This window comes from Gopherus flavomarginatus, chromosome 1 (assembly GCF_025201925.1).
Source record: "Gopherus flavomarginatus isolate rGopFla2 chromosome 1, rGopFla2.mat.asm, whole genome shotgun sequence".
NCBI classification, from domain to species: domain Eukaryota; kingdom Metazoa; phylum Chordata; order Testudines; family Testudinidae; genus Gopherus; species Gopherus flavomarginatus.
This window is the reverse complement of record NC_066617.1, coordinates 49,499,244-49,787,601: the sequence shown is the minus strand read 5'-3', so window position 1 is coordinate 49,787,601 and position 288,358 is coordinate 49,499,244. Positions and strand designations below refer to the sequence as shown.

The following is a 288,358-nucleotide window of genomic DNA, read 5'->3' as shown; positions in this document are numbered from 1 at the left end:
CATCACAGTGGCAGTCACCATGGATCTCAATGCTGTATCAGCTGCATCAACTGTAGCTTGTAAAGAAGCTCTGGTTGCTAGTCTGCCTCATCAATAAAGGCCTGAAATTGAATCCTGTCAAGGAACTTAGAATAGTTAAGGCGATAATATATGGCAAGAAGAACTTGATAATTTGAGATCCTAAAATGCTGCTGGTAAATGTTAAGATCATTTTCCCCATAAGGTTGAGACACTTGGCCTCATCTTTAGGGAAGACTCTTGCTGTTGCCTGGATCTTTCAGTGGCTGCATGGACCACCAAGGAGTTTGGGGCAGTGTGGGTGAAAAAAAATTCTGCTCCCTTAGGCAGGACAATGTATCACTTCTCTGCCCTCTTAGGGGTAGGGGCACAGTTGGCCTGGCATATGCCACACAGCCCTTGCTGACTCTAGTATGGCTTAATTTACCAGGAGAACAAGCCAGATGGAGCTTGTAGGACATCCAGGAGCTTATGCTGAGGGTCCTGGTACTCTTCTAAGGAGATCTGGAACTCTTATGCCACTCTCTGTTGAGCAGTGGTGGACAACCTGTGGCCCATCAGGCTAATCTGTTGGCAAGCCACCATACAGTTTGTTTACATTTGCACAGCCACCAGCAGCTCCCAGTGGCTGCGGTAAACAAACTCTCTGGCAGCCCGCCAGTGAACTACCCTGATGGGCTGTGTGCGGCCCACGGGTTGCAGGATGCCCACCACTGATCTAAGTCCTGTGCTGGGATTCTAATTCTAGCTAACTTGAACTATCATAACACTAACAATGAGGTATGAATAATATAAAACGGTGAGTATTTTACAGGAAGAAGAGAAAGGATCAGTTCTGGACAATTGAGGTTCTGACTCAGGCCATATGTAGTGGTAAGAAGGAACTGGAAAGGTGATCAGTCTGCCCTGCCCCTTATGCCCTCAGTGCAGAGCACAAGGAGAGCAGGGGCACAGGTGCAGACCAAAAAAGACACTATTTGCAAGAATTCTCTGGTCTCATGCATATGGAGCACAAACACACCCACAGTGAAATACACACAGGCAGCATTGAAAGAACTAGACTAATATCTACCGTGAAATATAAGTTTCAAGAAGTGTAATCAATTAATAATTGAAGATGGCTGACACTTGTAGAACCATGATGACAGGGCACCAGACTAGACTGGTCTAGTTACTGGACGGCTGTCCCCTAGCCTGGTTACATACAATTCTATTTTATCAGAGGGGTAGCCGTGTTAGTCTGGATCTGTAAAAGCAGCAAAGAATCCTGTGGCACCTTATAGACTAACAGACGTTTAGGAGCATGAGCTTTCGTGGGTGAATACCTACTTCGTCAGATGCATGTAGTGGAAATTTCCAGGGGCAGGTATATATAAGCAAGCAAGCTAGAGATAACAAGGTTAGTTCAATCAGGGAGAATTAGGCCCTGTTCTAGCAGTTGAATTGTGAAAACCAAGGGAGGAGAAACTGGTTTTGTAGTTGGCAAGCCATTCACAGTCTCTGCTTAAGCCTGAGCTGATGGTGTCAAATTTGCAGATGAATTGAAGCTAAGCAGGTTCTCTTTGAAGTCTGGTCCTGAAGTTTTTTTGCTGCAGGATGGCCACCTCAAGGTTTGCTATAGTGTGGCCAGGGAGGTTGAAGTGTTCTCCTACAGGTTTTTGTATATTGCCATTCCTAATATCTGATTTGTGTCCATTTATCCTTTTCCGTAGAGACAGTCCAGTTTGGCTGATGTACATAGCAGAGGGGCATTGCTGGTATATGTTGGCATATATTACATTGGTGGACGTGCAGGTGAATGAACCGGTGATGGTGTGACTGATCTGGTTAGGTCCTGTGATGGTGTCGCTGGTGTAGATATGTGGGCAGAGTTGGCATCGAGGTTTGTTGCATGGATTGGTTCCTGAGCTAGAGTTACTATGGTGAGGTGTGCAGTTACTGGTGAGAATATGTTTCATGTTGGCAGGTTGTCTGTGGGCAAGGACTGGCCTGCCACCCAAGGCCTGTGAAAGTGTGGGATCATTGTCCAGGATGGGTTGTAGATCCCTGATGCGTTGGAGGGGTTTTAGCTGGGGACTGTATGTGATGGCCAGTGGAGTCCTGTTGGTTTCCTTCTTGGGTTTGTCTTGCAGTAAGAGGCTTCTGGGTGCACGTCTGGCTCTGTTGATCTGTTTCCTTATTTCCTCGTGCGGGTATTGTAGTTTTGAGAATGCTTGGTGGAGATTTTGTAGGTGTTGGTCTCTGTCTAAGGGGTTAGAGCAGATGTGGTTGTACCTCAGTGCTTGGCTGTAGACAATGGATTGTGTGATGTGCCTGGGATGGAAGCTGGAGGCATGAAGGTAGGCATAGCGGTCGGTAGGTTTTCAGTATAGCGTAGTGTTAATGTGACCATCACTTATTTGCACTGTGGTGTCTAGGAAGTGGACCTCCTGTGTAGATTGGTCCAGGCTGAGGTGGAGTGGAAGCTGTTGAAATCGTGGTGGAATTTTTCCAGTCTCCTTCCCATGGGTCCAGATGATGAAGATGTCATCAATGTAGCGTAGGTAGAGAAGGGGCATGAGTGGACGAGAGCTGAGGAAGCGTTGTTCCAGGTCGGCCATAAAAATATTGGCATGTTGTGGGGCCATGCGGGTGCCCATAGCGGTGCCACTGATCTGGAGATATATATTGTCATCAAATTTGAAATAGTTGTGTGTGAGGATAAAGGCACAGAGCTCAGCAACCAGTTGTGCTGTGGCATCATCAGGGATACTGTTCCTGACAGCTTGTATTCTATCTGTATGTGGGATGTTTGTGTAGAGAGCCTCTACATCCATGGTGGCTAGAATGGTGTTTTCTGGAAGGTCATCCATGCATTGTAGTTTCCTCAGGAAATCAGTGGTGTCGTGGAGATAGATGGGAGTGCTGGTGGCATAGGGTCTGAGTAGAGAGTCCACATATCCAGACAGTCCTTCAGTGAGAGTGCCAATGCCCGAGATGATGGGGCGTCCAGGATTTCCGGGTTTGTGGATCTTGGGTAGTAGATAGAATAACCCTGGTCAGGGCTCTAAGGATATGTTGATTTGTTCCGGTGTTAGTGTAAGGAGTGTCCTGAGTAGATGGTGCAGTTTCTTAGTGTATTCCTCAATGGGATCTGAGGGAAGTGGCCTGTAGAATCTGGTATTGGAGAGTTGCCTGGCGGCCTCCTTTTGGTAGTCAGACCTGTTCATAACAACAGCACCTCCTTTATCAGCCTCTTTGATGATAATGTCAGGGTGATTTCTGAGGCTGTGGATGGCATTGCGTTCTGCACGACTCAGGTTATGAGGCAAGTGATGTTGTTTTTCCACAATTTCTGCCTGTGCACGACCTAACCAGATCAGCCACACCATCACCGGTTCATTCACTTCCATGTCCACCAATGTAATATACGCCATCATATGCCAGCAATGCCCCTCTGCTATGTACATCGGCCAAACTGGACAGTCTCTACGGAAAAGGATAAATGGACACAAATCAGATATTAGGAATGGCAATATACAAAAACCTGTAGGAGAACACTTCAACTTCCCTGGCCACACTATTGCAGACCTTGAGGTGGCCATCCTGCAGCAAAAAAACTTTAGGACCAGACTTCAAAGAGAACCTGCTTAGCTTCAGTTCATCTGCAAATTTGACACCATCAGCTCAGGATTAAGCAGAGACTGTGAATGGCTTGCCAACTACAAAACCAGTTTCTCCTCTCTTGGTTTTCACACTTCAACTGCTAGAACAGGGCCGAATCCTCCCTGATTGAACTAACCTCGTTATCTCTAGCTTGCCTGCTTATATATACCTGCCCCTGGAAATTTCCACTACATGCATCTGACGAAGTAGGTATTCACCCACGAAAGCTCATGCTCCTAAACGTCTGTTAGTCTATAAGGTGCCACAGGATTCTTTGCCGCTTTTACAATTCTATTTTACAGACTTCATCTTAATTGCCTTCGCGTATTATGTTTATTGGAACGTTAGCACTACAAGTGCTTAGCTGAAGAACCACCTAAACTACAAACTGGCACTGTGCTGTATGTTGTAACTAGGTCAGGAAACAATCGTGTTGACACTGAGTACCCCAGCTCAGTTGTAACTGAAAATGTAGATGAGCCCTGGGAGTCAAGAGCCCTTGGTTCCACTCCTGCCTTTTCCATTGACTCTTTTTTATAATGGAGTTTTAAGTTAGACTTCTTGCATGCCCACTGAAGACAGCATAATCCCACAAGTATAACCGAGGGGACAATTTGGCCCACACTATTTTTATAACTGGTGACAGCACACACGTAGAAAATAACCTAGACTCCACTTCAGATGCCATGCTGCAGTTACAAATCTAGAGTAGAAGTTAACAACCACACTTTAAAAAGACAAATAAGCTTATGTGTTTAGCTAGTTGGATTAAAAAATAAAGCATTAACACCATACATACACACTATTTTTACCATTCTTTAAAAAAAATAGCACTGATTTATGGCTAGCCAAATAATCAAAGGAATAATCAACAAGATATTACACTACTTAGATAACTAACTTTTAGTTATCATATGACAATTCTAATTAATAAAATGTAAGTTAAAATGAAGGAATGGTAACAGCTCAATAATTGTATTAGACTGGCCTCAAACTCTAGGATCTGCCTGGTGATATACTCACAGATTGATCTTTAAAATAGCGTACAAAGGGCAGTCTACATTCAGATGCCAATATCTTGAAAGCAAATAAGAATTCATCAGATTTCTGAGAGAAAAAGTTATTGATCCCCTTATTTTTCCCTCTAAAAATGTTCGTAAAGACATACAAAGAAACGAATATAAAAGAAGTGAAAATAAATTAGAAAGAGTTCTAAAACATTCAACTGACCTTTGTAAAATCATCTTTTCTCATGGTCAAAAGCTTTCTTAAAGCTATATCTTTTTCCTGTATGAAACAAAAGTTTCACTTAGCAAATATGGAAATTTAGAAGGAAGACTACGAAGAAAAAAAAGTTAGAAATGTAGCTATACAGGTTAATTACCAAAGGAGCACTGTAAAAATTCTCAAATGTATTCATAATACAAAAAATAACTAATGCATGTAGCTAAGCCTCAATTCCTAGGAAGCTGTAATCGCTAGTCTGCTAAAAAAACTACAGTAATAATCAGAGGAACACCCTCGCTCTGACTGGCCAGTGGGACCACAGAGGGTCTCTTCCCTCCCCTGGTCTGGGGGTCCCCTGACCCTGATGTGCTTTCCCCCAGCCACTATGGTGGGAGGCTGGGGGTAGATCTGCCGGGCAGCTTTTGCAGGACCAGTGCTTGAGTGATCTGGAAAAGTGTGCGTGTGTGTGTGCAGGTAGGCTGTCTGTCATAACTAGAGAGCAACCTTTTGGCTTATTTAGTCTCACAAAGGAAGGCAAAGCAGGGCTATGGTTGCTCTTCACAAATACATCGGGGTAAATGCTAGGGAGGGTGAAGGGCTGTATAAACTACAGGACCATGTTGACACAAGAATAAATGGGTGTAAACTGGCCATGGATAAATTCAGGCTGGATATTAGAAAAAGGTTTCTAATCATCAGAGGAGTTTCTGGAACAGCCTTCCATGGGGAGCAGCGGGAGGCAAACAACTAATTAGATTTAAGGACAATAAGAAATTGGATTATATGATGGGATTGCTTGTGATGTAGAGAGGTAGGTCTCACTTCCAGTTTGTCTTCTGTTCCTAAAGCTCATGCTTTAGGGTTTCAGCCAGACACCAACAGGTGTCAGGAAGGGATTTCCCCTGCCTCCCTCAATCAATAGAGAACATGCACAGCTATGTGTGTGTATTTAATCTTCTTCCTCTGAAGTATCACGGATGGTCATGGCTGCAGATGGGACATTGGACTGGGATGGTCATAGCTCTGAGGTGGCACTGAGCATTCTCTCTCACAGGTGCTTGGCTGTCTTGTTCTAACTTACATGCTTCGAGTCTAACTGATTGCTACATGTGGGGTCAGGAAGGAATTTCCCCCCAGGCTAAACTGGCAGTGGTAGTGACCTTTGAGTATTTTATCTCCTTCTTCAGCATGGGGTCTGGGTCACTTGTCAGGATTATTTGGATATATTTCAATCCATTCCCTGTCACCGCAGGGTCCTCTGGCGTTGCACCTTGGCCCTTCCAAATCTCTGCCTGTGGCAAGTAATAGTCTAGTCTACTATGGGCTGTAATACTTTTGTCTAATTTTGGTTGTTGTATTTAGTGTGCAGATGCTGGGTGGTGTTTGTGGCCTGTGATATAAAGCAGGTCAGACTAGACGATCTGGTGGTCCTTTTTGGCCTTCAACTCTATGACTATCACTTAGACAAATTTTACATGTAGCATTTCAGATACAATTTTCTCATTTATTTTCAAATAAATGCATTAAAATGTGACTTGACAAAAAGTATTTAATCTAACACTGAAAAATCTAAGGGTCATAGTAGTATGAAGCACATTTAATAATTTACAAACTTTTTGAAATATGCAATTTCACTACATTAATCTTACCTTTAATAACTCTGTTATGTGTTCTAGACCAAGACCATGCAAAAACACTTCTAGGTCACCAAAGGCTGCATAGGAACTATACATATTATTGCACAAGTCACAAAGAAAAAAAGTGGCAAATTTATTTTTCATAAATAACGCAGTTGTCTAAACTCTAATAAGCTAACACAAACACACACACATGCATGTGTGTCACTAAAGTGATGTATATTTCCAGGCAAAGCACTTCACAAGACTGTAATTAAAACAGCAAATTGGTATGAATACTTTAAATTAAAAAAAATATTAAGTAAATCATTGTAATTTTAAAAATCAAATGGCTGCAGGCAGGAAATTTAAAGTTAAGGTTACTATTTCAAAGACATCCCAAATGCTGGAAAATATGGAAATGCAGTTATGGTACACCAAACTACTTTAACTCTGCCCTCTAATCATCAGCCATCCTTTATGTCAGGTAGATATGTCCACGACAAGCATCACAACTTGTTTGTTTTTAGATTTATAATAAGAAAGGTAAGCACATCTACCCTGGGCTCCTGTGGCCTTTGGAATACTTTTAAAAGTACAAGATGAAATAAACCCCAGCAGCCCTCAAGAGCCAGAAAATTAACAGCCAATCAAAAGTGCATATTCCAAACAACACCATGCAAAAGACAAAAAGATGAACCATTACTTCACTGCTCCCTCACCAAAATCCTACATTAACAGAGGCGCCTTGCAGCATGCCCTGAAACTCAACAGATTCAAGTTTATTTCAGACCAAATATGGAGTGAATTCAAAATCTGAAAGCATTTTCTGGAAAATGCCCATCTGAAAACCCTACTCTTACACCCAGAAGACTCTAGTTCAGTGGTGGGCAACCTGTGGCCCATCAGGGTAATCCGCTGGTGGCCCGCCAGACCATTTGTTTACACTTGCAGGCTGCCTGCAGCTCCCAGTGGCTGTGGTTCGCCGTTCCTGGCTAACAGGAGCTGTGGGAAGTGGCGCGGGCCTGGCTGCTGCTTCCCAGAGCTCCCATTGGCTGGGAATGATGAACTGTGGCTGCTGGGAGCTATGGGCAGATGTGCAAATGTAAACACACTGTCTGGTGGCTCACCAGCGGATTACCCAGATGGGCCATGTGCAGCCCACAGGCCGCAGGCTGCCCACCACTGCATTAGAGACTTGATTTTAAGAGATATTGAGCACCTGTCAATAGGAAGTCAATAGGAACTTCAGTTGCTCAGTACCTCTGAAAATGAGGCTATGATTGACTTGCTTAAAAAAAAAAAAAATCACACAGAAATTCTGTGAAAGGGATGGGAAAAGAACCCAGGCTGTCAGGAATAGATTCAGGCCCTATCTACACTAGGTTTTTGCATTGGTGTAACTACACAGATACAAACCCTCAGGATTGATGTGCTGCAATGGAGTGAGATGGACCTTTCACTCGTGCAATTTGATAAATTACTAGGGTAAATTGCACCAATGAAAGCTGTGCTTTGCACTAGTACAGCATATCTATATTAGTTTTGTACTGATATAACCACATTGTTATAGTTCCATCAGTGCAAATTTTCCTAGTTTAGACAAGGTCTGGTACCTTAATCGCAAGATTTCTTGTGTCTCCTGTGCTCATATCTCTAAAAGGGATAAATTCTCCCAAACAGCATAAGTGTATCTCAACAGAATGGCCTTGTAATTTGGTATATGCAAGGCCAATGAAGCAGATGACTTGGCCTTTCTTCCTAAATGGCCCATTTTCCTTTTATCTCATGATGAGATGAGGGAAAGGATTTTCCACTCAATTATACTTTATTCATATATTTGATTAAGAATAAATATACACATAATATGACTAAGTAAAAATCCTCTCAATCAACACCTTATATAGCAACTGTTTTTATCAGGAAGTTGAGTGTGGGATGTGAAAAGAATACTCAAATCCCTGGAGGGACACATGATAAAAAAATCTCCCACCTTGGCCAGGAGAAGAACAGATGCATATAAGAGCTAGAAGTCCCCGGCATGCTCTAAAATATCATATTGTGTATGTGGGGTGCTTCTGGTTAGAAGAAACCTCAATTTTTAAAGCATTTGTCATTCTCAACAAAAGTCCTTAACCCTTGTCAGAAATTATCTGATGGAGAAGGCAACAATAGGGTCATATTCTCCACTGATGATACAGATAAAGTTTATCGTGTATATACTGTACCAGTGGCCTCCGTTAAAAACTTGGAAGCATCCAAACTATGTAATGCAATATTGGGTTTGTACAATAAGGCACCTAAATGTTAGGAAATACAAAATTTAAGATGAGTTTCAGTGTTTCATAACTGGATTTCGGTTTCTCATTTTAAGAAATTATTACATTAGGTGTGACTGTAAAAAAAAAATTCCAAAAATAGACACTGTAAATTGTTCTGCATTAATGCTAATCATGTGCACACCCCAAAAGTATTCATAATATTAAAACTAAAATGAACTAAAACAGCATTAGTTTTTTTCCTTCTTTACCTAACTTTATGATCTCTAACTGCATCAGGGACCGCTTTTAAGAGTTTGTGGATAGCCTCTTCTTTAAACAGGTTCTGGAACTTCTCTTGAAAGGGATTTGCAGTCAAAGAAAGTAAATTAAAAAGCTGAAAAAAGTATGAAAACCATTTAGTTAATATTCAGTTTAGGAAAAGAGAAGTATAGTAGTGTCCTATTTAATTAAATAAACACAAGAATAATTCAATGCACAATGAAAATTGAAATTGTAAAAAAGGTGGGAAAATTATTTCATGGCCTATTATCTGGGGAGAATAATTCAAATAAGTCATCTCATTCTTCCAAAAGGCAAACAACTGCGATAGAGATGAGCTCATGGAGCTTAAATCTCCAAGAGTGAATGTTGCTAAGCTAACCAAATTTCAATGGAATACTGAACAAGAACCATCAGTATAGAGTGAGGCAACACTGTGTACAGTGTGAAGACAAATAAAAACATTCTGATGTGAAATGTAAAAGGCTGAGAGGTCATATATTAACTAAAATTAACTGGATATTTATTTTTGGTTTGAAGACATAGAAGTTCCTCACTCCCAAGTAAAATCTCTCAAGAACAAGATTGTGTACGCACTTGTAATTTATTCCTGTATCCTAGAAATGTATGGATATACTGTATTAGCACACACACAGATACCAGTATTATACACATTCCAAACAAAAAGCAACGGATTTTGTACTTGGGTGTTCTTTATATCTAATTGATCAAAGAAAAAATGATTTTTTTTTGCCTGCTGATTCATTCTCTCATAGTAAAACCACATACACAATCTCCACTAGATAGCTCAGTCTATTCCTCTGGCCCCAGTGACAGAAGTAAAGTTGACATTCAGGGGACATGTCACTCTAAAGTCTGCCTTCAGGGACAATGATCCAAAAAAAACCCACCTCTTCCTGAACTACCAACGAAACTATGATTTCAGAAAGAAAGGATAAAGCTAACGTTAAATCAAAAAACCTGACAAAGTCATCAGGGAAAAGCTTTCAAACACATGATTAGTAGTGCATTTCTTCAAAGGTGAGTTGCAATGTGGGAAAAAATACTCAGTCTGTGCCCATTTTCTGCTTTTTTCATGATGTACAAAGAAGGCCTGACATCCTGATCAGTGATTTCCCCACTTCAAAAATGAATTTATTTCTGTTTTTCTATGGTCACATCAGAAGGAAAGGAGCTCTTTACCCTTCATCAAGTTCATTGACATGATTATAATCCTAATTAAGGATGAGGAAGAGACTGAAGCCAGAAGAGCCACTGCAAAAGTTTCATAATTCTCTTAGGGAACCCACTGTATATGTCTGGTTCTCAGGAAGTCAGCATCTCCTTAAATGTCTTTGGTGAGGGTTGTTACTATTATGTCAATCTTTGTGAGCTGCACAAGGATCCTGCACGTCTTTTGTAAAACGGTAATGTTTAGACATTTCCTAGCCAAGGTGTTTTTTCTTTGATGGCTCCTCATACTCAGACTGAATAATCCTCTTTAAAGGATGGTCAGAGGAAGGCGTCCTTCAACTTGGCCAAAACATTTTTTCAATAGTTCCTACTGAAGATCTGCTCTACTTCATATTTTTTTTCTATTCCTTTGGTGGGGGGTTGAAGCCAAAGAGCAACAGAGATTCATCTCATTCTCATCTCAAATTTTGGTGGGAAAAGATAATCGTGTATCTTCCTCCCATTTCTTTGGATCACTGACAAGCCCATGTACTCCATCATATAATTAGACCAAATTCCATAACAAGAATCTTTAAATTCCACAGCAATGTTAATTTATTGTACCTTTATTAAATACTTGGTTCACATTCCCCTCACCTCCACAAAAACACAAGCTCCTAGTGATGTAAAATTTGTCAGTGATTAGTCTCAATGGATTTTTTGCCATACTCTTCAGGCAGCCTGGCTCAAAGCCTCCTTGCCAGTGTATGCCATGAAAAGTAGCTTGTAGCTGGTTTTCAATCACTCATCTCTCCAAACCACTAGGCCTTGGCTGCTCCACTGTTCTCCAGGCAGCCTAGGCTCCTAGTCTGCAATACTGGCTCTTTTCTCCTTTTCCTAGCTGTCATTAGATTCCAGCTCTGGCTCCTTGCCCCTCTGCTGCCTGGCTCCTGGGAACAGGGCAGGGAAGATGCACTCTAATCCAATGAACTCCCCCTGGTGGCGAAAGCTGGAGAGAGGCTGAAAATAGATGCCTAAGTGCAGAAAAATGGTGAATTTCACTTTAATAATGCTGATTTCTATAGAGTCCTGGAAAAATGCTAAATATCACAGCTATGGAGCTGCAAATTCCACAGAGCTCTGTGATGAATAGTGTAGTTCACAACTCTCAAGAGATATCGACCTGGCTTGGGAGGTTCACTGTGTAGTCATACCCTCTGTTGCTGCTCCTAGGGCCACAGGAGAAGATTCAACCTTTTTAGACAGACTTTTCCCTTGAGTACTAATTATTGAAGCGGCAGATATTTACTATACTACCTAAAGCCTGCAGCTACTGCTTCATATTTAAGCAATTTAAAATGTTTTTCTATTTGAATTTCTGTAGAACTCTCCCAAATGAAGAGTAGCTAAACACTATACAATGCAATTTATTTCAAAGTTATCTTGGTTGAATTTAACCAACTGTTGATCAGAAAAACTGTCAGTGAATACATTTTTGATACCACACGTATTAAAATAATAACTCTAAGCAAGGAATTATGCTGGAAATTTAAGTTAAAGTTCCCACAGCAACATTAACTTTGCAACATAATGCATGTGTAGTAACTTTTAAAGCATCACAAACACCTACAGTGTAGCACTGAATAATATTAATAAAAATATTGGTTAAATATACGCTGTAATACATGTTTAAGGGCCTACATTAACATTGGTCTGGGAAGCTGTGCAACCAGTGAGAACATGAACATTTCAGGAAAAACAGAATGAGATCTTAGTGGAGAATAGTACCTCTGAATGTTTACTGCTTTTTGCAATCTCTCCTGCTGTCTTTCCATCTTTGGTTTGTAGAGTTTTATCAGCTCCAAGTTCAAGCAACTTCAAGACAACATTTTTATGTCCTTGGTGGGATGCCCATGTCAGTGCCTATATATAAAACATTTTGTTTCACTTGGCAGAATAAGTTTAAAAGACAAGACAAAAACCAGAGCTTATTATCTCAATAAAACAAAATAGGGGACTTGTGTGAAAAGTAAACATGGAAGAGTAACTCCATCAGCTAATTATGATGCTGCCGCACAATCTCATTTTGTTACATTAAGCTAATTATTGATTGGAAGATGACTGGACAGAATACAATTCACTAAAAATGGACAACATATAAAATATCTTGTCAAATGCTTTAAAAATTAATTCAAAGTTAAAGTGCAGATTTAAATATTTATGACAAAAGTTCTCAACACATATGCAAAGTCAGTTCTAACTCTGCCCTTTCTCACTCATTCATCTTTCACACATGGGAAGGTGTTCCCTCCTCTCTGCCACACCATTGGACTACAAGTGTATTTAATAGACTTAGTTTATTCTAAATTCTACAATTTTGCTCTATTTAAACACGAATAGCAAGATTACCTCCATACCCTACAGTTTGCAGATTGTTTTAAATACAGGAACATAATGGCAAACAAGGAAACAAGTTGCCTGTGAAATTCTGAAATTCCATTCTAAGCAATTCTCAAAGCTTTGGGGCTACTGCGACTCCACATATAAAAGGGACTCAGATGCTATGGCAACCAGGGGTGTGTGCAGGGATTTAAATGTGACTATTTTTGGGGGTGGCGGTGATGCTCTGTACATCAGGTGAACACTCTGTACCCCCATGTTCATCCTTATAAAATGACTGTGTGGTATCCAATGTAAAATTTGTCACGTCGGGTGTCTTCAGAAGGCTCATGATGCACTGAGCATTGTTGTTATAGTAACGTTACAGGTTGTTTCATGTATATAATAGTTATGAGGCTGAAAATGTGTTCTCGTGACTTAAAACAAACCCAGGCAAAAACTCTCCAGGAACAGAGGGGCAGTTCACACCTCATCACGGCATGTATGGAACAAACCCAGCCCAGCCTCATAGGAACAAAGGAGACTGGCTTAGGCAGCAACAAAGGATCTGCTGGACTCTCGAGTGAGTCACCAAACTTCCCTCCGTCAGTTTGGGACTACGATGACGTAATGCTCACCTTACTCGGGGCGAGGGAGGGAAGCCAAGAGGGAAGAAAGGCCATGATCAAAGGGAAAGATGTCTGCCATGCTCTGTCTCTCTTTCACCTCCATCTACAGACACCACCACCAAGTGACTGAAGTGCTGATTAAAAGGGAGAGCCTGGCTGAAGGGCAACCAGCCAGCCTGTGATGAGAAGCATCTACGTTTGTAAGGGCACTGAAAGTGTTAAGATCAGCTTAGAATGCGTTTTGCTTTTATTTCATTTGACCAAATCTGACTTGTTGTGCTTTGACCTATAATCATTTAAAATCTTTTGTAGTTAATAAATTTGTTTGTTTATTCTACCTGAAGCAGTGCGTTTGGTCTGAAGCATGTCAGAGACTCCCCTTGGGATAACAAGCCTGATACATATCAATTTCTTTGTTAAATTGACAAACTCATATAAGCTTGCAGTGGACACTGGATACTGCAAGGATTGTGTCTGGGACCGGAGATATACGCTAGTGTCATTCAGTTGCACAATCCAACCAGCGGCTGGCCGAAAGTGCTCACTCATGTAGCTGGGAGCAGCTTACATGCTAGAGGCTGTGCATGAATAGCCCGGGAGTGGGGGTTCTCACATCAGTGCAGGGTAAGGCTGGCTCCCAGAGTCGAAGACTGGAGTGACCTAACAGATGACCAGTCCAGATAACACCAGGAAACATCACAGGAGGCACTTTAAACATCAGCACCCCATCCAGTGTCCCCAGGCTCCGCTTCCTCCCTCCCCAACTCCCCAGGCTTCGCATCCATCCCCAGAGTACCTATCCCGTTTCCACTGCCTCTGCCCACCTTTGTCCTGAGCTCCCTTCTGTGACATCCCAGGTGGGCACCAAACACTTACTGGAGGCTGCAGGCAAGGAGGGGACGGGTATCAACCAGCTTCCCCGTGCACCCTCTGGCAAAGCTGGGCTGCCAGCTCCGCTTCCCTGCTCCAGGCATCATCTAGTGGGGCTCAGTGGGAGCACTAGCTGCAGTGCCTTTTTCAGGCATGTCCCTTCAGCTGCACTCAGCCAAACTCCCACCCTGGCAGAAAGAGGGGAGGCTGGGCTCAGGGGAGGGAATCCCAGGGAGGAGGGCAGGGCAGAAGCTAGGGGTGGTGGCGGAGAGATTACTGGGGGAAGGTGTACCCCTGCTTTCTCCCCCGGCTCATGCCCTGATGGCAATGGATAACAGACAGGTGAGAGATAAGTTTAGATAAGGAAAGAAAAAATATAAAAGTCAAGCAGCTACTGCAAGTGCCATGTTAAGGAACAATCTCTTCTGATTCACAAAAAGCTGTTGAGTGGTGCCAGATGGAGTCAGTTCCAGAAAAATTTGGCAAGGTGGAGCACTAGAGTGAAAGGTATTTCTGAGGAATAAGTAGTAAATGTGAAAAGTAAAACACTCAGTTCATTATCACATACAGGATATACAAGTAGCTTGCTTACTGTATAACCATTTTCATCCTGGGCATTTATTTGTGATCCATAAGCAACAAGAAGAGCAACAACCTGACAGTGTCCTTCTCGAGCTGCATACATTAGCGGAGTCATTTGTTTCCTTGGAAAAAAAAGGAATTTTTGTTAAAATACTAAACATTAACTAAAGGTATCAGCTGTATGATGTTGACTCAGCAAAGATTCAGCAGAACACTCAACCATGAGCTTAAACTTTAAATGCAATCTTAAATCCTATTAGAGTCAATTGGCCTTAAGCAGATACTTAATGTTAAGCACATATTGAAATGATGTAAAGAACTGGGCCTATATTCCCAATGAGCAGTATTAACACCTACCTTGTCAAGCATCTATTGTACTGCAATCAGAAGTACAAATATCAGTAAGTAGAAAATCAGTATTATATTCCTAGACAAAAAGATACTCAAGATTGCTAGTATGTATCAGCAATTTAGAGCATAATACAGTAACTCCTCGCTTAATGTTGTAGTTATGTTCCTGAAAAATGCTACTTTAAGTGAAACGATGTTAAGCGAATCCAATTTCCCCATAAGAACTAATGTAAAGGGGGGGGTTGGTTCCAGGGAATTTTTTTTTTTGCCAGACAAAAGACTATATACACACACACAATAAGTTTTAAACAACAATTTTATACTATACACAGCAATGATGATTGTGAAGCTTGGCTGAGGTGGTGAAGTCAGACGGTGGAAGAGAGTGGGATATTTCCCAGGGAATGCCTTACTGCTAAATGATTAACCAGCACTTGGTTGAGCCCTCAAAGGTTAACAAGTTGTTAATGTAGCTTTACAGTCTACAAGATAGCAGGAATGGAGGGAGGGAAGACAGCATGGCAGAGACACACAGAGGCATGCGTGCATGTGTGTGAGAGATGCATCGCCCCTTTAAGTATGCTGATCCCACTCTACGTACACTGCCTTTTTAAGTAGATCAGGAAGTTGAGAATGCAGCTGCTGCCAGCAAGCTCCCTCTGTTCTGAGTCCTGTCATGTCCCGTCCCCCCCCAGCTCTGTGGAGATGAGGTACAAGAGCGGGGGCAGGAGTAGGGGGAGGGGGACACCTTGACATTAGCCCCTCTCTTTTCCGCCTCCTGCACAGCGAGCAGGAGGTTCCCGGGAGCAGCTCAGAGGCAGAGGGCAGGAGCAGCACATGGCAGTGGGGGGAGGGACAGCTGAACTGCCCTGCAATTGATAGTCTGCTGGGCAGTTGCCACACAGGAAACTTAGGGGAGCTGATAGGGGGGCTGCTGGTCCACCCTGGTTCCAATCCCTCACCAGCTAGCTCCAACAGGCTGCTCTTCCTGCAAGCAGTGGACAAAGCAGGCGGCTGCCAAACAATGTTATAAGGGTGTCTGTAGCTAGGTGTGGCCCTACCTCTGTGTGTGTGTTGCAAGAGGCTGGAGAGCCTAATTCAGCAAAATAGGGAGAGGAAATACAGGCTGGTGGAGCAGAAGAGGCTCAGCTAAACCCCAGAACTTCAGCTGGCATCCTGGACGGGGGGCTCCAACCCATCACAATAATTTTAACTCAAACTAAATTAATGGATTTTCTGTAAAGTCTCAGAAAACTAGTTCTCTACTTAAAAAATAAGTGCTGTACCTTGGGGGAGAACACACTATTTCAGGGATTGGCAACCTTTGGCATGCGGCTTGCCAGGGTAAGCACCCTGTTGGACTGGGACAGTTTGTTTACCTGCTGAGTCCGCAGGTTCAGCCGATCGCGGCTCCCACTGGCCACAGTTCACCATCCCAGGCCAATTGCGGCTGTGGGAAGTGGTGCAGGCCAACGGCATGCTGACTACCGCTTCCCGCAGACCCAGTTGGCCTGGGACGGTGAACAGCGGCCAGTGGGAGCTGCGATCGGCTGAACCTGCGGACGCAGCAGGTAAACAAACCAGCCCGGCCTGCCACCGTGCTTACCCTGGTGAGCTGCATACCAAAGGTTGATGATCCCTGCACTATTTTTTCATGTATAATCAAAAACATGACTCCCTCCCTTAAGTGCAGAACTAAACTCAACATTAACTATGGAGCTGCAACTGATGCCTCCATAATTTGAATACATAAATACACCTGCGAAGTGACAGTGAAGTTTAAATCACATAGAGGGATCACAGAAACTACAGAGCAGGGATAGACTCAGACTCTAGGACTGGAAGGGAACTCGAGAGGTCATCGAGTCCAGTCCCCTGCCCTCATGGCAGGACCAAATACTGTCTAGACCATCCCTAATAGACATTTATCTAACTTACTCTTAAATATCTCCAGAGATGGAGATTCCACAACTTCCCTAGGCAATCTATTCCAGTGTTTAACTACCCTGACAGTTAGGAACTTTTTCCTAATGTCCAACCTAAATCTCCCTTGCTGCAGTTTAAGCCCATTGCTTCTTGTTCTATCACTGGAGGCTAATGTGAACAAGTTTTCTCCCTCCTCCTGATGACACCCTTTTAGATACCTGAAAACTGCTATCATGTCCCCTCTCAGTCTTCTCTTTTCCAAACTAAACAAACCCAATTCCTTCCGCCTTCCTTCATAGGTCATGTTCTCAAGACCTTTAATCATTCTCGTTGCTCTTCTCTGGACCCTCTCCAGTTTCTCCACATCTTTCTTGAAATGCGGTGCCCAGAACTGGACACAATACTCCAGTTGAGGCCTAACCAGCGCAGAGTAAAGCGGAAGAATGACTTCTCGTGTCTTGTTTACAACACACTTGTTAATTTCTCATCTCTTGTAGGCTTCAACAATATAAAGCCTAATCCATCTAGCGATGGATGATTTTAGAAACTCTGAGACCTTGACATTTAGGCTGGAAGGACACAAACAGGGCACCTGATCTCATTGTGAATTCTATGTACATGATGCAGATTTTCAGCACCCTCCTGACATTAAGGTGTGCCACTTCTATTCTGTCGGATGTCGAAGATTTGGACAGAATGAAGGAAGGACAACTTTTTAGGAAGTATGGAAGAGAAAATTTACTTTAGGAAGAAAAGACATGTTTTCAGCACCACGTTGCCATTGTGAAATATACGACAAGGTTCTTGCACAGATAACATCACCAGTTCTGATACCCATCTAGCAGATGTGATAGAGACCAGAAAACAAGTTTTTATGGACCAGTAGAAGGCCATCACTGAAGTCAGGGTCTCAAAGGAATGATCTCTTAGACCTTTTAAAACCAGTGGTAGATCCTATTTTGCGAAAATTAGCCTGATCAACAGCTTGGTCAGCCTGATAGCTCTGAGGAATCTGAAGATCAAGGATCCTGCAGACCCAATGAAAAGGATGCTACTGAGATTAGAAATTTGGCGCTGTGGTGCTGCATTTAAAGCCCTTGTCTACGACATCCTGCAAAAAGTTCAAAATGGCTTGGATTGCTGGGGTCCACACAGTACTCTTGGCACGAGGCACTGAACCTGGACCAGAGAGAAAAGTATGGCTTTAGTGTTAAGGTTCTCCAGGATGCTAGCAAAGTCTTGATAATTTTGGAAGATAGTTTGGTTACTGAAACAGAGGCCTTAGCAATACTGGGTCTATCAACTGAAGCTGGTCTGAGACCTGGATGGAAAAATAGGCCTTGGGAAATTATTTCCAGTCTCCATAGTCACTGTAGCAGAGGTTCCACAGTCAGGTTCATCAGGTCAGAAAACCAGGATCTCCTTGGCCAATAGGGAGTTATCAATATTACTTTTGTCTGCCCCCTTTTTATTTTCTGAATCACTTTCCCCAGGAAGGGAAAAGGTAGCCATCTGTGTGAAATGGCATCTGTCCCCAAGGATTTGGGATCTATCTCCCTCGTGAAGTATCTCGGCCTCTTCATATTCTTGCAGCTCACAAACAAATTGGCTGAAGGAAGACAGATTGTCCTTTGAAATCAGACTGAAGACCTCCTGATTCAAGCACCAGTCTAGAGTGTTGAGCTAGTGTTGGTTGAGCCAGTCTGCCTTCTGGTTCAATTCCCCTTTATATGGGTTGTTCTGAATGACAAGAAAGACTGCTCTGCCTGTTTCATTATTTCCATTGTTTCTGCATGTTGCCTTGAGCTCCTTCTCCTTCCGTGGTTGTTTATGTACAAGACTGTAGTTGTGTTGGCTGACTGAACCAAAATATGATTCCCTCCAGGAAGATCTAGAACTTTCACAAAGATAGCCTGACTACTCTGAGTTCTAGAAGATTTATGCCAGTTGTCTCTTCCTCTGGGATCCAGGTTCCCTGGGTGGTTTGAAACCCCACATGAGTACTTCAGCCCTCCAGGCTGGCTTTGTTAGTAAGGACAAGGGGATGCGGAAGCCATGCGGGAAGGCCTTAGCAGACAATCCAATGGACAGTCCCCACCACTGAGCGTCTGGATCGGGAGTCAGATCATGGCCGGCTCCAGGGTTTTTGCCGCCCCAAGCAGTGGGAGAAAAGGAGGAAAAAAAAAGAAAAAAAGCCACGATCGCGATCTGCGGCAGCTCCACTGCACCGCTTTCCTCTTTGGCAGCAATTCGGCAGCAGGTCCTTCCCTCTGAGAGGGACCTGCCGCCAAAGAGCCCGACTTGCCGTCCCTTCCCCTTGGCCGCCCCAAGCACCTGCTTGCTGAGCTGGTGCCTGGAGCTGGCCCTGCAGACATGGTCTTTCATGTGTTCAGGGGAGTGGTTCCACACACTCAGGAGGAAGATTTGAAGGCACCTGATTGTAGGTAAGATCTCACGGGAAAAAAAGAGCTTATGAGAGTTGGCAGATTTTTAAAAGAAATACTATTAAGGGCCTAAGAGCAAACTACCTCAATGTGTAGGAAAGATAGGAAGTACTATAAGAGACCACCCTGGCTTAACCACGAGATCTTCAATCACCTGAAACTCAGAAATAGTCATAAAAAAGTAGAAACTAGGTCAAATTATGAAGGATGAATATAAAAAACCTCATAAGGACATACGAACAAAATCAGAAAGGCTAAGTTAATAAACAAGATTAAATTAGCTGGGGACATAAAGGGTAACAAGAAAGCATTTTACAAATATAGAAAAAGTATGAGGAAGACCAAGGACAGGGTAGGCACAATACTCAATAAGGAGGGAAGACAAGAACAGAAAATGCAGGAATGTCCAAAGTGCTAAACCCCCCCCCCACCCCCCGTTTTCACCAAAAAAGTTAACAGTGATTGGACAACTCACAGTAAACCATCAGTGTAATGGGGTAGGATCAGAGGCTAAAATAGGAAAAGAACAAGTTAAGAATTACTTAGACAAGTTAGAGGACTTCAGGTCAGCAGGGCTTCTGTGGAATGTGCGTTTCTCCGAGGCATCTCACACAGAGCGTGTGCCCATTGGATCACGCAATTGCTTCTTTGCAGGAGACGCATCTCGTAAAGCTAGGGGAGCCTGGCATGTTCAGGGTAGTGCCCCCAGGGAGCGGGGAAATGGAGAAAAACTTTTGTGGAATATGCTCCGAAGGGAGCACAGGAACCAAAGAAAGAAAAACTATATATATATTTTTTTTAAACAATAGTATCTAACAACTACATTTCTATTTTGTCAATCTATAGGGGAAAAAGCTGTTGCACTGCCGTAAGCTCCATCTTCAGACAAGGATGTGCGCTCGCTAAATGAGATTCCAACAGCGACATGACACAGCTACTAAGCACATGCAGCCCGACCGAGCACTGCTACCAAAAATCTCTGATCAACGGCACCAGGACTCACCATCACCTGAAGTGGAGCCCCCACAAGGACAGCACTTGAAGATGATGTGTTTTGTGTAGTGAGTTTCTTAGGTCTGAGGTGAGAGCTGTTTGCAAAGAACCAGGTACCATTTTGCCAAGGGGTCTCTGTGTCACACTGAGCAATAAAGTTCTTTGGCTCCTGTAGCCTGTAGAACCTGAGGTAAATTTTACTGATGTTTGCCTTTGTCAGGCTTGTCCCATTCCTCTGTGATCAGATCCTCAGAAGAGGAGCACAGAGGAACAACAGCCTCAGGGGAGGATTTTAAGGCCAGGAATTTGCTTTGAGGCTTGCTCTCACTAGCCTGTTCAGGCTGGATCTGTATCTGTACAACCTTTCTGTAAACAGTCTCAAACTTTTCTGGGGTGGAGGGGAGAGGAACTTTGTTGTGTCTTCCTCTGCTCTGATTCAGACACATAGTTCTTCTACCTCTGTGGGGGGGAGAGGGAGGAGATGAGGTGGGGGGAGGAAGAAGAGTCAGAGGGCATGGGCATGTGCCTTAGAGGTTTTTTTTCTGTTTTCTTCTCCTTTTTGGTCTTTGTTCTTGTAGCCCATCTCATGTGCACAGGAACCCTGCTGTGGCTCTGATGAGGTTTTTACAGCTTGCCTTTCACAGTGCTTGAAGCTCTCCAGAGAGCTCTCTGTCTGATTCCTCCCCTGCAGGGTCCCAGTCCCCTAAGGTAGGGGAGAAGGGTTCACTGCCCAACTCCTCCAGCTCAAACTGGGAGTGACAGAGTCTGCTTATGAGCCCTGCTTCTTTTCCCAGGGCATTTAGGAGCCATTTTAAGATGGGGATGGACCTTTAGCCCTGCAGCGTTGTTCCTTTTAGAGTCCTGGACCCTGGGACTTACCCCTCGGCCAGCTGAATGAGATCCTCCTTGTCCTTTGATCATCTCCCTGTTCTGTTCTGTGGCTCCAGCTCTGATTGTCCGGTGTTGGAGACATGGCTATTCAGCAGATAGGACTCCACATGCCTGTCCAACTCAGAGATCCGAGTCCTAACAGAGTTAGGGTCAGTTGGTTGGGTGGAGCCTGGAAGGCTGCCTTGCAAACAGAGCACTTTTTTGGACTTGGTCTGATGCTTCCTTGGCTGTTCTATCAAGCCTGAGAGAGAGGCAGAGGAGATGGCAGAGAAACTTTACAGAGGCAGCTTCCAGGTAGATTAACCACCCAATGGTTGATATTTTACCTAGGGAAGAGTAAAAAAGGTTAAAAAGATCCAGCTCATCTGCTCACTACTGCCTGAAAACGGGAGAGAAAAACAAAACAGGGGAGCAAACGAAAGCAGGAACAGCTAAATCTGCCAACTGTCCCCTGCCATGGAGGCAGAGAACTTAGTGGCAAGCAGGAGCAGGAGGGCATGGCTAGGACAAGTAGTGGTGAAACTCTGGAACGGCTCCGTGAGCGGCACTGTGGAGAGTGACAGCCCAGATGAATGAGCACTGTGGGAGATGCTGGGCTGGAGAATATGCATATTATACAACAAATGTCGAATACCACCCTCTAGCGAAAGTGATATATAATTCAAAAATCCAGGAATACATCACTCTCACTAAATGGTTCTCTAAGAACAGGAGTGCACACATATATTTTAACATCCAACAAGCTAAACATATGGTAAAATATCTGAACATCTTCAGTCTTTTACCTTTATTTCTATTCATTATTCCAAAACTATGTTTTGATGCTGTTCTCCTACACACTTTTGCCTCTTGGCAATGCTGCAGGGAAAGTCCTCTGAGATTGTTCTCTCTCCCAAATCTACCCTTTATTTCTACATCCCAGAAGACCTGGTGATAGGAGGACCTGCTGACCTGGATAGATTCAAGTATCTCACAAGCATGTCAATATCACTCCTGAATTGGCTTGGGGACTGGGCTGGAGAAAAGAGGGGTTTCAAAAAAGGAAAGGAATGGAAAGTGCCGAAGATGGCAGATGGGATGAAAATAGGTAAGGATTAAAATACAAAACAGAAGAAAACATTGGAAGAGGCAACCAAGTCTCATGTTATATCCCTCCCGCCTCCTTTGTCTGTGTCTCTATTGACTATACGCTCTTCAGGGCAGAGATCTCTTACCACAGGTCCAGTGTGCCTAGTAGTCTTTTGAGCACTACAGAAATAAATAAAACAACCATCCAACACTGAGATGCACAGTAAGGGATCATACAATGGTATAATGAGAAATATCTCTGAGGAAAAGCTTTCAAATTCTGATTGCTGTAAATAAAAAGTAGTTTTGAGTGAGGTGCCACCACTCCTACTAGGGATAGTAAGTAATACTTAAAACGTATTAAAATGTAACATTTTGTCTTCACAAGAATTAACCATTGTTTGCATTACATTGTTCTGTGACAGGGCACCCACGGTCTGTTGGCAACAGACCTTTCACTTCTTTTTTAAGGAAGAAATGTAAAACCTTGGGAGGGAGGTTTTCCTACAGCATCTACAGGTATTAACTATAATACTGAACACTAGAGGGACCCTGAAAAGCAAGTATACAGCGAAGAGGCTATATAATTCTGTTTGAATGCGAGAAACTGAGCTCTTTCTCTTTTGTCATATAGTAGTTACAGCAAAGTATGGCATTGTTCATCTTTCCCTGCTATTTTTCATAAGCAACATACACGATGGAGAGAGAAAACTGCTCTCCAGAACATCCACATAAGGAGAAGACTGCATAATCTGAGGCTGAAGAGTATCCAGAGATCAGAGATGAACTGGGAGCTGAAAAACAGGCCGACAGACAAACTGGTGAGAAAATTTTGGCATACTGAAGTAGAGACTAGGAAAGGGAGAAAGGCATGAGAATCTTATAAAAAGAGGAAGATAGCTAGAAAACGGCCTCTAATGCTTTCCCTTGAAAAGGGGAGGACATAGCAGTAGAAAGAAAACAGCTGATTTAACGCATAGGCACTATAGGATCATGCCTAGGGCTCCGGCTCATGCAGATGTGTGATTATATCAGAATCTAACCTCTCCCTGGAGTTAGAGGGGGAATATTTACAGTGGTTGCACTTTAAAAGTTTATTGCATGTTAAGAGATATCATGAGTTCTAGTATTTCTCTTTAGTTTTATGTATTGTGTGTATTGGAATAGCACCCAATAACCCAATCAAGATTGGGGGCCCACTATGCTAATCTCTTTCAAACCAGAAGAATCTTACAAAAACAGAAGAATTTTTTTAAAACAGAACACTAATTCCAAAATCAGATTATGAATAAGCTTCCAAAAAGCTCTAGTAACATCTGGAGATGTTATGGAAGTAAAAATGGACGTCACATCTCCAGCGATACAACTCTTCAATCCCCCAATACCTTCCTTCTCATATCAGTGAGAATTTATCTGATTAATCTCTCTGGTGGAAGGATGTAAACCTCATCCCTATACTAATACTGTAAAAGAAGTTAGACTGAGCACTGATTTTTTTTTAAATCTTTCTGATGTTTTCACTATGACCAAATCTTGGCATGCATTAATTACACTTATTTCTGTTTCTGCCCTTCCTTCTTTCAACAATATTCTTGCCTTGAAACTTGTATGAACCAATTAACTCAGACAACGCCACAAAACAAAGAGCAGTAGGTAAGCTATTCTCCAGTAAAATTCAGTATATGACATGAGTAATCACCCAAGTTTATTTGCAGCAGTTTCCGAACAAGCCACAGGGAACAACAGAAAGTTCCATGAGCAGCTGTTGCAGAGACACTGCACAAGTTGCCATGTCATCCCTGCCTAATATGGGACTAGGTGACTCCTGAGGCCTATCTGAACACCTTCAAATATGATTTGTGTTGCCAGCTTAGTTCCATTTCTAACAAAAGCAGCACAAGCCACGTATTAAGCCCTGTAGGAAGATATGGCCACCAACATCAATATCATCAAAGGGCCAAGCTGGATTCCCCAAGCACATTACAGCAACAGTACTACCAGCAACTTAGGAGTGAGCCCTTTTCCTCCCATGGGTGGCCACACATCTTTATCCAGCAATTTACCGACTGCATGACTGAGGCATGGACCACGGAACTGATAGACCTAAATATACCTTTTTAAACAGTCTTCCCAGGAAGGCGCAAACCTAGGTACAATGGATCCAGCTTTTGGCTATCAGAAGGCAGAATAAACAGGATTTAATGGAGTTTGAACTGTTGGAGAAATCACCCTGCTTGTAGCACAGGAATGCCATGAAAAAGGAAATTTAAGGAAGATTACTGAAGGGCCTTGTGGAATTCAAGGCAGGGGGAGCCAAAATGGACATCTGCCTTGACTAAGGGGGAGCCATCAGCTTCTTCTACTGTGTATTTTGCCTGTGGACAAGAGGAGCATTTACAAATCATTCTACTCCATGATGGAATGTGACTTCAGAGAGACATGGGCTTGCTGGGGCCCCATCTAAAAGGGACTGTCACTCAGCATCTGTGGAGGAGCAATCAGTCTTTCAAGTTGGTGGTGTGGTGAACAAGGACATATACAAAGATTCTGTCTCTTCCAGGGGTATCTCTGTGAATTGGGGAAAAAGGAAGGTGGGAGGAGGAAAGGTGGATAAAGAACTGGCTAAAGGGGAGACTACAACGAGTCATACTGAAAGGTGAACTGTCAGGGTGAAGGAAGGTTACTACTGGAGCTCCTCAGGGACTGGTCTTGGGACCAATCTTATTTAACATTTTTATTACTGACCTTGGCACAAAAAGTGAGAATGGTTAATAAAATTTGTGAATGACACGAAGTGGGAGGTATTGCCAACATGGAGGAGGACCAGAATATCATACAAGAAAATCTGGATGACCTTGTAAACTGGAGTAACAGAAATGGGATAAAATGTAACAGTGCAAAGTGCAAGGTCAAACAATTAGGGACTAACAACAAGAATTTTTGCTATAAGTTAGGAACTTATCAGTTGGAAACAACAGAGGAGGAGAAAGACCTGGGTGTATTTGTTGATCACAGGATGACTATGAGCTGTCGGTGTGATATGGCTGTGAAAAAAGGCTAATGCAATCCTAGGATGCATCAGGTGAGGTATTTTCAGTAGAAGCATTAAACAAGACACTGATGAAACTTCATCTAGAATATTGTGCAATTCTGGTCTCCCATGTTTAAGAAAGATTAATTCAAACTGGAACAGGTCCATAGAAGGGCTACTAGAATGATCTGATAAATGGAAAACCTACCTTATGAAGGGAGACTCAAGAGCTTGACATGTTAAGCTTAACAAAAAGGCTGAGGGGAGATATAATTGCTCTCTGTAAATTCATCAGAGGAATAAATACCAGGGAGAGAGGAGTTATTTAAGGTAAGCACCAGTGCGGAAACAAGAACGGATATAAACTGGCCATCAACAAGTTTAGGCTCAAAATTAAGCAAAGGATTCTAAATCATCAGAGAAGTGAAGTTCTGGAACAGCCATTCAAGGGGACAAATGGGGGCAAAAAATCTAACTGGCTTCAAGCTGAGTTTGATAAGTTTATGCATGGGATGATATGATAAGACTACCTACAATGGCACGTGGCCCATCGGTGACTGCCAGAAGCAAAAATTCCCAACGCCAGAGACTGGATACTGCAAGGGGAGGGCTCTGAGTTATTACAGAGAATTCTTTCCCAGGTATCTGCCTGGTGGGTCTTACCCACATGCTCAGGTTCTCTGATTGCCATATTTGGGGTCAGGAAGGAATTTCCCCCTGGGTCAGATTGGCAGAGACTGTGGGGTTTTTCACCTTCCTCTGCGGCATGGGTCACTTACAGGTTTAAACTACTGTAAATGGTGAATTCTCTGTAACTTGACGTCTCGAAACCATGATTTGAGGACATCGGTGACTCAGCCAGCGGTTAGAGGTCTATTTCAGGAGTGGGTGGGTGAGGTTCTGTGGCCTGCAATGTACAGGTCAGACTACATGATCACTATGGTCCCTTCTGACCTTAAAGTCTATGAGTCTCTGAATCACGATGGTCAGTTTACTGCCCATATCAATTGTTCTGGATGGATAGCAGACATATTTTTAGTCTCTTCTGGTTCCAGGAGTGCTCAGGAAGTCATGAGACAGCCTCAGGGCCATGGAAAATGAGATGGCACAGGCAGGAGTTCTCTGACAATCACACGGATTTGAAGTGTACAAAGAGGCACCTACCCCAAACTCTAGATTCCAATACAAAATATTCAAGATATAGCCTATAAAAATGGATACAATAAATAGGAAATATAAAAAAGTAGATTCTCCCCATTGTTCCAGCCCTTCTGCAGAGAACACAGTAAGAATTCCTTTCCCCTCAAATACCTCAGCCCTACCCAAATCCCATCGAAAAACATGGTTTTGCAGCACACTCTCTAAGTTAACAGATTCAAGTTATACTGGACAAAAGATAAACAGTGAATTGTAAACTACAGTAATCCTCACAGGAAATGCAAAATTATAGTTCAAGTATCTTCAGTGATTGCAACTGTGTAGAACAGCAGAGGTGATTTCTTGAAATGCCAATGAGTAGAAAATCAAGAGGAAAAGTTCAGTATTGTTAAACCCATGCTGGGAATTTAATTGTTTTATCTAGAGACAAAATTCATAGCTAACCAAGCTAGTAGTCACTCCCAAAAGCCAACAGTCCAGAAGCCAAGTGATCTGAGAGTGAGGACTTGTTAAAATTAACTATTACAAAGAGTTCATTTTCACAGTAAGAAGATTTAATGCAATTTTAAAATTAGGAAATTAGACTGCAAGGTCTTTGGGACAGGGGCCATCTTTTTGTTTGGTTTTACAACACCTAGCATAATTGGGTCCTAAATTAGGGCTCCAATACACTGCAGCAATGAAAAACAAACAAAAAACGGTTATTAACCTTACAGCAAATGTTATTTTTCAAGTTGTGTTGCTCATGTCCATTTCAATGTAGGTGTGTATCATGGCTGGAAAGCTTTTCCCTCAAGGTATCCGTCGGGTGGACTCTGGTGCCTCCTGGAGTCGTGCCCTCATAGCGTGATATATAGGGACCTGCTGCCTCTTTAGTTCCATCTTGCTGGAAACTCTGACAGAGGGGTAGGAAGGCGAGTTTTGAAATGGACACGAGCAACACATCTTGAAGAACAACAGTTACAGAAAGGTTAGCAACTGTTTATTCTTTGAGTACTTGCTCATGTCCATTCCAATGTAGGTGACGCCCAAACAGTTGATCAGGTGGAGGGTCCAGAGTTCATTGACGTGCCAACTGTAGCACCGCTTGGACAAAGGCCGCATCACCTCTAGCTTGTTGGGTGATGGTGTCGTTTGAGGCAAATGTGTGGATCGACAACCAGGTCGCAGCTCTGCAGATATCCTGGATTGGAACTTGCCCCACGAATGCTGCCAAAGATGCTTGCACTCTTGCAGAGTGGGCTGACAACCAAGGAGCTGGGACCTTTGCCAGATCATAACCAGTGGATACAGAACGTGATCTATGATGAGATTCTCTGGGCCGAGACTGGACTGCCTTTCATCCTGTCCATGATGACTATGAACAGTTGGGTGGTCTTTCTAAAGGGTTTGGTTCTCTCTACATAGAAAGCAAGTGCACATTTCACATCCAACAAGTGGAGCTTCTGTTCCTCCCTGCTGGCATGTGGCTTAGGATAGAAGACCGGGAGAAAATGTCCGGGTTACTATGAAATTGGGAGATCACTTTTGGAAGAAAGGATGGGTATAGCCACTGCTGTACCTTGTCCTTGAAGATGACTGTGTATGGTGACTCAGAGATAAGGGCATGTATCTCTGAGACCCTTCTAGTCGAAGTGATGGCAACAAAGAAGGCAGAGCAAAGAACCAGTGGCTTGAAGGGTGAAACAAATACATAAATGAGATCATCTGGCAAATTATAAAATTTTTGCAGATACCTTACATGGCCTATCTGGCATAACTCATTGCAATTTTACAGCATTAATATTCATAATGTCCTCAAGTGCCCCCAGAATTTATACAGCATCACAAGGAGAATTCACCCCTGGATTCTGGAGGCAGGAGTTCCTTGAACTTTGTCATAGCTAATCAGGAGTTAAAGTCACAACAGCCCAAGAGGGCCTGATGGTTGGCAATTCTTGGCTGGAGGCTGCCTGTTGAGTTACATTTCTGCCAATCAGATCAAGTGTTTTGGCATCCTTGGCCTTAGAGGTTGGCTCTTGTTGTTCCTGTCTCCCTCTCGCTTGCCACCGAAAAGACCAGCGAGTCTGGTGGTGGGTGAGCATACAAAAACCCATACCCCTTTGGGAGAACAAAGTATTTCTTCTCCATCTGTTTAGCAGTGCACTGGATGGATGCAGGGGTCTGGCTGAGTGCTTTTACTGGCTCTAGAACAGTATTGTTCAAGGGCAAGGCCACCTGGGATGGCTCTGAGGCCACCAGTATGTCCACTAGGCGTGAGAGGATTCAGAAATGTCTTCTGCTTATATGCCCAGGTTCTGGGCTAACAATTGAGAAATTCTTGGTATGCCCTATAATTGTCCTAGGTGGCAGTCCCCACCACAGACTCATCTGGGGAGGAAGATGATGAGGCTTGTGCCGGCTTCCTCTGCTACAGGTGGGTCCTGTGAAGGTGTATCCTGCCTCTCGTTACCCAGCTCAGCACTGGAACTGATCCCTGTTCTGAGGGAAATGGTGGGAGAGCTCACACCTCAGATGCTGCCAAGCAGAAGCGCTCAAATGGGAATCCTGAATCAGCTGGAAGGCCCAGGGGTTCCAAATTGGCCACTGCAGTGGCATTTTCTATTGTGCTGGTGGCCATGCTGCCAGCACAATGCCTTGTCCTATGTCCAGCACCGAGTGTTTCCGTTGGAGCGATGCCTGTTTCTGTGCAAGGCATAGGATTCTGTCTCTGAACCAAAGTCAGAAGACTCACTCCTGGGTGACTATAATGTTGCGGTGCCGATGGGTGCCAAAGAGTGGTATCGCAAAGGAGGAGAGCGGTGCCATGCCATCATCGCTGGCTTGCTCTTCATCGGCACTTGCCTTGGTGCTGAGGCATCCCGTGGTATCGGAACTGACACTGACAGTTCACGACCAGCAGGGGATGGTGGCATAGAGAAGGAAAGAAGGTCCCTGGCTGCCTCAAAAGCCTCTGGCATAGATGGTAAAGCCATGGCTGTTACACCATGGTGGCTCTCCTTGGGTGGTGAGTCTACCAGTACTGGACTCAATGACTCCCAAGGCTGGAGTCGATGGTGCCACATGCCTTGTTGGTGCCTCAGAGTGGCCTGACATGGGTCAACCTCACTTTGTGACCCTATGATATGAGGGTCTTGGGGTCGGGGAACGTCCCCAGTCTGTCTCTTTGTTTTTAATTCAGCACTGGCGATGAAAAGCGGTGCCGAAGGTCCAGTACCAGCGTCAACTTTCTGTGCACCGTGGCTTTATGATGGTACCGTAAGTGCCAGGCTGTCGGCGTGGAGTCCTTTCCGGGTGCTGGGGAGGATGACCAGCACTGCTCCTCTCTCAGACACACTGGGGCGCTCCTGACCAACACTGAAGTACTCAATGTGATTCCACCTGCAGCTCCTGGGGGGACGAAGTGCTGCCTTCATTAGAAGGAACTTAAGTCTAATGTCCCTGTCCCTTTTTGTCCTGGGTTTGAAGCTCCTGCAGATTCAGCACCTTTCTTGCACATGGGTCTCTCCCAGGCACTTAAGGAAACTATTGTGCAGGTCACTCACCGGGTTTGTGGAACGCTGCACACTGTTTGAAACCCCGGGACTAAGGCATGCCCCAGTGCCCTGGATAGGCTAGCCTCACAAGGCGAGGAACACTACTAACTATATTATACTATTTAACTATATGCTAACTGAATTCTAATAAACTATTTACAATTTATTTACAGAAAAGTCTACTGAGAGGTAACACTTGCAAAGCAAGAAATGAGCAACACTCCAGTGATGATTACAGGTGGTAAGAAGGAACTGAGGGAGTGGCAAGTCCCTATATACCGTGCCATGAGGGTGCATCTCCAGGAGGCACCAGAGCCGAATTGACGGATACCACTGCGGGGAAAACTTTACGGTGGTGGTGCACGCGGACACCTACATTGGAATGGGCATGAGCAAGCACTCGAATAAGAATAATGAGTACGTTTATGATTTAGTCATGAGCGTTTTTAATAAAAGTCATGGACAAGTCACGGGTAACAAACAAAAATTCACAGCCTGTGACCTGTCCATGACTTGTACTATAAATACCCTGACTAAATCTTAGCTATGGGGCTGCTGCTCTAAGAGGGTGGGCCTGGGAAGCCACTGCTGTGAGAGCTGAGGGAGAGCTGCTGCTCAGGGGTGCCTCTAGGGCTGCTGCCTGGGGAGGGTGGTAGGGGAGACTCTTGTGTGGCTGGCCACGGGGCAACTCCAGCAGCGACCACTGCGGCTGGCTGCAGGGCTGCCCGAGCAGCTAACTGCAGAGCAGCTCCAGCAGCAGGCGGTGTGGCTGGCCCTAGGGACACCTGAGCAAGCTACTTGGATGGCCCTTGGGTCAGCCACATTGGCAGCTCCAGAAGTCATGAAGGTCATGGAAACTCATGGAATCCGTGACTTCCACAAGCTCCATGACAGACATGGAGCCCCAATAACAAGTAACTTTTAAAAAACAGTCTGCTCAGTTCATATCTAAATCCACTAGAGGGTGACCAAAGCATCTGCCTACAGAAACCCAGATCTATTATTAAGAGATCATGCAGAAGACTCAATCAAGCATAGTGAAGACAAAAGCCTGTATTTATATGATTCTAAAACCAAGATGTTTATAGTTTCCCTTTCAGGCTGATCTATGATCTATTAATAGTTTTAAAAAAGTCTTAATTTTATATTTTTAGAATTGATATAATATGCATGACAGTTATTCTGATTATGTGAACAATTAGTATTTACTCTGAAGAATCCCATAACTGCTCTATGCTTTTAACTATTTGGCATAACCAACTCTCTGATTCAAAGGTGTCCCTGTTTCCCAAATACATTTAAAAAGTAAACCTGCTCTGTGTGATACAAGCATGGTTTGCTCTGTCATATAAACAATTTTAATTATTAACTGAAGCTAGATTGGGCACAATGCAACTCCTGCAAATATTTAAAACATTGGAACTTGTATAAAAAATAACAAACTTTTACCACATAGATGATACAACTACCTGCAAAATCCTAACTTCAGATCAGTCAGCTTCACAGCTCCGATGCCAGAACTACTATGCAATATCCAAAATGGAAGAAAAATTCTTTTATTTGCCTTGAAATCTAGAATTACAGAAAACTTCTTCCACTTTTAATGTCTATATCTCTGTGTTTGACAAAAAGACGAAACTTATACTTGTTAAGTATCAGAGGGTAGCCGTGTTAGTCTGGATCTGTAAAAGCAGCAAAGAATCCTGTGCCACAGGATTCTTTGCTGCTTATACTTGTTGTATACTAAACTTAGAAATTATTTTTATTTTAAAAACAAAACTCCTTTAACATATTTAAACTACCACAATATCATCCAGTTTAATCAGGCTATGCTAGCAGTAACCATCTAAATATTTAAAACAGTTAACATAACTAAGAGAGAAATTTTCAGACAGGCAAATGGACATTCCTGTCTTTGGTATGTTCTGCTTCGTACTTTCAGGTAGCATGAAATTTCTATCCATCTTTTTCGTTCAAGAAAAAAATTCTGCGGAAAACAGTGAGAGGAAAAGAAAGGTTACTTACCCTACAGTAACTGGAGTTCTTTGAAATGTGGTGTGCCAATGGATGTTCACTGTAGGGTGCGCATGTGCTCCATGCACCAGAGACTAGCAGAGTCTGTTAGTCCAAGCCTGCGCTATCTCATGCTCTAAACTGATGGCCTATGGAGCAGCACAAGGACTAATCTCCTCTTGTTCCCACTCTACCACAATTCATCTAGGAAGCATCTGAAGCAGACAGGAAGGAGGGTGGGTAATGGAATACTCATAGGGAATCAATGGATTTGAAGAACTCCAGTTACCATACTGTAAGTACCCCTTTTTTCTTCAAGTGGTGATCCTTATGAGTATTCACTTTGGGTGACTCACAAGCAATATTCATAGAGGAGGAGGGTGTAAGGATCTATGCTGCATCACAACCCACAAGACTGCTTTACCAAAGGATGCATCTGCAGAAGCAGCTTACCCAAGGGAGAAATATCTAGCAGAGATGTGTACTGAGCCTGTCAGAGTTGCTCTGCAGATTTCTGTAAGTGTTACACCCTGTAGAGAAGCCACAGAGATAGCTTGTGCTCTGGTCGAATGGACCTTCACACCTTGAAGGAGAGGAGTTTCAATTTGTTTATAACAAAGCAGAATGCAACCCAAAATCCATCTCAAGAGTCTGTGAGATAAGAATGCTTCCCCTTTCTGTCACTCAGTGGTAGAAAGACTCTCAGAGATTTCCTAAAAGACTTTGTCCTTTCCTGATAGAAAGCCAGTGGTCTCTCTCTCATGAGAAGGGTCTCTGAAGAATGATGGGAAGGGGGGGAAGGAGTTGATGTAGGGATGGAAAGGAGATGATCCACAACATCAGGAAAAAATGGGCCTGGAGACCACCGAAGGGGATGAGGGTGTCTGGCACCATGGAGACTGGTTGGTGGATCTCAAAAGTTCTATCAAATTAATTTTTTGGCAGGAGGCTGAGGGGGAAATGACAGCAGGGCATTCTGCCTGCTGCGGTGAACCCTCTGTGTTTCCTGGGAGGTTCACAGACTTTTTGATGGTAAAAGGGCTGATGAGCAGGACATTGTTTATCTGAAGGTGGTTTGGAGTACTTTCTCTGAGGTTTTGAGGTGTATATAACCAAGCAGTGGAGGACTTTCTGGTAACCTCTGAGGGCGTGCAATGAATCATCTGTTTTCTCATTGAACACTGTTGCCCTTGAAGGGAGGCCCTCCATAGCAGCTTGAACTTCCTTGGGAAACCCAGAAGAGTGAAGCAATGAAGCCCGCCTCTTGACAACTGAAGTCCCCATGGAACACAATGCAGTATCTGGTGCATCTAACAATGACTAGAAGGATGACCTGGCTATCAGCTTTCCTTTGTCGAGGATAGCCTGAAATTAAGACCTGAATTCCTCTGGAAGCTTGTTAGTTAACTGAGACAATTTATTATATTTAATAAAGTCATATTTACACATTAGTGCCTAATAATTCACTGTACAAAACTGTATGCTGGTAGAAGAGACACTCTTCAGAGAAGATCCAATTTTTTGGCATCCTTGTAGGAAGGACTGGACCTGGGCTGACGCAGTTCGTTGTGTTCAATGACTTCGTGGATCACTGAGAAATTCAGAGCAGAGTGTGAAAACGAATGTTCTACTCCTTTAGATGGAACAAAGTACCTTTTCTCCATCCCTTTTGGAGTCAGGATGCAGGTAGCTGGAGTGTGCCAAACCATCTTGGCTGGTACCAGTACAGTCTTGTTGATAGGAAGTACCATGTTGCTATGTCCTATAGTCTGGAGCAGCGGTTCTCAAACTGTGGGTAGGAACCCCAAAATGGGCCTCAACCCCATTTTAATGGGGCCACCAGAGCTGGCATTAGACTTGCTGGGGCCTGGGGCAGAAGCAGAAGCCCAAAACCCACTGCCTGGGACTGAAGGCCATACCCTACCACCCGAGGTCAAAGCCAAAGCCCAAGGGCTTCAGCCTTGGGTAGCGGGGCTCAGGCTTCGATTGCTGCTCTGAGCAGTGGGGCTCAGGTTACAGGCCCTTCACCTGAGTCTGAAGCCCTTGGGCTTTGCCCCTCTGCCTCAGGCAGAAGGTCTTGGCGGGCTCAGGCTTCAGTCCCCCCTCCTGGGGTCGTGTAGTGATTTTTGTTGTCAGAAAGGGGTCACGGTACAATGAAGTCTGGAGGATGTCCAGATGATTGTGTGTAGGATCCTGAACTTTCTTCAGGAGAACCTGGACAGCCTCCATGTCCCTCCTTAGGAGGTTCTGAAATTGTCGGCAGTCATCCAATAGTGATGGTGAGGCTGGTGCCACTGCCCCATTGAGAGATTAAGAAGAGAAAACCACAGGTGGATTGAGTGAGTCTGGTTGCTTGGGCTGTTCCTCCTCTTCACAGAGCTCCTGAGGGGAGTGAGCTTTCCTGAGAGGTGATCTCTGTCCAAATTCCTGCTCAGATCCCTGGAAGTTAGGAGGTCTGAAGTAAGGGTTCCAAGCACCCCAATATGGCAGTCTGGTCCTGAACTTGATCATATGTTTTACAAGTGTGATAGGATGTCCACGAGACTCTAGAACCCCTGTTGTGGCTAATCTCACATCCTGGGAAACTTGAAGAAGCTGCTACCTAAGACTCAAACTTGCAGCAGGAGTAGGAGTCTCAGATCCTGCAGATGGAGACATTGGTACTGCACGTCTCAAGATGTCACAGTTGGTAAGTGTGACTAGTAAATAGTGCAAGGTCAGCATAGGCAGCTTGATGCTATGTCTGGCGGACAGAACTGGTGAATACCACACTAATGGTTTGGGCACCTCTCTGGGAATCCGAAAGTATTGTCAATACCAAATCAGGATAAACTGCAAGGTCATGTAGGATGGTATAACAAGGTCTAGCAGATGGAAAGTGAGAAGGACTCCTGTCTCTAAGGCAGACTTGGGTCAGATGGTGAACACAGGTACTTCCAAGTCCTCCTCCTTGCAGTGTGGTACTGCCAGTGCAGTTAGCAATCTCTCTTTTCTCTCTCTTGCTAGTGCTAAGATCAGTCCCATTCCATGCACAGGAAACAGTATGGACTGTCCTTGAAACTCAGGACCAATAGTACAGAACCCTGCTCCCCATGAACTCCAGACACCCCATACCATAATGCAGAGTCCCACTAGATTTGATGGGGTTAGAGAGGCAGTTCTCTTCCTTAGAGGGCTTGGTGGGGAGAGGGGGATTTCTCTTGCTTTTTGAGGGTGTTTGTTTTTACCTACCTCTCATCTCTTCCTGCTAGAGCAGTGGTGGGCAACCTGCAGCCTGTCAGGATAATCTGCTGGTGGGCTGCCAGATTGTTTACATTTGCATGTCTGCCCGCATGTTCCAGTGGCCGCAGTTCGCCGTTCCCAGCCAATGGGAGCTACAGAAAATCGTGCGGGCTGCAGGGATGTGCTGGCCACCACTTCCCCCAGTTCTCATTTTCTGGGAACGGTGAATCACAGCCAGTGGGAGCTGTGGGCGGCCATGCAAATGTAAACAAACTGGTGGCCCGCCAGCGAATTACCCTGATGAGCCGCAGGTTGCCCACCACTGTGCTAGAGTGATTAGGCCTGGGCTCTGACGATCTGGGGCTATGGAGCATCAGGTCTGGGGGAGGAGGTGGGTTGGAATGCCCAGAGTCAGAATGGGACCTTATGCAGAGCTCCATCAGATGTCTTCAGTCAGAATTCACAGGATTGTTGTGTTCAAGCTGGAAAAGAATGAGAGTAAGAGACACCCTGAGACAATGTAAGCAAGAATCATAGGGATCACTAGCTAGGAAGTCCTGGGGGCAGGCCATGCAGGACTTGAAGCTAGGTATCCTGGGCATACTAGGTGGACGGCACAGAACTCCTAATCCCCAAAACACCATCTAAACCACAGGTTCTCAACCTTTTTCTTTCTGAGCCCCCCCAACATGTCTATAAAAACTTTACAGCCACCTGGGCCACACCTGTTTTTTTGCATATCCAGTAGATTAAAAGCCAGGGTCAGCATTACGTGGTAGCAAGCAGGTAATTGCCTGGTGCCCTGCAAAGCTAAGTTGCTTGGGCTTCAGCTTCGGCCCTTGACCCAGCGAGTCTAACACTGGCACTACTCTCTGGTTTATTTTGGCAGTTCCCCGAAACCTGCTCACAGCTCCCCAGGGGACCCTGGACCACTGATCTAAACTACACACTAAAACTAGTTAACTATATAAATAAGGTAAATGATTTACAGCAAAAATCTGACTAGGAAGGCAGGAATGCTAGCAAAGCTGTGGACGCTGAGGAGTTAAGTATTGGACCACGAGCAGTAGAAAAGAACAGAGGAGGTGGTTGGTCCATCCCGCATCTTATGCTCTCTGTCTTGAGCATGAGGCAGCACAAGTATAGACTACCAGACACGGCTAATGAATCTTTTGGTCTTGGGTGCATGCACATGCACATCAAATATTTTCAGGTACTACTACTCTAAGAACCACACTCTCACCTCCCACTTCTAGATACAAGGAAGAGTAAGTTCAAAGAGAAATCCACACTTAGGATGGTAGTCCTGAAATGTATGTAATATTATTTAAAGAGTGTAAGGACTTTGAAAAGGGAAGTTTCATATCTGGATTGGATGGTTTCTGAATAATTATACCCTGAAAAGCAGTGGAAGGCAAGACTACAGCTAAAAAAATGTAACCAGGTGTCCTGAATTCATGAAAAAAGAAATAGTTCTAAAGTTTAGAGAAAGTTCTTAAGCCTAGTTCTCAATTTTTTTCATCTGTGACCTTCTTAGCAGATAGACTCAAATAAAGAGGAGAAGGAGGGTGGGCTGGTAGCACAAGTGAATGCAGGTGGAGATTGAGAGTGGAAGCTGGATTACCTTTCACCCTGTCCACAACTCTAACAAATAAGCGTGTTGAGGATCTAAAGGGCCTACTCTGGTCGAAGTAGAAGGCTAAAGCTCTCCTCGCGTAAAAAAAATGAATCTTCTGCTCATCTGTATGTGTGTAAGGATTCAGGAAAAATATTGGCAAATAAATAGCCTCGTTAATGTGGAAATTGGAAACCACCTCTGTCAAGATTTTTGGGTGCAGGTAGAGGTAAGCTTTATCCTTATGGAAAAGTGTATAAGGAGGCTCTAAAACCCGGGATTTCAGTTCAACCACTTTCCTTGCTGAGATCACTGCAACCAGAAATGCCACTTTCATAGAGAAGTGAAGTAGGGAGCAAACCATGAGAGGTTCAAAGGGAGGCCCCATTAATTTTGTTAGGATGAGTTTGAGATCCTATGGGGAAACAGGTTCTCACACCGAAGCATATAACCTGTCCAACCTTTTTAGAAATCGAATAATTATGGGGTTGGAAAAAAAAGCAATTACTCACTGGAGGGTGGAATGCTGAAATTGAAGAGAATATCTCAGATCCAACATGCTTAGGGACCCAGCAATCCGATGTGATGCGAGTCTAAGCACAAAGAAAATGGGACAGATGATCGGAAAAATATGCACAGGAACAAATTGGTCTATAAGTACTGGTATACCACCCTTGACATATCTGTCCAAATGCATATTTAGACTAGACTGCTGGTTGAGAGAAACTTGTGGTTGCAGATGAGGAGCGCAGTGGTAGCCTCCTGTAATTCCTCCTCCTTTTTTTCATCAGGTCTTGGGGCCGAGGAATAAAACACTGATATCTGACAGCCTGCTGAGGACAGAATCACTTCCTCTGTCGCTGGTGTGTAAATTCCAAGCAACTTCAGTACTGCCCTGGAATCTTTCAGGCTATGCAGCCTATTGTCCATTTTTTTCTGAAAAGGATGGACCTGTAAATGTCAAAATACACGGGATGGCCTGCTATACTTCAGGAAGGAGACCAAAAAACCCAGGCCACACAGATTCCTTTGCTCCATTCCTTAACTACTGCCAGCTTATAGCCCTAGTGCTAAACAAACCTCCTATCTACTACCTTTGTTGTACAGACAAGTTCAGGTTCACAAGAAGCAGCCTTGTAAAATTCTGAGAAAAGCTCTGGTAATCCAAAGCAGGACTGTCAGTTAAAGAAAATGCTTTCCTAATGGAACTATAAGCTCTGCTCATAGGAATCATTTGCCAGAAGACTATTGTTTCCCTGACTATTGCTGGAACAAGATGGGAAGGAAAGAGGAAGTCTTGCAGCAAAGTTTGCTAAAGAAATGGACATTATAGCTCTTCTAAGGAGGTTCTTTCTATGGCTGGCAAACCTGGCCTCAATTCTAGGCTCCTCAGCACAGCTACAGCCCTGCCCCCCACCCCAATACACGCAGCCTGTTATTCTAGCTCCCTGCATGTCTCCTTATAAACCTGAGCCTCCTTCATATCTTCCATTCTGTTTCCTTCTACACCCCCACCAGCATTCCTCTGCCCTCCCACTTGTAAGCATTTGAAAATGTCTACATACTATTTTTTAAAAAATGTGTAGAAATTTCTTAATATTTTCAAGAGGAAGAGGACTTCATAGGACCGGGAGATGTGTTCACAGGACTGCGAGATGGATGGAAGCATGTGGTGTGTTGCATGCAAGGGTCCAGGAAACGCAAAATTAACAAAGGAGGTTGGAAAGGGGTGTGTGGACATGGATAGGCACACACAATGCCCTACTTCTGTCTTCATCATTTATTTTTACGTGTAAGATGGGTATGAATTTGTCAGATGAATAGCGGCCTATGCTGAGAATGAGGGGGGCATATAGGTGTATAGGGATTTTCATAGGGAGGGGTGGCACACACAGCAATGAACTGGGACACAAAGGAAAAGTCTACTCCACGAAAATACTGATTACTTCACATTTTGTGTTTTCAACAAATTCTTCACACCCGCATTTGACACATTGCACAGTTAACCTGTGGAATGCATTGCCAGGGGATGTTATGAAGGCAAAAACTACATATGAATTTAAAAAATAATTAGATAAGGTCATAGAGGATAGGTCCATCAATGGCTATTAGTCAAGATGGCCATGGATGCAACCCCATGCTCTAGGTGTCCCTAGGCCTCTGAGCGCCAGATGCTGAGATGGGACAACAGGGGATGGATCACTTGATGATTGCCCCGTTCTGTTCATTTCCTTTGAAGCAGCTGTTATTGTTGGATAGACTCTAGCTGAGCAAGCAGTGATCCTGTACAATGTCATTAAGGCACTATGTATGATACGGTCCAGAAATCCTGACATTAGCATGATGTCACATTCTGGGGTACAATCCAGACCAGTGAAAGGTTGTGTCACTGCCTGGCCCATAACCCTGAGTGCCTCACAACGCTTTGCTGTTGTAGCATCTAACCTGGCCCACTCACAAACAGCCTCACAGCATGCAGGTCACCCCGAGTGTCTGTGTATAGCTACAACCCTGGCACAGAAGCTCTGACCCCAACAGCCAGTCAGCAACAGACCACTCATACTATGACTTCCACCAGCCATGGTTACTACTTGCAGTTTGACCCCCACACAAACTCCAAGTCCCAAATTTTCCCCAAAAAGTGTGTTCTGCACTGTCCAACTCTCTCTTGTAAGGGGTCAATATTTGACAATTTGCTACTTTAACTGGAGTTATCCAAACTGTTCAGTTTAAACACAATACTGGGTTAGTTTTGATTAAAATTAAGAAATTTATTTAACTACAAAGAGAGAGATTGAGTGAGTACGTACAAGAATAAGGTATTAAAGGCAAAAATGTTTACAAGAGAAAAAGATAAAATGCTTTCTAGCAGCAAATACTTAACAAGCTAGACTTGGTTCAAGGTAAAATCCTTACAACGTTGCTGATCAAATGATCAGGTCAGGACCACCCCTAAAGTCAAAGGGCTGGTTCTTTTGTCTTCTTAGTGAAAAAGATAGGGAAATACACCTTGGGGTGTTTTTGTCCCTTCAGTTTTACAATCCAGTTACCCTTTGAAGTGGATTCTCCTGAGGATTACCCCTCAACGCAAAGTTTATTCAAACAGTAAAAACTGGTGGTGAAGGTTGCTCCATGCTCTTTCTTCTCCCCTATGTCTGCTGAAATGCAGATTTGCCTTCTCTCCTGCCATTTCCCCCACTTGCTATCTCAAGGACTGTTTACTATTTATATGTATGTAAATTGAGGAAAACATATCTTTTGTTTAGAACTGTTTAACAATTTTTGCCTAGTCACGGCTGTCTGGGTTTGAACCTGTGCTATCATAAAGGAGGAATTCATAACTTTACACATAATGTTGCCACATACATTTCACCATATTACTGACTAGCAAGTTATTAGTTTTCAAATATAATTACAGCAGTACATAGTGTGTTAATACAGCGGTACTTTCAGTCACACATGAACTGTTGGTCTAGTAGAACAAGTAATATTTTATAAGTGTCAGAATGCTGTTTAAATCATGTGTCTGAATAGGTTTTGGTACAACTATTTATTTATTTTTGCATACTGTCCTGATCACAGCTAACTGGGTTTTACCCTAAGGCATCCAGCACATATTATGTTAAACAACAATAATCTTGACCTTTTCGACAAGAATGGGAAGAGACCAGGTACATGCTTTCTATTGTTTGTTTTTCACTATAAGGTGCAGTTTTAAGTTATTTTAATTAATTTTATTTAAAATTAGATTTATTTTCCCTCACCATTATCAACCATTTCCATTCCTTGACTTCAATGGGAGCTGCAGATGACTACCACTTGTAAAAAAATCAGGCCATTCACTCTTATCCCCCTGCTGAGAAATTATGACCAATGGGAGTCGGTCTCGTGGTCCCATGGTTCAGTCAGTATGAGACAGGTCCCTTGAATATTCATTCTCAAAGTGTAAAACTGTTTCCCAGTGGAGGCCAGCAAAGCCAATCTCACTAGCTACATTTAAAGACCCTATCCATGTCTCATGTGCCTGACTGATCTTCTTGGGCTCCCTTTTGTTTATGTATTCCCACACTGCTTTAGGGGTGTTTTTTTTCTAGTTCAAAATTATTTTGGGCTTGGGGACTGTAAGAGTATGGACTCACCCCTGCAGCACCTCCTGTTGGTCTCTCAGAGAATCAGCTTCATTTCCAGCCTCCGGCATGCCCTCTGCAGGCCTGTGACCCACCTGTCTCTTGCTGTTGGCCCCCATGTCCCTCCCTCGACCTGGTGCCCCTTTTACCTGGGGTGCTGCCCTCTGGCCATAACTCCTTTCTCTCAGGGTCTCCCCCTCCCAGGGGAACCCCCCACCGACTATCCCCAGCTCGCCTCAGTATATGGCTACTGCATGTCATTGTCTAGCCCCCGAGCCCTGGGGCAGACTGCAGTATCAGCCTACTCATCACTGGCAAGGTTGGGTTTGGACCTGCTTCCTTGGCCTACCCCTGGGATGCCCTCTGCAACCCCCAGTACCTGTTGACCTTGTGCTAGGCCATGGCCTGGGGCTTTCCAGGCTAGAGCTTCCCAACTTCTCTGTCTTTCCCCAGCCCTGCTCCACTCAGGTACCCTGTCTTTAGCTCCCTGCAGCCAGGCCCTTTTCCCTCTACAGGCAGAGGGAGACTCCCTGTCTGCCCCGGCTTCTCTGCCTTTATAGGACCAGCTGGGTCTGTTTGGGGTATGGCCCCAGCTGCAGCCACTTCCCTCAATCAGCCCAGCCTAAAAGCAACTTTCTCCAGTCACAGCCCCCTCCCAGGGCTGTTTTAAACCCCTCTGGACCTGAGCAGGGTGACCACCCCGCTACAGGGACACTACTTGTGTATGGTATTTGAGTGGATGTATTTTCCATCCAATTTTTAGCATTTAATCTTTATTGTATTGCACTGATACGCTCCAGAATAGGCGCTGCAGAAATTATCTAAATAAAATGTCTGTCATTTTGTCCTGGGTTCATACCTCTAGAATAAGGAATCCTAAAAAGGGTCATTAAATATAATGTAAAAATCAGCTGACTTCAGTAGATCAAAGATCTTTAGTGAAATACAATATTAAACTTTAATTGACGTACCTCTCTGCTGCAGCGCTATTTATGGTTAAATTTATGATCTGATTAAAAAATGTAACACTTTTCCCAGGCTATTTACCTTTACTGAACTGTGTGTTGTTTGCTATTTGACTAAGTTAATGATCACAGAATGATAATGTCAAGGCCTCTGAAATTATTATATGGTAGTGCAGACTTGCTGCTATCTTATCAGTAGCAATAAATATTTTCTGCTGAAATTAAAGTGTTATGCAATTTCTTCTAAAACTTGCACATTAACCAAGCAATCTGAAAAAACACCTTGCTAATTGAACAACTTTTAAATGAAAGCTTCCCCCTACCACCACTGCACTCCCCACAAGAAACATCACATTTAAGAACAAACTTTCAAACCAGATTATGGAAAACATTTTTAGTAATCCTCAAAATTGTTTCTAAATGTGCATATAACTGTGCCTGCATAGTGGTTAGTTCAATGTCAAACTCGATTTGTGGGTGCATATAGGTACACATTCAAATTTATGTACACCACTATAGGCGGCACTTAAGTATTAGGACCTCAACCTTCAAGAGGATAGAATACATAATAACCTGTTACATCACTGGCTATTTTAATTTAGTATTTTCTCTAGAGTTTTATATTTTCAAATGTCAAAATTAACTTTATAATAATTATAAATTATTTGTACAGTGTAGCAAGCTGGAACCTCAGTCATGGACCAAGACCCCACTGTTCTAGGCACTATACAAACACAGAATAAAAAGGGTCCCTACCTCAAAGAGCTTACTTTAAAATTCTAGATTTTGCACGTTAAACACTTGAATTGGTTGGTATTTTATTCCTTTTTCAAACAGATACTGATGGACATTAACAGGGTAAAAGTGTGCATTTTGGATGTCATCTGGCTCATATCTTTAACTCAATTCTGCATAACCACTGGGTTCTTTATAATTAAGTTGGCATCCTTAAGTGTGAGATATTAACAAAAACGTGTCTGTTTAACACACTGACTCATGGTTTAATATTATATTAATGAATTCAGTATATGATTAAGGAAATACACAATACTTTGTTCAGCAAAATGCTAGCAAAAGGCAAAATTTTTTGCAGTCTCTCAAAAAGGATAACTAAAGAATGAGTTATGTACGCCCAGCAAAAACTGAAAATGTATCTTTTCTTTCTGAGATTTAAAAACATCAGACACAAGAAAATTTGTCACGATATTTGCCACATACCTAAAATTTTCAGAGCCACATTTTGTCAAGAATTGCTATATAAAAATAAAGTAGTTTGTTCTTACTTCTCAATCTTTTCATTAACATTATTTTTTTTATCTTCTATCTGAGTCTCTCTTTTCAGGTCTCTCAGATTAGTTCTTCTATTTTAAATACTGGGTTTTTACTGGATTATTTTCTTTACAGAAATCCTCCTTTCGTCTTCTGTCAAGGGTTTTATTCTCTGTTTTAGATTTTTCAGTAGTCTTTCCTCTTTCCTTCATTATTTCTTCTCTCCTTCATTTGATATTAATTGGTATTTCATCACTCTAGTTCTTTCCTGCAACTAGATTTCTGATCTCTTCATTACATCTCACTTCACTCAGCTTCTATCACGTAGCAAGCAGTCAATTTACCTAAAGACATCCTAGATACTTAGATACCTTCCCTCCTCTTCAACCAATATGGAGCGCCAAAACATTGCAATCCAAAAAGGTTCTCTCAACTTCCTCCCATAATCGTACGCCAAGGTCAAGTTAAAAAGTAACCCTCTGAAGTAGAGTGGGGAGATATTTAAAGTGTGGTTCTATTCAGAGTGCAACTTGGTAATAAGTGATTCACGGAGCTCAGTGTTTGTCATCTCTGATTCAGATGAAAAAAGTTTGGTTTAAAAATAAGTTTTTAAACAGTTAGACGTGTAAACTCAATATGGACCTGAAGTAAAAACAGAATTTCTTTCTGGCTAACATGTCAGCAACAAAGATTCTCCAAGAAGAGCTATCTCAACAACTCAGTTGATCATGCACAAGCAAGAACAGAATTTTGTTCACTCTTCTAGAGTTGTACTGGTTCTCCAGCCCTGACAAAACCAAACATTAGTAAAACTTATTTTAGTCTGTAAAATCAACAGTTATGATTCTGAATACACATGGAAAGCAGATTTGCTGATTAAGAAGCATCTTTTTTATTAAAAGCAGATTCAGATACAAAAAAAGGAACCTAACAATTAGGGCTGTCATGCGATTAAAAAATTAATCGCACTTAATCACATTGATAAACAATAATAGAATACCATTTATTTAAATATTTTGGATGTTTTCAACATTTTCAAATACATTGATTTCAATTACAACGTAGAATACCAAGTGTACAGTGCTCACTTTATTTTTATTACAAATATTTGCACTGAAAAAAAACAAAAATAGTATTTTTAAATTCACCTAGTACAAAGTGTAGTGCAATCTCTTTATCATGAAAGTTGAACTTACAAATGTTGAATTATGTACAAAAAATAACTGCATTCAAAAATAAAACAATATCAAACTTTAGAGCCCACAAGTCCATTCAGTACTACTTCAGCCAATCACTCGGATAAATCAGTTTGGTTACAATGTGCAGGAGATAATGCTGCCTGCTTTTGTTTACAATGTCACCTGAAAGTGAGAACAGGCGTTCGCATAGCACTGTTGTAGCTGGTGTCACAAGATACCAGATGTGCTGAAGAGTCATATGTCCCTTCATGCTTCAACCATCATTCCAGACGACATGCATCCATGCAGATGACAGGTTCTGCTCAATAATGATCTAAAGCAGAGCAGACTGGCACATGTTCATTTTCATCATCTGACTCAGATGCCACCAGCAGAAGGTTGATTTTCTTTTTTGGTGGTTCGAGTTCTGTAGTTTCTGCATTAGAGTGTTGCTCTCTTAAAATTTCTGAAAGCATGCTCCACACCTCATCCCTCTCAGATTTTGGAGAGAACTTCAGATTCTTAAACCTTAGGTCAAGTTCTGTAGCTATCCTTAGAAATCTCACATTGGTACCTTCTTTGCATTTTGTCAAATCTGCTGTGAAAGTTTTCTTTAAATGAACATGTGCTGGGTCATCATCCGAGACTGCTCTAACATGAAATGTATGGCAGAATACAGGTAAAAGAGAACAGGAGGCATACAATTCTCCCCCAAGGAGTTCAGTCAAAAATTAACGCTTTTTTTTTAAATGAGTGTCATCAGCATGGAAGCATGTCCTCTGGAATGGTGGCTGAAGCACGAAGGGGTATACGAATCTGGCACGTAAATACCTTATAACGCCAGCTACAAAAGTTCCATGCAAACACCTGTTCTCACTTTCAGTTGACATTGTAAACAAAAGCAGGCAGCAGCATCCCTCATGAATGTTAACAAACTTGTTTGTCTTAGCGATTGGCTGAACAAGAAGTAGGACTGAATGGACTTATAGGCTCTAAGGTTTTACATTGTTTTGTTTTTGAATGCTGTTATGTAACAAAAAAAATTCTACATTTGTAAATTACACTTTCATGATAAAGTGATTGCACTACACTACTTGTATGAGGTGAATTGAAAAATACTATTTCTTTTGTTTATCATTTTTACATGCAAATATTTGTAATAAAATATAAAGTGAGCACTGTACATTTTGTATTCCATATTGTAATAGAAATCAATACATTTGAAAATATAGAAAAACATCAAAAATATTTAATAAATTTCAATTAGTATTCTACTGTTTAACAGTGATTAATCTTTTTTAGTTAATTGCGTGAGTTAACTGTGATTAATCGACAGCCCCACTAACAAAACTTGGAGAATTTAAGCACTATATCTACATGAACTTCTTAAATTTCTTCAATTAAACAGAAGTTCCATTTTTACAGTCACTTTTCCAAGTAAAAAAAAATCTCAGACACTTGCCATAAGAACTGAAAACTTTAAATAAAAACTTTCTGGTACCCATCTTTTGAAACAGCCAGTTGCAAGACTTGAGATGAGTATAGTTAAATGTAAGTCTCTGAACCAATAATATTTCCTGGCCAAACATAACTGACTTTGGCTTTTGGGTAGCCATGATCTAACAAGCATGCCCTGAGGAGCAAATAAATTATCTTAAGGCTTCTCCAACTGGAAAGATTCTTCTCCTGGTAAGTCTTAAGGTGGAAGTATCTACTGACAGGATCTCTATTAAATCTTTTGTATTTGACTACATGAAAGGAAATATGGAATTTCTGATTCCACTAAAGGCTTAATTTCCATCAGGGAAGAGAGTTACTTGTCAGATATATTTGCTACCTGCATGTTTGGCTGTCTCTCTTAACTTCTCCCCCAAACTTGCAGAATGTACTCCCCAGACTTGGTTTACCCTATTACTTCACATTCTATTCAAATCCTTTCATAAGCACCATTTCACCATAAAAACACACACAAGTAACCAGTCAATTAAGACATTTTTATTTTAAGAAATCTATCTTTTATAAGTAAAGAAAAAGGCAAATTTAAGCTGTATACAATCATCACGTATCTTGGCCAAAAAGTAATCCTGTGATTGTGATCCATCTTTCCTCTTCCTTAAGCATAAAGCAGTGAGTCTTTCCTCCTAGGTGGCCAGTGTTTGAGAGAGGAAGGGAAGGAAATCTGCAAGGATTTCAATGTGCTGGCTCTGGAGGGCATTTTGGTGCCCTCTCATTCAGCTTCCTGCACTCTTGCGCTGATGAGATGAGCCACTGAAAATTGGTAAAGGCTTGGAGTGGTGGCCACATGATCCTCAGTTGTTCCTCTGATACCTGCAGGAGCTGCTGTGTCAAGATCCAGTAAGCGACATCAAACAGGAGCAAGGAGTTGCTGCTAGAGAGCGACTGATGTTCAGGTGGCCTCTAGAGCTCTTCAAATGCAGTCATTCCATAAACGGTCATGCACTGGGCTGCACCCATGGCAGAGGCCTTTCAAGATCATAGTTCGTACTTGGTACTATTTTGGGGAATGAGAACAGCTGATGGCAGAAAAGATCTGCAGCCTGTAACATTATCCAAGAATCTGGAGTGGTATTGGAGACTGAAGAAAAAGGTGACAAGGTTTTCTATTTCTACACAAGAAGTGACTGTTCAAGGTAATTCTTGAAAGTAAATGGAGTTTCAAATGTAACAACTGTATAGTTCTGAAAGATACAGAAGATACTGTTACCACAACTGGGACTACGCCAACAGTAGATAGTCTACGAGTCATGGGGAAGCATGACAGTATACTAGATACATGTACACAATTAAAGCAATATTCCTTGATTCCAAAGACAAACTATGGCAAGAAAGTAGATTTAATAAATTTAAGATGTCATCTTAAACCCTCCCAAAATGCCATCAAAATCTCTTTTCATTTTACATGCACAGTGACTCAGATGAACAAGGTGGAAGGTTAGGAGGGGACAAAAGGCAATGTTAAGGTGGGTTGAGAGACATCATACGTTCTAATGTTTGCTTTTGGATTAAGTATAGATTAAGCAGGTTTTCAATGTTTGTTTTTGAAAAAAAAAATCTACTATATGTCAAGGCCTTTTTTTTTCCTTTTTGAAAAACTTACAGATATAAGCTTAACTTTAGGCTAACTTAAGAGTCTTGTTTTGCCTTTTTTTGGAGGGGCAGAGCACCTAGGAATATATTTTTTAATGAACAGCACCTATACACAACACCAAACTAGGTATTCCAGATGGTATTTTTGTCCATCCAGCACTACTTCTAAGTATTGATATGCTTTATAATTCAGTATCTAAGAACTGGCTTTTAAAATATGCAGTCTTGCTGTGCAAACAACAAAGGTGAGGCTGGATAGTATCACAAACTAGTCATTAATAGAAGGAGCTTATATACTGACTTCCAGGTCAAGCTAAAAAGTAACTACTGTATTAAAATTAGTTTCATGACAATTTCCAAAGTGCATTCCTTGATTAGGAATCCACCCCGATAAGGCTAATAATGAATACCCAGTGCATACCAGTATGTGGCAACCACTTATTCCAATCTAAAAGGCAACACTGAACTGAAATATAGTGTGCATTTTGTACCCCTTTGCACTATAGAGAAAGCCTTGAGACTCTTCTTGCTCCAATGCAATAAAAAGGCATCATTTAGGGAATAAAAACCTTCCCTTTCAGGAGCAGAATTAGTGATATTTGATATTTATTCTATTGGACAGCTCAGAGATTGAGATGTTTCTTATGACTGAAAGAACTCTTCAGGGAACATTTATATGGACACTTATCATAGTCCATCATCCACAAAAAAGATAGATAGTATGGTCTTCATACAACGCATCTTTGCTATTTCCAGAGCTGGAATGCTTCCTGGTATATTTTGTGGTCAACTGATAACAGTGCAATAGTATTCACCACTGAAACCTGGATCATGCTTTTCTCTTATACAGCTTATATAGGGAGAAGATGCTTTAACAAGATGAGAATTGCTTTTAACTCTAAAACATTTGTGAAGTCTAGCTTCTTTAGGTTTCCATTACCTTGCATGGTCAGATCATCAAGACAAAGGGCTCAAGTTAAGAGGAAAAAGAAGGGGAAGGAAGGCATACCTGCTCCTGACCTGCCATCTTGTGTTCCAAAATCTAAGATTTTTTTTAAAAAAGAGTCTAACTAAAAAAAGTCAAAGTATAAGCCAAATGTAACCAATGAAGTGATGTCTGCCTGAATTTGCAGAGAGTCTGAAACAGTAGTTTTGAAAGAGGCATCAACCGTTCCTGTTCATCTCACTTAGGTGTAAACTCAGATGCTCAACGATAGTTAATGCTAGCATTACATTATTTCACTGCTGATCAAAGCATATAAGAAAAAGGAGGATTATATTATTAAGGTCTTTCATATAATCTGCTGAGGGTGACATCTCATTTCGGCACCACAAATGGGTGGCACTATGAGATTAACAAAGCCCAGCAGAGCATCCAAACCCCAGTTAGGTGGAGCCAAGTCACAGGTGCCCTGTAATGATATTTTGCACATCAGCACAATCCTCTGCGAATGGCATCTAAAAGTAAGCAGAGCTTAGTTTGTGGGCAAAGCATAGAAGAGTACTACTACCTTTTAAAACCCCTATTCTGCTGTCATCAAACATTAACCTAAACCAGTGATGCTCACATGGCTCTTTAATGTATCTCCTGCAGATCTTTGCAGCATGATATTAGAATACTGTGTGATTTAAATATTAATCCACCTAAGTTATTAACCAATCTGGATCCTTTTACGATGTTATTAACCAATTGTAGAATACTTGGCCAGTCATTCTGCTGAATTAGACAGACACTTGTAAACGCTTGTCTTCAGCAACACGTTTGAGAGCAACCACCACTTACGAGCAAAATTTCCCCTGAGCACACCTTCCCCACCATGAATTGTCCACTCAGTAATAGCAACATAGCCACAGCATAAGAGCAGAAGAGGCACAACTGGAAGGTTTGCTCCTCCCTTCCTCAGCATCTGGCTTGCAGGCAGGTGGGGGTGTACGCACTATTTTGCGGGAAGGAGTATCAGGGATCCACCCATGCACTGAGCTGTTCTCTCCATCTTGGTTACAGGTGTTGGTGTGCTGTTTTGCAGTGGAGGTCAGGGACCCCCTTTCCAGGACACTGACCAATCCCTCACTCCCCTCCACTGTCCGTGCTAGGAGGACTCCCCCTCCACATTGCAGGCTGTGCATGGTGCCCTCCCCACACATCCATCCCTCACCAAGGTGGGGCATGAAACCTGCCAGTGGGAGCATCTTCAGCCTGTCTCTGGCAGCTGGGCTCACTAAGCCATTTTGCTGGCTACGGGCTCCCCTGCCAAACCCAAGATTCTCCTGCTCCATTCTCCCAAAAGTTGGGGTTCCTCCATCCTGGAACATGGATGCCCCACCCATTCCAAAACACTCTTCATACGCCACAGCCTACCTAACCCCCTCCACCTCTCCATAAGTCATCTGTCATCAATGTCCTCCACCACAGACCAAACTGGTATTGCTGTCATTCTCCTTATCTATTTGCCCCAGGGTTCTCTCCTTCGCTGTCCCCTCATCTCTCCCCAGCTGGAGGGGGTGCTCTCCCACCTGCTGCAGAAGAACCTGGCCCTGAAGGCTGGGCTGACATTGTGGCAGTCCCAGGGCCAAGGGGAATGTGCTGCACCTGCAACCAGTGAGGGGTAACACCAAGGAACCTTAGCCATCTGCCCACACCAGTACCCCTGGGGGGCAGAGGCCAGAGGCGCCTTGCTTATAGGAAGAGGAGGGGACATGGAGCTTTGGCTTGATTGGGCAGGGAGGGGAAGGAGTGAGGTCATGGCTTTTGCCACTGGCTCTGCAAGAGAAAGGATACCGGGCACCAATGGGTGCACTGCCTTTGGTGTACTATTTTACAGTATTAGAAAAAGCAGGCTGTTTTTGGTCAGACAACACTACCCAGAACAGCACCAGGCGCTTAGGAGCAACATAGCAAAGGGCACCAATATGTTGCCACTAATGGGCATCTACAGTGTGTGTGTGACGAGAGAGTAAATGAACCAATGAATTCACAGAGTCTCTTAAGGGTCTCTTTTGGATAATTGATCAACCAGTCATTAAGGCATAGGCGCAGACTCTGTGGGTGCTGCGGGCCTGGATCACCCATGGGGAAATATTAGCAGGTGCTCTGCACTCAGCGGCAACCAAGCTCCACCCTCCTCGCCGCCATCCTGCTCCTCCCGCTCCCTCCCAGCGCTTGCCACCACCCCCCTGTCTAACAGCTGTTTGGCAGAACTTTAGACTCTCCGGGACGGACAGGAAGTGGTGGAGACACGGCACGCTCAGGAGAGGAGGCCAAGAAGAGGCAGCGCAGTAGTGGGGACTTGGAGGAATGGGGGTGGGGCCAGGAGTTGAGCCCCCATCAGGCAGAGGGGAAGTTGGCGCCTATGCATTAAGGTATGGGTAGATCTAAATGCCTTGCCACCTCAGGAAGGCAGCTACCACGACCACCATGCACTTTGTGAAAAACCAGGCCGAAGACAGACAAGCCAAAGAGAAAAGCAGTAAATTGGTAGTGGTTTGGTTTACAATAAACCTGAGAAATCTTCTGTGGCCGTGGAATAGAGAAATGTGAAAGCAGATGTCTTTTAAGTCGAGGGCGGTATACCAGTCCCTTGGATCCAGTGAGGAAATGATGGAGGCCAGAGAGACCATGAGGAACCTCAGTTTCTTGAGCTATCCATTGAGAACATGAAGCTCCAGAATGGGCCAAAGGCCCCCCCTTGTCTTTGAGATCAGGAAATATTGGGAGTAAAAACCAATTCCCTCTCAAGTCTTGAGGAACCTTTTCTACAGCACTCATCCATAGGAGAGACGGCACCATCTGGGTGAGGAGTTGCTCGTGAGAAGGGTTCCTGAAGAGGGACATGGATGGGAGATAGGAGGGAGGGGTGGACAAAAAGGTATAGTCAACCGTCACTGTATTTAGCACCCAGCGATCCGATATTATGCAGGACCACACTGGGATGAAGCGGGCCAGACAGTCCAAAAATAAAAGGGAGGCAGGATCTGAGGTGGGAACTGGTATAGTGCCCTCAGGCGCACCTTCAAAAAGCTTGCTTGGGCTCACCGTAGTACCTATGTGATCGCAGCTGGAGGCTGAGGTGGAAGGAAGCAGTTGACGACGCTTGTAACCTCTCCCTTTCCTTTTATAAGGTTATTGTCTCAGACCTGGAGCTGAGAAGCGGGATAGCTGTTGGGACCTGAAGTGCTTCCTCTAAGCCAGTGTGTCCCAAACTTGGGACGATGCTTGTGTAGGGAAAGCCCCTGGCGGGCCGGGTTGGTTTGTTTACCTGCCGAGTCTGCAGGTCGGGCCGACTGCGGCTCCCACTGGCCGTAGTTCACTGCTCCAAGCCAATGGGAATTTCTGGAAATGGCACGGACCAAGATATGTACTGGCTGCCGCTTCCTGCAACTCCAATTGGCCTGGAGCAGTGAACCGTGGCCAGTGGGAGCTGTGATCGGCCGGACCTGCAGCCGCGGCAGGTAAACAAACTGGTCCTGCCCACCAGGGGCTTTCCCTAAACAAGCAGCGTCCCAAGTTTGGGAAACTCTACTCTAAGCCGACAGAGTCTAGTGGCCCAGGGTCCTTGAGTCCTTCAGGCCATGAAGTCTTGTGTCTGTCTGCTTTGAGAATAATGAGGAGCTTTCAAAAGGGAGGTCCTGAATAGTCTGCTGGACCTCATGAGGAAGTCACAGAATATCAGGGTTGAAAGGGATCTCAGGAGGTCATCTAGTCCAACCCCCTGCTCAAAGCAGGACCAATCCCCAACTAAATCATCCCAGGCAGGGCTTTGTCAAGCCTGACCTTAAAAACATCTAAGGAAGGAGATTCCACTACCTCCGTAGGTAACCCATTCCAGTGCTTCACCATCCTCCTAGTGAAAAAGTTTTTCTTAATATCCAACCTAAACTTCCCCCACTGCAACTTGAGACTATTACTTCTTGTTCTGTCATCTGGTACCACTGAGAACAGTCTAGATCCATCCCCTTTGAAACCATCTTTCAGGTAGTTGAAAGCAACTATCAAATCTCCCCTCATTCTTCTCTTCTGCAGACTAAATAATCCCAGTTTCCTCAGCCACTCAAATTGTGTGCTCTAGCCCCCTAATCATTTTTGTTGCCCTTCGCTGGACGCTTTCCAATTTTTCCACATCCTTCTTGTAGTGTGCGGCCCAAAACTGGACACAGTACTCCAGATGAGGCCTCACCAATGCCGAAAAGAGGGGAATGATCACGTACCTTGATCTGCTGGCAATGCTCCTACTTATACAGCCCAAAATGCTGTCAGCCTTCTTGGCAAAAAGGACATACTGTTGACTCATATCCAGCTTCTCGTCCAGTGTAAGCCCTAGGTCCTTTTCTGCAGAACTGCTGCCTAGCCATTCAGTCCCTAGTCTGTAGTAGTGCATGGGATTCTTCCGTCCTAAGTGCAGGACTCTGCACTTGTCTTTGTTGAACCTCATCAGATTTCTTTTGGCCCAATCCTCTAATTTGTCTAGGTCCCTCTGTATCCTATCCCTACCTTCCAGAGTATCTACCACTCCTCCCAGATTAGTGTCATCTGCAAACTTGCTGAGGATGCAATCCATGCCATCCTCCAGATCATTAGAGAACATATTGATCAAAACTGGCCCCAGGATAGACCCTTGGGGCACTCCGCTTGATACCAGCTGCCAACTAGACATGGAGTCTTTGATCACTAATCATTGAGCCCAATTATCTAGCCAGCTTTATATCCACCTTATAGTCCATTCATTCAGCCCATATTTCTTTAACTTGCTAGCTAGAATAGGTTGTTGAATAAGTCTTGAGAACTGAAGCCAAGAGCTTTGCCTCATGGTGACAGCACAGGCCATCATCCTGGCTGCTGTGTCGGCTGCATCCAGTGCCGCCTGGAGTGAGGTCCTGGCCATATTCTGAGCCTCATCCAAAAGGGCAGAAAATTCCTGCCTTAAGTCCTGAGAAACTGTGTCTTTGAACTTAGCTAAGGAGTCCCACAGACTTAGTTGTATATCACCAGTACGGCTTGCTAGTTTGAGAGAGTCCTAAAACCACTGAGAAGAAGCCTTGCCAAAGCAAGAGAGATTGTTCCAGCAACCGTCATAGGCAATAACAGGAACTGACAAAGTGTGTGGCCAGGGGTGCGCCTTATACCAGCGCAGGAGTATGTGGCACCAGAGGGCGTCAGAGCTAGCCCGATGGATACCACTGAGGGAAAAATCTCCAGCAACGATGCACGTGGTGTGTACACACCTATTGTGGAATGGACATGAGCAAGCACTTGAACTTCCTCCTCCTCCTCATCCCTTGATATGGGTAGGGCACTCATTGAGTTAGGCAGACACTCCCTTGAAACTGGGGAAATGTCCAGAGATCAAGAAATCCTCAGCACTGAGAAGATGTTGCTGACTAAAGGAGATTCAGGTGTCTCTGCTACTGCCAGATCCTGAGAGAATCGAAATTCTTGCATTACTGAAACAGTGGTTGATATTGAGGAGGCTACCTGGGCAGAAATAACTGAGGAAGAGGCAGCTTATAGTACCGAATGTTTCGTGTGCTCCAATAAGTGACTAGTAGGTGTTGGTCTGGTCTTTTGCAGTGCCAAGCGAGAGGCCTGGTAGACCCTTTTGGTACCAGTTTAGAAGAACTGGTTGTCTTCTCCCTGCCACTCCCATCTCCAGATGGTACCGATCTTCCAGAGATGGAATCCTTAGAGTCCTTGGACTTTCTGGTGCTCACGGTACCTGAGGAACCTACAGCCTTGTGAGTAGCAAGCTGGAGACTGGTAGGTGCCAAAATGGTTGTCTGAAGCGGAGACTGCCGCTGAGGTAGATTCTCTACTTCGAGGGCTTGAAGCCACTTCCTAGAGTCCTTTTGTGAGGATTCCAGAAATTTCCTCTTCAATGCTCTAGTGGAGTGCTGCACTGAGGAGGTTGAGGCAATTAACTTGCTCAGAGACTGTTGTACGGGGGGTGTCCCCTGGCCAGAGTCAGAAGCCGGTCCAAGCAAGACAAAGCTTAAGTTCCCAGTTCTTTCTGACTTAAGATTTTAATGCCAGGAAGAAATTACATTTTTGAGCAACATGTGACTCCCTAAGGCAACAGACACACCGGGAGGGCCTGTCACTCACCAGGACTGCTACTGGCACAAATGCCAACACTTGAAAAAAGGTGTGCCCTCCCAGCATTTAAGTTCCTCCAAGGGGAGGGAAAAAAAAAACACACATGAAAGGACAATGGTCCTTACACTAAAAACTATATACATATGTATGTGTGCGTGTGCGCACATGTGTACAAGTTAACACTAACTAGTAGATAAGAGAAAAATACAGTTGAGGTCAGCTCTACTCGGACACCGTTGAGGTGGTTGAGAAGGAGCAGAGGGTGGTTTGCCTGCTTAGCTCTATATAGCTACATTGCAGAACACAAGGCTGCATGAGGTGAATGCATGGCTGAACTGGCTCTGCTACCTAAAATCTCCAATGTGAGGCACACGGGATGCATGTGCACCTAGAATGGAGCATCCATAGGGACACTACTCAAAGAACACAAATTAGTGACTACCAGTGAAAAGTCTGGTCTGACATCAAATAGGAATTCTGTGGCAGAGGCAGGGATAGAATCCAATTATTGAAAGCAGCATTCATCTACCCTTAATCTTGAAACTGTTCTGTTCCTGCATTCTCCCACCTCATTCACTACATACCTTCCAAGTTCTACAACAAATGAGGCAAAGACCTTATAGACACAGACTCTTCCAATACAAAACCTTGATTCATGCTGACAGCAGATCCTTCTTGTGCACTGAATGAGGGTGGGGTCCAGTGGAAAAAAATATGACATGATCTTGCAATGATGTATCATAATACATACAAACGGGCCAAACTGCAACCTTAATTCTGGCATTTCCTAATATGAATGCTTGACATTACAACTTTAAAAGAATGTTGTCCATGTTGTCCATGTTATTTTATTAAAAAAATGTAGTTTTTCTTTACTAAATGCAGATGCCTATGAGAAAGAGTAATATAAAGAATTAGAATAAATCCACACAGGTACAAAGCTTGAAAACAGAGAGGGGTAATTAATTTGAACTCACTTTTCATTTACTGTCTCATCCTTACACAAAATAAGATGGAGAAGGGCTGGCAATAGGTTACTTTTTCAGTTAGTTATTAAATATGATATGAATGCAAAAATCCATAGTATAACAAATTCGTAATTTTCTTTATCTTCAATATATATTGCTGTGTAAAAGAATTTAAATAGTTGCATACACTCAATTAACTGATGAGATGTTTTTCATGAATCACAATGGTCAATATTGTTGCATGACAAAGCCAGCATGCCTACTGCCCAGAACAACCCAAGTGAACAATAACACATGGAAACAGAGTAACAGCATATGTCAGACAGCAGAGGAATAGCAACATCATCAGCAATGTTGTTATAGCCATGTTGGTCACAGGATATTAGAGAGACAAGGAGGGTGAGGTAATATCTTATTGGAGCTCTTCTTTGGGTCAGCTCTGGGCAGCTGGAAAGTTTGTCTCCTTAACCAACAGAAGCTGCTCCAATAAAAGATATTACCTTACCCACCTTGTGTCTCTATTTTCAGCAATATCACATCACTGAGACACCAAGACAGAAAAAAAATACTATAATGTCTCAAGTAATGGTGATGGTGTAAGGAATAGCAGAGATGGTCCATATCTTTAATTCTTTTGTTATCTCCCCAATCTTAGGAGAAAATCATGCAGGTGAGATAGATAAAGAGCCTAGTGATTTCCTTGCTTCATGACTGCTCCTATTAGGGCAAGGAGGTTCCCAGAACCTGATCCTTCCCCATGCTTGCTCCTTGAGTTTTACACATGTGGTCTTTAATGATATCTCCATTAACAATTTAAGACTAACAAATGAAATATTTTACCGGCAAACAACACTGGGATTGGCATTCCTTGACAGAAGTAGTTCCACGGTCTTCAAAATCTGCTCCTCTGAAGCACGTGCAGTACATGCAGCCATCAATACAGTATATTGATCTGAATTGAAAATTACAATTGGAGGATTGTGATGTCAACAAATAACGTACTCCGTATAACAATCTGAAGCAGAGGATTTTTAATATCATTACATCTTTATAATAGTTCAGACAGATTCTCAAGTTTGATAAAATCAGGTATTTGATCTTTGGAAACGATTGAAAGATTTGGAATATTCAGCTGAGTGAAGGTAAATGAAGCCATTAAGACAGATGTAATTACCCAGGAAGAGGAAGGAGAAGCCACTGAGGAAGACAATGAGATAGTAATTGAAGAGTAGGAAAAACCCAAGACCAAGCTTAAAAAAAATAAAATAATAATTGGGCCTATTAAATGGTCTTATTTTCAAAGAACTGAACACTTTAGGACATAAGTGAATTTAAGTACAAGGAAAGTAACAATTGTCTTCTGCAGAACAGTGGTTTCCAACCACAGGTATGTGTATTCCTGGGGGTATAGAGGTCTTCCAGGGGTTACATCAACTCATCTAGATACTTGCCTAGTTTTACAACAGGCTACATAAAAAGCACAAGTGAAGTCAATACAAACAAAAATTTCATACAGACAAAATGAGAAAGTTAGCATTTTTTCAGTAATAATGTGCTGTGACACTTTTGTATTTTTATGTCTCATTTTGTAAGTACCAGTAAGTAGTTTAAGTGAGGTGAAACTTAAGGGGTACGCAAGAGAAATCTGGCTCCTGAAAAGGGATATAGTAGTCTGAAAAGGTTGAGAACCACTGTTATAGAAAGTATTTGAAAAGAATGAATTTCGAAACAAAGTAACTACACAAAATGAAGTTTCCCACAAGCCATTTTTCAACTTCCATGAGCACAAAGATAACGAAGTTGATTAATATATTGATTTTAGTAATGCATGTGATACACTGGCTGACAAAATCTTATTCAAAACATATATAAATTGGATATCAACACAGACTGAACGATGGCAGAAGGACTTTAAACAAAGGGCAATGATAAACCAATCAACTTGGGGGTTGGGGTGTGGTATCTACATATTGGAGAGATTAGTTTTGGGTATTTATTTAACATTCAAAAGCTAAAAACTGAATTTTATTAACATGCTGATTCTAAATTTAGTTATACATCTGTGAAAAATATTCTGAAATACAAATATTCAAAAGGAAGGAGAAGCCTGGAGAGCAATAATGCTGAAAGAGAGCTTGGAGTGATGGTTGGTATAAAATTAGGTTACGTGTCAGTGCAATGTGACTGCAAAATAGGCCAAAGCACTTTTGTGCCTCAAACACAGCTATCGTGTCAGATCAAAGAATGTATCAGTTTTAGGTGCCACTACACATGGAATACTACACTTAGTTCTAGGTACCTCATTACCTGAAAGAGTAACTGAAAGATTTCAGAAGATTGCAATATGATTATTAGGAGTAGGGGCAAGGGACTGACTTGTGAAGAATATAAATAGGGCCCTACCAAATTCACAACCATGAAAAACGTGTCATGGTACATGAAATCTGGTCTTTTATGTGCTTTTACCCTATATTATACAGATTTCATGGGGGAGACCACATTTATCAAATTGGGGATCCTGACCTAAAAGGGAGTTGCAGGGGGAGTCGCAAGGTTATTTTAGGAGGGGCTGCGGTATTGCCACCCTTATGTCTGCACTGCTTTCAGAGCTGGGTGGCCGGAGAGTGGCAGCTGCTGACTGAGGGCCCAGCTCTGCAGGCAGCAACACAGTAGTAAGGGTGGCAATACCATACTATGCCATCCTTACTTCTGTGCAGCTGCTGGCGGCAGCTCCGCGTTCAGAGCTGGACTCCTGGCCAGCTATCATCGCTCTCCAGCTACCTAGCTCTGAAGGCAGCACCGCCGCCAGCAGCAGCGCAAAAGTAAGGGTAGTAGTACCACAATCCCCCTACAATAACCTTGCAATCCCCCCACAACTCCTTTTTGGATCAGGACCTCCACAATTACAACACTGTGACATTTCAGATTTAAATAGCTGAAATCATGAAATTATTTTTAAAATCTTATGACCATAAAATTGACCAAAATGGGACGTGAATTTGGGCGGGCCACAAATATAAGAAAGCATCTCCACTTACTAAAGACAAATTGTGACAGGGATGATAATTATTGAAGCAAAGAGCTTGAAACGTGGGTTTCACTCCTTTAGCATAAAGCCAGAAATCATTTTCAGAGTTCTGCATTTTTCATGTAAAAAAACTTATAAAAGCAAAAGAGAGACAATGGGTAAATATGATTTCATACCAAGGGTAGCCTACATGTAGTCTAGAGATACCATGCATAATACCCTCAATTTACATACCACTGCCCACTAACATCAATGACAGGTTTGAACTAAGATGAAACATAAAATAAGGACTTTATGTAATAATTAAACTTAGATATAATAAATGTATTTAGTACTTGTCTGTCACATTCAGCATTACTCAGTAGGAAAATGATTATTTATATTACCATCGCATCAGGAGCCTTAGTCACAGAAAATACGCTTACTTCAGGATCTCTGCCATTTGATTCTCTTCCCTATCCTCTTCTGTCTGATATCTAGCTCCCTTCTTCCCTATGCATATCCGTATTCCCACATACACACCCCTTGGGTACCACTGTAATACTACTAAGATCAGCAATAAGAGCAAATTTTTACATTTAGTACCATCATTAGCTTTTCTACTTAACAACCAATTAATGAATAGTAGTTGTGGAATTTTTTTTTTTGAGCACTCTACAAGCTCAAAAAGATTTACATTCAGTTCAGAATTGGATTGTTACCTTTGAAACCACTAGGGCTATTATCTATATGACAAGATTCCAAGAAAGTCACTCCTTGTGTCAATCGCCTAAAATACCTGCTGAGTCAGAATGAAGTGATGGATGATTGAGAGCTATTTTTGGTCAAAGTATCACCAGATTCTACCATCACTGGGTTTCACTGTTCGTTACCATTCAATTTTTAAGTTCTCAGCCATTTTGACTTGACAAATTACAGCTGTACCAATTACAAAGTACAGCTACAATAATGCATGTATCTATGCCATGCCACGTGTCCTAGACCACTGTGGGTATGTCTGCACTATGGGATTATTCCGATTTTACATAAACTGGTTTTGTAAAACAGATTGTATAAAGTTGAGTGCACGCGGCCACACTAAGCACATTAATTCGGTGGTGTGCATCCATGGTCCGAGATTAGCGTCGATTTCTGGAGCGTTGCACTGTGGGTAGCTATCCCGTAGCTATCCCATAGTTCCCGCAGTCTCCCCCGCCCACTGGAATTCTGGGTTGAGACCCCAATGCATGATGGTGCAAAAACAGTGTCGCGGGTGATTCTGGTTAAATGTCGTCACTCATTCCTTCCTCCGTGAAAGCAACGGCAGACAATCATTTCGCGCCTTTTTTCGCAGATGCCATAGCACGGCAAGCATGGAGCCCGTTCATATTTTTTTTTTTTTTTTTTTTTTTTACTGTAACCGTATGTCTACTGGATGTTGCTAACAGACGTGGTACTGCAGTGCTACACAGCAGCATTCATTTGCCTTTGCAAGATAGAGACGGTTATCAGTTGTTCTGTACCGTCTGCCATGACATTGTAAATTGGCAATGAGATGACGGTTATCAGTTGTTCTGTACCATCTGCTGCTGTCATGGGTGCCCCTGGCTGAGGTTGGCTGGGGCACAAAGACAAAAATGGGAATGACTCCCCAAGTCAATCCCTCCTTTATGGTATCTAAAAATAGACTCATTCCTGCCTAGAATATGGTGCAGGAGTACTAGAGAACCAGTGTACCAGAGAACCAGAGAGCACAGCCGCTCCGTGTCAGATCCCGCAGAAATGATGAGCTACATGCCATTCTAGGGGGTGCCCCTGCAACAACCCCACCTGTTGCTTCCCTGCTCCCCCAACCCTCCTGGGCTACCGCTGCAATGTCCCCCATTTGTGTGAAGTAATAAAGAATGCAGGAATAAGAAACACAGACTCGTTGGTGAGATAAAATGAGGGGGAGGCAGCCTCCAGCTGCTATGATAGTCCAGGCAGTACAGAATATTTTCTTTACACACGAAAGGGAGGGGGCTGATGGAGCTCAGCCCCCAGTTGCTATGATGAAGACGGTTACCAGCCGTTCTGTACCATCGACTGGGAATGACCGGGAGTCATTCCTATTTTTACTCAGGTGCCCCTGGCCAACCTCACCTGAGGCCAGCCAGGAGCACTCATGAGCTGATGATGACGACAGATAGCAGTCATATTGTACTGTCTGCCACCGGGGAGGGGAGAGGAGAGGATACTGCTGTTCACTGTCGCAGCATTGCGTCTACCAGCAGCATGCAGTAGACACAGGGTGACACTGAAAAAAGTCAAGAAACAATTTTTTTCCCTTTTCTTTCACGGAGGGGGGAGGGGCGTAAATTAATGAGCTATACCCTGAACCACCCCGGACAATGTGTTTTACCCTACAGGCATTGGGAGCTCAGCCAAGAATGCAAATACTTTTTGGACACTGCTGGGGACTGTGGGATAGCTGGAGTCCTCAGTACCCCCTCCCTCCCCATGAGCGTCCATTTGATTCTTTGGCTTTCCGTTACGCTTGTCAAACAGCACTGTGCTGTGGACTCTGTATCATAGCCTGGAGATTTCTTTCAAATGCTTTGGTATTTCATCTTCTGTAACGGAGCTCTGATAGAACAGATTTGTCTCCCCATACAGCGGTCAGATCCAGTATCTCCCGTATGGTCCAAGCTGGAGCTCTTTTTGGATTTGGGACTGCATCGCCACCCGTGCTGATCAGAGCTCCACGCTGGACAAACAGGAAATGAAATTCAGAAGTTCACGGGGCTTTTCCTGTTTACCTGGCCAGCGCATCAGAGTTTGGACTGCTGTCCAGAGCAGTCACAATGGTGCATTGTGGGATACCGCCCGGAGGCCAATACTGTCGATTTGTGGCCACACTAACCCTAATCCGATATGGTAATACCGATTTCAGCGCTACTCCTCTCGTCGGGGAGGAGTACAGAAACTGGTTTAAAGAGCCCTTTATATCAATATAAAGGGCCTCGTTATGTGGACGGGTGCAGCGTTAAATTGGTTTAACCCTGCTAAAATCGGTTTAAACGCGTAGCGTAGACCAGACCTGTAAGATCAGAGATAATGAACCAATCACCACCCTTACTCTACAGCTAATTTGCATGCAGCGATTTCATTGGTTGTATGAGGAAGACTGCACAGATGTTGGATTACTTGTGCCGAACTGCCACCCACACAAATCTCCCACTACAACTTCCTCCATGTGCACAAATCAACACAATCACCCACACAAAATAATCTCAAATGTCACTTTGATGTCTAAAATGTATGCTGAGTCAGTATGAAGCAATGGAAATAGCTAAAAGCATGGCTAAGAGCTCTTTTTGTTTAGAATACCACCAAGTTCAATCATTGTGCCATTTTTGGCTTTTGTATACAAAAACATTAGTATTAAGTAAAAATTTAGGATCTGAAGAATCTGAATGTGCCAGACAGGCAAGTAAAACCGGTTGAAACTTTTTTCATCAGAAAGATTTTGGTGTCTCCTCCCCATAGCCTTTTGACCAAAATGAAAACGTTTAATTTGGGGCAAAATATTTCCTTTTTGATTAAGAGTTTCAAAATTGTGTCTCTTTCTGGAGAGGAAAAGACTTTTGCCAGTAAGAGAACAAAGGAGAGAGCCAAAAAAGTGAAAGCATTTTTCCTCAGTGAAATGAGATTTCATAAAATAAAAAAAGTTCACAATGGTTTCAAAGAGTATGAAAGTTATTTTTCCACATTTTTTTCAAAAGCTACCTATTTGTTTTACCAACTCAACAGGCCACATAAACGTAGCATGTAGATCTCATTTTGACACTAGTGATCCAAAACATGTAGTCTGGCTAGGCAACAAATAAAAGTATTAAGGGGAAGAAAACATTATTGCACCTTACAAATAGTTATCAACTTAAAACCAAGGAAAGAGAAACTATTTAGAGCAGTACAAAACGGCATAACCAGAAATACAGGAACTGCTATACTGGATCAGACTAATAGCCATCTAAGTCCAAGACCCTGTCCCTAATGGTGGCCACTGGCAGATATTTCAGAAGAGATAAAAACTCTAAAGTGGAGAACTATGGAATAATCTTGCAACAGAAGACATTTCTTCCTAACCCCCATTAGTTAGCAGCTAGATGATGCCCTAAAGTACAAGTAAGTTCCAGCCATGCCCAACCACATCCCTTACACCCAGAGAAACGCAGGAGTTAGTGGTGTAGAGACAGTTATGCCACTTGGTGACATATGGAAATTGTCTCCTGTAAATTTAAGTCCTCTTTGCACTACCAGAATGGCACAGAGGAGTTGGCACAGAGCAGGATCTGGCTCACAGAAAAAAATATGTTTTGATTAAAACAGATCAAGCTAAGCAGAATTTTTGGTAAAAGTCATTAGAATATTGTACTCTGTAGTGTAAAAATAAGCTTTTTTAAAAAACAAATTCCTGTGGTCAGGATAACACTAGTTTATTTACTGAAATGATGTAACTACATGATTGCTAGAGCAGTTTTTCCAAATTGCACTTTATAATTATTTCCTTTTAAAGCCCGGAGCATATATTACCCTCTTTACAAAAAACAAACACTCACAACCATCTGTTAGTGCATGTGATTGCCATTATCTGCTCACTAACTCCAATTCAAGTGACATTCTACTGCAGTTCACTGACATTCATCTGAGTTCAATTACTTAAAAGAGGAAGTTCGGTTTAAAACAAGATAGAAAGCACACAAAGGAGATTTTTGAAAACTTTCTTCATTGATATCATAGCTGAAATACATTACTGCCAAGAAAAAAAAAGTCTTTAAGAGTCCAACATGTTGCTGTCTTCTACAATGTAGAAATGTCTTAATTCTGACTTCCATCAAGGTAAGAAAATGTGCTATTTTGTAAGATTTCATATTGACTATCAAACAAAGCCACTTAAAAACAGATTAGAGCCTGTTTCTTAGAAAGGACCAGCACTGAGTATACAACAGTTATCAATTTTTTCTAGATACTTGGGAAATTGTGTTATATTATATATCTCCAGATTACGTAAACTTTGATCATCTAAATTTCAGATTACTCCAGATTAATTTGTCTCCAAAATTAATTTAGAAACCTAATTTATATTATGTACCACTAATAATTCAATTTTTAGATGTTTAGACATTTACCTGTACTGTACAATTTTTCTACAATATTTCTATTTAGTCTGGTAATGGTAATACAAGGTGAGACTTTTTGAGCAGTTTTTCTTTAACTGTTGCTGTCCACTGATCCATCTTTTCTGCTTAATTTTTCTTTCCCCACTCCCTCTGCTGAGGCTGCTTCTTTCTAAAAGGCACTGAAGAAAGCACTAACCAACTTTGATAAAGCTTCTGGAAATCTGGACTGCCAATAATACAGTCTGTAATTAAGGCTCTTTGTAGTATGTGGCAAGGCCCAAATTTATACAGCAGAGCTATACTGAAAAACATTGCAATGCTGAAGTGAAACTATCATCTTAAATGTCACACTTCTCTCAAACTGCCTGCTTTCACTGCAAGAAATAGCTATAATTACTATAACAAAGATATTATAGCCCATTTTTAAATAGATTACTTTGTACACGTGACATGCTGTGTGTATAGACAGCTTCCCCCGTATAATCAAGTCAATATCCCTTCACTTGGGTGGGTCTTCCACATAACAAGAGAGAAGGGGGAAAAACACCTTAAAGTACAAAAATGTGATTACGAGACCACAAAAGTTGACAGAGGTACTCACAGACAAATGTAGTATTTGAAATTACTGTATATTTAGCTTGCTCTTTGAAACTGACAAGATTTAAAAAAAAAAACTGTTCCCCTTTCATGGAGTTAAAATTTGATCACCTTCATTTTACTGGAATACTTTGCTGCGTTTTTAGAAAAGTGACAACAATGAATGCACATTTATTTACATTGTACAGATGATCACTACTCCTGTGGGACTTGCAAGCAACTGCGAGGAGACATTCTGACCTATGCGGTCAGATGGAAAGTAGGAGAAATGAATTGATGTAAATTGCAGGATCATTATCTTTAGAAGGGAAAGGAGAGCATTTGCCACTAGAAGTTAAACTATAGAGCTCTTTGGGGAGGAGACCCGGTCTGCAAACATTTGTAAAGCATTTAACATAACAGGGGCCCAATCCTAATAGGTGGCTCTGGGTATTGCCATAATATACATATTTAATAAAATTAAATAATTTATTTATTTACACAACAGTGTCCAGTAATTTGGGCAAAATATTTCCCCCCTTCCATTTCTTACAGGGTATAAGCAAAAAGGCAGTAACTGAGGTCAGCACAGTTCTAGCAATACAATTTAACTTGTGTTTACTGTAGAATTAGTTGAGGGGAGCACAATACATTAAGGTTTGTTTAAACAAAATTAAACCCAAAATTTTGAGAGTGATGGTGTGGTAGACTATTTTAAAAGTTTTCTACAATCTTGATTACAGTCTCCAGATTATGAAGCCAAGTTTAGGACCTAGTCTACTTGACTGTGACCCTTTCTTTTTCCTTGAATATTTAAGAGATGACATAAATGGAATAAAGTGTACTAGTCAGAATCAATTGTAACTTCTAATTTGATTCACAAGTATCTTACCCTTATCAAAGCTTGCATTAGCACCTCTGTCCAATAGGATACGAACTAATTCCACATTAGCAACACTAGCAGCATACATCAGGGGAGTCCATCCAAACTGAAAACTAGATTCTACATTCACACCTGTCAAAACATTAAAAAAATTATAAAGGTAAATATGTATTTTATAACTCCAACTCCAATACACACAGTAAATGTAAATATTTAACTGTTCTCTCTAATGTGTTTCTATCTATTCCTAGGGAGAGAAAATGCTTTGTTCCATACTTCTATTTTCTTTGATCAATTGAAAGGCTCCCTCTCTGCTTGGAACTCTGGAAACAAATTCCACAACTGAATATCAAAAAGCCTGATTCTTAACCCAACAAAACAAAACCACCGCAACTTTCAAACATGATCCCAGAGACAAAAAGATTTTAGAAAGGCTAGCAACACACAATTGCAGCAAAGTTGTTCATTATTATAGCTGTGTCCAGATTTATCTTCTCCGCTTAAATAGTGCTGTGATTCCGACTGATGATAAAAAAAGATGACTTTTGGTTTTGCTTCATGAATTGGACTTTGTGTGGGAGATCGCCAAACAGCAAGTAGGCTGTGTCTAGCAACAGTGAGAGGAGCAAGTAATTCCACTTTAGCTGGTTGCTGAGGTTTTCGTGATTTAGAATTCCCCTACACCGGTCCACTCTGACCTGTCTGCTTTTGCTTTAGCATAAGCTACCTTAGCATTTAGTACTACCTAATTAAATGTCTCTAGAGGAAAAAAACAAGACTTAACCACAACACCCAGATGTGGTTCTAGACTAGATTTCCCATGCACAAGAGAAAAATATTACTCAACTGTAATTCTGCTTCTCTAAAACCATCATTTATGCAAGTTTCTGACTGTTCAGTCTTTGCTTCTTAGCATAAGACTTGTGTTACTTCCCTATTTAAGATTTTGACCCTGGAGGGGAGCTGGGCAAAGCACAAGCCAGGCCCTGTATCTGGCTACTACATATCATGTCCTGAAAAACTGAAATGCTACCTTCTTAACATTCCAGTCAGGTCTTGCAACTGTCCAGGAGAAGCTCTCAAGACAAACACAATATAAGATGATCAACAAAAGACTTAAAAACGACCCAGAAAAATATTTTAAAAATAAGATGCAAGAGAAGAATTCCTCAAAAAGAAATGTTCAAATCCCAAGAAGAATTAGGAAGGGGTGGGAATGCTCAAACCCCAGTGCTGAAACTTGTATAGTAGGGTGGCGTAAGAAGGAAGGGACATAGCTGGTCAGTTTTCCGTCACCACCATCTCAAAAAGCAGAATTAAATTACCAATTAGAGAAGTGTTAAGATCAACACCACCAGGGACTATCAACCTCTTCACATCTGTACCCTTTGAATCAACAGTAGTGCCAGGTATTTTTAAGTGAGGGAAGCACTACCAGTTCAGTGTCTGGCCAAGGAAGGACATGTACTCTTCTGTGGAGGTCTTTCCCTTTTCTGGAAATGGTGAAAGGTGGCACAGAAACAAGGGACTGCCACTGAGGTGCAAGACAAATCTGTTGGGGGTGCAGAAACTTATGCCACTTTCAATGAGCCACCTCATGGTACACCTTACAGTACAGCCACTGCAGGGAAGCTTTGATTTGCCATGAAGGTAGCTAGAGACTGGAGAGAGAAGAGAAAAACTCGTAACAGACATCTTGGGACAAAGCTACCAGTATCTAACAGCTGCACGAGGAACAGACCATTTCCAGACTCCCAGAAAAAGAAACAAAAAACTGGACAATTGCTGTATGGAATTATACAAGTCAAAGAAAGTGACGCCAATTCGGAAGCCTATAAGTGTCACAGGAACCCATTAGGAAAAGTAAGGAAATATTGCTGGGATTGAGATCTAATGTGAATGCTGAATTAGACCTAGATTATCAAAAGCCAAGATGCTCGAAGTATACAATTAAAAGGGTAACAACAGTGAATCTCGTAATCTTGACGGCAAATTGTTTCATGCTCCTACCAGAGATAGAAAGAAAAGAGGATGAGAGGTACATGAGGGCACCAGAAATGAAAAATAAGGATTGGTTTCAAGGTACTGTACACTATTAACAAAAAGCATGTTTAGATCTTGGCAGCACTTTTAACTCAGAAGGTATGTCTACACAGGAGCTGGGAGATATAAAATAAAGTTGAAAACCACCAAATGAAGGGAACAGAGTTCCCAGTACAAGCAGACATACACATGCTAGTTCTGCTTGAGTTAGTGCCTAAAAACAACAATTGTGGCCATGATAGCATCAGCGGCAGTTTGGGCAAGCCATTCGAGTTATGTATCCAGGGATAGTCAGCTATATTGGTTCCAAATAACTGGAGTTCTTTTAATAATACACCTGTGCACATCGCTGGCCTATGTAACCAAGCAATCTTATCACCTTCCAGATCCCTTCCATATCACTGTTCCACTCATATCTTGTTTCAGACTAGAATAAGCTCTTTAGAGCAAGGACTGTGTCTTCATATCTTTGGGCTGCTAGCACAACTGGAACCTGATAGGGCCTTTAGGTGCTACTGCAATATAAAAGAACAACCAAACAGCACATCTAATGGCAGTATATTCCAAGGCTCCATGAAATAAATATTTTAATTTACCTACCATTATGGAAAGTTTCACTATACAATCTGCATATACAGTGGACTGCAAGATGGCTATCAAGAACAGTGGCAGGGTTCACTTTCTTTGAGGCCAAACTCAAAATTCTTACAAGGCAACTAAAGCAAGTATTTTGAAGACTAGTACCAGCATTTATTTACAGTTTAAATTCTTCTAGTTTTCTACCTCAGTCCCTCCCGCCTCACTCCACTGTATGTATCACTGGCTAGAGCTAGACAATGAAACTTAACCAAGACATAAACAGAATGGAAGCTGAGCAAGACAGAAAGGTGGCATGACAAAAGTTTGGTAAGAGAACAGGCAATTGGGGGTAGGAGAAAGAGAAACATGAAGAGAGGCTGGGATGGCAATACCAGGGAAAATGAAATGTAGGAAAAACAACAATACACACAGCTTTAGCCACTAGAAGGAATGTCAAAACTTGTTGCAGAAATGTGACTAGCAGTCCATTACAACTACATATGAGTATGGTACAGTCTATATTTAAGGTAAAGCCTACATTCTCCTGGTGGAAAATTATGTGAAGTCCCTCATCCCTCTGCAGTGACTTAAGTCCCTTTGGACTCAACTCTTGGTTTTACTGGGAACTACAGCATGCCAAAATCTCCAGCCAAACGCTGTCTCTGCTGAGTAGTGCAGGTCTGACCATGTTGCTGCTTTATATATTAAAATAGCTTGGTCATGTGGTTTGTCTGTCTTATGTAGCGCTATCACTATGATAAGAAGGGTGTTTAACAGCCAATGATGATGATATTTGTTTTACAGCATTCAATACTGTGCAAGGTACCCTACAAAGAATAAAACTAATCCTTCTCAATAGATTTTATATATATATATATAAATAAATAAATAAAAGAATGGAGACTAGTACGCAAGAAGCAGACGGAGAAGGGATTAGTGCATATCACATGGAGCCTGTGACTTCTGCAATGTTTTCTCCTTTTAATATTCATTTTTAGGCCCATATCCTTCTCTTTTCTCTAGTCCTCTCACACACTGCAGCCCTGATTTAATATAGCTATTAAATGCTTAGGTATAGTTAATCCCTACTCATTAGCAAACTTTTATCGTGTTATCCTCCACAAAGTTACCCACAAGTCAATCTTTTAACCATACAAAACAGCTGAGAGAGTTAGAACTATTAACTCTTAAAGAAGGAAAGGTGGGCCCTCCATAGCACTTCACAGCTGTTCCTGCTGCTGTGCGCCTCCTGAAGGAAGCCAGGGACAACTTTAAGGGCCACTCCCTAGAACAAGGGTGGCTAACCTGAGCCTGAGAAGGAGTCAGAATTTACCAAAGTGTCACAGTAATACGACAGCAGCCCCATATCAGCTCCCCGACCCCGCTCCCAGCGCCTCCCACCCAATGGCAGCCCTGCCAATCAGCACCTCCCCTCCCATTCAGCTGTTTAATGGCATGCAGGAGACTATAGGGAGGAGGGGGAAGAAGCGAGGGCATGGTAGGCTCAGGGCAGGGGGTTGAAGGGGTGGAGTGGGGGCAGGGCCTGTGGCAGAGCCAGGGGTTGAGCGGTGAGCACCCCCCGGCACACTGGAAAGTTGGTGCCTGTAGCTCCAGCTCCGGAATTGGTGCCTAAACAAGGAGCTGCATATTAATTTCTGAAGGCCACCCCTGCCCTACAAAATGCTGTAGGCTTTAATCCACATGGCCTCAATAGCCCCTCTCTCTAGACTGTTGTGTACTCTAGGGATCCTTCTTATGGAAAACAAAGACACCCCACTTTTTATGCTATATGTACACAATTACTCATCCATCTTGCAACTCAGGTACAAAACAAAACATTTCCTTTGACCTTTTAATGCAATTGTTTTTAGTGCTTGTTATGTCCAGGTTGTGCCAGAGGTTTTTCTTTAACTAGCTGGATTCTAGCAATATAAAGATAAAGATATGTGATTCACCTCCACAGGCAACACTTAACAGAGATAAGGAAGGTACTTTTATGCCAACAGTAGAGTACACTGCTCCTCTAGTAGCATTTTGTCCAAATATTCTGTTGACTTATATTACTATCAATAGGAAAGCTACTTTTATAGACAGAAAATGAGATCGGACGTTCAAAAGGTGAATGAGGTAATGCTTGAAGAACTAAGGTCAAGTTCCACATACAGACTCTTATCCCCAACAGATTCAAGTTATTTGACACCTATGAAAATCAAAAGGATGTACAGATTTGTTTGGCCCATTCCTAAAATAAACTTTAGCACACAATCTGTTCATATTCAGACTCAGTTAATTTATCCTGTAAGAATTCAAAGATGCAAGTCACCGGTGGAGTTATCGGACTTATTTCTCTGGGAGAGCAACAGTCCTCAAACAATCATATCCCTGCATACTCTGCCAATGTGCAGTGTTGCTCTTAGATATAACCAGATGTTAATTACTATTTCTGAACGTAATTTCTCTCTCAGCAGCAATGCAGAAACACTAAGATCTAGCCCAAGCCTAACAAGAATTTTTGGACTCCGTAAATCTTCACTGTTGAAGTACAGAAGAGAGTATTAAAAACTGAATTTACTCTGACATTTTAGCCTTATTGGTCACTGCAGAGGTGGTAGAGCAATCAATACTTTCCATCTTTGTGGATATGAAAGAAAATGGGGCAAATAGGAATTATAAAGACCACTCAAGTCTGTGGTCTAAGTCTCATGAAAATAAACTGATTTGAAATAAACTGTGATGATAAAGGCCTAATTCTGAAGTTCTCAAAAGATGCTACCATCATCTTTAAGACCTTTTTTATCTTCTTGGCAGTACCCAAGGAATCAAGTATAGCCCCAAGAACTGTTTTCGAGGACAGAAGAAACAGAGCTAATTCTCTCTTTAATACCCCGAGTTGGGTGTTTACACTGTATTTACACTTTTTTATTCACCCTATTTACATACATTTCTAAGGCAACTTTCTCTGTAGCATCTATGCAGCCAACCGCATCAAAATTAAAAAATGCACTTTACGTGAAAGATAAAGATCTATTAAATTGCCTGTTTCCTTATCTACTCACTTCCCCCACCAACAAAGAATTTTACCCTACACTATGACAATGTGATAGCCACAGAGTTCTCTTCACCCCTATGTTACAGCAACACCTCCAAAAACCTTTGAGTGGATTCTCCATCACTTTGCCAAATTTACTTCTGAGGCAAAATTAACATTACATTGTATGTAATTTCTCATGGGCTGCTCCAGTTTGTGACATGGACTGCAGTGGCACAGAATTTGGCTCAAAGCTGTCATTCCCTCACTTCCCCCCTCAGGCTGTACCTTGGGAATATGCCTCTAACAAGTTCTACTGAGCAAATCTGGTTGGATCAACAAAGTTACCTCTATGACCCCAGAACCAAACTCCTCACCAAATTGAATTACTGCTCCTATACTATAGCTCTTCAAAGAAACTGATGAAAAAATTTAACATTGTCCAGACTGCTTCCTCACCTCTCATTGAACCCATTCTCAGAAACAGCCATACCATTTTTGCTAAAAAAATTCAAAAAAGAATTCAGCCTGTGGCAGACAGCAACATCGAAAAATTCAGACTAAATGATTAAACTTTGGCAAACTTATAAGCCACTAAAAACACAGGCTTATAATATAAATCATTAGGCAACACTAACTATACAGGCACCACTCACGATCAGCTCAACCTATCAACAAAGAAAGCTTTGACACAAAGTATGAGATCTCAAACATTTCATTCAAAGTGATGTTAATTTGCTTCACCCTTTTAAACAACCAATTTTGCCATAGTGTTTTACTTAAAATGAATGCAATACTGCAGTCAAGAAATTGGCAGTTTTTATTTTCAAAAGATAAATCACCCAGTTTAATATCTGAAGAAAAAAACCCTTGAGTCTGCCAACAAGTTACAATTTTCCAGAAATTATACTAATTTTCTCAGAACAGATACTCCTTGCTGCTATACTCCAGTTTTCTGTTGAAACACAATTTTCTGAAGATCACCATGAGGCAGGTTAATTTATCTGTGTAGCTCATGACCAGAGCCAGCTCCAGTGTTTTTGCCGCCCCAAGCAGTAGGGAAAAAAAAAAAAAAAAGCAGTGATCGCAATTGGCAGTAGCTCCACCACGCTGCTTTCTTCTTCAGTTGCAATTCAGTGGCAGGTCCTTCCCTCTGAGACGGACCGAAGGATCTGCCGCCAAATTGCTAGGGAGGAGCCCAACGTGCCAGCACTTCCCCTTGGCTGCCCCAAGCACTTGCTTGCTGAGTTGGTGCCTGGAGCCGGCCCTGCTCATGACTGACCACTCTAACTGCCCTGGATAATGCAATAAAGGATGCAATGCCTGAACACTGGGTTAATGGAAATGTTTTCTAAGCGAGGAAGCCATTTTAAAATCAAACTAGTATTTTTAAGCAAAATTTGTAAGAGTGAAAAATATCACACAAGTTGATTGCTAGATTGTCTGATCTTCAATCTGAAGCTACTGTTGCCAGGACAGCCCAAGAGGCAGACCACAGGCAGGGCCAGCTTTAGGCTTTTTGCTACCCCTAGCAACAAAAAAAAAAAAAAAAAAAAAAAAGGTGTCTGAAATGCCGCCCATAGCACGTACTTGGTTTGCTGGTGCAGCCCTGACCACAGGCACAATCATCCTGGTGGGTGTGTGTGTGCGCAATTTCCAACCAGGACAGGTACACCTCTACCCTGATCTAATGCTGTCCTCGGGAGCCAAAAAATCTTACTGAGTTATAGGTGAAATCACGTCATATCGAACTTGCTTTGATCTGCCGGAGTGCGTAGCCCCTACCCCCGGAGCACTGCTTTACTGTGTTATATCAGGTTGCGTTATATCAGGACAGAGGTGTATAAAAAAAACTGAAAAGCAAGAACCATTGAATTCCCACCCTCAATTTAAACCCCTCCCCACGCAAATTTACAATACATTGTTTGCAAACCTAGTATTCTCTTTTTAAAAAATATTAAGAGAACAAAATGTAAGGAAGTAGAAGATACTATACAGCATGCTTAGTATATTTCATCTGAAAGAAAACCTTACCAATGAATCAAGAACCCTGAACATCTGAACTATGGTACACAATGTTATTCCTGGCAAACTAATGACTTTATGGCAATGCTGGATGGTGACCCACTCATAAGGAGATAGTGATTCTGTAATTACATTTTTAATAAATATAGAGTCTATACTGTTTTACAAATGTTTGATAACACCTACACAGGCTTAGCAATACTCCTTTGACATGAGAAATTTAGGCAGCCTTCAAATTACATCTTCCCAAATTCAGTAAATTTGAGTTAAGTTTACAATCCACTTTTCTCACCTGAATTTAAAAGTTCTTCAATCATGGACACATCCCCAGAAGTCAAAGCTTTCTTTAATGTTTCATCCTTGTCTTGTAACTGTAATGTTTTACTAAATTGCTAAACAGGCAAAAAAATAAAATCAGAGCCAGGTTACTTCATAATAAACATTTTTTCTATTCAACTTTCAACATGCTTTTGAAGGCACAGTGGGGAAGGAAGTAGAAAACAAATAATTGTTTTCTTTCCTTTATCTTGGTCTGAATAATTGCCAGGATTTGTTTAGGTTCTACTATAATTTACTGATAAGGACAATGCAAGAGAAAGTTACAGCACAGAAAGGAAAATAATTTACATACAGTTCTACAGTGAAATACGTGTGCCTGTAAAAATGGCACTTTTTTACTCAATAGATCTGCTCTCCTAGCACATTCCACCGAATTGGCTTACATCATTAAAAATGAGATTTTTATGAAGCAACACAGCTTGTGGAGAGGTAGATTTATTCTCCTGCTTGCACAACAGAATTGATAGTTCCTATAGCAAGGCTACCCATTCTCAAAAGGGACTCCAAGTCCAAGACTGGCAATACTGCCTTGGGACAATACTCCTGTGTCGCCCAGTGGCGTGATTCAGCAGCTATGTCACCCAATGGTGAGAATCAGCAGCCAAGGATAGAGGAACTCAGGTCTTCCCCACTCCACTGGGTTCCAACCCAGAGCCCAAAGAAACAATAATTTACATTACACAAGCTAGGAGACAGATGCCCCATGCTAGTCCCTGGGCCACTTTCTACCTCAGCTTCAGATTGTCTGAAGATCTGTCTTGTGGTCCCCTTTGGGATTCTTTTCTGTGGTGGTGGCTCAGCGTCCACAGCCCCGTGGCTGAAACGTCAGTGGCGGCTTGACCATAATGCCTGGTCCCAGCCTTTGGGAACCACAGTTGCTACTCCACAGGAGACTGTAGACCCATCTGCTCTCCTACTCCGTCAGCCCAAACTGAGTTGAGTGCTGCCTTTTGAGCCTTCCCTCCCTAGCAGGGGAGAAGGGGCACGGCTTTCTGTGTCCAGAGCAAACCCTTTACCGTTGTTTCAGTAGTGTGGGGCTCGTACAACCTGTCACACCCATGCAAACCTAGCCTTATGCTGTCAGTTACACTTGCATACACAACAGAATCCAAGGCCAATGTGGTTGCACAGATTAATTAAAGCAGTTTTTGATCACAAATCTATTAATGGAAGTGCTGGCAGAATACTGGGGTGGGGTGGAATCATGAATATTTTGTTATTGTTTGTTTCAGTCACAGCATGTGGTGTCACCTACACTCTGCATTTCCCAGTTTTCTAACATTTATTATTTCTTATTAAGAAACATAGCCTGACCTGATAATTAGGCTTGGAAGGATTAGATGTTTATTGGTAAATGTTGATTTCACCATATACACAAACCAATGAAAAATATTTCCAATAATAATAATCATAATAATCAAAATTTTCAGGTAGGTAATTCCCAACAACTGAATGATTAAATAGATAAAAACAGAAAAAAAATGCTTAAAAATAAACACTGATCTTATCCGCAGGTTTGGCCAATCGGGGCTCCCACTGGCCACAGTTGGCCGCTCCAGACAATGGGGGCTGCAGGAAGGGCCGCCAGCATGTCCCTTGGCCCGCGCCGCTTCCTGCAGCCCCCATTGACCTGAAGCAGCGAAATGCGGCCACTGGCAGCCACGATCAGCTGAACCTGCAGACACCAGGGGCTTTCCCTCAACAAGAGGCGGCCCAAGTTTGAGAACTACTGGTCTAAACGACAGAAACTCACATCAGTAGCCCACAGATTAGCCATTTTTTTCAGGATTCAGTAAATATTTTGAATGAACATGGTCCAAATTCAGCAAAGCATTTAGGCAGGTACTTATTTCCATGCCTATTCAAAGTCCTTAAGCAGATGTCCCACTGAAGTTAATGTGACAAAGTCCCTTTTCAAAGTAGATTTGAACTTTAAGTCAGAATCCTGTAAAACACAGGAATTTTAAAAATACCAATTTGCTAGGAGCAGCAAGAAGCCTTCAAGACCCCAGAACTATAATATTCAGTTCAACTGTGGTGAAACTCCAATGCAAAACTGATTTAATTGAGTAGAATTTTTCTTCCCCATTATTACAAATGCACATTTGTCAATACAGTGATATGTCCTGGCTGCTCCTAAAATCATTTTGGTACATGAATTTATACTTTATTTAAATAAAAACAAAATTAGAAATAAGAAGCTAGCAGAAGTCATATTTCTTATGAATACCTAATACAAAAAATGTTATTTCTGTTTTAGAGTATTATCTTAAAACTTCCCATAGTCACTAAGTCAACTGGAAACTTTTGTGTGGATTCAGTATAAGGCTGTGAGAGTATTTAACACTTTGCTATACAGCATGCTGCACTTCCAAAGCCATGTACAAATAATGTACAAACAAGGCAGAAATGCCGGGGGTGGGAGGGAGAACATCCTCAGCCACATCCCCATTGACAGAAGGCTGTGACCCAGAGGGTGGATGACTTATGGGCTTTGCTGGGTCAGCACAGGCCATGCATGGGACGTCATGGCTGCTCAGGGGCGCTCCTAGCATTGGTACCACGGTAGGACTCTATAGTAAAGCAGGGCTCACATCACACTCAGCGAGCCACGTGTGCAGCAGTGGTGCAGTTCACTAGGTTGCCAGGCGTCCAGTTTTCAACAGAATGCCCAGTAGAAAAGGGACCCTGGCAGCTCCAGTCAGCACCCGTGACTGGGCTGTTATAAGTCCAGTCAGCAGTGCAGTGGGCCTAAGGCAGGTTCCATATCGGCCCGGCACAGCTCCCAGAAGCAGCCTGCATGTCCCTATGGCCCCTCAGCGCAGGGGAGCCAGGGATATTCTGTGTGTTGCCCCCACCCTTAGCTCTGCCTACATAGGTCCACATGGCTGGGAACCATGGCCCATAGGAGCCTCAGGGGTAGCACCTGCAGGCAAGAATAGCATGCAGAGACCTTTGGCCAACCCTGCACCTAGGGCAGGGGTGGGCAAACTACAGTCGTTTTAAGATGGCCCGCAAGCTCCCACTGGGGAGCGGGATCTGGGGCTTGCCCCACTCTAATACTCCAGCCAGGGGACAGGGTCAGGGGCTGCACCGTGTGGCTCCTGGAAGCCACGGCATGGCCCGCCCAGGTGCTCCAGCTGGGGTGCAAGGTTGGGGGCCACTTCATGCAACTTCTAGAAGCCGTGGCATGGCCCCACTCTGGCTCCTACGCACTCCAGTAGCCTCCTCCAGCACTCCAATGGGAGCTACGGGGTGGTGCCTGTGGATGGGGCAGCATGCAGATGTGCCTAGGCGCGCCTCTGTGTAGGAGCTGGAGGAGGGACATGCCACTGCTTCCGGGAGCTGCTTGAGATAAGCACCACTCGGAGCCTGCACCCCTGAGCCTCTTGCCACATCCCAACCCCCCAACCCCAGCCCTGATCCCCCTCCTGCCCTCCAAACCCCTCAATCCCAGCCCAGAGCACTATCCTGCACCCCAAACCCCTCATCCCCACCCCCAAACCCACAGCCCCCGTCAGAGCCTGCATCCCTTCCCACACCCCAACCCCCTTCCCCAGCCTGGAGCCCCCTCTCACACCCTGAACTCATTTCTTGCCCCCACCCTGGAGCCCCCAATTTTGTGAGCATTCATGGCCTGCCATACAATGTCAATTCCCAGCTGTGGCCCTCAAGCTAAAGTTTGCCCACCCCAGCCTAGGGGACTGCAGGGACACATGGGCCACTTCCAGGAGCCACCTGAGGTAAGTGCCAGTCCTCATCCCTGGCCCTACCCCACAGCCTACACCCCCAGCCAGAGACCTCATCCCCCTCCCACACCTGAACCCCTGCCCCAGCCCAGTGAAAGTGAGTGGGTGGTGGCGACCAAGTGAGGAAGGGGGGGTGGAGTGAGTAGGGGCAGGGCCTCGGGGAAGGGGTGGGGTGAAGCGGGTTCAGTTTTCTGCAATGAGGAGGTTGGCAACCCCAGGCCCAACTGATGAGCGCCGAGCACGCGGGCCAAGCAGGGAAGCGCTCGCGACCGCCCCGCAACCCAACCACACCCCAGCACCCACCGGCCGCGCCGCGGAGCTAAGCACCCAGCCCGGCCCCAGCACCACCGCCCGCTGGGCAGAGCGGCGGGAGCCCGCGGCCGCCCCCACCTGCGGCTCGTGCTGAACGAACCCGATCACCCAGCGGTCCTCGTCGCTGTCGCTGCTCTCGCCTCCCCCGGCCACCGCCAGCGAGCGGGAAGCCCACGGCATGGCCTCTGCTGCCACCGGCCGCGCACCCGCACCGCGCACGCGGAGCCCCGGCACCCCAGCCTCGTTTCCAGTCCCCGCCGCGAGAGCGGGAAACTGTCTCAGGTGGGAAGGCGCTGCGGTCACGTGGCTCTGCGGCGGGGCCCGCGGGACTGTGAGAAGGCGTGTTCTCCACGCCGGCCCGGGCGGGGCAGGGAGACCGAGCCGTGGGAGGAAGCCTGTGGAGAGGCGCAGGGAACGTGCAGGCAGAGCCGTGGGACTCCACGGGCGGGGCTGGAAGTTGCCAGTTTATGAGTCATGTCAGGGCTTGGAATTTTAATTTTAATTAAGGCAGCATAAATCCCTGTCTGGAGCAGGAGGGGCCCTATCTGGGCCCCTGGACAAGGTCCCATTAATTTCAGTAGGAAGTGGTGTTTTGTGCCAGTGCCTTTGGGACAGATATGACTCTCTTTCCCTCCAACCCCCAAAACGCGATGGCTGCTACTTACAGGATGGGACTAAGTATAAACCCCATAGTCAGTGATTTCTTCTGCTCTCAGAACAAGAATTGTCCTGGCTGGAAAACTTTGAAGTAACACCACAGTAGCATAGAAAGGAGTGCTGAGGAGTCACCCTTATGGTTTCCTTTTACCATCACTAAATTCACAAATCTCCGTTTACAGAACAAATTAGGAACCCAATCCCATATTCCTTTCCCAAGGAAAACCACTATTTGCTGTCAGTGTGAGATTTGGCTGGGTAAGGAGTAAAGAATTTGGCCCTAAAACTAGTAGACGTGTGCACTACCTGTGGGCCAAATACACTTGGTGAGTCATAAAATGTGGCCCTGCCTGCTACTTAGTTTCTTACTTCTTCTATAGCATGAAGATAAGATCAAATGTCATTCTTTATTGCTAGTGAACTGTTATTAATCTGTCAAGATAGGTACAGGTAATAAATATTATAGTTCTGTGCATTTCTTTGTTAATGTTAGGAAACTTTAGGAAATAAATTGTCATAATACCACTACATAAATCCCTGGGTGGTTCCTAACTTGAATACTGTGTGCAGTTCTGGTTGCCCCATCTCAGAAAAAGATGTATTAGAATTGGGTAAGGGCACAGAGAAGGATAACAGAAATGACAACGAGTAAAAATAATCTCTTCCATATTAGGAGATATTAAACTGTTCAGTTTAGAGAAGAGATGCCTAAGGGAGGATATGGTAGAGGTCTACAGAATCACAACTGGCATGAAGGAAGTGTTACTACCCCTTCCCATAACATAAGAACCAGGGGGCTCCTCTTGACACAGGTGCTGGCTTCCTCCTTGCTTTGAGGGTGCTCAACGCCTGCCAGGCACTGCCCCCACTCTACCCCTTCCTCCTACCCCACCTCTTCCTGCACAGTTCTGCCCCCTCCCCCAAGCGTGCCCTGTGCCTGCACTTCCTCCTTCCAGCACGTCCTGCATGCCATGGAATAGTTGATCTGGGGTGGATGGGAAGCACTGGGAGGGAGCGGGGGAAGGAGTTGATTGGCAGGTCTACTGGCAGGCAGGAGGCACTGTGGGAGAGGGGGAAGAGCCAGCTGCCAGTGGGTGCTAAGTAACCGCTATTTTTTTTCCATGGGTGCTCAAGGGCTGGAGCATGGAGTTGGCACCTATGCCTCATGAAATTAATAGGCAGCAGGTTTAAAACAAAAGGAAGTCCTTCATACAGCTCTCCATCAAACTGTGGAACTCATTGCCAGATGTTGTGAAGGCCAAAAGTAAACTGAGTTCAAAGAAGAATTAGATAAGTTCATGGAGGACAGGTTAAACAATAGCTATTAGCCAAGATGGGGATACAATTTCTTGCTTATGTTTAAGGCCCTACCAAATTCATGGCCATGACATTTGGTCTTTCTCCCCTCCCCCCTGTGAAATCTGGTCTTTTGTGTGTTTTTACCTTGTACTATACAGATTTCATGGGGGAGACCAGCATTTCTCATACTGGGGGCCCTGACCCAAAAGGCAGTTGCAGGGAGGTCAGAAGGTTATTTTAGGGGGGTCATGATATTGCCACCCTTACTTCTGCGCTACCTTCAGAGTTGGGCAGCTGGAGAGCAGCGGCTGCTGGTTGGGCACCCAGCTCTGAAGGCAGCACCCTGCCAGCAGCAGCGCAGAAGTAATGGTATCAGTACCACAACCTGCCCTACAATAACCTTGTGACCCCCCCCACTCCTTTTTGGGTGAGGACCCCTCAAATTACCACACTGTGAAATTTCAGATTTAAATAGCTAAAATAATGAAAGTTATGATTTATTAAATCCTATGACTGTGAAATTGACCAAAATGGATTGTGAATTTGGTAGGGCCCTACTTACATTCTCATGTGTGTTACAGGCAATATAAGTAGTTCTGCCTATAGTTATAATTGCCCAGTATTTCCCATTCTAAGACCTTTTTTTTAAATTACTTATCAGTTTGCCAAAATATAACTGTTTGGGCTGAAATTTTCCTTGCCAGGTGTCTAATTTTTGGGGGAGGAAGGGCAGGGGGTGCAAGGGGTTGAGGGTGGAAATGGTTCAGCCATTTCCAAGAATGAGTTTAGGAAAAATATTTTGCCCACGTTAAAGAATTGTGTGTAAGAATTGTTTTTAAAAGTTCTAAAGCTTTCATGCTTTGGAGCAGGAACTTGAAATCTGGGAGGTCAGTCTGGTGTCAGGGATGTGCGGTGCCCATGAAAAATTAGCCAAATTTGGCAAGTTATGAGCCTTTGAAACATCCCAGGTAGCATGTGTTCTGTATAGACTTGTTAGAGTTTAGTTGTCAAATTCGCCCAAAATTTCATCTGTAACAAGTATGCTCCTGTCCCTAACATCTCTTGCATGCTAACCAGGCTGCCCTGCACCATCCCCACAGATGATGCTCCATCCTGGAACTGTAGGAGTGGAGCAGGATTTTCCTGCTATTGCTGTTCAGAGACAGAAAGTATTACAGAGAGACTGAAAAGCAGACCATTATAGCACACCCAAATCACTTCCAAATATGAGAAAGTATACCTCTTCATTGGCTTTAAAACTAGTGCTTAATTCTTGCAAGGCTGAAGATGTAGGCAGCAACTATCCTGTGGCAGAAGGATTAGAGATGACTAGATGATGGAGACTCTTGTGCAATGCAGGAGAATGGACTGCCCTTGAAAGAGGACACCACTTACTTTTTCTTTCCACTCTCCTAATAAACTCTTTTTTCTGCTCTTTCACATCAATGACTGACAGAGAAACAGACAATTACACTCACTCTCTCTCTCTCTCACACACACACAAAAGATACATACAAACACACATTTCCTGTTTAATTTATTTATGTCTCCTTTTCTGTCCTCTTGACTGAATATATTCCTTTGACTCATGGTGAGGTCCCTGCAAAACATAGCTTTGAAGCTTTGTTCTGGTAACAAGAATGGGGAGTTGTGTTTATGTACTTTTTTTTCTACAAGATAAACAGTGTAAAAGAAAGAAACAACAAATGTATCCAAAAGGCTCACTCAGTGCTTTGGTTACAATCAGGTCAAATTAATGCACCTTTTAAAATGTGAGAGCTGCTAACTTATGTTTACATGGACCTGGAAAGGACTTTAAATATTGGTTATTTTTAAAAATTATCAGTAATTTTTAAAGAGGAGTAAAATGATCAGTAGAAATCCATTTTAATTGGGTTGTGATGGATAACTAGAAATAGTATTGCAGTCTAGAGGGGCAGAGGAAAAATATTAAGATCTCTTGAGATGACTATAAATTATCTTTCTGTATAAAACATTACATGTAACTATATAGATAAAGAAGATAATTCACAGTCATCCCAAGAGATCTTAATCTTTTTTCTCTGCCCCTCTGGACTGCAGTCCTGTTTCTGCTATTTTAATGGGTTGCAAATATTTGCGCAAAGCTGGCCAGACAATACTTAAGCCAAATGAAAAAAATTACTTTCCCATCATTCTGCAGCAGCTTATCCCAAAATGATAGCCAAATTTTTAAAGTTGGTCCTTGATTATGTGTACCCCAGGTTTTCCATGCCCACCTTAAAACATCTAAGGGCTTGATTTTCAGAAGTTCTGATGGCTTAGCATTTACTGGATTTCAGTTGGAGCTGTAGGCCTGTTGCACCCCTGAAAATCAGAGGCTTAGGGGCCCAATTCACTAGTGCCCTGCACCTTATGTAGTCAGTTACAGACTGACTACATCAGAACCAAGCAGGTGTAAACTGCTACCATTCTGAGAGGATAGCATTTTGCCCTAGTCAAAGATACAATCATGAAATGAGTCCTTTAAAGTCAATGGGAGTTAGATGTGTATAACTGAGGGTAGAATTTGGAGCTTATGAGCATTACAACTAGATGATGATATGATTGTGTTTCTACATAACTATTCATTTTTTATTATTCAGTCCTGTAAGACCTAGTATAAGCATTGATGATAATCTCCAGCCTTCTATTTATTGTGTGGTAAAATAGGTGTGCTTCCATTACTGTGACATTCTGTACCTTGGGGAAGTGTGCTGTAACCCCCATATTCCTCATTTTCATATAATCGTGATCTTACCTTACAAGGCATGTTTTATATGTATCAGGGAAAAGGTTATAATCTGCTAAAAGTCATTTCTCTACCCATATATGTATATCATTAAAGCATATGAAATATAAGAATCGTGTAGTGTGCTTGTCACTAAAACATGCTGTAAGTTGGGGGAATCAATCAGATATTAGCTCCCCAGAGACAACATCAAGGAAAGTAACCGACGCCCAGGCAAGGTGTCAATCAACCCATCAACAACCATTGTCCAGCAAGGAAGCTTGACTCACCTGCATGAGGCCATACCAGGTAATTTGCTCAACCTTGCTTGAAAAGACTCAGTAATCTTAGAATCATAGATTATTACGGTTGGAAGGGACCTCAAGAGATCTTCTAGTCCAACCCCTTGCTCAAAGCGGAATCAATCCCCAAATCCCTAAATGGCCCCCTCAAGGATTGAACTCACAACCCTGGGTTGAGTGCTCACCTGACTCTGAAAAAGATGGTGGGGGGGCAAAGCGAAGAGGGAAGAAAGGACATGATAAAAGGAAGAGACATTTGCCATGCTCTTCCTGTCTCTTCCACCTGCGTCTACAGACAGTGGTAAGAACCATCTAAGTTTGTAAGGACATTGAAAATGTTAAGATGAGCTTAGAATATGTTTTGCTTTTATTTCTGACCAAATCTGACTTGTTATGCTTTGACTTATAATCACTTAAAATCTATCTTCATAGTTAATAAATCTGTTTGTTTATTCTGCCTGAAGCAGTGCATTTGGTTTGAAGCGAGAGACTCCCCTTTGGAGAACAAGCCTGGTACATATCAATTTCTTTGTTAAATTGACAAACTTATATAAGCGTGCAGCGTCCAGTGGGCATAACTGGACACTGCAAGATGGAGGGTCCTAGGGTGTGTCTGGGACCAGAGATATTGGCTAGTGTAATTCTCTTGGAAGTAGCTGGGAGCATCTTACATGCCAGAGGCTGTGCGTTAACAGCCCAGGAGTGGGGGTTCTCACAGCAGAGCAGAGTACGGCTGGCTCCCAGAGTCAAGGAGTGGAGTGGCCTAGCAGATCACTGGTCCAGATAACACCAGAGGGGAACGTTACACATACATTTTATTAAGCTTTAGTTTTAAATTATACTATCCTTCAGAAAAATCAGTAAGATAACCAGTCTTTCATTACATTGTAGCCTACTACAAATGCATTTTAAAATATTTTCTCTACAACTTAGTAAGTTATATTTGGTGCTGCTAAGTGCTGTTAAACAGCTGATGTTCATTTCAGAGGAGGCTGTGTTTCAGTGTGATGTGCAAAGTGATTCCTATATAGCTCTTACTTACCTCACAAAAGCATTGTAAGGCCTAATTTGTTAACATTTGTAAAGGACTTAAAGATTTTCAAATGAAAATCACTATAGAATTGTAATGAGCTATTAAAATGAATATTATTTCATTGAAAACATGCATTACAAATTTCACAAGATCAAATTAATCTCAACAGACCTTCAACATTTTTAATCACAAAAAGGGCTATCCTGTGCATCACTCTGTTTTTCTATATTCAATATTATATGGATATCAGTTATTGGATATATGAATTTCTATATGGTTCTATTGTTTTAATTCTGTATCATTCTTTAAATATTACAATCGTACAATGTATAAGTATTATTATATTTAGTGTTTATCTTACTGCAGCATCCAAAGTGCCAGTCAGGATCAGGATCCCATTGTGGTAAACATGATTCAAACATGTATAAAGATACAATTCATTCCCCAAAGCACTCACTATTTTGTGTACTGTAGAACTGGAAATGTTTGCTGTAAATTAATTGTTGGTATATTCACTGATATGACAATGCATACTAATTAATTGACATTATCATGCAGAAATTCTTAAACTGATGCCCATGTCTTACCAGTGGTCCTTAGTGCACTTCCTGGTATAATATAGAATGAAGCATTTTGTGACTTAAACAGTAGCAGATTAAGGTGAGGAAGTGAATAATGAGAGTTGTCTCTCATACAAAATAGGCACAGAATAAAAAGAGTTGGAGATCTATCCTGCAAACTTCAGCACTTGCCTGTGAAAACTTGTTGGGAGCATGAAAATAGTTTTTACCTAAAATGTACAGCACTAAAATAATTAATTTTACAATATTTGTTCATCTTGTAATTTATCATTCAAATTAAAAACACAATAAAAGACACAAAACCATCTAGCAAGCAATACTGAAAATACTGTATACTAAAAGTGTTTCTGAAAAATGAAAACTATGAAGATTAATATCAGCTTTATTTTTTAAAAGAATTTACAATGTATGAAATTATTTCATTTTTTCCATGTGCTTCAAAGGCATGTTGAGGTTTCCAGGATTTTATAAATAGTAAATGAAATTTTTAAAGATTTCCTGATTCCTGAGCCCACCCACCCCTTCTTTTGAAGGCACTGAAAAGTGCATCTACAAGCTTTTCCTTGTATGTGATTGCATTTGTCTTTGTAAAAAATAATAAATACAGGAAAGGCTAGAGGGCTAACCACATAACTAAGCATGTTATGCTCAGGAAGAAAACAGATATATTTCAACATATTTACTTCTGGAAAATATTTTGTTTTGTTTAATTGATATTTACTAGCATGTTTACAAAGCACATGGTGAACGTTTCAGGTTTAACTCTGGAGTACCTGTCAGTTATATTTTATTTCAGCCCTTTCTGTGGTATTGGGCCCTTTCCCCTAGTCCTTTCTGACACAAAACTCCCATTTGCTGCAATATGAATTTTGCCTTTGTAAAGATGGTTTTGCTATTTCCTTCTTCCTATTATCCAAGTTAGGGCCCCGTCCTAATTGTATTAAACTCATTGTTTGTACTGCTGTTGGCTGGTCAGAACAAGATCAGGTGTGTAGGTTGTGTGCCACAGATGTATTTGCTGGTGGTATAGGACCAGACACTAAGGTCCTTAAATCAAGGCAGACATCCACAGAATTCAACAGGAATTTGGTCAAGTAGGACTGTAGAATTTGGCCTTCAGCTCAGGAGGTGGTCAAAAATTTCACACAAGTGCCCTGAGAACCTTTATCTCAAGAGATAATAAAATAACTTTCATTTCCATACAGTAGAATCGCAAAGATACGAACACCAGAGTTACGGACTTACTGGTCAACTGGACACCATGTGGACTCTAAAGTAATCAGGCAGCAGTGAAGACAAAACAAAACAAAAACAAAAAGCAAAAACAAAAAAAACCCTGCAGCAAATACTGTATTGCCTTGGGGGCTCAGGGCTTTAGCCATGGGATGGCGGGGGGGTTGGGGCTGCAACTGCATAGTGGGAGAGGTCAGGGGTCTGGGCGGGGGCTCAGGGCTTCTGACCCTCGGAAGCAGCAGGGCTCAGGGCTTTAGATCCAGGGGGAGCACTAGAGCTCAGGGCTTCAACCCTGTGGCTCCCTTTCCAGCTTCAGCTCTGCGGAGGCATGCTGGGGCTCCAGCCCCATGGCTCCGTTCTTGGCTTCAGCGCCACGGAGAGTGCTGGGGCTCAGGGCTTTAGCTACAAGGGGAGTGCCGGTTTCAGCCCCAGCACACCCCCTGTAGCTAAAACCCAAGCCCCGGTGTCCCCCCCAACACTCTGTAATGTCTTGTTCAGAGTTATGAAACATTTCAGAGTTATGAACAACCTCCCTTCCAAAGGTGTCTGTAACTCTGAGGTTCTACTGTACTTGCAATTTGATGTTCACCATTATCTGTCTTTAGTCAGAATGAACTATCAATCATACTCATTCATAAAGAGCAATTTAAGGTATTTCCACATTTTGTTCACGCTGCCAATCTTTTTTAAGAGACATCGATCGATGATGGGAATGGATATTAAAGGATATTTGCCTGGCCAAATGTTCTCATTATGGTGTAAACTTCTTGATATTATTCTTACCGCTGTTGCATGATTACAACCACATAACAGAAAGGTCAGCCATTGGGAGAGATGTTTTCCAATAAATTGTGAAGATTTTCACACTCAGGGAGACCTAAGTGGACTGCATTGGACCTGGAAATCCCTCGGGGACAAATAGAACTTTCTTCTGGGTTTAGAATAATAATCTGTTGTATATGTCTTTAAATAAATGTTCATTTACAGAGAACAAGAATCTCCATTAGCCTAAACCAGACCTCTCAATTGTTTCGCTTGTACAGAGGTGGGGGGTGGGGAGCAGAAGGGAATACCAAACGTCATTGTATTTATATTTTATAACTGCAGATTAGATATTTCTTTTTAACAAGAGCTGACTAGTGGAAATCATAGAATCATAGAATATCAGGGTTGGAAGGGACCTCAGGAGGTCATCTAGTCCAACCCCCTGCTCAAAGCAGGACCAAATAAGGACTAGCTATGGATATAGGGGCACCTATATAATAAAATACTGTACTTTACATACATCAGTGATCTTTTTAACATGTTTAAACTAAGAACAGGGCTTCATTTTCTAACTGTTGACAAATTCAAGGAAATTAATAGTTTAAATATATTTGAAAGCTCCTTTACACTCTAAGCCTTTTAGTGCAGAGATTATCAATTTTTGTATGGTTGCTCAGTGCCTAACACAGTGGGACCCTGGCTGAGTTGTCTCTAGGTAGTACTAAAAAGTACAGTCAGTAATAATAACAACTGTAAAAATCTCAGAATCTTCATCGTTTCAACAGCTTTCCCTTTGAAAATCTGTTAGTGCTCCTGTATGAGATTGAAACAAAGAATGACCTGCAAACTCTTATTCATTTTAGGGCATGTCTACACTAAAGTTAAGTTGACTTTATGTAAATCAGCATCTACCCTCCAAATTAGTTATGTCAATCATGTATGTCCACACCACGCTGATTGTGTCGGCAGGGTTCTTCCTCACTAGTAGCGCTTGCATTGATGCACAGAGCAGATGCAAATGTAGATGCAGAGCTATTCCACAGTGCAACTAGCCACAGGGGATTTTGGGAAGGACTTGCAATGCCTTATGGGACAAAAACATTGTCGCAGGTGACAATGGCTTCAGCCTCCTTCCCTTCCCTAATCTCAGTGGCAAACAACCCATGTCTTTTCATGCTTTTTTTCAAAAGCCTGGCTTAGCCACGCATATGCCATGGCTTAAGAAGCATGGACCCTGTTCAGCTGTACACTCTTGTGTTGTCAGCATTAAAAACACCTCATGCCTTATCCTGCAGTATTTCCAGAGCTGAGACAGGACCCACTGTGTAGAACATTGCAATGTCACACAATCAGCTCTGCTGCAAGCCATAGAGCGAAACAATTCCCAGTTGCTGGTGGCAGTTGCGCATTGGCTGAACATGGTTGAGCACCTTGGGCCCTGGAAACAAGAACTCACAGGTGGGACGCATCATTATGCGGCTATGGCATGATGAGCAGTGGCTGCAGAACTTGTGAATGTGGAAGGCCACTTTCCAGTTTTTGTGCAGAGTTTTTCCCAGTCCTGAAGCACAGCAATACCAAAATGAGAGCTGTTCTGACAGTGGAAAAGCGAGTGGCGATCACTCTATGGAAGCTTGCAATGCCAGACTGTTGCCCATCAGTGGGGAATCAATTCAAAGTTAGTAAATCCACTGCAGGAGCTGTTGTGATCCAAGTGTGCAGGGCCATTAATAGACTTCTGCTAAGAAGGGTAGTGACTCTGGGCAATATACAGGACATAGTGGATGGTTTTCCTGCGATGAGTTTTCCTAACTGCAGTGGGATGACACATGGCATGCATATCCCTATTTTGGGTACCAGACCACCTTGGCAAAGAGTACATAAACCAAAACAGATACTTTTCAATAGTGTTGCAAATGCTGGTGGGTCACAGGGGCACCGACATCTCTGTGGGATGGTCAGGAAAAGTGCACATCTTTAGGAACACAGGTCTGTTCAGAAAGCTGCAAGAAGGGACTTTCTTTTCAGACCGCAAAATAACCACTGATGATGTTGAAATGCTAATTGTGATCTGGGAGATAAAGCCTATCCCTTGCTCATGAAGCCGTACACTGGCCACCTGGACAGCAGTAAGGAGTGGTTCAGCAATAAGCTGAGCAAGTGCAGCATGGTGGTGGAATGTGCCTTTGGACATTTAAAAGGTCACTGGCACTGTTTGCTTACTAGGTTAGACCTCAGTGAAAGCAATATCCCCATTGTTATTGCTGCCTGCTATGTGCTCCATAATATCTGTGAAACAAAGGGAGAAACGTTTCCACCTGGCTGGGGCGTTGAGGCAGATCATTTGACAGCTCATTTTGAGCAGCAAGATTCCAGGGCAATAAAAAGTGCCCAGCAAGGGGCTCTGTGTCTCCATGAGGCTTTGAAAACCTATTTCAGCAATGAGCCACAGTAATATGGGACACTTATCTGTGTTGTGCCTTCCCAAACCATCCACACCATTACCTTAGTTCCCCTGTAAGCCCCCTCCCGCCACCCCTCATCCATGTCTGGAATAAATAGAAGGCCTTTTTCCCCCTCAAAGTGGTTTCTTTTATTATGCATAAACAAAGATGCAGAAAGAAAATAAAATTAAGGTAACTTTAGGCAACAGGGATAACATTGGGGGAGAGAAACAAAGTCAGCTTGTTTTCAGAAGCACTGCACTCCTAACATCAAAGGTCTTGGAAGGGGTGTCTTCTGTTCTTTGTATCCTTCTCTGGGGTTGAATGGAAGGGATACTGTACCTTCCCACCCCGTCTCATGGAATGTTTGTGGGAGGAGGATTGTGAATAGGGTGATGCTGGCAGGCAGTTCTGCAAAGACTTCAAAGGGAGTTTAGCATCAAGCTGCCTTTCCTGAAGCTCAGCCATATGGCTCAACATGTCTGATTGGTCCTTCATAATCTGCAGCATCTCCTGTTTTACATGTCCATGTCTAGTTTGTTGGAGAGTGAAATCCTTCATGATCTGAGCTCCATCTCGACTGTCCCAGAGGTGTTCATATCTTGCGGAACATGTCCTCCTGAGTCCTCTTTTTCTGTGCTCTAATTTGAGAAAGTCTCTCTCTCAGTGTGGAGGATGCGCCAAAGGACAAACTTTCTGCTGTGAGGCATACAAAGCCCAAGGCAACCATTGTCATGCAAACATTGTTTCTTGTGCAAGATTGATATTTAAAAAAAATAAACCCTTATTACATTTCACTGCAAGCTACAATGTAATCAGAATCTCTAGCTATTCCATGAGTTGGTTTGCTGCTCCCCAGCTATGGTGAGCATGACTCCAAGGCATGGGTGACAAGTCTTGTGCTGCAACTTTTGGCAAACCTGCATCAGGAGCACAGTTAGGTGATTGAGCAGAGTCCCCCTCCCCCTAGCAACATGGTCGGTGCTTGAGAAAAGGCACCAGTGTTAAGCTTCCCAAATATTTTTTTTCCCAAGGTGGCCTGGGGGTATGTGTGGAAGATACGGTAAGCCCTCCCCTCCTTTTCTTAACACAGCCTGTAAAATATGGCGACCCTTTCCAACCACAGCAATGGCACATTAGGGAAAATGTGGTTATGGGACCCGGATTTCACCATAATGGGGTGGATCACTTGTTCTATTGTTTGTGGTTTGAGTACTTGTATTGAAAACCTCCCCCATTTCCCTAGGTAATCCTCAGTGATATCAGTCTCCTGAGGTTACCAGAGGCAGCAAGGGAGCAGATGCTGCAAGCGTCTGGGTACAGACCTGGTCCTTATACTGCTATATTGTGTGCCACAATGATGTCAGCAGAGTTAATACTGGAGTGACGAGGGAACATGTCCTACCATGGTGGAAGAAACAAGGCAGCCCTCCACAGAAACCTGCAAAGAATTGCAGAGTACGTCCACAAAATTTTCCTAGAGATCTCAGTGTAGGATTCCCAGACCATCCCTGTGCACATAAACAGTCTTTTTTGGGGAGCACCCTCAGCATAGGTGGAGCAGTCACCGGCAAGCAGGTACCTACTGCACATCAATTTTTGTTCTGCTTAAACATATAACATAATAGAATGTAACCCCTACAGTTTGATTGGAAATGTATACTCACCAGAGGTGCCTTCCCCAGCATCACGCTTGGCCACCACTTGGTCCTGCAAACAGCTAGGCTCCAGGGTTTAAAACAGGTCCTGGCTGTTAGGGAGAATGGATTCACTGCTCACTTGTCTCTCATTCTCCTCCTCCTCTTCCTCATCCACAAAGTCCTACTCATTGTTGCCTGAGCTGGCCCGGGACTCAGACTCCTAGGAGTAATGGTGGGGTTGCCATCAAGAATTACATAAAAGTAGCATGTCTATGGGGCGGAATCAGAATGACCATTCACCTCCCTTGTTTTCTTGTAGTACACTTGCCGAAGTTCTTTTATTTTCATATGGCACTGCTGTGTGTCCCTGGCGTAGCCCTTCTGCCCCATACCCCACACGATCTTTGGACAGATGTCAGCGTTTCTTCTGCTGGATTGCAACTGTGCCTGCACAGACTCTTTTTCCCACACAGTAATAAGATCCACCACCTCCCGAGTACACCAGGGTGCAGCACGTTTGGGGCATTGAGTCTCCATGATCAGGTATGCTGGCAAGCCCTCCGTGCTGATTAATCAGGAAATGAAAATTCAACATTTCCTAGGGCTTTACCAAGAGAGGGACTGTTTCCTGTGTACCTGGCTGTCATGCAGCAGAGTTGAAAATGCTCTCCAGAGTGGTAACCACGGAGCATTGTGGGACACCTCCTGAGGCCAACTAATTCAAATTACACAATACAGTGTCTACACTATCTTCATGTTGACCTGTGGATGTTGAATTAAGCACTATGCCTCTTGTGGAGGTGGAGTACAGACATAGACTTTACAGGTGACTTGATCAGTGGAAGTGACCTGGTAGTATACATCATTAGGTTGACTTAAGATGGCTTCCAACAACCTAACTCTGTAGTGTAGACCAGGCCTTATAGGATCTGGTTCATAGTATCCCTATATCAAAGAAACTGTGAGCTGGAAATATAGGATGTGTTTTCAGAAAATGAAAGATGCTCAAATGCCATAACTACAGAGCCTAAACAAAACTACGTGTGTACTTGGAAAGAATAAACAGACTGCAACTATCTCCAAATGAACCTAATTTTGTAAACAATCAACATGACCTTTCTAGCAGGCTTTACAATTGCAAGAGAACAAGTTTGGTGAAGTCAGCCACTCAGCCCTAAATATTTATAGTACAAAAATGCAGCCATTTTTAGAACCTGCATTAATTCTTGATTACCTTTGAGATCAGACCGTGTTAAAGATTTTTGCATTTTCATTTAATTCATGTTAATTTTACGTTTTCCTGTATGTATTGTTCCTAGTTTTATTATGTAAATATCATTTCTGGTTTTTTTTAATGTTTCCTTGTTATTCAGACCCTGTTGTTAGTGCATACAAATGCATTAATCTTTTGTTTCACCTGCATTGGTGGCCTGCAAATAACTCTGCCCTAGGCCACTTAGCAAAGCACATTGTTGTAATGTAGCTTTGAGGTTACAAAGGTTTGAGTTTCTGTGGCAAACATAGGCTCCTGATCAACCACAGATAGAAAAAGGCATTTCAGGCCACAGTTTTCACCAGAAAGTCAAGGAATTGCAACAAAGCGAAAATGACCTCAAGACATCAACTGAAGATGTATTCACAACACCTTCCATCCTTACATGTTTCCCCTGACATCAGAATTACTCCCATCTTATTTGGCCTAAGATTTGCTGCCATCCATTCCCCCATATATTTCAGGTAGTATGTGGCCCAGAGAACACAGTATCCAGCTCTGATGTCTAAAACCAAACAGGTAAATATTGTAACTGAGAACTGTTATGAGCATCTGAGACCTAAATGGCAGAATCTTTCTGTAACATAGTAGTTGCTAGGAGGGTCATTGTAATTGGACTTGCTGCCACCATCCACTCTTTCTAGTTTAGTAGCTCTTCATTGCTGAATAAAAACTTCTCAATCTCCCTTATATATTTGTTATCATGGAATTGAAGGTAGTCCAAATTCAGGCTGTTTTTGTAGCGAATTTCCTTATAACTTAGTTCACTAAATGCAGTCAACAGAAAGTGTGCTGAGACTGCTATCACAATTTTTTTTAATTCCACATGTCTGAGGGGACATTTAGTTCTGATTTTCAATATTAATTACATTAGGCTGCTGTGTGACTAGCTCATTCAGTTCTAGGCATTTCAATAGAAGACAGATGTAGACAAATAGAATGGAATTCTGAGAAAAGCTACAAAACATTTCAAGGGCTAAAGGGAGTAATTTGTGAGGAATGATTAAAGAAACTAACTATGCATAACTTGGCTAAACAATGCCTAAAGGGTGGGTTGGGTGTGGCAGATGCATAAGTGATTGTTTAAGGACCATGTTTGGTATTCCATGACGTTCATGGATTTATAATTATAATCCATAAATATCTACATTCCTGTTGGGTGATAGGTGCTTTGTAAATATAGATGAAGAGATTATGTAGCATTTTAACCCGTTCAGTAGGTTTGGCACCATCTTTTCCAGAGTTATAAATTAGTTCACACCATAAGAAAATGCATTATTCTCTACTTCATTACACATGCTTTATGTTGGTTTAATTCCAGCAAAGCCAATGGAGATACACCAGTGTAAAACTGGTGTAATGAATAGAGAATTAGACCTGAAATATAGCAACACTAAAAAAACATTCTGGGAAGTAGCATAATGTTCCATGAATCTATGAATACAAACATCTCTTACTATATAGAGAATAATTTTGTGTCTTCAGAACTCACTGGAAAAGAACAAGAAGCAATAAATTTGAGATCCTAATGTGAAGCACCTAAATCCATATTTTGGCATCTGAATAAGTAGCCTAATTCACAGATATGCTGAGTGTAGCAGCTCCCATTGATTTAGATGATGCTATACACTTGAATCAGAGATGCAGAATAATCTAAACTTTAGTCTTAATGTTCTCTCAGAACAGCTGACAGATTTAGGGCTTATCTTCACTACCACACTAAATTGGTGCTGCTGCGATCAATGCAGCAGCATCGATTTAGCAGGTCTGGTGAAGTCGCGCTATGTTGATGGGAGCACACTCTCCCATCAACATAATTATCCACCTCAATGAGAGGCAGAAGCTATGTTGGTGGGAGAGCATCTCCTGCCAACACAGAGTGGTATAGACACTGTTTTAAGTTGATGTAAGTTATGTCACTGAGGGAGATGTTTTTTTCACACCCCTGAATGACGTAAATTACATTGACTTAAGAAGTAGTGCAGAAAAATCCTTTGTCTTATTATGTTATTTAAGTGGAGAAGTCTTGAGAAAGGCTGCTTCCCATTAGACTAGGTCTCATGCTCTGATCAAGTGGTCTAGGCATCTGATTGCTGAAATAAAATGATTTATCAAAAAGCTGTAGTATTGTACTTTTGGGAAGCGGTAAGTTTTAAATCCTGTGAACATTTGTTTACAGTGTTTCCAGAAATATACAACAGGTGGTGCTAAAAGATTAAATTACTAATCTCCATTTCCAGAAAACCCAAGAAACAAAGAAAGAGAAGGCTTAATTTTTTGTACAGGAGATAATATATTAATGCTTCTAGAAGGAATAAGAGGCTATTGTAAACACAAGCTCTAGCCTTAGAATTAACGAGAAAAGTACTGGTATAAAGAAAACAGAATGTTATGTGTACTTAATTAGAGAAAGGAAATCTGTCCATTTGATGATGATGGAGACATTAAGAAGTCTCATTTTAGTTGTGCATGAAAATCACTTTTGAGAATGGAAGTCACCAGCAATATATGACATTCGTAATATTTAGCACCTACTCATTTAGGAGTTGATTCAATGCCCAATTAAATTAGGGGGAAAGATGCCCATTGATTTGAATGGATTTTGGATCAGGCCCCTAAACTATGGCTGAACTGCACTGTAAGTCTTGAGATACAAACAATAGGCTCTATAACCAAAATAAATGTATTTCTCTGCTCTCATTCTTTTATTACTAAAAAGATCTGCATCAAACAGGATCTAAGGGTCCATTCTAGGTAAAAAATATTTGCAGCCAACCTGCATATCATGCAGGAGTCACTCCAAGTCTGTGCTGGAAGTAACTCTCTTCATGTGGCCATGCATAAGACCTCAGTGATAAATCCTCATAGTTCAGTTGCTAGAGTTCTAGCCCCCGCCCCCTATCTGAAATCAATAACTTTTGGGAAGACTTTCTTTATTATTTTAAAAGAGAGTCTTTTTGCTTTTTTGGCTTATCTTTCTGTCCCTGATTAACAGGTGTGTGAGGGTCTGTCATTGGAAGCCATCCCTGGAGACAGATAGAATGTATCTATTTTAGTTTTTTACTTTCTTTATACTACAAGGTGGTTCTTTTGATATTTCTGCCAGCTGAAACATGAAGCATGGTACTTATAACATGTTCAACTTAAGTTCGCTGGATGCAGAGAGTATGTTATCCTGGGTGTATAGACTTGAGCTGTATCTACACTACAAACTTTGGTTGACGCAAGTTATATCACTTGTGCGTGTGCATACTTGGCTTCTTGCATCAGCACTGTGTTGATGTAGAGTGCAGTGCACCATGAATAGGTATTCAAGTATGCAACCCACCACTGCCCACTGTACTGTCTCTTGGAAAGTTTTGGTCCTGCATGGTTGGGCAAAAACGAGGGATGACTGGGAGCCAACTTTCCAGTGTGCAACTGTCTCCATCCCATAATGTCATCTAAAATCCCATCATTTTTGCATTTTTTTAAAAATCCCACAAAACTTGCATGGTCCTCCTCACTATCCATCATCTCTGACAGAAGTATGGAGTCTGCACACATCTGCACTATTGTCATTAGCATTGTAAGGAAAGGACACAAACCATCCTCCGCTATTTGCAGAATCAGCAGGGAACATGATGATTTCTTGGGGGACAGATTACTGTAGGACATAGCAAGAACCAAGTCATGGTTGTTGATGGCATTTATGGAGGAGCTGCAGATGGTTGAGCACCATTTCCGGGTCCAAGAACCAAGCACTGACTGGTGGGATCTCATCGTAATGCAGGCTTGGGATGACAAGCAGAGGCTGCAAAACTTTTGGATGTGCAAGACCACATTTTTAGATCTGTGTGCTAAGCTTGCCCCAGCCCTCCAGCACAGGGACACCAGAATGAGAGCTGCCCTACCAGTGGGAGAAGGAAGAGATGATCACACTGTGGAAACTTGCAATGATATTTTATTACCAGTTAGTGGGAAATCATTTTGAGGGGGAAAATCCACATGTGGGCCACAGTCATGCAAGTGTGTAGAGCCATTAATCATCTCCTGCTAAGCATGACTGTGACTCTCAGCAATGTGCAGGACGTAATGGATGGATTTGCAACAATGAGGTTTCCAAACTGCAATAGAGCAATAGATAGCACCCATATCCCTGTTTTGGCACCAGCCCACCTTGTCATAGAGTACGTCAATAGAAAGGGCTAATTTTCTATGGTTATGCAAGCATTGGTGGACCACTGGGAATGCTTCACTGACGTCAGTGTTTGCTGGTTAGGAAAGGTGCATGATGCTTACATCTTTAAGAACACAGGACTGTTCAGAAAGCTGCAAGCAGGGACTCTCTTTCCCAGTCACCTGATTACCATGGATGATGCTGAAATGCCAGTAGTGAACCTGGAGACCCAGCCTTCCCCTTGCTCATGAGGCTGTACACTGGCCACCTTGACAACACCCAAGAAAGATTCAACTACCATGTCAGCAGGTGCAGAATGACAACTGAGTGTTCTTTTTGTAGACTGAAAGGATGCTGACATTGTTTACTCATAAGACTGGGTTTCAGTGAAAAAATCATCCCAATGGTTATAGCTGGCTGCTGCGACCTGCAGAATATCTGTGAAGCAAAGGGGGAAAAGTTGCTGTGAGGGTGGAAGTGGAGCAGCTGTCTGCTGAGTTTGAAAAGCCAGACACAAGGCTATTAGAAAAGCTCAGTGTGGAGCTATGCGGCTCAGTGAGGCTTTGAAAGAGCACTTTAACAGTGAGCCACATTAAAGCATTGTGGTGAACTGTGCTTTACCTGGCCTGTTAGTGATTGTGTAGTGGTTGGTGCACATCTATGAATATACCACTTTCAATGAACCTATTAATTTTGCAGTGCTTGCTGTATATGTATGATTATTAGACTGGGTCACTGATCCTATTAGCTGTGTCATGCTGTACAGAACAAGTAAGTGGGTGTTTTCAGAACTGCTAGATACTCTGCAGCTTATGTTGTGAATTCTCCTCTAACAAAACCGGTGCAAAGAAATATCTGTGCAATTTAAAAGCAAATACATAAAAAACTTAATAAATTAAGGAAACAGAACTTAACAAGGAGGAACAACATTCATGTCCATTTTACTTACACATACAGCAACGGTGGCTTCCACAGGTCAGCGTATGTGAAGATGTGATTGTTCTTACCGTCCCCTGGGGTGGAGTGGTTGTGGTATGGATGCTGCCCTGGATACTCCATGGAATGTTGAGGGGCAGGGGCGTAGGGAGCTGCTGTAATGGACTTCTTCATGGACTGAAAACGGGAGGCAAGCCCATGATTGTTGAATCTGTAGCTCCACCAGAGTCTGCAGCATCTGTATTTGCTGGCAGAGACGCACCAGTATGTCTTGGTGTATCTCCCTCTCCTCTTCCTGCTGGGACTCCTGGGCTTTTTTCCTGTCTCTTCTTTCCTTCTCGAGGCTGTTTGCAGTGTTCATCCTCCAGGCCCTTTGCTCATGATCTGATGCATTGCTGGCTTGCAGGATCTCATTGAACATGTCAACTCAAGTTCCCTTCTTTCTCCTCCTTCTCTGGCTCAGATGTTCCGTGAGTGTGAAGGGGGAAGCTCTCCGGGGTGCCATGGCAGCAGCTGCAGATAAAACACACAGAGGTACCATTGTCAGTATAGTCACAACAGAAAGCAAAAGTTAAAATTCAGAACTCCCTTCCCTTGCTCCTCTAAAGTTTTAAGCAAGACATGATTCTTGACCCTTCTGATTTTGGAGAAATCAGCACCAGCCATGGTGAGTATGGCCCTCCATGGGTAGGGAAATGGGGAAGGAATTGTTTGGTTGCATGAAACTATGAGTATAGGGCAATGTCATTGAATACTGGCACCATTTTCCACAGGCCATGGCGATTTTAGCTGACATCTCACTCCTGATGGTAATAAAGGTACAGAGAGCACAGCTGCTGCTGGCCTGGATGCTGTTAGACTGTTTCCTGCAATGCCGAAGGTATCACTGACTGGCGGGGGGAAGCACTCTGCCATGGAGGAAGAAACAAGGCAGTCATCCCTAGAAATCTTCAGGACAGGATTGCAGAAAGCCTGCATGAAAGTTTCATTGAGATCTCTCAGGAGGATTCAAGGAACATCCCTGTCTACATAAACAAATAGCTCAACATGGCCCCCAGTGCCTAAATCTGTAGTGGAATGAAAAGCAGATAGCAACACTACCTCTCTTTGTTGTACTGCTACCCCTTCCAGTAAGAGTAAATTAATGAAGAGTCAATAGTTCTGTCCTGTTAAGTTGGGTCATCATCACTACATCATTGTAATTGGGAAAAACATTTACCCTCTTACCAGTGGTTCTTTCTGCTGCCTTGAGCTCACCTGTACTTGACTGCCAAGACATAATGGACTGCAGTGGAGTTCCAAACAAGTCTGAGCTTATGGAAGAGTTGGACCCCCTGGTCACATGCCCCCCATCCTCCTCCTCTTCTTCCTCTACCTCCTTCTCCTCACTGTTCTCACCAGGACCTGTGTCTCAGGCTCCTCAGAGCTATACATGGTGGTCTGCAGGTTCATTGTCAAGCATGGCATGCAGCACTTTATAAAAACAGCATGTCTTCAGCTCAGCCCACAACTGAGTGTTGGCCTTTCTGGCCTTCTGGTATGCCTGCCACAATTCCTTTGCTTTAATATGGCACTGCTGCTAGTCCCTGGCATGGTCAGCTGGGAAGTTGCACACAACATTGAAGCACTGATAGGTGTGCTCACAAAGCTGGACAATCAGGAAAAGTCATATGAAAAATTCACAGGGCTTTAAAAGGGAGGGAATGGGCTTCTGGTCTGCACTACCCCCAGGCCATGGAATTCAAACTTGTGACCAGAGCGATCAGTATTGGGCATTGTGGGACAGCTGCTGGAAGACTGTTAGGGTTGACATAAGTAATGAAGAGTCTAGACCCATGCTGTGTCAACCTCAGCACATTGACCATGGCTCAGTGCCACTTGGGGAGGTAGTATTACTGCATTGCTGTAACAGGGTACTTACATCAATGGAGATAAATTTAAGTGTAGACGCATGCTGAACTAGGTCAGTTCAAGGTGGCTTATGTCAACCTAACTTTGTAGTGTAGATCAGGCCATAGTGTTCTTCTTAGTATTTAATTTGTGCTTTCCACAAGCAGATATAATAGAAGATATAAATGTTTCGCTCGGGTCTAGCTAAGCTGGACCAAGTATTAGAACATGTAACATAGGGCACTAGCAAAGGCTAGGCACATGGCAAGTTGTGATGCCTGCTCCTGATTGGCTAAGAATTGCAGACATCCTATTAATTTTGTTGCCCTGTCTCCTCTGCCCCACCATGACCCACTTATTTGTCTTATTTACTTGTTATAGCTCATTTTTAGATCATAAGCTCTTTGGGGGCTGGGACTGTCATTTTATATATGTTTGTACAGCAGAGCCCTAGCAAAATGGAGCCCTGAGGTGATTGGCCTCTAGGCGCCATCACAATATAAATGTTAAGTAATAATATATATTAATAAAATAATAATTAATAATTAATAAAATGGTGGATTAGATCTAAGAAGTCTTTTCCATCTCTAATTTCAAGAATATAGTGTATGGATGGCTGTACATATTTGTAGTTCCACCATTTTCTTAGCGACCACATCTTTGTGGTGATTATTAGATACTAATTGTTCATCCTTAGAGATTGTCTCTTACTTTTCAGCCAGAGTGGAAGGATTTGGAGTAGAATTCTACTGATGACTGAACAGGGGTATGTTGATTTGATGGAACCAAACTTCTTTTCCTGACTGTTTTGGGTCCATACAAATAGAAACTTAGGTATTGCCATCAGATCAAACCACTGGTCTATTTAGTCTGGCTTTCTACAGTAGAACCTCAGCGTTATGAACACCAGAGTTATGAACTGACTGGTCAACCAAACTCTCATTTGGAACCGGAAGTACACAATCAGGCTGCAGCAAAAAACAGGACACACACACAAAAGCAAATACCACACAGTACTGTGTTAAACGTAAACTACTAAAAAAAAAAAGGTTTAAAAAAATGATTTGACAAGGTAAGGAAACTATTTTTGTGCTTATTTCATTTAAATTAAGATGATTAAAAGTGGCATTTTTCTTTTGCATAGTAAAGTTTCAAAGCTGTATTATGCCAATGTTCAGTTGTAAACTTTTGAAAGAACAACCATAACGTTTTGTTCAGTGTTATGAACATTTTAAAGTTACCAACAACCTCCATTCCTGAGGTGTTTGTAACTCTGAGGTTCTTCTGTATCTGCCACAGTATATGATACTACAGTGAAAGGTGTAAACCCCAATAATAAGCAATTTCATAATAATCTGTCTATGCAAGAAGTTTCTTCCTAATGTCAGGCAACTGATTATTTTCTTGAGTCTTGAAAAAAGGGGATTGAGTAACCCTAATGCATGAGTGATGTAAATGCATTTATTATTTTATTCTTATGTACATGTCTGTCTATTTTAAATCCTGCTAAGATCAATATTGTCTTGTGGCAATGAGTTCTACAGTTTACTTATGTGTAGTATAACAAAAGTATTTCCTTTAATGCGTTCATAATGTTTTGGCATTTCACATATGTCTATCATATGTGGCATTTCACATATGTCTATCATGTTTCCTCTTCTCTGACTCCTTCTTATATTCCACAGTCCTAATCTTGTCATCTGTCACGTCTGAAGTGCAATCCAGATCAGTAAGGGGTTGTGTCACTGCCTGCCCTGTAACCTTGGGTGCCTTAAATGTTCTGCTGCTGTGACTCATAGCCTGAACACCAACAGCCAGCAGACAAGCATGTTGTACCTTGAGCCTCTATGTACTGTGCAGCCTTATTTCAATGCTTCTGATCCCAGCTGGATGCCACAACACAACAGCCCCCACAACAGCAGCTTTGGTTACACTTGGCAAGTTGACCCCAACGTACTTCCAGACCCAAACCAATGGCCCTGAAGTGTCCAGCCCACTCCTGGACCACTCAGAGAAATAGGATTAGAGGAAAGGAGCTTGCCACTTTAAAGGAGTTAGCAGTTTCTTCAATTTAAACCCACCACTGGGTTGGTTTAGATTAAAAGGAAACAAGTTTATTAACACAGGACATAGGCTAAGTGATGCCAAATAACAGAAATAAAGTTAGAGATGGTTACAATCAAACAAAAGTGAAAAACACACTTCTAACTGTCTACAACTTAATCGAGCAGGGCATAGTCTTTGTTTAACATGGTTTCCCTCACCAATTATTTTTGTCCAGTCAGGACTTTCCACAGGAGTAGGAGCTGCTGGTTTTCATTGTATTCTTAGGTGAAAGATCTTTGCCTAAGCAGGTTTCTCACCTATATTCAGTTCTGAGACTTCAGTGCAATTCAGTGAAAGACCCATCTTTCTCAGCTTGCAAGAACTCTAGTCCTTTCTGTCTTCCTAGTGATGGATTCCAAGATGGTTTCTTCCCTCTCCTTATAACTTCACAAACTCACTGTTTTGTTCCTAGACCTCATGCTGTTCTTCCTTTCCTGTGAACTTCTCATCCCCCTACTGATTCAGATGTAAATGGGGCTTCCATTGTTACTGGTCATACCTTGCTTAATTTCATTGGCGACAGGTTCATAGCTACCTTCTGTCCTGTCTGAGAGAAAACCAGTTTACTAACTCTCATTATTTGATAACAGACTTAAAAATATAACATCAGTGAGTATTTATAGTTCCTCATATAGGGTTAATACATGCATTTTACAGTGATAGTAATCAGCAGTGTCATTAGCTTTCATAAAAGAGCTTCCTTGATACACTTTTATAATACAGTAATATTGTACACAATCAGTTAATTCAACTACTTATCATTTGATGTTCTGACTCCTCAAGAGATTATTTTCCCCATTTGCTAGGTTGATGGATTTTCTTGCCCTTGTGTAGATGTGCTTTCATTGTCTCTGCCTGATGACCAGACTGGTCAACCAAGCAAATATGCATCCCATTGTCTAGAGCAGACTGGGCTTATGCATTGCTTGCCAAACACAATTAAGAATGTAATTCTAGGACATATCCTTAATTCTTTGTACCCGGCACATTCATTACCCAAGAATATTAATGATCAGTGAGTTATTAGTTTTCCAGTGATATCTGACATGCCACCTTTTGGGTATATATCATGATAACAGTAGGTTAGGTGTAGTGAGCATGTCAGGGCTGACAGAATTGCTGAAACATATTAGTAAACTATAAGTTGGCCTCAGTGTCACACTTTCCTCAAAGGGATGTCTTTCTAGCATCTGATAATTTTGCTGCCATTCTCTGGATTCTCCATTGCTGCTGTATGGCTTCTGAGAAAGAGTGACCAAAATCTGAACACTGTATACACAGTAAAGGCATCCCAGTTTTTAAGTGGCATTAAATAATTTTCATTAGCATACTCTCTCTTAATACACTGTTTGCTTTTGTGACCTCTGCTATACATTGAGAGAAGGTTCATTGTGCTGTCCAAAATGATGCCCACAGAAGGTCTTTTCCTTGAATGCTTCCACTTAATGTAGAAACTTTTAATGTGTCTGAAGAGTTCAAATTGTTCCTTTAGAGCTGTCACAGGGAGAAGTAAATTAAACTTCTCCATGCTGAGGTCAAGAAAATGTTTTAAACCACTGCTATCCTGACATAAGGCTTCTATCACAGTAGTCATGGTCTACGCCAGCACAGAGTATGTAAAGGATGTTCTGAGTCAATGGACTCCCTGGCCACATCATCTTGCTGGCTGGACCACACACTAGTTGGTTGAAACAAACCTTGTCCAGATCCTCCTGGTGCAAATGAGGTTATGGTCACTTTGGTTCACCACACAATTTTCCTAGCAGATTTTCCACCATTGAGATCAATGATCCATGATGCATTCACCAACACAGACTCTGTGCTGAGTCTGGCCTAGTCTTTTCAACTGGTACAAAGACTGATTTGGAGCAATAGAGCAGCTGAAGGGACATTTTTTCTCAGAAAAGATAAGTCACCATTGGAGCTCTGGCTCTTAGCCTCCTCCATATTGATCTGAAAGAAGGATTTTGCCTTAAGACTATGAATATGGAGCACTTGTGAAAAGAAGGGCTGTTATTGGTGTTTGTTTCTATTCAGCATGGAAAACACAAGTTAAATTCGAAGATATTTGGCAAAATGAACTAAGGAGAAAGGATTTGGGGCTTAAATCACTTCATCTGGCACCAGAGTGGGAACCTGTAGTAATACCATCATCTGTTTTCCCCAGCGTATTGTCCCCTTAGATGCTGCTTCCTGCCCAGATGTAGAGAATGCAAGTTGTACCTTGCATTGACAAAGGTGAATCTGGCCCTTTAAGTCATTCTATTAAGAATGCTTTTTAAAATAGAGACATTGCATAAATACACCCACACAGGGGCAGCTCTAGCTTTTTTACCGCCCCAAGCATGGCAGGCAGGCTGCCTTCGGCAGTTTGCCTGTGAGAGGTCCGTTGGTCCCACAGATGCGGCGTATCCGCCGACGAATTGCCGCTGAATCCGCGATACTGGTAGACTTCCCGCAAACAGGCCACCGAAGGCTGCCTGACTGCTGCCCTCGCAGGGATCCTCGCTTGCCGCATCAGGCATGAGCTTGGAGCGCTGGTCCTTGGAGCTGCTGCTGCACCCACAGCATGTCTGATCTATCCCTACCTGAAGTCTTCGCTGTTGCTAATTTCAGCAAAAAATATTTCAGCTTTTATTGATTCTCTTGTCCAGCTGCGAATAAATGGTAACTGATCATGTGGATAAAGCTAGCTCTTCACGAGAAGTAAGGCATCTATAATACCAATAAAAATTAGACCATGACAAAAATTAGACCGTGATCAGAATCCTATATTTACTTTTTTATAAATGCAACAGAAATAAAAATCGAAGTCATGGCATATTCAAATATTTTGCATTTCTCAAAGCACAAAATTACTGAAACTCAAATATAGGATATTTGAACTTCTCTAGAAACATTGTTTTTTCAAACATTATATTAAAATTTTAACAAAGATTGGCTTTTCTGAGTACTTAACCAATGTGCATATTTGGACACTCACACCACTTAAAGGCAATACTGAGCAATTCACATTCTGTGGCCATTTACTGTAGCCACTTAGATAACTACAGAAACACTTGTTACACAAACAAACAAAAACCCTAAAAGGGACCTTTTAGATCTCAGTCTCCATTAATAAGTTTTTTCAAAACTCCTTGACTTTTTCATTTTTTAATGCCCAGTAAGTCACTCTTTATTCCTACTCTCCATTGTTTGTTAATACCTTCTTAGAAGCTTGAAAACTTTCCCCCACTGATATAATCCTGTTGTAGTTTGAAAATATTAATTCTTCCCCACATATTTTGAATGGAACAGAAATTGACTGATTGTCAGAGCTGAGACATATGCTGCTAGGACTATGGTTGGAGCAGGAGTTAGAGTTGGGAGTCAAGCCAAGAGTCAGAGCCAGAATCAGAATCAGAGTCGGAGAGTCAAGCCAAAGGTCTGGAACAATGCAGGGAAGCAGGGTTCAGGAGTCAGGGTCCAATGTAGCAGCAAGGTAGAGCCCAGTTGTGCAGAAAACTTCCTATGCCTCTCTTTGGGTCTAAATAGGAAGCCCTGACCAATCCGAGTTCACAGTTTCCCCCAGTCAGGCCCAGATAAACCCTCCCTGATGTAACTTCAGGTTTCATAGCTTCTCCTACTCAGTTGGTTAGTAGAAAGTCATTGGAAGGGACTGGAGTTGACTGAGGCCCCTGGTTCAAGACCTGCAGAGTCATGACACTGGACTTGCTGGCTGTTTTGATTTAAGTACCATTTTTACAAGGCCTTCTCACATTTTTATTAGTGCATCAATATCATGAGGATGCCAGCTGCTAGAGCTCTGGGAGTGGTGATATAGTCCTTTCTTGCTACTGAGAGGTCATGAAACATTTTTGAGGGCACCACAGAAAGAGTGATTATTTGTTTTCATTCATAGAGGGTGAACAGTAGATATTGCTAATAAAATAAATAAAATTTAGGATATTTACTATCCACTTGACCCTCACATTTACACAATAACAAATTTAGAGGAGGTACAACTTTTGGTTTTAAAAATATTAACCATTTAAAATGCAGCCACACCTGTTTGGCTTAGCATAGTGTTCTGCAAGTTCACACGGTGAGACACATTTCTCACCATGCATAAATTTTCCATTGTGTCTGAATGAAAGGTTTTTAATTAAGTTCAGCAATTCATAGTATTCTGCTGGCAGCTGCTGTACTATTTTAAAAAAAAAAAAGACACCACTTCTCATGCTGGCCATGACTGAATCCACCATGAAAGTCACTAAAACCCTTTGCTGCTCTGCTATAGCACTCATAAAAAGAACATCACTGTTTTCTCAAGTCTGGCTAACACTAGGCCCCCAATCTGATACTGTGAACCTCAGTCTGTCCTCCGAAAATGGGTTGAGGATGTTAGTAGAGCTGCATGCAGCACAGTGAACCCACATTCCTTCCATTCTGCCTCCATTCTTCACCTGGAACAGGCCACCCGCAACAACCCTAAGACCTGAGGGCATGGCCACAATTCAACATAAGCCTAGGCTCAGTCTCGAGCCCAAACCCTCTTTCATCTACAGACAACTCTGTTGGACTCAGGCCCCAGGGACCCGGCAGGGGAGGGCGCAGACCCAAATGCTATAATTTTGCAGTGTGGATGCAGCTTGGCCCTAAGCCCTCCAAACTTGCGTCCTGACAGGCCACCAATGCTGTCTCACAATTCCATGGGACAGTGTCCATTGTTCTTTCTATCCCAAGATTGGCCAATCAACTCCTGGTTCAAGTACAGCTGTTAAGTGTTCAACCCCTCTACTTTATGCCAACTGCTGAAATGCCAGCAGTTCTCCTGTGTTTGAAATGACCACAGACACGAAGGAATCCTTTGTCAAGTGTGCAGCTAGCTGGTCACGGAAGCACAGATTTTGGTTGATCTCAGGTGCGAGGCAAGCAAACAGTTAGACTTTAGGAAGAGTCCCAGGAATGATTATGCATACCAGGAAACAGCAAAGAAGCTGGCAGTGTTGGAAATTCACTGGACCAGTGCAGGGAGCAGATTAAGCAGTTCAAGAATGACCACCACAATGCCGGGATGAGAATCACTCCTTTGGGAACTCACCATCATTGTGCCCATTTTACAAGGAGTTTGACGGGGTTCTGAGTACTGCCCTGAGCACTGAGCCCCCAGTGATGCACAATGTCCTGGTCAGCCAGGTGTGACCAAATGCATCACTGTTTTCACCCTCTACACACTATCTCTGTACAAAATTGGCCATGTGAGATATCATTTGAAAATGAATAACTCACTGATCAATAACATCATGGTGAAATGCGTGTACCCACATTATATGTAAAGTTATAAACATAAAATGAAATAAGATCTGAAATATGCTTACCAGGCAAATCTGGATAAACCAGTTTCTCAGAAACAAAGGACAAGCTAATGGCTCTAGCCAGGTGTCATCACTTGTCAAGTGGCCGTTCTTTGGCAAGGAAAGTGGACTGGAACAAACAGATGTGTATCTTAGCAAATAACAGCATGGTACCTCTTTCACCAGGAGACTTTATCTAGGAGTAACCCTCTGGAAAATGGTTTCAGAGTGGTAGTCATGTTAGTCTATATCAGCAAAAAGAACAAGGAGTACTTGTGTCACCTTAGAGATTAACAAATTTATTTGAGCATAAGCTTTCGTGGGCTAAAACCCACTTCATTGGATGCATGCAGTGGAAAATACAGTAGGAAGATTACACACACACACACACCATGAAAAAATGGGTGTTGCCATACATACTATAATGAGAGTGATCAGTTAAGGTAAGATATTATCAGCAGGAGAAAAAAAAGCTTTCAAAGGGGGACTGGTGGACTCCAAGGTATCTCTCCATATCATCCTCTTTCACCTAAAGACAAAAGAAACAGCCTATGGACTTTGAGAGCAGAACCTGGCCTGAGAACTTGGTCAGCAATATTACAAGTGGTAAGGGATTTCACCTTGAATCAAGCTACCAGAGCAGCTGCAACATATCCTAGGTCTGTACTCAGAGGAGCAGCCTGCTATGGAGCCAGTAACAGAAACAGAAGAGACAGATGTAGCTCTGGAGCATAAGCGTTTGGCTTCATGGTTGTTTTTGTTAATACAGGGATTTCTAGTTTATAATCCAATGCAAAAGTTATTACAAACAGTGAGTATCAGCATGTATCCGCTAACAGCATCTCAGACACCCTACCATCGCCATGTGGAATTCAAAATGGAGACTAGGAAGTGCACACAACAGTGAAGCAATTATTTGTAATTAAAATTACAATTAACATTTTACTAGAAACTCACACATTCTTGCAAAGATGTGCCAAAGTGTTAAAAATAAGAACCCAATATTGCCTTTTAGTACATCACGCTGAACAGATTGGCTGTGCCATAATGTGACAAGCAGCCAATAAACTGAAGGGGTTGGAGGGTAAGTAAAGTTAAACATATTCCATGAGTGACAAAATTAATGTCCAAAGTATGGCCAGAGTTTTGTATGTAGTCCAGAAGTGGGGGTGGGGGAAAAGGGAGGGGAGAATGATGGTGTAGTTCTGCCACTCCCGTGCAAATGTCCACCCCAGGAAAATACCTCCACCCTACTGCAGTGGCAGCTAAGTGCATGCAAAACATAGAAAGAAGAGGAAATAGAACAGGAACAAGAGGACACAACAGTAAGGGGTTTATGTGCACTGGTTTCACTATTTAGTGTTTGGTTTGTGCACTTTGTTCTATTAGTGGTTTTTGTGTTGGTTTATTACTGGTGTTTTGATGTGCTAATGGCAGCTGGCTTGCCTGCCAATAGTTTATTATGTTTCCCCCCCCTAACATAAGCAAGGTCTGAATGAGCACTCCCTTGCCATCTAGTGATGAGCCGGGGGAGGAAGACTTCAGGGTCAGACCACATCTGTCTGCATAAACAAACATACTCTGCCTAGATTTTCAGCAGAGTTGCATTGCCAAAGTGATTAATTTTGTCTGGTGTTGAGATACCAATCATTTGTATTGAATGCAGGCGTAATGAAATGCTATCATCCTTGCGGTGTGAGTAAAGGGCAACAGAACTGGGCTTAGCACACCCTGATTGAGGAAGTCACCCTCAACCACAGCGCACTTGCGAAGCAGGGATGCTAATGCCCAGTAAAAAGGGAGAGAAGGTGGGGACAGGTATGGGCTCTACCTAAGAGTCCTAGATACAATTTGACCCTCCCCATCCCCACTGTTTAATGACAGAAGTGATTAGACTCAATTGAAAGTCTGAGTTTTGTTAAGTGATTGTTAGAACTGAAATCAGTGAGAACCAGTCAAGCTGCTGAGCCTTAGCACAGCTGTGGGACAATGTTGCAGTGACAGAGGCAGCCCAGCCTGCACTAAGCAGCGAGTTTCCCCATTACCCACTGAAATCAGAGAGCTGGGTTAAGTGGTGAAACCTCAGAAAGTGGCACTGCAGAGAGTGGTAGCAACAGCCCCAGAGTGAAGGATGATGGTGGAGTGAATGGCAGTAGCAGCACCCAGTGGTGTCAGAATGAATGGTGGCCACATCCGGCAGTGAGAGCGACAGCCACAGTGGATGGTGATGGCAGAGTGAATGGCAGCAACTGTGAGTAAGTGGCAGAGGCAGCAGCAGAGGCATTGCTCTATGTTCCTCCCCCTCCCCCACAGAGGTGGGAAGTGAACCTACAGAAATGCACCTGTGAACTCAGGGTCTTTGCTGACCAAGGACATCCAACTGTGAGTGGGGTGCAGTGGAGGGAGAGGAGAGTGATGTGCTAAAGGGGCAGTGGTTTGTCAGACTTTCACCTTGCAAGGTGGGAAACTGAAGCAAAGGACATACTGTGGGGGCAGGTTGGCTTATGGTTGCATGTTTTTGAATATGGTAAGGGTGCTTTCCCATACTAATGCTTCGTTCCCTTTCCCTTTTAATTAAAGTTCTTGTTTTTATACACAGACTCGGGACTTGTGAGTAGGAAGTATTACCTCTTAGAGGCACCCGGGCTGGTGGTAAATGTTCCCAGATTGCTGGGTGGGAGCTCACACCAGTACTGTTTTGTAGTACTAAGAGGGACCCCTAGCTATAGAACCCAGCCCTTGTTGCTGCCAGTTGCACCTGGTAGAACGGTTATATTCATACATGTTCAAAACTAAAGGCTTTGATTAAGAAGTTTTGTTACCATCACTGCATCACATCATAATGTATATTTCAAATAGTAAAGATAAACACAAGAGACAACAGGGACTGTTTCTCAATACATTTATCTACATCAAGCCTGTAAATCTACTGTTCTTTCCCCACACACTCAACCCATTGCATAAGGAGTCATGTCAATCACAAGTAAAGTCCCCCTGCATTGTAATCTGCCAAACGCACATACAACCACCATTCTATATCTGCCGAGTGTAATTAAACCTAATTTTCCCAAACCCTTTAAGATCTGCCTACAGTTTCCTAAACCAAGGCAAAAGGGCATAAGTGCGTTCTCCCAGAACAAGAGTAGAGACAGTAACTCCATTTATGACAGTGTCATTTGGTGGGAATAGTGTCCCAGCCTCTCCACTGACTTCCAGTCAGCAGAAGATCCTAGCATCATGAATTTTTCCAGTGCAGCCTGCGTTGGCATAAGTCAGCCTCTGTGGTCCACAAGAGCTTACATAACAATGGAATCATAGAATAGAATCATAGAAGATTAGGGTTGGAAGAGACTTCAGGAGGTCATCTAGACCAACCCCCTGCTCAAAGCAGGACCAACGCCAACTAAATCATCCCAGCCAGGGCTTTGTCAAGCCTGACCTTAAGAACCTCTGAGGAAGAAGATTCCACCACCTCCATAGGTAACCCATTCCAGTGCTTCACCACCCTCCTAGTGAAGTAGTGTTTCCTAATATCCAAACTAGACTTCCCCCACTGCAACTTGAGACCATTGCTTCTTGTTCTGTCATCTGCCACCACTGAGAACAGCCTAGCTCCATCCTCTTTGGAACCCCCTTTCAGGTAATTGAAGGCTGCTATCAAATCCCCCCTCACTCTTCTCTTCTGCAGACTCAATAACCCCAGTTACCTCAGCCTCTCCTTGTAAGTCATGGAGTAGTATCCTTTGCAGTTTACGCACTCATGTGCTCCTTGAGGAGGGCAAACTATGGACATGAGTCCCACCAATGGCACTGGCACAGCTTGGACACCATTATCTCAAAACCAGCAGTTACTTCGGGGATTTTGTTTATACACCACCATCTTTGGGTTAAAAAAAGAAATCACTTGCCTGAGAGCCTCAGAAACCTCCAACACCCAACTGATTTGCCATGGACCTCATGCATGTTGTGACGCTGGAGGGTAAGGACAAGCTGCTCACAAAGCTCCAGAAATGTAGATTTCTTCATGCATAAGTTCTGGATTCACTGCTGGTTATCCCAGGCTCACAGGATGATCTAACTCCCACAAGTCTGCTCTTGTAGCCCTGCTCCAGAAGGGCCAGCCTATGCAGAAGGCATCAGTCGCTCTACAAGAGTCATGAGCAGCAGTCAGTTTCATCTTCCATGGCTGTGTTCTCCTCCTCCTCCATCTGGTGCCTTCAATAGATCAGAAATGCCACTAGAATGCCCACCAGCATCTCATGTAGGGTGACCAGACATCCCAATAAAATTGGGATTGTCCTGATTTTAAGGAGTTTGTTCTGCATCCTGACCCGAGTACAGTCGGGATGCCATTTGTCCCGATATTTTGTTTCCTGGTCTTTGGTGGCAATTCAGCGGAGAATCCTTCAGTCGCATATGGTATTCGGTGGTATTTCAGCGGCAGGTCTTCTGTCTTTGGTGGCAAGGTTTATTACCCGCTGCTGATATACCACCGAAGATTGTCCGTGACTGAAGGACTCTCAGCCGAATTGCCGCTGCGGTGGTCTGGATATTTTCCCCTTAACATCTGGTCACCCTAATCTCATGGAAACTCTGCCCATTTGCTGAAAACAGGAGTGAAAGCATAAGCGAGAAACACTCTTCAAATGGTGACTCCATGTGCTGGCTCCAGTTGCCAGGATCATGCAGACCCAAAAAGACAGCTTGGCAGGATGTGACAGCTTCCTGTTACGTGGAGGGTGAACAGTCAAGTTTTCCTACACTACACTACAAACCAGTGTGGCCACAGCTGGAGAGGGCACTAAGAAGCTTGGGGTATGGCAGTTTAATTCAGATTGCCCAATGCAGAGTGGATATTGGAGTCCTGGGTCCAAAATTGGAATCCTAGGGTCACCAATGATTTGTGACACTCAAGCCATTGGCTTTCAAACCCTGGGTCTGCAGACCACAAGTCTCATTAATCCTGGATTTACATTGCAGTGTAGATATACCGTTAGATGTCTTTAAAGGAATCAGTTGCTCATATCCTCTCTTGTGGTTATGGGCTGTGGGATAGCCTCTATTCCTGGATTTCAGGAGTGTCAGGTGGCTGCTCCAATCCGGCAGCACTTTCATTGCTCCTTGCATTAGTATCTTTGTTCCCTAGTCCACAAAGAAGTTCTGAGCCAACACAAGAATCATGTATATTTTCAGATTTCAGAGTAGCATCCGTGTTAGTCTGTATCTGCAAAAAGAACAGGAGTACTTATGGTATCTTAGAGACTAACAAATTTATTTGAGCATAAGTTTTCATGGGCTACAGCCCACTTCTTCGGGTGCATAGAATGGAACATATATTGAGGAGCAATTTTGCAACAGAAAACCTTCAAAAACAGACTCCAACAAGAAACTGCTGAACTCAAATTGATATGCAAACTAGATACAATCAACTTAGGCTTGAATAGAGACTGGGAATGGCTGAGCCACTGCAAACATTGAATCTATCTCCCCATGTAAGTATTCTCACATTTCTTATCAAACTATCTGTACTGGGCTATCTTGATTATCACTTCAAAAGTTTTTTCTCTTACTTAATTGGCCTCTCAGAGTCAGTAAGACAACTCCCACCTTTTCATGCTCTCTGTATGTGTATATATATATCCTCAATATATGTTCCATTCTATGCATCCAAAGAAGAGGGCTGTAGCTTATGCTCAAATAAATTTGTTAGTCTCTAAGGTGCCAAAAGTACTCCTGTTCTTTTTATGTATATTTTCAGACTTTAATGACTTGCTATTATGTTTATTCCATAATAATTTTCTCTAAATAAAAGGAATGTCTGCTTCACACAGCATCCATTCAGCTTACTAAATTTAAGGACTTGTACAATTGTTTCATTACGGGCTCTGTGATGAAGTGGGGGGTTTTCTTGGTTTTTCTGTGTTTTCCAGTGGGCTGCATGAAGAGGGAATAGGACTCAGTGTCTCTGGGTGTTACTGGTTTAACGAGGTGAGGGGAGAGGGAGTTTGTTGTTACAGGGAACAGGAGAGGGTACTTGGGACCCCAGCCGATAGCCTGGAGGATGGAAACCCCAGCGACTGGTGACCTGGAGACCCAGCTCAGGAGTCACAGCTGCGTCTGGCCAGTGGAAGGACAATGAGCTGCGAAGAGAGGACTCTGGTGACCTGACCAGCCGGTTCCAGCCAGAGGGGGCCAGAGGAGGGCTGAGAGGAGAGGAGACCCAGGCCATCCTGTTTACGACCCTGTTTACCTGGAGAGAAGACAATGGACAGAGGCAGGGCTTGGGGCTGGGGATATCGGAGGCCCAGCTGGGAAGCAAGGGGGCTCTGGGCTGGAGAGGGGCAGCAGGCAGAGCCCACCTGGATGTGGGGAGACTGGGATGTGCTGGGCTGAGGGAGGCCAGGCTTGAGGCCCTGAGAGTTTCCTGTGCTGTGTTCAACTCTCAATAAACCTTCCTGTTTTACGCTGACTGAGAGTCACTCCAGTCTAGAGAACAGGGTTGCATCAACCCCTTCGGGGGTGAGGAGGCCCAAGGGGTCCAGAGCGCATGGACTGGAGGGGGCCGATGGCGAGAAACAGGTGTGCTAAGATTCAGAGAGGGGCGACTCCAGGAGGTGGAGGGGCCTGACCCCAAGAGAGAGTGGACCCCTGAGAAGGGCTGTCTCACTAAAAGGGGCACTCTCCCCCCCCAGACCGCATGGGGCCATGAGTGAGCATGATCTGTGAGTCTGTGACAGGCTCCCAACCAGAACTATACCTGATTTGCAAAAGAAAATGAATAGGATCCACAAGGAGCATTGTGTGAATTCACACAATAGCACTAGTATTATATCACTGTTTACAGTAATGCTTAAATACAGAAGATGCCAATCTCTATATTCACATTCTAAAAAATTGGGCTCAAGAGAATCTTTTAAATAGTTTGTAAATAATTAAACACTTTCATATGAAGTAGGTGGTTCAATACTTTGTTTCTCAGCTATTTGAGACAGCACGAATCTGCCTTTGGTGAGTCACAGGAGATCTCACTCTTGGATTTTTGCCCTTTTAGCCTCAATAATATCATTGTTCTAGGATTACTAAATGACAATATAAGGAAGAAGTTAAATAAAGCTACCATTGGGAACAGAAAACTCATGTGCCAGTTGGAGTAGGATTCCCAGGCCTTTAATTCCTCTTATCTTTATTCTGGACTTCAAAGGGGTTTTAAGAATTCCCCTAAAAATCATTAGTGCCCACCCCCTCCATCTCTTTTTCTCCAACAGCTACCAGAAAAACAGTTTTATTTACTAAGGAGCCAAATCTCTCAAATCAGTAGGTCTCCATTTGGTAGCCTTCTCCCTGTAGTACAGTGGTTCTCACATTTTTGAACTGGTGACCCCTTTCATATAGCAAACCTTCGAAAGCACACACACGCGCGCACGCACGCACACACACACCCACCCACCCTTATTGATTAAAAACAAACACTTTTTCATATATTTAACACCCAGCGGCAGCTCCAGGCACAAGCACTCCAAGCACGTGCCTGGGGTGGCAAGCCGTGGGGGGGTGCCCTGCCGGTCCCTGCAAGCTTGTCTGCGGGATGTCCGCTGGTCCTGCGGATTCAGTGGCAATTCGGTGGTGGGTATGCTGAACCCGTGGGATCGGCGGACCTGCCACAGGCAAGCCGCCAAAGGTAGCCTGCCTGCAATGCTTGGGGTGGCAAAAAAGCTAGATCCGCCCCTGTTAACACCATTATAAATGCTGGATGCAAAGCAGGGTTTGGGGTGGAGGCTGACAGCTCACAATCCCTCATATAATAACTGCATGACCCCCTGAGGCATCCCAACCCATAGTTTGAGAACCCCTCCTCACCTCATTCCTCCACCTTCTTTCTGATCCTACTACTTCCAATCTTCCTTCTTACCCACCCCACTCCAACCTTTTATTTCCTTTCTTATTCTCCTTTCCCCATATTCTGTCTAATAAGGAGCATAAATGCCAAGAATTGGTATATTCACTTCTTGAATTAGAGGCCACTGCTTTCAGTTTCAATATTGATTGTGTGAACTAAATATTATGTAGAAAAAGAATATTGATCACACAATCTAGACCAGACTGTGACTAAGACTCTTATGTTCGCTGGTGGTAAAAAGAGACCATGAGAGGTAAAAACAATGAGGAGTCCTTGTAGCACCTTAGAGACTAACAAGTTTATTTGGGCATAAGCTTTTGTGGGCTAAAACCCACTTCATCAGATGCATGGAGTGGAAAATACAGTAGGGAGGTATAAATACACAGCATATGAAAAGGTGGGAGTTGCCTTACCAAGTGGGGGGTCAGTGCTAATAAGCCAATTCAATTAAGGTGGAAGTGGGCTATTCTCAACACTTGACAAGAAGGGAGGAAAAAAAAAATCACTTTTGTAGTGCTAATGAGTTCAATGTAATCAAGGTGGCCCATTTCAAACAGTTGACAAGAAGGCGTGAGTATCAGCAGGGGAAAATTAGTTTTTGTACTGACCCATCCACTCCCAGTCTTTATTCACGCCTAATTTGATGGTGTCCAGTTTGCAAATTAATTCCAGTTCTGCAGTTTCTCGTTGGAGTCTGTTTTCAAGTTTTTCTGTTGAAGAATTGCCACTTAAGTCTGTTATTGAGTGTCCAGGGAGATTGACGTGTTCTCCTATTGGTTTTTAATGTTATAATTCTTGAAGTCAGTTTGTGTCCATTTACGCTTTTGCGTAGAGACTGTCTGGTTTGGCCAATGTACATGGCAGAGGCGCATGGCTGGCACATGATGTCATATCACATTGGTAGATGTGCAGGTGAACAAGCCCCTGATGGTGTGGCTGATGTGGTTAGGTCCTATGATGGTGGCCCTTTAATAGATATATGGACAGAGTTGGCACTAGGGTTTGTTGCACAGCTTGGTTCCTGGGTTAGTGTTTTTGTTGTGTAGTGTATAGTTGCTGGTAAGTAGTTGCTTCAGGTTAGGTGGGGGGAGGAAGTCTGTAAGCGAGGACTGGCTTGTCTCCCAAGATCTGTGAGAGTGAGGGATTGTCATTCAGTATAGGTTGTAGATTCTTGATGATGCACTGAAGAGGTTTTAGGTGGGGGCTTTAGGTGACAGCTAGTGGCGTTCTGTTACTTTCTTTGTTGGGCCTGTCCTGTGGTAGGTGATTCTGGGTACCCTTCTGGCTCCGTTAATCTGTTTCTTCACCTCACCAGGTGGGTAGTGTAGTTTTAAGAATGTTTGATAGAGATCCTGTAGGTGTTTGCCTCTGTCTGAGGGATTGGAGCAAAGGCAGTTGTATCTTACTGTGTGGCTGTAGACAATGGATTGTGTGATGTGGTCTGGATGAAAGCTAGAGGCATTTAGGTAATTATAGCAGTCAGTGGGGTTCAGGTATAGGGTGATGTTTATGTGACCATCACTTATTTGCACTGTAGTGTCTAGGAAGTGGATCTCTTGTGTGGACTGGTCCAGGCTGAGGTTGATGGTGGGGAGCTGTGAGGGCCGCACCTGTGGACAGGGCAGTATGCAAAGCCACAAGGCTGCACCTCCGCGTAGGAGTCAGAGGGGGAAACAAACATGCTGCTGCTGCTTCTTCTGGGAGCTGCTTGAGATAAGTGCTGTCCAAAGCCTGCCCCCATCCTGTGCCCCCAAACCCCTGCCCCAGTCTTGATCCCTCTCCCACCCTCCAAACTGCTCCATCCCAGCCCAGAACAAACTCCTGCAACCTCAACTCCTCATCTGCAGCCCCACCTCAGAGCTTGCATTCCCAATTGGAGCCCTCCCCCTGCACCTCCCCTACCCCAGCCCAGAGCCCTCCTACACCCTGAAGTCCTCATTTCTGGCCCCACCCCAGAGCCCTCACCCCCTCCTGCACCCAGACCCCCAATTTTGTGACCATTCAGAGCCTGCTATACAATTTCCATACCCAGATGTGGCCCTCGGACCAAAAAGTTTGCCCATTCCTGATTTAGCGGGTCTAGTGACGACCCACTAAAATCAACAGCAGAGCGGTACTCCATCTTTCCAAGATGCCAGTGCATCACTTCTCCAAGAAGAGTAAGAAGTCAACCAGAGAGCATCTCACATAGCTTGAGTTGCTTAACTTAGGTCAGTTAGTGAAAACAAGCCCGTAGTTTCAGCTGATTAGTAATCAGCATGAGCTAAGCAGCAACAAGCCTGGTTTAAATTTAAAAAAGTGGGGCTGCATGGATTTAGGTAAACCAATGCAAAGTCACAGATGACCTTACTGTGTAGACAAGTCCTCGGCCTATTTTTCCCCCCTTTCCAGACTCCAGTGCCTGCTACTGTGCCCTCATATCCAGGGTAGGTTAGAAACAGTCCTGCCACAGTAAGTTAATAAGAAATGAGTCAGCATTCCATGTATGAGTCCAACACCTGCTAGCAAGATGGATCAATAGAAAACCCTGCCATCCTGTCAAAGAGTCTATTGTCTTACTGGTAGATAGGAGAATTATCCATCAGTATAAATGGGAATGATCTGTCTTAGCACGCCACCCCCCCATACTAATCCATGAATAAAACCCTAAGCAAGGTCATACTTATTGCTCAGCAACCCAGAAGGCCGAGTTTTTAAAGGGGATCAAACATAGCAATTTAGCCACAATTTTGCAGGTGTAATTAACTATAGTCAGTGGTGGCTCCAGGCACCAGCGCTCCAAGCGCGTGCCTGGGGTGGCAAGCCATGAGGGGTGCCTTGCCAGTTGCCATGAGGGCGGCAGTCAGGCTGCCTTCAGCGGCTTGCCTGCAGGAGGTCCGCCGGTCCCACGGATTTGGCAGCAATTTGGCGACCGGTATGCCGAAGCCTCAGGACCTGGGACATCCTGCAGGTGTACCGCCGAAGGCAGCCTGCCTGCCATGCTTGAGGCGGCAAAAAAGCTAGAGCCACCCCTGACTACAGTGGCAAATGGCAGCATCTGACTGTCTGACTTGTCTACAGGTTGAGTCAGGTAGTTAAACATCTAAATAATGCCCATTATAATTTATGCCAGCCAATAATTGTTGGTGCAAAGTTGCACACAGGAAATTGGAGACCTTTGGAAGTCTCCAAAGTTTAGAGTCTGCTTTTAAACTCATGCAGGTCATTCAGCTGTAGTCAGATTGCCAAATGGCTTTATGAGAATGTGATTGTTATATATTTACTACCCATGAAAAGGTTAATTTGTAAACATCTCAGAAGTAAGTGTTAACAGTGGGAATTTTTTCTAATGTTTTAACTTGGTATCCTGCTTAAAAGCATTTGTGGTCAGAGTTCTCCTAAAAGAGAGGAAGGAACTGGATTTAGCACTGTAGACATGCAGACTCACCCTGCGGCACCTCCTGCTGGTGACTCCTGGGAATTAGCTCTTTTTCCAGCCAGGAGCGCCCTCTGCAGGCCAGTGATCTGCCTGTTCTCTAGCCCTGTGTCCCTCCCTGGACCCTGGTGCCTCTTTTAACTGGGGTGCTGACCCCTGGCAGTACCCTACTAATCTGGATCTCCCCTCCCTGGGGAACTCCCAACCCACTATCCCCACCTGGTCTCAGTTTTGGCTACTGCCCAGTCTCCATCTAGCCTCCGTTCACTGGGGCAGACTGCAGTATCAGACACTCATCATAGGCACAAAGGTTTGGACCTGCTGCTTTAGCCTACCCCTGGGCTGCCCTCTGCAGGCCCCAGTACCTGTTGGCCATGTGCTAGGCTGCAGCCTGGGGCTTTCCAGGCTGGAGCTCCCTAGCTCCTCTGCCTTTACCCAGCCCTGCTTCACTCAGGTACTCTGTCTTTAGTGCCCTGCAACCAGGCCCTTCTCCCTCTACAGGCAGAGGAAGACTCCTTTGTCTGCCCCTGGCATCTCTGGGCCAGCTGAGTCTGTTTGGGGCATGGCCCCAGCCACTTCCCCCAATCAGCCCAGCCTAAAAGCTGCTTTCTTCAGGCATAGCCCCTTCCCAGGGCTGTTTTTAACTCTTCAGGGCAGGAGCAGGGGTCCACCCTGCTAAAAGCACTCCAGTTTTCATGCAGATTTTTTTTAAAATGCTTAAAAAAGCTAGAGCTAAGTTCTTGTTCTCATATTAACCAGCCCTAGTGCCCTTGGGTCACCATGTGAAACATTTAGAGCAGTACCTGTTTCTCCAGGCACAGGAGCCACAACTGCAGCAGGCCTTTAATGGCCTTTGAATGAGGAGATGGTTTATTTTGAGCTCTTCCTTCATACATCCCTAGAAGGCCTGTCACAATCTGGCTCTCTGCATCTGTTTTGCTCCTCAGAACTGATGTCTGGACCTTCCAGGATGCTTCAACCATCCTTTAACATCAAGCCATGCACACACCCACCCCTTGAGAACACAGTCAGTAGAACATCTCTTACTGCCATTGAAGTACTAGATGATTTTTCCATAACAGATAAAATATTATATTGATGTAATCAGACAGTAGTGATGATCTGTGGGGAAGTTTGTGTACAGAGAGTATGGGGCAAGGACAGAAATACAAAGATCAAGGACTTTAGTCCAGTGGTTCTCAAAGTGTGGGTCAGGACCCCAAAATGGGTCATAACCCCCTTTAAAGGGTCACCGGGGCTGGCTTAGACTTGCTGGGACATTGTCCAGGGCTGAAGCCAAAGCCTGATGTTTCAGCCCTGGGCAGTAGGGCTGAGGTTGCAGGCCCCTGGACTGTAGGTGGAGCCCTTGAGCTTTGCCCCCGCCTGGAGTGGTGGAGCTCAGGCTTTGGCCCTGTAATGATGCTGCCTCTGGCGGGACACAACTGAGAGGACCAATTCAGGACAAATTGCTTAGAGCAGGGCAGATACAGCCTAAGGCTGGGGTTTCTCCATCTTTAAGGCACACCAAACCAGCCAGACCGAGAGGACTTTGGTTTTACCCCACTGGCTATTCAGAAGTCATACAAGCAATTCTCTTAGACACTCCAGTTTCCCAGTACCACCATCAGGGCCACTTGTTATGGGGATGAATGCTTATGAAAACCAGGGTTACCATATTTCATCAATCAAAAAAAGAGGATGGGGAGAACCCCTCCCCATCCACTCCCTCCCACTTCCCACCCCCCTCAGAACCCCCAACCCCCCTGCTCCTTGTCCCCTGACTGCCCCCCTGACCCTCCCACCCTAACTGCCCCCCTAGTATCCTACCCCATACCTGTTCCCTGGCTGCCCCAAACCTTACCCACACTCCTGCCTGCAGACAGACCCCCCAGGACTCCCACACCCCATCCAACCACTCCCCTGCCTTCAGCAGATCCCCAGAAATCCTGACCCATCCAACTCTCCCCCTGTCCCCTGACTGCTTCAATCCCTCTCCACACCCCCACCCCAACAGCCCCCCCAGAACTCCCGACCCATCCAACCCTCCCCCACTCCCTGTCCCCTGGCTGCTCCAATCCCTCCCCACACCCTCACCCTTTGACAGCCCCACCAGAACTCTCAACCCATCCATCCGTCGTCCTGCTCCCTGACTGCCCCCAGGACTCCCATTATCACCATGCCGCTCCAGCTGCTGGCTCCATGTGGAGCCAAACCAGACAAGCTGCTGAGCACACAGCCCTTCCCCCGCAGAGTGCTATGATGTGACACAGACGGGGGAGGGGAGGGAGCAGGGGAGGGACTCTGCCTGCTGGAGGCCAATGGGAGCCACTAAATCAGGCCCAGGCACCCAACCAGCCGCACCACACTCTGTGTGAGGGGAAGGGAGGGAGGAAAAATCCTAGATGGTTGGATCAGCCCTCGGAGAACCCAACAGCCCTACTCTGCCTCCTGCCCACGGCCGCACAGTGAGCCCATGCGGGCCGCATGTTGTGCGGGCCTGGTTTACGTCAGTTTGAACGTTCCCAGGAAAGCTCAGATGTGGATTGGCATCTCCTAAAGTTCATGGTCAGTTACGTGTTTCCTGATTGGGCACTTACTGAGAATAGTCCTTTCTCAAGAAGCTGACCAAATGCTTCACCGAGGCTACTTGAATCAAAACACATTGAGATACAAGTACATAACCAATATTCATAACTTCAGCTAAAAAAGATGATACATACAGACAGCATAATCATAACCAGCAAATCATAACCTCTTTAGACACCTCACATGACAACCTTCGTATAATTGCAGCAAATATATAATGGTGATTGCAACAATGATCTATATGGTTACAGTTTATGTCAATAACATCACAGGCCCGCTCCACCCGGGGCAGTGGGGTTTGGGCAGGCTCAGGTTTTGGTCCCCCCTCCTGGGGTCATAAAGTAATTTTTGTTGTCAGCAGGGGGTCGCGGTGCCATGAAGTTGGAGAACCCCTGCCTTAGTTCAAGGGCCAAATTCATGGTTGGAATAAACAATTACAGCATCAGAAAACAATGGAGTTGTGCCTACTTCTTGCGGTGATGACTGAATTTGTCCCATTAATCATCTGGCATCTTCTGCCAGGACTACATTTTTTTTTTTTGTTTATTGTGTCAAATGAAAACACCAAACAAGCAAAAAATCAAAACCATCTTTCTGCAGTCTGTCTTGCAGATATTGACTTGTATAGGTATGTCATTCCAGTAAATATTTGTGAATGCTTAACCTTGTTAAGCCAATATCATTGCAGCTTTACTTTCATTTACAATGAATTTTAATTAAGCTTACTGGCAAAGGAGTAGATATTAGGAAGTTAACTATGTCAGCCATGATGTTAAGTCAGTCATGATTAATGAACAAAATAAAATTGCATATTAAGCGCTAATCTACCTACAAGTAGAGAACACTTTAAGGATATAAAAAAGAAAATTAGTGTAAATCATTTGATAGTGTCTCTCTGGTCTTTTGACTATTAAGAAATGGAAATATAATTTACAATACCATAACAAAGACTGTTTATTGTTATTGCATTACTATTTTCAGCATTTTTTCAAGCATAACATTAAAAAAAGAACATTTTCCCCAAGAATGTTTCCCAAGGAACAGTGAGACTACAATTTGCTTTCACAACGGCATCTGCACAGTTCTGAAACTGACAAACTTCTAATATGTCAACTAGGGTATGGGGAGGTCAACTCTGCCATCCGTAAATAAAATATAGGGCAACATGCAGCCCTGTGCAAAGCAATGACAAAAGGAAGACGTTGCTTGGTGCATCTTCTTCTATAGAACCACTGCAACCTAAGAAACAGGAGCAGTGTGTGCCCATAGCTTGCACTGATTACTGATAAGAGGAATAGTTCAAGACCTGGATGTATTCCCAAAACCACAGATCATAACCCTTGGGATCATAAGGCCTAACCCAAAGCCTATAGAAATCAATGGAAAGATTCTCATTGACTTCAGGAGACTTTGGATCAGACTTATGGTGTGAGACATCATGCTTCGCTAGCCTTCTCTCCTAGTACTCTCTCATGAACTGTAGGGAGTATCTGCCCTGATGCTTGTGAGCGGGGTGGGATGGAAAGAGGCTCCCTATACCCTCCTTCCTACCCGGGTAGCCAAGGGCCATTTTTTGTGTATCTTTTTTTAAAGCGACTTCAACTAAGTTTAGGCCCTAGATTTAGGTGTTTGAAAAGCCAGCAAGGTGAGACTTAAAGAAAATCCTTTTGTTTGTATTAGGTGCTATATTATAAACAATGACAAATCAGTGACCACAAGTGTTGTTTTTGGCAGCCACAACGGCTTTGTTAGTGCATGACAACCCAAAAGAAAAGCTGACTGGAAACAAAAAAGAAATTGACTAGTCTAATTTTTAGTCACTAAGATGTCAGGGGGAGCGCGGGGTTGCAAAGGGAGGAATGGAAAAAAACCAAAACAATTATTTTGGCCAAGTGCAACTAATAAAGTGGAAAACAGAGTGAGGCATATGCATGACAATGCTTTTTTCAGGCCTGAAGTGTGAATGTCATAGTCAAAGCTCCATGCAGTTTTAGAGGCATGTCAGTCCAGTATTATCATCCTCCTGTGAAATCCATGATATAAAATCAGGGTCTGCATAATAAGCTAACCCTTTTTTGAACTACTGCATCCTTAAGGTGAACTCAGACAACAGGTTGTGAAGCATGGCATTAATATTCATTCACTATTTACAATAATTCTATATAAAAGTTGTCAGTCTTGCTATTCAGTGCTTAGAGGGTGAATTTAATGCTAGTATTCCCCCAGAGATCTGTCAGAGTGTAGTTGCTGGCCAGGGATTTTTGCCATTGACTTCAATACGGCCAGGATTTCACTTAAGGTATTTCAGAGTTCCAAGGACTGATCAGAATTTCTCATCTCAAGATCAACCCTAGCCCTGGTCATGAGTTACCAGAACTTCCTGCCCTCTGATGTCTGTTTATCAGCTAATATAATACAAGCTGGGATTCTCATCCCATTTCTTAGTGGACATATCCAGGACACAAAACCAACCATGACTGGCATTAATCAATGTCTGGCCTGGCAGCCTGTAACGATGCTGGCTTTGGTAGGACACTTCTGAAAGTACCAATTCAGGACAAATTGCTCAGAGCAGGGCAGTTACAGCCCCAGGCTGGAGGTCCTTTGAACACCAAGACAAACCAAACCAACCAAACAGAGAGGACTTTGGTTTTACCCCACTGGCTAACCGGGAGTCATACAAGAAATTCCCTTAAATACTATAGTTTCCTAGTATCACCACCAGGGCCACTCGTTATGGGGATGAATGGTTATGAAAACCAATACCCCAGTAAAAGAGAAAAGGTTCTCCCGATCCCAAAGGACCAAGCCCCAGACGCAGGTCAATATACAAATCAGATCTTACCCAAAAATCACACTGTTGCCAATCCTTCAGAATCCAAAATCTAAATTTTTCCTTTTATGAATAAACAAGATATAGATGAGAGCTAGAATTGGTTAAATGGAATCAACTACATACAGTAAAAAAAAAGCAAACGTGATTCTGGGATGCATTAACAGTTGTGTTGTAAACAAGACACGAGAAGTCATTCTTCCGCTTTACTCTGCGCTGGTTAGGCCTCAACTGGAGTATTGTGTCCAGTTCTGGGCACCGCATTTCAAGAAAGATGTGGAGAAATTGGAGAGGGTCCAGAGAAGAGCAACAAGAATGATTAAAGGTCTTGAGAACATGACCTATGAAGGAAGGCTGAAGGAATTGGGTTTGTTTAGTTTGGAAAAGAGAAGACTGAGTGGGGACATGATAGCAGTTTTCAGGTATCTAAAAGGGTGTCATCAGGAGGAGGGAGAAAACTTGTTCACCTTAGCCTCCAATGATAGAACAAGAAGCAATGGGCTTAAACTGCAGCAAGGGAGATTTAGGTTGGACATTAGGAAGAAGTTCCTAACTGTCAGGGTAGTTAAACACTGGAATAGATTGCCTAGGGAAGTTGTGGAATCTCCATCTCTGGAGATATTTAAGAGTAGGTTAGATAAATGTCTATTAGGGATGGTCTAGACAGTATTTGGTCCTGCCATGAGGGCAGGGGACTGGACTCGATGACCTCTCGAGGTCCCTTCTAGTCCTAGAGTCTATGAGTAATGGCAGAGTTCTTGGTTCAGGCTTGTAGCAGCGATGGAATAAACTCCAGGTTCAAATCAAGTCTCTGGAGTACATCTAGATGGGATGGGTCATTCAGTCCTTTATAGATTTATGGGGAAATGTATCAAGTATCCTCACAACTTCTTGTCAACTGTCTGGAATAGGCCATCTTGATTATCACTACAAGTTTATTTTCCTCCTCCTAATAATAGTTTATCTTAATTAGCCTCTTAGAGTTGGTATGGCAATTTCCACCTTTTCATGTTCTGTGTGTGTGTATATTATATATATATATATATATCTATCTCTTCTTACTACATGTTCCATTCTATGCATCTGATGAAGTGGGCTGTAGCCCATGAAAGCTTATGCTCAAATAAATTTGTTAGTCTCAAAAGGTGCCACAAGTACACCTCTACCCCAATATAACATGACCCGATATAACACAAATTTGGCTACAATGCAGTAAAGCACCGCTTTGGAGGGGGGCAGGGCTGCGCACTTTGGCGGATCAAAGCAAGTTCAATATAATGCAGTTTCACCTAACACGGTAAGATTTTTTGGCTCCCGAGGACAGCATTATATCGGGGTAGAGGTGTATTCCTGTTTTATTCGCAGTCTTTTATAGTCTCTTGCTTTCTTTGTTCCAAAAACAAACTATCCAGCATGTAAGGTTCTCGGGAGGCTACAGGCCTACCCAGGGTGCTCTGCAAGAACAAGGCCCACACACACCCCGTGAGTTATTGGCTTTAATGAAGGTAAAGTGACACACCCGCAGCGGGGACTCCTGGCATTGCTGTCACGGAGGCGGGGAACCCAGCGCACCGAAGCTCAGCCTGGTATTGAGTCCAAAGGCAGGACCGAAATTATGCAGCTATATATGCAAGGCACAAACACAGATCATGCATAAGCAAATAGGGGCTTTCCACAGGTGGCGTCTGCCCCTTGGCCAAAGGCCATGCAAACTGGTCCTAACCAGTTCAAAGCAAGTTGTAACTGGCGTGCCGTGTCCTACAATGACTGGCCGCCAAGAAAGCAGTAATACCCTAACTAGGCCGCAACACAGTCTTCCGCGGTTCCCTACACAGCACATGGCACAGAAAAACCTTAGAGTTCTGTTCATAGGCATGTCCCTGCATACCTTGCTGAGTCACAGGGTGCATCTGCCTTCTCTCAATGGGTCAGTTGTATAGCTGGTGGTCCTTAATGAGCCATCAAGCAGGCTAGGCAGTGCTGATGGCAAATTGTCTGGTGCGTCACCCAGAAGCATAGCACAAGTTTGAAATACAGGCAGTATAGAGCCAATACTTACAATTTTAAGTACAAAAATTATACATGCATCCAGATAGCATAATCATAACCAGTAAACCATAACCTTGTCTTAGACACCTTATTTGAACCCCCTTTATACAAGATTTGGTGCCACTACAGGACCTTGGTTGCAATAATGTTCTATATAGTCCCAGTTCATATTAATACTGTCACATAGCCTCAGGAGACAAACAGACTGAACCTCACTCCCATGTTTAGATGTAGTCCCCTCCATGTACCAATAGGAGCATCTTGACAGAGGAGGAAAACGTGAACAGTTACTTCCTGTGTCATACCTGGTCTGTAGACAGAGTGTGGAATTTGGTTACCTGAAGCTGTCAGTCCATCTTCTGAATACTTGGCAAATTAACATTTTTGCTTTTTTCCTTGAAAGTTTCTTCAGAAGCAGAGCAGAATGTAGAATTTACCCTAGTGAAGAAAGCCCTTCTAATAGCTATTGTAATAAAACCAGTGTCTACCCAGTTTTCAGTGGCAACTTAGAGTTTAATTCAGTAGTAAATGTTGTTATATCCTAGTTACAGAAGCTAATAGTTTACTTTTATGGTTAAAACCACAAGCATATAACAGAACACACTGGGCCATATTCAGTCCTAGTTTAAGAAACACAGCTTCATTGACTTTGGGACCATAGGAACTGGGAGGGGGAGGAATAGAGCTGGAGATGCTAGCTTTACTCCAGCCGTCAGTTTGGGGGACTCCTCAGCTGTTTTCTTGTTGCAGCTTCTGCCCTGCTGAGAGGTCCACATATGATAGAGATGTGCTATTTGCCTCTAAGTTCCATTTGTAGCTGGTCTGTTGTATTATGTTAAATCTTTGCTGGATAAGCCCCCCCAGATAAGATCTTTGGATCAGGGACTTTATCTTTTACTAAGCTTTTTGAGCAAAATGGAGTAAAACCAACTGGAAGTGCATAAAATTAGTGGATAAAATTGTTGGTGTCAGATTGGGACTTATGTCTTTTCTAAAAATTGAAGTAAATAAAGAGCATCTCAGTGAAATTCACAGATACTAAATTGGAAGGGGCTGTAACCAGAGAGAACAGAAATAACTCCAAGAGAATGAGGGTAGGATCCACAAAGAGACTTAAGCGTTACAACTCTGAGTGCCACAACACTTAACTTTTAGGCACCTAGCAGGTTAAAACAAAACAAAACCCCATCATCCATAGGAACAACACTAATACACAAAGCCAAGTTAGGCACCTAGGCTCCCTAAATGACAAATGGGGAGAGAGATGCCTAAGAATGTGATCCACAAATGACAGCATGCTACGCAGCAGGCTTCCTAAGCTAGCCAATGGGAAATGCTGAGGAGAAGGATGTGCACTAAGCCACACCATGCACTCAGGGCTGGCGCTTCCATTTAGGCAACATAGGCGATCGTCTAGGGCGCCAGGATTTGAGAGGGCGGCATTTTGCCGCCCTTGGTGGCAATTCGGCGGCGGGGGGTCCTTCCATGCTCTGGGTCATCGTCGGCAATTCTGCAGCGGGTCCTTCACTCGGTCCGGGACCCACCGCCGAAGTGCCCTGAAGACCGGGAGCGCGGAAGGACCCCATCCTAGGGCGCCAAAAACCCTGGCGCCGCTCCTGCATGCACTTCCCTCTCCCTGCCCCAAGATAGCCGCCTCCTTACAACCTGGACTCACATGCCTAACTCTTCTTTGCAATCCACAAACAAGAACTCGCCATCTGGAGTCAGACAGTTTAGGTGCCCAAGGTGTTTCTTGCAGGAATGGGTTAAGCACCTGCGATGCTTCACACAGAACACCTTATATCTTCATCTCAGTAGTTACAGCACTCACCTGGGATGTGGGAGACCCAGGGTTCATTGCCCCTCCTTCCCTGAGAGGGCAGAAAAGAGGTGGGAGACATCTGTTCAGATGTTAGGCAGGTGCTTTAACTAGTTAGCTATGGGATATTCTGAATTGGGACTCCCTTAGTATCTTCTGCTGACACTGTTCCACTGTGAATAAATCATTGTGCTAGAGAGAAATGACTAATCCAGTGTTTAGGACACCTTTCTGCATTCAGCAAGAGTTTTGGGGATCACAGTGGAGCCAAAACTGGGACTTAGGCATCAAAGTATCTTTGTGGTTCCCACACTTAGATCAGCTCCTGCACAGACTAATGTTACGGACAAGTTTCTCAGTTACTTAACTAGAGCAGCATCAATCCCATTAGAAGAGGTTAGGAATATGGACAGTTCTAAAGTAACAAGTTAAGATTCCTCAATATACTACCTTGCAAGTCTTTCAAAGTGAAAGTAATCTGAAATACAGATATTCATTGTAAGGGAGAAATCCAGAAAGCAGCAATGCAGAAAAAAAATATCTTGGGGTGATATTGTACAAGTTAGATTAGAGTTTGCAATCTGATAAGGGAAAAAAGATCTATGCAATTTTGGGTTGTATGCAGAGTTATCAAGTCACAGATCAGGGAAAGGATAGTCCCTGTGGCTCCGATGACAGTACACCTGGACACCTTAGAATCCGAGAGTTATTGACAAGTACAGAGAAGAATAATCAACCAGTTAAGGTGCTAGAGAGCTTGACTTATAAGGAAAGATTTTAGAGCTAAATTTGCAAATAGTATAAACAATGATTAAGGGGGACATCACTACAGTCTTTTTTGCCTCAAGATTCCCCACTGTTGCTGCCACCAGTTCAGTTCCACAGGTGAGCGCAACAGTGGGAGTACTAGTGTAGACAAGGCTTCAGCAGCCATTGATGTTTTAAGCATGGCATCATCTAGACCTAAACTGAGAAGGATGATATGATCTAGTGCAGGAGTCAGCAACCTTTCAGAAGTGGTGGGCTGAGTCTGCATTCATTCACTCTAATTTAAGGTTGTGTGTGCCGATAATACATTTAAACATTTTTAGAAGGTCTCTTTCTATAAGTCTGTAATATATAACTAAAATATTGTTGTATGTAAAGTAAATAAGGTTTTAAAAATGTTTATGAAGCTTCATTTAAAATTAAATTAAAATGCAGAGCCCCCCAGACTGGTGGCCAGGACCTGGGCAGTGTGAGTGCCACTGAAAATCGGTACACGTGCCACAGGTTGCCTACCCCAATCTACTGCTTAAAACAATGACAGCTGTCTGGAGTCCTGTCTATAGTGGTACTCCCATTGTTGCGATCACTGTGGTAGGATCAAGTGGGAAATTTGAGACCAAAAAAAGCTCTGTTTAGACACTCCAGAAGAGGAGACATTAACCAACAACATATACTGTGAGGAAACACCACCAAGATGAAGAAGAATTATTTATGGAAGTACAGCTGGGCACAACTAGAAATAATGATAAAATTAATTAAAAAGATATCAGTAAAAGCTTGCTAGGAGTGACAGCTAGTTAGACAGCAGCATGAACTACAAGAAAAGAAAGGCACAGTGCTGGAGATGCAACTAGTCTGGATAAAGTACTAGACAATATACTGAGGGTAGCAACCATGCACTTGCAGAAAGATAGATCCTCTCCTCCCATATCTAATGTTGCAAATACAAAAATCAAAGTCAACAAATGTAGTGTTTAAACAGCAAAACCAGAGTATTAAACAAAACAAACAAGGATCATTCACACTGAATGCATAACTAAACAAAATAACCATATGTTCTTATGCTGTGATCAGTGTTCTTAGTTCTATGTTTGTTGGCACTTTGGCTATGTTTAGATTTTAACCCATTGGGGGGGCAGGAATCAATTATCTTGTTTGTAATGCACAATGCACATTTATGGTGCTTCATAAATAATAGCGTGTTGATTCAATATTATGAAATGTAGGACATCCCACCTTGACTGAGCTGAATGATTGTTCTGGGAAAGTTTCACAATAAGGAAACAGCTTTGTTTCTTACATTCATGAGTTAAGACAATCCCTGATTTAGTTGGGGATTGATTGGTCCTGCTTTGAGCAGGGAGTTGGACTAGATGACCTCCTGAGGTCCCTTCCTGATATTGATATTCTGTGAGAAAAAATATGCAGCAGATGCTTTTTTAAAGTAAATATGACTCTTTTTCAGTATCTTCAGCACCCCTCATAGCTAGACCAGGCAACTCAGCAACTCTGCCTCATTTTCCCTTCTTCTTTGAGGGGTGCCCACCTTCCAGCCCATTCACTGATTCTTTGTTGCAACCTCAGCCCAGGCCACAGATAACCCCTTCCCTTTTGGGGGCATTAAAAAGTCCAATATTTCAGGAGACTATAAAGCTTAGGTGAGGGGGACAGCCTCTGGCTTCTTTGGGTATGGCTCACTTTTTCAAGGCCTTGATAAGCAACTATGCTGGGCTTGGTAGGGAATCCAGGCTCATCCACTCTCCCAGGTTCCAGACCAGAAACCCTGCACATGATAAGTTAATGGACAGACTGCAATTGACAGACATCAATTGCTATTAGCCAAGATGATCAGGAATGCAAGCCCATGCTCTGCACCTCCCTAAGCCTCTGACTATTGGAATCTGGGACTAGAAGGCAAGGGATGGATCAGTAATTGCCCAGTTCTGATCACTCCCTCTAAAGCATCCAGCATCAGTCATTGTCGTAAGACAGAATGCTGGGCTAGAGAGGCCTGTGGTCTGACCCAGTATGGCCGTTCTTATAACAAAGTGGTCAGCACCAAGCTCACCCAACCTCTTCACATTCCTCTTGCCTACCTAGCATGCCTGTCCTTCAAGCTGTTCCTCAGTTACCCCTCTGGTCTCATCCTCCAGAGGGTCCATTTTCCTGGCCAGTATCTCACCAGTATGTTTCTGAAGGCTCCTGCTCACTATAGCTCATCAGCTTCTTTAGCTGTGATCCCACCCTTCTGTTCAACCTCTTTTTATCTCTGCAGCTGTTTTGAGTCTCCTGATCAGCCCCAGCTGAGCAGGCAGGCAGTTCCCCAATCCTAGTAACCCTTTAGTGGCCAAGACAGCAGTCTGCACACCCCATGCAAGTATCCTTATTACTAAGTATTCACATTTTGTACTTATTTTTATTCATATCAAGCAGAAATTAATGAGGTAATTTCACAGTAAACAAATTTGCCAAAGACCTGGAGATGATAAAAATCTCAGATTCAAAAAGCCTACTTTGCTATTCATTTGCTCCAGCCCAATGTCAATGTGTGCTTAACACTTTTAACAATAGCGTTCCAGGATTTAACACAAGGTGTTTTGAGCACTTTATAAAGGCTGAGGCGGGAGCAAGGATTTCAACTCCCCTTGCACCGGATACCCGAGTTTACCTTTTCTTCTGAGGAAACCAGCTTTACAGGCCAAGTCTTGTATTTTAAAGCGGGAGTCTCCGTTTCTCTCCGTAAACCTTTAAAGAAGGTTTGTTGACTGAGACTGAAATTGGCCCCACAGCAGGTGCCCCGGTGAACCCCTGCCAGTTATTTTAGGTCGGTAATGTGTTGTGCTTGGCATCTGAGTTCCCAACACAGCCAGGGGTGGGGTGTAGCAATACCTGGGATCAGAGCTCTGGAGTGAGCAGTGTTACACAGTACCAGGCAAAGACTGCAACCCAGGGGGCAGGGAATAAGACCCCGGGCACAATCCTAAGCGCTAAGGAGGCGGGGGAAGCACTTTCCCAGCAGAAGGAAGAATCAGTTTGGAGCCCAGGAAGGGGAGAGTGTGTGTGTCCTGCCTGATCCCAGCAAGCTGTTGGGGGGGGGGGGTCACCTGGAAGAGACTGACCCCAAGGCGCTCTGGAGCCCGCCCTGCTTGACATAGCCCCGAAGCACAAGTGTGGGACGAGCAAGCCCGAGAGGCGTCGCTATTTCTCTCCCAGTGCCGGAGACGCAGCCAGTCGGCACCCGGGGGTGCGGGGCTCCTCGCGCTCAGCGCCTCGGGGGCGGGGGTCCCGGCAGCCGGCCGGGCGCGGAGCGCGCACCTGACGGGAGCAGGCGAGTGGCTCCCGCAGCGGCGGATTCCTTTGGTGCCGGATCCACGGGCACTGCCCTCGAGGGGCGAGGCCAGCGGGGCGCGGGGGAGGGGGTCGGAGGGCAGGCCCCGTGGGCACAGCAGAGGCGGGGAGAGGGGCAGGGGAAGGAGGGAGGCAATGACATCAGCGCGGGCAGGGTGCATAAGGTGGGGGAGCCGCAAGAGCGGAGCGGCCGCGGGAGAGTTTAGCAATTAGCGAGCGCCGCTGCAGCTCCCTGCGCCTAGCGCCGCCCGGCAGGCGGCCCGGGCACCATGCAGCGGTCCCCTCTGGAGAAGGCCAACGTCTTCTCCAAGCTTTTCTTCAGGTAAGAGCCGGGGCTCGGGCGGGGGCGAGGGGAAGGACCCTGCAGCGGGCGGCGGCATGCGAGGTGTGGCTCGGCTGGGTCCCCCGGCGCTTTGCACCCGCGCGCCTCGGAGGACCCCGGGGGACGGGCAGTGGGTGGTGACTGCGCGCGAGCGCAGGGCTGCCCCCGCCTGGAGCCCGGGACCCTCAGCCGAGTCTCCTCTGGGCACGTTGCCTTGCGCCCGTTAGCCCCGAAATGTTTTGCAAAGAGAGCCGCGCTCCCCTGGTTTATTCCAGGAGGATCTTCGCGCCGTGGTCTTCTCTGGCACCGCATGCCCGTGTTTTGAACACAAGGGGCGTCTGAAAGCTCTTAGGTGCAAGTGTCATGCAGGATCACATCCATACCGGGTAAATTACTTTATAGTAGATTATCTGTGCAACCTTTGGTTAATTGCTCTACTTCTGAGCCTGGCTGTTGTACATTTAACTCCAGGGTGTGAGAACTTCGGAGGAAATGTGCTTTGCAAGCACGTTTTTTTTTTACAAGGTGATCTTAGGGACACCTTATACATAAATCTCTCCCTTCCGATTGAGACGTGTCCTATGGGGCCGAAAGTCCCCGATCCCTTTTCTCTTCTTCTTCTGTGTACAAAGGATCCTCTTTCGTCCCCCTCCCCCACCACACACAGTGGGACGACACGGAAATCATACTTTTGAAATCCTTTTACCTGGAGTTGTTACAAGTAACACCTGATATTATACCAGACAGAGATTAGAAAGACAAAAATCCTTCTCTATATTTCCCCAACTTTGGGCATCTGACAGCATACCGGGTACACTCAATTTCATGCAGCTGGGTAGTTTTCCTTGTTGTTTGTGTGGGTCCTACATGCAGCAATAGGGGTGAAAAAATCAGTTTGTAAAATCGAAAATGTGATTATGATTGGTAGCGGGATTCTGGTAGGTGTAGTACCTCGGATAACTTTTAGCCCAGGTTTTTAAGATGCAGACTTTAAAATGCCTCTTTTAAAATGCTTTTGGGGAGACTAGTCCAGGCTCTATTTTGTTTTCATCTTAGTTATTTCTAGGGCACCTCGCAGAGTAAGTACAGTATCTTAGAATCTCTGATGCTTACGCCTCAATTAATACAGTACAAGAAAAGAAAATAATTTATTTCTGATCTCTGCTTTGGGCCAAATTTCCATGGTCTAAAACTAGGGCTTAAATACATGCTTAATGTGAAGCATGTGCTTAATGGGCTTTGGATAAAACCCAAGATACTTAGATTCCTCTTGACTTTTTCTATTGATTTCAATGGGCTTTGGATCAGGCCTGTTGTGAAATTGAAATAAATATAAATCAAGGTGTAACTAAAATAACATTCTTATTACTCTGTTTTAAAGAGATGTACTAAATATATACTCAAAATGTTTCCTTCTGTCATTAACATTTAAACCATATTATAATAATAATTGATCTGACAGAAGAAAAATCAGCCTAGTGAAAATAAACTTCCTATGGATAAACACAAAAATACCATGTACAATATGAGCGTACCTTCACAGTGAAAGAAGCTGATGAAATAATAAATTTCTGGTGCTACAAAGTTCTCTATTTGCTGTCTAGGATATTTACATTGCAAGTGATTCCTCTACTTCTCAAAATGTGTCATCTATTTTAGGATTCAGTACTTTTGGAATATTTTATCTGATATATCAATAGATTAAAACTAGTTAGATGTGAAAACTGATGAATGTTAAGAGTTGCATCAAAATTTTTCTGTTGGAAGGGTGCCAGAACACATAGTTCTTGTTTGTTAAATATCTGTCTGTTCAAAAGCCAACATATTTTTTTTAATTGATGAAAATGTATTAGTTTATTTGAAAATACATGCTTTCACTGTTCAGTTACCCAAATACAGTGTCTGTCTCATAGGGTCAAGACTAATTTCAGGGGGAAAAATTATGCTACTCTAGTTGCTAGAAACCAAGCTGTCTTACAGCAACAAGTGAAATGGTCAAGTTATCAGAAGTGAACAAAATTTAAAAAATACTATGTGTGATGAACTTTACAAAACCAGAACAATATTGTTTCATAGCATTAGGTAGACACTTGTAGACTCAGTAAACTGGTTCATCCCATAAAGTTGTGATAAAAAGTTGGATTTGGTTGAGTTTTTCTAAAATAGTAGAATTTCATTTTAGTGTGTAATTGTATCTGCATAACAAGAACAGTCCCAGTTCAAGAAAGCAGCCTCATTTAGAAAGCACTTAAGAATGTGCTTAATTGTAAACATGTGGCTTAAGTGCTATCTCATGGACCCAGTGTGGTACTATGAAGTACTAATGTTCTAATGTAGCATGAACAGAGCAGCTGAAATAAAATCAAGGAATCAGCCCTTCCTTTGTTTGTAAAGTGATGTGGAAGAAAAAGTTACTTTTTCCTACTAACAACAGTTATTTAACATTGTCTCATAATCTATCTTCATGTAGTTTAAGAAATCTTCACTTAAAACAGTGTCTGCTGGGTTCTGTTTCTTTCATAGCTTTGTATTTGTAAAATGCCAATCTGGATATAATGCAATGTAATAGACTGAAGGTCACTATAGGACCATTTGAAATAATTGTGGCAAAATTTGCAGAGAAGATATCCACCAGGAGATTATCAGTGATAAACATATACTTCATCATGGTGGTTCTCAGCTATCTGATGACAGCATATGAAACGTTAAATAATAGATTACTTTCTACAAACCTATTGCCAGATTCTTTGCTTAGATGCATCTGTCCTGCTTGGGAGTTATGTGAGCATAGCTGAGTGCGGAATTTGAATCTTAGTTTGTAACTAATATAGTTAAGGTAGATACATTTCAATACTGTATTTGTACATTTTCTTTAAAAATGTTTCCAATCCCTGCCCTAAAAAAAAGTTCAGACAATAACAAGTTTTATAAACAAGCCATGTCAAATATGGACTCTTAACAAGGCAATACCCTCTTTTTGTATGACTATTCAAGAAAATGATCCAGGCTTGCAAAAAGAGAAAGAGAGATTTGATTGCATAGACTATAAAAGTTCATAATTTAAAAATTAGCTATTTTCTGAAACATTTATAACTGTGAATAAATAAGCAGGTTTTGTTTAGAAAATTACATTTTTTCATATTGAAGAAATGAAAAGTAAACAACAACGTTTACTAGGAAAATGTTTTATGTGGAAAACATTCCACGTTATGCTGGAAGGGCATAACGAATGGGGTCCTGCAGGGATCAGTTCTGGATCCAGTTGTGTTCAATATCTTCATAAATGATTTAGATAATGACATAGAGAGTTCACTTATAAAGTTTGAAGACGATACCAAGATGAGAAGGGTTGCCAATGCTTTGGAGGATAGGATTAAAATTCAAAATAATCTGGACAAACTGGAGAAATGGTTTGAAATAAATAGGATGAAATTCAATATGGACAAATGTAAAGTGCTCCATTTAGGAAGGAACAATCAGTTGCACACATACAAAATGGAAAATGACTGCCTAGGAAGGAGTATTGCGGAAAGGTTTCTGGGAGTCATAGTGGACCACAAGCTAAATATGAGACAACAGTGTAACACTTGCAAAAAAAGAGAACATCCCTCTGGTCTGTATTAGCAGGAGTGTTGTAAGCAAGACATGAGAAGTAATTCTTCTGCTCTACTCCGCGCTGATTAGGCCTCAGCTGGAGTACTGTGTCCAGTTCTGGGTGTCACATTCCAGGAAGGATATGGACAAATTGAGGAGAGTCCAGAGATGAGCAACAAAAGTGATTAAAGATCTAGAAGACATGACTTATGAGGGAAGATTGAAAAAATTGGGTATCTTTAGTCTGGAAAAGAGAAAACTGAGGGGGGACATGATAACAGTTTTCAAGTACTGCATGTAAAAGGTTGTTACAAGAAGGAGGGAGAAGAATTGTTCTTCTTAACTGCTGAGGATAGGACAAGAAGCAACGGTCTTAAATTGCTCTTAAATTGCAGCAAAGGAGGTTTAGGTTGGACATTAGGAAAAACTTCCTGTCAGGGTGGTTAAGCACTGGAATAAATTGCCTAGGGAGGTTGCGGAATCTCCATCATTAGAGATTTTTAAGAGCAAGTTAGACAAACACCTGTCAGGAATGATCTAGAGAATACTTAGTCCTGCCATGAGTGCAGGGGACTGGATTAGATGACTTCTCAAGGTCCCTTCCAGTCCTATGATTCTATGATTTGTGCAAGTTATAACTGTGCTACTTCTGTTTCTACCATAGCTCCAGAATACATTTCTTCCTTTCTACTCCTCATGGCAAGACCCTAGTCTGTGCTTTGGAAACTTTTCATCTAGACAAATTCAGAGTGGAAATAAGGTGTAAAGTTTTAACATTCAGAGTAATTAACCATTGGAACAATTTACCAAGGGTGATAGTGGATTCTCCAGCACTGACAATTTCTAAATCAAGACTGGATGTTTTTCTAAAATATCTGCTCTAGGGATTATTTTGAGGAAGTTCTATGGCTCGTGTTATACCGAAGGTCAGATTAGATGATCATCATTGGTTCCTTCTGACCTTGGAATCTATGAATCTTGATTCAAAAAATAGACTCTGATCCAGGAAAGGCTTAGGATATGTCTACGCCACAAATTAAGTAATTGCAGTGCAGATAAGCATATCTGTTTCAGCTTTAATTTAGCTAGCATGGGAAACAGCAGCAATGAAGATGTGTCAGCATGGAACCTGGTGCAGGCTAGCAACCCAAGTACACACCCAGGAACCCAGATGAGATCTGTTGGGTTGACAAGGCTGCATTGCCAGTTAGATCAAAGCTAGTGTGGGTATGCCTTCTTGCACCACAATTACACATTAATTTTCAGTGCAGATGTAGCCTTAGACAAAGTAGTCCCATTGTCTTCATAAGGACTACTTAGAGTGTGAAGTTAAGCAAATGCCCCCTTTGCACAATGACAGCACCTTCCATCCAAGGATTTCAAAGTACTTTACATACATTCCTTAGTTGTCACCATATCCCTGTGGAACTGGAAAAATATTATATTTATATAAATGTAAGTATCATTATTTTGTAGCTGAGGTAAATGATACATAGAGATTAATGTCCACATTTGCAGAAGTGGCCACTAACTTTGGACACATCAGTTTTTTTGTGTCCATCTTTCAGCATATAAGGCCTGACTTTCAAAGGTGCTGAACATTCACAAATCTGATTGAATTCGGTGACAGCTGTGGGTGTTGAGTATCTCTGAAAATCAGCCTCTAAGGTTTTGAGGATTGGCATTCAAAATTTGAGTCCACTTTTTAAAATTTGGGTGCAAGAGGTGTCTCCAGTGTGGAAGAGGAAATCTGTTTTATAACCTGGACTAGTACTCTGATCTCCATATTACAAATCCTGTTATTTCAATCCCAGTGCAATCCTCCCTCTGCTAACATGTTTAAAGTCCATCCCTGTACAAGTCTGAACCACCAATGTTTCAGTTAACGCCAAAAGTACTAGTTCCACAGCAACTAATGGAACCTCCTCCTATATGGCTATTTCATCCATCTAAAACACAACTGTCCAAATCAACATGTGTCTGAGTTTTCTGAAAGATGCCAAAAGGCTCTTGGCTCTGTGATAGGACAAAAACTTGTAGTGGGCATGTATATTTAAACCAGAATAAATATTTGAAATTTTTAAGAATTTATCAATTTTTTACACTTATTCTATTTTATCAGGAATGAGGGCAATGCAGTTAAATCTTTAAAGTATTTTTAATTACTAATAATAGACAGTGAAAGCCATCTTATTATTTGCATTATACTAGCCTCTAGAAGCTCTAATAAAGATCAAGGACCTCTTGTGCTAGGCACTGTACAAAGATGTAGTAAGATACAGTCTCCACCTTGAAGAGCTTACAGTGTAATAGACAAGACAGGCAAGGGATGGGGAAAAGGACGTATTATTATTCGCATTTTACAGATGGGTAACTGAGGCACAGAGATTTTAAGTGATTTTCCCAACATCACACAGGAAGTCTGTGGCAAAGCAGGAAGTAAATCCCGACCTCCTGAGTCACAGTCCAGCTCTTCAACCACCAAATCATGCTTCATGTGTGGGAAAGTTAATTCAGAATGTACCTGAAACAAGCTATCCATACAAAAGATACATATAGGAATTCTCACTCTCTTGAATACCCACGTTTGACATATTTTCACTTCAATGGAAATAGTAATTTCTCTTGCATGAGAGAAGAATTTGAGAAGATGTCAATTTACCCATGGATGTTTATTTCTTCATTAATCTCATTTAACCACCTGTCAATTGTTCAATAAGATATTTAGTTCTGTTCACAAATAAGTCAGCTATGCTGGAATAAACTATAGGTTTGGAAAGGTTCTCTCTGATGAAATGCTTTTATTCCACCACTTTTTGAATAGCATGTGAAAACTGCACTGGACCTCAGTACGTAATGTGCCCATAAAGGCATAGATGGACAATGAGTGTGTCAAACCCAGGGAAACTCATGGTTTTAGTGGCAAAATGTTCTTGCTGGGGGATATTCGAAAGAATGGATATTTTGAGGTCTCTGCCAAGACACGTAATGGCCATGCTATAATGAACAAACTTGTGACTACCAAAGTGATTGTGTTTGCAAACTGTGCAATCATTTGAAAAATGATTTCACAGTACTTGTGGTTGTCCTAAATTTGCAAAGCTGTTGGTTTTGCCTCTTAGCTGTCCATGTCCTCTTTCTTAACTGTTGAAAACTGAGCAGATATTTTAATCTGCCAGTAGAAAAACCATTACTGTAGATCTGATAATTAATTCTGATTCTAGTCCTGATAGATAAAAGATTCAGGATTAAATCTTGCTCACCTTAGTCACATGAGGACTCCTACCGAACTCATTGAGACTATTTCTGTGAAAAATAGAAGATTTGGCCCTTGCTGATCTATACAACATTTCTAGTCATTTTATTGTCATTATTCATCTTCTGACTTATGTAGAACTCAATAGTTTTCTCTAAAGTTAGCTTTAAAATCTAAAGACATCTTACTACTGAACTATTGCAAATAATTTTAGAAAACTAACTTAATACTTTAAAAATACATTCAAAATAACATTGAGACAAATAGTTAATTTTTTTAAAAAAGAGGACAGATATTTAGGGGTACAAGCCATATTTACTAGTTAAAGGACAGCGTGAAGTGAGGTTAGTTCATTGACTCAGAATTAGTTAATATCTAAAAACAAAAGAGCCTTCTCTTGGGCCAGCTTTTCCATTGCTATATGTTTTAGCAAGTAAATGTTATTGCTCGACCTGTTTACAACTAATAGTCGACATTGTGTTCTTTCATGGATCCACTCTGTAATTGAAAGTTCAGTGGATATATCTCTCTTGCTTATGACAAGCTTCACGTTTGCCTATCCAGATCAAATAATGACAGACTTTAATGCGTTTAATATCTTTTACCCTTATAAGGCACAACACGTGTATCTTTGTTCCTAGAATGTGCCCTTTTTTCATTTTCACATATAGCCTGGGCTTCATAGTTATAATACCTCAAAAACCTGAAGTAGTACTGACAATCTTACTAGCTGTAAAAAGCACTATGCAAAGGAAAAATCAAAATTCTGCTAAAAAGGTAGGATCCTAAAAGCCACTACTAGATCACATTACTCAGTTGCAAATCCTGGACAATAGCCAGAATAAATGTCACATTTTTAAAAAAGGTCATAAAAATGTAAATCTTGTCCAAGATTTTCCATTGAGTAATTCTCATTAAGATTAGCCATTGGGACCCTGGGGTTTCAACAGAACATTGATTATTCGACAAACAGTGCTATTCACAGTTAGTGGCATAGTAAATGTTTTCCATATTAAATAACACTTGACAGCAAACACAAATGTTCATTAAGAGAGAAATTCAATTCTTCAGTTTTAGCGATCTGCAAAGAAAGCATATAAATTAATAAGATCCACATTTACCTCCAACTCTCTGAAGCAATAAATATAATGTTCAGAATATTTGTTCAATTTTTTCTTATATTTTAATCATGGTCTTTCAGAGCTGTAAAGAAATATATCTCAGCCACACAAAATTAATGCAACATGTTGTATAAGCATTTTCTGTCCTAATGTCTGATTTCATATAGAATGTTTTAAAATTATGGTAAGTAGAGAATGTTAGAGGTTTGATTCAGCCAGAGAAATACACAGGCCGTTGGTCCCGTTGTGGTGGAAAGCTCACAGAAAGGAGGATTGAAACAAGACACCTGCAACCCCAGGCATTTGGGGGACCTGAGACTGCACAATGCATTTCCAGGAAGAGGTGTTGCTGGCTGGTGATCAATTGTTGCAGTGTGGATGCTCTGAGTCTGTCAGTTGTGCTCTGAAAGATCTCCAGCCATGCTTTAAAGCTGTCCTCACCTGGCCATGCACTGCCTGCCATCCTCTGAAGGTTAAATTTCACACCTGGAATGAAGCTGCCATCACAGGTGTAAAGTGGGTGTGAGATATGCACTTCCTTCTACCAGCCATGTTGATTCAAGCACAAAGTTTTCATATGTCAGGTAGGGGAGCTCCCAGGGTTGGGGAAAGGATCCCAGGTCTCAGCCATAGGCCTCTTCACAAATGTCAACCTTCCTTCCCAGGGAGACCAGAGTTAACTCCTGGAATAAGCACCACACTTAATAATAGAACACTTTTATCTAACCCTAGGAAAACCAGGAATGCCCCTACGTCAGGGGCAGGCAAACTTTTTGGCCTAAGGTCCACATAGGGTTTTGTAAATTGTATGGAGGGCCAGTTACGGGAAGGGGTCATGGCCCGGCCACCACCTCCTATCTGCCCCCCTTCCTGGACTCCTGCCCCATCCAACCCCCTTGTTTCCTGACGGCCCGTGGGCCGTAGTTTGCCCACCCCTGCCCTAGGTCAAGGATCTCTGGCAGGGGATAGATTCCTTTGCCCCTCTTACAGCATATATCTCCCCTTGCATAGCTAAATACACACAGACTCTCTGCCCCATGCCAGTGCAATCCCCTCCCTGCTTTGAGTCAGTCCAACCTGTCCATGCACTCTGGTCTGTTGCTGGCACATGGTGGGAACTCAGAATTGTGTATTGGTTACTTGATCTCAGCTGTCCAGTCAGCTCCCAGCTGAAAGTTTACAAAAGTCCCCTTTTGCCAGCTACCTAAAAGGGATGACAGGAGAGCCAGGATCTCCTTTGCAACAGTCAACAGAGCTGACCAAGTGTGTGGCAGTGTACACAGCACCTGTTGAAATGGTGTCAGAGTAAATCAGAATTCCTCCAGGTCTGCCCCTGCAGGGCAGCTCATTTGCACACCTTGCAGCAGGCACTGCAGCTGAATTTCCACCATTTGGCTACAGCAAAGTAATTCTTTGGCCATGCCTTTTTCTTCACCTGCATGTCTACATCAGGACTGGGGGAGGGAGAGGGCCAGATATGTTTTGTCCATGCCAGGGATTCCTCTATGCTGGGGGAAAACCCACACTGCTGGTTAAATCAACATTGAGGCTACTTGTGACTTCAGAGGGGTATGAAGCAGCTTTAAGCAGGGCCAGGATTTGGCCCTGTTGAGAAGACAGCATCAGCTAATAGAGACAAGGTAGTACCTCTAGCAGGGCAGAAAAGTTCATCCAATAGGTTTGAATTTTCTCATGTGAGATAAGGTTCAGCAAACTAGAAGAGTAAATAGCTACAATAAGAGATGTATTGTAGAGTGCTAAAGGGAGGAAAAATTAAAGAAAAAGATTAGAAAACAAACAAAAGACAAGTTAAAACAATGTGTCACGTACATGGTATCCTCATGTCTTGTACCATTATGGGGTGTACTTTGTTACCAGGCTGTCAATAGAAGAGGTGGAACTTGTTTTCCTTCTTTTTTTCTTACCTACAGTTCACCCTTGAAACTTGTCTCCAGCTGGGTTTCATGTATATGTGCCCATAATAACATCCCTAGTTAGTTGCAAGACTCTGACAGCACTACAGGTTTCTCTGTGAAAGAGTTCATTAAATGCCAGCCAGTAATCTGGTGGCATTTGCTAATACAGTCTAATACTTTAAGGCCAATCTGTTTCCCTTCTTCCTTGCTTTCTTTGCTTCAAAAATTATTTCTCACTGACAACAGAAATGAGAACCAGAAATTAGGAATTAATGTTGGTATCTCACAAATTAAGCGCCATTGGTATCTCACAAATTAAGGTCTGCTCTGGCTCCATTGTGCTGCTTTGGCATTGCAAACCATCTATAAATCTGGCTTAACTGGCTAGCATAATTTAGCATCACCATACCAGTGCAAAAAAGTCAGAGTGTACTGGTGAATCTGGCCCCTCCAAATTATTATTATTGTGGGTTACTTATGGATGTACATGATGCTTTATAAAACACATACAAGCAGGATTTTCTTTCTGACAACAAAACTCAAGGAGTTTTTGAAAGCCCACCTTGAGGGGCAAGCATCATTGCAAGCTGTCTCTTAACACCACTATGTGTAGCAGCTGGAAGCTAGTTGATGCAGCAGCCCACAATTGAACAGAGCTGGCTGGGGAGGGGGCAGGGCCACAGCATTCAGAAGATGCACTGGGACCATGAGGTGCCACACTATGGGGATTATACTGGCATAGCTACAGCTTTGTAGCTAAGTGGCATAACCCTGTAGTGTTGAGACAGCCTGAGACTTTTCAATTCCTGTAGGAACACCACATCCCCAAGCAACGGTAGCTAGATTGACAGAAGTTGCATCTACACCTGGGATTAGGTCAGTATAGCTACAGTGATCAGAGGTATGGATTTTTCACATCCCTGAGAGATGTAGCTATGTTGACCTAAAATTTAAATGTGAACCAGCCCTGAGCCAGCATGTCCAGGTGCTGCTTCAACCACCAGAGTCTTCTACAATCTTGGTTGCTGTTGAGAGAAGCACTCCCAGTGGAATCCCTGGAGGAAGGTGATGGTAGCACTGCTTTGCCTGCCCATAAGGTGAATCCAGCTTGGGTGCAGCTGCTCCAATGGGTTGAGATTCCACTTATGCCCACAGGGTTGAATCAAACTAGCCTTTAAGGAGGAACCTATGCACTTACAAGCTAATTTGGATGGGTGAAATACACACTTTTAAGGATGAGGAAGACTTGTAGCTGATCAGCAACTCAAGCCACATTTTCATAGGTACAGTAGCCCCATGTTATATCACGCTATTTTTCGGTAACAGTCACTCTGCTCTCTCCAGCTACAATCAATTTTGTTTCTTCAGTCTGTGGCAAACTGGCAGTTCGATTCTAATAAAAAATACAAATAAAGGAAAATGTGTGAAAAGAAATAATACAATATATATGGGGTATGAAACTGTAAATCATTTCCCCCTTGTCTCAAGATAGGTAAGGTAGGGTTTGCTTATTACAGTTTTCAAGCCCATTGTAAAAGCCGAGGGTACTCATCAAAGTCAGTCTGAGGTATGGAGCTTTAGTACAGTACTTTTGGCATTAAGGGGTCTCTTAGGAGCTCTCTCAGCTTACTTGCATTAACTACAGTAGCTATTTAATGGACCCTCGCTTACATTCATTTATGATTGCCAGATTTTCTGAATGTACAACAGTTTCTTTTATGAAACAAATTTGTAAGTGTTTCTGTTTCTGAAGGACAAGGGATTAGCAGTGTTTGTATAAGCCATGTACAATATCAACAGCTACTCTTCCTTTCTGCCATCCTGTTCTTGATCTAAGTCATCATTTGCAATGACCACCCAGGCTCTTCCGTTAATGAAATTATGGCTTATTTTAAGTACAGAAGATATTAAAATGAATTAGAAATCAATTTCTTAAGTAATTGACCACTAACTCCAGTGGCAAAAAGTTCATGAACAAGTACACTTTTTCCTATGGTTCTTCAGAACAGAGTCTGACAGTTGGCTTTACTGTGACATATGAACAGTGTCTGCCTTTTCATGTAAACTGCAGTTAAGGACAGAGCTGAGACCAAACAATTTATCTGGAACTGTACAATTTCTGTTGTTGCAGCAATGAAAGACAATCCTTTTATTACTGAAAGCACATTCTCTCTGTGGTATTTAAGCTAGATATAGATGTCCACTTGGGAAATATTTAATTTCCCCAAGTGCTTTATGTACTGAATAGCTAGGCTTATTAAATTATGTTTCCTATGATTAATTACCTTTTAAAATGATAGATTAGATTGTGTATACACATGTACTTTCATACAGTCACATACACACATGCACTATGAGCATGACTCCCATTTATGCTGAAGCCCTTGTACAATGTTCTGTATTATATTTTCATCTACTTTAGGGCCCTTTTATGCTGCCAGTGTAATGGGGCCTTAATGTAGCTGAGAATTTGGTCAATTTTTTAATATAATGCACACAAACACACAGTTAACTCTACACCAAGACTCACCTTCAATAAGCAACTCTAAGTTACAACATTCCCTATTTTTTGCCTGAAGTTTTGTTTGACCCTTAGTTACAGACTGTCTTTTCTTGGCAATAAATTATGCAGGTGTTTTTGCCCTTAGATGGTAACTATTTTGAAATCTGTTTGTAAGATCACAATTTTTATCATATTCCTAAGTCATATGTTTGTCTATGCAACACACACATTTATACACATACACAGTGATCATTCACAATCTGTTTCTTTCCGTATTAGCTTTGCAATTATTTTGGAGGAAATGTATCATAGTTAACCATGATAGCCAAGCATATTTTGCATGTTACCTTGGATATCTGCAAAATATGCCATCGCCTTTAGTAAATCTTAAATTCATTTGCTAATTGTATTTTGTTTTACTTGTGTATCTTCAGATGACCTTATTAACAGATGATAACATAAAATTATGAGCAGGATTTCTTGGGAATAGTGTTCTATAACACACGTAGTGAGTAGAAGGCATTTCAGATACTGAATAGATCAGACAAGGGTTTATAAAGAAGTTCCCCTTTGGATCAGCAATTTAAGGGCCTCCTCCTGCTCTGTTTGAAGTCAATGGAAAGGTTGCAACTGACATCAGTACATTAAGATGAGTTCCCAAATCATTCTCAAACTGATAGTGTCCAAAAATTGTTACCCAAAGTTATTCCCTGAAAGCATGGATATTTGACATTGAAACTTTCATTAATAATATAGCTCCATTAATGTTAAACATGTCTATTGCACTAAGAATGTGCTCTTTAAGTTCTGTTTTAACTTCATAATGACAAAAATAAATGGAAGTTAGGGATGAAAAAATATCTTCAGCACACTCATTATACTTAGAGGCCTTCAAAAGGTCTTGTATAACATGCAATGTAAGCTGCTCTGCATGCAATTAATGCTGTAATTTAGAATTTCCTTGCTTATATGAATATAACTTCTATCTCTAATATAACATTATTTTGTGATTTAATAGTCATGATAATGGAGACTATAAATTACTGGAAATATAACACAAAGGGCCCAATCCTCTACTCAGTTAACTCTTACTGACTATAATGAGCGTTTGTATGTAAGAGAGCCAGTGGGATCATGACCCAAATGGTCAAATGTAAGAACTCTGAAACTGTTTGTTAATGTTATCTATATATATGTGTACCAGATGTTTTCAGTAGCTACATCATTAGTTTCATAGTTAATTATATAATATGTTGTGACTTATCTATGCAATGCTGGATTGTGCTTTAATAGCTAAACCAACTCCAGAATTAACCTTAGAAACTGATAGTTATTATTATTCTCTTTCTGATTAGATGGACAAAACCAATTTTGAAGAAGGGTTATAGACACCGTCTGGAACTATCAGACATATATCAAATCCCTTCTGCGGATTCTGCGGATAATCTTTCTGAAAAATTGGAAAGGTATGACAAAGTATGTATTTTGTTAGCATTATCTCATGATCTGGAAGGCAGCAACTAGGTCTGAAAGAGTGAGATAGAAATGGTGGCAATATCAGCTTAGTTCATTTAATTAATCTATTGAAACTTGACAGCAGAAACACTGGAACGATAGTTTTCAGATGTTTTTAAGCTCTGGTCAGATTTCAGACAGTAAATGGAATATGGCTCAGTTCAGAAAATTTTGAAGCTATGTAGTAGCTTCCAAAAAATGGGTCACTTTGTGTCTGTCACCAAGCTCACAACCTTAGTGTCAGTTCAACACTTCTCCTTCCTCCCCGCCACATCCAGGTCATCACCATATCTTATTGTTTGTTTTTTGTTCTATACTAGCTAAAAAAATTCCATCCTTTCCTTTATGTCTCCAGGGCTAAAATGCTGGATACGTCCTTATTTGTCTTAGGCAGCCTCCTCTGCCCTGGCCTTCCTGATTACCACCTTGGCCTCCTCCACTCGCTAACACAGCTAAAAATTTACTGACTTCCTGTATCATGTTCCGGCATCTCATTCTTTCTCGCAAGACCTTTGCATTACTTCACCCCTACCTACATCTCTGCTCCCATTTCTTTACTCTGACAGTGCCTCTCTCCTCACTGATCTTTGTATCCTTCCCTCATTCTCATCTTTATGCTCTCTTTCATGCTTTGACTTACCCATGAAAATCCCTTTCCAACTTTAGCATAAAAGACAGCCACCTCCTCTTTGTTGAAATCCCTTCTTAAAATGTGCTCTTCGTGTCAAGCCTACAAGTGTTAACACACCCAGGTGGCCTGTGCTACAGGCCCTCCACCCATAGAATCCCTATTAAGTCAAATGGGAGTTTTGTGCAATGAGTGAAATTCACCCACATATAGAGGACCTGTAAAAAGCCTCACTCAAAATAAGGATTGTGTGGCTCTTAAGTAGTGTATAGACCTTGTGCTGGCCCTGGCATCAGTTTCACCTATGGGGTGCTTGCAGAAATGGGTCTTAAATGAGAAACTAAGGTAGGGCTTTAAGGTCCAGGTCCTCTAAGGGGAGACTCCTAACTTGCATTGATCTGGGACTAATTTACTAGCTCTTGCACATACTTTTCTCTCTTTGTTTTTTTTTAAAGATCCATATATTTCCCCATCGTCCAGGACAGATTGGATATGTATTGCTAAGTCTGTCCATTTAGACTAAAAATGCGGGGGGTGGGGGGAAGGGCTCCATTTAAAAAAATGACATAGTGCTAAGCATCTGCCTGCTGAAAATCAGATCCCTTTAAGATGTCTTTAATTGGGCACCCAAAATCCCTAGTCACTGTCTTCTGCCATTTGGTACTGTACTGAGCACCCTGGTGATGCTTAGTAAATATTGAGACAAGGTACAATTTATACAGGAAGTGTCCAGTTCCTTAATCTTTCCATTTGAATGCACATTATCTGTATTCATTTGCCAAAAATTAAAAGTATTAATTTACAATTATCAAATAAATAATTTGTATAAATAGTAACCTTGTCTCTCTGCTTCTGACAGAAGATATACTGTATACTAGGAGGGTACTATCAAAAAGTCTCTTTAGTGGTGACAAAAACTAATGCAGTCCATTTTTAAAAAGTCACATTTTAGAATAGCTTCTCTTTGTTTTCTTCTTGCTAGGAACTGGAGGAGCTCCAAAACTTTTATTTGCCTATTATTTGTGTATTGATCTTAAGAAGTACAGCAGGTTTCTTTAAAACATACAACGTGACCTTTTCATGAATTAACTCCCTGCAGGGTGATGTATGGCTGAGTATATAAATCTGCCAAATATGTGGGTGAACTAGATTTGAACTTTTATTGAGCTATCAAGTCAATGAGGGTCAGAACTTTGGGGTCTCTGCAAGGCTTTGTTTCATCAGCCACCTTAGCTAAATCTCCTTGGATATACTTGAGTGACTTGAACTATGTTAGAGCTGTAGACCCACGTATTTGCTCACACAACTTAATGGTCTTGTTTTTTGGTTCCTTTTCAGACAATGGGACAGGGAACTGGCAACTTCAAAGAAAAAACCCAAACTTATTAACGCTCTTCGACGATGCTTTTTCTGGAAATTTATGTTTTATGGAATAATATTATATTTAGGGGTAAGATTTGTTCTTATGTTGAGTAAACTCGGAATGTTGGTAGCAATCCCGATGATTGCTAAATTACTGAGGAATCATACTAAGAACTACATTTTCTTCTCTGTGACATTATGTATAAAGATTACAAGGGCACAGATCTACAGATACTGGGTAGGCAGAGTATACATAGCTTGTAGAGTTTCACAATTGGCTCTTGGTGCCTTGAACCCCTAAAATGTATCAGGATTTAACATCTAGTTTTAACATCTGGTTTTAACATCTAGTCTATAAAGTAGTAAAGTTCTTTAATGTCCTTTGGAATTAAATGCTATAAGATATTCTTATCAATATGAAATAAATTATTACATGCTATCAGTGATCTGCATGAGCATGGCCCATTTACATCAAAGGGAGTTTAATTCATATAATCAGCATTTTATTTTAATTTCACTTTAGACTATGGATTTTACCAATAGATTGTGTGAAACTGATAGATAGTTTCTATGGTGTATTGTGGCTAAGGTCAGGTTAGCGCTGTGATCAAACAAATGCAACAGGTTTATTACCGATGTTGCAACAGTCTTATTACCCTGTTGAAAGAAAAAAAGAGCTACATTCTTCTTTTTGTTACGCTGGTGTAAATGTGGAATGACTCCATTGGCATCATTCTTTTGTATGTCTGCTGGTACATCAGAGAGCAATATTTGGCCCAAAGGATTTGTATAATAGTGAGATGTTCTAGATAATGACTTCCGATTACATGAATGTAGGAGTGATAGAAGCTCTTTACATTGTGTGTCATTTCCTTCTTTTTAATTCTTTGAATGACAAGTCTAAATAACAAATCTTTTTCAGTAGTTTTGAAGCCAAATCTTGATTGACATCATTACAGCTAACAAGTTCTGAGGCCATGTGTGCATATTTACAATTTACTGACAAATCTGTCAGTAAAAACACAGTGGTATTTCATACAGCTGATTGATTGTAGCTCTGGGCATCATTAGACAAAAAAATGGAGTCAGAAAATTTAAAAGGACAATACAATGAAGAAGTAGGAAGTTGTAAAACTTACCATTCTGTTTAATCTGGAAAAAAACAACCCAAAACTAAGTATTGGATACCTGCCTCTATTGGTTAATCCTGTTGCTTCCTTTTCAAAAACTATTTAATAACCACCACCTTTTTTAAAAAGAAAAAACCAAAACAAAACATGTGCAACCAATTGTATACCGTATGTTCTTATAAATTAAAGGTAACCCTTTTTATGCACAACAACATTGAATGGATATTTTGGACCATTCACATCAGCCATGTGTAGTTAAGTATTTTAAGAACTCTGTCATGTTGGGTTACATTTTTAAAATAAAAAACTTGATGCTGAATAATCACTTCTATGGAATTTGCAGGTTAAGAATGTAAGAGTTAAAGGGTAATTTTCATTTTTAAACCAGATTTATCAAAATTCTCTAACTGCATATACAAAAAGTCTCTGTTTTCCTAGCTATAGACAGAGAGCCACAATTTCTGGATAGATAGAGATATTGGGCTCAATCCTTAGATGCACAGATGAGGAAAGGTGTCAGGGAACGGTGGTTCCTAAGTCACCTTTCAGCTGGCTAGTATCTGAAATAGTCCCTGGTTGCCTGGCATAATTTAGAACAGCCTCAGGGCTCCTCTAAATTACACTGTCTGCAGTCAGAAGCTACCCCATCAAGGATCTGGTTGGAGAGGTATGTACTCTACTTCCTCTTTACTCGTCCTGCCCTACACTCCATTCATGGGGAAGTTTAGAGCTGTCTGCAGAAATTACCCTGTATACACCACCAGAATACTTGTCTGTTTCCCCTTGATTATCCCTTTAAGGTAGCTTTCTGGCTATTTTGCATTGGTGAAGGTGTGCAAAGCAGGAAAAGAGGAGCTCAGGATTCAACCAATTCTCTCTCTCTCTTTGTGTGTACAGATAGGCAAAGACTAAACGAGACTGTGAACTCTCTGGGACAGGGAACATCGTCTTTGTTGTTTATCAGTCCAGTGCCTATCACAATGGGACCCAGATTCTTGACTGGAGAAGGTGCTACTGTTATATACAAATATATAATAATAATGAAGATGAGGAAATGAAGGAGAGAATAGAATATTGAAGAAGGAGAGAGGAGAAGATAGTCTGAGGGAAATGTGCCAGCAAAGGGTTTGAGGAAAAGTAACATAACATACTTTAGAAGGAAAATTATGCTGATGAAATGGAAGTGAAAAAGAGGAGGAACAAAAATAAGGGAGCCATAGTACTGTAAGTTAATAGTTTTTACAAATGTGATGTTCGGTGCCACTGTACTAAAAGAAACAGAAGTACACATGTTTTTGTTGAATGTGCACGCACACACAGATACACACAAATTCAGGCCTGGTGTCATTCAGCAGGACAACTTGTTTACATGCTGACGTTGCACACATTTCTCTCGGATCCATGCCTTATTAGAGTTTTCTATTACTTTTTTAATCTCTAGATTTGATTGTTTTACTCTGGTCCACTTGGGGCTACTGAAAAGATTCAGCTAGTGCAGATTGTGGCTGCTCATCTAGTTGGAGGTCATAGTGTATCTATCTGTGCTTGATAGCCTGCATTGGCTTCTGCTTTACTCTGGTTGCTATTCAGAGGTCTCTGGGTGTGTGCTGAACTGGTATTCCCACAGAAAATTAATCAAGCATCTTTGAGAACAGGCTGCTCAAATGCATTTCATCTGTGCATAATCACTAAAAATCAAGGAAATCACCAATCCAGGCAAGATTAACATCCACACCAACCTCATTTCACATATTCCCACCACAAAATCATCATAATGCCCAAATGCACTCATGGAATTTTATCAGCTTCTCAAGAGATATTGCCTGAGATACTTCTACCCCTCAACTCCCTTAGAGGTGAAGAGGGGGAGGATTTGAGGCTTTGCAAAAGGAGGGGAGCAGCCAGGTTCAAAAGAACATAAGAACAGCCATAGTGTGTCAGACCATCCTCTCTCATCAAGAGCGAGCGTCTGGCAGTCTGAGGCTTAGGGACACCCACAGCATGGGGTTGCGTCCATGACCATTTTGGCTAATAGCCATTGAATATTCTCCATGAATGCATCTAGCTCTTTTTTGAATCCAGTTATAGTCTTGGCCTTCACAACATCCTCTGGCAAACAGTTCCACAGGTTAACTGTGCGTTGTGTGAAGAAATACTTCCTTTTGTTTGTTTTAAACCTGCTGCCTATTCATTTCATTGGGTGACCCCAGTTTCTTGTGTTATGAGAATGGGTAAATAGCACTTCTTTATTCACTTTCTCCACATCATTGATGATTTTATAGATATCTACTGTATCCTCCCCAGTCATCTCTTTTCCAAGTTGAACAGTCCTGGTCTTTTTAATCTCTCCTCATGTGGAAGCTGTTCTATGAACCAATCATTTTTGTTGCCCTTCTCTATACCTTTTCCAATTCTAATATATCATTTTTGAGATGGGGCAACCAGAACGGCACACAGTTTTCAAGGTGTGGGTGTACCAGGCATTTATATAGTGGCATTATGATTTTTGGTGACTTATTATCTGTCCCTTTCCTAATGGTTCCTAACATACTATTAGCTTTTCAGGCAGTGAGGAAGAGTTTCTTGGTGTGAGAATGAAGATAGGACAGGGAGTAATGGGCTATCTTTAAATCCTGAATCTTTGAGGGTTTTGGGGTGGGTATTTGTGGGAGCCAGTTAACCTTAATGCATCCCTCTTTGTGACCTCATAATTCATCAACAGGGAAACGCTTTTTTGTGTCACAAGCACTGGACTGTAATATCATTCAGTGGCAGAAGGATTAGCTTTGAAGACTGATTAGGAAAGAGAAGTCTCTGTTTATACAAAATATCTTGTAATCAGCAATGATGGGGAAAGGAAATACAGAAAAATTGACAGTTCAATGAGTCCTTTGTAAGATGCATACAGTTCAAGGTTTGCTAGTGTGTAGCAATGATTCTGTAAATGTCTGGCTCAAACTCACAAAAATAAGGGAAATCACACCTACAGCCAAACATGCAGTCTAAGGTTCTGGCCCTAACTTTTTCTGCATAAAGAAATTAACAAGTAGAAAATAAACTGACACTGGCTGCCCCAGCATATTAGAACATTGTATTCCTCATGATGTGTTAAAAAAGTTAACACTATACAAAAACAATGTTCAAAATATTAAATGGATTAGAAACTCTCTATCTGAAAGAGGCCAAAAAATACTTTAAAAGTGATTACTGAAAAACAAAGGTTGACAATTGGAGCATTGGAATAGGGACAGATTTTGAGTCTCATGAACACGATTCCCACTGGAGTCTGAGTGAGGACTTCAGGCTTTGTAAAAAAACCCGAAACAAAACACCTGTAAAATTGTGCTGTATACTATTGTGAAACTCCCCCAGTCCAGGTTACTGTATCTGCATACTCACTGTATGTATATGAAATTAGACAACATCACATATTTAATTCTTCTTCCAAATGACAGATGACTAGGTGGCCGCAGATGTGTAGCCCAGTGTCCACTGAAGTTAAGCTTCAGGAAAACAAATCTGATTCAACTAGTTGTGTGTGCATTATTAGATATTTGGTGGCAGTGGGACAAGGGTGGAGGTGTCAGACTTTAGAGTTGGAAAGAGCAAGTACCTGTATTTGTGTGTGTGTGTAGGGGAGGTGGGACTGTGTTTATGTGAAAGGTAATTTCCCCATGAAAGCATCTTCAATGAAGCAGAATTTGAAAGTAGATGTGAGCAGAACAGCAGTGCGCTTTCAAAGCTGACTCGCAGCTTGATCGTACATATTCTCAACATTCTTGTTTACTGAAGAAATCACCAGCTATCAGATTAAGGATGTGTGTGAAACATAGCACATTGGAGGCAAATTCCATACCTTTCATGACAAGTACCAAACAAAGAGATAAAGCTCTTGGTTTTCATGGCAAACACTAAGAGTAAATTCCTCTGTCAAAGCTGTTCATTTTCTTTTCAAGCCCTGCTCCCACTGAAATCAGTGTGAGCTTTGCCATTGATTTAAGTGGGAACAGAGCCTTAGACCAATGGTGCCTGTGGGTGTGTGCCTTCATGTTGCACTTGTTGGTCACCATTAGAAATCGTATTCAGTCCCATACCCTTCTGCAGCCTCTCTCTCAATATGGGTTTTACCCTTGCTTTCCTTTTGAATTCCTGCTATTAGTATAGCACCTGTTGCAACCAGCACCACAGCTCTGTTCTCTATAGATCTAGTAATTTCTCTCTCTCTCTCTCACCTCATGCACCGTAGGTAACTATGTTACTGAAGGGCAGACACTTGCATTCTGGCATCCTAGGATGCTATAATTCACTTTCATAAATTGTGGTGTTAGGCGCATCAAACTGTTCCTGGTTTGTTCAGTGTATCTGCTTCCCTGCTGCCCTAAACATTCATATTCCTCCACCATTAGATGTCTCTTTAAAGAAAAAACCCCCACACTTCTTGCAAGCAATTTACTAGCCAGTTAACCACTTAGTTGTGAACACAGTTGTAATACCTCTGTAGAATACTCTCTTTCAAGCACACTTGCATAACTGTATATTGGTTAGTGTCCATTCAGGCAAATTAACTGTATAACAAATGCAGAAACAGTTTTAACTTCCCCCCTCCTTGCTCTCAAAGTACTTGTTTGGGTTTTTTAACCTCTAATGCACTCTGGTGCAATATAAATCAATATAGCCACACCTGGGTAATTATTACTGCTCTCATTTACACTATAACACTTTAAATGTAGGTAACAGAATGAATATACTTGAAATTCTCCTGTTGTGTCATTTTAGAGCTGACCCTTTGCATGTCCACTGCTGAGCTACTCTATGAACACATGCAAAAATGGGGTTGGGTGCTACTCAAGAAGGTTGAGGTGTTCAATGCCTATTTTGCTTCAGTCTTCACTAAAAAGGTTAATGGTTATCAGATACTCAACACAATTAATATTAACAACTAGGGGGAAGGAACGTAAGGCAAAATCTGGAAAGAATATTTAGGTAAGTTGGATATATTCAAGTCAGCAGAACGTGATGAAATTCCTCCTAAAATACTTAAGAAATGAGTTGAAGCAATCTCAGAACCATACCAGTTATCTTTGAGATTTTATGGAGGAGAGGTGAAGTCCCTGTGGAATGCAGAATGACAAACATTGTACTGATCTTTAAAAAGAACAAAGATGACCCAGGAAATTATATACCAGTCAGACTAACTTCAATACCTGGAAAGATATTGGAACAAGTAAGCACTTTATAGGATTCTAAGGAATAGTCAGCAGGGATTTGTAAAGAACAAATCATGCCAAACCAACCTAATTTCCTTTTTGATAGGATTACTGGCCTAGTGAATAGAGGGGGAAGCAGTAGCCATGATATATCTTGATTTTTAGTAAGGCTTTAGATATAGTCCCAAAGACATTCTCATAAACAAACTAGGGAAATGTGGTTTAGATTAAATTACTATAAAGTAGGTGCACAGCTTGTTGAAAGACCATAATCAAAGAGTAGCTCTCAGTGGTTCATTGTCAAACTGGGAGGGAGTATCTACTATGTGCCCAGGGGTCAGTCTTGGGTTCAGTACTATTCAATATTTTCATTAATTACTTGGATAATGGAATGGAGAGTATGCTTATAAAATTTGCAGATGACACCAAACATGGAGGGATTTCAAACACTTTGAAGGACAGGATTAGAATTCAAAATGACCTTGAAAAATTGGAGAATTGGTCTGAATTCAACACAATGACATTCAGTAAAGATAAGGACAAAGTATTTAATTAGGAAAAAGCAAATTCAAAACTTCAAAATGGGGAATAACTGGCTCGGTGACAGTACTGCTGAAAAGGATCACAAATTGAATATGAGTCAACAATGTGATGCCGTTGCAAAAAAAGGCGAATATTATTCTGGGGTGTATGAGTAAGAGTGTTGTCGAGTAATTGCCCTGTTCTGTTCAGTACTGGTGAGGCCTCTGCTGGAGTACTGTGTCCAATTCTGGCTGCCACACTTTAGGAAAGATGTGGACAGATTGGAGAGAATCCAAAAGAGAGCAAGAGAAACGATAAAAAGTTTAGAAAACCTGGTTATGAGGAAAGGTTAAAAACACAAGGCATGTTTGTTCTTGAGAAAAGAAGACTGAGGTGGGACCTGACAGTCTACAAATATGCTAAGGGCTGTTATAAAGAGGACCGTGATCAATTATTCTCCATGTCCGCTGAAGAAGGGACAAGAAGTAATGGGCTTAATGGTCAGGAAGGGAAGTTTAGGTCAGATATTAGGAAAAGGTTTTAACTATAAGGGCAGTGAAGTTCTGGAATAGGCTTCCAAGGAAGGTTGTGGAATCCCCATCATTGGAAGCTTTTAATAACAGTTTGGATAAACATCTGTCAGAGATGGTCTAGGTTTATGTGGTCCTGCCTAAACTTGGGCCGGACTTGATGAAATATCCAGGTTGCCTCCCGCACTACATTTCTATGATTAATGTCTGCAGAATTCAGAGTGATTCAGTAGGTGAATATTCTTTTATATAATCCTATTGGTTCCCACACAGGTTCACATATCTCATACCAGATAGGCAAGACATTCTAGTTAGTTTAAAGTTATATTAATGTTTGTTACCTGTTAACTTGTCAGAATTACAGGACAGAACAATATGAAAAATACTCAAACTTGCCTCTCTCTGTGTGTATTAAATATCAGTCTCGCGCATATATGATCTCTCTTGGAAAACATTATAAATTTCTTCCCACCTTCCTGCCAACATGATTTAGCAAATAATGTGGCACATTGCCAGTCATTATTCTTTGTATGTTCTTGTAAACCTGTAAATCACCCTGCTTCAATTGGCTGAAAACGTATTTGATATCTCTATATACACAACAAACACAGTAGCAGAGTCTGGTATTTCCACTGACGCATAAATGGAATAAATGGTAAATACCGGAGCACATGCTACTTAAGACAGATGTATAAAACTTACCTTGGAATCTCAGTGAATGTGAAACAAAGCACTGCCCACGTCCTTGAAACCACTGCCCATGTCCTTGTTTTGAATTTTTATGAGATGTATGAAGTTGTGATTTGCTGCTCATAGATGCAGATGGTCTTAACACAGCTGCTTAATGTTGTGTGTGTGTGTGTGTTTGTGTGTTTTGTAAACACTCCTCCTTCTGCCTACTAAGAACACTATTGTCTTTGTCAAACCAGGACTCACGTTTACAGTATTTGTGTTGACGCAATCCTATTTAATCCAGCAAAGGTAGTACTTAACAAAGGTGGTCTATTCAGGGTATAAACTTTCATTTCCTGTGTTGAAACAGTCAACTAACTTTTCTATTCTGATGAGATTGTAGCATATGATGTAAATGCAGTTGTTAATGCTGTTGTCTTGATAACCAAAAATAATTTAAAGAGTCTAGAGAGGAAAAGAAAAATCAAAGGGGAAAGTCCTGACCTCTTTATCACTGAAAACCCTGAGTTACAACTGAGCTCCAGTTGTCTTCCTCTCTTCCTGCTTGGTGACTCTCCCTGGCACTCAGTAGCTTGGGGGCACCACTGAGGAACATTTACAGTGTATCATACGTTTGTACAAAGAGAGTTTTGCAACTGTCTATTTGTTTAGTATTTGACACTCTCACTCTCTTTGCTGGGAGAGAAACAAACACAACGGGAAGAGAGAAGGGGACACACACACACAAATTTCTTAGCACTAACAATTAAACAAACAACTGAGCTCATTCATATTTCACAACCCTTCTGTGGTTTATACAGAATATAAAGGAGAAAGTCATACCAAGGAACTCAAGTGATTTTTGCATCTGTATTTTGGGTGGGGTGAGAGGTAGAGTGTGTGGAGAGGAAGAGGTCATAGTTGTCAAAAACAAGAAACTGAGCAAGGCCTGGACAGAGGAAATGGGGAAAAACAGACCTATTCTGATGGCACAGAGCAAACTCCAGCAGGATTTAGTGACAGCAGTAATGGGGTATAAGGAGAGATGAGGGGCAAAGGTAATCTCAGGCCCAAGATAAATATAGTGGTCAATGAATATCCACATAGCTATACCAGAGTATTTGTATTTCATGCTCTTTTCATTATTTCCTGTCCTTTCCCTTATGTTTCACCCTATTTCTGCTGCTGCTGTTCTGCTAACATTTGCTTTTGGACATATCCTGAATCTGACTGTGCCTTATTTGGTCCAGTGATACACAAGGTAGATTGGTGCCCAATGGTTAGAGTGAAGAACCAGCATCTAAAGTGGTTCTGGATTCAAATGTGCTGAGTCATTAACTCAGTTGTTCAGAAGGCTAAAATTAGGGCCTCAAAAAACAAAACAAACAAACAAAAAACCCAGCACAGGCATGACTGAGCTGAGTTTACCTAGTACACACAGGAAAGGTGGGATGGACTAATTGCTTATATTGTTTCTCTTCAGTTTTTCTTCTCTTTATGAGAAAGACACATTTTGAGAATACAATCTTTCCCCTGTGAGCTTGAAAAGTAAATCTAGAAACCTATTGCTAATTTAAGCACTATAACATGAGTTACATCTCTCAAGAGCAGTAGATATTCTTAAAGTCTATGGACTGGTTTCACTATTGCAGTGGTTCTCAAACTTTTGTACTGTTGACCCCTTTCACATAGCAAACTGCTGAGTGTGACCCCCTTATAAATTAAAAATATGTTTTTATATATTTAACACCATTATAAATGCTGAAGGCAAAGTGGGGTTTGGGGTGGAGGCTGACAGCTCGCGATGCCCCATGTAATAACCTCCTGACCCCCAGATGGGTCCCGACCCCCAGTTTGAGAAGCCCTGCACTATTGCATTAATACAATTTTATGTTGGCATAACTACGCTGACTTCAATGGAGTTACGAGAGCATAAAACTCATAAAATTGGAGTAAAGCCATGGTGAATCAAGCACTTTATGGCTATTGTATCTTCGTTTAATTTGAACTGTGAAGAGAGCAAGCATGAATGGTTGATACATCTTGAATTTAAAAAGTTGTCTGTTCTGAAAAAGAAATTAACTACAAATGCTTTCTCTTGTCTTCTCCTGCAGGAAGTCACCAAAGCTGTGCAACCTCTTTTACTGGGAAGAATAATAGCCTCCTATGATCCTACCAACTCCCATGAGCGATCCATAGCTTACTATCTGGGCATAGGCTTGTGCCTTCTCTTCATTGTGAGAACACTGCTTCTGCACCCTGCTATATTTGGCCTTCATCATATAGGAATGCAAATAAGAATAGCCATGTTTAGTTTAATTTACAAAAAGGTAGCTTTTTCACTTTCACTTGAATGAATAAGAAAGCAAAATTATTGCATTTAGTGTATGTTGCTGGCACAAGAACATTTTCAGAAGAGGGTTAGAAGAGGGGAAGATTTAGGCAACAAACTGTAGGAGAGATTGGGTTTGAATAATAAAGTGAACATAAAGCACAAAGAAAAGCTACCTTACAGTATGCATCCCAGTTATTTATTGGATGTCATTTTGAAGGTTTCCTTTTAAGTGGCTCAAATTTGCCCTCAGATTGATACTGTTGATCTACAGAATTGGAAGCATTCAGTGGTTACCATTAAAAAGTAAATTTTTTCCAACAGATATCACACACTCATCACTGTTATGTTATATATTAAATATGGGGAAATCCCCTGTGATTTCTCAGATAGTGATATGTAATAATGGTTGGCAAATGCTGACTTTTTTATGGTGCCCATATAGTCATTATATTATCTAGAAGCTGGTGCCCTAAAATGATTTGTCTACCAAGACTCTTCCTTCCTCTGAAAAGTGTTTAGTAACAGATGTTCATGTGCTCTGTGTTTTGAAAATGTGAAAATCTCAAAAGGACAGTGATTTTTACCAAACACGGCTATATTTAGCCAAATTCATGAGTTATTCATATGCTACATACTGAAAACAGGCAGATTTTGAGCTAATACAGTGCATTGCTGATGGAAGTATATGTGTGTGGAAGAGAGATTGTGCTGGAATAGTTTTTAGATCATAGCTCATTCCTGTTGTAAAATCCTGATGATTCTCCTTACCTATTCAAAATTACCTTCGACCAAGAATATCTTGTGCACAATCACATTTTGACAGCTATATGATAATGTACTTACATAACAAAAGACCATGTCCCCCATTATAATCAAATCAGTGCGGAAACAATTATCCCTAGATAAAAAGCTATCAAAACTAGCTGCGAAGATATACTTTTCAGATCACATCCAGTGGTAGTCTTAGGCCACATCTATACTAGCAGGGTTACAATGGCACAGTTGTACAGATGCAGCTGTGCCGCTGTAAGATTGCTCGTGTAGCCACTCTATGCCGAAAGAAGACAGCTCTGCCATCAACATAATTAAACCACTCCCAATAAACGGTGGTAGCTATGTCAAAACAAAAGTTGTCTCCTGCTGTCATGGCGCTGTCCACACCGGTTCTTCTGTCGGTGTAACTTATGTCATGCAGAGAGGTGGTGTTTTTACACCTCTGAGCAACATAAGTTATACTGACAGAAATGCCAGTGTAGATGTAGTCTTAGACTCTATGCTTCTGGAGTCCCCAAACATACTCATACACTTGACCTGCTAGCCGAAGTGAGCCACTGGTTTGGTGAAGAACAGAATCTTCAGCACAGTAGTTTTTGCTTTGTGAAACTGTTGAGCAAATCTCCTGAACAATGGAAATCTTGCTATTTTGTTGAAAATTTTCTTCTCTGATGCAATACAAAAGCTCCTGGGCTAGTAAGATCCATTCCCCATGCAACAAGTGTCAATCATCAGTTTTGGATTCCAAGAACATTACTGGGGGCATATGTCAAAAGGTTGTGTTATATTCCTCCCCTAAACTATTCAAAAAGCTTTCTGCATACCTTGTCAAAGAGAAGAAGTAGCCAAGTAAATCTTGTTCTCCTTTAGCTAACTGTTTAGCATAAAGATGTAGTTACGTGATGAATAGTGGTAATTGTTTTCTTCTTGTAGTAAAAGCAATTATATAACTCCAGACCAATTCCCACACCCCCCCCACCCACATTTCTGACTTTCTACAGTTGTTATTTTTAAGCTATATGAGGCTGAAAAAACATAAGACTCAGAATACGAACTTTAAAACACTAATTGTTAACTAATTATAAATTAGAAACTCATTAATAGATTTATGGGAAAATACTCAGAAGTTTCAAGCTTTACTCAGAGATTTTGTGCTGAAAATTTGGGACAGGTCGGGCATGGATTTTATATAAAAACATAGTAGTTGAAATCCCATGTTAAGTGCAAAATAGAACCCAACTTTAACTATGGAGTTGCCACTGCTCCTCATTGCAAATTTCACCATGTCTGTCAAGAAATTCTTGTGAAGATGTTCACTGTAGAGCAGTGGTTCCCAAACTTGTTTCACTGCTTGTACAGGGAAGGCCCCCGGAGGGCCGGGCCGGTTTACCTGCCACGTCTGCAGGTTCGGCTGATCGTGGCTCCCAGTGGCCGTGGTTCGCTGCTCCAGGCCAATGGGAGCTGCTGGAAGCAGCGGCCAGTACGTCCCTCGGACCGTGTCACTTCCAGTCGCTCCCATTGGCCTGGAGCAGAGAACTGTGGCCACCGGGTGCTGCGATCGGCCAAACCTGCGGACGCGGCATGTAAACAAACTGGCCCAGCCTGCCAGGGGCTTTCCCTGCACAAACCACTGCTGTAGAGCATTTGGGACACAGAAACACTCTGGATTCACGTGTAATTCAGTCTTGCCTTACATATAGAAATATGTAACAAAGTAAAAGCTAGGTTTAAAAAAAAGTCAATATTTGCAAAGTAATCTAATGAACACATTAAACTTTAGTGACATAAATAAAAGGGATTTAATAAGTGTTTTTCTTTGTAACAAAGATGATAAATGAAATGTTGTATTACTGTTTCACTGGCTGTTTATTAATATTTTTATTTCTATTTGTTCTCTTTTATTCAAGTAAGTTACAAGGCCATTCATCTACTGTTTTGTATTATTTTGCAGACATTAAAACTGTCAAGCAGAGTCCTAGATAAAATAAGCACTGGACAACTCATTAGTCTCCTTTCCAACAATCTGAACAAATTTGATGAGGTATGTTACTGCTTGTTTAAGCTCCTGTATTTGTTGTATCACAGAAACAAAAGTGAGTGACTGCAAAACTTCAAACAGTTCTAGAAGTGTTAGCATCTCCATGGCTGCAGTCAAGTAATGGCAATAAATGGCCACCTCTGGTGAGCTGTGCTCACCTTAAGAAAATCCCAAACTGCATTCCCACTTACATGATGTGTGGGTGTGTAGTCAGGGAGAGGCTGATTCAGACCATATCTTCTCCCATCTCCTGTACCTAAGACAGCGAGATAGCAGCACAAACCTGGAAAACTAAGGTGCTAGTAGTAGCATGTGGCTTGTACAGTACTGTATGTTGCTCAGTTGATGGAAGGGTCTAGAAAATATATGAATTTCAAGTCAGAGTGTCTGTTGGACCATCCTATTGGGAGGAGAGGTATGCCACTTCCACCTACATAAAGCTGAGATGTGAGAAAGACAGGAAAAGTAAAACTACTCATGTGATACTCAGGAGATAATCAACTATTGTGGTTATGGATACAAGTAAAAACCCTTTGCTAGACAAATACTACCTTGTGCATCCCTCTCCAAACCCCTTAATAGCATGGATCCCTCAGGACCTATGCTGTCATACAAATACTAGTATGATACTGACTTTTACCCCCACCATACATCTTGTATGGCAAATAGCTATTAGTCTCTAGGGCCAGGATGCTGCAGGCATCAGCTATCTCCTCCCCCTTCCCCCTCCCATCAACTGATCCCACCTGCATGCCCCTGCTTCCAAAACCATAGAGCTGGCCAACCCACAGAGGGAAATTCTATGCTGCTTGTACATCTCCCCCACTCCCTCTCTGCACGTACCAGCTATTATTGCCTAATGATTGTGAAGTTTTTGGTTTCTCAGGGTGTGCATCATCTGTGGCATTATTTGGCCCTCAGGACTACAGGAGTTGGCCCTAAATCCATCCCAGGAAAAACAAACGAGGGAGATGACCATATAGGGAGCAGGCTGCTTTGAATTAATTGCATATACAGTCTTAGTCACTCTTTCAACAAAATAAGTTTCTTTCCATAACAATTTAAATAATTGTTCATAGGTTCTTTCATATATCTTGTCTCATCTGGCAGTGATTGAAAACATACAAGGGAGGGGGCAAGGAGGAATCCTGGTCCCTTTGAAGTCAATAGCAAAACTTCTACAGGCCTATATGGGGCCTGGATTTCACCTTGTATTTATACAGCTTTGAGGAGAATTGTGAACTGAACTTTGTCCCTTGAAAAAAACAAAGCTCATGTATGGAATGTATATATGCATTGGTATGTCCTCAGTGTAATTAACACCCACATTGCTATGTGCTCAGAACCACAAAATCTCCTCTGTGAACTTGTTTTACTACTAGAAATTCTTTTCCTATTCTTTGTGAAAATTGTTCAGAGTATCACCTCAATAGCTCCTCTCTCTTTCATATTGCCTGAGTTTTTTTGCTGTGGATTTTTGCAGGGGCTAGCACTGGCTCATTTTGTATGGATTGCACCTTTACAAGTGGTGCTACTGATGGGACTGCTGTTGGACATGTTAGGGCCCTCAGCATTTTGTGGATTTGCCTTTCTGATAATCATGGCCCTTTTCCAAGCCTGGCTAGGACGAAAGATGATGAAGTACAGGTGACAAAATTTTAAAGATGTTCTAAATAATTGTATGTTTTCACAAGGCATATTGCTTTATGAGATTTATGGTCCTCACTTAAAAATGTTACTCTGTTAGAGTCTGCTTTTCTGAGGAGAGGATTACAGAAAAGATACCTGAAGTAACGAAAACACAATAGACGAACTTGGAGAAAAGTAGAAAAATATTATTGGGCTAATATGATGTGTTTCTTTAATCAACTAATTAATAATTAATTGGTAGTCTTATGATTCATTTGTAAGATTATTTCACATATGGAGGATATTCCTGACTGAAATCAATGGGACTCCATTGATAAGCACAAAATCTGGTCCTGTTTCCAAATATCAGTATTTATATAGGTTTTGGTTGTTTGCTTTGCAACTGTGTTTATAGCCATTGCCTTGCAAAGCAAGATCTCAACTTTCTTTTTGCATCTTCATAAAATAAATAAAATTGAAAGAAAAATGAAGGAAGTCAGAGGGAAATAATGGAAGAAAAGGATATTAAAAAGCAAACTGGAGATTGGGAGAGCGGGGACACACATCAGAATACAGGAAATAAGATACAAAAATGACTTTAGTTAAGTTCGTTGAGCCAAATTCATCCCCAAAGTCAATGGAGGTTCCCCCTTGAAGACAGTGGCGTTCATCCAGGGCTGAATTTAATCCCTTTTTCTTAATGAACAATGTTTAAAAATAAGATCGAATTCTGAAGATAAAAAGATACTATTGTGAACATACACAAAGCCAAATTGTACTTATCTTACACCGGAATTCCCACTGATATGTCACAAATGAGTAAAATGAGCACAATTTGCCCCATAAAATGGCAGAGAAGGCATGACCCTACATTCCTTGTGAACTTCACTTGCCTCTTAATCAGAATTTGGAGAGTGCAAAGAATGTAGTTTCAGGGTCTTATTTATTAACATTGAGTGTGTAAATATTAAAAATTAAGTTTTTAATATGTGGAAACTAGTGAGAAATTGTATAAAATATTAAGACTCACTATCAGCTTTGTGAGTCATATTTCCTGGAGTTTGTTTTCTTCATAATGCATTAATTATTAGTCTTTTAATGCACAGTATTGTTCACTATTATTATGTAATGCCTTATTATTTTACAGAGACAGGAGGGGAGGAAAGACAAATGAGAGACTTGTGATCACCTCAGAAATAATTGAGAACATACAGTCAGTTAAAGCTTATTGTTGGGAAGATGCAATGGAAAAAATGATTGAAAGCCTTCGAGAGTAAGTGTATTAGTCAGTCTCATTTCTATAAGGTTAAAAAAAGATTAAAATTCTTAGATGCCTATGAATAGCATCCACGGTTACATTAGTTAGCAAACAAGATGCATAAATATTCATTCTTCATAAACGGGCCATCAGCAGCAGGTGAGAGGAACATTCCCTCACTGTGGTTTCATTTCCCCCCAATTTATCAAGTGCATTATGGAAGTTTTGTGGTTCTGTTTTTTGCTTTTTCCAAAGCATTTGATATAAGCAACCCTTACTGACAGGGCATGAGTGGAGATGGTCCATTGGTCTGTTATTTCCATCTTGCTGTATAAAGCAGCTAGCCCCCTCAGATGGTGTTTCATGTATTATAAAAGGAATGCACAGAAAAACTCCCTTTCTGGGCTTGGAAACAGCTGTTTTTTTATCTCTAAAACTTTCACGGTTATGGAAAAATAATCAGAAGACCTGACTGCTTAGCTATTTGTAACTCTGACTTTCAATGTTACCATTTAACAGGTACAGGTAAAGACAATCCTAGCATTTGTATTTGTTTCTAGCTAACCTATTCCTCACCCTACAAAAAAAAATGGTGTCTGTGCGTTTATGATTATTCAAGGCTTTCTTCCAGTTCTTAAGCAGAGGTATGAATCCTCTGTAGCTATTTTGCATGGACTTCATTAAAGACCCCTTCAAATCTTGTAATACAAGACTGTTGGGGTCATGTCATGTTTAAGAGTTAGAAGTACTCCTGCTTTACGTGGCCATACTGAATTTATAAATGTGATAATCTGGGAAATCTTTGTGCAACTGCCCATTTTAACTTCCAGAGCTGAAAGTATAAATCACTACAGTTTGAGCTACAGAGCCAGGCTCCCTAAGGAGAGCTGTACCAGATTCATAACTGGCACAGATTGGGCATGATGGGGAGGAAGAGACATAACACATGCGGTCCAGTGGGTTACTCTTGTGTCAAACCTATCGGAGTAGTGCATCTAGTCCCACAGAAAGAGTAGGAATTAAGCTTCATGTGTGTGGATGGGAAAATAACAAAAAAGAACAGAGAAATGTAAGGACCATATTTCATGTAAATAAAAGGAATGAAATAATATTATTACCCAAACATATCCTTATTGTTCAGCTGCTTATGTTGTGCCTTTTAAAAGGCAACACATAAAGTGCAGCGCTTGTTTCTTTCAGTGCAGAGAAGTCCTTGAAAATGATGGTGCCTGTAATCTATTTTGATTCAATATGGGCTGAGAGGCTGAGTTTGGATCCAGATCTGAATTAGGGCTGGCTGAGGTTCAGGTTCCAGGCTGAATCAAAGCTAGGTCTTAGATATCATAGAGCCAAAAACTCATGAGTTGTTCTTGTGAGATTTGGGCCGCACCCTGTAAGTACTAAAGAAATGAACAGAGATGTATATCCTTACAACTGAATGTTGCACAGATCTATAAAAAGGCTATTCTGTATTATATTCTACAGGTTTATTGATCCTATTAAGTTTTTAAAGAACCCTATTGGTTTAATAATTTTTGTTAAGTTATGTATGACGTTTCTTTAAGAGAAAATGGCAGAAATGTCATGAAATCATCTTACCTCACATACACTTTCTTCCCTCTTTGGCCACCCCACAGAGCAGCAAATGGGGCCTTTACCTGTTCATCTACACACCAGCCAACAGTGCTAGCTACCTTGAAAGTGTGTAGCGTAGGCACGCTCCTCTGGAATGATATGGCTCTGCACTGCCACCAACACAGGCTGTGCCTTAAAGACACAGATGAGTTCATATTAAAGATAAATCTCCTCCACAACAGGCATCTGAACAACACGTCTACACATCCCTGAAATGCCAGAGAAATGGCATGGCCTCTGTAACAAATCAAGATGTCCTGACAGCTTAAAAAAAAATTCTGGGCTCTGGCAGAGCAAGAGAGGAAGTGAATTCTAAAAATTCAGGTGCCCTCATAGGAAAAAACAAAATCATCACCACAATCTTTTGAGCAGTCCCCTTTCATATAAAACAAGGCAATTTTGGCATCTATGCTTTTTACAACTGTTTCAATAGGATATGAAAACACAGGTAGTCTCCCAGGCAAGCTTGTTCCAAACCATTTTGGATTTTAAAAGGTTAGTGAGCTTCTAGAGACACAGAATTCCTATTACTAAAGATCCTGGGAGCTCCAGTGACGAGAAACATCTGTGATGACGTATATTCACTGAATGATTAAACTCAGACATCTAAGGTTGAAATAGTGCAGTAAAGGGTGCCTATTTCTACCATATTATGGCACTGCTATCAGAAAGCTCCTTGCAGTTTAGCACAAGGAGATAAGAAACTGTTGTTCTCTAACGTGTTTCACATAGTCCTAGAGGTTTTTTTTTTCTACATACCTACGAAGCAGTGTTTTTTGTGTTATATACTTCTTTCCCGCATCCCACCCCCAAATTCAGGTTTTTCCTAGGAATTTAGTTTCCTCCTTTTCACTTTAGTCCCTGATGCTTCTCTTCTCCCTCCCCCACCTCCTCTTTTCCTCTCCATTCTTTGACTCTTTGTATTGTTGCTGTACTTGTCAAACTTATGTTTGCTAAAAACTTTTATAAAAGGGTCTCTTCTGCTGGCAGTTCTCTAAAGCAGCATACCAGTTGATCTAAATTTTCCACTTTTTATGGATGCCATCACTAAGAAAGATGTACAAAACCTAACATATCTAGAAGGGAATAGCCTCAGCTCCCTGTTGCTGTTAAATCCACATGAAGATAATGGGCCCAATCCCTGCCCTCAGTAAGAATTTTATCTCAATAAGGACAGAGGGCCAAATCCTACACTCCTGCCATAGAAAGGCTGGAAAACTGGGAAAGTTCCTGAATTTCCTCCAAATCATTCTGGACAAGGTTTTCCCGCTACAGAACAGGTAGAGGTGTGATGCTTCTTGCTGGCAAGGAGTTGTAGAGAAACTCTACCCTTTTCAGAACATTAGCTCAGGGGCTGAGTCCCTCTCTATTAGGTTCTGGACCTCCCTGCCCATCAACTGTGGTAAAATGACTCCTTTAAGAGTCATACTTCTTTTGGTTTCTCAAGCATGCCTGGCCCAAGGCCCCTTCTGGGCAAATTTGACAGAGGAGTAAGATGCCATGTGAGAGATTTCTGACAACTATCATTGTGGGAATAATCTTGTGGCTTTGTAGGGGATAACACCTTGGTAAGTGACTTATTTCAGCCACTCTCTATCCCTGCCCAGCCATGCTGCTCAAAACTGCAGGCTCCTAATTTATAGAGATTAGGGGTTAAAGTGACAAAAGGAGTTAGGTGCCCAACTTCCATTTTAGGTGTCTAAATCTCAGAATAAGGCTCCACTGGGATTCACAATCCCCCTCTCAGATGCTGCTGAACCCTTTTTGCAGTAAAAATTTCCCTGGGATCCTATGTTTTTGCCTGTGAGCATGCACACTGCAGACCCAGGCCAGGCATCTGGACACTTAAGCCCCAGAGTGATGCAGAAACTGGGGTAAGATAGGTGCTTCTTGCCTAACTCACCTGTGGGGCCTGATCCAGTAAATGGACTGAGAGCTTGCTTACCAAATCTCCTGCATAACTTTTAGCACAGTGACTAGGTTTCTCCCCTGTCATGTGGGAGATCCCTAGTTCAAATTCCCCCTCCACCTCAAGGGAAAAAGGGATTTGAATGGGGGTTTCCCACTTCTCAGGTGAGACCTCTAGCCACTGGGCTCTGTGCTAATCTGATCTGGGGCTTCCTCAGTCTCTCATGTTGAAGAATGTTCCCCTGTGGATAAGTACTTTTAAAAACAGCAAAGAGTCCTGTGGCACCTTATAGACTAACAGACGTTTTGGAGCATGAGTTTTCGTGGGTGAATACCCACTTCATCAGATGCATGTAGTGGAAATTTCCAGGGGGAGGTATATATATGCAGGCAAGCTAGAGATAATGAGGTAGTTCAATCAGTTCAATCTTTATCCTCACACACAACTATTTCAAATTTAATGACAATATATATCTCCAGATCAGTGGCACAGCTATGGGCACCAGCATGGCCCCACAATATGCCAATATTTTTATGGCTGACCTGGAACAACGCTTCCTCAGCTCTCGTCCACTCATGCCCCTTCTCTACCTACGCTACATTGATGACATCTTCATCATCTGGACCCATGGGAAGGGGTCTCTGGAAAAATTCCACCACGATTTCAACAGCTTCCACCCCCCCATCAATCTCAGCCTGGACCAATCTACACGGGAGGTCCACTTCCTAGACACTACGGTGCAAATAAGTGATGGTCACATTACTACCACCCTATACCGAAAACCTACCGACCGCTATGCCTACCTTCATGCCTCCAGCTTCCATCCCGGGCACATCACATGATCCATTGTCTACAGCCAAGCACTGAGGTACAACCGCATCTGCTCTAACCCCACAGACAGAGACCAACACCTACAAAATCTCCACCAAGCATTCTCAAAACTACAATACTCGCATGAGGAAATAAGGAAACAGATCAACAGAGCCAGATGTGTACCCAGAAGCCTCCTACTGCAAGACAAACCCAAGAAAGAAACCAACAGGACTCCACTGGCCATCACATACAGTCCCCAGCTAAAACCTCTCCAACGCATCATCAGGGACCTACAACCCATCCTGGACAATGATCCCACACTTTCACAGGCCTTGGGTGGCAGGCCAGTCCTCGCCCATAGGCAACCTGCCAACCTAAAACATATTCTCACCAGTAACTGCACACCGCACCATAGTAACTCTAGCTCAGGAACCAATCCATGCAACAAACCTCGATGCCAACTCTGCCCACATATCTACACCAGCGACACCATCACAGGACCTAACCAGATCAGCCACACCATCACCGGTTCATTCACCTGCATGTCCACCAATGTAATATACGCCATCATATGCCAGCAATGCCCCTCTGCTATGTACATCGGCCAAACTGGACAGTCTCTATGGAAAAGGATAAATGGACACAAATCAGATATTAGGAATGGCAATATATAAAAATCTGTAGGAGAACACTTCAACCTCCCTGGCCACACTATAGCAGACCTTAAGGTGGCCATCCTGCAGCAAAAAAACTTCAGAACCAGACTTCAAAGAGAAACTGCTGAGCTTCAGTTCATCTGCAAATTTGACACCATCAGCTCAGGATTAAACAAAGACTGTGAATGGCTTGCCAATTACAGAACCAGTTTCTCCTCCCTTGGTTTTCACACTTCAACTGCTAGAACAGGGCCTCATCCTCCCAGATTGAACTACCTCATTATCTCTAGCTTGCCTGCATATATATACCTGCCCCTGGAAATTTCCACTACATGCATCTGACGAAGTGGGTATTCACCCACGAAAGCTCATGCTCCAAAATGTCTGTTAGTCTATAAGGTGCCACAGGACTCTTTGCTGCTTTTACAGATCCAGACTAACATGGCTACCCCTCTGATACTTTTAAAAAGTCATTGTATCAGGGGACTGGCCCTGTGTCTCCCATCCCTCTCACATGACTGACTTTGTAGCCTGGCCCTGAGAGCATTCTTCCCTTCTCTCTCTGGCCCAACAATCCTTTCATTATTGAGCCGCAGTGCACCCTTCAACAGGAGAGAGTGAGGGAGTCCAGCGTCAGAATATCCCATAATCCAGTGAACTCACCTGAGAGGTGACAGATCCCTGTTCAAATCTTTCTCCCTCCCGGGTGGAGAGGGGGCTTGAAGTGCAGGTCTCCCACATCACAGATGAGAAATCTAACTACTGCCTAAAAGTTATGAGGAATCCCTCCTTCCTGCCACACTGCTTCTTGCAAAAACAGCATAGGCACCAAATGTCAAGAGAGGGCTGGCAGCTGAGAATCCCAAGCAGAGGGAGATGCCTTCCTGCAGCAAAGACTTAGGTGACTGTCTCCAAGAGATGTGGGGCTTAGCACACACCTCTTAGTCTGGCACCTCCATTGGCTAGTTTAGGCAGGGGGCTGCCTGAAATGCTGGCTTTTGCGAATCCCATTCTAAGGCACCTGTCTCTCCCTGTTCATTGTACAGGGAGTCTAGGCACCCAACCCCAGCTTTTTGAATCCTGGTGATTTTCTACGCACCTAAAAGTTAGGCATGATGACACTGAGCATTCTCATGTTTCTTTGTGAATTTAACTCTAGCTGTACATGATTTTAGGAGTCTGAGGGAACAGGAGATGCTGCTGCTTGGTTCACATTTTGTCAGAGGGAAAGGAATTGAGCCTATTTTTGTGAGTTTACTTGCATTCCCAAAGCAGCAAGTTTGATCTGACTCAGTAAGGACTTCAGAGCTAGGCCCAAGACAAAAGAGAGCAGTTTGTATTGTTGGGTTCTATATCCAACTTTTTGTCTGTGTTCACCTATGACTTTGATCAGGCTTGTGTTAAAAACACAACAAACAAATATTTTGCTAAGATTTTCAGGCTTGCTTTGTGCTTAATATCCAACACCAGCTTCTCAGAATAGATCAATTACTCTCAAAGCATAAATTCCCAGAAAAAAATCTCCTGTCCAGCCTGCACTGCAGATCTCTCATCTGCAACATGGCTCTCATTTACCTACATTGCACTCACATCTCTTGTGAAGAGTCCATTGACTTCTTAATCAGATGCTGGTTTCTTGAAATGTTTTCTGAATCCTATTGTCATGTTTTCAATGAAAACATATTTACATTTTTCCTATGATGCTTTTACATCAAACTTTGTACACTCCAGTTGATTAACATGCAGGCACCTTTTCTCTGGAAATATTTGAGAGCACACACACTTGGGTTGAGATAGCCTGGAAAGAAGTAGAAATGGTAAAGGTGCAATTGCAAGAACAGGAGTTTTTCTGAACATAAATTTCTGATGGGCAGATAAGGTTAGTTGCATGGTATATCATTGCCAAAGAGAAAGTGTTTATAGAAATAGCAAGCATCACTGGGAGTGAAGGCTTGAGTCCCTGTCCATCTCCAAACAAAAGATATACCCTTGTTTATAGCTTACCTCACCTCTCCTACAGTCTAGTTTTATTAACAAAAAGGTAATGCCAAAATAACACTACATAACCCCTAGCCTTGGCTTGCTGCTCTAGGGTGTCTTCTTTCAGGACCCGTCCGTTTCACACGCTCACGCTACCAGACGACTATTTCACCTCCTTTATATTCAGTCCTGAATATAAAGTGAGACACACCTACCACTCAATATTAATTAATCTGCAGCAGTCAGTATGCTTCCAACAGTTACTAATAGGTCAGGGCAACAGGAGAATCCTGTTTCTGAGTTACAGAAAGATACATTTGAATATACCCACATCCCCAGAAAAAAAATTGTTATGCCCTGTCCATTTTAAAATCTGTTTTGCTAGATGTTGGAGTATTTTATATGAAGACAGAGTATAGACTTAGTGGGCAAAATTATGCCCTGAGAAATGCCAGTGGGAGTTGCATAAGTGTATCTGCTTCCCTTCCCTTAAGCTTTCACCCTAATAGTAGGAACTGGGTCACTTCTTCGGTAGTCTTGGAAAGTAATCACAAACATGGACACATAGTTAAGCCTATGTCACTAAATTTTTCACCCACCTTTCTGTCACTATGAGCAATGAATCTTTACACTTCTTTTTTTGACAGAGCTGAACTGAAACTGACCCGAAAAGCTGCATATGTGAGATATTTCAACAGTTCAGCCTTCTTCTTCTCAGGTTTTTTTGTGGTGTTTTTGGCTGTGCTTCCCTATGCGCTGGAGCATGGAATTATCCTCCGACAAATATTTACCACCATCTCATTCTGCATTGTTCTTCGAATGACAATCACTAGGCAGTTCCCCTGGGCTGTGCAGACATGGTATGACTCTCTTGGAGCAATCAACAAAATACAGGTACTGTACATAAACAAATATCCTTCCAGCTACAAAACCTAATCCTTTATAGTACCTTATTTTGTCAATCCATCATCAAAAGCACACAGCATTGATGCTCTTTCATCATATAACATGAATTGCTTTTATGGAACTTCATTAAATGTTGTAAGTCTCAGCATTTTGCATATAGTTCCCCAGTCAGTGTATATATATATGAAAAAGATTTTCTGATCTAAAGTCACCTCAGAACCACACTGTTTAAAAGGGAAGCACGTCCAAGTTATTGCCTCTTGCCTGTAGAATAAATCTTTCAGCAGAATTTAAACATGACAAGGGGCAATCCTTGCATACCTCAAACACCCACTGATGTCAACAGTAGTTTTGGATGTGTGCAGTGAATTCAAGATGGGGTCTTATGAGATGGATCACTTAAAAATGCTGTTTCAGATCTCCCTTGGAATTCTTGTAGTTTTTTTTGTCCAAATCTCATCAGCTCACTCAATTTTTTTTGTTAAAGTTATTTAATACATGTTTATAATTAATGTGATAAGAATGTGTGAGCTAGTACTTATAAATAGACCTGAATCATAATATGGGATTAGAACAGTCCTAAACTGGCTTTTTGTTTGTTTGAGTTGAGTAGGGGATGGGAGAAAGAGAGGACCAGGGACAATAGAGGGCTGGACAGGGGTAACTCTGATCTGGATTTCATGCTGGTCTGATCTCTGCACTTTGCAAAGGATCAAATCTAAACTGCAGTGTTTGAGATCCAGATCTATGACAGAAAGGACAAACCCCACACTGGACCAGGGCAGGAAGTATTTAAAGGTCTGTCTGTAGGGTTGCCTTCTGGAATTGGGCCCTATCTCCTGGAGGCTCCTAAAGCTGAACTTGAAGATTTTAGCTGCTGAAGTCTGTTGGCACAGTGGGGCTAAGGCAGGCTCCCTGCCTGCCCTGACTCCATGCTGCCCCAGAAAGTGGCTGGTACATCCCTGCGGCCCCTTGGGGTGAGGGGTGGGCAGTGCTGTGTGCTGCCCCCATCCCCAGTGCCGACTCTGCAGCTCCCGTCGGCCACAAAGTGTGGCCAATGGGAGCTGTGGGGTCAGTTCTTGCATGTGTGGGCAGTGTGCAGAGTCCCCTCCCCCCCACAGGGGCCACAGGGACGTGACAGCCACTTCTGGGAGCGGCACGGGGCAAGGACAGATAGGGAGCCCGCCTTAGCCCTGCTGTGCCACCACCCAGGAGCTGCCTGAGGTAAGCGTCTCCCGACTGGAGCCTGCACCCCCTCCTGCACTCCAACCCCCTACCCTAGCCCCCTCCTGCACCCAAACTCTCTCCCAGAGCTTGCATGCTGCACCTCCTCCTGAACCCTAACTCCCTGCGCCAGGCTCAGCCCACAGTTCCTTCCCATACTCCGAACTTCTCGGCCCTACCTCTCAGCCCAGAGCCCGCACCCCATCCTGCACTCCAACCTCCTACCACAGCCTGGTGAAAGTGAGTGAGGGTGGAGGAGAGAGAGAGACAGAGGGAGAGCGGATGGAGTGAGTGGGGCAGGGCCTCAGAAAAGGGGCAGGGGAGGGGTGGGGCCTCTGGGCAGAAGCAGGGCAGGTGATGCGGCAGGGGTGTTTGAGTTTGTGAGATTAGACAGCTGGCAATCCTTATGCGTCTGGCTGACAGGGAGCGAAGCTGTCCTTGCCTAAATCACCATATAGGTATTACCTAAAGAATAAATTTAGGTGCCTAAGACTCTAGTCCTACAAATACTTCTGCCATTTTAATTATACAACCTTAAAACTGCAGTAGCAAAGATCTGTTATACAAAACTTTCCTTGTTGGTGGAAATACTTTGCTAATTAACTCAATTTTTTTGCAGTCATGGGGTAAGTGAGAAAGAACAGATAAGTGGTTTGTTTCTTTGCTTAACAATATTTCGAACTATTTGTTTAACAAGGATTTTGACTGGTTGCATGACATTGCCCAATGTAAGCCCTTAAAACCAAGGATATACCAAGTTTTTATAATCACTCTTAATCAGACTCTGATGCCCATACAGTACATTTCCACTGGTGGTGACAGAGTCTCCATCTTCACAAGCAACTTCCTTGTGCTTCCAACAGATAAGGAAACACACTACACACAAAATATATTCATCTCCTTTGCACTAGAACACAAAAATACAATGATAAGACTGAATATCCGCTAATGCTGCTGAAGTTGATATAAATGCACTGGTTACCTGTGCTGTGTATTATCTGTTTGTGTGTCATGGTGTAGTCTAATACCCTTTGCTGTAATCTATTGTCATTGCACCTACAGGATTTCTTGCAAAAAGAAGAATATAAAACTCTGGAGTATAATTTAACAACAACTGGTGTTGAGCTGGAAAAAGTAACAGCCTTCTGGGATGAGGTTAGAACTTAAACAAAAAAAATAAAATTACTAGAAATATTTTTTAAATTCAGATTTTTTCCCATTAATTACATAGAATAAAACAAAACAAAAATAAAACCCCACAACCTTTTTCTGGATCATCTGCTCTAATCCCAGGGCCCCTGCCCTAGTTTAGCATTGTCTGTTGACCAATCCCTTAGTTAGGGAAAACTTGCTCTCTCCGTTGGCTGCCCACTTCTATTAGGGAAGACTGCTTTCTGGGGCCTGTGATGGGTGAGAAAGTGTGCTACCTTGGGAAAATCACATTTAAACATGTCAAATTACGCCAAGATGGAAATTTTGGAGGAAGCACTTGTTTGCGTTTTGGCAGCATCTCACTGCTTATTCCCGATTGATTCTGCTCCCATGCTGGTATCAGTCTCCAAAGCTGTATTGACGCTGGAAAAAACAGCAAAGTTAAAGGTGCCTGCACTTATCGCTCCAACTTTAGCAAAAAGCCAAGTTAATTGTAAAGATCATTAATAAATTTATTATTTCAAAAATGTAATAATGAAATCATGTAGATCTAAGAAACCAAATGTTAAGAAAAGTATGCACCTACCTTACCTGGATTAAAAAAAAAATACAGCTCTACAATATTGTATACATATCTGCATATGTCTGTCTTCTATTTATTGCCTGTCTAATGTTTTTGCAGGGAATTGGGGAGATATTTATAAAAGCAAAGCAGGAGAGCAGAAAAGTTTCCAGCAATGATAATAATCTCCTCTTTAGTAACTTTCCACTTCATGGAACTCCTGTTCTTAAAGATATCAACTTTAAAATTGAAAAAGGAGAGCTGTTAACTGTTTCTGGATCTACTGGGGCAGGCAAGGTATTCCAATTTGTACCTCACTGATAAAATATAAAATATTGTTTGGCAAAAGTGTTTTATAATATGATTAAATTGTTCTTGTTTTAACTATAATATGGTATTAATTTATTGCAACATACCTGATTATCTTCTTCCCATGCTATGCTCTCTGCCTAAGCTATGTCAAAGCCTCTAGTTTGAATGGAAAGGCCAAAGGACTTCTATAGTATTTTTCATGCTAGGGCAATATACTAGAGTGTGTGTGTGTATATATATGTATATATATATATATATATATATATATATATATATATATATATATAGGCCATATACAAGTAAATACAACCTCAGATATTGTATTCCTAAGACAGATGCTAGTTAGCTAATTGTTTTTTATCCAGTCCTGATTTTCTGTTATTATATTTACTGGTTAAAATCCTTGATCCATTGAAGTCAGTGGAAAAACTCCCATCAGCTTCAATCTCATGCATTATTTTTAAGTATTGATACCAGTGGGAATTGCATTGTAGACTAGGCATAATAAAATGCAAGTATGAAAAAGTTACTGCTGGTGTTTTTGACTGTATGTAAAGCAAGGACACAACATTTTCCTCAGAAACTAACAGAAGAACAATTTTAACATGTTATTCCAGTCACTTTTAGTCTAATGTGGTTATTCCCCTTGATCCAGTATTTATAATCTTAAACTAACAATTTAAATAAAATACGGTTTCACAGATTCTGAGGCCAGAAGGGACCACTGCGATCATCTAGTCTGACCTCCTGTATAACACAGGCTGTAGAACTTTCCTGAAATAATCCCTGTTTGAACTAGCATATATATATCTTTTAGAAAAAAAACATTCAGTCTTGATTTAAAAATTACTATTGATGAAGAATCTGCCACAACCCTTAGTAAATTGTTTCAGTGGACAATTGCCCTTAATGATAGTCTTCATCTAGAGAATCCATTTCCTTGAGTTACTTAAAACAATAATCTATTATACAAGAATTTAGGAAAAGGAAAGCTTTTCCCCCCCAAAAACATTTAAGGACTATTGTCCTTTTGGCTAAAGTTATTATTGGCTCATCAAGGTATAACCAAAACCCATGAACCACAGAAACAGAATATACGTTATTTTTGTCTATAATTGGTATCTGCAAAAGGCATTTTTCTGGACTTGGAAAACCGCAGAAGTGTGACAACTTTTTAGGAGTGTTTTACCAGCAGACACTTTAGTTTGAGCAAATTAGAAGTTATATTAGAGACATAGGATTAAAGCAACCCGTTAGATGCTGGATGTGTGAAACACTCTAAATGCTTAATCCTGTGAAATATTGGACCTAGTGTTTAACCTGGTGAAGCAGGCATTTTGGAGAACTGAGCTTCTGGGACAGGGGAATGATATACCACACAAGATTCTCCAGGATTATTTTACTATCTGTCAAACTTCCTCTGAACTTCACACCATAAAATTGTGACTTAAGAAGATTTATGGAGTTTTTGGCCACCAAGTCCCAGCTATGCTGATTATTTATTAGTGATAAGAATACCATTAGTGTGCCTCTTGTAACATATATTTCCTTGTATTTCTCAATTCTGTTCTTTGATCAGGTAGCCAACACTGTGTAGGCAAGGTTACTACTAGCTACTGATTAACTTTGAAATTATAACATGTCAGTATTGAAATTACAATCAATTCTTTTATGAAGAGAAATACGAAACACTAGCCATACTTATGTCATGAATTCATGTGGCGGAGTTAACAGTTACAGAAGAAAAATCAGATCAAACTGAGTTGCCTATGTGAATAATTAAACATCCACCGAGAAGTTACACTTTTCAAGGCTGCACAGGTGGAAAGATTTCTGAGCCTGCATGCGACTTCTACTACCAATGAAAAGCAACACATTTTGCATTGTGTTGTGGGATAGAGGAAGACATTAAACGAAATAACTGGTGATGTCAAAATTGAATAATAACCTCCTCCCACTCACTCATTCACACTCTCTCTCTCTCTCTCTCACACACACACACACACACACACACACACACACACACACACACACTTAAATCACTCAGGCCTGAATATAAAATGTGCCTGTGCAACCATCACATGACTTAAGTCAGGTGAGGGACCCAATAACACAGGATGTGGAGCTGAGCTATGCAAGACATCAAGCAGCTACCACAATTGCTCATGCAAACTGTTATGGGTATGCCCAAATGAAACTGTCTCACTGGTAAAGTAAATTTGAAAAAAATGCCTCTCTTATATGCCACTGTTAGTTTTACTGCACTGGTCTAAGCTGTTTTGATCTTTGTTTCTTAGCCAAATATCTGCTCAGTTCAGTTTGCCAGCTGATCAGAATGCAGAATTCTCAGCTGCTATACTAGAAAAGCTACATGGCATTATACACTACTGTCCTCATTTACTGAGAATGAAATTTATCCCAGTTTAGAAGCCTTTACAGGGCCCTATGCACCACCAAAGCCTCCACTAAATACAGTTTGGTGTTGGATAGGTGCTTATATGGACTCTCTGCACAGGATGAATACATCGTAATAGAGTACAAGCTATTTATTAAGATGACTCGCATATGCTGAGCATCTGTTACAGGTGTGTAGATCTGATACATTAACTGCTTATTATTTTCAGACTTCTCTCTTGATGTTGATAATGGGAGAGTTGGAGCCTTCAGAAGGTAAAATCAAGCACAGTGGAAGGATTTCCTTTTCTCCACAAGTTTCCTGGATCATGCCTGGAACAATCAAAGAAAACATAATCTTTGGTGTGTCTTATGATGAATACAGATATAAGAGTGTCATCAAGGCCTGTCAACTAGAAGAGGTCAGTCTTAAAATAAAAATTCTCTTATGATTTATGATAGGTCACATGACTCAAATCAGACTGGGGACTCAACAATTCAGGGTATGGAGTTGAACTAAGCAGATATCCTGCAGCCATGGTCAATTCAGAAAACTCAGCAAGGGCTTCTTACAGTCAGGGTGTGCCTTTGTTCAAGAAGAGGATGTACCTCATAGGTTCATGCATCACTGACTCTTCTTTTTGCACCTCTGGATAGGACAGTTCCCTCCAGTTGAGCCAGCTGCTCTCCCCTCATGGCTTCACTCAAGGCAGTCTCTGCACAGAAGATGGAAAGCTGTGGTAGCTGCATTACTTGGAGAGCAGGGATTAACCCTTCTTTAGCTAGTCAGTGGATGGGCGGTACACATCCTCTCACATAGGCTCTTTCTCTCACTGCTGTCACAAGCACCATTGTCATGTCACAAGAATCACAATTAAGTTGCTGTTTCTAGCATACTAAAGGCAAATGGGATTACTGGAGCAGAGATTCCTTCCAGACAAATAGGAAGGGGAGAAAAAGGGGAAGATGCCTTCAAATGATTTCTGCCCAGCCCACTCAAATGACTGTAACTGAATGTACTATTTACTGTGATCACTTTAGCCAGTGACTCTCACAAATTACTTGCTGTCAGCTAGAAGAGGTCAGTATTTTAGCTTTGTTTGTAACTTATTTGTAATTGCTCAGATAACTCATCATGTAAGCAAATTTAACCATGTGTGTTTGTTATCACTGCATGATTGGGTTCTCTAGTCACATGGTATTATTTTTATTCCAGCTAAATTGTGAAATTACAATGCCAAAGGAGTGATTATGATTAAAGACAGGGGGCCTTGGGTTCTGCTGGAGAGGGTGGGACTAGAGTTGGAGTTAGAAGGAGCTAAGCCATCAGGATTAGAGAATTTTAGGATATTTTAAACCAGGGGATGGGGAACCTGCAGGCCGGATCCTACCCGCTGCTTCATTTCATCTGGCCCATGGCAAGTCTACACACCATGGGCCGGAAGCCCTAAGCCTAGGCGCGCCCCGTGGAGCTGGAGCCATGAGCACTGGCTCGCCCCGCTGAAGGGGGAAGCTGGGGTCGCTAAGAAGTTAAAAGTCTGTTCGGTTCCGGGCAGCTCCCAGAAGCGGCTGACACGTCCGTGCAGCCCCTAGGGGAAGCAGTGATCAGGGAACTGAGGAAAGCTCAGTGCGCTGGTCCTGCCCCCAGCTATGGCCAATGGGAGCTGCAAGGGCAGTGTCTGTGGGCACAGTGCAGAGCCCTCTGGCCCCTCTGCCTAGGGGCTGGATATGGCAGTTGCTTCTGGGAGCAGCATAGAGCCAGGGCAGACATAGAGCCTGCCTTAGCCCTGCTGTGCCGCCAACCAGGAGCCACTTGAGGTAAATGCCACTTAGTGGGAGCCCGCATCTCCTGCTCCAGGTCGGAACCCCCTCCCACACCCTAACTCCCTCCCAGATCCTGCACCCCTACCCCCCCCCCCTGCAGTCCAAAGCCCTTGGCTCCAGCCCGGAGCCCCTTCCTGCACCCTAATCCCATCATTCCCAGCCCCATCCCAGAGCCCACACTGGATTCCTTATCTCCTCCCACACTCCAGTCCCCTGCCCCAACCTGGAGTCCCCTCCCGCACCCTGAATCCCTCATTTCTGGCCTCATCCTGGAGCCTAGGGGAAACCCCAAGCCTCTGCACTATCCTCCCACCCTCACCATGAGTGCCAGCTCACCCCGCTGCGGGGGGAAGCCCCGACCCTCCGTGCCCCTCTGCAGGTCTGTATGTGGCCCGCAATTGATTTTTTCTCTGGGTCAGTAGCCCCTGATAGAAAAAAGGTTCCCTTCCTGTTTTAAACTTTGCCCTTTTTGGCATTTGAGTCTGGCCTTCCTTGAGACATCACTGCTAGAAAAGTTAGGCCACTATATAGTTTGATAGAGTGAATTCAGACTTCAGTTTAGTTTTTTCTTGCCACATTCACACAAAGGATTTATGTGAAGGCTTGGTTGCAAATTTTCCATCAAAATATTCTTTGACAGAAAAGTGGGTTTTAGGCTAATGACTTTTTTGCTTGCCATTGAAAATTATTTTTGTCTAAATATTTCCCAAAAAACAAAAGATTGTGGCCAACAATGGTTATTGTAGTTTGCTCTTTGTTTCCCCATTCTCCTCTATGGGCCAGGATCCCAGCTGGATCACATCCCCCACAGAGCAACACAGTCAGAGACTCCAAGTTGCATAGTTTCCCCTCACTAAAAAGGGGAGACTCTCTGTTGTATTATGGGAGATGTTGTCCAGCTGGGGTACCTGTTCACAGAGGAGAATGAGGACACAAGGATCAAACTACAACTTCCGTGAGGCACCATAACTCCCATTTTCAGCAGGAAACTCAAAATTTCCTGTGCAAGATTTCAATGACAACTAAACGTTTGTTTCCCCAGAGGGAAGAAATTTCAGCTCTATTAGTGTAAGTATTCATGAACTCTGTGCCAGTCCCCCATTTTCTATCATTTGTTGGCATTCACAACAGTTATTGCACAGACAAAACTAGCAATTGTGGGCAGTTCCATGTGCACAAGCCCATAACAGCCTCTGTGCCAAGGTTGTTGTGTTAGTGCACACAATGACCAAGGAAACTAATGACCTGTAAAGGGAATTACAAATGAAGTAATAACTATCAAAGCAAAGGAGGGAGAAATAAGTCATCATGTGAACTGTTCAGGGCCCATGCAGATACCAGGAGCCAGTTCTAACATGGACACTAACGGTGTAGCTTTGTCATCACAACCTAGTCCTTTGCTAGAGGTAGACCCTGGTGATCTGTTGCTCAGAAAATGCAGTCTCTTCGCACATTGTGACTCAGATTAAGGAGCCCTTTTGAGAACAGGGGACTTGGCACAGACTATTATTCAGGGAAGGACGATGTAGGGAAGGACAGCATATCCAGAGAAGAGTGTTCTTCATGGTTTTTCATCATCTCAGAAAGGTTGATAGTGGTAGCAATGTGACACTAATTCCTGAGAAGGGAGGAGGAAAATTGGGCTGCTTGCAAAATATTTACTTCAACTATATCTTAGTCTAATTTGCTGTTCATGATTTGAGATAGAAATGTTTGTTCCTTGACTGGATGACAAACTTTATAAGCAGGGGGAAAGCATTTTTAGTCCTGATCCCTTCAACCAGTGCTTCCTATTGATTTCAGTGGGCACTGGATCAGGCCCTTAACACAGACCAAGAATAACCATTCTGCAACATTCATGTGAAAGTGTTTGCATTAAGAGAAGCAAACAGAAAGTGGAAAATATGATAAGCTATTTGATTTTGAAAAAAAATTGTGAATAGTTTCCCCAACTGCATATGAAACTGTCTAAGCCCACAGAGTAAGCCTATTATAGAAACATTATAAGGGCTGCTGCTTCTTACCAAAGTTTCTACCTACTTTGGATGTTAAAAGCCGAACAACCATATTTTAAAAGTGTTTATTCTTTCACAGTAGATCTAAGTACCAAAATGTCTTGATAGAAAATGGAATTAACAACCTTTACATATGATTAAGGATAGCCAGAAATTCCAGAACAGCTATTTATTGAATGAGAAAAAATGCTTCAGGATGATGAGTATGGTAATAGTGGAGCCTCTAGGACTGTGCGAAAGATCCCAGGAACTGTGTGAAAGGTCTAGAATCTCAGAGCTACTCAAAATTAGAAGGAGTGATACTGAGCTACTCAACATGAGAAAGTGATACTGCTACTTACGGGCTTAGTCTATTAGCAGGGAGTTTCCAGGGAGGGACACCACATGAGTTTTGTGAAACACCAAGCAAACCAACTGTGGAGGCCCTGTGACCAGAGTTTGCAGGTTCTGGTATGCATAACCTACACAAACAGGACCCAGCAAGGTTGGCTCCGGTGAGTTCTCCCAGCGCTGTTTAGAGATGGTCAAAAATTTTCATTCAGAAATCTTTTTTCAGTGAAAAGTTCATAGAAAGAAATCTCCATGAAAAATGAACATTTTCCTCAAAATAAATAGGGATTTAATTGAAAAACCCCAAACCCTAAAAACTATTTTTCCTCAGCTGAAAATAGAAAATATTTAAGCAAAAAACCTGAAAAATTTAGATACTATTTTTGTTTTGACAAAAAAAATGTTCAAAATTTTTAAACAATATTTTTAAAGAACAGCTTTACTACTTTTTTAAACTTTTATAAAACTATTTACTAGGAAAAATGTCTGCATGAAGTGCTGTTTTTCCACACCAAAACTGCCATTGATTTTAATGGAGAGTTGTGGGCCAGATTTTAAAGGCCTCAGCACCCAGCACTCTTCTTGACTCTCATGGCCAGATTTTCAAAAGAGCTCAGTATCCAGTGTCAACTACTGCAGGATCAAGCTCCTATTTAACATCCAGTTCCAGAGGGGTAGCCATGTTAGTCTGGATCTGTAAATGCATCCGATGAAGTGCGTATTCACCCACGAAAGCTCATGCTCCAAAACATCTGTTAGTCTATAAGGTGCCACAGAATTCTTTGCTGCTTTAACATCCAGTTTGTAATTGATACATTGAGGTGGGCTCCATGTGCACCGTATGTTTCTTGCTGCTGTCAGATCATGGTTCCAGACAAGTGTTTTTATCACAGTGAAACACAAGCGTATTTTGTAAAGATGTATTGCACTACAGATTGTCTGTATTTATTCCACCCAGCATCTAAGATCTTCTCACTTACCCAGCCTTGTCACGAGACAGGGCTCTTGTTTTGATCTACATATTGAAGACAACAGATATTTAAACTAGCTTAGCAAAATCTTTCTTTAGGTCATACATTGAAAGTTATTTTCTTTTAGATCCAGTCAAGCAAGAAAACAATAGATTGTCTGTTTTAAGATAAGAGGAGGTTACTGTACTGTATCTCCATGCAGGATACAATTAAATAATAAAAGTATTTTTTATAGGTTTAAGGTCTTACTGTATATGCCACTGATACTCAAAGAACAGTCTGAGTTTTGATTAGCAGTTTGACAGGAAATTTATTAAGACTTTCTGAAGAAGAGGTCCTGGCTTTGTTCCATGCTAGGCCTTCTGCCATAGGCTGCTGCATGAGTCCAGCCTTATAGCTGTTGTCAACACAGATCAAAGAACCAACCTGTTTTCTCTGTAAGGGCCATGCTGTGCATCCCCTGCAATAAGACAGGAAATTCCTAGAATGATGGGAAGGTTAACAATACTGATCAGTCTCATGACTGCTGACTGCTCTCCATCCCATGGGTGCCAACTGTTGAATCTAACCCATATCTTTTAGGTCTCTAAGCCTCTGGAGCTAGTGCCAGTGAGGTGAGCAGCCGGCTAGCATTAAATAGTTCCTGTCAGTAGTTCAAGACACTGCCCTGAGAGTAAAAAAGAATGAGCAGATGTCTTCGTAATGGCAAGAGGAAGCTTTGGGACCATGTGGACTCTGAACAAACTAGCATTACACTATGACCAGGGAAAAATCCAGCAGGAACTCTTCCCTCACACAGTGTCCTAGTCTTATCAATCACCTCTTCGGTCTTTCTAGCTTCTGAGGAAACACTGTAGAGAAGATTAAAAATGATGAAAACCAATGTTAATTCCCTACCTACAGCCTCAGGTAAATCTTTTAGGGCTCAATTGTGTGCTTAAGGCAGAGCCCTGCGTTTGGTGGGGATGGTGTGGATCACCAGGAAGTTTCTGCCTGTGCTCTGTCATACCCCTTTATGAATGACCAAATAGTCCATCTGACTGAGCGAAGGGGCCGCAATTGTTTCTGGCTGTTACATAGGCTATGCAAAAGGGGTTGGAGGTAATGGTGGAGGAAAACATCTCCTTGCTGCACATCTGCAGAATGGCCAGTCTGAAGCCTTGTCTGCATGTGAAGATAGCATACAGCAAGGCAGGGTGTGAATCTACAGCACACCTGCCGTCTATGCACTAACTCACTGTGTGGACACTGCCACAGCCAGGGGCGGCTCTAGACATTTCGCTGCCCCAAGCACAGCATCATGCTGCGGGGGGCGCTCTGCCGCTCGCCGGTCCCGCGGCTCCGGTGGACCTCCCGTAGGCGTGCCTGCGAGTGGTCCACCGAAGCCGCAGGACCAGTGGACCTTCCGCAGGCAAACCACCAAAGGCACCCTACCTGCTGCCCTCCCAGCGACCGGCAGAGCGCCCCCCGCCCCCGTGGCATGTCGCCCCAAGCAAGCACTTGGCCTGGAGCCCCCCCTGGCCACAGCACAGTGAAAGTCCCAGACTGCAGCTTTACATACTGTACTTTGAAGTATCAGTATGCTAAGCCATGCACCAGGACTTTCAAAGCACTGTAGCGGTGTCCACACAATTTAGTTACTGGTGGGCTGTAAATTCACACTCTGGAGTGCTTGCTAACCTGCCAGGTAAATAAGCCCCAATCTAGCCATCAATTACAGTTAAATGAGATTTTACCCCAAATTCATGTTCTCATTGAGACAACACTCTTGAGGAGGAAAAAAAGCCATTTCCTATATTTGATCCAGAGGAGTGGAACAATACAGCTTGTTCCAGCTCCAACAAGCAATGTAGATGTGGAATGATCCCTCTCCTTTCTCCATCACGTCCAGACCTCTTAAGAAAGTAGCATGATAGAGTGCACATTTAAGATCCTCACCAGCTTGTTCCAGAAGGAAAGTGAAGTGACTGCTAAATAGTCTTTTTCCTCTTTTCCCCCACCTCCACACCTCAACACTAATTTATGTCTCAGATCATTTCATTTAAGTAAATAGTATTGTAAGTGCAGAATTTGGCCCTTGGCACCTGCTAGTGCATGGTACTTAATGATTTCAATGGGAACACAAGGTGTTCAGCACCTTGTTGGATTCAGGTCTTTGTTTTAAAAACATAGGTATGAAAAATCAAACAAAAATTGCTTTGGCATTAAATTTTTTAAAATAAGGCAAAGTAAGAAATACTGACCCTAATTAATAGGACAGATCAAAATTCAAGTAAAAAATCTCTGTGCATGAACATTTTAAGAAAAAGCCGGTACTACATTTACTCTTCATATCTCTTGACTGGCATTTAATCTGTTTTCTAAGAATTTATCATTTATACTCATTTGAGGAATTACTGAAAATGTATGCAGTAACTTTATATCGAAAGTCATTATGCATAGATGGAAAATGCAAGCAAATAGTTCACATAGCTTTCCAATATTTTAGCCTGTCCAAGAATAAAATGTTCACTGTATAGGATAGCAGGAAATCTTTATTTTGAGGGTGGAGCATTTTGTTTGTTAGATTCTGAATTAGTGCTTATGAAGTAAAAGAAGTTCCATCTTGTAGTATCTGTTGCACAAGAGTGTTTCTCGATAGAACAAAAGAGTATTTAGATTGTTTCTTTAAAAAAAGTGTTCCTGCTACTTTAATATTTGCTGTCTGTGTTCCGAAAGAGTACACATCTATCATAAAACACAGTCCCTACTCTAAAACTCTTGGAAAGTTTTCAATTAAAGTTATAGAAAAGCAATGAGAAAAAAAAAAGTGACTTGACTTTATTTTTTCCAGTGAGCTCCCATAAGACCATAAGAATTCAGAACCCTAGAAAAGGACACTCTCTCTTCCAAAGAATTCTGACTGAATATACTGGCCTGATAATTTGGCAATGTATGTTTGTATAGTGTCTAGCATAACAGGATCCTGGTCCGTGAATGAGGCCCTCAGGTGCTACCATTGTACAGATAAAATAAATAAATAAGTTGAGTAGGAATTACACTATTGAAGAATCATGCAAAATACAGGCCAACATTTATTTAGGCTAGTTCTGTACAGATTAAGATAGTTTTGTGATAAAATTGGTGCATAAACTAGGGCTAGCGGAGCTTAAGAAAGCTGTGCACAGGACATTGCCTATCAGTATGCCTAAGATATTTGTTTTACTTTTGTATGCTTATGTCAAAGTTATTTGTAGTAGTTTGGGGATTGTTTGATAAGATTAAGGTAATTCAAAGCACCACCATTCATGGAATTAGAACGAAAGTATGTGATTTTTATATTTGATAGTGGGATGTCAGGTGAGCTACAGTTGCTCATGGGACCAGTTGCCAGGGTCTTGATTTCCACCTTACTGGGGTATTTGGGGCTTTTTGAAACCTATTAAAATATAAAAACTCAAACCTCAGTTCAGCTTTTAAACTGGGAGTTCCAAATGCTTCCTACAGCCTGATTTCTAAATGACCTTAAATAAGAAGTTTGAGTCAATCAAGGAAAAAGCTTTTCCAGCTAGCATTGTCCCTCCATAATAGGGGTCTGGTTTCTAGTGCAGGTTGGCCCCAGCTCCTCCCAGCACATCCCTTGTAGTGTACTGGGGGATTTATGGAACTGATCACAGCTGGCACAATTTGATGTTTTTAAAAATAATTTTAACTGATAACGTAGATGTTTATTTTTAAGTTTGTATTTTTATCTATTTAAATTTTCACAGTTGCAGGATATTATGTGGCAGGATCAGATAATTATTTAATGACAGTAAATGTTGAGATTCAAAAAGTTAAAGCTTTGCAAGCATTAAAACACAAACTATCAACATCCCATGTCAAAATATACAAAGTAAATATCCTTAAATCAAACTCTAGTAAGTTCTCAGTCAGCATTTTTCTTACTTTCTGTCTGTAAACTTTGATTATCCTTGATGGGAATATTTTTTTGGTGGGTTTGTGTGTGTACAGTGAAATCGACTTAACCACATTTACTGATAAAAATCTAATCCTTCCAAGCAAGAGTAGGCCCTGAAGTATGCTCTCCCCTACACCAGCATATCTCCAGTGAGGAAGGACATGCCGATTACCTCAGTATTTCCCCTTCCACTTCAGGGAGGGCAGCATCGGGGCAATGCTAGTGCAGAATAGCTCTTCTTTGAAATGAGTATAAATGTAACTAGTAGCTTCCTACAGGGGCTCAAAAGGATGTTTTCCTTTAACTAATGGAACAATGATAAATGATTACCAGTTACTTTGAGATTTAAAATGATTTGTGATCCTTTCAGAACTCACCAGCTAACCAGCCATGAAACAGGTGGCCAGATGAAGATCACTAGTTCTAGTGAAGGCTCATCAAGGAACAGTTGCATCTTGTAGGATGTGGAAGTGTTAGATAACAAATGTTAGCCTAGTGTAGAAAAGGCGGTGTGCTTTTAACACATGTTAAACTGGTAGAGTTAAAGCCTTAGGACCTTTGAAGTGAGAGTCCCTACATTTAAAGTTCATTAGTTCTTACTTTGGTAAGAAAAATAAAATGAACCTGAGAAAGAGATGGAGTTCTCAGAGTCAAGACAGTAGGAATGTAACCTGTCATTTTCCCTATTAAAAAAACAACAATCAACTTATCACTTTTAAAAAGAGTAATAATTCACCAATTCCAGAGCCCATACTGGTCTCACCATCACTCTTCATTCTCTTTCAAATAGTTTAAAACTAAAAACTGAAGATATTCTTTTTGCCATGATGTCAGTCCATTCTGTCTCCGCATAGGTGGTCAATGTGTCACCCAAAGCCATAATCACAAATTGCAACCTTCTTAGCTTCTAAGAGGCTGACACCCTTAAAGTAAATAAACTACCTAGTTTGAGAGCTCTTAGCTGCCCACAAAGATAATGTTTAACAGTGCATACAAACAAAGGCTGTGTTTCATGTGAAATCAAATAAAAAGAAAGACAGATCCTACCTTTCATTGGGTTGGATCACAGACGATGGAGGTTGATAGAGTATCAGAGTCAGATTCCAAGCCAGAAGGGATCGTTGTGATCATCTAGTCAGCATATTTGCATAAGGAGCATCTTCTCCATTGCTTGTGTGCAATTGGCATGTTTTGTTCCTTGGAGTTTAAAGAAATGCTAGGAGAGAGCACAAACATGCTAGCCTGTGCACAACATTCCTAAGGGTATGGGATCCACTGACTAGAGTCAAGATTCAGCCACCAGCTGGCTAGTTCATATGCTGCAGTGAGTAGGATGAGCTGTACAGGGGTGCAAGTTCAAATTTTAGAGGAGCAGCAAAATGCATCCCACCACATATCCTCCTTAATCTTGAGGAAGCCTACTAGCTGGCAGAATTCTTGTAGCAGAGGACACATCTACCAGCATTTCTGCTTCACCTTGCAGAATTTTCCTTGAATACAAATAATCTACAAGTGGGTCATATGCTGCATATTCTGAACAGTGAAGATTACCCGTGACAGAATAATAGTGCACAAAACATTAGCATGTCCAGTTCTGGTGTGCACACTTCAAAAAGGATGTTCACAAACTGGAAAGGGTTCAGAAGAGGGCTACAAGAATCAGTCAAAGTCTGGCATGCCTTACAATGAGAGAGTTAGGAAACTATCTACTTAGATCAGTGGTCCCCAAACTGTGGGACATGCCCCCTTATGGGAGCACAGAGGAACCTCTGGGAGGGTGCGGTGGGGTCCAGGCCAGCCTCCCTTCCCTGGGCCACTCCCGCTCCCAGCTGTGGCCCCAGCTGCTGCTCCCAGCCTCTGGCCCTCTTCCCAGCCCCAGTGGGGCCCAGAAAGATTACATTACAGGTAAGGTGGGGGTGCAACATAAAAAGGATGGGGACCACTGATTTAGGTAAACCAAGAGAAGATGAAAAAGTGCTTTGATCACAATCTACAAGTATCTACATGGGGAAGAGATTTCTAATAGTAGATGGCTCTTTAATCTAGCAAAACAAGCAAAGAAAAAGGCATAAGATGATACAGTAGTTGGAAGATGAAGCTAGACAAATTCAGGATAGAAATAAGACACACATTTTTAACAGTGAGGATAATTAACAATTGAAACAAGCCATCTATGGGTGTGGTGGATTTGCCTTCACTTTTCAGTTTTTTTAATCAAGACTGAAAATATCCTTCTAAAAATAAATGCTCTAGCTCAAACAAGTTTTAATCTTGATATAGAATATACTGGGTGAAATTTTATGACCCTTCTGACCTTAAAACCTATCAACTTTAACTTCTTCCACTCCCTTCCCACGTTATTTTATTTCAGCCTTGTTATACACATTTGCAATTACAGCTTGTTGATTTTGCAAAAAGCACAAAACTGCACATTTCCCCTGGTCATTAAACTATAAGTAGTCTTTAAAATTAAATGGATCTGAACAAACCCCAGATTTTGGGGCTGTTCAACTCCAGAATGAAACCTCACCATTCACACTAATGTCTGCTTATCAGCATTTCTGCTATAAACTTAGTAACTAATAATTTTGAATGCTTCAAATTTGTGTGTCCAACTTGGGACATGTTAAAGGGGCCTGATTTTTAGAAAGTCCTGAGCATTTCCCTAGTGAAAATCAGGTCCTTTTAAGGTGTCTCAAATTGGGCACCCAAAGTCACCAGTCACTTAAAAAAATTGCTCTCTTATTCAAATAAAAAAGCCTCTTTTGCTCCCTAAGTCCTGCTGCTGCGGCTTATTAGATTTGTATAAAATAATTCACAGAAAGTTCATGATCCAAAAGCAGGAGTTTTGTTTCACAAGAGTTCATGACATTTAGCTGGAGTTTCAAGTCCACCCAAAACTCAAGCAAATGCTGGCAAAACTCACTCATTCCCTAATGAACTTTTCCTTTGGCAGAAGATTTTTAAAGCAAGAAATGGTGGGTATGTTCAATTTATAGACAGTACAGTCAGGTTAAGGGAATTAAGTTTGATTCAAGAAGTGACAGAGAAGATAGGACAGCATCCAAGATAGTCTGCTCAGAAACTCATACCTTACACAAGGAAGGAGGGCGGGGAAGACTGACTAGAATACAAAAAGCATTTAACCAAATAATATCAGCATGGAATACTACAAAGTGGAGCTCTCGGATTTATTTTATTGCTAAGCAAGTGTTTTATGCTTAAACTTTCACAGGTTATCACAACCTTGAGATAAACTTTACGAACTGGGTATATTCCTGTCTTTTGAGTCAGTGTTTCTTCCCACCCACACTTACAAAACAAGATCCTCCCCTTGTTGGAGCAGCTTTCTGCCATGCCACTTGTGCAAAGCTCAGCCCAGCGAATCTAACCCATAGAGAGCTCACCTGCATATGGGGATTCTCCAATGACCTTCTGGGACCTTCAAGCCATTGGCAGGCAGCTCAAGTTAGGGTAGCCAATTTACACCAGGGAACCAGACTGGTGCAGAATGACCTAGGCTTGAAAGAGTGCAAATGTGGCTTAAACCCACTGGAATATATTATTTTATAGCACCCTCCTCCTGTTGGACCGAGCTTTACTCTACTGAGTCAGCTCACTCTCTGGGCTAACCCTTGTCCGTCTTTCTGAAGGAATCCAGGGAAACTATTTTCAGCTGAAGCAGTTTCTTTAACTGAGCCTTCTTAAAAACACAGTCCCACCTTCCCCAGACTCTTTCTTCAAAGTCTGTGTGAGCACAGCAGTCCCTTCCCCAACCTCTCATACCACTAACTCCCACAGCAAGTTTACCTGGCTCTTGTCTCAGTCTTCCATGGCTCCCCAGTAGTCTCTTCTCTTGTCTATCTGGTTTTCTGAAGCAGTTCCTTTCAGTAGTCCCACCACTGTCAGTACACTGGACACAGCACCCAGGCACTTCCAGAGCCCCTTCCCTCACCCTCATTGCTGCTAAGTAATTCCATTTCTTTCCTCAGCTACAGGGGTTGAGCTAATCAGGCAGCTGGGCCAGCTCCAGACCCATGACCCCAGAGGAATGTTATCCCTTACTCCTTCACACCCACTGGTGGCTAGATCCTGCTGAGTTGTGCTGAGCAGTCCTTGGCTACAGTGGAGGATCTGGCCTATTGTGTATATTCTCTGCCTAATAAGAGGTGTCATTATAGTTTCAAATCCACTGCAAGCCCATCTGCTTAGAGATGGGCTTCAGTTGCTCAGTTCCAACTGAGATCCAAAAGTTAAGGTGTATTAAATCTGGGAGTTTGTTTGGGCCACATCTCTATTTCTGTGAGATATGAAAGGTTTATGTTCTTGCTGGAAATACAGAAGTCATCATGTGAGTGAGCAAACAGGCGAGGGAGTGTATTTTGCTTGTATCTAAAGAGGAAAATGATTACATTGAGTGGAATAGCGTTCCAGCTCCTTCTTGAAATCCTTTGCTTCTGTTTCAGCTCAAATATACTTACAGATTCCCTAAGGCATTTCACACAATGGGGCCTGCACTATGATCTTTGTAGTTGTTGGGAATGCTCTTGAGGTTTGCTGTGCAAAAAACAGCTGGCAGAGAGAAAGAGGAAGACCACTTCCAAGAGAAGAAGGGGGAAGAAGAGAAGGGGAATATATTTGGTGGGGGAGTGGGAGAGAGAGAAGGCAGAGTGTGGAGAAGAGGACACAAAGGAAATTGGGGAGGGTGGATAGAGAAGTAAGAGTATGCGGTATTGGTAAGGATAAAGAGAGAAGAAGAGAAAGTGAAGAGATTGGGGGCGGGTTAGAGAAGGGGAAAGTGAAAGGAGCAGAAAAGAAGGAAGTCAAGAGTATTAGAGAGAGAAGAAGGAAGTGAAGGCGAACTACAAAGAGCAGACAGTGGGGATGGCTGAGATCTCTGCTCTGTTCTATCATTTGCAGGGTTATTTTATTTTAGGATGTCCGAACATTGGCAACCTAAAGTTCATACCATTCAACCCCTTCTCTCTTAATCACCCACAGATGTAACTGAAGTCACTGGGAACTGCAGGGGCTCTGTACTTCTGAATGATCAGGCTACAAGTTTATCAATTTGGACAGCCAAAAATGAATGTATCCAGTAGGAGTGGATACTCTGTAATTATTATACATTTATATGTTGTTCAGCATCAACAGGTTAAATTCATCCCTGATTTGATTCCACTTTCTTAAGTAAAGTTACACCAAGGATGAATATGGCTCAATACTATATGTTTTTTGCAGTAGTTAATGAATGTTCCAAACAACTAATGTGTGTCACATTTACTTTAATTTTTTGGTTTGTATTTGCCATTGGTAGCTACCTCTAAATAGTTGAGTAACTAGGATCGATTTAGACAAAACATGAAATATTCTGCTGACTCCATTGAAATCAGATTAATAAAACACTTGTTACCTATGACACTCCCAGAGTAGAGCCCCCTGTCTACTCTGTGCTATAATCAACTGTGCTGAAGATTTCTTTGACAGTGTAACACAATAGATGTCTCTGTCAAAAAATCTCTAATGGCACAAAATATTTTGGCAATGGTACATATTATATTTTATGCAAAAACAGGATGAAATCCAGACACCATTTAAGTCAATGGTTGTTTTGCCATTAACTTCAGTGGGTATATCTACACTGCACACTGCGCTTGGGCTTTGATTCTGTTTGACATTGCTCCAGGAGGGAGGGGGAGGAGCTGGGACACAATGCGCTCAAGGGAGGAGGCAGAGAAGAGGTGGGGTGGGCTCTTGGGGAAGGGGGTGAAAAGGGGGCAAGGTGGAGGCAGAATGGGGGTGGGGACTTGGGGGAAGGGGTGGAGTGGGGGCGAGGCTGGGGGAGGGTGAGGGGGGGTTGAGCACCCACCTGCAGGAGCACAAGTCGGCATCTATGAGTGTGGGTGCTCAAATGCGGGCTAGGGAACCCTGTGTGTATGTCTATACTGCAATAAAAATCCTGCTGCACCACGTCTCAGAGCCCAGGTCACTGAACTCGAGTTCATGGTTCTTGGGCAGTGAGGCTAAAAATAGCAGTGTGGATGTTGAGGCTTGGGCTGAATCTCAGACTCTAAGACTCTATCTCCACAGCAAAGCCCATAGCCCAGGTTTCAGCACAAGCCTGGACATATACAGTGCAATTTTTAAACTCGCTGCCTAACTCATGACCCCGAGTCAGATGACTCAGTGTGGATGTATCTTGAGTCTGCAAACCTGGGTCTCACAGACCCAGGTTTACAATGCAGTGGGGCCAGGCTTTCACCCACAGTGTGCAATGGAAGTTCCAGTAGATGCCACAGTTCTCTGGCTGGTCTCTACTGGAAGAACAGTAGCACTAGGAACCAGTAACTGTATTTTCGAATGGAACCAGTAGGAACTGGGGGGCGGGGGGATCAGCTCAAATAGCTAAATATATAGATACACAAATATCTGATGGCATAATGGAGAGACAAAGGTTTTATCTGTAAGAGCAAGGGATGGATGCAGTATTCATGCATGCGCAGTGAAGCCCTGATTGAGCTATGCAGGTCATCTCAAATGAGTGCCTATAAAGCCTGTATATCGTGGCACCCTAAATACCTCATACTTTATAGATATACTATTTTTGACACATTTGGAAATGTTTTAAAAATACATTGGTGCTATTTTTCACATCTCTCTGCCTGTAAACTCAAGTATCCATATTTACAGGAATTTGACTGTACAGGTCTCCATGAGGGAGGGAAATAATAATGCCTCTCTTGTACAGTGCTTTTCATCAGCAGATCTCAGAGTGCTTCACAGGAAGTGATCAGTATCAGTACCCCCATTTTACAGATGGGGGAAGGAGGCACAGGGGGGGTGAAGTGACTTGCCCAAGGTCACCCAACAGGGCAACAGTAGAGCTCGGGATAGAATCCAGGTATCCAGGTCTCCTGAATCCCAGTCCAGTGCTCTATTCACTAGGCTGTACTGCCTCAACTTCAGAACATTCTGTTACCCCAAATAGATTTTCCATATATAAGTATCTGATTTTTAAGGTCAGATATTTCCAAATCTTCTATGGTGGGAAGATGAAGCTATTATTACATTGAAAAACGGGAGTCTCCTCTTTCCTGAGGTACCAGGCACCCAATTTCTAGGCCGTGAGATGTGGGGCATTTAATCTGTCCCTGAACCAGGACTGAACAGTATTGTTCATTCTATCCCCAAGGCCAGTGTTAAATTTGCAAGGGAGGAAGAAGGAAATACTTTCCTGGCATGTTATTTTATTTATTTATTTTTATGCCTGTTGGAGATGTCTCAGCAGTTTGGAATGTTAGAAATCGTTCAGAGGAGAATGATGAATAGTCACAATCACAAGTAAGATGATCAAAGGCACATTATAAAGGGAGAGCTGAGACTCCTGGCACAAAATTAATATCTGGAGGTGGACTTAAGCCAGAACACTGGATCTAAACAGCCCTGAAATCTAAGTCTGAATTTTGGGGAGTAACCCAGTCTATCTTAACAAGGGATAGTTTTTCGGTTGCAAGTGTATGAACTGGAGATTGATTTAATTGATGCCGGTTGATTTAATCAGTCAATATAATAAATATTCAGGCTGGTACCACAATGAGACTTATTCTTTCACCTTCTCCTCCCCCTCATTGTCCTCATAAGGAAAAGGTCAAGCCAACTTTTTGAATGAAGAAAAACTTTAAAAACAACAACTACCACAACCACCACTCTAGTCCCACTCATTCAGAATGCAATATGCATCAGCTTTCATGTTTCAGAAATATAAAACAGAAAGAAAATGCAGCACAAAGGTTTCAGTTTTGTACTAAAGAAAAAGCAAAGTCTCCTGGGTCCAGATTCTCCCATGTTTTCCACTCAAGATTCTGGCTATACGTGGCCAGTGGAGAATTCCCCTTGCAGAGGAGAACTTTCCAGTAGTGTAAAGCTAATGGAGGTGGCATCAACTACTGATGGGTGCAGGGTTCTCCCCAGTGTTAGGCTTCTTAACTGCTCCAACTCTAGAGCCGGACAGCGTAGGATCAGGGAGACACAAATAGCTCCCTAGTCCTTCCCTCACCCCTGCCAATCATGGGAGGGAATTAATCCTCTGTTTTAAATTTGTTGATTTTGTGTTTTTACCACTGACCATTCATCAATTCACTTAAATAAGAGATAGCCCAAGCTATAAAGTTTGGATCCCAAACCCATTGCAAACCTCCCCAAAGACAAGGGCTTTGGGGATCTAGGGTATTGGAACCACTGTAGGTATGACTTCCCTGAATTTTGCGGTGTTGAGATCCGAAGTTTGGTTCATGATCTTCTCTAACTATAACTGCAAACTCGTATTTGTCACTCTTCTTTCGGGTAGGAAATGTACATAAGTGGTTAGAGGTTTAGAATAGATTATGTAAAAGGTCCATTCTTTACTTCTGGGGATCTAATGTTTAAGACTAATATTTGCTCATAAGAATATGATAAGATTTTGTTGAGCTCTGAGGTAAATAAATGTTTACATTTTAATTACTCATTTTTGAATAAGGAAACAATGAAATGAGCAAACAAATTTGTGTGATCTTACAATTATCTCCACCTAAACTCTCTATGTGCATTTGCTTTTGGTTAATTTGCAATTTGTGTCATTTGAATATGGAAAACACACATCTAATTTATAAAATCTTTTAACAGGAGATTTCAAAGTTTCCTGAGAAAGACTATACGGTACTGGGGGAAGGCGGAATCACCCTGAGTGGAGGTCAACGGGCTAGAATCTCACTAGCTAGGTGAATATTTTATCATCTGAATGGCTGACACATCACATTTGGGAAACATAGTTTGAACAGTGTAATTAAATGTGGACCTAATTCTGCCATATAGATATATGTGCATAACTCCAGTGGGAGCTGCATATTAACATCAGATATCAGATTTTTGCCCTATGACAATACAGGCATTTAAGATACATTTATATGTTCATTAATTTAGTTCAGAAATACCCAGAGGTTCAGCAAAAGATGAAAGTTTCCATAGTTAACTGAAACTGTCAGTTTAAAGTTCACAGCATGAAATGCTGATTGTCTGAGCATCAGAGAAATGCTTGTCATGTGCTAATAGAAATATGAAATATTTCAGCAATTGTCACCAGAGGATCTCAAAGAGCTTTACACATTAAATAATTGAGAATCATAATGCTCTCAGAAGTTGTCAGATATTGTCTCCATTTTCCAAACAGGGAAACTGAGGCACTGAATGGTTAAAGCCCACATTGTCAAAATAATGTGGACTGATTTTAGATGCCTGGGTTCGGTGAATTTTATGAAAGGCCCAGGGCCTGATGTTCAGAGCTGCTGAGCACCCAAAAGTCTAGTTAAAGTTAATGAGAGCTGTGGGTGGCCAGAACTTCTGATTAAACAGGCCCTATGTTTCTCAGTTTGGCCATTCAAAATTAGGGGCTATTTTCAAAAGTTCTATAGCAGCAGACTAATGGAACAGGCAAGCTGATCACACAGCACTAGGCTCAAATTCAGTCATATGAGTTAAGTCATAAGTTTACTGTAATCATTCTTTAAATCAATTAAGTTATTTCATCAGTAAGGAAACAAATCAAACAAACAGTTGAAGGCCAGCTGCTAAAAATGCATGAGCATTACAAAAGAAATAACCAGATAGTTGGACTGTTCTAGTGGCATGATACCACCACATGGCTATATCATCTGGGATTGATGATAAAAGCTCTCGCCCCCAAGGAGGCCAGGGTGTGTCAGAAGAGGTGTATTTACTTTCTAGGAGCGGATGTACATGGTCTATTCAGTAAACTGTGATACCTGATTTAGAAAGTAAAATTAGTATTTTCTCCAAAGCAGTTCTTCATTAACCTTCTAGCTTCAGGCTAGGTACTGTACTGTAAAAGGCTCTCAGAAGGGAGAAGGAGACAGGTGAAAAACAGTCACAATTACACAGTTATTTAGAATCAATGTAATAAAAGCCATGTCACTGAACTCTAACAGAGCAAAACAGCACAATATAATACTCAAAAGGTAGCAAACAGTTAGAGAAGAGCCTGAGTCAGAGATGTTCAGCTCCAGATCTGGATCTAGACCCATATTTCTCCAAAATGGTTCGATCTGAAGTTCTGGTCTGAAACCACCTGGCACGTAAGAATTCAGTAGTATTTTAGGAAAATCTGCTAGACAGTTTTTCACAAAGCTGTGATTTTGTACTAAATTGTGGCTGGCTTTTGCATGTGTACATAAGAGGGATAGGTGCCGGAAGCGTTCCTCTCCTTCACCCAGAGAGGCAGCCACAACTGTGCTCTCAGCACTCAGAGCGCAAGGCCTGATCCCTGGAAGTGGCTCAAACCACTTCAAAGGAGACAAAGCAAAGACCTTACCTCCTCTCCACACAAGCCAGCAAAGAGATCCCTCATAAGGTGTTGCACAGTGGCTGTGCTTCCTAGGACTTCAGTGTCTCTCATGCTGTCCCTAGGACAGTGAAATTATGCATCCCCCTCCCTACACAGGGCTGTGCTTTAAACATTCATTCAATCAAGAGACAGCCCTCCCAATAAAATTGTTGAGGAAGAATTTTGTTTTTAAAGATACTGTGACAAAGGTCCTCCTCTACCTTGGTGGGTCCTGTGCTTATTGGCAGATTTGCTCACCTCAGTGATCTCCCCCACAGTCTGGATCAGCTCCTCCTCTGTCTGAGTTGGGAGTTTTGGGAGGAACCCAGGCCCACCCTCTACTCTGGGTTCCAGCCCAGGGCCCTATGGATTTGCAGCTGTCTATAGTGCCTCTTGTAACAGCTGTGTGACAGCTACACCTCCCTGGGCTACTTCCCCATGGCCTCCTCCAAACACCTTCTTTATCCTCACCACAGGACCTTCCTCCTGGTGTCTGATAACACTTGTACTCCATAGTCCTCCAGCAGCACAGCCTCTCACTCTCAGCTTCTTGCTTCCAGCTCCTCACATGGCACTTCACTTCACTTCCCTTCCCTCCCCTCCCCTCCCCTCCCCTCCCCCCAGCCATGGGGGAGAGCAGGGGGAGCTCCTTTTAAAACCCAGGTGCCCTGATTAGCCTGCCTTGATTGGCTGCAGGTGTTCTAATCAGCCTGTCTGCCTTAATTGGTTCTAGGAAGTTCCTGACTACTCTAGTACAGACCCTGCTCTGTCTCTTAGGGAACAGAAAACTACTCACCTAGTGACCAGTATATTTGCCGCCCGCCCACCCCCGCTGGATGCCAATAGGACCAGTATATTTGCCCTCTACCAGACTCCTGCACCCCACTGGCCTGGGTCCATCACAATACATATAGTTTGTTTATTTTCCCCCTTATTTAAGACTGATGTCTATTAAATAACAATTAAGGATTAAGCTCAAAGAAATATCATATTTGGTATAACAGAATTAAACCACCCAAACTAGGCAATGCACCCTTTGGGGAATCTGCAAAGGAATAACCAAGGGATACAAAGTGGGTGAGGTAATCTCTTTTATTGAGCCAACTAATTACCTCACCCACCTTGTCTCTCTAATATCCTGGAACCAACATGGCTACAACAACACTGCATACAGGGGAGGGGAAGCAGACAGAGTTCTCAGTTGTTCTCCAGAATCTGAGCTTTCCTTAAAAGAAGCCTCTAGCTGGTGTAGTTGTGAAGAAAAACACATTCAAAATATGAAGCAGTGTAACCAAACGCAGTGATGTCTGCCTGGGTTTGCAGAGCCTGAAACAATAGCTCTGACATGTGAACTGCCTCATTCATTTTAGTGGGTGCTAATTCAGATGCCAATGATGATTAGTTAACAATTAGGTAACAATGTTGAAATGTTAGGTATACCAATGCTCAGAACACACAAGGCAGAAGCAGGATCATATTATGAAGACATAGACCAGCATTTCTCAAACACTGGGCATACTCCAGTACGTGTGAGGTAAAAGATGCATATATTAAGACATGGAGGCCTTTAGAACACTTGGCAGAGTTGCAAGTAGGCAGAGGGCGTGGTTAATTCCATTTTCCTGAAGAGGGCATGCCTCATCTTTCAAAAGTTTGGGAAATGCTGAACTAAAGTATAAACCATTCAGATTTCCATAAAAACTATCAGACTGATTAAATACCTTCCTAAACTCTGTGTACAGCCATGTTTATAAACTGCCAAAGGAACTCTGGTCAATACCTGGAATGTCATATGATTGACTTTATCAATCTACTGTGTGATCAGCTTGCCAATAGGCATTAGTCTTCAGCTGTATAATTATATTTTTAAAATAAAAAAAGTCACAAAGACAGTATAGGCAACATCCAATATATAGCACTGAGCTGAACACTACCATTAATGCAGGAAGTAAGTTATAAACTCGCCAACCACTGAAAATGTCAAGAATAGTATGATTACTATGCAGTCACTACATCAAAATGTACAGTAAGTGAATTCAATCATAATAGAAGGTCTTTCAGTAAAATTACCTATACTATTGGCAGAGTGTACTATTAATGGTTTTAGTGGCTATATGTTTTTCATATTATGTTTGTTCAAGATAACTGTTTAGAAACAAATGTTAAAAGATTTTTAAGTGCTTTAAATGGAAGTAAAATCCATTTTTCAGGGTTTTCTTGATTATTTCTTTGTCCTACTTATTTATAGTGTCATGTTTTACAATCACACAATAAATAAACGCTTTCCAAAAATTACAACAAAAAATTAATGAAATAGCAAAAATAGCTATGCAAAATAAATGTATGCTAAATCCCATAAATACTAAATTAAAAAAAGCTCATGCTCACATTAAAAAAATGCTGTTTTTATATTAATCACTCTAGCTTAATTAAAAAAAATTTACAAGCTATTAAAAATGCTGCTGTTGTTTTCCATGCTGAATCTCTTAATCACACCTTTAGTTTTAAAAACCTCTTCCCAAACCTTGAGTCATGGTTTACTAGCCTCTTTCGTACAATTGTCAAATAAATTATTTTCCTTCTTTTCCTTTTATATATTATTTAAATAATATTACAATGTGCAAAATGTTTATATAATGCTATAACCAAAAGCTCTGCTATCCATAAAAAAACCCAATATCTATCTCTCCAGCTTAATCACAAATTGCATAACGGGCCTGACAGTTTGGGCTTGCCAGGCCCGAAAAGGGGACTGTAAAAGTTACTGGTAACCCTCCTAACAGCTTACAAGCAGCCAGTAAAAAAAAAGCAAAAGCCTCACAAACACAATACCCTAAATTTTTAAACTATCTTTTCTGCTTCTGCCTTAAAGCAAAAAAAAACTTGCTTCAAACCAGTTTGTCCTAACCAAATAACAAAACTATAGTGTTTAACACCTATCAATCAAGTGTTAACACGCAAGGGTCTTTGTCTAAAAGTGTATAAAAGGCTTGTAAAATTTGTATAAAACAAAGTCTTTTGTACCAAGGTACAGGGCTCTCCTTTCTTCTGCAAAATAAAACATCTTTTCCTTATCCCTGTCAAGCTGTTATTAGCTCTCAACTAAGCAGACCCAATATTTCGGTAACAAGACAAAGACCTGCTCCTGCTCCCATTGACGTCAATGGCAAAACTCTTGTTCACTTTAGTGGGGGCAGGGTTGGGCCCCAGTTCAGGATCATTACAGTCTAAAATTCTGACCCTGCAAATACTTAGGCACTGCTGAACATCAAACGTGTGAGTAGTCCTACTGATGTTAAGTTGTTCTTTTCAGGATTGGGACCTAAGATTATCATATAGGACCTTGCAGTCCATTTACTATAAAGTACTTTACAAAACTGAGCTCTATGGTCCCATAATTCTGTAAGCCTTCTGCACTGGGCCACCCAGAGGATTCAGGGGGCCTGGGGTCTTCGGCAGCAGGGGCCCCCGCCACTGAATTGCCGCCAAAGACCCGCCACTTCGGCGGCAGGTCCTGGGGTGGAAGGACCCCCCGCTGCAGGTCTTCAGGTCACTTTGGCAGTGGATCTCGGAGTGGAAGGATCCCCCGCCACTGAACTACTGCTGAAGACCCAAAGCGGAAGAAGCTCCGAGGGCCTGGGCCCCGTGAGAGTTTTCTGGGGCCCCCGGAGCAATTGAAGGACCCTGCTGCAGGGGCTCTGAAAAACTCTCATGGGGGCCTGGGACAAATTGCCTCACTTGCCCCCCACCCCTCGAGCGGCCCTGCTTCTACAGAGAAAGAGCTTGATATCAGTGGACTTTGGAACAGGTCCATAATTCCTGTTAAACGGAGCAAGCATCCTACACACACAGTGCTTGCAAGAGCAGGGCTTAAACAGGTCTTTAAAAGACCCAGACTAAAAGACACGGTAAAGGTGGTTGTGCAGTTTCTTTTGTTTATATGGAATTCCATGAAAAATTACTTTACTGTGCAAAATACCCTGCTACAAGGAAAGGCCTTATTAAAAGGTGAATTATAAACCTGTTTAATTCTGAACACTGATTCCCTGTAAATAAGCAGTCTAGAGTCTTATGTCTATTAGTTACAGATCTTATGAGATTCAGTTTTAAAAGCATGCTTTTTAAATTAAACTTAATTTGAACTGGTAGACAGTAGTGAAAGCTAATTTCATTTCCATTTCCTCTGTTTAGAGCAGTGTACAAAGATGCTGATTTGTATCTCCTGGATTCTCCTTTTGGCTATTTAGATATTTTAACAGAAAAAGAAATATTTGAAAGGTACTGTATTTTTTCCAAGGTTTGTTTCTGGGAGTTCTGTCAAGCAGCACAATGCAAAGCACAAATCCAAGAAAGAAAACACTCCCTCCTCTATTTATCACATAATTTGTATTAATATGCCCAAAATATAGAAGTGGTCAAAATGATACGTATTTTTTAGGAATGATTTTGAATGCTGTATCCAAAGCTACGTGACAATACATCACCTTTTGGTTAGCAGGCATCGTATACTCATTAAACGTGCCCATACAGTAATTGGACATATTGTAACTCCTATAGTTTATTCATCCCCAGATAGAGTTATATATTCTGTCTCTCAGATTACACATACAATATTATAGTGAATGTGTGCATGCATGACAAGTGCTTGTGGCATATTAACTTTAATAGTTTAAAATAGTCATCAACTGTTTCATGGGTGTTGGTGTTCATAGACAACAGTATTTTGTTCTTTTTTGTATAAACCCCAACAGGCTGGTCACACAAAAGAACCCACTGACCAGCTGGACAGGCGAGATTGACAGCAGACTGGGCAAGCACACATGTACCTAAAGGACCCCCCCATAGGTCAATTATACAATAATTCCCTGCTCTCCATGAAGTTTCCCAGTCACATCTGTGTGGTGTATGAAAGTTTTGCATGGCTCTGAGTGGGGAACTTACAAGCAGCTCAGCTGTGCCACCATTACATTAAGCCTAACTAGAGGCCAGTGTCCATTCTTCTGCTTACCCCCCTGGCACGCCATATAAACACTAATTGTGTGTTCCACCCACTTCTCTGCCATAAAGAAGCAAATGGAGTAAGAGTGGAAGTGATGAAAGTTATATGAAAGCATGGAGAAGAAATATTGAATGAATGCCCTGGTTTTAAAATGCATATAATTCTTTTGCTTTTTTTTGTAGCTGTGTTTGCAAGTTGATGGCAAATAAAACTAGAATCCTGGTGACTTCAAAACTGGAACATTTAAGGACAGCAGACAAAATGTTAATTTTACATGAAGGGACCAGCTATTTCTATGGAACATTTTCTGAACTTCAGGCTCAGCGGCCTGACTTCAGCTCAAAGCTGATGGGATTTGATTCTTTTGATCAGTTTAGTCCAGAGAGAAGAAACTCAATTCTGAATGAAGCTCTTCGACGGTTTTCCATTGATGGAGATGGAGTAGGTTCCCGAAATGAATCCAAGAAGCAATCTTTTAAACAAACTACCGATTTCAATGAAAAAAGAAAGAACTCTATCATTATTAATCCACTTAATGCTAGCAGAAAGTTTTCGATAATACAGAAAGCCCCAGCACAGGCCAATGGGATAGAAGAAGGTTATAGTGAGCCACCAGAAAGGAGGTTGTCTCTGGTGCCCGATTCTGAACAGGGTGAGGCCATTCTGCCTCGGAGCAATTTACTAACCACAGGGCCCATGTTCCATGGACAGAGGAGGCAGTCTGTGCTGAACTTGATGACCCGCACCTCAATTAACCAGGGACAAAGCTTTTACAAAAAGGGGAGTACATCTGTACGTAAAATGTCGATGATCCCCCAGTCTAACCTTTCTTCTGAGAGAGACATCTATGCTAGGCGCTTGTCTAAAGACAGTGTCTTGGAAATAAGTGATGAGATTAATGAAGAAGATTTGAAGGTATGTGCTGATTTGTACTGCCCTTCTTTTTAGATGGAATATTTTGCTGATAGCTTTGAGCACTAGTCTTTCTATGTTTTCCACCTTCCTTGTAATGCATTATGTGGTACTGCTCTGTAGAGTGTCCTTTATTTTTTTATCTCAAATACCAGTTTGAAATTTAGTTAAAGAATTTATATATAATCTGAAAGAATTACTCTAGGAGGACTCTTTTGTTGCAATATCACTGCATCAGACCCTCAAGAATAGCTCCTGTCTACTTTTCAGATTTTATAACAAGTCATGTACAATTTTTGAAAACCATCTATTCCCTTACAGTTACCACCTTGTAAGAGTAATTATGTGGAAATCAAATTTGAAACTAAAGTTTGTGTGGTTTTTAAACTAAGAATCAAGAATAGACATTTGAAATGTTAACTCATGGAATAAATTAAACCAATTGGAATAGTTACCCACATTGAACGTAGCTATTCAAAATGGCAGCTGATCAGGCTACAAGTTGATAGTATTTGATTTATAAAAAAACACTGAACAACTTTCACATAGTGATGCAGACAGTGGAGAGATGATTATGCTGAATTAGTTACAGTATAATGGAGTTTCTGGTAATAACTTTGTAGTTAAAACACAGATGAGATTTGCACTTAAAACAGATCTAAAATCTCTCAATTTCACTTTTTAATTAATTCATTTCATTTCCAAGTTTGGCAAAGTTGCTCTTTGGAGGACAACTGATGTTTTCTAGGTCACTTTCTGAATGAAAATTTTGTACTTTTATTATTATTGTTGTTACCATAGTGCCTAGGAGCCCTACTCATGGACCAGGACCCTATCATGCTATGTGCTGTATACAATGAAGAAATGCTTAAAGCTCGTTATTATTTAAAAATTAGCATTTCTCACTTTTTCTTTTTCCTGAGTGATCTTAGTAGAACAGACGTTCCTCAAAGTTTCTGTATTGTTGAATTTCTTTGGAAGCTCATGTGTAGGTAATGTTTGAAGAAATTAAGACATAATTAAGCTACTTTTTAGCAATGGTGTGTTGATCTGAGGATTGTTATTACCAGGCTATGTCAACAGCTCAAGTGATTTTTAAGTGGTGTCTTTATGCAAGAGGTAACTGAACAATTATCTTGCACTGTGTGAATAACTGATTTTTGGTTTGGTGACCGAACAAAAAAAAAATTAAATTGTTTCAGGTCAAACAAAATGTTTTGTTTCTTTTGATTTTTTTTTACCTTTTAAAAAAATCAATATGGATATAATATTCTAAATGGATTTCAAATGGGAAAGTCAAAATGAAAAATTTAGAATTTTCTTTATTTTTTCTTCATTTTCAGCTGAAACAATTCAGCAAATTCTATATGAATTTGTCAAATGTTTTGGTCAACCTGAATATTCATTTTTCAGTAAAAGGTTTCACCTGAAACATGTCACTCCTGCCTACAATTATCATCCTTCCTCTTCAGTCAAACTGAATGCTGCATTTCTGTCACTTAAAATGAATCTGTGCTGGAGGGATTATAGTCACATATCAATAGTTCTTATGGGTAGAGGTGGTCATTCTAATCATGTTCTTATTGATTATCCTGGCAGGAATGTTTTGTTGATGATGCAGAAAGCATGAATGCTGTTACTACCTGGAATACATATTACAGATACATTACAACCCACAAAAGCTTGACTTTTGTGCTAATTTTGTGTGTAATAATCTTTTTAATTGAGGTAAGACTAGTCTGCTTGTAATATCATGTTATGTTTGTTCAGATTGAGCATTTTTTATTTCAAATATAAAAGTATTTAAAGTCAACATTTTTGCATATGCATTTTTGTTGGCTGCTGACTTAATTACTGATGAGTGGTGTTAGGATATTACTTTTTTGGTTTACTATTGTTTATCAAAGACAATGAGTTAGTGCAAGGCTGTACAAGATCCATAACCCCAAGAGTAGATTCACACAAGGAATTTGGAACTCAAGTCCAACACACCCAAGATCCTCCAACTGCTGCTTAGCTGCAGCCTCTCTCTCTAGGTATCTAAATTTCCACCATTATAGTTCCCTAGGCACCTAAATTTCTACTAGTAAGCATGCATACAGATGCCTTAATCTAGGCACCCAAGTGCCTAGCTCATGCGTAAGCCCCAGATGGATCCTCATACTAGGTTTTCACCTGTCTATTGACCCTGTGGACCCAATCTGTTAGGCATGCTCAGAGCATTCCTAAAACCAAATAGGTGGAGGAGGAGATGTGGGTGTCTCCCTTATACCCTGCAGCTCAGTGGTTTCTGCACTTACCTGCAACTTGGGACACCCAGGTTCATCTGCCTGATGTGAAGCTGGGATTTGAACTTAGATCTCCCACCTCCCAGGAGAGTGTTCCAACCACTCAGTCTTTCTCTGAACCATTAAAAGTCAGAGCCCAGATTATTTTTGGTTTTACTTTTACTACACTTGCTAATTTACTAAGGCCCAGCTCCTCAAAGGTCTACAGACATGTAACTCTCATTGATTTCATTGGGAATTAGGCACCCAAATACTTTCGAGAATCTGGACCAAAGTCAATTTGCTTTATGCAAGGGTTTGCATCCTCAAAATTGAGAGAGAGGCCCCAGCCAGAGCATACACAGGGGCTTTGGACTGCAAGGTAGTTTGGCACTGAGTGGAGTATGCTGCTCAGTTAATTGTTAGAAACGTAAAGAACACCTATTAGATCAGTTTAAAAAAATAAAAACCTTTATCTAACTGGAAGACAAAACCTAGGACATACCAGTATCCACTCAGTAAAATCCATGTATTACTACAGGGGTCAAAGACCAGTGAACAGATTAACAAGGTGGAGGATACTTATTCAGTTATTGCACAGAATGTATTTAGTCCCCGGTGGATATGTGCAGCATGACAAAATTTCCAACTTGAGTGAGAGTTACACACTCAGCAACACAGTGTCTCTAATCGCTACCACATGTATAGAGATTTATGATGGGCACGACCCTTTAGCAGTAGAGACTTTACACTTCTAAACTGAAAGAGTAGTGTCAAGTAAAAAGCTGAAAATGGAGCTCTATGAGGCAGCTTTTAGCAATAGAAAAGACACTGCTAGAGCACACTACAGATCAGACGTGGGCAACCTGTGAGCCGCATGCAACCCATCAGGGAAATCTGCTGGTGGGCCATGACACAGTTTGTTTACATTGACCATCCGCAGGCAAAGCCGCCTGCAGCTCCCAGTGGCCGCAGTTCGCCATTCCTGCCAATGGGAGCTGCAGGAAGCAGTAGCCAGCGCGTCTCTGCAGCCCACGCCACTTCCTGTATCTCCCATTGGCCGGGAATGGTGAACCACGGCCACTGGGAGCTGCAGGTGGCTGTGCCTGCAGATGGTCAATGTAAACAAACTGTCTCACGGCCTGCCAGCGGATTACCCTGATGGGCTGCATGCAGCCCGCAGGCCGCAGGTTGCCCACCACTGCTATAGATGCTGCCTTAAAACTAGTAGAATGAGCTATTCTAGAGCTAGAGGTACCAGATTCATGACCCAACCAGGGCATTATTACAAGGAAAGAGTACAAGAACTTATCTTGTGGTCAAGTGTTGTACTTGTGCACATTTGCAAGAAGCTCATGGTCCTCAATGCCCAACTACAGTATCAAGATGCCGAAGTTGTTGAACTGGTAGAGCAGAGGAAGAAGTGGATACTCACAGAAACGGCATGTAAGGATTCTGTAAAACAGGCCCACCTCAGAACTGGCTTTCTGCATCCGTGAGATGAGAACGCTCGTCCTGTGCTGGGAGGCAGCCAAGATGGAGATGGGCTGTGAGACATAGGAAGATGGGAGGAGATTTTGATTACTAGATTAATGTGACAGCTCTTCAGTAATTTATCTAGCTGGTGCAAAGATGGCAGATCTCATGAGACATCTAAAACAAATTTCTAATAAGCATTGGGCTGCAATCTGTGGTAAGGCATGTCTTGATAGCAGTGATGTAGGGAGGTATGAGAGAGATGACCTAGGATCTACATTTAAATTACTAGGAATAAGGTTTAAGTATAAGATCTATCCAGTAGTTTTTTTCTGAAATGCTTCCAGTATCATCAGATTAACTCAACAGGAGGCTCTGCTGGGTCTCAGTGGATAGATAAGAATTTGGTATAAAAAGAAAGCTTTATATTTATTAGACATGGAGGGGTGTCATTGTGGGGCCAGGAGAGTCTGTATAAAAGAGATGAGTTCTATTTTAAAGTGGAACTTGATTGCTGGCACAGCAAATTAACTGTGTGTTGAAGCGTTATTTAAAACTAGCAGCTGAGGAATAGGAGACGTGCTGAGGAACACTCAGATCAGACAGAGAGATTGGTCAGAGAGAATGACAATACTACAGTAACTCTGATAGCAATGGATTGGACAGAAATTACAGCTGAACTGAACTGGAGGAAGAGGGATAGATTGAGCACAAGGGATATATTCCTGAAAAGTAACAGTGTTAGACAAAGGATTAAAAAAAAATGAGTAATGTGTTGAATTCTTTACTGTCACTTTAAGTCTTGACACATATTTCATATCTACTGGGAAGCAGTCTTGTTGTTTCAGTTGTTAACAAAATGTAATAATATTAAAACAAAAGAAACTTCCAAACATAGGGTAAGTGTGCCTTGTCACTAAGAATGCATTTTAGCAAATTGCTGTTAATCCCACAGTGTCAACAAATTTAAAATGTGCTTTGGTACTTGAATGCTTATAAAGTGTATGTATAAATGTAGTTCTCCTTGGGAGGTACACTGAAGGGTTTCCCGTGGAAGGAGGGACAGAAGTGGCAAGGTGTTTGCTACAAGGAAGTTCGAATTTCATCCATTTATAATGTTCTGTGTATAAATACTGGTGCAATAGACAATTACCATAGTTATGGAAAGAAGAAAAGGGAATAAAATAACATAATGTAACAGAAAAAAATAATCATATGTTCACTGATTGCAGGTGGCTGCTTCTTTGTTTGGGTTGTGGCTTCTCAGAGAGTAAGTATTGACTGCATTTTATTATGGGCTTGGGGAGTCTCTTTCTACCGCTGCTTTTTGTTAAAAAAAAAAAAAGCCTCTTGATATCTGTTTATGAAGATCCTTAAGACTAGTCAAAAACATATAAGAACAGAAGAACAACCATACTGGGTCAGACCATAGGTCCATCTAGCCCAGTATCCTGTCTTCCAATAGTGGCCAATGCAAGGTGCCCCAGAGGGAATGAACAGAACATGTAATCATCAAGTGATACATCCCCTGTTGCTTATTACCAGCCTCTAGCAAACAGAGTCTAGGGACATCACCCCCACTACTAGCCATTGATGAACCTATCCTCCATGAATTTATCTAGTTCTTTTTTGAACACTGTTATAGTTTTGGCCTTCACAGCATCATCTGGCAAAGAGTTCCACAGGTTGACTGTGTGTTGTGTGAAGAAATACTTCATTTTGTTTGTTTTAAACCTGCTGCCTATCAATTTCATTTGGTGATAACTAGTTCATGTTACGAGGAGGAGTTAATAACACTTCCTTATTTATTTTCTCCACACCAGTCATGATTTTATAGACCTCTATTATAGCCCCTCCTTAGTCGTCTCTTTTCCAAGCTGAAAAGTCCCAATCTCATTAATCGCTCCTCATATGGCAGCCGTTCCATAGCCCTAATAATGATTTCCCTTTTCTGAACCTTTGCCAATTCTAATGTATCTTTTTTGAGATGGGGTGACCACATCTGTTTGCAGTATTCAAGATGTGGGCATACCATGGATTTATATAGAGGCAATATGATATTTTCTGTCTTATTATTGATCCCTTTCCTAATAATTCCCAACATTCTGTTTAAAAAGGTTACTCTTATACTAATTCACTGAAGTGCTTTTGGCCTTACCTTATGTGGTTATGATACAGATGAAGCATTTTGTTTGTTTAATAATTTAGTTTGGCTCAATTCTCAATTAAAAGATTTTTTTTTAGAAAAGGATGAATTTACTACTAATTGAATAGGTTAGTTTTTATTAAATAACTCCTAATAAGGTGCATGAAACAGATTTTAGAAGATACTGTAGCTTTTGATAAGCTCTCATGTATCTGAGAAGTGATAAATAAGCCATTTAGCATATTGGTAGCTGAACACAGGGATGAGAATTTAGGCTTAATAGCCTATGGAGTGACAAATTAGTTGTGTTTTGTACATGCAGGTTGATGTCCAAGAAAGAAAAATCACCCATATTCATGTAATAGTGATAGTAAAAGGAACTAAGATGCTTTTGAACTTACTGTATTTTTTTTAATTGCATTTCATAGAACTGCTGCAAATGCGGCAAATATAACACAGCCAAAAAATGCCAGCTTTGATGTGTCCAACAGCGCTACAGTGATTGTCACCGACACTAGCAGCTACTATGTATTTTATATTTACGTGGGAGTGGCAGATACCCTGCTTGCCTTGGGACTCTTCAGAGGTTTACCCCTGGTGCATACTCTTATAACAGTTTCTAAAAATCTTCATCAGAAGATGTTGCATGCAGTTCTTCAGGCACCTATGTCAGTCGTCAACTCTTTGAAAGCAGGTAGTCAAGTTAGAAACTGACTAACTTAATGATTTATGCGTTTGATTTTAATTAAAGAGTGCTTTATTCTGTTTAGAGGGCACCATTGTTTTCTCTACCATCTCAGTTCAATTTTAAATGTTGCTACACCAAAAGTAATGTATGAATCTTGTAGAAAATCTTGACTGCATTTTAAGTACCACACATTTTAGATGTCTGCTTTGGTTTTGAAATATCTGCTTCAGGTTTTATAACAGTGTAAAAAAGACATAAAAACAGGCAAGAGCTGAGTTCACTTTGGATAAAACTATTGTATAAGATATACAGTCAGCTCTACAGTAAGTCACTGAAGGTCAGATTCAGATACCCTTACTCACACTGAGTAATGCCTTACTTGAGGTAGTCCCACTGAAGTGGATGGAATAAGGTGCTGCTCAGCATGAGTAAGGGTATCGAAATCTGCCCCTAAAGTTGTTGGAGATTTTGTTACATAACTAATACAGTAAGTGCCACTGTCATCTGTGTATGAAATTCATGTTCTATCCTCATTTACTAAACTATACTTCAGAGTAGATAGCAGGCGACACTAGTAAATAGAAATGCAACAAAATGAGTCTCCATTTCATATAACTCCTTCTTATTACTAATTCTCTTCTTACTTTTTGATATCATTATGCACATTAAGTCTGCTTGGAAGTCAGGAAGCTGATATTTTGAAATCAAATACCATGCTAATGCACAGACTATCCATATCTATTGCAAAATCTATTGCATGAGTGGTACAGCCTGTCTGCCTTTGTTTCTCTTCCCCCATCCCATCTAAGCATGCATCTTCTATTACAGTAACCTATTCTGAATTTTCCTGGGACTTCACTAACTAAAATAAAAGCTGTCGGGCTAAATTCAGTCCTGGTGTAAGCAGATGTAACTCCATTTACAAAAATGGAATAGCACTTACACTAAGGCTGAGTTTAGCGTAAAAGCTTTAAAAACATCATCTCAGTTAACATGTTCCATATGCAGAAAAGCTATCGCTTTAGTTAAAGCTGACATCTGTAGAACGTATTTGTTTAACAATGAGCCCTTTACCTGTTGCTTTATTTCTGTTTTTTCTATCTGTAGGTGGAATACTTAACAGATTCTCTAAAGATACAGCCATACTGGATGACCTACTGCCACTTACAATATTTGACTTCATTCAGGTTTGTAAAATCAGAATTCTAGATATATTTGTTTATTTAGTCTTCCCCTGCAGTCACACAGCATGGATAATGTATCATATTAAATAAAAAGAACTAAGCAAAAAATTAGAATTCAACATACATTTAGCTTGTTAGATTTTTTCCCCTTCTATTTAGCTGTAGGCCAGGGGTCAATAACCTTTCAGAAGTGGTGTGCCAAGTCTTCATTTATTCACTCTAATTTAAGATTTCACGTGCCAGTAATACATTTTAACATTTTTAAAAGGTCTCTTTCTATAAACTGTAATATATAACTAAACTATTGTTGTATATAAAGTAAATAAGGTTTTTAAAATGTTTAAGAAGCTTCATTTAAAATTAAATTAAAACGCAGAGCCCCCTGGACCGGTGGCCAAGACCCGGGCAGTGCGAGTGCCGCTGAAAATCAGCTCGTGTGCTGCCTTCGGCACGCGTGCCATAGGTTGCCTACCCCTGCTGTAGGCCATGATCTTAGCAGGACTCAGGAAACAATTGAACATTTAGATGGATAAATATCTCCAGAGTTACGGTAGTAAATACTTTTTTAAAAGAGTTTTGGAAAGGATATAAATTCCTCATGCTTCAGGGCAGAAGCCATCTGCTAATTACTGTGAGTTTGGTGGAAACACTGCCTGTGGCAAGGTTGTTCCATAACTGCATACTACAAGGCTACTTCCTCTGAAGCAACTGGTACTAGGAACTGTCAGAGACAGGATACTGGACCAGATAGACCATTGGGCAGATCCAGTATGGCAAGTCTTATGTTCAGTAAGAATATATGAAACTTCTTGAATTATAGTATTTTGGCAAGTCAAGAAGTAACACTATTAAAAACTATATTGAAATGAGAGAAATATGCAGCCAGCTTTTGATGTAGCCCAGGAGCTGTGTATTACAACTTAGGAGACTTGACTTTAGAAGCAATCTAAGGGTCCATGCTCAGGCCATTGAAGCTGTGATGTATAATGGCGAGGCTTTGATTTTGATAAGGAGACTAATTTACTGTCTTAAATGTTCTGGTTAATTTAATTCATATACCTCATAGAGCTGGTTGGGAAATTTCCGTTGGAATGCTTTTCCCATGGAAAATGCCCTTTTCACAAAAATCAACAGTTTTCCATGGGAAAGTTTCAATTATGAAAAAAAAATCAATATTCTGCAGGCAGAAAATGAAATCGACAAGAGCTTTTCCAGGCAGTCAGCCAGCAAGCAGAAAAATTTCAATTCTCCTGAAATGGAATTTTTTAGAATTTCTGTCTCATAAAAATGTGGTTTTTACTTTTCATCCCATATTGAGATACAAACTTTCTTGAAACCTTGAAGTTTTCCATGGGACTGAAATTCCATTTTCTGAGTTTAAATTATAGGTTAAAGAGAGGTTAAATTACAGTCTGTGAAGGGGAAACCCTGCTTATATTCTAGACAAGAAATACCTATTTAGAAGGAAAAAGAAGCACCTACACAGAGCACTCAAAGAAAGTTCTCATAACTAAAGAGTCAGTTATGAAATGTAACTTATATCTCCTGCTGAAGCAGTCAGTCCAAGATCCCATTTCAAACCAGATAAGCAGTATTTAGGATTTCAAATAGCCAGCCTCTTTACATGTGTATAACATAGTAGGGATTAGGCTTTAGTATAATGTTATTCATTACAATGACTTCACAAAACAACTTGAAAGCATGTACATTTTTAAAATTATACTTCTAGATCTGCACTATTAAGAATTTAACCTGTTATGAAAATACAAGGGCACTTATTAAGCTGTGTGTGATATGGCTCGCTGTGGAAGTTCCACTTAGATATACAACTCTATTTTATACATTAGGATGTTTCAGGCAGGAAGCACCCATGATCAGACTAAGAGGGTGCTCCTCCCTCAGAGGCCACAAATGAGATTTCCTGAGCAAAGTCATGATTTCACACTGTTCTTGGACATGGCTTTTCTCATTGTATGCCTAAAAGTCCCCTTTTAGTTTTCGATTAACAATTTGCTTAAAAGGTAATAATTGGAGATATACCAATCTCCTAGAACTGCAAGGGACCTTGAAAGGTCATTGAGTCCAGCCCCCTGCCTTCACTAGTAAGACCAATTTTTGCCCCAGATCCCTAAGTGGCCCTCTCAAGGATTGAACTCACAACCCTGGGTTTAGCAGGCCAATGCTCAAACCACTGAGATATCCCTCTCTCCTGTTGCTTCACCAACTATGATCCATGAAGCCATTTCCTCTGGGAACTGTGGCCCAGATCCTGAAAAGTAACTCCCAGTGGGAGTTAGGCAGCTAAATAGCTTTGAGGTTCTAGGCTTATTTGTCTTTTCTACTTCTATTGCTCATGCAGGCAAGATCAGATACAAAAATGGGACAGCAACAGTTAGGACAGTGTAGCAGATTTGTAACCTCTGCAGAATTCAAGAGAATGATAGGAATCTGTGTTAAAGCAGGCTCATCACGGGACTGTATGATTCCATGTCTTTGATTTGGGAGCTATATAATTTGACTGAATTTCAGATGAATGGTTCATTCTCCTCTTACAGTTACAATGGTTGTTACATTCTGCAATATGAAATAATGAGCAAACACAAACCCACTCTTGCATTACCACAAACTAGTGTAACACAGCCTGCAAAATTATATAACCCATGGTGCATCAGCCCAAAGATCCAGCTCTTAAAACACATGTAAAATACAGTGAAGTATCTCATTGTTTACCATTGCAGCTGCTATAGTAGGTGTTTGTCCACAAACCTTAGTGCTCCTATTAAATTGCTTAGATTCCAGATGAGAATTTTTTTAAATTAATACTCAAAAAAAAAAGTGAAGGATAGAAAATTTTTCCTTAGAAAATTTTATGTTAATATAGTGTTTGTGAAAGACACCAGACTGAGATCATTGGAAACTGAAGTCCTCTTATAGTCACAGACACCAAGAGCAGCAACTGTGCAAGTTTCTTTCCAGTGTGAAAGTTAATTCAGTGTCCGTGGCCATTCAACCCTTGCCTTCTGCTGAGATTGCCATTTGTCAGGAGGTTTTATGGTGGTTTGAATATTTGTCTGCTAGAAAATGATTTGAGACTACTATTTCAAAACTCAACAGTTTTCAGTCACTTACTGATGGGGCCTGGATTCAACCAGTGATTTAGAGGTGAAAGTTATCACCTTTTTTTACAGAGCAGCTCTTGCAGTATCTAGAGGCCACTGATTTACTTGATTGAAGTAATGAAGTCGAATGGTACATACGCCTCAAGATTCATCACCAATCTCTAATCTGTAAAATGAAAATGTACTGCATCAATACTATTTTTTCTTTCATCCTACAGTTAATACTGATTGTGACTGGAGCCATAATAGTAGTCTCAATTTTACAGCCCTACATCTTCCTGGCATCAGTGCCTGTGATAGGAGCCTTTATTATGTTAAGGGCATATTTTCTCCACACTTCTCAGCAGCTGAAACAACTGGAATCTGAAGGTATGTGTGATGCTTCTCGGGGTACCCAGTGCCAGTTACCTTGTTGCCTCCAGAGCGAGAGAACTTGACTGTGACAGCAGCGCAATAGCTCCCCATCACAACCAGCCTGTCATCCCCACAAATATTCTCATCTGGGTTACACCAGCCTTGCCTTTGTTCTGTAGGTAGATAACAGATGTACCCTAGTTCCTGAGACCCTTCCAAGTATCCCTGTCACTGGCTACTCACAAAAATACCAAATGTGCTGTTCCCAAAGGAACAGAACACATTAGCTTGTTAGGCCTGCTCTACACTATGCGTTTAAACCGAATTTAGCAGCGTTAAACCAATTTAACCCTGCACCTGTCCACATAACGAAGCCCTTTATATCGATATAAAGGGCTCTTGAAACCGATTTCTGTACGCCTCCCCGAAGAGGGGAGTAGTGCTGAAATCGGTATTGCCTTGTCGGATTAGGGTTAGTGTGGCCGCAAATCGATGGTACTGGCCTCCGGGTGGTATCCCACAGTGCACCATTGTGACCGCTCTGGAAAGCAATCCAACTCAGATGCACTGGCCAGGTAGACAGGAAAAGCCCCGCAAACTTTTGAATTTAATTTTCTGTTTGCCCAGCGTGGAGCTCTGATCAGCCTGGGTGGAGATGCAGTGCCAAATCCAAAAAGAGCTCCAGCATGGACTGTACAGGAGATACTGGATCTGATTGCTGTATGGGGAGACAAATCTGTTCTATCAGAGCTCCGTTACAGAAGACGAAATGCCAAAGCATTTGAAAAAAATCTCCAGGCTATGATACAGAGTCCACAGCACAGTGCTATGTGACAAACGTAACGGAAAGCCAAAGAATCAAATGGACACTCATGGAGGGAGGGAGGGGATACTGAGGACTCCAGCTATCCCACAGTCCACACAGTCTCCGAAAAGCATTTGCATTCTTGGCTGAGCTCCCAATGCCTGAAGGGTCAAAAACATTTTCCCGGGTGTTTCAGGGTATATGTCATCAATTTACACCCTTGCCCCCCAAAAGAAAAGGGAAAAAAAACGTTTCTCGCCTTTTTTCAATGTCACCCTATGTCTACTGCATGCTGCTGGTAGATGGGCTGCAGCGCTGAACACCAGCATCCCCTTCCCGGTGGCAGATGGTACTATATGACTGCTATCTATCATCTTCATCACCCCGTGAGTGCTCCTGGCTGGCCTCAGTGAGGTTGGCCAGGGGCGCCTGGGTAAAAATGGGAATGACTCCTGGTCATTCCCAGCAGATGGTACAGAACAGCTGGTAACCGTCCTCATCATAGCAACTGGAGGCTGAGCTCTATCAGTCCGCCCAGTTTTCATGTCTAAAGAAAAGATTCTGTACTGCCTGGACTATCATAGCAGCGGGAGGCTGCGCTCCTCTCCCCCGCCACCCTTTATTGTCCTACCTGGACTATCATAGCAGCTGGAGGCTTCCTCCTCCTCATTTTATCTCACTAAAAAGTCAGTGTTTCTTATTCCTGCATTCTTTATTACTTCATCACACAAATGGGGGGACACTGCCACGGTAGCCCAGGAGGGTTGGGGGAGGAGGGAAGCAACGGGTGTGGTTGTTGCAGGGGCACCCTCTAGAATGGCATGCAACTCATTATTTCTGCGGGATCTCTGGGGCTCTGACACAGAGCGGCTGTGCTCTCTGGTTCTCTAGTACACTTGCCCCATATTCTAGGCAGGACTGACTCTATTTTTAGACAAAACATAAAGAAGGGAATGACCCGGGGAATCATTCCCATTTTTGTCCGTGTGCCCCCGGCTGACCTCAGCGAGGCTAGCCAGGAGCACCCATGACAGCAGCAGACGGTACAGAATGACTGATAACTATCATCTCGTTCTCAATGTACAATGGCAGACAGTGCAATAGATATGGTAACCGTCTCTGCTACCTTGCAAAGGCAAATGAATGCTGCTGTGTAGCACTGCAGTACCGCGTCTGTCAGCAGCATCCAGTACACATACGGTGACAGTGACAAGGCAAAATGGGCTCCATGGTTGCCGTGCTATGGCGTCTGCCAGGGCAATCCAGGGAAAAAGGACGTGAAATGATTGTCTGCCATTGCTTTCACGGAGGAAGGATTGAGTGACGACATTTACCCAGAATCACCCATGACACTGTTTTTGCATTGGGATCTCAACCCAGTATTCCAATGGGCAGGGGAGACTGCGGGAACTATGGGATAGCTACGGGATAGCTACCCACAGTGCAAAGCTCCGGAAATCAATGCTAGCCTCAGTACATGGACGCATACCGCCGAATTAATGTGCTTAGTGTGGCCGCGTGCACTCAACTTTATACAATCTGTTTTACAAAACCGGTTTATGTAAAATCGGAATAATCCCGTAGTGTAGACATACCCTTACATTCAACTCAGGGCCAACACTTTGATTTACGCCATAGCACTTCAATATATTTATAGTTAAAACAAGAGTAAGTTTATTATTAAATAACAGAGATTCAAAGTGATATCAAGAGAAGATATTGGAAACAATTGGTTACATATCAAATGAAGCCATAACACACAACCTAAATCTTAGACTAAACTAAAATTATTTCCTTGTCTTGATAATTTGATTTTATCCCAAAGTCAGCATTTTTCAGCAAGGATTGTTGAGATCTTTTCCCCCCAAGACACAAGCTGTTCTCACACCTTGTCCCCTCAGTAAAACAGTACAGGAGTGTCTGCCCTGCCTCCTAGAAATACCCACACATTTCATTGTCCTTACTAAATACAACCCCTGTGGCTCCCCCCCCCGTGCCCAGTGTGCCCCTCCTCTGTTGATTTCACATCTCTTCATTAATATTTGACTTTGTGTGTAAATGGAGCATCTATTGTATTAGGTTACATCAGAAACAGGGAGAGAGAAGCATTTCTTGTGTTAGAGAAAACTTGTTTCTTTACCTTTATTGGTGACTTTAAGGACACTCATTTCTGGTACAGACACATAACTTGTTAAATATCATCCATACAAACATTTTGCAATGATTATGAAGATGAGTATGACATAAGCTTTTATTAGACACCTTACATGAAATTCCTTGGTGAACTAGAATGTTCATACCAGACTCAGGAGACACCTGTAATCTCCTTGCACCCCGTGTGTGCCCCTTTGCTAGCTGGCATTAAGAGATTCTTGGGTCCCTCTACAAGCAGCCAAATTTGTAGACACTGAAACCCACAACAAATAAATGGAGAAGCAATTTATATTTTCACCTTTTCTTTGCCTTCTCTGGTACAAGATTCCATTGTCTGCAGGAGCAGAACATTCATCTCCCCTGACAGCCAATGCTATTACTCAGCCAGCAAATAAGGAGCTCCCTCCTGCCAAAGAGTAACGAAGAAAACAGATTTAAAGTTGGGCATCACCAGTGCAGCTGAAAATAAATAATGACCTGAAATACTGTTTTAAAAAGATTAAATGTACTTGAAAATTTGAGATCTGGCTTTGTCGGTGCTCAGCACTTCTCAGGTGCTCTTTATGCAAAAACATATTTAGAACATGTAATGACAACACTATTTTAGAAGCAAGGGTTTGCTTGATCATTTATTCAGACAATGTTGTGGCTTCAGAACAGACCTTCAGCTCCTCACCATCTCGGTCATGAATGTCAGATATTGATGATTACCTTTGCTTTTGGTTAGAGACAGGCCTGAATTGTGAAGTTCAGAGGGATCATTATACTTTTGATGTGTTTCAAAACTTCTATTAAAGATTTGTCAGTACTCTGCAATTCAGAGCAATGAGGCATTTTCTATTTGTTGAAAACCTTGTCTTGCTTAGTTCTCAGAACATTAAGGAATTAATTTTTGTTGGTTTTCTTCCATGTGATATCTCACTTTAGCAAGGGTTTCTACAAGTAATTATACTAGCTGCAAACAAATAAAATGTTTGCTCATAGATTATACATTGAATGGAATTCCATCACATTTATAGGCCACTGTTACCATATATCCTGTCCTATGAGTATGTTGATGGTATTTGTGAAAGAAAAATAAGAAGATACGTATAATTTAAACAAATGAAGACAGTTATATTGTTGAGTGGGGTTGGGCTTTTTGCTCATTTCTGTTCTGAAAGGTACTGAAGGATGAGTGTTTACAGTGTTTTTTATTTAAATACTTTGCAGCCCGGAGTCCAATTTTCACACATCTTGTTACAAGCTTAAAGGGGCTATGGACACTAAGAGCTTTTGGGCGACAGCCGTATTTTGAAACCTTATTTCACAAAGCACTGAACTTACACACAGCGAACTGGTTCCTATACCTGTCCACACTGCGCTGGTTCCAGATGAGAATAGAACTTATTTTTGTCATCTTCTTCATTGCTGTGACATTCATCTCTATTGTGACTACAGGTACAGTAACTTTACTGAGAGATTAAAATGAAAGCTTTGCTTCTGTTTAAGGGGCCAGATTTAGAAACTATTGCAGGATTGTAGTATAGGCTGAAAACAAAGCATTAAAATAGCAAATTTATTGTTATTCTATCAAAATATTGTGAATTATCAGTTAAACTAGAAATGAGGTAATTAATATTATCTAAAATCTGATGTTTTACAGAATTGGCTGAAAGAGTTAATTTGAAAGTAATACCCAGTGAGGAAAAAACATGTTAAAGTGAATCAAAAATACCCAACTCAGTACTGTAACTATTTAAAAAAATCTCTTACGTTAATGCAACTGTGCACCCCACTTACATGGTGCTCTTCCTCTGTAGAGCTCATTGCTTTAGCATAACTAGGTTAACATTATTGTTCCCATATGAAAAACAGAAAGATTCAGTGAACTGGATCAGGTCACCCAGCAAGTCGGAGACAGAACCCATGTTTCCTGACTCCCAGCCTAGTGCTCAATCTACTGAGAGTACAGTTTAGCACCTGCCATCCAGAATCCCTGAAGTGCTCACAACTTAAACTAATTATAGAACTATGTATGGCATATGCTTTCACCATCTCACTCATTGCTGAAATGCTCCCACTTTTGAATAGAAGTTGGTGGCCGTTGACCAGCATAGTATCTGTACAGTTCAAGATGGAAAGCGAACATCTAAATGAAGCCACAGAAAAAAAATCTTAGTTAAATATAATGTATTTCTTCAGAAACAGAACGTCTCAAAGCCTGTCTGCTTTGGTCTCTCTTTGCATGTTCAAATTACTGAGCCCTGTGCAAAACACAGCAGTTTTAATGAGTTTTAATATATGTACTATGTTGTTATTGTTATATGTATATTTCGGTTCTTGTCCATGTGCATTTGTCCCCCTCTCCCAAATTTTACATTGATCTTTGAATTCAAGTCAGAAAAATCAAAGTAGATTGCACACGAAAGCATGAGTTTTACCTGATTATAGGGAGAAAAACCATAAAAGTTCCTCAAACAATTGCATTGCACAGCTCTAATTCTACTGAATCAGCAACAGCTTTCAGACAAAAGATGTGCTTAGGCCTGGTCCACACCACAGCGTTAAATCGATTTAAACAGCGATTTAACAGCGTTAAATCGATTTAATGCTGTACCCGTCCACACTACAAGGCACTTAAAATCGATTTTAAGGGGTCTTAAAATCGATTTCTGTACTCCTGCTCAACGAGAGGAGTAACCCTAAAATTGATATTACTATATCGATTTAGGGTTAGTGTGGACGGAAATCGAAGTTATTGGTCCCATTCTTTTACTGAGCTACCCAGAGTGCACCGCTCCGGAAATCGATGGTAGCCTGGGACCATGGACGCGCACCACCAAAGTAATGTGCCCTAGTGTGGACGTGTAAAATCGATTTTATAAAACCTGTTTTATGAAATCGATTTTATTAATTTCGATTTTACTCTGTAGTGTGGACGTGGCCTTAGAATGCTAATGCATCCTTTGCCACAATAGATTTCAGGACTTTAGCATGGGAGCCAAATGTGTGCATGGATTGGAGAGAAGGGATAGACCCTTCTCCAGGTTGAAACTGTGATTTTTAAAAAACAGTTAATATAAAAAAGGGCATGAAAAAATATGTGTCTCTTATGGTGGCTATTTTCAGAGCCCTTGCACGGAACTATAGCCTTATATTCACTCCAGGAATTCTCCTCAGTTCTCTATTCTGCATTTTGTATTGAGAATTTTCATGAAAGGTATAGTTTAAAAATAACAAATTAAACAGAATGGTTCTAAATACTGGGTATAGAAATGATGGAGTATTTAGCTGAATTTCTTATTTAGTTAGTAACATCCACATTGTGCTAATTAACACATTTGTAAGAACCCAATAATTTACAAGGCAATTGTTGCTTGATTTTTACTTGTCCAAATGCTTTCAAAATAGCATTAATGAACATTAGGAGAGGGAATATCAACACCGTCAGTAAGTCAGTTTAATTTATTTGAATATCATTTACACAGAGGTTACCATGAAAGAGTCAAGATTTACCAGCAGCTGTTCTCACAATAGTGGTAACAGTATGAGAGATATCACAGTTAGGGTCCTGTCTTATGGGCTGCAGAATGCCGCCTGTGAGATGCTAAGTCAGGAGGCATTTCTTATTCTGAAAATAAGGGAAAACACTGATATTACGGACACCATTGTACAGTAATTCTTGGGAGATGTTAACTTTAAAGGTGACCAAAACACATGGAAAATTTCATTGTGATGCTATACTGCAAAAAGTGGTACACTCTGACCTAAATTAGCAAAATGTATCCACGGTATGTAGCCACATTTTCTTCTCTAGGACAACAAAAAATATGAAATCTTTGATGCCTAATCCCATTCTTATTGGGGTCAATGGCAATAATTCCACTGACTTCAAATGACAGCAGGATAGGCCCTCAGCTACCTGTACAATTATATTTCAGTATTTGTCAATATTTTAAAATTGAGAAAAACAAAACATTAGAGACTAAAAACATTAATTAAATATTCTTCCAGATATAGTGTTTTAAATTGATCCAGACTCTATCCAGAATGTGGAGTTCCAAGCTTATGAGCTGTGTCAGACAGGAAATCTCTCCTTTGTATATTTACTTGAAGTTCTACTGCCAAGTATTGTATATTGCATGTACAGTTTTCTAGCACTGTGATTACCAGAAGCTTGACACAAACTCAGGAGAGAAGGAATTTAGAAGAGTCTTTTTTGCACTAATGTGGCAGTGTTCTACAGAAGTGTGCAGTAGACTAATTTCAGATAGTTTGTCACAAACTATACTTTGCACTTAAACATCACCCTTTTCATCTCAGGAGCTCACAGCATTTTACGATCATCAACTTCAAGACAACAAATGTCATTAAGGTGGAGTTAACCCCAGAACACCACTTTGCACCATCTATAATCATTAGTGTGCAGCTGGATTTCAGACAACATATTGGGATTTGGATGAAGTTTTGCAGTTGTGTATTTGAAAAATTTAATTCTCAAATTCAATAACGTTGTGCTCATTTATCTGCATTAATACATTCAGCAAAGGTAGAGTTGAGATATCCAAATGTCATCTGCCCAGATTTATTTTTTTCTTTTTATCTGTTTTTCTCTTAGAAGTTACACAAATTTGTATCATAATGTTCTACCTCCTTTTACAACTTTGAAGTGACATTATCAACTTAAAAAAGAATCGTCTGAAAATGTTTACCACTTTACTTAAAACTAATATTTCAAGGGACTAACTGAAAAGTTACAAGGAAAAATCATGGGGAAGCAATCTTCACTCTTCCCCTTGTTTGTTTATTTTGTGTAAGCACTTTGTATATAGTCAAGTCTATATTACTCAGGAAAACAAACACAATTTTAATAAATAATAAAGTTTGATTGTGTGTACAGATATAGGTATGGGCAGGCAGACAGAATGGCAGGTGCAGTACCTGAAACTACTCTGAATTTGTTTTCTGAAAGTGGTCAGATTTCCTTTTTATTCTTCAGATTTATAATTACTTCGATAAAGAGAAGGAGTCTATAAAAAATGTACAGGAGGTTGTTTTTTGAAACAGTGAACAAACCAGAGGAAGGTAGCTATAGTATAACCAAAACTTCTATCCAATTTGACATCTTAAGCCCTTTATACAATGGCACGTCAGATTCAAAATAGAACTATGGAGGGATTATAGTACTCATGACAGTCTCTGTGAATTTGCTGAGAGGCAGCTAAACCCTATTGATATTAAAGGCAAACCAACCCACAAAAAGTCATGCCACCAACTTTCAGTAAATAGTAAGAAAAATTCTTTCTCAATTTGGCCAACAGATGAAAACCCAGTCTTCAACTTGTGGACTAAGCAGATTGAATTATCTTGGTGGTGGTAGCATTAAAATGGAACTCTAGTCACAAACCTCTCCATAATTAATTCTTTGACATCTAGATTTGACAGATGAGGCATTTTATTGATGAGTCTATTCTAGAGTCTAGAATGAAAAACTTGAGGGCAAGTAACTAAGGTCACATAGGGCCTGAACCTGTTCCCAATTTAATTCAGTGCTAAAATTCCACATTAACGTCCATTAAAACAAGAACAGATCCATAAGAATTAAGAACGGTCCTACTGGGTCAGACCAAAGGTCCATCTAGCCCATTATCCTGTCTACCGACAGTATCCAGTGCCAGGTGCCCCAGAGGGAATGAACAGAACAGGTAATCATCAAGTGATCCATCCCCTGTCACCCATTCTCAGCTTCTGACGAACAGCAAGCCTAGTATCCATGTCAGGAGTAGAACCCAGAATCCCAACTCCCAGTCCTTTGCTTTAATTGCTAAAACATGCTTCCTCTTTGAACAGCAGCAGTAAAACAAACAAACAAACAAACACTTTTACTGGACATTCACATTTTAAGATATACATATCCATTTTCTCTTCTAGCCATTGGCTTTTTATTTGCATGTAATAAACAAGACACGAGAAGTCATTCTTCCGCTTTACTCTGCGCTGGTTAGGCCTCAACTGGAGTATTGTGTCCAGTTCTGGGCACCGCATTTCAAGAAAGATGTGGAGAAATTGGAGAGGGTCCAGAGAAGAGCAACAAGAATGATTAAAGGTCTTGAGAACATGACCTATGAAGGAAGGCTGAAGGAATTGGGTTTGTTTAGTTTGGAAAAGAGAAGACTGAGAGGGGACATGATAGCAGTCTTCAGGTATCTAAAAGGGTGTCATCAGGAGGAGGGAGAAAACTTGTTCACCTTAGACTCCAATGATAGAACAAGAAGCAATGGGCTTAAACTGCAGCAAGGGAGATTTAGGTTGGACATTAGGAAAAAGTTCCTAACTGTCAGGGTAGTTAAACACTGGAATAGATTGCCTAGGGAAGTTGTGGAATCTCCATCTCTGGAGATATTTAAGAGTAGGTTAGATAAATGTCTATTAGGGATGGTCTAGACAGTATTTGGTCCTGCCATGAGGGCAGGGGACTGGACTCGATGACCTCTCAAGGTCTCTTCCAGTCCTAGAGTCTATGAGTCTATGAGTAATCATATTGATAGACAGTTTTTTCCCCCACCTGCAGGAGAAGGGCAAGGCAAAGCTGGCATTGTTCTAACTTTAGCCATGAATATCATGGGCACTTTACAATGGGCAGTCAACTCAAGCATAGATGTGGACAGTCTGGTAAGTATAGAAAGCAGCTTTTTTTAATTATTATTGTTTATTATTATTACTACTTGTCTGAAGAATTCTCTTGTCTTATTGTTTACTGCTTTGCTTTTGAATTATGTGGCTGCAAGGCAGATACACCAAAAACCTCCACACATAGCTCTGCCAGTAACAGTCACACTTTTACATTACAGAGACTAATTTGTGTGGTGATTCTGAGATCAAAAGTCCACTGGAATTATATACGGGAACAACAAATAATTTCATGTGGGACTTTAAAAAACAAAGTCAGATAGATTTGAAGTAGTGAGGGGAGAATGTCAAAAAGGATTGGGTTTGGTTGGCAAAGACCAGGGGCTTATCCAATGCTTAGTACTCAGTCTATTTTAGGAATTTATACTGCCACCCAGCCGTGGGGCATCCAAGCAACTTCCAAATAAAATTAATAGCAATTGTGAAGGCCCTAGTGAACTTCCTGGAGCGTTTGGCACTTCTTCCTTTTTGCTACATAAACTCTGCTTGCAGAAGATGTTTTGTTTTTGACTTCCATTAATTTACCTCCTTTAAAGGTTGATTTGTTTCAGAGTAATTGTTATTTTTAATTTATTTATTTCGTGTCACTTGTGGGGTTTTTTATGGGGAGTAGAGTGTTTGACACACTGTTGACTCACAACTACCTAAACTTTTTGAGAGACAAGGTGGGAGAGGTAATACTTTTTACTGGACCAACTTCTGTTGGTGAGAGAGAGAAGCTTTCGAGCTTACACAGAGCTCTTCTTCAGGTCTGGGAACAGCTCAATACAAGGTGAAACAGATTGTTTAGCATGAAGGAGTTAATACAAGTTGTAAGAGACCATTCAAGGTGAAATGGACAGTTCATACTGGGAATAAATTTTTGAAGACGACAAAGTAGGCTGAAAACTCCTAAAGAGTACATTTGCTCATGCAATTTCCAGCCTTTTCTCTTCTGATCAGAAACTTAGAAGAGTGAAAAGGATGTAGGGAAGTTATCAGACTCCTTCACTGATTAATTTAAAACTGTGTTAATTTCATCTACCTTGAACGATGTGCACTACATGATTTATTTTAAAACATCCTACTTTAACAACAACATCCTGAGGCACCTAAACAACAATTACACCAATAGTATCTTATTAAATAAAGCCTGCGTAGGTCCTGACTAGATTTCTAGGTCACCAAATCTTGGTTCATTTGCATTCAGTTGTTTTTTAAACGGATGGGAATGGTTGGTGTTGGGGATAAAGATTTGCCAGTTTGTTATTTTTAACATTCTGAAGCTAGCCCTTAAGAGCCAAAAAGCTACAAATTAACCATTTACAACATATGGTCCCTCTGCAACATTGATGACTTGTGGTCATCTAGAAACATGATGTACCCAAAGAGATGAATATTTCTCCCCATCCACCAATGTCTTTATGATTATTCTGCTCTTCTACTACATCAGACCAGCACGTCTTCTTGAAAGGTATGTATTCTTATTGCACAAGAACCTTGTGAAACCAGTTAAAGTAAGAATACCGCTACCTTCACAACTCTTAAAAATATTGATACAACCACTATGGCAACAGCTTGTTTACCATAACAGTAAGATACATAAAAAGGCAACTCTTTGGGCTGGGCTGGTGTTCACCAAAACATCCCCTTGTTTTATGTTGGCATGAATGTGATAGCAGCAACCTCTCAAAAATATTTCTATTGTATCCATCCCCTGTCCTATCTGTAAACTTCTTTTTAACTCCAAGAGACACAGTGAGGCTCTTCTATGCAGAAAAAAAAATCTGTAGAAAAGTCCTCTTCACACACTACACCTTTCAGTGTTATTGTTACAAACAGAAGATGGAGCTAATATTTCCCAAAGGGAGCACTAATACCTGTCCTGGCCTGCAAAGAGTATTTGAATTTTCAGTAACCTGTGGAATTCGTTGCCAGGGGATGTTGTGAAGGCCAAAAGTATAATTGAGTTAAAAAAATTAGATAAGTTCATGGAGGGCAGGTCCATCAATGGCTATAGTCAAGATAGTCAGCAACACAACCTGATGTCCATACACCTCCAACTGCCAGAAGCTGGGACTGGACAAACAAGGGATGAATCACTCAAAATTACCTGTTCTGTTCACTTCTTTTGAATGATCTGTTACTGGCCACTGAAGACAGGATATTGTGCTAGATAGACCACTGATCTGACCCAGTATGGCTGTTCTTATGTAACATATTTTGTTGAAAATTTTAAGCAGCTCTAAGTTGAAACAATTTCATTGAGATTTTGAGCGCTACAAAGGTAAAACCTAGGCTGCACTGGAGGCTAAGAGAGAACGGTAACAAGGCGAGGAGGTTTGCTCTGTGAATCCCAAACCCTCCTTTCTATCATATTGGTGCATCCTAGGTTGGTCTGTAGTATCAGTCTTTTTTTTTAAATTGACAAGCATAAGTGAAGAATCTGTGATATATCAACCCCATCTTCAGTTTTCTTAACAAGATTCCTGAAGTAATTCATAGCATTAACTCTCCTAGTGATGTTGCTAGTTTCTACATAAGAAACGATGGGATTTCCTCACTATTATTCAGATTATTTAGCACCCTTATTATGATTGTATTAGTCTTAGCACACCAACAGAAGCAGCATACCAACCTCTCTCTCTTATCTAGAGTACAGATGTCTCAGCCCAGGGTCCTAACAATTGATAAAGATTTATTTTCTTTTTCTTTCTGGTGGCTCTTTTCAATGCTTGCTGCTTGATCAGGTCTGTTATTCTCTTTTGGCCAATTATCAGTCCACTCTGGTCCCTTCTCTTCCTCAAGAGCAGAATATCTCTTGTTAAACTGAATCTTTCCCATAGTATTTCCCTTCCATTCTTAATATATTTTCTCCGTGCACAGTTCTTCCCCTTTTTCTCCCATGTAACTCTCTGATCCATTATTTTTGCAGCAACTACTGTTCAAATCTCTATACCTTCTCTTCCAGAAAGGAAGAGTTTGCTTTAGATAAAAATGTAGCCCTTATGTAGGGCTGGACACATTGCATAACTTTCATATGAGATCATGTTGGATTTCTTCATTCTCTTTCCTTGATACATTGCTACTTGATTTCCCTTGACTTATGGTGTTCTTTCAGACTCAAGACACTTTTGCCCCTCATCAGAACTTTCTTGGGAATGCCCACGGAATTTACCTGTTTGTTCTTTGCTGCTTAACAGCTTATTAAATATTAGACTGTCCACAGATTAGGTACAGCTGACCGCATTATAGGTCTTTCCTCTTTAGGCAATTCATATTCTGAATAATTAGAACAAAAGGGTATAATCAGTCAGTAAAGCTCTAGTAAGGACATGATTAATATCCATTAATACCCTAGCTTATATATATCCACTGGAGTCTATGGTATGGTATCCCTAGAATTTTAACTGGTGTTGTCATCTGCTTTTCCGCAGTCTCCTTTAGTCCTTTGGCAACACTAATATCTAAGCTGGGCCAACTTGAGGGTTTCATAGCAGATTTTTAATATTTCTCATGGGGGTGTTTCGCCAGCCATTCCAACAAAAGATTGTAAATTCCAGGTGACGTTGCTTGGCTTCAGCTGCTAATGCCCTTAATGGTCTTTGCCATTCTCCTTATGTAAGCGGGGAAATGGTCCCGCTATTGTGGGGAACTTTCCTGGCTTCTGCATTACCCTGGTAAAGTGGGCTAGCAAAAGGATCTGAGTCCTCACTCCCATTTCCTTTACCCAGAGGCCTCCCTGTCCTCAAGGACTCCCCTTCTACTCCCCTGTCTGGCAGAGTCCTTGTAACCCCGACAAGGCTGGGCCCAGGATTCCTGGGGGGTTCAACTCCCAACCCTGCTGTGGTCACCTGGGACAGGGGCTAGAGTGTCCCCACTCTGGAATACTCTCTCTGCACTGGGCACCTCCCTGATCATTTCATACATTTTAAAACTAATACAATTAATTTATATTTTAGTTTAAATTAGTTTAATTAATTAACTTAAAAAAAGAATAAGGAAAAATGGGAAAGGTTAAAGGAAAACACATCACCCTGCTCTGTGGCAAGGAACATTAAAACTGTCTCTGGACCTCAGGGAACTTCACAGTCTGTTCCTTGTAGGTCCCAGGTCTCCTTCTCAGGCCCTGGCAGTGCTGCAGGGATGCTGCAAGCTGGACACTTGCAATAGTGGTGGCCACACACCTCTGGGCTTTGGGTGATGGGACCCTTCTTCCCAGTGTCAGCCCCCCGTCAGGTTAAGACCCCCCTCCCAGTCTGGCCTGCAAGGACCCTTGGCTGGGGGTGTCTTTCTGCACTGGGCCCTTTGACCAACCTTCCCCCTTGGCTAGCCCCAATTGCTCACCACACCTGGCCCTGTGGCTGCAGCTCTGCTCCCAGCACAGGATCTGCTCTCCCTGGGCTGTGTCTGGCTCTGTGGCTGCAGCTCTGCTCCCAGCACAGGATCTGCTCTCCCTGGGCTGTGTCTCTGGCTCTGTGATTCCGCTCCCAACTCTGACCTGCTTCCTGGGCTGTCTCTGGCCCCTCTGGATCTGGCACAGCTCTGCTCCCCAGCTCAGCTTGGACCACTGCTTTCTCCTTAGCTCGGCCCCACTCTGTCTGATCCAGACAATTCCAGCTCACAGGGAGGATGGGACCTCCCTGGTCTCCTGACTTCTTGATTAGCCTACCCGCCCTGTCAATCAGGCGCAGAGGCTGAGGCTGACCTGGAGCATCTCTCCATTCTTTTAGTGCTGGGAGCTAGCCAACCAAAACATCCCCGCTGAATGTTAGTAAGGGGCCAAGAGTCCTCTTACATTCAAACTGTCTCAAGGCTTTATCTGCTTTGCCACTTTTTATAACATTTGATCAACCTAATAGTCATCTATTGTTTCATTTATTAATATGAGTTAATTAGTTTTCTCTCCTGATTTTGGACATTTCTGTCAATATCTTTTTGGCTCTTTTTCTTATCCTACTAGCCACTCCTGTAATATTTTTAACTGAGCTGATTTTTGTTTTTTTTCTCCACAAGGAAACAAAATCTGTTTTCCACTGAGTGCTGCCTTTGCAGATAAGGTCTGAGCTAGTCCCAGAGGAATGTTTTAATGCTTTACAACCTCCTCCTTCATTTAGAACCTCCTTGTTGTAGCAGTGCTTGGACTGGAAAGTGGCAGTTCCTTTTATTAAGAAACAGTAAATTGTCATGCATTCACTGTTGCATGCCAAGATCACTTCCTAAGGAAATATTAAAACACCCTCAAGGGAGATACTAATAACACACTTGCAAAGTGTCACATTGCTCCACCCTGTACATCAATGAATGATTAAAGTAAGAGATTATGAATCGTCTTCCTCACAGATTCCAAGGCCAGAAGGGATCACTGTGATCATCTAGTCTGACTTCCCAGATAACACAGGCCATAGAACTTCCCCAAAATAATTCCTTTTAAACTAGAGAATATCCTTTAAAAATATCCAATTTTGATTGTAAAATTGTCATTGATGGCAAATCCACCACATGACTTGGTAAATTGTTCCTGTGGTTAATCACCCTCACTATAAGAAATGTATGCCTTATTTTCAGTCTGAATTTCTCTATCTTCAACTTCTAGTCATTGAATCATGTTATACCTCTCAGTGCTAGAATGAAGAGCCCATTATCAAATATTTGTTCCTCATGTAGATATTTACAGACTGAAATCAAGTCAGCCATTAACCTTCTCTTGGTTAAGCTAAATAGACTCAAGCAGCTCAATACCTCACTATAAGTGTGCTGGCTGCTGCTTCCCGCAGCTCCCATTGGCTGGGAATGGCAAACCATGGTCACTGGGAGCTGCAGGCAGCTATGCAAATGTAAACAAACTGTTTGGCAGCCTGCCAGCAGATTACCCTGACAAGCTGCAGGCCGCAGGTTGCCCACCACTGCTCTAGACTCAAGCCTGCTAAGTGTCACGTGTATCACATCAATTGCTTTTGGCAGGCTGCACTGCATCTTCCCACTTCTCAGGGAAAGGGAAAGAACTACTCCACCTCTCCCCTCCTCCCACCACCCCACCCTCCTGAAGTAGGGCAATGTGCGCTAAAGTGTAAGGCAGGAGACCATGACCACCTTTTCCATTGATTGCTGTTAATATTTCTGTGCATATCACAACCCTTATTGTCCAAGCCCTCATATGCCTTAGCAGGGGAAGGCAACTATAACCCACCTATTTCACAGATTAGGTAACACTGAAGTTGCACAAGGAAAAACTAGACATAATACCCAAGACTGGAGATATCTGTATAATGGATTTAGTGGTTTACTGGAAAATTTTGAAAAATGAAGAAAAAATCCATTTCAGGTTGGACCATAAATAAAGTTATTTGAAATTTTTGGTGAATCAAAAAAATGATTTAGGGTCTAATGAAGTGTTTCATTTCAACAAAATTAAAACATTTCATTTTAATTTGGACCATTTGTAAACATTTTGAATTTGTTTGAAATTAAATTCAAGGAAATTTTAAAACTGAAAATTGTTTCATAGAATCATAGAAGATTAGGGTTGGAAGAGACATCAGGAGGTCAACTAGTCCAATTCCCTGCTCAAAGCAGGACCAACTCCAACTAGAGCTTTGTCTAGCCGGGCCTTAAAAACCTCTAAGGATGGAGATTCCACCACCTCCTTAGGGAACCCATTCCAGTGCTTCACACCCTCATACTGAAATAGTTTTTCCTAATATCCAAGACCTCCCCGTTTGCAACTTGAGACCATTGCTCCTTGTTCTGTCATCTGCCACCACTGAGAACAGCCTAGCTCCATCCTCTTTGGAAGTCCACTTCAGGTACTGGATAGTAGATGCTATCAAATCCCCCCCACCCCCACTCTTCTCTTCTGCAGACTAAATAAGCCCAGTTCCCTCAGCCTGTCCTCATAAGTCATGTGTCCCAGCCCCCAACCATTTTTGTTGCCCTCCACTGGACTCACTCCAATTTGTCCACATCCTTTCTGTAGAGGCAGGGGGCCCAAAAATGGACGCAATACTCCAGATGTGGCCTCACGAGTGCCGAATAGAGGGGAATAATCACTTCCCTTGATCAGGCAATGTTCCTACTAATGCAGCCCAATATGCCGTTAGCCAACCCAGAATAACTCAAAATGTCAGAACTAAATATTTTGGTTTCTTCTGATTCTTGCCCTCCCCCAATGAACAGTCTAGTGAAATCAACACAAATTTGCAGAATGTTTTGGTGTTGCCAAATTTGCATATTTTGCCAAAAAGAGTTTTGGCTGAAAAATTCCACCCAGCACTATGAAAAACAGAGCCAGGTTTCATTCATTTTGCTTTTCAAGAAGATCACACTATGTTCTCTGAACCAGGAATCCTGAAACAAATCATTGTGAGACACACTGGAAAATATCTCCTACCTCCCTTTCTGGGCTGATTCACATAGAAGATAGCAGGTGCCTTCCACCACCAGTTACTCCTATAACTGAAATGGAAGAGGACTGTGCTGTGTATGTGAGAGGTGTGGGTGTGAGTTCTCATGAAAATCCATGTGGGTAATATATATGTAAACCCTTCTTAAGTTAGTGAGGATCCTTTTAATGTTTTTTTCTGTTGCAAAATTGTGTATTTCAATTTGGATGTTCTATTATATTTTTTGTATTTCTGTTAATGGGAATGATTTTTGATTGTTTCCAATCCCATACCTTGACATCACATCCTACTCTCCTAACTTCATTTGTCTTAAAATTCACTTTACACCTGTTGTCTTTCAAAGAACACTCAACTCTGCTGCCTCCAGCCTTCTGATGTCTGTTTCATTGAATGCAGCTGCTTCCAGACCATAGAGAGTAATACTATTAGTATCCTAGTTTGATAAATTTTCACTTTGGTGCCAGACGTTGTTTTTATCAGTCCATAATTTCATTAATTTCTGTGCAGCACTTGTGGCTAAGGCACATCTCCTTTTAACCTCATCCTTGCTGGAACCGTTGGCACTGATTAAGCTTCCTTGATGCACATAAGATTCTGAATTCACTGCTGCATTTCAATCCTTTATGCTACTTTTTCCAAGGTGCAACCACTTCTTATTCTTGGCATTTATTGTAAGTCCAAGTCAACTACACCACTTGTCCAAGGTACTGAAGAGCATTATCATTAATTCAAATGTGTCTGCCAGCTGTACGTCATCTGCGTAAGCAAAGGAGTTTACCTATACATCATCCAGTGTCACACTCTCCAACCCATCTAATGTTCTTAATGTCCAGTTTAAGAACATGATGAAAAGCAGTGATTCTATGCCCTCTTATCTTACATCAAACTTTGATTTGAACCAGTTGCTTAATATTCCACCAATTTTGACTATATTGCAGGAGTCTTCACATATTGCTTTTATAATTGCAGTTATCTTTCCTGGAACTCCATATGATTTAGCTACTTTTCATAATGCTTCATTCCAAACCGAATCAAATACTTTCAAGAAGTCACTGAAAACAGCAAACATCATTCATTTCCTTCTTGCTACTCCTCCCACCACATTAATCAACTGTCAGAGCATAGATATCTGATCAATGCAGCTTTGGCCTGGCCTACAACCACACTGCTTCACCTACAACTTCCTCTGAAACTGGCCTTAATCTATGGATAATTGCTTTTGTCATGTTTCCCCCCACCCCCTGCCCAGTACTTGCAATAAGCATATATCTCTGTAATAGTCACACCAGCAAGATCTCCTTTCTTCAGGATTGGTACAACTGTTGCCTTTAGCCAGTCAGCTGGTACCTCCTCTTACTCCCATACTTACTTGTGTATTTTTTCCTAATGCTTTGATAGCACTTGTTCTACCAGATTTTAGCAGCTCAGCTGCTTACAATGAAGATTACAATGGTTGGGCATTGCAGAAGACAAGCCAAATGCTAAAGAAAATAATGCAAACACAACCACAGTCCATCTGACCTAGATGCTGACTGCTGACTAGATGGCAGGACAACTTACGCAGGGACATGTCCAGGCTGGGCTTAATGGAGGAACAAACCATGGACAGAAATGAATGATGACACTGAACTGATCCCCATGTCTGTAATGATGCTCCAGGATGAAAAGAAGGGAGATGCAAGAACTGTGTGGGGCATTTAGTTGTAGAGTGTGTTTGAAGAGACAGAGCAGTATGAGGGAGATTTTGAGTATGAGGGAGATTCAGAAAGTAGAAGATCCTGCCTTTTAGACACCAAAAGGCTGGAACTTAATGTAATAAACGTATCTTTCTAGAAAAGGAGCCTCATTCTTGAAGGTATTACATTAGCATTTACTAGCACATTGCTTGTGAGCTATTAGACCCTTTATCCTGTAGGTCACCAGGTTAATCCTTACCAAGCCTGTCTGGATACAAAAGCTGCTCCCATGTAATGGATTTTGGTGTGTCTGAGTTCCAGTTCACACCTCATAAGCTCACCATCATGCTTTGCACTAATTGGCAGACTCAGAGCTGCCCAGAGATTCATGGGACACAAAGAAAGAAATAGACCTGTTATTCTTAGAGCAAGTTTCCCCTTCCCCTCCCATAGCAGGGTTGATGCTTGCCCTGCTGCTGCTCTGGAGTAACAGACAACTTGATTTAATACGATTGACATGTCAACACCTTTCATGAGCACTAACAGCCACATGATACTTTGTTTTGTTGAAAGAACATGTGCTGCATGCTCCCCCATGTTACGTGACAGAGGGAAACACAGGATGGATGTGAGGGCAAAGTACCCAAGGAGGACCCCAGACAGAAACAGACTTCTAAGAGCTCGTGCACTAAGATGCATCCCATCATACCACAGTCCAAGTGCCATCAGGACCCTTTGTGCCACATATGCATCAGGGTGCACAAGTAATAAGTGGGAGCACTATAAAAGGGAACAAAATCTGGGAATATCTGTCAACCTTTACAAACCTGTATGAGAAGGAGCACATGTTTAAATCCAAGTTCAGCATTAACTAGTATGAAACATTCCATCCCTGCAATTAAAAACATTACCAGTGACTCCAGACACACACTGGAAACCTAAGCAATTATCCCTTGGGTGCCAACAAGATTTAAGGACAGCACAAGGTTTGAAACCTGAGAAAAAAGTTATTATGCCTAGCTACCCACACCCTGACTCAAGAAGTTCAATGGGTTTTTCTGCACAGCATTAAGCTGTTGAACCAATGTTCCATTGTGTTTCCTGGTCACACTCCATATGACCTCAAACAGCATGCTTTCCAGGGGATGATACATTGCAACATCATGACTGAATACCATGCATTTCTGCTTCGGGCTGGGTATAGTCCCTCTTCCTAGCAGGAAAGCATATGGGCATTTTGAGATTAATTCTATTATCAGTTAGTCTTTCCATTTTTTGGGAGTTGACAGTACACAGGTGTTATTAATTCTGATATTAAGAAGAGTATCAGAGAGATAAGCTAAATTAGAGAGAGAATTAAAGTGTAAATGTTATTAAAATCTCAATAAAAAAATCAATCAGGCAAGACTAAAAATAGAATATTATGCTCTGAACTTTTTTTTAGCATTAAGAATTAAATGTACTGTATTTTTCTGAAGCAAAAGTTTGGGAATTCAAAAACAGCAGTTAAATTGCTGACTGAGATTACAGACAAGGAGCCTGTAGTTACACACATTCAATCACTCATAATGATTGAGGTAAAGCTTCTGGATGAAAAGGAAGGATGATTATTTTTGTAAAATGTTACTGATGTTTAAACACCAGTATGTACAGGTTTAAATCATAATGCAAGTGACACAGCCAGCCAAGCCATATTCTGAATATTTCAAAAATATTAAATTGTGTAAAATATCTGCACATATGGTGTAGATGATAAATCTTTCAGTAAGAGTCTCAGACAGACAGATGAAATTATATGTCTTTAGCATTTCCAGCAGATTTTTGTTAGTATGTAACAGTCGGATGGCTTAGCCACTATCTCCTGGATAGTTATGGGGACTCATTTCTTATGGGCAAGTTACTATAGATTGATTCCCTCATATCACACTTACAGTAAGTGCCAGGGACCTCCTTTTATGGGCATCATATTGACATCTTTCTCTCGGATTTGCAACTTTTGTCTGTCTCTCTCAGGCTGGAAGATGAGAAGGAATTATATCTTTTGATATCAATCTAAATTAGTGTAGTTTCGCTTCAGAGAGAAGAGCTATGAATGATCAGTACATTGAACGTCAAATTCAATTAATTCACTTTTCTCAGTTGTACAAACAACTTTGATTGACAAATGTAGAGAAAAGGAGACTGCCCAGCGTGTATGGGACCTAGAAAATCTAACCCAGGTGCATTTATTTTAAGCACAAAGTAAATTTCAGAATGTTACCTGGTAGGTCTCTTCAGTTTTTTCTTTCAGTAAATGAATTTGGAGCACTATCTTGATCATAGAGGTAGCTGCAACTCTGTGCCCTTTTCTGGTCCACAGACTGCATAGCCCCATTTCTGGTTCTTTGACCCCTAACCATGCCTTTACTGCTTCTAGGGTGGAATCCCAGAATTCTCCCACTCTTAGACCAGGCCTCGGGCTTCCACTGTGCTTACCCAGCAGGTCTGATTGGGTTCGGCATCGGTAGTAATACTCTTTGGTAGGTGTGATCAGTGATAAATTCAGTGACCGAAAACAACCTTCTCAAACCAAGAAGTACAGTTAAATCTTTAAGAGCAGAACATAATATAAGACAAAAAGGACTTTGTAACAAACAATAAAGGCCCACCATATCTGTCTTACTGAAGGCTTGCCATCCCTTGGAAGTTTAGGATAGCCTAACTGCTTCAGACCTCCCAAAGAGGTGTTCATGGGTGCTAGTGTGTTCCCCACAAACAGCTTCCTGACAACCAGCTGGTCTCCAGTCAGAGTCTTTTCAACTCTTTATTGTCCCTTTGATCTGTTCATTTCCAGCATTGGCAAGGCTTTGTAACTTGGCTGGCACCAAGGAAGTAGGTTCTTCACAGTTAATAGCTCAGGCTTGTCTCTTAACACCCTTGAAGTGTTTACCATAGAGTGTTTTATCTGGAACTGTTGTACCATCTTCCTGCTTGTTCTGTTTTATTCTATTCTGTATAGGTTTTTATACCATGCTCATCATTGTAGTATCTGACCACCTTCCAGTAGAGCACGAAGCAATATGACTACACAGGTCACGTGTTCGTTCTGTCATCCACTCCTCAGAGGGAGAAGTGTGGGGGGTGGAGTGGAGAGTCTTGTTTTGGTAGGTTTTTTTTTTCTTCAAATGTACCAGTTGGTATGAGTTTATACTAGAGAAAACAAAGTCAAAGAAATGTGGCTTGCACGTGGAGAGGAAAATGGTGAGGTTTGTGATAGTCCTTAGCTCCTGGGGAATTCCCCAAAAACCTATTATTAAACTAAACTAATATATTCATACAGTAAGTATCCCAATAACCCAATGTAGCCATAGACTAATTATCCCAATAATCCAGTCACATACAGTATTCATAAGATGTTACAGAGCAGTTTCCTAAATAATTACTGAGCAGCTCCATGCCCTTCACAAGCATATTAGTGCAAACAAAACTTTTGGAACAAAGAGACTAAGTTATCGATTTTCAAAGGCATGAATGGAACCGAGATGGCTAATTCACCTTGGCTTTTAGTGTGAGTTAGACCGCTACGTGGCATTTGTGCCAAACTCCCTCTCAGTCTCAAATTCTGCTCTTTAGTCATGTAGCTTCCACTGACTTCAGCAGGAACCACCATGAGTACCCCGTCGGCAGAAATTGGCCTTAGGTGCTAGTTAGTGGTTTCTTATTTTTTAAATAAATACCTCTCTCTCTCTCTCTCTCTCTCAATCCAGTTATGCTGGAATCCATCTTCAGTAAGGCCCAGATCCACAAAGGACTTAGGCATTGTAATACTTAGCATTGAAATGCCTAATTTCTAGGCACCCAGAAAATCAGAGGAACAGTAATGTGAGCCACAAAGCCTGAGTTAGATGTCTAGGCTCCCTATACAATACATAGTGAGAGAAAGGCACCTAAAAATGCCACCCACAAAAGCCAGCATGCTAGGCAAGGAGCTGCCTCAGCTTGCCTGTGGGAGATGCTGACAAGAGGGATGTGTGGTAAGCCCCACCTCTCTCTCAGAGTTAAGTGCCTAAATCCAGAGGCACCTATCTCTGTTAGTTATCCACAGACAGGTACCCCTTCCTAGGAGTACTCTTTCTCACATGAGTACCCTAACTGCTGGACTCTGGGATATTCTGATGTGAGTCTCCTTCAATGTCTCCTATTGAAGTTTTTAATGGTAATTGAATAACTATCAATTGGGGCAGAAAAACAGTGACTAGAATACTCACCTGAGAAGCAGGAGATCCCTGCTCAGTTTCCTACTTATCAGTCAGAGCAGGGACTTGAAGTGGTGGCCTCCCAGGGAGAGTATCTTAACTACTGGGCTCCTCTCCCAGGCATTTTGTGTGGAGCTAAGCAGCCTCTAAGCTCACCTACTGGATCAGGCATTCCTCCACCTATCTTCCCCTGGTTCGTGGCTTGGTCTGGGACTTAGACAGGAGATAAGCTCCTGGATGCCCAGAGGGAAACAGCAGTGTGCATGCCCAGAGGCAGAAACATAGGTGATTAGGGAACTTTTACCCTGAAAATGTCAGTGCTGAGTTTAGGCATCTACCAGGTTAGGCAGCAGCCAAGCAGAGGTTTTGTGGATCACAGTGGTGCCTAAAATTGGGAGTTAGGAGCCTAAGTAGCTTTGTGGATCTGGGCCTAAGTTACCAAGGCTTTCCATTATTTTCAGTTCATCAGTTGGCCCTCTCCCAACACTATTTACATACATTATATTACATTCACACAGATTTCAGTCAGTAATGAAAGTTAATTTCATTTACAAGGATAGTATATGTTGTTGATTTCTGGTGAGATATATAATGATTGAGAGAGATAAGTCTTTGACCAATGGTTAAAAATAATAATAAATAATAATAATAATAATAATGTCATGCCTACGCTTAACACTTCTCTGTTCTTCTTTTGAGGAGATACTATTCAAGCCTACAAACTGTGATTTTTATTAAGCTTGTAAACGAGATCTTCTCCTTTGAAATAATTTGTCTCATTCACTTCTAAAAATAAATAGCAGATTCCTGGCAATTGTTAAAGTAATACTAGTACTTCATTTTCCAAACACCGTTGCTGCTTTGAGAGTTGGAAAATCAGTTTACAGTAACGACTATGTCATAGAAAATGTAACTAGCCTTACTCCAAAATTAATGGGACATTAACACGATATACCAAACATACACATCCCAATGTCATTCATAATGAAACATCCAGAAATGGCATGTGGGGAAACAATAGTTCATATCCATTCCAATGCTCCAGCAATCATTTATTAACAAGAATCAGGCTCTGAAGTCTATTCAGCCTGTGATATGTTACAGTAATTTGCACTTGCATGATTTCTGTGTGTGTTCAGAATGCCTTACCAACAGTATCCAGCTGATATATAGCATATCTTGTTGTACAATGGTATCTGAGAATGCCTCTTTTTAATTAAGCGGGTGGCTTAATACATTTATCACCCTTAAAATTTGTTTCATGATAATGTTTTGGCTGGGAACTCTACAGCAGTGTCCATTGGTGAGGAGGAACCCCCCTTCCCAAGGGTTTTGTACTTGCACTAAGTTCCATAGGCTACAGAGCTGTGGGGAGGAGGAGGAGGAGGAGGACATGAGCAACCACTTTTAAACTGTTGTAGCAGTTTGGAGCATTACTCCAGCTGCATCGTTGCAGTGCCACTCAAATTCGGCCTGGCTGCCCCTCTGTCCAGATGGAGGCCTTGCTGACTCAGTGGTGGCTTGACCTGGCATATGGAGAGTCTGTTCCTGTACAGAGGAGCACAGGGAAGTCCACTGAGAACTCGACCCCTGACGTCACCAGCTGAAACACTGTGTTGGTAACAGGGGCATTTTGGCATCTGAGGTGGGGAGCTCAAATGATGCCCCCATGCCCCCTTGTTTGGGCCAAAACTTTGAAAGGTCTCAATTCTGCCTTCTTCCTGTTCTACTCCTCTCATGGTACTGCTCTGCTACCTACCTCAGTGAAGGAGAACTAACTTAAAATGCCTTGTTCAAAAATTTTAAATAACATTTAACTTTCAAATGCCTGAACAGCAAATGTAACTTTTCCTGTCTGCATAGTAAATACTGACATTTTTATCTGTTTGAATAATCAAAGTGGTGCTTTCAGTGCCTTCTTGGTTGCAAAGATTTGAACAGGTTCCTGCTGAAGGTCCACAGTCTGAGCCAGCTCATGCGCTATTGAGATGGTTGCAAGGCCAACCATCCTCTCTTGTATCATTGTGGAGTGTAGATGTGTTTTTATTAACTTCAGCTTGCAGAAGCTGCATTCTCCACTGACAACTGTTACAGGAAGTGTTAGAAGTATGCACAGAGCAACAGAAACAGTTGGAAAGAGGGTGGTCATCTTATTTGTGTACATATATTCCAAAACAGCCTTTGGAGTTGATCCTGCTGAAATGTATCTTGAAAGGGCTTTCAGTTCATCACCTAAATCACTCACATCAATATCATGCATGTAATCATGTGTCAACACTGTCTCTAGTGCCCTGCATTGCTGGTGTAGGTTTTCTTCAGGTATAGTGAGGAGTTTTGAAATATCATACAACATCCCAAATATACTGCTGTGTTCCTTGAGCTGCATGAAACGTTCTTCAACTGACTGTATTGCACAATTTAGCACCCAGTTAAAGAATTCAACTTTTAATTGTTGTTTGGGGTCTCTTATGGGATTATCCCATGCCTCGTAATCAAAATGTCTTCTTCTTTGGTGACTCTTGTATTCTTGAGTGGGTGGGAAAATAACTTCAGTGTGAAGTTCCTCTGCCAACTTCTGTGCACTCTTCAGAATGTTTTGAAATCCCTCATCTGACTGGTAAGACTGTAGGTATGACTTTGCTTTGTCCAGTTGTTCCATTGCTCCAGATATATCAAGGTCAACACCTTGGAATCTCATACTTACAACATTTATTTCAAACAGTATGTCATGCCACAACACTAAGCCACACAGAAATTTGAAGTTATGTATGTTTCTGGTGATTCCATTTCCCTCTGCTACTGTTCTCCCACAAACAGTTCCTGTCATAGCATTATCCTCCATAATAGCAACTATGACATCATCTATCTTCCCAATTTGGTGTTTGATAGGCTTTATCGCCTCCACTCAACTTTCCCATCATGTGGCACTCAGTGGTTTCAGTGTCAGAGAGGATGTTCCCAGATGTTGCTTCAAAATTTGCCATCGATGAGTTGATGCAGAGAAAAATATATAGATGCTTTGAATTACATTAAAAAATTCGGTAGCCTTACTGGAAGCTGATGCTGCATTACTGACCACCAAGTTCAATGAATGAGAACTGCATGGGACCAGGGCTGGCTCCAGGCACCAGCTAAGGAAGCAGGTGCTTGGGGGGGTGCGGAAAGGCAATACAAAGGGGCGGCACTCTGTCCAATATTGGGGCAGCCCATCTTGGTCTTCAGTGGGAATTCAGCAGTGGGTCCCTCAGTCCCTCTCTCCCTCTTTGAGCTGCCAAAGTGCCGCCAAAGAGGAAGAGAGGGAGTGAAGGACCCGCCGCCGAACTGCCGCCGAAGAATGGAGCGGTGCAATTGAGCTGCTGCCGAAGAGCCGCCGATCAGCTTTTTTTTTTTTTTTCGCCGCTTGGGGCGGCAGAAACCCTGGAGCCGGCCCTGCATGGGACCAAAAAGCTTGAGAGTTTAACTCTCAGATTCGTGTCTGCACTCCTCTGTTCTTTCCTCTCATGTCGGCACCATTATCGTAGCCCTAACCTCTCATGTCAGCTATTGCAATTCCCATATCTTCCAGCTTTTTAAGAATCACATTTGTCATACCAGCTCCTGTAGTATCATCAATGTCAATAAATTCTAGAAAATGCTCTCTGACAGTCACCATTGCAGGGACATTTTCATTAGGTTCTGTTGTTATTACAAAACGCACCATTAAAGTCATTTGTTCCGTATGGCTGATGTCAGGTGTGCAGTCCAGAATAACAGAGTAATATCTTGCTGACTTCAGATCTGTCGACATCTTTTGTTTGACTTTTGTTGCCAGTAACTCTATGATCTCAAACCAAGGTAGTGGTATGTGTACATTTCTTGGGTGGTGACTCTTCTTAGATGCTTCTGGAGTACAGCATCAAACTCAGCCATCAGCTCCACAGTTTTAAGAAAGTTTCATTGGTTGGCAATACAGCTGATCTGAAGTGCCATGCAGTGCTAGGTTTTGGGTAGCATGCATTCTCACAATGGCAATGAGCCTTTTCAGAACATTTTGCCAGTAAAGAGACTTTGATGCAATCTTCTCTTGATGCTGATCATCTATGGTGGCCTTTAATCTTAGTCTCATCTCAAGCTCTTTCCACCTATGGAATGCTCTCTGGTGATTTGCTGCCTTCTCATGCTAGATTTCTAGCCAGATTTTTCCAGTCCTTTGTTCCTGTAGAATCCAATGTGGCTGGAACATTAGCCTGGAAGAGTTTGCAACAAAAACAGTATGCAGCATTCTGGGATTTTGAGTACATAAGCCATGGCCTCTCCACTTTGTCACCATTGGGGATTTCACGCCAGTAACGTGCTGGATGGAAACTTCTATTTTCATTGTCTTTGGAGAACATGAAGTTTTTCACTTGCTGTGGCCCATGCAGTACAAGGAAGTCCCTCAGGCTACTGCTCAAGTAGGTCGACAGTCCTGGATCATCTACACTTAAAGAACTAAACTCAGCAGCAGCTGTTTCTTGCACCTCCACCACACTCTCCTCTGATTTACACTTTTCTTCAAGAATGTGCATAGTTACACCCATTTGCGATGGAGATATGGATGCTGCAATAGCTGCCAGGTGACCTGCACTTTGGCTAACTGGAAGATCAGGCATCTCATCACCCACATCCTCACTGGGGCCATAAGGATCAGCATGAACATTTATGTCTGTGTCTCAGGAGAGCTCCTTCCTGCTTAGATAGAAAAGCTTCCTTTGCTTTCTTTTTTTTTTTTAATGAATGCTGCCTCAGAGAAGTGTTTTCTTCTTTCACTCATAACTGCTGTTCTGTGCCAGCTATAGTGGCTCAACACTCAATTGAAGGGGACAAATAAGCAGGCTGGTAGCAGGGCCTTTGTGAGGGGAAATATCAGCATCTTAAGGGCCTAACTGGCTCCTACTACTTCAGTTGACTGCCTATTCTCCTCAAGCGGGTTCAGGGAAGCAGCAGGAAACAGGAAGCTCCCTGAGAAGCTGGTGTTAATCAGTCCAAGCTCCTGGGGATGCTAGAGAGGTAGGTTCATAAGAGGCTTCTCCTACTCCTCTCTCTCCCTGCAGCTCCTGCTGCTTTCTGTTATTCCCTCTCACCTTTTCTCCTGCCTGCCTGTTATGTCTCTTGTGACCTTCTTCCTCCAGTGCAGCACTCCACCATCTCTGTGCATCTAGAGCAGAGAGAATACATATGATCAGCAGCAGACACAATTTTCTACACTCTGGATCCTATTGGTGCACCCCCACAGTCTGGCACCTGAGGTGGCCGCTTCAGTTTGCCTCATGATAAGGCCAGCCCTGGTTGGTAATAGAGGAGAGACTCCCTGGCTGAGGGACACTCAGGGTACCTCTGGGAAAAATGGGGTGGGGACAAGAATTTGTCTCCCTTCCAGAATTATCAGAGTTGGTGCCATTAGCATGACAGGAAGGATTTGATTTGTGAGACGATACAAAGAATTTTGGTAAAGAATCAAATTCTTCCTATTCTCCCTTTCATGTCACCATGAGAATGTTGGTGTTTAAACTAGGATCCAGACCTCAATTTTTCAAGATCTCTTTATGCTAAATCTGCAGGCTTCCAAACACCTGGTCCTAACAGAAAACACTGTTAATTCAGTAGTGCTTCACTCATTGTATAGGGTGTTCCCTGATGTGAAGCTCTTTGCCCTGTGGAGCAACAAGCTGCATTGACTTCATCCTCAAAGCTTGTAAATTCCTCCAACTGGAATTCTATAGTTGTCTGGAGCTTACATACTCTGCTTCAGGTGCCTTTAACAAAGGCATAATACATTTTAAAAATGTGACGCATCTTAACATGCAAAAGTAAAATGCCAACTTTAAACACACATAACATTAAAGCTACTGAACAAACTTCCTTTAAACTTGGCTTGTATTTTGAACCTCAATGAGATATAAACAAGAGAGCCAAGACTGATTTTTCTAGCTTCAGTTTCTCATTTAATCAAAGCACAGAATTTCAGCTCCCAGGTTACAGGGAAAGTATTATTGTCAGGCATACACACTGTACCTCAGACATGACTTAACATATTTGATTTAAACCTTAATAAAAGAGACACACCTTAGAGCTGAGGTCAGCTGGATTATTTCAGTCTCAAAATGTATGAGAGAAAATTACAAGCAAGTGAAAAAAAGAGAGATTACAATAGAAGCTGGAATTCTAACCTTAATAATCAGGCACTAGCATCAGAGGGGTAGCCGTGTTAGTCTGGATCTGTAAAAGCAGCAAAGAATCCTGTGGCACCTTATAGACTAACAGACGTTTTGGAGCATGAGCTTTCGTGGGTGAATACCCACTTCTTCAGATGCACGTGGTGGAAATATCCAGGGGCAGGTATATATATGCTAGCAAGCAAGCTAGAGATAACGAGGTCAGTTCAATCAGGGAGGATGAGGCCCTGTTCTAGCAGTTGAGGTGTGAAAACCAAGAGAGGAGAAACTGGTTCTGTAGTTGGCAAGCCATTCTTGACACCATCAGCTCAGGATTGAACAAAGACTGTGAATGGCTTGCCAACTACAGAACCAGTTTCTCCTCTCTTGGTTTTCACACCTCAACTGCTAGAACAGGGCCTCATCCTCCCTGATTGAACTGACCTCGTTATCTCTAGCTTGCTTGCTAGCATATATATACCTGCCCCTGGATATTTCCACCACGTGCATCTGAAGAAGTGGGTATTCACCCACGAAAGCTCATGCTCCAAAACGTCTGTTAGTCTATAAGGTGCCACAGGATTCTTTGCTGCTTTTACAGGCACTAGCAGCATCTGCTATAACATAATGTGTTATATTTAAGTAAATATTTGGATAGTAACTGAAGTATTTAGAGGACATTTAAAGGAAAACTGCAGTGGAGTGAGAACATAAGGTTTTCTAGATCAGCGTAATGAATCTAGTTCCAACATCCTTCATCAAGCTGTAGCACTTTTACTGCTGTACACCTAATCAAACTGTAGTGTCAAGTGCATAGGAAGGGTTCTTCCTGAAGACGAGGTCAGACTGAAGGAAGTTAATGATGGTTCTCTCTCAATTTCTGCCTACGTACATCACCAAAATGAAATGCTACTCACGGTTTGTGCAAATCTTTTAAATATGATTATCCCTCTCGTTCTTGCATGCTTTGATCATCAGTGAAATAAATCACAGGAGTGACATGTAAATTGTCAGTAGCTTTCAGTGTTCACATCCTCTTAAAAACATTTATGTCAGAGTAATTGTTTCAAGCAGCTTGCGGAGTTAGGTAAATACCTGTTCATCAAATAACTTTTTGAAGGTTGTCTTTGCAACCATAAGGACTGAAGATTTATTTATTTTTAAATTTAATGCTGGATTGTGACACAGGAAGGGAGTGCTAGCTCAACAAGCCACTGAGAGCCAGCATAATTCAGCCTTGTCTAAGCTCCCTGAACCATGAGATTTGCTCCCAGTCTATAGGGAAGCATAGTATGTACAGCTATAGGCATAAAATTAAGTGTCATAAAACTTCCCATCCAATTTGTATAATGTGTAGTTATACAAAGGTATGGACAGTTTCTCAAGTACATATAAATGCTCAAAGATTTTTAATAAATGTGAATGTCTAATGAAATTTCTGTCATACCTGATATTAGAGTTGTGGAGCTTTAAAATTCCCCACATTCTATAGTAGAGGTAGGCAACCTATGGCACATGTGCCAAAGGCGGCATACGAGCTGATTTTCAGTGGCACTCATGCTGCCTGGGTCCTGGCCACCTGTTGTGGGGGCTCTGCATTTTAATTTAATTTTAAATTAAGCTTCTTAAACATTTTAAAAACCTTATTTACTTTACCCTACAACAATAGTTTAGTTATATATTATAGAGTTATAGAAATAGACTTTTTAAAAACATTAAAATGTATTTCTGGCACGCGAAACCTTAAATCAGAGTGAATAAATGAAGACTTGGCACACTACTTCTGAAAGGTTGCCGACCCCTGTTCTATAGTCAAGGAAAGTCACTCGTCAGGTCAAGAGCCCTCTGCAGGAGAGGTGGGAGTTTAAGACTCCAAAACTGTGTCAGTAATTATACTTTGTTCTTACGTGTAGATTCTCATCCAGGATTCTCAGAATCTTTAGAAAAGGTACAAAGTATTACCTTACCCAAGTTACAGTTGAGGAAACTGAAGCATGGACATGTCATGAGATTTGCCCAGTGCCACTAGCACAATCAGGAGCAGAACCAAGGCTCTCCACAAAAAGTCCCCTTGCTTTAAACATTAATTCACGTTATATCCTACCACAAAACACCCAAGCTTTATTGTGGGAATTACTGTTTGGCTGAGGTATTCAGAACAACTTCAGTGCTGGTTTTTTGTTGCTATTGTTCCCAGATGCGGTCTGTAAGCCGAATATTTAAATTCATTGACATGCCAAAAGAAGAAACAAAAAACACTAAGCCACCAAAAGATGACCAGCTTACAGGGGTCCTCATAATTGAAAACAAGCATGCAAAGGAAGAGAAGCCCTGGCCATCCGGAGGCCAAATGACTGTTAAGAATCTCACAGCCAAGTATATTGATGGAGGAGCTGCTGTTTTAGAAAACATTTCTTTTTCAATAAGTCCTGGACAGAGGGTGAGATATTGTTTTGTCTTGTTTGAACTGACTTCAGTTAAGTTTATCCCCCAAAATTCCCTTTATGAAACAATTGAATTACTAAAGTGTTGGCTGACTCTGGTAAATTTCTAATAAACAAAAATGGGAAATAGCTGCACCAACACAGGGTAATTATCTAAATCGCCTCAAAAAGGAATGAAGTTTCCATTTGTTTTTAATAAGAACTTAGCTGTGAAGTTATTAGATACAGGTTGAAAATTGAGGGGACAAAATAGCTCAGAGCTACTAGAAATCCTGAGAGTGGTTACAGCTCAATGAAGTATGACAAGGACTTGTTTGGGGTGTGAAAGTAGAGAGTATTGATTACATACCTAAGTAATAATTCACCAAGTTCTATTCCTGCACACGAATTTGGCTGCTTTCTCTGTTAGTGCTTCTCCCTGGGTGGAGGGAAGTTTGCTAATAAAGAGAGATTTTGGGGGCAGACTGACCCAAATAGGGCACAGAAGAATACAGGATGATGTGCCAACAGTAATGCATCACTAGCTCGAGTATTCAGAGGAATGTGAGCTCCGAACCACTCATCTGATGTGTAAAGCTGTCTTCAAAGGGCCGTACAAACATTAACTCATCTTCACAGCCCATTAAGCCCAGATTCAGGAAATCATCCATTTTCAGGAAAATCCCATTGAAGTCCGGTAAGTACTTTCCTGAATCAAGGCCCCAGTGAGGAAGATGTAGGCAGGTTTAGCCCTATTTCATGGCTGAGGAAACAGAAACAGAGAGGTTAAATGATGTTCCTAAGACCACACAGTGGGACAGATCTCTACTTGCTGTAAGCTGCCATAGCTCCATTGACTTTAATGGAACTATACTGATTTACACCAACTGAGCATGTAGAGGAGCCAAAGATTGGAACTCAGGAGTCTGACTTCTTTTAGTGTCATCCTCTAAACCACTCTCCCTCTGGGATGAGATGTGCTGTGCTCTCTGTGATACCTAAAGTGGGGGTGGTGGATTAAATTTCACTTCACTTACTACCTGGAAAATTGATTGATGCCAAAGGACAATGAAAAGGAAAGATTTTTATGTGCAGTAGAGAGAGAGGCAAAAAGCTGCATTGCAATTAAAACAAGGATGCCTTTTACAACAGTGTGCCTAAGAAGTTCATTTCAGTTTCAGAAGTTTTCCCTTTACTTGAAATGGTGACTACCACTAGAACTGGTCATGTCTCTAGAAGCAGAATGAACTTTAAGTGCACTATGGTATTTTACCTTGCAGCTAGATCCTTGTAAGATCCCCCTGTTGAGGATAATAGAAACAAGGATGAGAGCTAGGAGATGAGAGGCCAAGTATCTCCAGTGCTTTTTAACTCGATCGTAGCAGCAGGCGCTTAGCCCTCACTCCTCCCTTGGAGTCAGGTCTGATGCTGTGTTGTTCACTTTACAGGGAGGGTCCTGAACAGCAGGAAATTTCCACCACTTCACTTCCAAAATTGTCTTGTTCCCATCTGCCAAAGCAGCCCAGGCTCAGATTGCACAGCATTAGCTGTGAGAAAATACACTACAGTAAAAGCCATTAGTGTGTCAACATTTACCAACTGTTCCCACAGGTATTGCCTATTCTAAGTACAGGGGATAAGAAGAGGCAATCTTCAATTCCACTGTGTGGGAAATGCAAATTATTTAAATAGCAACCACTGTTTTTAGGAAGCATCAGATCCTTCTGCTGTGGCATAATGTCACAGAAAGAAGTGCACAAGTTTAAAGAAAATGAAGGCCTCATTGTGGCCCTGGCTGCAGAATCCAGCCTTAATAAGGAAGAGATTGTTTTGCACAAGTCTGATGGTCATGCATTTAGAAGTTCCTTCATTAACTGATATTGTGTCATCTGCAGTATTTTGTCAGTCCTGCTAAGTTATGGAGAAACCAGAATACGTATTGCAACCATAACATAGGGCCAGAGTCTGATCTCACTGATGCCAGTATCAATGAGGAGCAAAATCATCAAAGTCAATCACGTTACCCCAGTGTAAGATCAGAGTTAGGCCCATCTTAACAACATTGCTGAAATACAATACATGCTTGTTTTCATTTGTTTGAATTTTCTGAAGGGGAATCCGCTACAATATGGAAGGAGAAGGGCTGTAGGAAGGATGGGTAATAAATAAGGGTAATGGATAAGTAAATTTGTGCTCTTTGGCTAAATGCAGAAGGACAAGTTCTCTCCTTGGGTAGCTAAATGAGGTTACACAAAAGAAAGAACAGAATCTGCCCCAGTGTTTCATATCTCTGCTGAGGTCCTTTACCTTTCCCAAAAACAATGGTAATACAAATTCTATCCTATTAAGTTCTGTATGGTATAGTCCTTCAGTTGTGCTGCTTCCTTGCTTTGTGGTTTAATGCATGAACAATATTAAGCAAGGAGTCTCCATTCACTTTGAATTATTTTAACATTGCAGGTGGGTCTTTTGGGAAGAACTGGGTCAGGGAAAAGCACTTTGCTCTTTGCCTTTTTAAGGCTGCTGAATACAGAAGGAGATATGCAAATTGATGGCGTCTCTTGGAACACAATCACTGTGCAGCAGTGGAGAAAGGCATTTGGAGTTATACCACAGGTAATGATCAATGAAGTGACAAGGTTTTAAGTAAGATTTTCCCAGTGTCGTACCTGGTTATTTTTCCATATGCAAACACACATGTTGAGCCTAGTGTTAGTTGTTTTTAACTGAAAATCAAAACCAAGAACAAAAGTGTAGATTCTCTGAAAGAGCAATGTGTAGCTCTCTTCTGTAACAGGGCTTTGCCTTTCACCAACAGCTTGCTGCAGCTCTTACTGACAGCAAATTCCTAGAAAGGGAAAAGTAGAGTACACGCAGGCATCACAGCTTCACTGCCTGCTTACGCCCCTCATTGTTCCAAAATGCATTAGTGCCACTTGTAGAAAAGTGAAACCATTGATTTGACATGGTGATGTCACCTATTGTCTTTTAAAGCATCTATATTACATTTTAATGAATTTGAATTATAGTTCTTGCACATTTCCCTTTACAAATTGGTAGCCATACTGCCAGTAACTTTCCTCTCACTTTAGTGGCCTGGGCTCAGTTGATTGTTAGATTGAGGGCTGGCTTATATCCATCTATGGCAGTGGTTCTCTACCTTTCCAGATTACTGTACCCCTTGCAGGAGTCTGATTTGTCTTGCATACCCCAAGATTCACCTCACTTAAAAATTACTTGCTTACAAAATCAGACATAAAAATATGAAAGTGTCTCAGCACATTATTACTGAAAAATTGCTTATGTTCTCATTTTTACCATATACTTATAAAGTAAATCAATTGACATACAACTATTGTATCAGAGGGGTAGCCAGCCTAGTCTGGATCTGTAAAAAGCAACGAGTCCTGTGGCACCTTAAAGACTAACAGATGTATTGGAGCATAAGCTTTCGTGGGTGAATACCCACTTCATCAGACGCATGTACTTACATTTCAGTATATGGTATATAAAGCAGTATAAACAAGTCATTGTCTGTATGAAATTTTAGTTTGTACTGATTTTGTTAGTGCTTTTTATGCAGCCTGTTATAAAACTAGGCAAATATCTAGATGAGTTGATGTACTGCCTGGAAGATCTCTGCATACCCCTGGTTGAGAACTACTGATCTACGGTACTTATATAGCAGCAATTCTCATACTATCTGAGCCCTTGACTATCATAATGCATTTATCCTCACAATGTCTCTGTGAGATTGGAAGTACTAACACTTTACAGATGGGGAACTGAGGCAAAGAGATACTAGGATCTAGATTTCCAAAGGTATTTAGGCTCCTAACTTTTACTGAAATCAATTGAAGTTAAGAGCCTAAATACCTTTGAGGCTCTGGGCCTAAGCAACTTGCCCAAGGTTCACACAGCAAGTCTGTGGAGGAGCAAGAAATTGAACTTGTGTCTCCCGAGTCTCAGGCTAGCACCATCCTTCCTCTCTGCTTATATTAGTATGCTACCTGATGGGGAAATGAACATTATTGAGAGTAAGTTATCTAGAGTAAATAAAATATTATGTAGTAGAACTAAAAATAAAGTGTAGTGATTGGTCATTGTAACAGGAGGACAGAGAACTATGACAGATTAAACATCATGCTTTTTATTTTATTGATGAAAATTGTTAGCTCTCTCCAAAAATGTTGACTTAGAACGTCTTGAACTGGCATTTTTGTGTTTTGAAAGCTTTATGCTGCATGAGTTTTCACTTACACACAGAATTTATCTTCAATCCTTAGCCAACCATTTGAGTGATGCAGTATAACTGAATTAGCAGTAGACTACAGTCTTACCAGTAAGACAGATATACACAATATCAGAAGGCAGAGAACTACAGTAGGCCAAGTTACAGCTAAGCCTTCTACACCAGCAGGGGGATTCACCGAGTGGAGGATAGGTAGTGTTTCCAGCATCACCCACGTCCATGATGGGGAAGCTATAGTTCTTTCTGAGGACTCCATAGGAGCTTCACTGCCTCCAGACACTCAATCAGTGCAGTTTTTGGCCAACAAGTTTGGTTCACTTTTTGGCCAGCACCACCCACTCTTTAGGCTTCACTGGGCCATTATTTCTCCCCAGCACAGAGAGGTTGCAGCAGCTTCCTACCACCACAGCCTAAGCCCCTAGCAGACTTTCCACCACCACCATTAATCACTAAAGTAAACTGGACCCCATTGTGGACCAGTGTTTCTGTCACTCGAGTGGCAAGCTGTGACTATCACAGAGACTTAGGGTATGTCTACACTGAACACTCTTTATGGCAGTATGTAGAATACATACGCTGCATGCCTTCCTAGCACGGGTATAAATAGCAGTGTAGATGGTGAGGCTCAGCTTAGATGAGTAGAGTAAAGACATGCCAAAATGTCAGTGTATGTCCCCTATGTGGCTCATTACACACCCAGCAGTGCATCCCCAATATACCCTGCTATTTTTGGAAGTGTAGTGTCCTGCTGCCTGCCCTTCTGCCAGAGCTTTTCCCCATCACAGAGAAAGACTCTGGCAGTAGGGAAAAGCTCTGGCAGGAGGGAGGCATCGGGAAGGGCTCTGGCAAATCCCTGCTGGGAGAGCCTTTCCCTGCTACCAAAGTCTTTCCCTGACTCATGTAGCTACACACCGCAGTGTGGATGCAGCCGGCTTTTCACTGTGGTGTGTAGCTACACGTGCCCTACATGCCACCGCAAGTGGTATGCAGTGTAGACATTGCCTTAGTATTACATCAGCATTTGCTAGTTAGCAAGTGAACAGGTGATATACTTTCAAATAGTTGTAAAGATTGAGGGATCTTCACAAACTCTTTCATTAAAAAGGTCTCTGTCAGGTTACTCATTTTTAAATAAGGGGTTCATTCCTGGTTATTTAGACTAATACAACCCAGGGCTCTAACTTTATTTCCTTTCTTCATTTGGGTACATGGGCCAAAATCTGCTCTCCATTACACTGAAATAAAACTGGACTAATTGCATTCAAGTGACTGGAGTGACTCCCAATTTGCCTCAGTGTACCGGAGAGAAGAATTTAACTCTTGTTGATGGGTTGTTAATGAGTGCTGAGCATCTGTAGCATTGTCTTCTCTGTGGTTATGGGGAAAAATAGATGAAATGCTCATTTTGGTGAGCATCAGGAATGGCTTAGATTTTGCAAACACAAAATGGAGGCACAACATTTTTTTTCTACTTCTCTTGTCTTTTTTCAGATTCTGACATTCTTTGCGATTCCGCTCCCCCTCCCAATACAAATATTTCAGCATTAGAGTTCTTACTTTTCTTTAAGAAAAATATAAAGTAGACTTTTCCTGCTGCTAAGCTACACCCTTCCCCAGATGGAACCAAGAACCATGTTGCATAACTTCCTAGTCAGATTCTTTTCTTGTCTGTGCTTTGTTGACAGCTTGGTTGGTCATACTCTGCCTACTGATCCCATACTCTGCTGGTAAGGTGCTCTCTGGTTAGCTGACTTATCTCCTGTTCTCCCCCCTTCATTGCTTTGTTTCTTCACCTCCCCTTGCTTGACTGTGTCATCTCGTAAGTTCCCTTATTTTCCCTTGTCTCCGGCCTAGTCTCCTTTTTAATGGTTTACCAGCATAGCTATGTTAGTTAGGAGTGGGAGGGTGGGGAGGAAGAATCAAACCTCTAACCAATGCCGTGCCAGCAAATGCCCTAGTGTAGACGCAGTTATACCAGCATAAAATGTCTTTCGTTTAGGAGATAGGATAAGCTTTACCAGCAAAAACTCATTTGCCACTGTAAGCTTCATCTCCCCCAGAACAGTTTGCCAATATAACTATACCAACAAACCCTTTCTAGTGGAAATAGGTGAAACAAGTTAAAAAAAAAAACAAGAAAAAAAATAAAAACAAGTAAAAAGGTGAATGCCAACCGGAGGAGTTCTGCTCATATGCTCCTAGTGAAGCACAGTGTCAGTCAAAGGTATGCAAATTTATAACAAAAAATACACCAGCTCTGAGGTAGCGCTCTAAATTGGCAGCAGATAAAGAGGAACCATAGAAAGGTGTTAGAAACTGAGTACATGGCAGTTTATTTCATGCTTTCCCCCAAAAAATCCCTATCACCCACCTGAAAATCCCCTCCCTAAAAAATCCCTATCACGCACCCCAAACCTACCAAAAGTGCAGTATTCTCTAGGGGGTAAGACAAAGAATTTAGCATCAGGAGGCCTGGATCCTACTTCCAGCTTTGCCCCAATTATATAAGTTTGTGCAAGGAACATAACCTCTGAGTTCCATTGTTTCGCCATCCGTCAAATACAATAATAATATTTATTCCTCTGTGAAAGGGCACAAGATCTGTGGATGAAAGGGGCTATAATTATTATCCACATCTTTTGGTAACACTTACAGGCTCCAAGCAGGTATCAGGCGTTCATTGTGCCAGGTACTGTACAAACAAGTAAAACAAACATGCCGTGCCCCAGAGAGCTCACAAGACATAACATATGGCTAAAGACATACAGAGGTAGGGAACAAGGTAACAGTGAAGGTGGGTATGCTTAAGTAGCCTCAGTGGTTAGGGTAATCACAGTGCAAAGTATTATTAACAAAAGCCTTTCAGTGACAGTAGCCAAATACCCATATAAATGATAGATGCACTAATGTAAAAACAAACTTGATTCTGCAGCTGTTAGCAAAATACAATAGACTGAGATGACATTAGTTGTATAACCTGCTCCTCCACTAGCCAAAAACAGGCTAGTTGTTAAAAGTTATGCATGTAGTCCAGTTTTAAAGTGCTTTTAATGTGGACATTTAAAGAGAACCCAGTTCAAAAAAAAAATTATCTTTAGCCTCTTAAATAAAGTTGCATGGCCTGTGGGCCGGGCTGCCAGGCCCCTACCAGATCTGTACTGCACTTGGGGCTCCTGTCCTCAAGCCCCACAGTCAAACACTGAGCAATTGCTATGAAACTGCACATTAATCCTCAGAAATGCCCAACTACAGAGTGAGATTAGCTGTCCACCAGCACCCTCCCCACAGGGGGAAAAATGTTTCATACACTACGCAGCCTCTTCCACCAAGAGAATAAAGAGACTTTTGTTCTCTAGCCTTCATCTCAGGGGGTTGTTCATCCTCTCCCTGGAATCTGGCCGACAACAGCCCACAGATATTCAAAGTCCTACAGAGGGCTGTTTGAACAATGTAAGAACATTGGAAGGGCTGAGTTTTTCGTACACTACTAATCACCCCATGACAACCTTCCCTTCTCCTACCATCCCCCATCTTTGCCATTTCTTAAAATGATAATGGAAGGCCTCAATTGCCCTGTGCATGCCTTTCTACAGATGATTGCCAATAGTTGCCCTTTCTACAGATGAGGGTTCCTGCAGTGAATCACACCAGTGATCCATCTAATCAGGCTTCCCCTCTCTGACAGTGGCTAATAATAGAAGCTACAGTGGAAGATGCAAGAAACCAAACAAGGGACAGTATGACATAGCTGCCCAGAGGGGAAGTTTCTTTTTATTCCTCATCAGTTATTGGTTGGTTTTTGCCCTGGGAGTTTATACCCGTCTAGAATATTTTTTGAAAACTTTAATATGAAGCAGCAACGTGAGATATCTGGTTGTTTGAAGTGTGGTCAAGTGAGACCCATCTCATTATTCAGGGAAGTCTTACTAGCCCACCTCCAGCAACAGTTACATCACATGATTTACAGGCCTGTGCATTCAGTAAGAGTGGGCAGCCGTGTCCAATTTCAATGTAATTAAGTTATCTTGTGCACTGTCATTCACAGAAGTTACACCTCAAGGTATTTGACTAAGTTAAATTAAGAAATACTCTCAGAAATTGAGCCAGTTTGGATCTGAGCATACTGTGAGGTTGGGGCCTGTTTCTCATTAGAATAAAATGAAGAGGAGCCTGAGAACAAAATTAAGGAGTATAGCCAAGGGAACGGCATCATTGAATGATATGCAGAGAGTGAGGCTCTTATTCTGATATTTCCTTGATCACATCAGATGTGATAATGATGTCCTATTTCAGGCCTCTTGGCAGTGTGGTACAGCATATCACATACAATTTTACAGATTTAAATGCCCAATATATATTAAAAGGAACCAGACATGGAGAATAGGTTAAATATAGTCTCTGGGACTGCAAGCTAATGAAAAGTGATGATACCTTTTGTTCTTACACCCTCACCCCCCCACACACTTCATTTTATAGGATTTAAGAAGGAAAAGTGACAGTTACTTGTTTCCAGCTCAAATGGTGGTTTGTCTTTATACTATTCAACCTACCTCCTTCTGCATCCCTCTTTATATTCCTGAGACCATTTCCTTTCAGAGTTCATAGGCAGGGCTGTTATGCAGGGTTCCAAGTAGCCTCTGTAAAATGCAGAGAGCTGAAAAGTGCAACTCCCCATAGATCCCCATAGCAAAGGTTTTGCAAAATCTGAAATCTTGCAGTGGATTCAGGGAAATCAGCATTACAATACAGTGGGCCATCTGCTGCCTTAGATCCATGTGCAGAACTCCTATAGAGATCAGGAAAGGCTCCACATGCTTACTGAGGGCAGCATAGAGATTGTTTCCTGCTCTGAGGGCTCAGTCTTGCAAAGTACTTAGCACCTTCAATTCCTGATGAGATCCATGGGAGATGAGGGCAATTAATATCTTCATGGGTTGCTCAGCACCTTGCAAGACTAGCTCCTGAAAAGCTTGCAGAAAGCCCTACAGTTTTCAGTGCTTTTATCTTCCAATTCTCTGTTGTAAATATTTTAAAACTGATGAAAGCATTCATGGATGCCTGTGAAATCAGAACATTTAAACCTTTGCATATGGAGATTAAAGGGACACCCTCAATTTGAAAAATCACATTTCCATCTGAAAATGTTTTACCTGCTCTCATGGTGATAACCTCAAAGATGATTGAAAGAGAAAAAAAAATCTCTTTCAGTTTGCTTACTTTCTTCCGGTGACTGCACTTTACGTGTAGTCACTGTCACTGTTTTACAATGAAGCATGCTCTTCCTCAACTCCAATACCTGTGAGAGTGTGGGAGAGTTTGCCAGGAGCAAGCAGCAAAGCTGGAAGCCTAATGAATGAGTAGAGCTGACCAAAGTATGATTCCATTGTGCAGCAACTTTCAAAGCTTGTTTTCGTTCCATGTTGGAATGAAAACTAAGCCCTTCAAATGTTTTCACAAAGGGCATGCATATGTGTAGATAGAGGGCCCTGTTTCCCATCTTCAAGTCCCTGCTTTGCTTGATTCAGAGCAGGATTTCCATCCCCGATCACTCAAAATCACAAAGAGCAGGTCCTGGAACCTGGGTCTTCCCCATTCTAGGCTAGTACCTAACCACCAGGAAGTCTAGCTGGCAGCCTTCCTGATGAAAGTTTTGTCAATATCAGTATGCTCTGAAGAAACATTTTCCCACAATTTGATTTTGGCAAAAATGTTCTGACCAGCTCTACTGAAGAGGCAGTTAGCTAGAGCATGTACAGAGAGAAAGGGCAGGGTGGAGGAGTGGTGGGCCTGAACAAGTTTAGGGGTATTCTTCTTGGCTCACCTACACATTGGCAGAAATATCCTTATACATATCTTTAAGGGTAAAAGAAAAAACACACACACACACCACAGTACACAATTTAAAGGATACTATATCAGAAGAGTGAATTTAAATGAATTCAAATGGTCAGTGTACCAGTAAATAACCAGAAGAATAATGTACCAAACTCGAGATTATTAGGTCTAACTTTCAGTAGGCCTTGCAATATTTTACATGTTATTTATACCAAGACACTATTTTCCAGAATCTTAATGGCAATGCAGGTATGGTTTGTCAAGTAATTGATTCAGACAGCTAATTCCTGACCTAATTTTTTTCAGGTATTGGTGGTGGATATATCAGGAATTTTTAAAGGTTCATTCTTCATGTTAGGAGCTATTTCCCCAATTTAGTATTTCATGTAATATCTATATGCACAATAATGCCAAACTTTACAGGAAAAAAAATCTTCTTTTTTTCTCAGTCTCAAAATTAAAACTCAGAAGATACAAGAATACAATTTATATTCTGATTATGACACTTCATGAATGCATGCAAGTACTGGACTCTTACCACTTATTAATGAAATAAATGTAGTGAACATCATCTAGGCCAGCATAAACTTATTGGTTGGCAGTGACTGCTGGCCTGTGACGAAGGACAGTGTCGCTTGCGGGAAGGAAATAAGTTTAGGGAAACATGGCAGAATTTGTTAAACCCATTCGTGTCCCAGCCCCAAAGGGACATTTTTAAGGTCTCAAAATCAGGGTTCCAAGAGCTGTGCAGGGTGCCTTGGTTCTCCTCCTATAGCAAATGGTTCTCCTCATCAGGCCAATCAAACCAATCTGTCTGCCTTTGTTGGGTTATGAGGGAAACTTGGAAAGAGCCTGAGATCCCTTATAGACTGTATTTCCCCCTCCATATTTCAGAACAGAGCGTAGATGAAGGAGGAGGGTTGCTCCTGTCTATTATGTATAGGAAATTGTTATGCAAGAGGTTTTAGGTGTAAACTCCATTTTGCACTACATGTAATTACTAACTAAGGAGCACACTTTCTAGCTGGGTAACATGAGATTCCTGCTAGAAAACACACATGCAGTTATAGGTCTATATTTCTGCATGTAATTGCATGGGTAATAATGGCAGCTATGTGCACAAATGCCTATTTAATTGCCTCCCATTTTCAAATTTCACATTGCAATGAACCCACTGGCTCATTACTGAGCTAGTGAGAAAGGATTTAGCCAGTGTAAGGAGCTGTGTTAGCCAAGTCAATATCCAGCCAGTATCTAATCCCCAGAGTACAGAGAAGAAAGTATTCTGGAGTCAGAAGGGACCAGGCTGGGCCAAGAGACAGATTGTGTGAGAGTTTGGGAGTTGGCAGCAGAACTAAGGGCAGGCAGAAGGCAGCTTAAGAGCTGGGACTGAAAGCAGAGAGCTGGGCAGAGAAGCAGCATGTTGCCACATGCCTGCAAACAGGAGGTGTGGGGGTAGTTGCACATGGGACACCTTGGAGAATCATGCTGCAGGGATTCCAACAAGACTCTTACCTTTATACCTTGAACTGGTGTGCCCCTAGAGTCTGCTTTAGGAACTGCGAGGTTGCTCTTCTGTTGTCATTAAGTAACCGTAGCTAGGATATTTGCACCTTTTAGTTTCCAGCAGTCCTGGGAAAGTAATATTCTATTACTCACATCTGTGAGTAGCCTCTGAAGGGCCTAGCACTTCAGTCTCCTACACAGCATTCAACTCCAAGTCTGTGGTGCCCCTAGTACACTACCAGACATTTAGAGGGGACTTTCATATGACAGCACTCAGAGATGTTCTTTAGAGGGATCAGTTACAGTATTTGGTGGGAATTAGCACCACACCTACTTACTATTGTATTTCTGCACTATTTTACCTTGGCACTTGCCTATCGTAGGATGCCAATTCTGACTATAAACTGTAGATCATATCATCACCTTGTCAGTGTTCATCTAGGGTTATTTTGAACTGGTACCCAAGATGCAGAAGGTTCCATATCTATTACCAGTCCCCTGAGACATCAAGTTCCCCATTTGCCAGGTTTTCATGGTGCACTCATAACCAGCACAGAACTCCCTTTATTTCACTAGCCATCTGTTCCCTTGAAACATCTAATATTTACAGTGGCTTCCTTGTAATTGGACTCCGCACTGCACATGTGACACTAACACAATATTTACACAAGTGAGCCCTGCATAGATATTAAGGAGCTAGAAAGAAGGAAACGTCCTGCTCAACTGCGCAAGGAAGCTGCTAGAATTCAGGACAATGCCACACCTCGTTTGGGAATAAAATGCACTATTTTAGGTGCCGTACTTTAAGGCAAAGACTTTTTGAAAGCAGCATTAACAGGAGAAGCAGCAGTTTCAGAACAAGAAGATACTGTACTTCGTGTGTGTTGCACTTGGGAAGGAATGCTAGTCAGGTGATATGAACCTTTTCTAAAAACTGGTTTTGTTCAGTTAACTTTTCTTCACTGTTGCAGGACTAAAATAGCTACTTTATTGGTTAACTATATGGCAAATTAAGTGTAAATGAAGCTATACCAGACACAGTTTTCTCACTGCTATTAGCTCCACAGTGTCCAATAGTCACAAGAATTTAATCCTGATGCAAATATGCTCATCACCACCAAGAATTGTGACCCCTTTATTGGTCCCTGTTGCCTGGAGTTATGAGGGAGAGGCAAAGGGGGCATCACTTTAGCTGAGCAAGAGGGAACTGGAAGCCCAGCTCAGTTGGAGGGCATTATTCTACCAGCTTACCCAGGGGCTTGAGGAGCACATTTATACTGTTTACCCTCCAGACAGAATCCTCTTTTGCACTGACCAGCAGTGCAGGAACCTCATTTAAGCAGCTCCAGTGAGAGCAGAGTGGGACTCAGCACCAGCTTCTCATTTCTGGAGCCCTGAATAGCATCAGTTTATATCTGAAATCTTTGAATTAAGGCTATTTGAACATATATCAAAACCACTTTGGAATTTGATCAAAGGCATTGTATAGTAGTTCATCTCTGGGGTATCCCAAGGACTGGAGTCCCAGGTACACCTCAGGTTATGATTGTGCTAGTTTGGTCAAACTATGTGGGGAATCCTGTGTATTCCCCTAGCCAGACCTGATTTTAGCTAATGTTATCAGTATCCCACTTTTAGAAGCATCAAAAGATACACTAAGGCTAAAAGACAGTTTCTGCAAGAAATTAAAGAGTTGTAATCACTTTCATTTCAAAATATGTTTCTTTTAAATAAACATTTCCAATAGGAAGACAAAAGGGATGAAGAGACAATAATTGGCTCTCAACTTCATCTACAACTAATATTTGTTCAATGTGCACAGGGGAAGGAGCACAACCATTATAATATTTCCCACTAAGATACTGTGACATTCATTGACAGTGAATTTTGTCTGCTATAGCCAATAAGGGGTATCAAGTGATACAGCAGCTATCACATTAGTTTAATCTCATTAGGAATAGTTGTACAATCTCAGTGCCATTTGAAGTACAGTATTTGATTTCTGTCAGAATCTAATACACCCTTGTAATGTAAAAAGAGATTAAGCAAATATTTAATGTCAGCTGTGCCATCACTTTCCAAACTACAAACTGCACTATAGCGTCACTAGAGCGATGGGAGTGATTCTCCCATAAGCATAATTAATCCGTCTCCCTGAGAGGCAGTAGCTAGGTCGACAGAAGAATTTTTCTATTGACCTAGTGCTATCTACAATGGGAGTGGACTTTTCACACCCCTGAGCAACGTAACTGGGTCAACTTGACTTTTGGGTATAGACCTGGCCTGAGAGATGTTCACTTATAGCTGTAAAAATAAGAAAGGGAACTGTTTCTGATCACATTGAAGTTAAAGGCAAAACTGCTACAGACTTTAGGGGAGAAAGATCATTCTCAAGATTAAGAAATCTCCAGCCTCTCCACACACCCCTCCCTGACAGGGCACACAAAAGAGCAGAAGAAAGCGTCAGTTGTGCAAGACTCCTGTATAAATGGATTATTGCTATTCCTCTCATAACTCAAACTTTGCTATGTACTGAGTATCACGGGAACTAAACTGAGGCACAGAACTGCTGTTAAGGTTACATTGGATTGTGGTGATACATAAGGAAGTGTCATGAAGCTCGGGTAACTTTTGGTTACAGCTGCTCAGTAAATGGATTTTCTGTTCCACAGGAAAACTCAAGATTTTGAAAAAAAAAATCATCCAAAATCTGAATAAAAGCCCTGAATGTTAGGGGACACTTAAATTCTGAAAAAAAAGAATATTTTGAATTGATTTGGACTTGAAGCATTTTATGTAATGTTTCAAAATATATAATGAAGTCAATTTCAAAATACAATGTCATTTTGAAATAAAAAAAAGTTTTGTTCAAAAAATATCAAAATGGGATATTTTGACATTTTCAAAACTTTTTTCTTTCCAAAATGAATTTGTCAAAACCATTTTGTGGAATTAAAAATTGGTTTAATTAAAACAGCCTTTTCTGAATTTTTTTCCCCCACCATCTACACTTTTGGTATGCCAAGCAGTTTTAAAATTATTTCTTATTTATTTTGTTCTCCACAGAAAGTATTTATATTTTCTGGGTCTTTTCGGAAAAACTTGGATCCTTATGGACAATGGAGTGATGAAGAATTATGGAAAGTTGCAGATGAGGTAAAGCTGTTCAGTATTATTTGTGTTGTTCATCAATACTACTTGTGTAACTCCCCTGTAATAAAGGCAATTACGGCGGGAAGGAATTTAGCTCAATAACTATACAATTATTATTTATGTAGCATCATACATAACATGGTGCTCAAACAAAAAACATTGTCCCTGCCCAGAAGAGTTTACAGTCTAAATGAGATAAGTATAAACCAAACAATTACAAGTTAAAATGGCAAGTATTAGGTGCTTCTATTTGACATGTCTTATCAAGGCCATGTCTACACTATTGATACTATAGCAGCACAGTTATACCACTGAAGCGCTACAGCGTAGATGCTTCCTACAGTGACAGAATTTTTTTTCCCCCAATCACTATAGTTAATCCATTTCTCCAAGTGGTGGTAGCTAGGATGATAGAAGAATTCTTATATCAACCTAACTGCATCTATACCATGAGTTAGATTGGCTTAACTACAGCATTCAGGGGCATGATTTTTTCACACCTTTGAGCAACGCAGCTAGGTTGATCTAAATTTTAAATGTAGACCAGGCCTAAGACAGTTTTGCAGATGGTCTTTCTAATCATTGTTCTTTCACTGCCTGACTGAAGAGATATTTAGAAATTTATATAATTATCCTTGCTTCTTGTTCCTTAAACAACCTGCTTTACATCACTAGGCCATAGCCTGCCATCAGTCAGTGGACTTCAAAGGAAGTTCTTTGCACAGACATTGTAGGCAGATCATTGACAACGTATAGCCCACCCTTTGTACATTGGAGTTTAAGTACTGAGCAAGTGACCTTTTTAACAGTGACCACATCACCTAGAAAGTCAGCTGCAGCCAATGTGTAAACTGCCTATACCCTCAGCAATGCTCGATTCTTCAAAGCTCAGCCCCAGTAAGGAGATGCTAAACAGATTTTGGGTTTTTCACTCACTCACCTTCTCCAGTGCTTCTCTCAAAGCACTGGAATGGGTTACCTAAAGAGGTGGTGGAATCTCCTTCCTTAGAGGTTTTTAAGGTCAGGCTTGACAAAGCCCTGGCTGGGATGATTTAGCTGGGAATTGGTCCTGCTTTGAGCAGGGGGTTGGACTAGATGACCTCCTGAGGTCCCTTACAACCCTGATATTCTATGATTTTTTCATTATAATCCAAATCTCTTCTTTTCTCCTCCAAAACCCCTAAAAATACTCAGACTTGGAACTGTCTGTATGCAGTTCAGAACTGTCTGTGGGCATAAAGTTTGCCTGTTACTGTTCAGTGTATGACTTAACCACAACTGTAATTAAACAAAATGTAGCTTAAGTGGTTATATTGTGTTACATTTATATAGTGTCTTAGAAACAAAACAGAGAGAAAGGTTAATACTTTGCTTATTACCCAACAAATCTGCTCTTGGCAGAGCCAAGTGGAGGAAAACATTAATAAAACTTGCATGCAACACAGTCTAAGTGCTCTGATCTATTATTTAGCATAGGTGAGGTTTCAGGATATGACTCTGCTGGATGACCCAGCAAGAAACACAGATGAGGAAGTTTGTTTAGAAAATTCATTGCACCATTTTTCATTCTGATGTTTTTCTGATCATATTAAAATGTCACTAGAAGACATAATTTTCAACCAGAATCTTTAAAGATGAATTATAAAGCTAAAATGAAAAACATCCTAATAGGCGCCTCATATCCCAACTAGCCAGGCTGCCTTGGGGATAAGAATCGAAGATGGGCATTCAGCTCAGTAATGTTTTAACTAATCTTTATCAAAAATGTTTTTCAGTCATTGCAATTCCCTAGCATTTCTTGGCTTACTAAAGACAACTCAGAATGCAGCACTTTATGACATCACTCCTTCCAACACATGCAGCAACTTATGAAAAGATGCATTCTGGGATGGGATTAACAAACCCAGAAGTCCCATGGGAATGGAGGAAACATAGTGGAGCTTTAGATTCGATTTTACCAAACTGGTGGAAATTGATGGTTTTCTTGCTAGGTTGATGATTTGTTAATGTTCCTTCAAGCTCCCCAGGATACATAAACCCATGTTTTCATGGAAAAGTTAGTACAAAATTTCCTCAACCAAAGATAAGTTTGTACTATGCAAACCAGAACCTCTATCCTGAAAACACTTGTACATGTTTAAATATATGCATATGAGCAGTGCATGTATTTATGTTCATGCATAAATTCTTGCAGGATTGGACCTCATATGACTATAGTTTTATTTAGCATGAGCAAAAATAACAGTACTATAGAAATCAAAATATGCTTAGAGCCAACTGTTATTAAAATATAAAAATATAAGTAATGTACATATAAGACCATATAAAAAGCCAGCCCATTTTTGAAAAAAGCTTATCAGATCATGGTGAGGAGTGTAAATATTTCAAGATGATAGAACAAAAAAAACAAAACAAACCACAACCTTTGACTTACCTTTTACTGTCTGGTATCTGCATATCTGACTGGATAATTAATTTATGGTACAGCATTGCCAATCCCAACAGTCTTTTTCCACCTTTATCACCACTAGTCTCGCGCTCCCTTGTTTCCATGGCAATCTCCAAAAAGCACAAAAGTCTGTGTCAAACCTTAGGAGTCTCTCTCTCTTGAGGAGGGCCACACAGCTATTGCGTAGATTCAATTTAAAAGGTACCAGCTTCAGGATCCAGGCAATAGTCATTAACCTCTCTGGTCACTCTCAACTTTTGTGTAACCAGCAGCATAATTACCTGCAATCCCAAAGGAACATACAATTATACAGCCCAGAAATAAGCTGGGCACACAGCAATGGCTTTTGGAACATAAGAAAGTCTTTCTAGGATGAGATTTTTGAATCTGCTTAGGTGTCATTTAATGCTATTCAGAGTGGTTGTAAGATAGCTCTGGTAGCACTCCACATTTCACTTTGCACAGGTATAAGTGATGACTAAGGCTATGAGACCGTCACGGAGGTCATGGATTTTGTGTGTTTAGATGAGCCTCCATGACTTCAGTCCCCCCTTGGCAGGGCTCCGGCTGTCAGCCCCCTAACAGCAGGGCTTCAGGCTTTGGTGATTTGTTTATTGGCCAGGACCTGTCTATGTGTTTAATAAAAACACCCCATGACAAAATCTTACCCATAGTGATGTCAGGATACAAGGCAGTGAAGAGTTAAGTCCCGGCTCTCACTCGCTCCTGTTCAAAGAGAAAGCCAGCTCTTCCCATGAGCTCCTGGTCAAGTGATGAGTATCACCTGTTTCTATTAGTGCACATTCACCAATGAACTCCTGCTAGTTCACTTTTCAGGAGCTCCATTTATCTGCTAGTCCTGATCAGACTCTGGGGCTTACAAATGGGGCCTTTATTCCCAAAGCTTCCTCAGTTCAGATCCAGGGCATTAATCTGTTCCAATGCCTTCTCTGGGGTTTCTTTCCCATGCTAGACAATTGGGGGTGGAGCATCTCTTGTCCATGGAAGTGCTCCTGTAAAGCCCTGAAGATTCTGTACACCTCATTACATATCCCTTTCCAACAGTTTATCCCTGCCTCTGGCTCTCTCTACCATCTTCCCCATTCATTATCAGTCTTTGCCTCCATTTTGTTTCTTCCCAGTCAGCTCTGCTCAGTCACGATCTCCCTCAAACACCCCACCTGGCCACTGTCTCCCCTGCACCACTCACCCCATGGAATGGACAAGAGAGCCAGCCAGCCAGCACCAGAACAATTCTCTTCCCCCTTTTGTATCCTGGGCCTATGGCAACTCTGGGAGTAGGGCACAGTCTGCTTCCTGCAGCCAGGGCTTGGCTGGCTTTCTCTCCCTGCTCACAAGGTCCACAGCAGGTTCTTTCTTTTTCTTCCCCACATTCCAGGGAAGAGAGTGCCTTGATGGTTCCTTCCCATCCCCCTAAGACAGACTGCAGTGGAAGGTTCCAGGGATGAGAAGTGGGAGTTGGTTAGTGGCTGCAGGTTCAGACTAGAGCTGATCAGAATTATTTTGTCTCCCTGTGGAAAATTTTGACTAAAATGATGGGGGAGGGTCCCACTTATGTCAAAACTTTCAATAGAAAAATTTAAATTTTTATCCAAAAACAAATATTTATTTTTGAGTGAAAATTTTGGTTTCCACATGGAAAAAGACAGTTTAAAAAAATTATTTTATATATTTATTGAGACATGCAGACACTTTCTGGGAAAATGTTAGTTTGGTCAAAAAACAATTTTCCAGTCACTAATATTTGACATAACATTTTCAAGCAGGTGTAGCTGAGAGGGAAGAACGGTCTGAGCTCTCCTCACTTAGTCTTCTTGAAGCCTGAGAGTCCCAGGCATGGGACACTGCTTCAACTGCTGAATAGTCAAGCAAATTCTAGTGGTGTTTTTTGATTGGGAATTTCCTCTCCAGGTATAAACTATAAGGAGATTTTTAAAGAGCTAGGCCTTATTTACAATACCAAGAAGAATTTTTATTTGAAAGTGCATTGTTAGGGAGCAGCGGCCATTCTGGGACATAACACAAGGAGTCAGGAAATTCTCTTTAAGAAAAAAAACTGCCCTCCTCAGTTTTTTGGCATATAAAATAATAAACTGAAAAATGCAAAACAAAGAGCAGTGAAACAGAAATGTTACAGAATCAACCTATGCATTTTAAAAAAATAGGCATGATCTGATTGTGTGTAGACTCTGTGCTCTCTTGAAAGCTAGTTTGTTAGAGAATGCTACAAACAGCTGATGTGACTTGGAGAGGACAGCATAAAAAGAAAGTTAGTTTTTACTTGTTCCTGTGTTAAATGCTTCTGCTCCAGTTTAGCTGCTGCAGGGTGCAGTGAGGACATTCAGCAGCTACTGCTGAAGTCAACATCACTTTTTAACTTTCTTTGCAGCTCACGTTTAAGATCAAGGGCCTAGATTCACAGTGGTACTTTGGCATTAAGATGCTGAGTGTTGCAATGTCTAACTTTTGCCACTAGAACTCACTGCAATTTGCAAAGCCTGAGTTAAGTGCCTTGGCTCACTATACAGTACAGGAGGAGAGAGAGGCGCTTTAGAATGAAATCCACAAAACCCAGCATGCTAAATGGGGAGCCAGCTAAGCTAGCCAATGGCAGATGCTAACAGGAATGTGTGCTAAACTCTGCCCCTGTCTCAGAGATAGGCATCCAAGTCTAGGTTGCATGGAGGTACCTAAATTGTCTAGCAATTCTCATCTGTGAACCCTCTTTAGTATTAGGCATCTAAGGCATTGCCCCAAGAAGCTAGGGTGGAAAATTTCCTCATAACTTTTAGTCCAGTGGCTAGGATACTGATCTTGGTTGTAGGAGACCCTGAGTTCAAGGCCCTCTTTCACCTGATGAGGAGAAGGGATTTGAATTGAATGTGCTACTTCTCAGGTGCATGGCTTAGTCATCAGCCTATGGGATATTCTGATGTAGGTCTCTCTCAATCTCCCCTGTTGAAGCTGTTGCATTTTGGATAAATAATTAGAGTCAGTTCAGCCACAGAGAGAGAGAGAGAACAAGCACACAAGCATGAGAATGGCTCCACAGTCTGGTTTTTAGAGGATTAACCCAGGATGTAGGTGACCAGGATCAAGTCCCCCTGCTGCAACCTTCACCCCCCAACCCCAAGCTGTTTTGTGTCAACTCACCTGAGGACCTGATGCAGTAGCCAGCCTCTGACCACACCTAGCAGCTCAGGCTCCGCCTGTGAGTAAGACAGCCAAGCACCTATCTTCCCCTGGTTTGTGAATTACTCTGTGGCTTAGGCAGGAGAAAAATGCTCAGATGCCTAGAAGCAGGCAGTAGTGCGCATGCCCAGAGGCAGAAATATATTTGTCTAGGGAACTATACTGCAAAAACGTAGGAACCCACTGGGTTCAGATGGATTTTTGTGAATTGCACTGAAGCCTAAAACTGAGATTTAGGCACATAAACCTGGATTTAGGGACTTAAGTACTTTTGTGGTTCAAGGTCAAAGTATGGAACGACTAAACTTGAACACTCTATTGTGGTGCTGTTGTAACACTGACAGACCCTGGTTGTCGGTGGGCAGGAATGAACCTAGGATCTTTGGAGCTAAAAGCATGAGCCTTTACTGCATAAACTAAAAGCCACTTGGCTGTTTGCTAAGGCTGTAGCAGACTCATTAATCTCTACGTGGTCTCAATGACACAACATCACACCCAGGTGGTGTGTGGGCTATGCTGGCACAATATTTCAGCATCATCATGTTACAGTGCCATGCAGACTCCATAGGCCAAATTTTGCTCTCAGTCAAAATCAGAAGGGCAGCAAAGAATGTACATCAGAACAGAATTTGGCCCCGTGACCAGTGCAGACATTGTTTTAGAATGAAAGCATCCTTTCTACTTGTATCAGTTGGCTCAGTGAATGAGCAGATAGCTGAGCAGTGAAGAAGTGAGCAGTGACCTGCACACAGCTAGTATGCTAATACTGCTGAAAAAAACCAAATACCAAACAGAATTCTTCAGAACTTCATCATCTGGGCTCAGTCATTCTGCTTTGCTAGAGTGCCTGTATTAGATGAAAAGGAAGTGGATTTGGAATTCTTCCTGCCTTATGATACAGATGAAAATTAGTTGCAAAATTACAAATGGCATTTGCAAAACCAGTTTTGCCCTTTATAACTACTATTTTCAGTTTTACTGTAAGTTGTTGCATAGCTTATAGCACTACAAGAATGCACATTTTTGAGTTTTGGAATTCACAAAAGTCATGGGTAAGGTAAAAGTTTCTCTGACAATGCCAGTGAAAGATTTTGCAGGCCAAAGATTGTAGCGAGTCTAGGCATTTTGGGGAAACATGCTAAAGCATGTGGTGTGTGGTATTCTTGTCATCTTTCAGACAAAGGAAGAAGAGGATGGAAATAGTCTCAAAGCCATGGTTACAACTGCTTTGGAAACCTGTGTTATTTTCTCTACTGGTGTAGTGTGCTGTGTGAGATTTCTACTTCTAGTAACTAAGGAGCCCCGGCTGCTTTTGAAAACATCTTCCCTCAGCATTACTGGTGACGCACATCACCACTGAATAAAATGAATCGCTTTCCTTTTAGACGACTAACTCAGAATGTTTTGGTCAAAACACCAAATCTCATTATGTCTTATAAACAAACAACTTTAACTCTCAATGTTCTGACATATGTCCGAGTGTTCAGTCTGAATCAACAATGCATGATCTTTCACTTCTTCCAACTTTTTGTTTTGAATAATTTTATTCCAAAGATTCTCATTTCTTCAGATCACAATTTCTGCTTAGTCTCAGAATCAAAAGGCAGAGAGGTTAAAAGGATGGGTTGCTGTAACAAAGAACCAGCAGTACCAATTTCTGTCATACAGCTTTCTCTGATTTTTCTCTCCTGCAGGTTGGACTGAAGTCTGTAATAGAGCATTTTCCAGGCCAGCTTGATTTTGTTCTTCTAGATGGTGGCTATGTCCTCAGCCATGGACACAAACAATTGATGTGTCTCGCCAGATCAGTTCTCAGTAAAGCTAAAATCCTGCTGCTTGATGAACCAAGTGCTCATCTTGATCCTATGTAAGTTTTCCTGATTCTTTACTATATTCCAGTGTGAGGTAGGGAAGTCAGTGAGGCAGCACAGCAGAGAAAGTTATTTTGTCTCATTTCTAGATCTTTTTAGGGCTAGATTTTGACTTAAGGTACAGCCCTGAGCAAGGGATGGTACGTAAACTGTCCCATCCCAGTAGCTACGCTGGGAATCATTGTGCCTTACACGTGGTCCTGCCCCTACTTTCTCCTTGCTCCAGTAAGATTAGTAATTTACAGGTGAGCTGTACCAATGGTACATTACTACCCCTGCATGGTAGAAAGAAGAGTGCCATGCCCTACTTTTCTCTGCCTAGCTGTTCCCAGGAGAGAGTAAACAGGCAAGTATCCTCACTTACTCCTACACAGTCAGAGGGTCTGGGTACTCCCTGGGTTCTTACTCCTTTGTGTGGATGTACAATTCAAGTCACAATTTACCTCTTAATAAAAATATTTACAACTTACTTCCATGGGTGCTATAAACACCATATCTGGGAGTTAGGTATGTTATATGTGGGGAAACTAACGCAGAGGGCCGAATTCATCCCTAATGCATAACTATATCTCCATTAACTATATGAAGTCTCAGTTTGACCCAAAGGGGTTAAGGGAATTGACTGAGGCCACAAAGCAAGTCAGTGTCAGAACTAGGATTAGAAACCCAGGAATTCCTGGCTATTAGCCCGGTGCTCAATACACAAGAGCATGTTATTGTTATGATTACTAATTATTATTTCCAGCACAGTAGCACTGGAAGGGCAAGGCCCCATTAAGCTAGTCACTCTACAAACATATAACAAAGACAATCTCTGCCCCAAAGAGTTCACAATATAACTGTAAGGCTGTAGTGAACAGGTGGATCTAGCAAACAGCTTAGAGGGAGCACAAGGAAACAACGAGGGAGTTGCCTGGAATGAGCTCCTATTTTACAGCTTTATAACTCAGCAATAAAAACACTTTATCTTTTGTCTGAAACTTTTTAAACAATCTCCCTACCGGAGCAAAAACTGCAATGTTTGGTTAAATGTTCACTGAGGCTAATGTGAGGGATAAAAAAAAAAGAGAGAGAGAATTCCTGTGATGAATTCATTCACTGTATAGCCACTTGACTGGTATAACAGTGTCTTTTACTGGTTTGAAATAAAAATATTTTCAGCCTATAAAAAGCAGTGACTGCATGTGCAAAATACTTCTTTCTTGTAATATATTTGATTAAGTACCAAATTGTTACAGTTGTTCTGAAACCATTTCTCAATTGCTAGTGCCTCTCCCTGGCAGTGTCTCCTATAACAGCACTCATTTTTGGATGTAATTCTTAGGAACTGGAATTCTGAGAGGCAGCACCTTGTAGAGATATTAATACCTTAGACATTGTCCACTAAACAATATGGAATGAGAAAAACCACAGGCCATTGAAAGATTCCAGACTGGAAGACATTTATTAATTCTAATGCCTTTTCAAGGTGCCAGAGCCTTAAATAAGTCAATAATTGTCAGCATGTGTGAATACAAATAATGTTTAGAGCTAACACCACCACTCTTATTATTTTAGCCCATGCTCTGGGACACTCCCACCTCACAGGGTCCTAGAGACTGGATTCCAGCCCAAGCCGGGACATCTACACTGCAGTTAAACAGCCTGCAGCCCGAGCCCGTGTCAGTTGGCGTGGGCCAGACGTATGTTTTTAATTGCAGAGGAGTCATATCCTGAGTGTGGCACTTTATGATAGCACAGAATACACACTTGTAAATACACTGAATGGCGAAAAGCACAGGCCTAACTAAACATCACTGCTGTGTTTGGTAGAATATGAACTAGTTCAATTCATCTCTAGCCAAACCAGAGAAATACAGGATTTACCCCAAAATAATGATAATAGTGGATAGCACATTTACTAAAAGGAACATCATAAATTTCTATATACATTACAGAATTATAAAAATATGTCAAATAATTTTAATTACAACTTAAATTTTATAATTGCAATCTACTGTAGCAGGAATGTAACTTTATGGGTGTCATTCTGAAATCTTTACATTGTTCAGCTCAGTATTAAAAGGCTGTAAGTTGAGAACTTGCTAAAATGTGCCAATTTCTGTATAATATTCTACATGCCAAAACTGTTTTATCTTTCAGAACCTTTCAGGTGATTAGAAAAACACTCAAGCATGCATTTGCAAACTGTACAGTAATACTCTCAGAACACAGACTGGAAGCAATGTTGGAATGTCAGCAATTTTTGGTGAGTGCTGTATCTTTTTAAAGTGATTTCCTTATAACTGACAGATATGGGCTTTGTACAATATTTTAAGTAACTCTTCTATGGTTAGATTACCCATTTCTGCTGCCTAGGGTCAGTTCAAATACCTGGTGCCTTCTTTATTCTAATTGGCTGGAAGTGCCTAAGAATTGTCATCTTATTGTACATTATTACAACAACTATGCAGGTGTCTGTACCTGTTTTTAATTAATATGAGGACATATGGGCAGAAGAGTAACTAGAGAACTGCAACAGAAGTATCCTGCCTAAGATGGTTAGACTGCTGTGTTTTTCTCTAGAAACAACCTGAAATTTCCTTTCTGTGTAAAAAACTGTTAATAATTTGTTAAGGAAATGCCAGTATTTTAGTTATGTTTTTTCATGAGATAACAATGGCTAGTAAAGAAAATGGGATGAACTGTGTGTGAAAGCTGAGAAGTGGCTCTTAAAATTAGATATTTTCCTGTATACTTTCCTGGATCTCAGAGAGAGGGGATGTTTTAATATTTCTTTTGCTACCATATAGCTCAGAATATACATTTGGTCAAGTGCATGGTTTACTCTTTAAATTATAGCAGTTTTAGAGTTGCATTGCTATGCAGTTGGATAGCAAGAATATAATCTGAAACAGAAGTGGACTATGCAATAAATGAGATATACCCCATGTGAACCACTATTCTTATTCTATATACTGTATACTCATGTAAAAGATGGAGTTCTTTGCATAGACCATTGTGGAGCCTGATTCATTAAGGTCCTTTCTAGTTATACCTTTTAATTCACAGACAAAAATCTTCTAACACACAGTTAAAGTGTATTTCAGTGGAGTTCTGCTAACACCGAGAAAACATACATTCTTTCCAAACATTTAAGAATTATTTAATTTAAAAAATGAGAATGGCTGGAAATGAAAAAATAAGGGATCCAGTCAATTCTCCAAGTACCACTATCACCCATGCAATGTATACCATATACCTAGCCATATCTTTTCCCCCTGGTCTTGCCCTGTAATCAGGACTGGCGCTAGGGGTTTGAGCGCCCTAGACGCACGGCCATTTCACTGCCCCGCGAGCTGGTCCCCCAGCTCCGCAGTCCTCCCTGCGGACGGTCGGCTGCTCCCGCGGCTCTGGTGGAGCTGCTGCAGTCGTGCCTGCGGGAGCTCCACCGCAGCCGCGCGAGCAGCCGACCTTCCGCAGGCACCACTGCAGCAGCTCCACCGGAGCCGCCTGCCGCCCCCTCCGGCAAAATGCCACCCCCTAATAATGCTGGTGCCCTAGGTGATTGCCTAAGCCACCTAAATGCAAGCGCCAGCCCTGCCTGTAATGGAAACATACTCTATCGAATCCATACAAGCTGGGTGGGAGAAGATGGGATATTGGACAGTGGAGGGAGAGGGGTTTTATTCACACTGAAATATTTAGGCTCATAGTTTTAGAACTAGATGTTTTTAACCTTTTAAAGTGTAACATGGGTAAAATGTGGTGCTTTCCCCTATCCCCTTCCATACTCCTGATAACCCAGGTACATTCAAGTCCCCTATGCTCATCCTCAATGCCCCCTCAGTCTGCTGTACCTTCCCTTCATCACTCCTTGCAAGTCTCCATGTACCCCTCCTCCTTCCTTCCCCCAAAGCTCTCCATTGCAAGATCAGGTAGCAGAGCTCTTTGTCCCCTACACCCAGCACAAACACCAGTCTGCCCCCAGCTCCATACCTGTTCATATTTTTCTTCTTCCCACCTCTGGGGCTGGATTAAAGCAATTGGGGGCACTAAACACACTCTCACATAGGGGCTGGCCTTGACTCTGTGCTGTGCTAACACCCCCCATGCACCTCATCCTAGTGCCCTGCCCCTCATTGGGGTGACCATGGCAGGAAATTAGATTGGTATAATTGCGTTGCTCAGAGGTGTGAAAAATCTACCCATCGTGTGATGCAGTTAAACCAACCTAACCCCCAGTTTAGACAGTGCTACTCAGGAGAACATGCTGGTGTGTCACTGTAGAGGCTTCTGTGTAGACAAGCCCATAAAGGGACTGGAGCTTTCTTCAGGCAAGTCCAAAATACCCCAGAAAAAAAGCAAATAAAGAATAGCAAAATGGCAAACAATCCTTAATGTACACAGTCTCTTTTAAACAGCACAGCAAGAGGGTCAGTTCCTGCTTGCTTCCTAGCCTGAGGCTTGATCTATATCTGAAAGTGAGATTGATATAGCTACATTGGTCAGATGTGTGAAAGGTGCAGCCTAACCCCAGTGTACACACAGCTATGTCAACAGAAGAATGGGTGCATCAACACAGCTAACTTCATTCGGGGAGATGATGTTCCTGTACTGATGGAAAAACTCCTTCCATGGGTGTAGGCTGTGTCTACACTACAGGGTTATGCTGACATCGCTACACTGACATAGCTATTCCGGTATAGTCTCCGTAGTGTAAACGCAGCTTGAGTTTGAGGTGGGAAAGCCCTCCCCCTTGGTTCCCTTCTACCAACCTTCCAGTACTTTTTTGTATATCCCTGCTTTAATAAGCCCCTGGTTAACCCCTTCCTTGCCTACTTTGGAGTGGATTTATTATATTATGAAGCTCTTTATAATATAACTCTTTGTAATTCCCTCATGAACTGCACCTGGATTCCTCCAGCCCGCACCAAAATACAAGAAGGCACCTTTCAGCAATGCCAATAAAATGAAACATATTGGGAGATTAAGGTCAAAACTTTCATAGTTAAGATGAGCTAAAGAGAGAGAGAGAAAAAAAGGACCATTTTTGAAACTGAGCACCAGGAACATTTCCCAAACACCATAATTTTAAAACTCCTCTTCTGGTTTGTAATGAAAATTAGTCAGTCATTTCACATTTCAGACTATGTAAAAACAGCTTTTTTGCTCTTTTCCCAATGTAAGTTCTTGAACTTTTCCCTCCTGTCAGTCTGTGCTACCCCGCTAGTTTATTTAGTTAACTGAATTCTATCAGCACTATTGATATAGGTCTATATGATTGAACATGTTTCATTAGGTAATAGAAGAGAGTAAAGTGCGGCAATACGAGTCGATCCAGAAGCTGCTGAATGAAAAGAATTCCTTCAGGCAGGCTATCAGCTACTCTGATCGCCTGAAGATATTCCCACTACACCGCAGGAATTCAAGCAAGCACAAGTCTAGACCCAAAATCAGTGCCTTGCAGGAAGAGACAGAGGAAGAAGTGCAAGAGACCAGGCTGTGAGAATGGGTGGAAACGCTTCCTCTTGGGAGTTAACTGGTGGAGTTTGGGGGAACACAGTACTGTACCTCAAAAACAGGAGAAGCGTGACCAACACCACTGAAATTGCAGGAACAAGCCCAGATTCAAATTTTCAGGAGGCATTAAATGACATTTATGGAAATGGCTGCCCTCCAATGGTTAAATTGTGTGTGAGGCATTACATATCCTTGAAGATTTACCACTTGTTCTGGTAAGCCAGGCTTCCTTGTAAAAGCTGCTTTACTGTGGAACAAAACTAGACGATGGGCAGAGGTAGGAATCCTTTTAGACCAACTTAATCATTTCATCAAATTTTCAAAACTTTTGCTGACGTGTGTTTGGGAGGAGGGGAAGGTGGCAGAGGAGGAATGTTAAAAAAAATCAAGCTTGAATGGAAAACACTAAAATAAAAAATGTACAATGATAGTTTTAGGTTCACTTACTCCCTGAAAAGGGGTTGAGAAAGCACCAGTGACCCACTCGGAATATTTCCTCCTATTCATTCTTCAGGTGCTTACTGTATCTCAGCACTGCAGAAAAGGCAAATGCCTTTTCATAACGCTGCAGAGCTTCAAGCATGCAGATGACAATGAAGGAAGAAGAGGATGTTGGCTTGCAAGCTGCTCAACATCCGTCATTTCTCAGCGGTTAAAAGATGATCATGGGAGTTAATATTTCCTTTTGAAATCTAGGAGACTATTGGCCCAGCCTTGCAAACTCTAATTGGGTGGAGTGCATGTTAATATGGGCAGTCCCCTTGTAGTAAATGGCAGGACTTCCAACAGCTGAAGAGTAATATTCTGTGTGTTTAGGTCAGACACCTTTACATGCTTTTTATCATAGTTTGTACAAAGAACAAAAACTTTGAAGTAGACTTTAATAATGGAATCAGTTTTTATATGCTTCTGTTTTGCAGTTTTCAGATGCAACTGAACTTTTCTCTAGAATATTTTATTTATTTTAATATTGTTGCAAACATTTATTACGAGAATGCCGTATTTTAAGGGTGATTATGCACTATAAAGAAAAATATATTTGTATAAAAAGAATTTTTATATTTGAAACATCTCCTTTTTATGCCACTAGTCCTTTTTATTGCATGTTATAGTAAAACTGGAAAAAAAATGACAGTATCCCAGAGACATCTCCACTAGCATCCTAAGTCACCTTTATTGGGATGCATAGAAGCATTCTGGCAACACAAGTATGTTAAGCTTCTATTTAAATAAAAACTCTCTTGACTCAAACTGCTTATGTAACAAGTCATGATAGTTGCAACAGAAATATTCTGCTGCTCCACTAAATGAACACTGCCTATCAAACAAAATACATTTAATTTTTTATTCTATTTATTACCAAAGTAGACAACATGATGTACAGCATGTCAATAAAATTAAGACTGTGTACAATTCCACTATCTGGCTTTGTTTTGGTTTGTTAAAAAGACAATTCTACTGTCTATTTCCTTGTGCATTTTATATCTTATGGTTGCTAAGCTAAATGCAGATGATAAAAATGTATCTGGAAACAGTGTTGAACTTTCCAAGCCCTTGTAAATTGAAATGTTCTCTCTGATAAGGGCAAAAAGAATTATTCTTTGAGATATGTTGTCCACGTATATTCTGTCTTTGGTGCACTTGCACCCCATGTGCTGGAGATCAGAGTCTGTCAGTGCTTGTTGGAGCCAGGCATGCACAGGGAGTCTCTGCATGCTCCAGTAATGAGGGCATAAAGGGTGGAACAGGCCCAATCACTATTCAGTTCCTTCATCATGGCAGAATCCAGACGTTGTAGGACCCCATAGTAGTGAATAGGAGGGTGGATCATGGAATACACATGGACAACACACCTCAAAGAACTCCAGCTACTGTAAGGTAAGTAATTTTTCTTTCTTATTTGAGTGCTTGTCCATATACAGTCCACACTTGGTGACTAATAAGCAGTGACCTGTAACAAGGGTGGGTGCATGGAGTCTATTTAAACAAAGATTGCAGCACAGCTCTGCCGAAAGCAGCATTAGACCTTTATGCTTATGCTTTGGGAGTGGGGGGTTGGTTTGCAAAATTTTTTAAGATTTCAACTTTTCATCCCAATTCAGGATGGGGAAAAATGTCAAAATCTCAAAAATTTTCATGGGACAGAAAAACTGGTTCTTGCCCAGCTCTAGCAACAACTGCTAGAACATTGGTGGACACCCTCAGTGCTGTAGAGAGACCAAAAGGCAGGACTCTGTGTTGATAGTTGTTCTGCCTCACCTGAAATCTTAGATACTTCCTGTTTGTTGTGTGGATGGAGATATGGAAGTATGCAGCTTGTAGACCAAGAGCCACAAGCCAGTCTCCTGGAACTAGTGATAGAATTATACGAGCTAAAGCTACTATTCTGATTTTGAAGTGTGGATGATACTATCATCTCTTTCTCTTCAGTATTAGGAAATCATTGGAGAAAAAGCCTTTCCTCCTGTACAGTAAAGGAACATCATATGCCCCAAGAGACAAAAGTGACTCCATCTCCTGGTGTAACACTCTCTGATAAGAGTGGCCCCTGAAAAGGGATGGGACGGGTAGGCAGAGTATGGAACTGTAGGTAGTCCCAGTCAGGGTGAAGGGATGTCCACCCCACACTAGCACGGAAAGGGTTAAGGGGGCTCAGAAGGTGTTAAGTAACCTGAAAGGCCCCACCTGAAGGGGAGTTAGGCTTGAGAGACAAGCACTGACTGAGGATGGAGCCCAGCTGGGCAGGAGCAGGCAGGGCTGGTATAAGGGCAGAAAGTGAAGACAGAATGTGCTGCAGTGTGGAAGTTGGCAGTAACTCTCTGGGCTTAAAGAGAGAAAGGAGGAAACCCAGGGGGACAGTAGAAGCCCTGGGATCTTGGCCCTGAAGGAAGTAAGTGTTTATCCAGAAGGGTGATGGACAAGGAAGCCCGACAGAGGTGGAATAGGAAGCAGATCATGGAGACAACAGCAGGGTTTGGGATGGTGCAACCCTTAGCCCCTGATTTGAGGGTCCTTGGGCTGGAACCTGGAGTAGTGTGTGGGCCTGGGTTCCCCTACCAGCCCATAGGGAAGTGGCATAACCTTGAATTGGAGGACTGCTTGGAACATTATCTGGATGGCTAGTCCAGTGAGACTGATACCCTGGAAGGGGAAAACTATAGGGAGCTGGCTGGAGGGCCAAGTCACAAAGAGGGAGCACCCCAAGTCATGAAGAGAAAGCACTGTAACTCCTGGAGGGTGAGAGGGGTCACAGCACGAACAAGAGACAGAAGGGGGCATCAGACTGGACAGAGCTATTCCCAAGACACAGCCACAACAAGGTGCCCCAGTGATCAGTCATGAACCCATGGCAACTGGTGAAGAATGTGGGCATGATGGTCACCCTGATACAAGAGGAGAGTGAAGGGCTGTAGTAGAAGCAGCAGTGAAGGGACAATTGAGCCACCATGTGCATAGGCCTTCTTTGCTGAAGACAAGTGCACCCTCCTGAGGTTGACTCCAGAGTTGCTGCTTCCGCTGAAGGAGGCTGAGAAAATACAAAGGAGACTCCAGATTCTACTCAGTCATGCAGGTCCTGGAAAATCAATAGAGACAACAAGAGGTACAGATATATGCACAGGGGTACTTGGCTAATTTGGCCAAAGAGCAGGAATATTGCTTAGGATCCTCTGGGAAGTGAGCAGGGACCAGATGGGTCAGGAATAGAAAGGAAGTTCTGGGACCAGAAGGCCAGAAGCCTGGCCGAAGCAACGTTGTGCCTGTGGGCAGAAGGGACAAATTAAGAGAGTTTGTCAATAAAGGCAAAAATGTATTGTAATTTAAAAAGTCAAAATCATCAGTAGTGCCTGTTAATTTGCATTTTGAAAGATCAGGCTGGCAAATGACTAACTTTTATATCTGAATAAACCAAGTCATTTTGGTTCTTTGTCTCTCGGTGTCCTCTTTGGTTGCTCTTGGCTGCTTCTTTCATTAGCCATCACAACCACTAGCGAGTCAGGTAGTGGGTGCATGTGCAGATACTCTGACACAGGGGAAGGCACCTGGTACCACTTAGTTACTATTTTAGAGGCAGGGGAGTGACTGTTACTGATGTCTACTATATATCTTAGCAGGGTTCAAGAGGTGGAGGGAGGGCTCAGTGGTTTGAGCATTGGCCTGCTAAACCCAGGGTTGTGAGTTCAATCCTTGAGAGGGCCATTTAGGGATCTGGGGCAAAAATATGTCTGGGGATTGGTCCTGCTTTGAGCAGGGGGTTGGACTAGGTGACCTTCTGAGGTCCCTTCCAACCCTAATCTTCTATGATTCTAAGAGAGCTTAATTGATGGGAAGTGCTAGGTGCCCAGGCATAGAAGCATGGAGAATGTCCAGAAATGAATGAGAGATTTCTTGGACCTCTTCCACCGATATCTTGAGAGAATCAGCTAGATGTCTGAGCACATCTTGAGGGCTCCGTCAATGTGAGATGGTGTAGAATGGTCTCACTGCATCTGAAGGACAAGGACAATATAACAGCACATATTGCCTGGTCCTAGTATGAGGGTTCTTTTCAGAAAACTCTTCTTCAGAGGCCTCAGATTCATGGTCTGCAAGCTGAATACACCATCCCATGAGCCTACAGGAGGTGGTCTGGAAGTGTGACCTTAAGGTTTTCAATAGGGCCATGCTGGAACACTGTAAGCAAATAGGGATGGCGCCATGAATCTTGATCTGAAAGTAGAAAGGATCCAGGTTAGTGGTGCTGACATGCCTGTAACTGATACACTCGGCATCAAATGAGTAGCATTGAAGAGATTAGAACTGATGGAATTGGTATGATAATAGCTGGCACTGAAGCACTTAATACAGAGGTAGCCCCCGATGTTCTGGCTTCAGCACCAGAAGCAACTTATTTGAATCCTGAAATTGTGCTGACATCCCAGTACCATGCTCCCTCAGAGCTCCTGTGGTGTCCAACTTGGCTCTTCAGAGTCTCCTTCAATCAGGAGTGGTGAGGATACTTGGACCTCTTTTTACTGGGAATCCCCAGTGGGATCTTCCCCTGCGCTTCACAGATCAATTATGCTCCTTGTTGTCTGAGGACTTGGCTTTAACAGTACTATCAGAATCTGAAGCTAGAATGGAGCACAGGAGCTAGTGGATCTGGAACCCACGGGGGCACTTCTGAACTGAAGTGGAACTTTTCCAGGGGGTTCTGCCCTGCCTAGATCAGAGCCCTGCTTCCTGAAGCAGTCTGACAAAAGTATTTTGAGATGCACCCCCCAACTAATCTTTAAAGTCCTTTTAGAAAAGGATTTATACACCAATGATTTGTCGGGGATATAAGCTCCCCAGGATAAAAAAGGCATCTGATGTGTTTGCCTTAATCACAACTGCTGCCTTGCGAGCGGAGCAATGCTTAAAGCCTGGTGACTAAAGATGGGACATCTCCAAACCCCAGCACCAGGACAATCCTGACTGAAGAAAATCAAAATAAGGGAGATAAAAACTATAAAAAACTTTCCCAGTGGAAATTATTCTAATGCACTGTGGTACAGAGTAAGTCCTCCAGGAAGTACACCTATCCCATGCTTCCTGTACACTCTAGATGTCGTCTTTGGGGTATCGGGACACACTTCCTGCTGGGGTCAGAAACAAAGAAGCCCAGGACAGGGCAGTCACAAGCTGCAGCTACATAGAGTAGTAGCAAGTTCTGTTATCTCATTGCTGTACACCGTTCCTGTTCATAATAAAGGGTTTATCTTTGATAGAAATCTGCTTGTCAGTAAGTCACTACACACTACCTATCATTGAAAAGTCTACACAACTATCTACACAGACTGAGAAAAGAAAGGGTGCATTGAAATGTGGATGCTGAAACGTTCCCTCTTGCAGCCACAGGTGGTAAGAATGAACTGAATGATGGATGGTCTGTCCTGCCTGTTATGCCCTTGGCATGGGAGCATGAAGACATGCAGGGCTCATGCACTGCCTTGGGCCAAAGACCGATCTCGAGCACATGGGGTGCGTGCGTAACAGGAGTGCATTACATGTCTGGACAATCAAGCAAAGAAGAAATGATATTTTACTATGAAAGTAAAGACTGTTCTCAAACAGGAACAGTCGCCTCTCAACCCTCTCCCTGTTGCTCGCTCCCTACCCTTTCCCTGTAGCTCTGTCCTTTTATCCTGCTCTATTTCCTGCCCCTTACCCAGCCGACTCTCTTACCTGCCTCTCCCCCTCCCATTTGAATACATCTCCTCTCCCTCTTCTCAGCTCCTTCCTGTGCTCCTCAGGGCCCAGCTCCTTGTCCCCAGCCTAGCTTGGTTTGCTGGTTAGTGTTACTTAAAATTAAAACAAGGCCTGTTCTCTGCCACAACACTTATAAGAAATAAGCTAATTAACAATGGTTAATGACGAGCTGGGAATAGTTAGTTACACCCTCTATTTATAACAATAAAAAACCAAGTGTATATAAAAGTTGCATCTATTTGATGGTATCCCAATCTCCCCTCACCTCTTTTCACATACAAATGTGCTCTTCATGCACCATGTTTTTTAAGATTGTAAACTCTTTGGGGAAGAGCAGATGGGCACAACATCTAGTAGCGTGGAGCTTCCAGGCTGACGGGGGACTCTCAATGCTGCTGCAGTACCAGCATCATTGGTTTTATTACATTTTGACAGGCAAACTGCAAATGCAGCTCCATTGCACTAGGCACTGCCCAAACACCGAGTAGCAGCCAGTCCCTGCCCTGAAGAGTTTATCTTCTAATAAACAGAACAGACCCAGGGCAAGGGCAAGGGACAGAGTGGACAAGCTGACTGACGGTTTGCAAACAGCATGTTGTTGCCACGATTGCTTGATTTGTTATTATTTTAATCCTTTGGGACCCTGAAGAAAAGGAGGAAGAAGGGGAGCATGGAGGGAAGGTGGAGGGAGGCAGAAGTAAAGAGGCCACGAAGGAGAGGTTAGAGCAAACAGCCAGTCAGCACAAGGAGGAGATTGTCCAGACTGAAAAATAAATTGAGCAGCCTGCTGACATTGTCAGTCCCTGCCCATACAGTTTTTGGCAGCTACTCTGCAAGCTTTAGTCTCTGGCTGGCTCATCCCTACAGTTCCTTTCCAAAAGCCTGGAGGGGAGTTGTTGCATGGGTCTTTGGGTCATACAATCATAGAAGATTAGGGCTGGAAGAGACCTCAGGTGGTCATCCAATCCAAACCCCTGCTCAAAGCAGGACCAACCTCAGCTAAATCATCCCAGCCAGAGCTTTGTCAAGCCAGGTCTTAAAAATCTCTAAGGATGGAGATTCCACCACCTCCCTAGGTAACCCATTCCAGTGCTTCACCACCCTCCTACTGAAATAGTGTTTCCTAATATCCAACCTAGGCTTTTCCCACTGCAACTTGAGACCATTGCTCCTTGTTCTGTCATCTGCCACCACTGAGAACAGCTGAGCTCCATACTCTTTGCGAACCCCCCCTTCGAACAGTTGAAGGCTACTATCAAATCCCCCACCCCCCACTCACTCTTCTCTTCTGTGGACTAAATAAGCCCAGTTCCTTCAGCCTTTTCTCATAAGTCATATGTCCCAGCCTCCTAATCATTGTCGTCGTCCTCTGCTGGACTCTCTCCAATTTGTCCACATCCTTTCTGTAGTGGGGGGGCCCAAAACTGGACGCAATACTCCATATGTGGCCTCATCAGTGCCGAATAGAGGGGAATAATCACTTCCCTTGATCTACTGGCAATGCTCTTACTAATGCAGCCCAATATGCCATTAGCCTTCTTGGCAACAAGGGCACACTGTTGACTCATATCCAGCCTCTCATCCATTGTAATACCAAGGTCCTTTTCTGCAAAACTGCCATGTGGCCAGTCAGTCCCTAGTCTGTAGCAGTGCATGGGATTCTTCCGTCCTAAGTGCAAGACACTGCACTTGTCCCTGTTGAACTTCCTCAGATTTCTTTTGACTCAATCCTCCAATTTGTCTAGATCACTCTGGACCCTATCCCTACCCTCCAGCATATCTACCTCTCCCCCCAGCTTAGTGTCATCCATGAACTTGCTGAGGGTGCAATCCATCCGATCATCCAGATCATTAATGAAGATGTTGAACAAAACCAGCCCCAAGGCCAAGCTCTGGAGCATTCCACTTGATATTGGCTGCCAACTAAACATCGAGCCATTGAGCACTACCCGTTGAGCCCGATGATTTGCCAGGTTTCTATCCACCTTACAGGCCATTCATCCAATCCATATTTCCTTAACTTGCTGGCAAGAATACTTTGAGAGACTGTACAAAAGCTTTGCTAAAGTCAAAATTTATCACATTCACTGCTTTCCCCATATCCACAGAGCCAGTTATCTCATAGAAGGCAATCAGGTTGGTCAGGCATGACTTGCCCTTTGTGAATCCAAGTTGACTGTTCCTTAGCACCTTCCTCTCCTCCAAGTGCTTCAAAATGGATTCCTTGAGGACCTGCTCCACGATTTTTCCAGGGACAGAATTGAGGCTGACCCGGATTGTCCTCCTTCCCTTTTTAAAATATGGGCCCTATATTTGCCTTTTTTCAGTTGCTGGGACCTCCCTCGATTGCCACAACTTTTCAAAGATAATGGCCAATGGCTCTGTAATCACATCAGCCAACTCTCTCAGCACCCTTGGATGCATTGCATTGTCCAGCTTTTCTAAATAGTCCTTAACCTGTTCTTTCACTACTGAGGGCTGCTCACCTCCTCCCCATACTATGCTGCCCAGTGCAGCTGTCTGGGAGCTGACCTTGTCTGTGAAGACTGAGGCAAAAAAAGCATGAGTACTTCAGCTTTTTCCACATCATCTGTCAGTAGTTTGCCTCCCCCATTCAGTAAAGGTCCCACACTTTCCCTGACCACCTTCTTGTTGCTAACATACCTGTAGAAAACCTTCTTGTTTCCCTTCACATCTCTTGCTAGCTGCAAGTCCAATTGTGCTTTGGTCTTCTTGATTACACCCCTGCATGCTTGAGCAATATTTTTATACTCCTCTCTAGTCATCTGTCCAAGTTTCCACTTCTTGTAAGCTTCCTTTTTGTGTTTAAGCTCACTGAAGATTTGACAGTTAAACCAATTTGGTCACCTGCCTTATTTGCTATTCTTTCTGCACATTGGGATGGTTTGTTCCTGCACCCTCAATAAGGCTTCTTTAAAATACAGCCAGCTCTCCTGGACTCCTTTCCCACTCTGTGACATTCTATACCTTGTCGGAGCGTACTGTAACCCTCATATTCCTCATTTTCATGTAATCGTGATCTTACATATAAAGCAAGCCTTGTAAGGTATCAGGGGAACGGTTATGATCTGCAGAAAGTCATTTCTCTATCTATATATGTATATCATTAATGCATATGAAGTTATGAGAATTGTGTTGTATGGTGGTCACTAAAACATTCTGAAAGTTGGGCAATCAGCCAGATGATAGCTCCCCAGAGGCAGCATCAAGGAAAGTAACCAACACCTGGGCAGGGTGTCAAACAACCCATCAATAGCCATTGTCCAGCAAGGGAGCTACAATGCAATGACTCACCGGCATGAGGCCACACTAGGGGAATTGCTCATCCTTGCCTGGAGACTCAGCAATGCCCCCCAGACATGCCTGGATCTGTGCTCCCCATAGACTGAGGGTATAAAACATGTGACAGACCCAGGCCAGTGGGGTGCAGGAGTCTGGTAGAGGGCAAATATACTGGTCCTATTGGCATCCAGCGGGGGTGGGTGGGCAAAGCCCGCCCACTTCTAAAGGGCCTCCCCCCAGCCTAAGGGGAGGACCCACAGGTCTGGGACACCAAGTAATTACGGGGGACAACTAATGAAAAACAGGATCGGGAGTGAGGTCATAGGGCTAAACGAAGGGAACCCGATGGGGACACCGAGCAGAGAACCCTGGACAACGCCCACTGTTCCTCGAAGGCGTCAAGGGAGCCAGTGGACGCCGCCCAGAGGAACTCTGCCCGGATGCGTGAGCAGACGGAGGAACGGAAATAGGCCCTACAGTCGCAGGAAATCCCGTCGTCCAACCTCCTCTCCCTGGTGTTGTAGATGGCCAGTTTGGCCAGGGCCAAGAGGAGGTTGAGAAGGAGATCCCGCGACTTCGTGGGGCCACGGATGGGGAGCGTGTAGATAAAAAGGTGAGGGGAAAAGTGCAACCAAAAACGCAGGAAAATATTCAGGAGGAGCCGGAACAGGGGCTGCAACCTGGCGCACTCCAAATAAACGTGCGCCAAGGTCTCCTTCTCACCACAGAAAGGGCAGGTGCTAGGGACAGATGTGAACCGCGCCAAGTACACGCCCATGCTCACGGCTCCGTGAAGGAGCCGCCAACTGATATCCCCGGCGGGCCTCGGGACCAGGGCAGAGTACAGGCTGGCCCACCGGGGCTCCTCACCCTCGAGAGGCGGCAGGAGGTCCCGCCATTTGGTATCGTGGCGGGACGCGAGGGTGAGGTAGTGAAGGGTATGGAGCACGAGCGAGTACAGATGTTTCTGTGGCGCGGTCTGGAACAAAACCGGCTGCAGATCATGCATCCGGCTGGCAGTGAAAGGGGGAGGGGGCCGATTGGGTCCACGGGGCAGGGGCCCGATAAAAATGTCCACAGGGCCTGGTGGGCGGGGCGTGCCCTCTCGCAGGACACGGTCGAGGTAAGCCCGAGCAGCGGGCAGTAAAGCGGCCTTCACCTCCTGAAGTACGCGCTGGGGAGTACGAGGTCTGGAGAGTCCCATGCGCTGAGCGAGCGTCAGGGGATCCAGCCAGTCTCCCCGGTCGTAGTCCAGGAGGTCTCCGACACTGGTGACTCCCGCCGAGACCAGTCTCTGGCACACCGAGGGGGACTCCGCCACCTGCACACGAAGCTGAGGATTGTGTAGCAGGGGCTCCGCGAGGAGGTCAGCCCCCATGGTGGCCCCCACGGACCTGGTCATTGAAAAGAGCTTCCAGGTCCGGAGGAGGTCTTGGTAGAAGACCGGCAGCCAGGAGAGGTCTCGCGGAAGACCTCTTGGATGGAGGTAAAAGAGCTGCCGGTCGTATCGGAGCCCTCGGAAGCGGCGGAGGAAGGCGTGCGCCAATACGCTCCACGCCGGACTACCCGCACCAAACAGGAGCCTCTGCAGGGCCTGGAGGCGGAAGACATGGACCTGAGCGCGTAAGCACTTCAGGCCCTGCCCCCCCTCCTCCAGGGGCAGGTGGAGGACCCCTGCAGAGACCCAGTGTGTCCCTGGCCAAAAGAACTCCAGAATCGCCGTCCGGAGGTTGGCCAGGAAACCCGGGGCCGGGACCAGGGTGTTGAGCCGGTACCAGAGCATGGACAGGACCAGTTGATTAAGCACCAGTGCCCTCCCCCGAAGGGAGAGGCACCGGAGTAGTCCTGTCCATTTCCGGAGCCGCTCCATCACCCTGCCCTGCAAATCCTGCCAGTTCTCCGGCGGAGACGGATGCGTGGCAGAAAGGTAAACGCCGAGATAGAGCAGCGGACCCGCGCTCCACCGGATGGCCTGAAGCGTAGGTGGGAGGGAGCTCGCCTGCCACCCGTCCCCGACCACCAGGCCAGAGCTCTTGACCCAGTTGACCCGGGCGGAGGAGGCCGCCGAGTACACAGCCTGGCAAGCCTCCACCCGCGCCAAGTCGCCCGGGTCCTGGACCACGAGGAGCACATCGTCGGCGTATGCCGACAGGACCAGCCGCAGCCCCAGCTCCCGAAGCACCAACCCCGTCAACCTCTTGCGGAGGAGACAGAGGAAGGGCTCGATCGCCAGAGCGTACAGCTGGCCCGAGAGGGGGCACCCCTGCCGCACTCCCCGCCCGAAGCTGACCGGCTCGGTCAGGGTCCAGTTGAGCCTGACCAGACACTACGCAGAAGCGTACAGCACCTGGAGAAAACCCACAAACAGGGGTCCGAAGCCGAACGCTCGCAGAGTGCCCAGGAGATGCCCGTGATCCATCCGGTCGAACGCCTTCTCCTGATCCAGGGACAAGAGGGCGAACGACAGACCATCCCTACACCCCAATTCCAGAAGGTCCTGGACCAGATACAAGTTATCAAAGATGGTGCGGCCCGGGACGGTGTAGGTCTGGTCTGGATGGACCACGTCCGCCAGCACGGACCCTAGCCGCATCGAGATGGCCTTCGCAACAATTTTGTAGTCCGTGCTGAGGAGCGAGACGAGACGCCAATTCCGTAAGTCGCGGAGGTCCCCCCTCTTCGGCAATAAGGCCAGCACGGCCCGCCTGCACGAGAGAGGGAGGACCCCGCTCTGCAAAGCCTCGGCCCAGACGGTGACCAGGTCTGGGCCGAGGACGTCCCAGAACACACGGTAGAACTCCACGGTCAGCCCGTCCAAGCCCGATGTGCTCCTCGTGGTGGGGATGCGACGGAGGGCCTCCGAGAACTCGGCCAGAGTGAGAGGCAGCTCTAGCCGGTACTGGTCGCCCGTGCTGACCGTCAGGAGCCCGTCCCAGAGCACTCTGCAAGCGTTAGGATCGGTCGGATCCGGGGAGAAAAGAGTGGCGTAGAAGGCCCTGGCCCTCTGGCACAGCTCTGCCGGATCCGTGAGGGGGGTGCCGTCCTCCGCCAGGAGGCAGGTGACGTGCTTCTTGGCCCTCCTCCTTTTCTCCAGGGCGTAGAAGAAGCGGGAGCCGCGATCCATCTCCCGAAGGAGGTGGATGCAGGATCGAACAAAAGCACCCCGGGCCCGATGGTCTTCGAGGGCCCGGAGCTCCTCCCGCTTCTCCCGGCACGCTCCGCAGAGAGATGGATCCTCGGGGCTGGCGGCCAGACGCCTCTCCAGCTCCAAGACCTCCCGCTCCAACTGCCCTATCACCGCATCCCTCCGTCGGCTGGCACCCCGAGTGTAGTCACGGCAGAAGAGCCGGGCACGCACCTTCCCCAGATCCCACCACCGCCGCGCCGAGGAAAAGGTGCACCTCTGCCCTCGCCAGGCCAGCCAGAACTCCCGGAAGGACGCCATGAAGCCCGCATCCTCCAGCAAACTATTATTAAAGTGCCAATAGGCCGGCCCCGGCCTCTCCGCGCAGAGAGAGGCCGTCACGGTGGCAAGGTGGTGATCCGAAAAGGGGGCCGGCCGAACGCTGGAGGAGTGGGCCCGTGAAAGGTGGAAACGTGACAGGTAAATACGGTCCAGCCGGGAGTGGCGCGACCGATGGGCCTCCACCCAGACGAAGGTGAACGTCGAGACGTCGTCCAGGTGGTGGTCGCGCCAGACGTCCACCAGGGAGTGGCGGTCGACGATCTCCCGGAGGATGTCCGCAGCTGCCGGGCACTGCTCGGTCCCCGAGCGGTCCCGTTCCTCAAGGGTGGTGTTAAAATCCCCTCCCAGGACCAGGCACTCACGAGGATCCAGGGAGCCGAGGAAGGCGGACGCCTGCTGATAAAAACGTAGCCTCTCCGGGCCCGATGTCGGGGCGTAAACGTTGACAAGATTAACCACAAGCCCCTCCATGCGGACCCGGAGGTGCAGCAGGCGACCCGGCACAGCCTCGGCGACCCCTAGCACCTCAGGCCGTAGGTCGGGGGAGAACAGGGTCGCCACTCCAGCCGCGCAGACAGAGAAGTGGCTAAAGTAGGCCCCGTCCCCCCACTCCAGCCGCCAGCTAGCTTCAGCGGCCGGATCCGTATGGGTCTCCTGCAGGAAAACCACAGAGTACCCCCCCTCCCGGAGGAAGGAGAGCACCTGGCTCCTGCGGAGACCCATCCTACAGCCTCGGGTGTTTAAGGTGGCAAGGATGATCGGCGCCATGAGGAGGGCTGGCTGGGATCCTCGCTGGCAGACACGCCCACGGCCTCCGGCAGGCCGCGCAGCTATCCGTGACCAACCCCGAAGGTGAGTAAGGAGTCACGGAAGACACGGACCCGCCGGTAGGCCGCGGCGGCCTGCTTCCCGGTCCTCTTACCCTCCCCCATGAGGGCCCTCGCGGCCCGGAGGACCTGATGGAAATCCCCCCACCGCTGGAGCGCAAGATGGACTTTGTTCCGGGAGCCACGGACGTCCTCGAGGAACTCCTGCAGCTCCTCCCTCAGCGCATGGGGGGGTGGGGTCACTGATTGATGACCGGCCCCCAGTGGGGCCCCCGTCACAGCCCCGTGGCCCACCGAGGCTTGTAGGCAGGGGGCAGATCCCCAACGTGGCAGCAGATGGACCGACGCCACATGACCCGTCCCGCTCCCAGATTCAAGACGGGGCGGTGGAAGGAGAACAGCAGCCCCTGGGGGGTCGGGACAGGAAAGAACTAGTGAACCCGCTCCCTGGGAGGTATTGCCAGGGGCGGCACTGGCATTACAGGAAGTGGGGGGGACAAGGACAGAGCCAACAGGAGTAGGGCGGGGATCAGGGAGAGAATCCGGGAAGGAGGTAGAAGCAGGATCCGGAGCCTCCATAGGTGAGACGCCGGAAGGTGGCTCCTCCTGGCCAGGCTCAAGGATCTGGGAAGTGGGCAGGGGACCCCTAACGATGCCGGGCTCAGCCTCTGTGGCACGTGCGGCAGCCTCGGCATCCAGAGAGAGATGTTGGTCAATGGGGTCCCCGCTGAGGAAGGAGGGCAGGTCCTCCACACCCAAGAGGGACACCCCCTGGGAAGCGGGGCTCGGCAGCGGGGCACTGGCCATCGCCCCAAGGGGCTCGGCGGCCGTCAACAAAGTGCCACCCGCAGCCAGGTCGATAGAAGATTCCAGGGGACCCTCAGAGGTAGGAGCAGAAACAGCGGGTAGGGGAAGGGAACCCAGGGACAGGGGGGATGTAGGGAGGTCGCCCAGATCGAGGCCCGCCGGCAGAGGGTCGTCCTCCCCCTGCGTGACCGAGGTCAAACCCAGGGCCTCGATTTCTGCGTAGATGGGAGGGAGATCACAGTCCACCACTCCAGGGCCCTCCCCGCCAGCACCCGAGGCGATACCCACCGCGGCGCTCTCAGAGGCGCCAAGTGGGAAGGGGGCGAGAGAGGCTCCCTCGGGGGCATTCACGGGAACTGATCCCGGAGGAGGGGCGGTGTCACCTTCCGGTGCTGCCACGGTGTCCCCAGCCGGCACCACAAACTGGGAGTCATCAGGGGACAAGGCGGAAGACTCGACATTAGCACCCCCCTTCCTGCTCTTCCGGGGGGCCTCTGAATCCGAAGGATGTAAAGAAACTCGAGCCTTCCGCTTGCCCCGCTTCCCCTGCACTAAGGACCAGCCCTCCATGGCATCATCCGGGGTCTGGCTAACAGGGGTCGGCTCGGGGGGCAAGGGCAATGGCTCAGGGACTCGGGGAGGCAGCAGTGGGACAGTAGAAACCAGGGAGGATTCCCCCTGGGACGAGCCCTCTCCCACGTCCGGCGGTAGCCCCGCCACACCCTCCTCCACAGAGGTGGACCGAGAAGGAGGAGGAGGGGCAGCTTCGGGTGCCGGACAGCCAGGGGCACCGGCGATGACAGGGCCGGCGCCTTGCCGGGGCTCGGGGGTCCCGGACGCTCCTCCGTGCTGGGCCAAGGGACAGTCCCTCCGGACGTGCCCCATCGCCCTGCAGAGGTAGCACCGGGCCTCCCCCGTTGAGTAATGCACCCGGTAGTGGGCTCCCTGGTAGGGGACCAGAAAGGACCCCTCGAGCGCCTCTCCGCCACGCGCCGCTGGCGGCAGTTGAAGCTGCACGTGCCGTCGGAACGAGAGAACATGACGGAGGGCGGGGTCCTTGCAGCCCAAGGGGAGAGGGCTGATGACAGAGATGGGGCGTCCCAGGGCAGAAAGGGCGGGCAGCAGGGCGGCATTGGGCAGGAAGGGAGAGACGGAGGTCAAGATTAAGCGGACCCCTAGGTCTTCCAATGGCTCCAGGGGGACGAACACGCCCCCCACCGCCAGGCCCGTCTCTACCGCTTCCTGGGCGGCGGCCTCCGATGCCAGGAAGAAGACCACCTTCCCGTACATTTTGGAGGCCGCCACGATGGCCGTGGGCCCCACCACCCTCGCCAACACCCACACGTAGGTCTCCACGTGGGGCGAAGCGGGCACCAGGAGGCAACGGACGCCGTGCTTCCTGGTCAAAGTGGGAAAGGGGCCCCGGCAGCTGTAGATGTTGGCGGAAGCGGCGGTCGGAGGAGCAGCAGTAGGCGGGGGGGCTGCCGAGACCTGGGCGTACGCCCTCGGGGCCGGGGG

General features: G+C 42.5%; 2 protein-coding genes across 2 annotated transcripts in view; one reads left to right on the top strand and one right to left on the bottom strand.

Moving 5' to 3' along the window:
• ASZ1 (ankyrin repeat, SAM and basic leucine zipper domain containing 1) overlaps positions 1-96,824 on the bottom strand; it is a 112,122-nt gene extending 15,298 nt beyond the window's left edge. Inside the window, 11 exon segments of the mRNA XM_050936760.1 lie at positions 4,894-4,950; positions 6,540-6,615; positions 9,037-9,161; positions 12,008-12,142; positions 14,690-14,801; positions 56,470-56,581; positions 65,267-65,389; positions 73,225-73,324; positions 77,411-77,554; positions 77,556-77,727; positions 96,475-96,824. Coding sequence (XP_050792717.1) covers positions 4,894-4,950; positions 6,540-6,615; positions 9,037-9,161; positions 12,008-12,142; positions 14,690-14,801; positions 56,470-56,581; positions 65,267-65,389; positions 73,225-73,324; positions 77,411-77,554; positions 77,556-77,727; positions 96,475-96,824 — 1,506 coding nt within the window.
• A 33,859-nt stretch (positions 96,825-130,683) lies between these two features.
• On the top strand, positions 130,684-273,088 carry CFTR (CF transmembrane conductance regulator). Its single transcript, XM_050936035.1, has 27 exons — positions 130,684-130,772; positions 144,518-144,628; positions 146,644-146,755; positions 156,843-157,058; positions 159,789-159,878; positions 161,359-161,522; positions 162,652-162,777; positions 170,403-170,649; positions 172,948-173,040; positions 173,720-173,896; positions 176,536-176,727; positions 194,050-194,144; positions 199,955-200,041; positions 200,945-201,677; positions 203,274-203,402; positions 206,650-206,687; positions 207,992-208,257; positions 209,359-209,438; positions 212,773-212,923; positions 217,080-217,307; positions 222,421-222,521; positions 244,203-244,445; positions 246,889-247,044; positions 259,088-259,177; positions 266,531-266,703; positions 268,850-268,955; positions 271,989-273,088. Exons 1-27 carry the CDS (start codon positions 130,720-130,722, stop codon positions 272,193-272,195), a joined length of 4,464 nt encoding a protein of 1,487 aa, XP_050791992.1. The 5' UTR covers positions 130,684-130,719; the 3' UTR covers positions 272,196-273,088.
• Positions 273,089-288,358: the final 15,270 nt, after the last annotated feature.

Excerpts from the sequence above, each read along its gene's own strand:
- CFTR (XM_050936035.1), top strand. The coding sequence starts at position 130,720 with ATGCAGCGGTCCCCTCTGGAGAAGGCCAACGTCTTCTCCAAGCTTTTC. Across the intron at positions 212,924-217,079 it reads GAAACAACTGGAATCTGAAG|CCCGGAGTCCAATTTTCACA; the intron begins GTATGTGTGATG and ends AATACTTTGCAG. Across the intron at positions 247,045-259,087 it reads CATTTGGAGTTATACCACAG|AAAGTATTTATATTTTCTGG; the intron begins GTAATGATCAAT and ends TGTTCTCCACAG.